Source organism: Magnolia sinica, chromosome 11, assembly GCF_029962835.1.
Source record: "Magnolia sinica isolate HGM2019 chromosome 11, MsV1, whole genome shotgun sequence".
Taxonomy (NCBI): Eukaryota; Viridiplantae; Streptophyta; class Magnoliopsida; order Magnoliales; family Magnoliaceae; genus Magnolia; species Magnolia sinica.
The window spans coordinates 36,091,685-36,380,042 of record NC_080583.1 but is presented as its reverse complement, the minus strand read 5'-3'; the positions used below and the strand labels follow the sequence as shown (position 1 = coordinate 36,380,042).

The 288,358-nt window shown below is 39.6% G+C and overlaps 3 protein-coding genes across 10 annotated transcripts; all 3 read left to right on the top strand.

The window, feature by feature from the left end:
• The first annotated feature begins 41,559 nt into the window (after positions 1-41,559).
• LOC131219035 (kinesin-like protein KIN-12D) lies at positions 41,560-46,258 on the top strand. Of its 5 annotated transcripts, XR_009157973.1 has the most exons (10): positions 41,560-42,404; positions 42,546-42,687; positions 43,311-43,360; positions 43,869-43,982; positions 44,198-44,320; positions 44,482-44,604; positions 44,689-44,787; positions 45,388-45,793; positions 45,889-45,993; positions 46,099-46,258. XR_009157973.1 is itself a non-coding variant. In XM_058214001.1 (7 exons), the coding sequence occupies exons 5-7, from the start codon at positions 45,617-45,619 to the stop codon at positions 46,207-46,209; spliced, it is 393 nt and encodes a 130-aa protein (XP_058069984.1). In that variant the 5' UTR covers positions 41,560-42,404; positions 42,546-42,687; positions 43,311-43,360; positions 43,869-43,982; positions 45,388-45,616; the 3' UTR covers positions 46,210-46,258. The 5 variants fall into 5 exon arrangements, 1 of the variants encoding a protein (XP_058069984.1); XR_009157974.1 differs by lacking the exon at positions 43,869-43,982 and having other exon boundaries at positions 42,614-42,687; XR_009157972.1 differs by lacking the exon at positions 43,869-43,982 and having other exon boundaries at positions 42,551-42,687.
• Positions 46,259-282,954: 236,696 nt separating this feature from the next.
• On the top strand, positions 282,955-286,979 carry LOC131219033 (uncharacterized). 4 transcript variants are annotated; one of them, XM_058213996.1, is made up of 5 exons: positions 282,960-283,733; positions 285,051-285,114; positions 285,607-285,648; positions 285,737-286,209; positions 286,377-286,979. In XM_058213996.1, exons 2-4 carry the CDS (start codon positions 285,095-285,097, stop codon positions 286,152-286,154), a joined length of 480 nt encoding a protein of 159 aa, XP_058069979.1. In that variant the 5' UTR covers positions 282,960-283,733; positions 285,051-285,094; the 3' UTR covers positions 286,155-286,209; positions 286,377-286,979. The 4 variants fall into 4 exon arrangements, with proteins under 4 accessions (XP_058069981.1, XP_058069979.1, XP_058069980.1 ...); XM_058213997.1 differs by having other exon boundaries at positions 285,042-285,114; XM_058213995.1 differs by having other exon boundaries at positions 282,960-285,114.
• LOC131219034 (uncharacterized) lies at positions 286,976-288,331 on the top strand. The gene is made up of 3 exons (XM_058214000.1): positions 286,976-287,458; positions 287,654-287,821; positions 288,248-288,331. Exons 1-3 carry the CDS (start codon positions 287,304-287,306, stop codon positions 288,294-288,296), a joined length of 372 nt encoding a protein of 123 aa, XP_058069983.1. The 5' UTR covers positions 286,976-287,303; the 3' UTR covers positions 288,297-288,331.
• The last annotated feature ends 27 nt before the right edge of the window (positions 288,332-288,358 follow it).

The following is a 288,358-nucleotide window of genomic DNA, read 5'->3' as shown; positions in this document are numbered from 1 at the left end:
ATATATGACAATAATTATTATAAAATAATAAAAATAGAAACAAAAAGAAAAAATAAATATTGTTTATTTGATCGTAATTTTTTTTCAGTTGATCACGAATTTGTACTATTCGTGATCGTAAATTTGTACTATGCTCGACCTAATTTTTTATATTTTAATAATGAATTAGTAATGTCCACAATATATTTTTCAGGTTTGTGATCATGCATTTGTATTTTCTTTAATCTATTTTTTAGTATTCCGAACATAAATTTGTATTGTCCGTAATATAATGTTTTAGGTTTGTGATCACGAATTTATATTATTTGCAATCATGAATTTGCATTATCTGCGATCATGAATTTGTACTATTTGCAATTGTGAATTTGCATTGTCTACGATCGCGAATTTGTATTGTTTGTAATTGTGAATTTGTACTGTGCTTGATCTATTATTTAGTATTTTAATCATGAATTGGTATTGTCCTCAATCTATTTTTCAAGTTTGCGATTGTAAATTTATAATTCATATTATTATTTCAAGTTATGATTACAAATTTGTATTGTCCGTAATATATTTGTCAGGTTGGTGATCATGAATTTGTATTGTCCTTAATCTATTTTTCAAGTTGGTGATCAGGAATTTGTACTGCCCTCATGTTTTTTTTTTGACAACAAATTTTTACGGTCCTCAATCTATTTTTTAAGATTGGCAATCATGAATTTGTATCGTCCTTAATTTAAATTCAGGTTTATGATCGCATATTTGTATTGTACTCAATCGCAAAAAATTCATGATCATAAACCCTAATAACCTAACCTTAAATTCTCAACCCTCAATACCACGAAAATCACGGGTGATAACGAAATGTTCTTAAACGATAATGAATCGCTCTATTAGGGTTTATTGTCATTTCATGTTTGAGGGTTTAGATTTTTTTCCATTTTTGAAAGGATGAGCTATAAATGTCCTAGAGGGGTGGTGAATAGGATAATACCAAATTTCAAGTAAAATGCGTAAATAAATATCTCAATCCCATAATGTATTGAAACCTTGATTCCAATTAATTCGTAGGATAACATTCACCTATTAATTTAGGCAGGACAACCTTATTTCATGATGTCCTTGGAATCAATCTTTCAAAAATGAAAAAGGAGATAAAGAACCAAATAATACAATTACCACAAATGGAAAAGCAATTATAGTGGTTTGGTGTTTAAATCACACCTACTCCACTCCTAAAATTACTACCCTCATAATTTTGGCTTACACTATATCAAAGTTTTCACAAGTTCACCTTAATAACCTCTTACATTTCCTATGATTTTCACGGACTATCACAATAAAAACCCTATTATAATTTTCATGGGCTCACCATCATAAAAACTCATAGAGATTTCCAAGCTATCTCAAAAAACTCAAAGAATAAAACATTACTTATCTTCAGTATGGCGAATTGAAGTTGAGGCTTCTTGCAACAATATTCTTTCTTGAGTGTCGATGTAGCGGTATATTGCACAACTAGAAAGAATATAGGATTCTAAAGTATTTTACAGAATGAAAACCCTAACAGTTGCGGATTTTATTCTCTATTTCGCAACCAGAGGACAGATTACTTTCTTAATCACGTTTAAAAAAATCTTAAGAAAAAAATAGAATAAGCTAAACAAGAAGTAGAATTATCGCACTAATAACTTTAGGAGGGCATGAGTTTCTCTCTAACTTTGAGGAGGATTATCTCTGAATTTCATTATTAAAATGAATGAGAGAAGGCCTATATTTAGAGACAAAGGATTTGGAAATTCTATCAACCTAAGAATAGGTTCAGCTGCCAGATTCCAATGATTTTGTTCCAACGGTTATTGGATTGCGCATGATAAGATAAATAAAAAATTCAGCTGGCCCAATCCAAAATTCGGCTGGCCAAATCCCATTAATTTTGAAGAATTCCATTGTTGGAAACTTGACCGAAAATGCTTCGGGCTAGTTGAACTTCATGTTCAGCTAGCCAAACCCAAGGTTAGGTAGTCAAACTTGCAACAGAGTTCCATTAAGCAGTTGTATTTTTGACCGAATATTGTAAGGTTGGCCGAATGAAGTTGGGCTGGATGAACCTAAGGTTAGGCTAGCCGAACTTTAGTGAATTGACACTTTACACAAGCCATTTAAAGTCATATTAGAAATACACCAAACCTAGGGTCTTTCTAAGGTCATACAACTTGGTGGTTGGCATATACTTGGTCTTTATCTTAAAACCTTGCCAAGTCTTCTTATCTTGTGATGTTGAGTCGATCTTCATGAGGTGCTGAGTTTACTTAATCTTTTGTCTCAAAATTTGACAACTCTAAGTGTTCTTTAAATACAAGCACTCACAATTTTTTTCAACATTCCTCCATTGAAACATCTTTAAACCTATAACATGGAAAAAAATTTATCCATGTTCTTACTTGATTATGCCAACTTTCCTCCATTGAATGAACTTTATTCAAAAGAAGCTCATTCATAGGTAAAAGCAAAAAACTTGTCAAAGAGAGTAGTTGAAAAGAATTAAAGATTACCAAATAATAGTAAGAAAGTATGGAAGATAAGCTGAAGAGAGTAGTTGGAAAGTATAGACACCCCGCCCAGGTTGACAAGCTAATTAGAGCAACCCAGTCAAGCCCAATTAGCCCAGTCGACCCAATCCACTCAGTTAAATCTAACAAACCCAGTCAACCCCAGCCAACCTAGTCAATCTAATCAACCTAATCAATCTAAAACCGGACTTATTTGAAGCCCAAAATTAAGCTCAGTCCAGGCCTAATTCTAGCCAAAACCTATGCCCATTAGCATTTACAACCATAATAAAGCAAATCCAAGTGAACCAGAGGCAAATCAGTACCCCAGGAGCACCCCTACAAAATTTGGGCCCGATCCATGCTCTAGGTGGCACTTAATGTGCTGCCTGCCATGTGGAATCCCTTTAAATTTTGCAAGGAGGTTGGGTGGGGTGATGACATCACCCATGCAAATTTGACAGGAAAGGGTGCACAGTAGGTGGGTTACTTTGGTTCACCCACAAACTTGTGGCATAGGGAAAAGACTACACGACCCTCCCCTTTCTGCCCAAATTACAACCCATGCCATTGATCCACCCACTCACATTCTTTCGTGTCAATCCTAAATTCCAGCCATTGAACCGTTGTCTATCCCTGAGCTTCCTCAAAATTACCAAAAACCCAACCCAAACACTATAAATAGCCCTCCTCCTTTCCCATTTAAATCCATCCCTCACATCCCATCTCCTTTGGTGGTCATCCACATACCACCCTCCACATCTCCCCTTCTATCCCTCCACCAAGAAGAAGAAGAGTATAAGGAAAGGAGTCTAACCCAGGTCAACCTAGCCAAGCCTAACCTTAGCTACATGAGCCACCAAAACCCCAATCCATCTACTCAAGTCTATCCTTACGACAAACCCGTCCACCCCATCGCCTAATCCTGATCAGCTTCATTCAAATATATATTAGCATTGTGTAACATCTACTCCCTTCTTAATCCCCTAATTATCTTATAAATCTACCTTTTATTACATAACATTATTCACCTAATTGACTATGAGCGTATGGTCTGATGCTTGCCCATATAATCGGATCCTGGCCACTAAAAACTTTGGTCGATTAGTTTACGCTTTGGCAAGTGGGAGAGTCAAGGCACATTTATCCAATCGAGGTTACAACTTGTCATAAGCGTTGCATTCGAACACTGTATCACACACACAATATTACATACATGACTTCATTACATTGCACACATAGCATTGTGCACCTAATCTGCTCAAATGTATGCTATGCAGCTTGCCTACATAATCAAATCTTGCCCATTAGAAATTTAGGTTGATTGGTTAATTGCTTCGGCAAGTAGGAGAGTCAAGGTGGATTAATGCAGCCCAAGCTACAGTTTGTCATAGGTGTTGCATCTAGCACATCATTGCAGACACCCTTGCATCATCCAGAATACAAGAATTGATCTCAATCCCCAGTTCTTCATTCAGTCTAGTGAAGTAGACACTGCACAATCATATGCATAGAGTAAGTACCTAACACCTTCCTCCTCTTAACCATGGTCCCTTACTTAGAATCTTCAGCTGCAGATGAAGCAGTCATTTTAGGAATTTGTATATTCTCTATCCTAACGTTTTTGTAAGGTATAACCGATTATGAAATCAAATTAATTGGCTAGTGGTGACTCCAGTAAAATATAACCCCCTCTCTCTTTCACACTTAAGCATCAATTCACTTATGTGAGCATGATCGATCTGCCCTAGGATCCAGCGTCTACAGAAAGTAAGAAAAGGCCGTTGGAGAGAGTAGTTGAAAAGCATAAAAGATAGCTAAAGAGAATGCTTGAAAGGCATGAAATATCAATTTTCTTCCCAAAATTTTTAAGCCTCAATGGTAGGGCATTTTCGTTTCAAAAAATAATCCCCCAAATACTACATGTGGAGGGAAAAAATAAGTTTTAAAAAAGGTGTACTTTATGCGACCCATGATACTGATGCAAATAGGCCTAACCTTGCAAGTGTTGTACACCCGATCCAATTCATACAAGTTCAAGCTCAAACCCAAAGACCAACCCACTCTAACCTATGCTCTCTTTAACAAGTCAAAAATTTGTAGAAGTATGTTCACTAATTAAAAACTTGGAAAGACTCAGGTGTAATAAATGCCCATGCACTTTGGAATTTCTCACACACCTTTGAATTCTTACGCACTTTGGAAAGCGGCACATGCAGCTTAAAACCCTCATTATGCACATGAAAACTATAAGAAGCCATAAAAAAACTTGGAGATAGTTATGTCTTGCTTCGGAAGCAACTTTTCCTTTACTCCCATTATAGTCTCTATCCTCTTCTCTCATTTTCTTATTTAATCATTATTATTTTTTCTTTCTCTGGAGTACTTGTATACTCTATAAATATGGCCCTTGGACGTGAATGAAAAATTAAGTTTGAATATTGGAATTAAATTCAAAATCCTTTACTTTATAAACCTTTTGTGAGTTGAGGCTTATAGACCTTCATTGGTTGAATTTGTAAACTCTCATAAAGATGAGTTTTGTAAGCCTTTTGTTTAAGAAGAATATTTAGCTTAAGCTACCATTTCAAATAAGAGTGCAACTATCTTATTCTTCACATCTCTACAAAATCTTGTACCCTCTTTCAAGTTCTTTTTTTTTTTTTTTTTAGTTTACCTCAGATACCCTCATATATACAGGGAAAAAAGTTCTTTGGGAAACTCATCCCGTGAACATCTTATTTTTTACCCGCCCAAGATCGCTTGTCTTTTAAAGCATGTTCGATCTTATAGCTATCCTAAAACATTTTCATTTTGGTTTGAGTGTTCCATGAAGATTACATAAAACTTTAGAGGAAAATCTTTTTTCTTCCACCCAGCTTGAGAAGACGAATTGAAGGCCAAAAGCATCCAGGGATATCTCCATTCCATACATGTTGTAAAGATGAGGAGAGACTAGGAAAGCCCCATGAAAAATTAGCCTGAATTGAACAAATTAGCCCACTAACTGACCAACCATGTTTGTTAACCATGTATGATCATGACTGTTTAAACTTGAGACACCTTACGCCGATGTAGCGCTCACTGGTAACAACTATGATGCAAGTCTTAGGAGCTGAGGATGGCGGAATGGGATACTATACTCAAGTTGTCGGCCTACTTTGGGGTGAAGAGCCTCCCCGTAATGACTATGAGCAATCTAAGGTATAAACCCGCCTCGTGAACTAGGCATGGTGGAATGAGACACTATGCTCGAGTTGTCAGCTTATGCTGGGGTGATGAGCCTCCCCGTAGTGACTGCGAGTGATTCAGCTTACAATGCGCCTTCATATGTGTTATCTAGGAGTGACGAACCCAAAAGGATCAAGGATCGATGGCACAAGGCCGCTGCGACCACCTAGGCCCCGCGATCGGGATAGGGCATTGGCTTTATTAGGGTTTCCTAGTTTACCCAAACTGTTGGATGAATGAACGTAACTAAATACTTGGCTAACATATTTACATTGCATCGCATTAGTTAGGTTGGTGACTCAACAGTCGAGGTCGCATTGAGGGAGTGTTAGGCATTGCGAACATAAGATGGTGTCACTCGAGAGAGTGTTGGATGGAGAGAGCATGCATCATATCATAATAACATGCATATGCATTAAAAAGAGTAGCTAGGAACTTCTGTCTATATGCTTTTCATTACTTGCTCCTATGGAATTGATAACTTGCGTGACTTATTGCTAATGGAACCCGTTGAGTTGATCACTCACTCCCACTCTGGGATGATGTTTTAAAACACCAACCAGACCCTATCTTAGATGCAGCTGTCATGAAGCTCGACGTGCTGGATGGGGAGAGTATAAACGAGGAGGAACAGCTCTTTTGGGTAGATCACCACAGGTCGTCCTAGGACCAGTGATGGGGCATTAGGGCAAAGGGACATTTGCACATTCTTTGGACCATATATTTTGTTGGGACGTTGTTCCGTATATCACGTAACTATTTCATTATGCTAATCATACATTTTATTAGTCACACTTTAATTCAGTAATTTAGTTGTGGTCTATGTCGCATGATCCATTTAATTTCTCAATTGCTCATGTATCAATTATATTGTACTCGCATTTTTTCAATCCGTAAGACATAAGTTGCACCCGGGATGTCAGGAGTCAAGTATCTTCTCAGTCCCCAAAATTCAGGGCATTACAAATGGTATAAGAGTATGGTTTAGAATTAAACTGTGTCATGGGTTGTGGACTCACCATAATGCATTCGCTGATGTAGGAGGGAACACTGGAACTTACAACATTGATCCCTAGGACTAAACCCTTACTCATCTTGAGTATTCGGGTCTTAGTTTAGAAATTTGAACTTAGAAGGGATTTAAATGAAGAGAGAGTAGCTATGATGATAGTAGAGGCTGGGTCTTGGAGCACTCAAATGTGTTTCGGCCGCAATTAGGTCAAATCTCACAAATTCGGTTTGTACAACCCAGCATAGTAGGGTTGGGTAACTAAAGTAGCTCGCCGTACCCCAAAATCATTTATGCTATGCTCGATGATTCATTTCAGTTTATGAGATTCGTTAATTTTAAGTTTTAGTGGTCCAGATCATCTTTGCTTCCGATCGGGCCTTTTTTCTAGCCCACCTTGATCATGGAACGGGCAAAACGGAGTCGGAATGGGAAAGAAGGGGGAGTATGGAGTGAGAAAAACTTAGGTTCACCGCAAACCGGTACCCCTAAGCCCAAATCGGCCACCATCGACTCCGATCAACTAATTCTAATCGATCCTAGACGTGGGATGATCAAAATCCCTTATTCCCTAAACCCATTTTCCTCAAGGCCACCAACTTGTCACATTTCACCACATTATTCTTCTAATTTTTCTAAGTACTTTTCATATTAGACACAACTCCTAAAGTTCAAAGGATAAAGAGCTATAATTAAACTAAAACTTAGTATAAATACTAAAAATGTAAATAAAATGGATTTTAAACCATTAACCTGATGGAATATCACAAAATCATGTATGGCACGTCGAATAACTCATTCTAGTTTGTGAGATATTCCATTTTCCAACAAAGAGTGGCGGATCCACTGCTAAAATGGTGCGCCACCGCCGGACACTGCAGAGGGTGGTGGGGCCACCACCAACCACCACAGGGGGTGGTAGGGCCACCGCCAGATTTTTTCAGAAAAATCCAGATTTTCGATGAAATTCAAAAATTCATATATCCTTCAATATAACTCCAATTTAGGTGATTCAAAAGCTAAATTGAAGCTTGATTTGATATAATATAGTTAAATTTAGGATGATTTAATAATTGTCCAAAAATCATTTATTTCAGATAGTTGTTACTTCTAGAATTTTAATAATTTATCTACAACTCCAAATGAGATAAAATATTGTAGGATAGATGTAAACTTAATTATAAAACATCATAAAAATTTTAAAAATAATTTAGTTACTTAAAGTATAATAAATGTTTCAAGAAATAGAGACATTTTACAATTATACAAAAATTGTTAGTTTTAGAGGTATTCTAGAATTTTAATAAATTTTATACAATTCAAAATGAGATAAAATTTTGTAATATGAGAGTAAAATTACTGATAACTTACTAAAAATTTATAAAATAATTTAGTTACTTTAAATATAAAAAACGTTACATGTAGTAGAGGTATTTTAGAAATAAACAGAAAATCGTTGGTTTTGGACAACTAGTACTTCCTGATTTTTTTTATAATTTTTATGGAACTTTAAATGAAACAAAATTTTATGAAATAAAATTAAGCTTAATAATAGATTACTAGAAAATTTATAAAAATAATTTAGTAACTAAAAGTGATAAATATGTTAAAAATAATAGAAGGGTTGAAACTGAAAACTTCTGCAACTTCGTGTTGCCAATAGACTAGTCATATATTTTCATATTAAAGTTTAGTATTTGGTGTTTATTTAGGAATTATTTATAATCATACTAGGAATCATCTCATGATTAAATTTGATTATATATATATATTTTTTAGTTTAAGTTGTTTTAGGTGCAATTAAATTACGACCCTTGAGTAGGATTGAGTTTCATAGTTTAATACTCTATAAGCTCACATTAGAGGCGAACTACAGTAAAATATTTTGAGTTTTCTTATTCTCTTGTGGACTCAAGGTTCAAATAACATTGAGAAGACAATATTCTTCATCTTTCCTTTTCTGCTTCCTTATTAGCATTATTAGCACTCCAAACCTCTAAAATACTTTAGAACTTTCGATTATTCCCTCCCTCTTGAAATTAATGATACCGAAGTGTAGTTTGCTCATAACCCACTAACCATAAGATCAAAATGGCAATATACATATAAAATTTTATGTCATTAGAAGCATTTTTAGGATAATCTTTGACCATAGGCATATTGAGAGATTTATTAATTCGTAATTTAAACATAAATTAAAACGAGAACTCTCTTTAACCAAGACCTAAAGGACAACCTTATAAATATGAGATTTTAACTTTTCAATGATAAGTGATATTTCTTAAATATTTAGGTTGATCGAACTACGGAATTACGGGACCATACACTTGTGAAGTATTCACAGCTTGACCCAATTATCAATCCTGTGTGACTACCAACAGACTCATTGCTTTGACCGAGCAGAAGACTAGGATTCACAAGACAAGGAATGGATACAACGAGCCTTCTACCCTGGTCAGGTAGATGATCGACGTATCAGTTCCAAGCCCACTACAACCGTCTCTTCGTGTTGCCCGAACATTGAAAACATATATTTTTTACTTTAGATAGAGGGGAATCGTCATCATGAATCCAAATCTTTTAAAAAATTGTAGTAAGCCGTCAGGGTGAAAAAGTTTTAAGGGGGGTAGACTACAATAAGACATACTAACATATTTAGTTGTAGCTTACATGCATACAAACGTGAAATCAACAAAACTTAGGCGTACGAAATTAAAATATCTTTACCTATTTACATTAGGCAATTTCGGGGACGAAATTATTTTTAAGGGGGGTAGATTGTAACATCCTAATTTTTTTCTATTTTAGATTGCCAAAAATCCTTAATTTTTTTTTAATAACTAGCCCACGTCATCACTTACTAACACTTAATGCTTGAAGTGAGCCTATACATGGGTGGTACCGATAAAGAACCACGTAATTCAATTAACCAACCGTATGAAGCCAACAAATCTACCTGATCACTTAAACCTCAAGTCTAGCCTCATGAATTGTTCATCTAGGGCCCAAATCTAAGCGACCTATCACTGACTAATCAAGACAACTATAGCCAAATTAAAGAACTACCCAAAGCTGAGCTAGTTATAGGCCGGATCTTAATTAGAGAACTAGGTCAACCTAATTATTCACTTAGCCTAAGAACCGATGGTTTAAAGTGATTATGACTGAATCACTATTTTTGTTAATTATGAATAGGCCACTTTATGGACTTAGCTAATCCAGACCCTAACCATTGCACACAAAAAATCTCTTTATCCAATTCATTCCAGAAATGCCTTGATTACCCAAACAAGCTCTAGACCGCTCGTTAGTGGGTCACTAGTTTTGAAATTATAGAATAATGTCCATCTCACTAGGCTTGACGTCCATCCCGGTCGGTGGGCTAAACAATACCCATAACCTCACAACTTGGACTGTAAACATAGAGCTTGAAAGGTGTGACTCTCCGGGACTTGAAACTTGAAACTTAAGTGAGTTGGCCCAGCCACTAAAATGGCAAAGTTGCAACTTTCCAACTGTTGAATTGCAATCAAACTCGGGCCATGAGTCAGGGATATTTCTCTACTCATATTTGTATAACTGGGGCCCTGATCGATCATCAATGACCGTTGATCACAAATCAGGCCCCCATGGCCAATCGGGTCATCTGTTTGCCGTCAAATTTGAACCAATCACTTATCCGACAATGGGGTACCTGCCCCATGACACAGATGGGCTAGGGGGCTACTAGAATGGCCCTAGGGACCTAAAATTAACCCACTAGGGGTATGCATGTTGGAATAAGAACTCTTAGGGCCATTTAGATTAAAATTTTAGACAATACAAAGTCTAAAATCCCACTCCCTCACTCCCATACAAATATACGGGGCTCTAACACACCAACTCTCGAGACCAACACCTTGGGAGTGACTCCGCAAGCCGTCAAACCATTCTTAGGTGTGGACCATTATCCTTAGGTGGCTAATTATCGAACCTAAGATGAAATTAATGATTGTGTGTGTGAAATTTTCTTTCCATGTTGATTTCTAAAAAATCCTTTGGTGGTTACTTCTCTATAAATCTGCCAAGTATGTTTAGAATAATTAATACTTAATTTTATGTTAGATTCAACTAAGTCATTAAAATGCTGCCATTTCCGTTATTTTTCCTTCCTATTATTTGATATTGAATTTGATTCATTCCCAAATCTGTGACAATTTGGGGGAAATGTGCCACATGTCTTCTATACGTTTAGATTGGGTCAAATATTTACAGTTATCTACATGCATGCCTGAATTTTCTGCAGCTAGGAGTAGTTTATAATCCTTTTTATGATGCCTAAGTAATTTAAATCTTATTTATATATATGCCTGAATTTTCAGCAACTAGGAGTAATTCATGATTTCCTTTATAATGTTAAGTTATTTAAACCCTTTTCTGGGTTGGCCAGTGAAACTACAAGGCTTGTGTGGGTAGCCCCACCGGTTGGGTTGCCCAACAACCAATTTACACAATTTAGTTCAAACATGGATAGCCGGTAGTAGATGGATTACGTGGGATGCTTGCACCCAATGCCGAGTGTTCCGCAGTTCACCTGAATTGAACAAATTGGCCCACTAAATAACCAACCATGTTTGTTAACCATGTATGATCATGCCTGTTTAAACCTAGGACACTATGCTCGAGTTGTCGGCCTACGCTAGGGTGACGACCACCCTGTAGTGACCGCGAGCAATATAAGGTACAAACCTACCTCGTTAGTTAGGCATGGTAGAATGAGACACTATACTCGAGCTGTCAGCCTATGCTAGGGTGACGAGCCTCCTCATAGTAACCACACATGATTCAGCTTACAATACGCCTTTGTATGTGTTATCTGGGAGTGACGAACCCAAAAGGATCAAGGATAACGGGTGCAAGGCTGCTACAACCACCTAGCCCCTGCGATCAGGATAAAGCATTGGCTTTGTTAAGATATCTCGGTTTTTCCAAACTGCTGAATGAATGAACATAACTAAATACTTAGCTAACATATTTACATCACATCACATTAGTTAGGTTGATGACTTATTAATCGAGGTCGCATTAAGGGAGTGTTGGGCATTACGAACGTAAGATGGTGTCGCTCAAGGGAGTGTTGGATGGGAAGGGCACGTATCATATCATAATAACATGCATATGTATTAAAAAGAGTAGCTAGGAACATTATGTCTATATGTTTTTCATTAATTGCTCCTATAGAATTGATAACTTGCATGACTTATTACTAATGGAACTGTGAACGCTGGGAAATTGGTTCCCACACTGGTTTGGTATTTATGGCTGGTGATTGGGCTGATTTGGATTGTTGATGTGGTAGTCTTGGAATCACCACTAGCCACTTAATTCAAAATCCCATAGTAGGCTAGAACCTGCAAATATGTAAAGCCAGAGAATCCGAGGACTCTCTTGCTTTAAGTTGACTCTTGATCTACGATTCGGGATTCTGAGTAAGGGACCTCGGTTACTGTAACACCCTGTACTTTAAATACTCAAGTGTTACCATTAAACCGTAGGAAGTATTTAGGCATGTGGGAATACAAGATATCATCATCAGATGATTCACAAGGAGACCACCTTTGTGAACCACGAACAACTCTAGAAAATTTCATTAGTTATAACTCTCATCAAGTCGGGTCTAAGATCACTCTAAGAGCCCATTGAAACTTAAGACAAATCCTACTCACCAACCACTTTATAAAATAAGAAAAATATAAAAAAAATCAGTAATTTGATATCTACACCATAGTGAGCACATCTACCTAGCAAGGTCACAATCCAACCATTTAACTTAACCAATGCATTTCACATTTGTATCGGAACATGTCAAGAAGTCATGTAGACAATCAAGTCATATTAAAAAAATAATAATCTGAAATTGTAACAACCCATACCCTAATCCTAACTTAAAACCTAATAACTAATCTCTTTAAACATTAAACAATTAGATCAACCCACCTAAACACATAAATCCACCATCAAAAGTGTTTAACCAGACCCTTTAAGAGAATCAATGGTTCAGATTTCTTGAAGGATCGTGTGGGTCCCATTTTTGAACCACCGCATGTGCACAGACCCATGTACACACAATGTACATGGAACCAAATTCTGGGTCAAAGGTAGTCTGACCCAATACACCACTAGAAAAGTGGAATTTCCTCCACGATTCCCACTACTCTCAGATTCAAACGAACGCACCGTTCGTCATCACAATGACCCACCATCAGGAATTGTTGGAGCTCATCTTGCCAGATCTGAACCATCCATCATACTCAACGGGGATCAACGACCATAGCCCCGTTAGTTTTACATGAGGTGGTACATGTGGACTTACATGATCGCCCACTCCAGACAGCGTGGCACTAAGAAGTTTCTCTGGATGCAAAGATCCACGTCACCGGCGCCCGCTGGCAAATTCGTTCACCCAGAATGGTAGAGGCCTTAACCACGCAGCATGTCAGCGTGCTTGTCAGCCCTACTATTTCTAAAAATAACCACCTATCTGGCGAAAGGCGGAAGGAATCTCGCCATTTTGAGAAACGAACCATCCCAGCTGTTTCCCATCTTCTAGAAACTTCCCACCAAAGATCTAAGATGTAGATTATTAGGGCTCTTCGAGAATATCGTAGTTAACCAAGAAATCCATGAGAAGTTGACGAGAAGGCAAGTCGGCGCAAACTGCCTCCATGCAGCTAATCGTGTTTAATCTTTGGCCTTTTACCCACCATTAGATGGACCCCACATACTCTCTAGTGGAGATCAGAACCAATCAGATGACCCTGATCGATGGATTAACCGATCAGTTATAAAACGCCATGATCGTTAGATCATCTTCTCCAAAACGACCGAAAGACCCAAAGTACTTAAGACACGTCTGTTGGTGAATCTGAGCCATCCAAAGCGTGTCCCACCTCGTCAAAATCTTATCAAAAACAACTTCCTAGCCCATACATTCTCGATTTTTCTCCCACTAATAATCCAACTAATCCAGCGTTTAGTGCGGAAGCTGCTAGAAATGGAATCAAAGGTTACAAATAGCCACGGGTTAGGGCGAATCCCAAGGTAAGATAGAGAAAAGGAAAATGCTAAGTGTAAGAGAGAGATAAATTGTCATTGGTGCGAGTTGTAAGCTCGGTAGGAACTCGACTCTGCCCGAGTCGTTCAGACATTGAGAGAGGATAGAGAGAGAGAGAGAGAAGATAGAGAGAGTGAAGGAAGTAGGGAGAGAATGAGAGATAGGGAATGATAGCCGCTGGAACGAGTTTCCAGCCGGCTGTCTGAATCTTCTTAGTTCCACTGCAGGCCCTATTTCATCCAGCTTCAATCCCCAGCCCCAGTTCAGGTAACAAAACCAAACTGGAATCCCCTGTCTAAGTCCTACATCAGACTCGCTAATGACCTTTCCCAATGCCCTGTGAAACCAGGACCGATTTACCCCAAGGCAGCGTTTGGGCCGTGACAGGAAACGTAATTTGGAGTTCCGACGAACCCATAGCTGTGCGCACCACATTTAGACTCTTCCAGCAATCGAAAACCATCCTTGGTCAGGTACCCTCACCCATTTTCCCTTTGTTATGTAACGCCCTGAAATTCGGGGGTCGAGCATAACTCAGCTCCCGAGTTCCAAAACATCACTTATGCAACATATTTAATGATGGATGTATGTTGTCTTTATTAGTGCATAAAACATGGAATAGATTAAGCCAAAACACAGATATAATTCAGGGATAAGTGAATAAAGCAAGCGGAAGACTTATAGAAATATATGTGTACAAGTGTGAATCCCTGAAGTACATATACAAACCAGGTCGTAATGTAAGTGTGGCTATCAAAATTACAAGTATCAAGTTACATCACTTAATTTCCCAAAAAGAAATCCCAGCATCCCGCGCATCAGAACAAGGCTCGCTAGAATCCGTCTGAAAACTGCATATAAGAGAAAGCAGCCTCATTATCATCCATCTCCTACTCTGCCTCAGAAGTCGCATCAACATCTGCAACATCAGAACCTAAGACAGAGTCTGGTGGGTGTTTAACACCGCCCCAGAACGTGGGAGTGAGTGATCAACTCAGTGGAACAATAAGGCACTGGTTAACATGTTATCAGTTCAATCAAGCAGTAATGATAAAGCAGAACAATTAAATAAGTCCGAAGTACTCTTGTTAATGCAAGGATGTATGCAAAATGATGCGTGCCCTCACGTGTACACCCTCAGCGTCTTCATCTTACGTTACGCATGACACCACCTCAAAGTGCGCCACATCTACAAAGCACATGTAAATGCAGTGCATGGATATGATTACCAAGTTATTATTCATCCTTTTCATACAGCAGGATTGGGAAGCTAAGATACCTTCCTCATGTCACCATCCAAACAGTGATCCATTCTAGGGTCGTCAGTCCTAGACATCTCATACGGTCATATGGTTTCAGGTTGTTGCAAAGGGCTCGTCACCAATCAATGCACGCCTTTCATACCTTCATTACTACACCAAGGCTCGTCACCTTAATGCGGTATCCAGGTATGCTCGAGGTCACTACAAAGGGCTCGTCACCAATCAATGTAGGCCGACAGCACGAATATAGTGTCCCATACCACCATAATCGGCTCACGAGTTTAGTTGCTCACTGGTCACTACAGGGAGGCTCGTCACCCCAGCGTAGGCCCCGACAGCTCGACCACGGTGTCCCATACTACCATGTCCGGCTCATGAGTCTTAGCGGATCGAGGTACCATGGTTAAAAGGATTTCACTGGTAAGTTCGGTACCCTAGATTCAAGCAGTAGCGTCCATACATGGTGAACATACATCAGACAATCGGGTTACTTGACGAACTCGACTAGCATGAGCGCACGTTGAGTTGAGTAACATAGAATGCGCAAACACTCCGCGTGGCCAAACCACTGCCGACAACTCTAATACGGCTCGAGTTCGTCTAATACGTCTTACGTGGCGAAAGCAACCTCAACCACGAACTTAAGGCCGATTACCAATTTCCTGGACTAATGCATAGTCCCACACACATTACACTACAACAGATATTCATATTGAATGTAGAACAGTAATGGAACAACAACTTAAATCAAGTGGTACTCAAACATCTGAAGAATGTCAACTTAACATAAATGAAAGCATAAGTAATGCTTGAAATTAAATAACAAGGAATGTAACTTGCAAAAAGGAAATCATACACACTAGTGGGAGAGTTGAGAATCGCTTCCCAACGCCTAAACTAGGTTGAAATATCACACTTTAGATCATTCAGACATTTCTACAAACACTTCGAATACATGATACAACATACATGATGTATGTTGAAAAACAAGCATTTGGACAATTCCTTTTACCAAGGAGTTGTCATACACACATCTAGCATGCATACATGACAAATAATCATGGCAAACACAAGTGCATAATTTACACGTATACGGTACTTTATACATACACATAAAATACACAAATCTCAATATAATACATGCATATCAGGAATGCAACATAAACACAACATTTGGCATGTGAAATCTCATCCATAACAAGAATAAATCATTCACTGGCATTGAAAGCCTTGAAAACCATAACCTATACAGTTAAAGTCCGCACCTTAAGCCAGAAAAAAATACCGAATTGATTTCAGACGAGTTGTCTTCGTCAACGGCGATAGAATACCCTAAAGCAAGGATAGAAATGAGATACAACAACACCAAGACTAATCTAAGCTCTAACACAGAGTAGGGTTAGGTTAACTTACCTTAAGATGAACTCAGAATCGTCAGAATAACGATTCAAAGTGAAGGTTCAAAGATGTAGAAGAACAGGAAAGAATCCAAGATGATTCACCAACTTCTCTCTCACTTTCTCTTTCTTTTCCACTCTCTTTCCAAGTTAGGGTTAGAGAAAATTCGTATGGAAAAGAGAGCTAGGGTTTAAGGATTATAAATAGGCCTATTATTGATGAAAATAACCCCAGGGCCAAGGTATACTTAGGGTATAACCAAAACCTGACTCTCGCGATCCAACGAAACACTTCTGGTGGGCCAAATACTACGAAAGGTCGGACTTAAGCTCACTGACCATGGATCTAGGTCAAGCTGAGTTTTCGTATTGACCGGCTCTTCAGATCAGCTGTGGCAGACCACACTCAATTCAACGGTCACAGAATCTCGATCAGGTCCACAAGCACAAGGTCATGCCTGAGCCACCTTCCCTGATTAGAGGGTGAAATTGGGTCAAAATCCAACGGTCAGATAGCTTAAAATTATCGCGCAAGCGACACGACTCAGATTTCATAAAAGCTTATTAAATTTCCAACCGTTCTCACACTCTTCACTCCGAACTCAATCAAATCGACCCAGAACATCACATGGACTTGATTTTTGAGGTGATGGTCAAGCCCAACATGGTGACCGTAACAGCCTAAGATCATAGCTATCGGACTTTTGACGCGTGGTCTAGGTCCGATCCATAACTTCTAAAAATTCTCCAGAATAACTAGATTTAGCGATGGATCCCAGATTTCAGAGTAACATAGCGCTAACTAATCTACAAGTTTTGAGTCATGCAGATCGAATTTAAAGTGATTGATGCAGATTTCACAAGCAATCGAGTATAGCGCTAATTACCCCAAAAACAACTACTTAGGGAAAGATAAGCACAAAATTTCCAAGGTCATTACATGTTATTATCGGATTCTACCCACTCGTTTGACTATGTTCACAGTCACCTCAACTCGGTCATGAATTAAGTGACTCAGCTACACATTTCAGGGTGAAAACCTTGATCTAGATTCATGGCTGAGATCGTTTCGCCTTAAGCTATGATCAGCACTACGAATCGGTCTCAGACCTATTCACAATGTGGCACTGCTAGTTGAAAGGTCTCGACTGAGTCGGGTCACCATTGAGTCAGTGACTCAGGACCGTTTCAGACTTAAAGGACCTGACTCAGTTAGGCCTGGGAAGTAACTCACCCCAGTCAGCTAGTAACCCAACCATGGACGTCCCAGATTTGCCCATTTAGGGGCTGACTCGACCGGTTTTCCAATTGTGTCGACTCACTCGATCTCTTAATGAGTTGAATCTAATCTAGTTCCAACTAGACGTTTACTAGGGATCTGAAATATCACCATTGATCGGGAAACCAGTAGTCTATGGCAAATGTTTTCCTAGATTGGAGACTCAACTAGTTGTAGGTTGAGGTGTCCAACCGAGTCAACTCAGTCACGATTCACCATTATCTTGTAAACATCTATTCAGGAACTAACTGAAATCATCTATGTGGAAAGACATTCCTCCCTTCAACAAGTCTCAACAGGATCCTTGCATTCAACCATAAAAACATTTAAGCAAGAAGAATACTCATTTAAGGTGAGGAATATCCCACATTACTTCTTTCATGTCATTGAATTCCAAATTAGTTTTGAGCCTAAAGAATAGAAAAATCTAGAATAGTGCAATTTTTGATTTCACTCCTTTTAACCTCTAATTGATATTGATAATCATGAATGAATGATTAAGTCCTATTACTCTAATTCATTTATAGAGCTTTGTATTATACTCCTTATGCCCCATTTGAAATTGCTTGATCATATGCACACTCCTACTAGTTATAATATGAGTTAAGAAATCTTGTTTCCACCTATCCTATAAATAGTACAATTGCTCCATTACTTCTTATATATGTTAGACCCATTTTAGTTTGAATGTAATGGGCATGAAATCTTAGGATAATGGGAATAATAATCTATTTCTTTTATTCCTATTTTTATAGTGATGGACATGAGGTAAAACTTCATTTTCTATTACTCAAGTCCTATATTTATGTGATTAGGATTTAGCCTTGCATTCTTTATTTTATTTTAGTAATTGTTTGATGTTGGGCATAGCCCTACTAGTGATGACAAGAATTTTGATATTTCATCTCATTCTAGGTTACAAATCAAGATTATGTGTGGGATGCTATCTTTCATGATGAATGTACAATGAACTCATTTACAATTTAATCACTTCTAATATGTCATATTTGTGGGCCTTCATTTGGACCTACAGAAAGTAAGTGTATATATGTTGTGTTCATACTTGAATGTTTGACATCCTATTAAAAGACTATGAGCTTTGAACACGTTTATGAAAGCATTCTTGTTAATCCTAAGGAATGTGCATGAGAATCATGGTACATGACATTCATGCCTGACCTATGAGCTTTTTCGAGTGCTCAATGTAAGCCACACTCTATTCGATTTACTAAAAGTTCTAACACTTTAGTTTAACTCACAGAACCTATGCATTTGAGTCACTTTGGGCCCTTTTCTTTACATGAGGATTTTTTAGAATTTTAAAATCTCCTTAGGCGTACCTCGTGTATTTTTCCAGGAGGTTAGATATCCTTGGGTGTGCTCACTTACATGACTTTTTCTAGGTAGATAATCTACCATGGGCGGTCTGCATGGTCCTTTCCAGGTGACTAGTTCTCCTTGGGCATACCTTTGAGTATTTTTTCAGGTGACTAGTTCTCCTTGGGTGAACTTTTATTTTGATAGTTGGATGTACATCTCCAGATCTGTGGCTTGAACATACATTCATACACTCATACATTCTTTTATAATTCATGATTAGTCTCATTGTAATTTGAATATATTGATTTAAATTGTTTTGGAATGACATGGTATACATGAATCCTTGTGGGAAATTCTCACTGAGTTTTCACTCACCCAATCATGTGGTTGCACCAAATAAATGCAGGTTTGATGATAGGTGAAGACTCCTATGACGGGATCCTAGGGGCGGATGAGTAGGAGATTGGCGATGAGGACCTTTATGCTGATGTGAATGAGCCATTGGAGCTCAATTAATATCTTAAAAATTCCATATTTTGTATTTTAGACTTTATGTCTTGTTTGAATTGTAATAATATTTCCCCCATTGTGGGATTTCATTTTGGCTTCCATTTATATGTATTAAACTTCCTTTTTGTTACTCTTGATATTCTTGGCTTATGTAGTGATTGCTTTGCTTTATACTATGAAATTTACTATTAATTAGATGTATGATGGTCCATTTTATAACGTAATACTTGGGTTCTCAATGAGGAGAGACCATTTTCGGGTTTTGAGAACCAGGTTGTTACAGTTACAAAGAGGGAAGGTGTTAAGCACACTTTCTGCCTACACAAATGTACGGTCTTTACTTCATGTAGTAAAATAGTCTTAAGGGATAAATTGATAAGATTGAAATGGGACTAGACAAACTCGGATTTCTGATGTGGCAAGGTCTGGAATCTTGGAAAGCCGTAAAGCATACGTCTAGAGGAGTTTTTGAACAGATGTTATGATGTTAAACTATCATTAAGAAGACTATGCTACCATGAGTTTCTGATGTGACAGGATTTGGTTTTCCGGTAGGTCACAAAGCATACATTCAATAGTAACTTAGGGAAGCAGGGGGGTTAAGAAGGGAAGTAATGTTGCGATAAATGCTAATGATGATAGTGTGATCTCTAGCTTACACTTGAAGTAACTTGGATGTTTGGATGCACTACGGTTGGAAATGATTGACCCAAGTAGGAGTATAAAAGCTGAAGATGACTGGAGGAGGCTAGAGGGGGGCTGAAAATATGGAAGCTTGAGAACTCAAGAATTCCCTCTCACTCTCACTCACTCACTCTTACTCCCACTCTTCTCTTTATAGTTGAATGATTTTTCTTGATCTTAGTATGTGAAATGAAGAGAAGGGAAGTCTATTTATAGCCTTTTGGGATGGCATTTTAGTAATTTTAGGGTTTGTAGAGGGTAAATGTTGATGTGATGACTTGTAATTGGTTGAGGGAAGGGTAATGCCACATGACACTTTCTTATTGGTCTTTGGGCTTTGGTAGGATGGTAAATATGGTGAATTCTAGGGGTAATTCTATGGGAGATTTGACTTTTTGAGGGGGAATAGTTGTGTGCTTAGAGGGTACATTTCTTGAGAGAGGGCGATAATCAGATTACCGCCGGCGGTAGTCCGACTACTGCCAGGCTCCCATTGACATTGAAACTCTAGTTTGTGGGCTTCTAGGCTTTTGGACTTTTTGAGCATTTTTAGTTTTGGACTTTTGGGCTTAGGTTTGGGTTTTTTTGGACTTTTGGGTTGAGCTTTTGGGCTTTCTGGGCTTTTGGTTTGAGGTTTGGGCTTTCTGGACTTTTGGGCTAAGGTTCAGGCTTTCTGGGCTTTTGTGTTAGGCCCATGTCCTAGTGTCCGTTCCATTCCGTAGGATTTTGCAGTCATCTCGATTGAATTCCACCTACTCGCGACCTTTTGATTACATTTGCGCGCGGCCCTGAGTCCCATCCTATAAACCCGAGCCGATTCAGCCCGAGACTTGCGTTATTGCGACTGCGCCATTGCCGTAGTTCCGACACCACATCTCATGCACTAATTCGATGTCTAGATCATGATATGTGGGCCGCGCATGATCATGGTTGTGGACCGTATGTTGTGGGACCCACCTATCCTGATTTGCACACTTCTCTAGGTCATCATGAGGATGAATCACCCCTACCTACCCTAGCCACCCTAAATACCCTAGCTATCCTAGCCAGCCTACCCCCTAGCCCATTATTATTTTTCTTCCCCATGTCTTACACCATCATCATTGCTTAGCTAAAAGAGTTAGGCAATCATTTCTCTCTCTCTCTCTCTCTTTCTCTCTCTCTCTCTCTCTCTCTTATCTCTCTTCCCCTCCTTTCCTTCTCAATTCTCCATTGCTAGCAACCTTCAACCCTCCACGAGAGCTCCAAAAATCCAGTCACATCCGAAGTTCATTTCCTCCAATCTAACCCTCAAAAACCCCATCTCAACCCTTAATCCTCTTCCCTTGGAGCATTGGAAGCCATTGGTGGTGGTAGAAGTCCAAGATTTGAAGGTGGGTGCTCCCTAAAGCTAGATTTCACTCCCTACCTTTGATTTCTTTCTTTTATTTGCATGGGAACTTGAAGAACCCACCAATCCATGGTGGAGATCCTCCATGAACCCCTTGATGTGGCCTTTGGCCCATCTTCTTGCATGCATGAGTCATGGAGGGTCCATTCTCCATGGACCCTACCATGATAGGTTTTTCTCTAATCCATGCCTTCTAGGGTCATCTAGACCCCTTAATTGCATGGTGGGGATGGTATTCCCACCTCAGATTTTTATATGTTATGATGAGCACATGTATGTGGTGTATGATGATCATGATCTATGGTTTGGAGCTTTTGAGGAGCACATAGTGGCGGGGTCCCCTCTCTTTGGCTGGTCTTCCTCCTTCTCTCTTTCTTATTTCCTTTGTTGGTGAGAATGTGTGTGGTCCACCTAATGTTGCTTGAATGGGACATCCACACTGTCCAGATTTTTTTGGACATTCAGATTTTCTGGGCTATCTTATTATCCACTGCTGGACAGGTCTAGATGAAGGTGACCATAAATATCAGCTTTGTTCAAACTTGCTGGTGGGTCCCACATGTGTGGACCCACCTCATGCATATGTCGTAATTTGGATCGTCCATTAGCTGGATGGCCAACAGCTGAATGCTACCATTGTCGTCAGCAAGTTCTGTGGGCCCATCACGAGGTATGTTTTATTCCTATACCGTCCAGCCATTTAGCACGTGCAAACCTGCTGGTGGGTCCCACATGTGTGGACCCACATCATGCATATGTTGTAATCTAGATCATCCATCAGCTGGACGGCCAGCAGCTGAATGCTGCCATTGTCGTCAGCAAGTTCTGTGGGCCCATCACGAGGTATGTTTTATACCTATACCGTCCAACCATTTAGCACATGTGGGGCCCACCCTACATGTGCTGCATGTGTGGGATGGGACCCACCTTGATGCGTGTATTCTGTATCCACGTTGTCCCTCTGATTGGTGTGGGGTGCACTTGATGTATGTGTTTATACACACCATCCAATCGTTTGGGCATGGGGCCCACCCCACAGTGTGGTATGTGTTGGATGGGACCCACCTTGGTGTATTTATTCTATATCCACTCTATCCATCTGTCCTAGATGATGGACCCCATTACGATGTATGTGCCTCTCCACACCGTCCGTTTGGGCGTGTGGGGCACCCCATGTTTTTTGCGTTTCACCTAGTCATTCGTCCATTTGTATTGGATGTGGGAGCCACCCACACGTGTGACACATGTGGGTAGGTGGGACCCACCTTAATGTATGTATTTTATCTATGCATTGTCCATCTGGACGGTGCATGTGGGGCCCACCTTGATGTATGTTTATATATTCAGCCGTCTGTCCAGTTGGGCTGGACGTCTATATGTATTTCATCCTGACTATGCAGCTCAGCTTGACATTGACCCCACCGTGATGTACATCTGCACCGTCCATGGGACGTAGTGCCACCACGATCCATGTGCTAGACATTCGCACCGTCCAGGACAGTGGTCCACCCGGATGAATTCGCTGTATATCCAGGTTGCCCATCTATTTTTCCTAGATTATAGGCTGCCCATTGGGCCCATTTTGGTGGTGCAACAAGCCCACCTTGAGGTATGCATTATAGGCGATCTGTCCACCTAATTTCCTAGGTTATGGGCTGCCCCATTAGGCCCACCTTGTGATGCAATAGGCCCATCTTGATGTATGTATTGCAAGCTCTCTATTCATCCCTTGTGCCTAGCCCATGAGCCCTTGTGTGAGGCCCAAAATGATGCATTTGTGGCACTTATGTGAGGCCTAATGTGATGTACTCATGGCCCATTGATGAGGCCCAATGTGATGTATATGTAGCCCATGTGTGAGGCTCGAAGTGATGTATATGGGGCCCATGAGTGAAGCCCAATGTGATGCATATTGGAACCTTGAGGGAGGCCCGTGTGATGCATATTAGACCCTTGAGGGAGGTCCATTGTTGTGTATGAGGCCCTTGTGTGAGGCCATGGGCCCACTATACGTTTGGCTCTATATGGACCATTCTTAGGGAGCAATGTTGGTTAAATGTCCACATTGATGGGCAATGATAGTTAAATGTCCACATTGTGACCTTCCCTTAGGCCTTGTTAGGCCCATTCTCATTATTCTCTTAGTGAGTTAACCCAAATCATTGGGCCCCATCGATGTTGCATAGTCCATCATCACCGTAGATAGATAGATCTGTGCTATCAGATTTAGTATATTTATGGCCAAGGGCTGATCTTTATATTATGGTTTAGGTCGGCCGTTCATTTATGGATCTCGCCTTGCATTTAGGCTGATTATCGAGGCCGATTATCGATGCCGATTATGAGTATATATAACACAACATCATGATACATGTCCATACGCATCATTTGCATGCTTGATATGAGATGTGGTTGATCATTGCATATGACATTGGAGAGGTTGTTCATGAGACTCCCTGATAGGCAGAGTTGTCCCACATGAGCGCACAGCATACGCATGATTGATGCATGACTGGACTGTGTGACTCATGCACCCTTGTGTGATTATGATTACTATACGCCCTAACAGCATCAGGGTTGTAGCCTCCGCAGATATAGCGTGGATGACAGGATACCAAAAATACTATTTAAGTACAGGGGTGCGTAGGATGTCCCATGGTGAAAGTCCCCAAACCCTTATGGTACCATGGAGGATGCTCCAATGCCTAGATTGAGTGGATGTACGAGCACATGAGGGCTGAATACCAGGAGGTTGTGTCTCCCACTGTGTCATGGTCGGTTGGAAGGGGGTGTGGCCTTACTCGCCTGAGGGTAGGGGGCAATGCTAGGCTGAGACTGACCAGCTCATAAATGGATCTGTTACCAACGTGCCTGGTAGATATTGGCTGACTATTAGTCATGCGGGTAGTGAGGTCTCTTCCCCTTGCACGGTTGCGCATCCAGTGTAGGGCGACAATGTGGTGTAAGTGTATTAGACTACAGTGAACTCCCAGAGATGAGTTGTATGATTATGTGGATTTCAATGAGGATTAATATGCTTGAATTACATCTCACATCGCATAGCCTTGGTATGGCCGATAGCATTCATGCCTTGCATTGCATCATAGCCTTGGTATGGCTGATAACATTCATGCCTTGCATCGCTGTAACGACCTTGGAATTTTCTATGCTAATCTTTCCTTAAGTAGTTGTTTTGGGGTAATTAGCGCTTTACTCGATTGCTTGTGATATCCGCATCAATCACTTTAAATTGTATCTGCATGGCTCTAAACGTGTAGATTAGTGAGCGCTACGTTACTCTGAAATCTAGGATCCATCGCTAAATCCAGTTGTTCTGGAGAATTTTTGGAAGATCTGGATCGGACCTGGACCGTGCGTTAAAAGTCCGATGGCGATGATCTTAGGCTGTTGCGGTCACCGAGTTGGGCTTGGTCATCTCCTCGAAAATCAAGTCCATGTGATGTTCTGGGTCGATTTGCTTGAGCTTAGAGTGAAGAGTGTGTGAACGGTTGGAATTTATTAAGCTTTTTATGAAATCTGAGTCGTGTCGCTTGCGCGACGATTTTAAGCTATCTGACCGTTGGATTCTGACCCAATTTCACCCTCTGATCAGGATAGTTGGCCCAGGCATATCCTAGTGCTTGTGGACCTGATCGAGTTTCCGTGACCGTTGAATTGAGTGTGGTCCGCCATGACTGATCTGAAGAGCCGGTCGGTACGAAAACTCAGCTTGACCTAGATCCATGGTCAAGGAGCTTAAGTCCGACCTTTCGTGGTTATAGGCCCACCAGAAGTGCTTCGTTGGATCGAGAAAGGCTTACTTTGATTATAACCTAAGTATACCTTGACCCTGGGGTTATTTTCATCAAGTAAAGGCCTATTTATAGTCCTTAAACCCTAGCTCTCTTTTCCATACGATTTTCTCTAACCCTAGCTTAGAAAGAGAGTGGAAAAGAGAGAGAAAGTGAGAGAGATAAGTTGGTGAATCATCTTGGATTCTTCCTTGTTCTTCTTCATCTTTGAATCTTCACTTTGAATCGTTCTTCTGACGGTTCTGAGTTTCTTTGGGGTAAGTTAACCTAATCCTAACCTGTGCTAGAGCTTAGATTAGTTTTGGAGTTGTTGTACCTCATTTCTATCCTTGTTTTAGGGTATTCTAGCACCGTTGACGAAGACAACTCGTCTAAATCAGTTCGGTGTTTCTTTCCTTGCTTAAGGTGCGGACTTTAAGTATATAGGTTATGGTTTTCAAGGCTTTCAATCCCAGTTAGTGATTTATTCTTGTTATGGATGAGATTTCACATGCTAAATGTTACGTTTACATTGCTTTCCTGATATGCATGTGCTATATTGAGATTTGTGTATTCTATGTGTATTTATAAAGTACCGTATACGTATAAAATATGCACTTATGTTTGCCATGATTATTAGTCATGGATGTATGCTAGATGCATGTATGACGACTCCTTGGTAAAAGGAATTGTCTAAGTGCCTGTATTTCAACATACGTCATGTACGTTGTTCCATGTATGCTAAGTGTTTGTAGAAATGCATGAATGATCTAAAGTGTAATTGATTACACTAATTGTGGGCATTGAGAGGTGATTCTCAATACTCCTATTGATGTGCATGATTTCCTTTATGCAGTTACATTCTAAGTCATTTAAATTCAAGCATCTTCTATGCTTACATTTATGTTAAGTTGATATTCTTCAGATGCGTATGTACTATGATTTGAGTTGCTGTTCCATTACTGTTTTACATTCCATATGAATATTTGTAGTAGTGTAAGATGTTTGGGACTATGTCTTAGTCCAGGAGATCGGTAATTGACCCTATATTCGTGGTTGAGATTGCTTTCGCCACGTAGGACGTATTAGACGAACTCGAGCCGTATTAGAGTTGGCGGCAGTGGTTTGGCTACGCGGAGTGTTTGCGCATTCTATGTCGTTCAATTCAACGTGCGCTCATGCTAGTCTAGTTTGTCAAGTAACCCGATTGTCCGATATATGTTCACCATGTATGGACGCTACTGCTTGAATCTAGGGTACCGAACTTACCAGTGAAATCCTATTAACTATGGTACTTGATCCGCTAAGACTCATGAGCCGGACATGGTGGTATGGGACACCGTGGTCGAGCTGTCGGCCTACGCTGGGGTGACGAGCCTCCCCGTAGTAACCAATGAGCAACTAAACTCGTGAGCCGATTATGGTGGTATGGAACACTATATTTGTGTTGTCGGCCTACATTGATCGGTGACGACCCCTCTGTAGTGACCTCGAGCATACCTGGATACCGCAAGGAGGTGACGAGCCAAATTGTGGTACTAAAGGCATGAAAGGCGTGCATTGATTGGTGACGAGCCCTTTGCTACGACCTTAAACATATGATCGTATGAGATGTCTAGGATTGATGACCCTAGCATGGATCACCATTTGGATGGTGACATAAGGAAGGTATCTTAGCTTCCCAATCCTGCTGTGTGAAATGGACTAATAACAACTTGGTAATCATATCCATGCACCGCATTTGCATGTGCTTTGTAGATGTGGCGCACTTTGAGGCGATGTCATGCGTAACGTAAGATGAAGACGCTGAGGGTGTACGCGTGAGGGCACGCATCATATTGCATTTATCCTTGCATTAACAAGAGTACTTAGGATTTATTTAATTGTCCTGCTTTATCATTACTGTTTGATTGAACTGATAACATGTTAACCAGTGCCTTATTGTTCCACTGAGTTGATCACTCACTCCCACGTTTCTGGGGTGGTGTTAAACACCCACCAGACTCTGTCTTAAGTTCTGATGTTGCAGATGTGGATGCGACGTCTGAGGCAGAGCGGGAGCTGGATGTCGACGAGGTTGCGTTCTCCTATATGCAGTTTTCAGACGGGTTCTAGCGAGCCTTGGTTTGATGTGCGGGATCTCTGGGATTTATTTTGGGAACTTAAATGATGTAATTTGATACTTATAATTTTGTTAAATAACACTTTCATACGATCTAGCTTGTATATGTACTTCAGGGATTTACACTTGTACACATTTTACTATAAGTCTTCCGCTTGCTTTATTCACTTATCCCTGAATCATATCTGCGTTTTGGCTTAATCTATTCCATGTTTTGTGCACTAATATAGTCAACATACATCCTTCATTAAATATGTTGCATAAGTGATGTTTTGGAACTCGGGAGCTGAGTTATGCTCGACCCCCGAATTTCAGGGCGTTACAATCGCATAACCTTGGTACTGCTGTTAGCATTCATGGATTCACTAGCATATTCTGCATTACTTTGATATTACATTCTGAGTACGCTTATATTGCGCACACACCTTTACCACCCTCTAAGCTTTCTATAAGCTTATGCACGATAGATACATGCAGGTAATGCAAGGATGTAGTCATAGCTGAGCAAGAGCAGGAGCATGCTGTAGAGCTTCAGGAGTTTTTGGTTATTATCACCCCTGTATTTCCCTTTATGCGCCTTGTATTCAAAAGTTTTTTTTATCATAGTGGATTTTGTGAGGGTGTCCTTATGGTCATTATTCATGGGTTATACTATGGGTATGCTTATTGTGAAACAATCTTATGCTGAAAATCCTCCTTGTAGGATCTCATGATTGGAACCTAGCATATGGATGTCGAGAGGAATGGGGTATTACGGAGGCTGTCTGTGCCAGATTCGGTGATCGGAAATTTTGTGAGCCCGATTTTTGAGTTTGGGGTGTGACATTTTGGGCTGAGCTTTTTGGCTTTCTATGCTTTTGGGCTAAGGTTTGGGCTTTTTGGGCTTTTGGGATGTGGTTTGGGGTAGGATGCGGGTTTTAAGTTTAGTTCCTAAGGATTATTAATGCCTTATCAAGGTGCTAGCCTGGGTGGGGTGTCTACAGATGCCCCTCTTTGGTAGAGGTTGGATGCAACTGGATGCCAAAGCGAGTGGACACCCCACCCTTCTGGTCAGAAAAGATTGTGGTTTAGATCCATTGCCTGCCATAGTATCATAGTCAGCTTACTGTTTGGAAAAGAGATGACTCGCACATATCATGAGGGTTTGAGGAAAATGTTGTGATTATCCCTGTACTTTCTGTCGCTTTATGAGGATTTTCGTAATGTTTGGATCTTGTTGTTCTTTTGCTACATAATCATCCTAGGAGTACTCGTCCCGTTTGATTGTCAAAATGGTTAGCTGCCCTGCGCGTTCTGCGGCCTTATGGTGAACTCACTACCCCGACTTGGACTCGATCAGACTTCCGAGTTTCCCGGACTAGGTATGTTCGAGTGACCTTTTTCCATGCAGTCTTTTGACTTTGACATTTTGGTTACAATGGATTTTCTCCACCTTGAATTGGTTACTTTTGACCAGAGATGGATCGGATCATCATTTGCTTTCTATTTCATATACGACTGTCCTGATATTGAAAATTAGGCCAATCGTATTTCTATCGTATACGGATTTGATTATTTTCTTAGGAAATCGAAAGAGTTCGAATCTTATTTTATTATTTGCACTGGACATTATTAGGAAATATAGGAGATTTCTCAGTACATTATGTGCAAAATGCTTTTTTTTTTTTTTTTTACAAATTTTATTTATTAAAAACTATCCCTTGCGGAGCTATACTCCTTGGGGATTTTATTGCAAATGTTTTTGGAGGGTTTATTTTTATTTTTATTTTTAAAGATCCGTTCGATCTCGCTGGAGGGCATCGTCGTTCGGTTTTTATTGCATTTTTTAAAATAAGTCCAGGTAGTCATGTTGCCTTCACTAGTGAATTAATGGGGCTGATTAAATATCCTGGCTTTTATTTTGTCTTTTTTGTATATATATATATATTGTGTATTTTTTCGTATTTTTTCTAAAATTTTCTCCATTTTCTTAGCTTAAGATTCCCAATTTCCCGTAAGATTTTGTAATTTGTCGTGAGATATTCATTTTCCCTTTCATCTCATGAGAATCTCTCTCTTCTCCTTTATTCCGTCTCTTTGTCCATCGGACCAAGTCATTTCTAAGGTTCTCACATCCCATCATCAGGGGACAGTGCACAGAGCAGTGCATTTGGGCAGTGGGCAGTAGTCGGATTACCACCCAGCACTTGTTTGCCCATTGGGTCGAAGTGGGGTGCTAGTTAAGGACTCGCTCTTGCCTCCCCTATTTCTTCCTCCCGTTTTGCTTCCAGATACACCATTGTTGTCCCTTGCAAGTTCTTTCTTTCTTTTAGTGCTGTTCTTTGCCATCTTCTTGTTTCTTTTGTGCTTCTTTTCCTTGTTCCTAAACTTTCTTCTCAGGTGGTTACTTCTCCCTTGTGTAATGATTTTTCTATTTTGATGGATTTCAACATTCATGCCCATGGAACTTTGAGGTTCACCTTATCTATGACTATGGACCCTCTTTTGGACAGGAGAGACCAAAAATCTGGAATTTTTGAATGTTTGCTTGGAATCTGAGCACTTTGATCTTGCTAGAAAATCTTCTTTTTTCCATGAAATGATGATTTTTTTTTAGTGGGATGTGATAAGAAAAGTGCCCCACTCTTATTTTGTGCATGGATATTTCCTTTTGTATTTTTCATATATTTCTTCTTTTTTATTTTTTGGAAGAAGGTTTAAACCTTACACATCATGAAATGGTGGCCACTAGAATGTGATATTTTAATGGGCCGGATTGATGATTCCTGGCCCACTTGGATTTTCCAACGTTGCGGATTTTGATTGTGAGCCACCATTTTAGAGTTAGGCCCACCTTTTGACATGATTTTGGTTCCAGGTGTGGATTTTGATTTGAAGGACTTTCTAGATGGGCCTTGGAGTGACTTTGATGATCTTTGATCATGGGCCTTGAAATGGGTTGGAATGGGCCTTAAAATGTGGGCCTTGGACAATGGGCCATGGAGTGGACCTTGAAATGGGCCTTGAGATGGGCTTTGGAATGGGCCTTGAAATGTGGGCTTTGAGGTGGACCTTGAAATGTGGGCCTTGGACAATAGGCCTTGGTTAATGGGCCTTGAAAGGGGTTGGAATGGGCCTTGAAATGTGGGCCTTAGAGTGGACCTCGGAACATGCTTTGAGACAATGAGCCTTGGAGTAGACCTTGGAATGAGCCTTGAGATGGGCCTTGGAATGTGGGTTTTAAGATGGGCCTTGAGCTGGGTTTTGAAATGTGGGCCTTGAGATGGGCTTCGGTTCATAGGCCTTTAGGAGCCCATTCATGATGTGTATTCCTCTTTTGAAACGTTTGAGCTATTTATGAAGGTGAGGGTGGATACTTACTTGTGAACGTTTAACCATGCAGCATGCCTCATCGTGGTATGAGTGAGGTTGGACCTTATCACTAGCAAGTCGATCCTTGTTATGTTCCTTGGGAGGGTCGACACCTTTCAAATGTGCTCGGGAAGGAGGGGCTCCTACTGTCTTGAGGGGTCGTGGGGTTCGCACCCATTGGCCGGTTGGTTCAAGGATCCTTAGCCACTATTTTTTCAGGTGTTGGAGCATACTCCACTCTTCGGCTTGTTCAGAGTTCATCTGAGCAAGACGAATATGGTGCTTTTATCTATGTTGACCTAGAGGTGGCATGCCGAGACCCACACATTTCATCTCCCTTTGGGAGAATGGGGGATCACCTCCTATGACATTTTCATTCAGCTCGGTCTTCAATAGGAGGGGGATCCCTTCCCTTCGAGGAGGACATCCCTGTTCCCACTGAGGACGACTGGATGAGTCTTTTAGGGATGAATCCTCATTCTTCGGACTTCTCAAGGCCTCAATTTAAACTTCTTTGGCTATCGGTAAATTTTTCTCGGCGCATTTCGCAGACTGAGGCCGAAGCTATTGTGAAAGCTCGTGCCTTGATTTTATACACTTTGGGAGCCATGATCTTCTGACATGAAAATGAATTAGTGAGCTCCCGTCTACTGATGCTTGTGGCAGATATCACTTTTCTTACGCCATATAACTGGAACGCGGTGCTCCTAGCCCACTTGTACAAAGGGCTGGACAAGGCCAGTTGTTGCAGCAACAGATTGATGATTGGCTTTTATCCAGTTATCAAGGTGTGTATTGAACCCTTTTGTCTTGCATTCTTTCTCATGAATGTGCCTTGTGATGATCGATTTCTACACAGGTCTACTTTTTTTGACAACTTTCCACATCTGGGGCCCACTTTTATAAACCACATCCCTCATTTCCCTCGCATGATGCTGTGGTACAAGGATAATCGCAGCCATACCCACCAGTTTTTTGATCTCGCCTGGAGATCTAATGTTGATGCCCTAATTCCTGATGATGTAAGAAATCATCTTTTCCTGCCCTTTTCTCTTTATTTGTACCTTTATTCTGACCGTGTTTTATTTTGAACAGTTTCGCACCAGGCCTTACTTTCGATCATCCACAGCTCTCACTCCTGAGGCCCAGGAAGCTTTCTAGGCCTCTCGTCATCGTCGCATTCTTGAGGATCCTCGAGTGACAAAATGGTTCTTGGGAGAGAGACTCTTTTGGCAGTTGACTGGTAGTCCCTTTGTATTGTTGAGTCCTCCTTCTAAATCGGTGAACTGGAGGACAGTCCCCGAGTGTGAGTTGGCAGCTGCTCTGGAGGGTTATAACTCCTGGTGTGAGCAGTACAACATAAGTCCTATTCTGAGTAATGCCTATGCTCTTGGTGTCGGTGCACACTTTGCTGGAGGGGGCCTTTTAGGACCCGAAGTCCCTTGGAAGGATACAGATGATTATGTACCTGATGAGTAGTGTTTATTTCCCTTTTCTGCCCATGTATCTTTTGTGTATATTCTTCATATACATCAGAGTTTGCTCATCCAGTGTTGCCTTTCACATTGCTTTTTGAACACTTCTGTTGATATGATTACACAGAATGTTGAGTTTTTGGCTTCCCCTAACTTCCTTGGTGGACCCCACGCATGACCGGTGCAAAATCCATGTTTAGGCGATAGTTGGACCACCGTGGGCAGTAGTTGGACTACTTCTGCCTATTGACTTCTGCTTGTTTCTCTGGAACTGGTAGGCTGTTGCAGTAGAGGGCACATTTTTCGATTGCAAGCGGTGATCAAATTACCGTGGGCGGTAATCCGATTATCACCCTTGTTCTTCTTTTCTTTCAGCAAAGGTCGGTCCTTCTCTATTCACCCGAAGTCACTGTCCTGTTATTCTCTCCCTGTTCTGATACACGCATCTTCCCTTTTGTCTCCCTTTCTTCCTTTTTGCCTCCTCTTTTGTCCTTTTCTCTCTCTTGTCTTCTTCTTGGTGTCCTTTCTCAATGGCTGGAAATGGGGGAAACCTTGGTGAGTCCAACAATGGTGGGAGTATGGGTCAACTCATTGATGTAAATGATGCACCTCTTTCCACTTTGTATAATGAGATGGTGGGTGGGAGCTCATTTATGGATGGATTTGATGATGGGTTGGTGGATGTTAATGGTGGTATGGTAGGGCCACTTAAAGAGGTTCATTCCAGTTATGGTGTGGCTGCAACCACAATTAATGGTGGGATGGGTTTTGGTGATGTGGTAGGAGGAAGTTTGGGAGATGGATGGTTGCTTGATGGTTTGGATGGGCCTACATTTGGTGGGCCATTGGGTAGTAGGATGGGGGATTTAGTGGATTGGTTTTTGGGGGTTTGGGTGGGACATGCAATTAGATGGTGTGGATAGGACCATGATGATGGTGGATGGTCTGGTTTTGATGGTGGGGATGATGGCTTAATTGTGATGGATGGGATGGATCATTATATTTTATTAATTTTACGGTTCGTGGAGGGTAAATGCTGATGTGGCGGCTTGTAATTGGTTGAGGGAAGGGTAATGCCACATGATACCTTCTTATTGATCTTTAGGCTTTGGTAGGATGGTAAATAGGGTGAATTATAAAGGTAATTTTATGGGAGAGTTGACTTTTGGAGGGGGAACAACTGTGTGCTTAGAGGGCACATTTCTTGAGAGAGGGCGGTAATCTGATTACCGCCGGCGGTAGTGCAACTACCGCCCAACTCCCGTTGATGTTGAAACTCCAATTTGTGGGCTTATGGGCTTTTTGGGTTTTGGACTTTTGGGCTGAGGTTTGGGCTTTCTGGGCTTTTGGGCTGAGCTTTGGCCTTTCTGGACTTTTGGGCTGAGGTTTGGGCCTTCTGGACTTTTGGGCTAAGGTTTGGGCTTTTTGGGCTTTTGGGCTGAGGTTTGGGGTAGGATGCGAGTTTGAGGTTTGGTTCCTAAGGATCATTCATGCCTTATCAAGTTGCTAGCTTGGGTGGGGTGTCTACGACAACCCACTGAGTTGATCACTCACTCCTACTCTGGGACAGTGTTTTAAAACACCAACTAGAACCTATCTTAGATGCAGGTGTCACAAAGCTTGACACACTTGATGGGGTGAGTATAGATGAGGAGGAGGAGCTCTCCTACTTTTGGCTTTTGGGCGGATCACCATAGGTCGTCATGTGACTAGTGATGGGGCCTTGGGTAAGGGGACATTTGCACATTCTTTAGACCATATATTTTGTTGGGACGTTGTTCCATATATCATGCATACTATTTCATTTTTCTAATCATACATTTTGTTAGTCGCACTTTAATTCAGTAATTTAGTCATGGTTTAGGTCACATGATCTGTTTAATTTCTCAATTGTTCATGTAACAATTAGATTAAACTCGCATTTTGTCAATCTGCAAGACATAAGTGGTACTGGGGATGTCGGGAGTCGAGTATCTACTCGGCCCTCGAAATCTGGGGCGTTACAATTGTGGAATTGATTAATCGTCTATGCATCAATCATAGAGATTCAACACAATAATCTTAAGACATACCTGATTGGGAAGACATCCCAATGCCTCGATGTTGTCCACAGAAATCTTGATCTTTTGCACCTCACATCCTCAAGAGAACCTCTCAATGGGATTGGTTTTCTCTCTTATGTTGGTGAGGGAGCCAAGACATCTATTTATAAGAAATAAGGCTAGAGAAGCTTACCTATCACACTTCTCTCCTCTAGGGTCTCCACATTTGGTTTTCATATGTGGCTTAATAACCATATATAGGGACCACAGTTCAAGCGTCCCACCCCAAACTTATTTATAATGACCACAATTGGGTGGGGCCCACTGAAATACTCAATCTAAATAATCAAATGGTCAAATCTAAACCGATGATCATGTGTGGCATACCTAATAAGAGTCTTACATTCTCCAACTTGGACTACACTGATCTCCAAAAGAAAACAAAATATTTTATTTTAATTGTGAAAATAATTTTGTAAAATACATTTTCTTTTAAAAGTTCCAAATGGGCGCCCTCCTGAATTTCAAAATAATATCGTTAGATAATTATAAGCAACACTTGTTATATCTGGTTCATCAAGACTATTGATACTAGATCATGGTAGTCAACACAACATTTATACTTTTTCGAAATGCGATGGATCACGGTCACGAATACTTATAGCCTTAACGACATGGATCAAGGATATGGGGTGTGGTATGCAGATTTCATGTCTAATGTGATCACACATGCCTTTCTTCAAATAATCTATCTGAACGTGTCACTAAGACACAAACCAAAGTCTTGCTTACTAAAAACTGAGAGTGTACACTGAAGGAAAAGCAAGATATAAACTAAATAACAGAATCATCAATGCATATAAAAGAGATATTTGAAATGTCTGTATATAATCGAATTAAAGCTAAAAACTCCCACTACTCAAGTACATCCTTGGGATCTAAAACTCCCATAGACATCACATGTTCCTTAAAGAGTATAATAAGAAGGCCTATAGTGAGAGGATCCATTATCATCTACCTTATGCCGATGAGTTATGCAGTCATTTGATGATTTTAAAATCTCTCATTCACAACAAGCTACTTAATATCAATATGCTTTGACCTTGATGAATGCTTGTTGTTATTAGAGAAGTTAATTGCAGTTAAACTATTATAATAGATTTTTAATGGTTTCGGGATCATTTGCATAACCCATAAACCAAAGAAAAAACTTTGAAGCCAGATCGCCTGACTCATGGGTTCATGACAAGCTACATACTCTGCTTCTATGGTAGAAGACACTGTAATCGATTGTTTCACGCTCTTTCATGTTACGGCTCCACCACCCATCATGAATACATAGCTTGAGGTGGACTTCTTGTTATTGAGACAGCCTGTAAAATCTACATCTATATATCCAACAAGCTCCAAGTGATTGGATCTCATGTACATGAGTGTGAAGTCATTTGTCCTTCGCAGGTAGCGCAATACTTTCTTAACAGTTATCTAATGGTCCGTCCTTGGATTGCTAAGGTACCTGTCCAACATTCCAACCACAAAAGAAATATCTAGGCAAGTATAGACCTGAGCATACATGATGCTCCTTACTGCTAACACATATGGAATATCTTTCATCTTGTCATTTTCTAAGTCATTCTTAGGACACTGAAATTGGCAAAACCTATCACCTTTTAGAATAGGTGCTTGGCCAAGTGCACAACCTTGCATGTTAAACCTTTAGAGAACCCTATCAATATATGCCCTGTGTGACAGGCCAAGCAGTCCACATGATTGGTTCCAACTAATCTGAATACTGATGACAAATGATGTATCACCAAGATCTTTCATTTCAAGGTTTTGAGATAGAAATTTCTTAGTCTCACACAACAATTTAATATCACTACTAGCCAACAAAATATACTCAACATATAAGACTAAAATAACAAACTTACTCTGACTGAGTATCACATATGTACACTCATCTATAGTATTTTCAATAAAACCATATGAGGAAACGATTTTATGAAACTTTAGGTATCACTATCGTTATGCCTATTTCGACCCATAAATGGGCTTCTTGAGCTTGTATACTAGATGTTCCGAGCCTTTGGCTTTGAAATATTCTAATTACAACATATATACATTCTCACCTAGGTCTCCATTGAGAAACATAATTTTTACATCCATTTGATATAACTCTAAATTCATATGAGCTACAAGAGCCATAATAATCTTAAAGGAGTCTTTCTTGGACACAAGTGAGAAAGTCTCCTCAAAGTCAATGCTTTCACACTAATTGAAACCCTTTGCAACTAGTCTAGATTTATATCTTTTGATATTGCCCTTAGAGTCTCGTTCAGTTTTGAACCCCCACTTACAACCAATTGGCTTAATCCCTTCAAGCAATTCAATAAAGTCCCAAACTTTGTTATCCCTCATGAATTTTAATTCATCCTTTATGGCATCGAACCAATGAGAAGAATCCATACTTTGTTTGGCTTGTGAAAATGATACATGATCCTTTTCAACCCTAATATCGAATTCATGCTCTTGTAGATAGACGATATAATCGTCTGAAATCACAATCTTCTCTCTCTATGTGATTGTCTTGAAGACTCATTATTTTAAATTGAGTTTTCTATTTCCTCATCAGTGGGTTGTATTTGAGGCTCTACATGATCATCCATAGGGATCACATGATCCACTGTTGGATGGACAACCACGCTACTCTGAATGAATGCGGCGGGAATCATAATCCGCTCTTCCTCAAACGCAATGTTTCTTAAATTTGTGCTCCCACTATCTTCATTATTATCAATAAACCTAGCATTCGCGGTCTCAATGACTCTCATGGATTAGGATGGACAATAGAATCTGAATCCTTTGGATCTTTCTGGGTATCCAATAAAGAATTGACTAACCATTATAGGGTCTAGATTTCTTTTATGTAGGTTATATGGTTTGACTTCTGCAGGACAACCTCATACATGAAAGTATCATAAAATAGGCTATCGCCCTTTCCACAATTCATATGGAATTTTCATTATAGCCTTACTTGGTACTCTATTTAGGATATGACAGGTGTTTTCAATGCATCACCCCACAAAGTTCTGGCAAAGTTGAATTACTAATCATAAACCGCACCATGTCCTTTAGGGTATGATTACACATTTCCGCTACACCATTTTGCTATGGGGTACTAGGCATGGTATACTGGGCGACGATGCCACAATCTTATAGATATCTAGCAAATAGCCCTAGATTACGCCCAAATTTGTCATACCTTCCGTAATACTCACTAACATGGTCAAATCTGATGACTTTGATCTTTCTATCGAGGTGATTCTTGACTTCAACCTTATAGATATTATATGTATCCAGGGCATTTGATTTCTCATTAATAAGGTGTAAGTACCTATAACGAGAGTAGTCATCTATGAAAGTATTAAAATACTTCTGCCCATTCCAAGATGTTGTAGGGAATGATCTGCAGATGTTTATATGAATCACCCATTCCATTATGCATGTATTAACATTTGCTTAATTTGAGCCTTTAATCAAATGACCCAGAATGATGATGGGCCAAAATCATCAAATTCTGTCAAGAACCTGGGGTATCATCGTGATTCTTCCTTTGGGCGAAATTACGACATACATAAGGCTCTATTGAACATGAAGTTGACCAATGCTAGTGAAATAAATTTAAGACATTCATCACCTTTGGGCAAAATGAATCTTTCAAATTTATATCACCATCATTAATCACTTCTCCCCGCTCATATCCTGCAAAGCGATGATACTTCTTTATTCTAACCACCACCCGCTATGGATACAAATGCAACTAAATGCAATCCTATAATGGAAGTTCATTGAATTCCACATATTGAAGTATGAAAGAAGAGATTTTCACTAATTGATGTCACTTTGGTGCATAAAACAACCAGCTCCAATCCCCACTCCCATATTCAAGAATTCCTACATGATCCTGCTCACAACATACCATTATGTAAAAGTTCCAATTTGGCTCAAAATACGGTTGATGTTGACCGCCCATAGGCTCAAAAGATTCTAAAGTGATGGTTGGAGTAAATTCTTAATGGTCAAATACTTAATATCAGCCTCAAACACATGGGTAAAGGGCCTATTTTAAGTTGATCAAAACTAAATAATGAATAACCATCTTTACTTAATTACATGGGTCATCTATAAAGTATAACACACCAACCATCAATTTATTCTATATAGGTTTTATTTGTACTAAAAATGGCCCAAGTATATCTTATTTAAATGGTTAATATCAACATCCATGGGCTTCGAGCCTAAAAATTCGAAATATGCCCTCAAAGATCCAAAGAAAGAGAGCCCTTTGACATTAAGTACTTTGTTGGGGCTCGGGATCTGCATGAAATGGGCCTAAAGCCTGGCCATCTGATTGCAAAATAGGCCCAACATTGGGCCTGGATCAGCCTTAGAAGGGCTCACACTCCTAACCAAAATAGGCCCAAGGATTGGACCTATTGGATAGGCCCGACGGCCCAATAGACAGGTCCAACCCTGCTCCCCAACTTCCAAAACAAGAAACGGTATCCAAAAAAAACCTTCATACAACCTGCATGACAGGCTGAAACCATAGTCGCACCCTTCCTCGTCCGTGCGTTAACACCCATTTCTCCCACCATCCACCGACCAAACGCCAAAATCGATGCCTTCACCATGCACCAGCCTCGACCGAGCTCTCCATTGCCAATTTTGAAACTTTATATGACTGCAATGGGGTCGTCATTGCCGACATCGACAATCATCGATTGGGAGATGGATTTCTGCCATTAATGGTAGTTGTCGAACTTGGCGTTGGAGGTGGAGAGGGAGAATGGGATGAGGGTGGGTGGTTGTCCCTTTTGTTGACGTCGGAATCCATAGTGGTAGAAGGGGTTTTCCCTAAAGGTGATGGCTACCGTTGGAAAGCGGGTGACACAGTGGTGGCTGTCATGGTGAAAACGAGTTTCTCCGCTATCGCTGTCAGCCATGGCTGTCAGCAGCAATAAACAGGGCCACCACTAGAGCTTTGTATCTGATGAGCAGAGGTGGGTAAATCTTGACTGCCGACACTGGCAAACAAATCTAAATGGGTTGAGGTCTGCTGCAATCTCTAATTGTAGTCAGCAATGGCTGGCCGATAGGAAAACGGATTGGCTACTCCGCTAGCCAATGGCTAGTGGTCTGTGCTCTGTGGACCCAAACACGATGTATGTGTCTCATCCATGCAGTCCGTCCATTTTTTCGGATAATTTTATGGTATTAACCCAAAATTGAGGTAGATCAAAATCTCAAATGGGCAACACAGTGTGTTGATTGAACTCTCACCATTAAAAACTTCTCAAGGCTACAAAATTTGTGGATAAAGCTGATATTTGTTTTTTGCCTTCATCATATCCTCGTGACTTAATCTACATGTTAGATGTCAAATAAACATTACAGTGGGCCCAGGAGGTTTTTAATGGTAGACCACCGACTTAATCTACATGTTAGATGTCAAATAAACATTACAGTGGGCCCAGGAGGTTTTTAATGGTAGACCACCAATCAATGATTTTGATATGCCTCATTTATAGAATAAATTATTAAAATGATGTGGATGAATGGTGTGGATAAAACACACAGATCATGGTCGGGCCCACATAGCACTGACCACTAGCCACCTGGATAATGGCAACGTCACTAGCCAAATCGCATCCGGCTGGCTGAGGGTGCAGACACTACAAGAAAGTAGGCCTTTAGCCTCAATTTTTTAGCCTCGGTTCAAAAAAAGGAGGCTAAATGCGGTTTTTAGCCTCGGTTGTAAAGGAACTGAGGTTAAAAATTCATTTTTTGCCTCGGTTGGTGAGAAACTGAGTCCAAAAGTATCCCCTTTTGCCTCGGTTGGTGAGTAACTGAGGCTAAAAGTTTGCCCTTTTGCCTCGGTTGTTGAGAACTGAGGCCAAAAGTCTGCACTTTTACCTCGGTTAGTGAGAAACTGAGGCCAAAAGTATGCCCTTTTGCCTCGGTTGTTGAGAACTGAGGCCAAAAGTCTGCCCTTTTGCCTCAGTTATTGAGAACTGAGACCAAAAGTCTACCTTTTTACCTTGGTTATTGAGAACTGAGGCCAAAAGTCTGCCCTTTTGCCTCAGTTGGTGAGAATCTAAGGCCAAAAGTCTGCCCTTTTGCCTCGATTGGTGAGAAACTGAGGCCAAAAGTCTGCCCTTTTGCCTCGGTTGGTAAACAACTGAGCCTAAAAGTTTGCCCTTTTTGCCTCGGTTGGTAAGAAACTGAGGCCAAAAGTCTGCCCTTTTGCCTCGGTTGTTGAAAACTGAGGCCAAAAGTCTGCCCTTTTGCCTCGGTTGGTGAGCAATTGAGGCCAAAAGTCTGCCCTTTTGCCTCAGTTGTTGAAAACTGGGGCCAAAAGTCTGCCCTTTTGCCTTGGTTGCTGAGCAATTGAGGTCAGAAGTCTGCCCTTTTGCCTTAGTTGTTGAGAACTAAGTCCAAAAGTCTGCCCTTTTACCTCGGTTGTTGAGAATTGAGGCCAAAAGTCTGCCCTTTTGCCTTGGTTAGTGAGCAACTGAGGTTAAAAGTCTATCATTTTGCCTCGGTTGTTGAAAATTGAGGCTAAAAGTATGCCCTTTTGCCTCGGTTGGTGAGCAACTGAGGCTAAAAGTTTGCCCTTTTGCCTCAGTTGGTGAGCAACTGAGGCCAAAAGTCTGCCATTTTGCCTCGGTTAGTGAGCAATTGAGGCCAAAAGTCTGCCTTTTTGCCTCGATTGGTGAGTAACTGAGGCCAAAAGTCTGCCCTTTTGCTTCTGTTGGTGAGCAACCGAGGCTAAAAGTCTACCATCTAAACCACAGTTATCAATCACAACATCTTAGATATTTTTAGGAAGTAGTCAATCCACCGTAGCATGCACTGGATCAACATTTAGATTTTATTCAAGTGGGCCCCACTTGTCAGATATGGAAACGCGAGTATAATCTATAGATCGATGATCGGATAGTGTTTTCAACCCCCATCTAACGGCAACTATAAAACCGATTCCTCCACGAAGCCCACCCCATTCCCATTAGCTTCTGTGAATTCACTTTCCTTTCTCGGAAGAGAGAGAAAAAATGGGGGAAAATCCACGCTAGGGATACCCTCCAGAAACCCTAACCCTAGCTCTCCATCTAGGGCTTGAAATCTTTATTAGCGGTGCTGAAATCTCTCCTTCAAGAGGATTTTCGTATTCGATTGGGTGCCTGGATTTACGAGAAATCCTTCCTCATCCCAGATCGTTTCAAAGCTCTCTGATCGTTCGATACATCGGATTTCGTCCCGGAGAAATTCGATCTGCAAGCTCGGTCGTATCGGTTCGCTAAGCAATCTGCCGATGCTCGACGTCATATAGGATTTGATTTCTCATCTAGTGGCCTTGTCGTCATCGAGTTATGGTATTCGGATCCTAAAAGGCTGTGATTTTCTCATTGGAGGCTTCATCTTCGTCAGATCGTGGCAGATTCCTCCTTTTTGAAGGTTTTTGATTGAATCAGTTTGAGAAGCAGACATTCAAAGCACTAATCTTGTTTGATCTCTTATCAATTTGGAGCGATTGTGTACTGGATGTTCGACGAAATGGGATTTGAGGCTTTTGAATTGTGATGCGTACCAGATGTTCAATGAAATGCCAAAGGGAGACATGCATGGGATGTGTACTGGATGTTCAACGAAATGGGACTTGAGGCTTTTGAATTGTGATGCGTACTAGATGCTCAATGAAATGCCAAAGGGAGACATGCATGGGATGTGTACTGGATGTTCAACGAAATGGGATTTGAGGCTTTTGAATTGTGCTGCGTACCCGATGTTCAATGAAATGCCAAAGGGAGACATTCATGCCAAATGTTTGATATGATAACTCATAGAAACTTTGTATTTTCTTGTTGTTTGTACTCCATGTGATTCTAACTCCATACCAAGGAAAGAACAATTAGCATGTTATTTTTTAGTGGTATTAGACATTTTAATTGTGACCTTGCTTTGCATCATCTAATGCTTTTATTTACTGTTTAGTGCAGTGATATGTGTGCTCAACATGGCAAAGTAGGCATTTTCAATAACGATGGGAAAAACTGATGCAGGCTAATGCAGGGGGTTCTGGCATAGTTGATGTAAGCTGAAGCAGGGGGTTCTAGCATAGGATGAAAATTGGATGGTAGGTAATTCGCTTCTATTTGTTTTCTTAAAAATCTGTGTGAATTTTCTACTCATGAGATTTTTTCTACCTGAAAGAAAGGGAGTTTGTAATGCAGGGACAAGTGGTTAATTGTCCTGCATCAGTTTGGAATTTAGTTCTGTCAATCAGTTTGTTGTTTTCTGGTCAGATAGGTGATGGATTTTAATTGAGCAGAAGATAGAGTTCTAGATGAAGGTCTTAAGTCGAACCAGAAGATGGAGTGAAATAAAATTATATGATAAACACTTTAGATGAAGCAGAGCAGCTTGCTGAACGTTCAATCTGGAAAGAATTGGTCCGAACTATTAAGTTGTCAAAATTCAAAATTGGCTAAAACTTAATTTGTAGTCTAACATCGATGTTCTGAACACATCTTAATGGTTCAGATTGTGATTTTGATCAAAGGATCATAAAGATTTGATCACCCCTCCCCCTCCAAACAGAAAGACGAGGACAAAAAAATCATCAGCCCAGTAGCTGTATCTGTTTGTGTCAGTTGTGGCTCACAATAAAACCCTTATTTAGAAGCTTACTGGTTTTGCATTGATTGCTTGCCAAAATGTATAAGCTAAAAAAAAAAGTTCTCAAATATTCTTTTGCAGGGAAGGCATTGTCATGGAGAGCTGGAGAATCTACACCAGGCTATGTCATGGTAATTAAAAGCATACATATTCTTCCCATGTTTATCTTAGGTTGACATTAATTACTTTGCTATTAACACACATGTAGATTGGAGTAATACCTTGGTTAGTATTGACGGCATGAGTGAGCAAGTTCCTTTAACCAGCCTGGAGTTGAATAAGGCTCCTTTAACCTCCTTGAAGAGATTTTGTTTATTTCTTCATTTTGGTGGGTATGGTGGCTTTATTATTATTATTTATTAAATCAACTTGGTGAACTTTCACCAATTCAACAGTAGCCTTGATAATTTCATACGGCTTCTAGAATTTTTATATTTGTAACATCAACAAAAAAAAAAATTCCCCTACTAGAAAGTATTTAATTCAAGCATATTGTAGGAATCTTGCCATTGCAAACATATTGGTTGGATCTTCTTGTAATGTTCCAAAATTTATTCCTTTGATGAATAAGAACATGCATTAGCGGAACTCATCATCTATTTTTCTGTCCATTGGTTTTTTCTATCTCATGATAAGCAGGTCTTAAATATGCTTTGCTGCTGGGTCGAAGATCCAAATTCTGAGGCATGCAAGTTGCACCTGCCAAGGATTTTTGACTATTTGTGGCTTGCAGAAGATGACATGAAAATGCAGGTCAGGAAATAAAATAAACCACCTTTACTTTTATGTAGTGGCATTTTGTCTTTGCTTTTATCCAGTGTCAATTGAATCTGGGTTTCTCACAGGTGTTCAAAATCTAAAACCATTTATAGTTCAGTGCATAAGTGGTCATCGGCATAATTTATTTATTTATTTTTTCTGGAGGACATTTGATTCAAAACTCACTTATTGATTGTGGTTAACTGCAGGGTTATAATGGCAGTCAATTATGGGACACTGCTTTCACTGTTCAGGCAATAATCTCAACTAGCTTTCTTGAGGAATTTGGTCCAACTCTTAAGAAAGTGCATGAGTACATAAAGAATTCGCAGGTTTCATTATATTACCTTGGGAGTAGTAGTTTTCTACACTCTCTCTCTCTCTCTCTCTCTCTCTCTCTTAGTAAATTTTTTAAAATCAAGTTGTTTTCGGATATCTTGACCGTGGTCCCCCCCCACTTTTTCCTATGACCTGTTCCACTTTGTTTTTGAAGGTTTTGGAAGACTGCACTGGTGATCTTAGTTTCTGGTATTGTCACGTTTCTAAAGGTGCATGGCCTTTCTCAACTAGAGATCATGGATGGTCCATATCAGATTGCACTGCAGAAGGTTTAAAGGTAATTATACACACTCTTGGGTATCTGATTGATTAAGTGCAGGCTTCACATTTCTAAAGGTGCATGGCCTTTCTGCTTGTGCAGGCTTCACTCTTGTTGTCGCAGATTCCATCAAAAACTGTTGGTGAACCAATCGATGCAAACAGATTGTACGACGCGGTGAATGTCATTCTTTGACTACATGTCTCTCTCTCTCTCTCTCTCACACACACACACACAAACACACACACAAACACACACACACACACACACACACACACACACACACACACACACACCCACCCACCCACAGAAGCAAACTAATCCGTTAGGATTGTCCCATTGGGGTGATTTTTGGGTGTGGCCCATCCAGCATTGGAATCATCAGATCAACCGTGTGGATCACCAAATGTCAGGGCCATCCTCAGGTCGTGTATCATGTAGTTCCTTGCCAAGATGTTTTACTGATGAAAGCTAGTTAATACCATGGATTGTTTAAATATTTTAAGTTTTTCAATTATCTCCTTACTTTCAAAGCTATTTTAATTCTACACAGGTTTAAATGTTTAATTCCATGCATTGCTTAAATGTTTTAAGTTTATTTCATTGTCGCCTTACTTTCAAAGCTATTTTAATTCGACACAGGTTTAAATGTTTTAAGTTTTAGTTTCAGCATGGAGATCTATATAGGAAGAAATGAGAGTGATTTTCAGTTGTTTGATGAGTACGAATCAATTTTTCAATTGCTGAGAGCTCAATTCTTCTGTATTTGTTTTTAAAATGTGGGTTCTAAATGGGTTGTAGGAATTCGGATGCCAAGAAGACATGATGTTCTGTGGTGTGTTTGATGGCCATGGCCCTTGGGGACACTATGTAGCAAAAAGGGTCAGAGAATCACTGCCATCATCTCTGCTTTGCAATTGGCAGGAGACTCTTGCTATGAGCTCAATTACATCAGAATTCCTTTTGGAATCTAATAAAATGCTTAATTGATTTGACATTTGGAAGGAATCCTATTTGAGAACTTATTGAAATGAGTGATTCACTTGGGCAAATGAATCATAACCTTGAAGGTTTGAAGAGTGATCTGAATGAAGTTACTAAGGGTAGGGATTGCCTTGATTCTGAGGTACTTGTCTTGAAAGAGCAGCTAGAAATAACACAAGCTGTTGCTGAAGAAAATGAAGCAATTGCTACAGAAGCTCGACAGGTGTTTGCTGATTCTTTTTATCATTACCTTATTTTTGATTTTTTTCCCCTACTTGTGTCATGTTTGATTCTCAATGTTTTCCCTTTCGATCTCAGATGGCTGAGGCAAGGAAGAACTATGCCGAAGAGGAGGAGGAGGTGAAGCTGTTAGAGAAGTCTGTGGAAGAGCTAGAATATACCGTAAATGTATTGGAAAACAGGGTCAGCTCATCAATGGTTACTAGGATATATTCGGAACGTTTCCTGCATTAGCTTTAATTCACTTAATAGTTTTCTTAAGTAGCTTTTACTTTCCATTTCTTTTAGGGGGAGCTTGTCAAAGGGGAGGCTGAAAGGCAACGGTTGCAGAGAGAGGAGCTAAAAGGGGACCCTACTGAAACAGTTCATGTGGAAGGCTATGTGGTAGTTCATGTGTAATTGTATTTTGTTTTGAAAACTTTAAATAGACCATTAATTGTTTTGTTGATATTGTGCTGATTGTTGTCTTGATGAATGTTAAATGGATGAAATTGCATAGGTTCAATCATTTATTGATTATGATATTTTTTGCTTTGGATGATAGAGAAATGAGGTCAAAAACCGAATTTAGCCTCGGTTGATGCCAAAAGAGGTTAAATCCATCTTTAGTCTCGGTTTTGCCTCGGTTACATAAACTGAGACTACAACTCCCGTGGCTAAAGGCTTTAGCCTCGGTTATTGAGAACTGAGGTTAAAAATAGTTTTAGCTTCGGTTGGAGGCAACTAAGGCTAAATTTGGATTTAGTCTCAGTTGGAAACAATGGAGGCTAAATTTTGATTTAGCCACATTTCGAGAAAACTGAAGCTAAAAAGATTCTTTTAGCCTCACTTGAAGAACCGAGGCTATAAAAGTCATTTTAGCCTCGGTTGCTAAAACTGAGGCTAAAGCCTTTAGCCACGGGGGTTTCAACCTCGGTTTGAATAAATGAGGCAAAATTGAGGCTAAAGGTTTTAGCCTCAGTTTTTAACCTTTTTAGCCACGGTTTTGAACCGAGGCTAAAGCTCCCTTTTCTTGTAGTGAGAAGCAGATTGGTCGGTGTGCCATGTACCAACGATCTAGCTGGTGTGTTGATGTCAGCAAATATTGTAGGTCCTGTCATAAAGTAAGTGTTATATCCGAACTGTCCATCCACATGGTGAGCTCCTCGTGAGGCTTGAACCAAAAAATAAGCCAGATGTAAAGATCAAGTGAACCATACTTAAAAAAACAGTGTGGGATTGAACGACTACCATTGAAACCCTTTTGGAGTTAGAGAAGTTTTGGATCAATATAATATTTGTTCTTCCTCTTCATCTAAGTCTTTTTGACTTTATGAACAGATTGGATGGAAAATAAATGTTATGGTGGGCCCCGCAAATGTTTTAACGGTAAAAATCATCAACTCTCTCCTATTTGTGGTGTGGTCTAGTTGAGCTTTGGACTGTTAAGAAAAACTGTGTTGGATATACTGAAAACTAAGAATAAAAATAAAAATAAATCTCAATAGTTTCGTTTCACTAGGCTGAATCACGTAGAATGATAAACTGTCCTTGAAGCGTGATTCGCTTCCTTATCAATTGTTGATGGGTTGCAGGCGAATTGCTTCCAGGAAAAGACAAGCCTGTCTAGATCTGGCATGCAGTAATCATGTGGGTCCACTTAGGAACGATTCAACATAGCAGATCTGTTATGATAGAATCAAACAGTGGATATGATCACATTAATCTATGAAAGAGATCTGGAGAATTATGGCCCGTCCGTTTCCAGACCATAATTGCTTGTAAAGTGTGCCAACTAGCACCACTACAACCACACTGACCACTACCTCTCCCTCGCCCTCACCCATGCCAGTGCCTGTGCCCGTGCACGAGCGCCCGTGCACATGCGTACGTGAGTGTGTTCCAGTGCTACAACCCGGGCATCTCAATCTCCAAAGCATCTAAGTAAGAATACTACACACACATCCACATATAAACCCAAAATCCTTTCTATCATTTCCGATGTGGGACTAGAAGCACACATCACACTTTTTTATTTGAAATTCCTGAAAATCATTTTGGCAGCAAATTCCTGAAATTTTGAAATTTTGAATTATTTTTTCAAAAAGCCACAAATTTCAACAATCCTCCACTGGTTTTTAAAATAATAGAAAATTATCTGCCAGAGATAGAAGAATAGTTATTATGTGTAAAGATAGATATCTTGCAATTTGAATCTTTCCTTAGTGTAAGAAGTTAAAAGTTATTTCAAAATTTCTGGTTGTCACATCATTGAACTAGTTATTCCTTAATGACATAACCGAAAATACTCCACACATAATAGCTTCTGCGTTTTGTGTTCCTCCACATTACTCACTTAGCACTTTTAATGGCCATGTGCTTATTGTGTTTCATGAACAATCTCGAGATAACTCTAACTCTCATGAGAAGCAGCACCACTTCTAGTTCACATAGGTGAAATACTTCCAATGTTTCTGTTACTTAAACGCTTGTCTTATTTGATTGGATTTCATTAAGAGTTCTAAGACTCAACCCTCTTTTTATAATGGCAAGCACTTTCATCATGAATGAGGTTATTTAGATTTAGTGTAGAAACTTTTCACTTATCAGTGATTCATTGTTACCCATTGAACCCAATCTTTAGAGATTTTTTAAGTTTAAGTTGGGTTTCTATCACTGGTGGAGCTTTGATTAAAGAGTTTTAACCTCATCTCTCTAGATGTTGTCCTCACTACCTCTCTCGTCAGAGGTTTAGTAAAGGGATTAGCCAAGTTATTACTTGACTTCACAAATGAGATCTCAATGATTCCATACTGAATTAATTATCTTATATAATCATGTCTCAAACTTATGTGCCTGAACTTCCTATTATATGTACTATTGTATGCTCTCACTAGAGTGACTTCACTATCGCAATGAAAGGAAACAGCCGGTATAAGCTTCGTATAGAATGAGATTTCTAATAGAAGATCCCTTAACCACTCAGTCTCTTTTCCTGTTGCAGCCAAAGCTATGAACTCAGATTCCATTGTTAAGCGCGTTATGCAAGTTTATTTCTTAGATCCCCAAGATACAATTGCACCTCCTGAGGTGAATATCCACCCTGTAGTGGACTTGTTGTCCCCTACACTTGATATTCAACTTGCACCTTCCAACACTGCTGGAAATTCTAAGTAAAATAGCCCTATTTTTTTTTCTTTTAGATAACTTAGAACTCTACTTGTAACTTTCCAGTGTTCAACACTTGGATTACTAGTAAACTTACTTAGTTTACGCACAATATATGTTATATCCGGTCTTATGCATTGCATCGCATACATAAGACTGCTTATAAATACTCTAGTTGTGCAACCACTTTTCCACTGTTTTCTTTCAACTTGATACTTGGATCAAATGGGGTTTTTGCCTCTTTGATTTTCAGGTGGTTAAACATGTTTAGTATTTTCTCAATATAATGAGACTGGCACAATGCATAAACCCTACTTTGTTTTTTAACTTTGATACCCAATATAGTATCTACTTGTCCAAGATCCTTCAATTTGAAAACTGAAGAAGGAAACTTCTTTGTTATTGTTATACATTCCATTTTGTTACTGATAATTAACATATCATCTACATACAAGCATATTATTATAATATAATCATTACACACTTTTGAGTATATGCATTTATCAACAATGTTATGTGCAAAACCATAAGATAGAACTTTAGAATCAAATTTATTATGCCACTATTTTGGTACTTATTTTAATCCATACAAAGACTTAATAAGTTTACACACTTTCTTTTCATTGTCTAGTAGAACAAACCCTTCCAGTTGCTCCATGTATACCTCCTTATCAAGGTCACCATTCAAGAATGTTGTCTTCACATCCATTTGATGGATATGAAGATGATATATGGATGATATAGTGAATAAAATCATAATCACTGCTATTCTAGCCATTGGTGAATATCTGTCAAAATAATCGATTCATTCTTTCTATCAGAAACCCTTAGCAACTAATCTTGCTTTAAAGGTTTGAATTATACCATTAGTGTGATATTTTTTCTTAAATACCCACTTACATCTTATTGGTTTAGAACTTAGAGGTAGATCCACCAGTTCCCATTTTTAGTTAATTATAATTGAATTCATTTCATCATTAATGGCCTCTTTCTAAAAAGTGGAGTCTTGTTGAGTGTCAAATATTACATATTTTCCCCCGTTTATATCCTGGTTTTATACACATGATACTGCTTAATGGTATATTTTATACATGTTTGTATTGCAAGGTGAATATAAGAGCTTGGCTTGAAAAGAATGTTAAAAGCATGGATTTGATGCTCAAGAATCATCAAAGAAAAGTATGGATCTTAAGAGACCAATATTGAAGAATTCACATGCCGAAGATCCAAAGAAACTAAGTGATTCTCGACTAGCCTAAGCCCTGCTTCGACTAGCTTAAGCTCTACATTGACTAGTCGAAGAAACTTCGACTCGAACTCCAGCAACATTATCTTTTCAATTCGTGCAATCCTTGACTCATCAAAGATTACCTTCAAATCATCTAAGGTTACACAAATTTTGTGCGGACCACGTAAATTTGATGCAGTTTTTGGATTTTTCCAAGTCGGTTTGCAAGGAAGCGTTTCACAACTATAAATAGGAGTTCCTAGGATGTTCTTAGGCATCTTCTAAGGTTTAAGGAACAAAAGCGTGGAGAGCCATCGCCAAGAGTCTTTCTTCTTCTTCTTTAATTATTTTTATGCTTTTCTTCAGAGATTTTAGTTCAATCATGTCTATGGTTGGCTAAACCTCTTAGCTAGGGCTAAGAGGTGAAGCTTGTAGCGTGATTGGGATGTTTACTCTGCTTTAATTCATGTTTTTATTAAACCTTATGGATTCTAGTTCTTTATTAAGGAATTTTTTAGTTTTTAATGGTTTGTTGTGACAAATTACAATAGATATGCAATTGCTTTGAATATCTTCTTTTCCTGATTTGAGATTGTGAAATTAGTAAGTCTTGTTGTTTACCATTGTCCCTTGGGCATGGTTGGGTGATGGAATCCTTCCCAATATTCACAATTTTCCTATGATTGGTTATGGGATTGGTATATCTTATTGTTTGCCATTGTCTCCTAGGCATGGTTGGGTGATGGAATCCCTTCCAATCCTCACAACTCTCATCTGTTAAGACTAGGTTCATGAGAAGTTCAGAGATCTGACCGTCTCTTCTTTCTCTAACTCGATAAGATAGGACTCCGATTCCAGTTAGATCTCTTGAATCATGTAAGGTGGCCTCCCAATAGCTACAAGTGGATCCTTGGCACCCTAGTTCCCACCTTCAAATCCACAAGTCTCAATTACATTATTCACGATTACTCTTTCCAATTATTCAGATTTAGATTTACATCTTCTTCTAGTTCTGGTTCTAGTTACTTTCAGAAACGTACAAGATTAGTCTCTGTAGATTCGACCTCGGTTTCACCGAGATTATTACTACATCGCGACCCTACACTTAGGGTTGTGAACAATTTTTGACGCCGTTGCCCGGGACTATGACTAATTTTTTTGAAATTAATTAGTATTAGAATTAGGTTAAGATTAGGGTTGAAAAAATGAGCTTAAGAAGTCCTAAAAGGGGGGGACTATGCCAAATAAAAATTAAAATGCTAAAATAATAAATAAATTAGAAATCTCAATCACACTAATATTGAATAATTGATTCAAACTAGTTCGTTGGACAACCTACACCCAAAATAAAGTTTAGGTAGGACAACCTTATGTCACGAACGTTTTTAAGAATCAAGATCTCAAACTAAGCTAGAGAAAATAAATCTATCTATTACAAACGTTCACCACTTTTACATAAATGAAATTACAAACATTCTCCATAAATGAAAAAAGTAAACATTCACCACAGCACCAAGAATTATAGTGATTCGGTGTGTATAACAACTGTTCTCAAACAACCACACCTACTCCACTCCTAATAATCACTATCCATGTGATATTGACTTTCACTATAAACAAGGTTTCCTAGGGTCACCTTAAAACTTGATACAATTGTAATTTTAAAGGACTATCACAAACAAAAAAAATCCCCTCTTTGAGAATTTTTTGGCTACTTAGACAAACCAACAAATGAGATTTTCTGAATTTCTCAATAAAACCAAAATACAAAAGACAGAATATACTTATCTTCACCTTTGAAGATTTATCAGTTGATGTATCCGTAGAACCGCTTTTCTTGTCGTAGATTGTTCAATGTTCAGTCACATAGACAAGGGTTCAAGGTTTTAGAAAAATTTTAAATAGATTCAAATCAAAGGCTACTTGTTTGAATTCCTTGAGATCTTAAAGAAGAGTATTTACTCTCTTTATAAAATGAAATTCAAAGAATAAGAGATCTAGGAATTAAAATAAGTTATTTAAAAATTTATAAATACAGTGCATTAGCTTGAGTATAATAGGGGCTTTTATCTCTCTTAATAATGGATTTGATGTACTTGAATTGTATTTTCAAATTGAGAGAAGGCCTTATAGGCAGAAAATTTGTTGCTTCGACTTGTCTAATAACCGGATTTCATTTCAACAAATTTTCAAATTTGAGCACGATCGAATAAACAGAACTTCAACTGGTTGAAGGGGCTAAAAATCTGAACTGATTTAGTCACTGGACTTTGAGTCGAGCAACCCTCGACTGGTCGAAGGCCCCTCTTCGACTGGTCGAGCAGTCTGCTCGACTGGTCAAAGAAGTAATGGAAAAATCTACTTTTTTTTTATAATTTAAACTCAGATTGGTGAAAGATACCTTAGACTGGTTGAGCCAACAACTTAGACTAGTCGAACCATAGTTTAGACTGGTCAAAATTTAGCCTAACATAAGTATAGAAACTCATTCAAGTTTATGTTTTGAAAGAACCTAAGCCTAAGGTCTTTCTAGGTTTTGTTATACCTGAAAAGATTGAACTTTGAAGTAGATGGGATGCGTGAACTTCATGGAACTTGTTCTTTTACTTGATTCTTCAATAGAGCATGTAGTTGAAGATGGAGCTTGATCCTCTACTAGATCTTTATTAGAACTTGAGCTCAATCATCTTGAACTTATTGAACTTTCCATCTTAATCCACTACTTGTTTCTTCAAAATTGCTTATAAAGTGGTCCGTCTAATGTGGATCAGGAAGGAAAGTTCAAGTCAAGTAGTGGATCAAGATGAAAAGTTTAATAAGTTCAAGATGATTGAGTTCAAGTTCTACTAATGATCTAGTAAAAGATCAAACTCCATCTTCAACTACAAGCTCTATTGAAGAATCAAGTAGAAGAACAAGTTCTATAAAGTTCAAGTATCCCATCTACTTCAAAGTTAAGTTTTTTCAGGTATAACAGACCCTAGAAAGACCTTAGGCTTAGGTTCTTTCAAAACATAAACTTGAATGGGTTTCTATACTTATGTTAAGCGAAATTTTGACTACTTTACGATAAGGTTCGACTAGTTTAAGCTATGGCTCGACCAGTTTAAGGTATCTTCGACCAGTCCAAGTTTAAATTATAGAAAAATAGATTTTCCCATTACTTCTTCGACCAGTCGAGCAGACTTCTTGACCAGTCGAAGTGGGGCCTTCGACTAGTCGAGGGTTGCTCGACTTGAAGTCTAGCGACTAAATTAGTTTAGATTTTTGGCACCCTTGACTAGTTAAAGACCATGCTTGACTAGTCGAGCAGGGCCTTCGACCAGTTGAAGTTCTGTTTTATCCAATCATGCTCAAATTTGAAAATTTGTTGGAATGGAATCCGAATCTTAGACGAGTCCAAGAATGTCTTAGATGAGTCGAAGAAACAACTTTTATGCCTATAAATAAAGGCCTTGTCTCAATCTGAAAATACAATTCAAGTACATCAAATCCATCATCGAGAGATATAGAAGCCCCTATTATACTCAAGCCATTGCACAATATTTATAAATTTTTAAATGACTTATTTATTTTAATCCTAGATCTCTTATTCTTTGAATTTCATTTTATAAAGAGGCTAGATACTCTTCTTTGAGATCTTGAGGAATTTAAACAAGTAGCCTTTAATTTGAATCTATTTAAAATCATTCTAGAACCTTGAACCCTTGTCTATGTGATTGAACATTGAACAATCTATGACAAGAGAAGTGGTTCTATGAATACATTGACTGATACATCTTCAAAGGTGAGGATAAGTATATTTTGTCTTTTGTATTTTGGTTTTATTGAGATTGAAAAAAAATCTCATTTGTTGGTTTGTCTGAGATAGCCAAAAAATTCTCAGCGAGGGTTTTTTTTTTTGGTGATAGACTTTTAAAATCATAATTGTATCAGGTTTTAAGGTGACCCTGGGAAAACCTTGTTTATAGTGAAAGCCAATATCACGTGAATAGTGATTATTGGGAGTGGAGTAGGTGTGGCTATTTGAAAACAACTGTTGTATACACCAAACCACTATAATTCTTGATGTTGTAGTGAATGTTTAACCTTTGCATTTGTGGAGAATGTTTATAATTTTATTTATGCAAAAGTGATGAATGTTTGTAATAGATAGCTTTATTTTCTCTTGCTTGGTTTGAGATCTTGATTCTTACAAACGTTCTTGAAATAAAGTTGTTCTACCTAAACTTTGTTTTGGGTGTAGGTTGTCCTACAAACTAGTTTGAATCAATTTTTTAATACTAGTGCGATTGAGATTTCTGATTTATTTATTATTTCAGCACTTTAATTTTTACCTGGCATAGTCCTATTCACCCCCCCCCCCCCCCCAGGACTTCTTAAGCTCGCCTTTTCAAGGGTTGATTTAGGTTAGCATTCTTCTTATTTTCTGAACTTTTCTAATCTAGGGTTTTCAAGAATTTTCAATTTTTAGATTTTATTGTTTTAAGATTCATCTTATTCTTCTTTCTTCCACTAACATTGCTAACATAGTTTGATTGTTTTGATTTTGTAGGATTTTCATGTCTAGTTCTTCTCTTCTGGTAACTTCTTCCCCCTACTTACCTTCCATATTGCTGTAGGATTTTTATTTTTTTAAGGAATAGATTCAGAATTAAGGTTTCATCATGTACACACGAGAATGGGCACGTAAGTATGCTAATCTACTTTTAGAAGATGAGAGATATCGGGAATAGCTATTAGACGATTATATTAGGAAACAAATTTTGTCTCAAAATTGTGCTGAAACATTTATCGAGAACTAGCCAGAATATAATGTTCCACCGATTAAGAAGTCCCTAGGTAATTATAGGTGAGAAAATAATTACACTCCACCGATTAAGAAAACATTACGTGATTATTGGTGTGAGAACGATTATCACCCATCAAACGGGAAGAAAACAATGCATGATTATATTATGGGTGATATTGCGTACCAATAACCATCCAACTTTCCCACCTATGACCCATATGACTATGATCAGTGGAACCATCAACATTGCGGAGATGATCTGACAATTGATTATAGTGACTATTCTCTTGGATCCCTTACCTTTGAAATCCAAGCAGAAACGATCCAAGAGACTTTTGCACTTCACGGACTATCACCCACAATTCAATCAAATCACTGTAGACATCAGAAAATCATTAGAAGCGATTGAATCACACCTCAATAAGGTGGAAGAGGGTAGGTAGAAGTGATTGAATCACCCACAATTCTGTTATTGAGAATATGGTTCAATTTTCCAAAGAGTCGATCTCGATGATTGTCCAAAGGAATGATCAAGAGACATGGGTATCTTTCAACTATAATGATGCTGACACACTCCAATCACATGATACATTTGATCTCCATGAGGAGAAAGAGACTAATTTATTCGAGCTTCAACCAACATAGAAACACAGTGTGGGGAAAGTGATCCTAACTCACTTGTGAACTGTACTGAATTAGACAATGATGAGGAGTGGGATGACAACCATGGGTTTACAACCTAAATTTCCCAGGAATCAATCTCAATTGTGGTCCAGGTAAATGATCACGAGGTACAGGACGTTCTTGACCATAATGATCTACTCCACCCTTCTGACATGTTTGATTTAAATATGGAGGATGAGCCTCTTTTAACCGACCCTTCCAACTCTTTTGAGGCTTGCTTAGACCACTCCCCTGATTTAGATCATGATATGATTAGGGAGATGGATGACTTACTTGATATGACCCTGGAATTTGAAACCACCCAATTAAGGCCACCATCTAAGCAGTTAACCCTTGACGATACAAAGCCTCTACTGATTAGTATTAACGAACAGAGTCTTCACAACAAATCTTCACCTATTGATCTTTAATCTTTCTATGCAGGGTAAGGCAAGATATATCCGGTGATGATTTACTCTCATCGAAATGAAGAGCAAGAGAGTATGACTCCCTTCACTTTTAAAGATGATGAAGGAATCCTTGGGCATATCATCACAAACCTCAATATAGAAAATAGGCCATTCTCAACTAAATCTCTCAAATCTCTGAATGAATGCTGAGCATAGTTTGCAGATCGTAATGATAATATAATGGACACCTCGCACGACAATACCTTTGTTATTGATATTGACCAAGGGAATCAATTTTTTGAAGAGCTTCCTTCCATAAATCCTGAATGTTTACCATTAGAAGTGGAGGAGCTAGAAATTGAACCGAAGTCTAAAACTTCAGAATGTGTTGAGACTACACCACCTATTGAGATTTTTTCTGAATTTCATCAACTTACAGTCTCTGATTCACCATGTTATGCTAACATTGAAACTTTTTCTATCACAGGTGAATCATATATACTTTGGACACCATAGGAGATTAAAAGGAAAATTTATATTGAGGTCCATAAATTTCTTTAGACATTCATGCTACAGGGCATCCAAGCCTATTGCAAAAGGGCCTTTTGGATGATCTTGTTGAGAAACCTACTGAGAAATTTACCAAGATATTGGCCGGAGGAGGAACCTTGCTGTATGATTGAGTAGATTTCCCTTGCTTTCCTTATTTAAGATTAGAATTTATTGCTTTCATAGGATTATGGTATTTTTCTTCGGTTTGTCTAGTCTTTGTGCTAACCCATCTTCACACTGTGATCCTTAGAATGACGTATATTCTACTTCTTCAGGTATTACCTTTCCATCACTTCTCCTTTCTTTTCGTTGTCTTATATGCATTGCATGGTTATATCTTTTACATTGAGGACAATGTAGATTTTAGTTTGGGGGTGTGGATTAGGTAAACTAATTAGTATTTTCTTAGTTTTGAGCAAATAACTGTGGAAAATTTTCAATTTTTGAAGATAAAACCTGTTTGGAAATTGATAATTTATGGATTAAGAATGCCTTGAGTATGATGATAAGATAGAAATCGAATCTTGAATTGTTGGGATCAACTAAGTAACTTATCACTTACGGTTCTTGCACTAAATTGATTAAGAAGAAGTTTGAATATCATGTTAATCTAAATCACAAGACACATCCAATTTGTCTTCTGTGATTATGCTAGAATTTCTAATGGTTAGTATGTAAATCATTGATAGATGTTGAGAATTCAGTCTAGAGAATTTTATCCACCTTAAAAGATGAAAAGAATCAGTAATTAAAAAAATAGTGAGATTGACAAAAAGTTCATGAATGATGAAAAACTAGAAAAAAATTTTAAAAAGATTGAAAAAGTTTTGAAAAGGATCTGAAAAGAATGAATAAGAAAAATGACCATTGATATAAAATAAAAAAACTGGAAAAAGAAGCAGCAGGGGATAAGTTTGGAATCAATACTTGAATTTTTTAACTACTCTTAATATGATGAACATGGCTAACGTTATGAAATGATAGTATTCTCATGAGAAGTAATTTGATTTTCACTAAGCACATTAAAAAACATGATATAAGAACTTATGCTATGATTTAATCGATAAAAAACCTTTTGATGGATTGCTTATATGATTCAGCTTTAAGTTTTCAAAATCTCACTTTCTCATCTTAATTTTACTCATCCATACTTAATTGCACAAGAGATTGATTTTTGAAAAAGGGTTTGAACGTTGAGAATTGAAGATTACTCCATGCATGTTTTGCTCGGGACTAGCAAAATGCTGGTTGGAGAGTGTGTTGAGTGTCAAATATTGCATATTTTCCCTTGCTTATATCTTGGTTTTATTTGCATGATACTACTTGCTAAAAGCATGGATTTGATGCTCAAGAATCACCAAAGCAAAGGATGGATCTTATGAGACTAAGATTGAAGAATTCACATGCTAACAATCCAAGGAAACCAAGTGATTCTCGACTAGCCTAAGCCCTGCTTCGACCAGCCTAAGCTTTCCCTCGACTAGTCGAAGAAACTTTGGCTCGAACTCCAGTAATATTATTTTTTAAATTCAAGTGATCCTTTACTCGTTGAGGATTGCCTTCGACTCGTTTAAGGTATGCAGATTTTGCACGGACTGCGTAAATTTGAGGCGGTTTCTAAATTTTTCCAATTCGGTTCGCAAGAAGGCGTTTCAAAATCTAGGGTTTAAGGAGTGGAACAAAAGCATGGAGAGTCACCGCCAAAAGCCTTTCTTCTTCTTCTTCTTTAGTTGATTTTATGCTTTTCTTAAGAGATTTTAGTTTAATCATATTTATGATTGGCTAAATGTTGAGGGTCAAATATTGCAAATTATCCCCTATTTATATCATGGTTTTATGAACATGATAATGCTTAATGTTTTATTTTACTCATGTTTATATTGCAAGGTGAATTTAAGAGCTTAGATTGAAAATGGTACTAAAAGCATAGATTTGATGCTCAAGAATCACCATGGCAAAGGATGGATCTTAGGAGACCAACTTTGAAGAATTCACATGCCAAAGATCTAAGAAAACCAAGTGAGGAATGAAGAGAATCAAAGATTTGAAGTGAAGAAAAGGAATCCTAAAATCATCTTGAAAAAGCATATTCTGAAACTCTGGGTCATTCTGTGAAATTGTGCAGAGTGAAGTCTATTCTGTGAAACTAAGTAGAGTGAAGTCTATTTTAGTAAACTGTGTAAATTTGAGGCGGTTTCTAAAGTTTTCCAACTAGGTGCGATAGTTGGAGTTCCACAACTATAAATAGGACTCCCTAGGATGTTCGTAGGCATCTTCTAAGGTTTAAGGAGTGGAGAAGTCGTCCTCATGAGTTTTTCTTCTTCATCCTTAGTTGTTTTCGTATTTTTCTTAAGAGACTTTGGTCCAATCATGTCTATGGTTGGCTAAACCTCTTAGCTAGGGCTAAGAGGTGAAGCTTGTAGTGTGATGGGATGTTTTTCTTACTTTAATTCATGTTTATGTTGAACCTTTTGTGATTTTATTTGATATTTAAGGAATACTTTCAGTTTTTAATGATTTATTGTGACTCAAATTACACTAGATTTGTAATAGCTTTGAGTATCTTCTTTTTCTAATTTTAAGATTGTGGGATTGGTAAATTCTGTTGTTGGCCATCGTCCTATGGGCATGGTGGAATCCCTTCCAATTATCATAATTCTTCGCTAATAAGAAGTAGGTAAAGGAAAGTTCAGATTTGATCTTAATTGTTATATCTTCCAATTGGATAGGATAGGACTTTACAGGTGTGGTACTTGAATCAAGTAGGAGGCCTCCTTGATCACTGCAAGTGGATCCGTGGCGCTCTTGTTTACTTTTGATATTTGATAAATCCTTCACAATTACTCTCTTTTATTCCATATATAGATTTTGATCTTTTTCTAGTTCTAGTTCTAGTTCTTTTTAGAATATGTACAATTTTCGTCCCTATGGATTCGACCTCGTTCTCCCGAGTTATTATTACATCACGACCCTACACTTGAGGTTGTGAACAAGTTTTTGGTGCCACTGCCGGGGACTAACGGTTGCGTTTTTTTTTAGATTAACTAGTTTTGGAATTAGTTTAAGATTAGGGTTTTTCTACTTTCTATTTTAGGTTAGGGTTTTTTCTTAATTATTTTAAAAATTAACTTAGCTTTCTATTTCTACGTTTAGAAGCCTTCCTTTCCTATTTTTAGAAACTAATTTACTTTCTAATTCTAGGATAAAAACTTTCCTAATTTGTTTTTAGAAATTAATTTCCTTTCCTTTTTCTTTTTTAGAAAGTAGTTTACTTTCCTTTTTCTTTTTTTAGAAACTAACTTACTTTCTATTTTTAGAAACTTTCCTTTTTCATTTTTTAAAAACTAGGTTACTTTCTTAGTTCTTTTTTTTAGAAACTAACTCACTTTCCTTTTTCTAGGTTTAGAAACTTTCCTAATTTGTTTTTAGAAACTTTCCTTTTTCGTTTTTCGAAACTAGGTTGTTTTTAGAAAATTTTCTAATTTGTTTTTAGAAACTAACTCATCTTTTTATTTTTAGAAACTTTCTATTTCTCTTTTTAGAAACTAATTCACTTTCCTTTTTCTTTGGTAAGATCCTAACATAGAAACTTTTAATTTGGTAACTTCTTTCTAATTTTCTTTCTTTGTATTTCTAGATTTCTATTTCCCCTTTTCTTTTTAGGTTTAGGTTTAGGTTTAGGTTAGGGCTGAGAGTGTTTCATGCCCAAGTGGGTACGTGACAATACTCGACATCTCTTGAGTGAAGGAGGATTAGTTGAGGAGTTATCTATCCATCACAGGATTAGACACCACTAGAGATCCACAGAGTTAACCGAAGTTATGGCTGCAAAATAACTGGCCAATCAACCTCCAAATCCACCCAACCTAGGGTGAAGGAAATCCAGGATGAGAACGAGGTGCATCCAGCACCCCCGCCTCATACTTTACGAGACTACTTACAATCGGCAGGGGTGAGAACCCCTTTCTGTTTGGTTTTCCAGAAAATACAGGAAACATAGACATAGAGACAGGAGTGATCTAACTCTATCCAAAGTTCCTTGGGCTTGAATATGAAAATTCATATTTACACTTGAAAGAGTTTGATGAGATCATAGCCACTTTAGACTTTCCTAATGTGTCTGAGGACACAATCCGGTTGAAACTCTTTCCTTCCTCCCTTTAAAAAAAAGGCTAGGACATGGTTACATTCACTACGTCCATGATCTATTGGCAGATGGAATGACATGACATGACAAGGGAGTTCATAAAGAAATTCTTCCCATATCAGAAAACAAACACCATCAAAAAGTTGATCATGAACTTCACCCAAAGGGAAGATGAAACATTCTTCCAATGTTAGAAGCAGTTCAAGGATCTTGTCAGTTCATGCCCACAACATAGTTTTGAAATGTGGCGCATAACAAATTTCTTTCATGAAGGACTGGCATCTATCATGTGCTAATTTGTTGAGACAATGTGCAATGGGGAATTCTTGAACAAAGATGTTGATGAAGTGTGGGATTACTTTGATAAACTTGCTGAAACCGCACAATCAAGGGACATCTCCCCAGGAAGGAGCATCACGTCTAAGCCTGCTCAATCAAAGGAGAGAGGTGGAATATATCTGTTTCGACTAGAAATGAAATGCATTTGATTTGGGGGAATTTCTTATTTAACATCGATAAAGATGGAACAAAGAGAGTATTCATCCATTTTATTTGTGTGCTGAGTTCATTAACATCCTCTTGATCATTTGATTCCAAGATAAAATCTCTTAATAAAGAGAAAAATACATAAGTTAAATATAATCAAAATGTAAATTTTGGCAGCATTCCAGCGTATTTTTGTCAAATCTCCAGGGGAGATGAGATGTGCGGGTTTCCCATGCCAGGATCCCTTAGAAATATCCAACATATCCTGATCGTTTGTCAGAAATTTCAGCATAATGACTGACCTCAAAGATAACTCGCGTAACTCACGACCGATGAGTTGCGCAGTCCCATGCAATTTACTAGCGCAACCCTCCTTCCTTCCTTCTCTCTGCCCTTAATACTTTTCAAAGGGATAGACCTCTTGAACATATAATCCCATAAATGAGGGGGTAAGGGGGTATTTATAGGCATTCGCACGTGTGAGCCCTCGACTCCTGTGCCATGGGCCCCACTTTACATCACCAGATCCTCCTTTGATGAAACTTGCGCGCCTCAGCGCAACTCGGGTGAGTTGTGTGGATCCGCACAACTCAGGTCTCACACAACTTAGGTCTCGCGTAACTCGGGTCCTGTGCAACTCGGGTCCTGCGCAACTTGTACTAATATCCTTCTCTTTTTCATGCCTTTCTCTAACTCTCTCTTCTTTATCATTTTTGGTACCCTAACAGATGCTCCCTTAATCCAAAATTTTATTTTTGCTGAATCAATTTGAAGGATCAAACTTGCCATGTAGAAACTGAGTTGTGCGGCTTCGCGCAACTCTCTTGCCCGCGCAGCTCTCTTGCCCGTGCAACTCTCTGACGATGCCTTGAGCCTATAAATACTGGTCCATTCAATTGTTCCTCACTTCAAAATTCAATCCTCCAACCAAACCCACCTTGCGCGCAGGCTATCCACGCTACTTGTGTGCACAACTCAGCCGTGCAACTCATTCGCCCTCGGTGCGATAAATTTCTGTCCCGAAACTCTACTGAAATTTCTTTAACTTTTCTCTTCCTTATCACCATGAATCCTTAAAAGGTTTCATCCTTGAGAGAAAGGAATTCTTCGCTTTCTTCCGCATGTGAAAAATTCCCTCGTTATATTTGGACTTGTCTGGAAATTAATGAAAAACTACCAAAATTCCACCACCTTTACTCAGATAAAATTATCTCTTATCCCAGGAATCTTCAACGACATTGGTCAATCTCTCGTAGCGAACCTTCCACCTACTAAAGTCGCCTTGTCTTTATAGATAATTAGATCATGAGAGAACCCCGAATCCTGGAAGACCGTATAGAAGGAAAGGATTTGCTCCAAAAAGCTGGTATGATATATAAAATGCGATTTCTATGCACTTGCCATGATCCTCATTGACCCTTTCCAACTCATTTCTCTGAGACTGCTCATCAACATTTCTTTGTCAATCGTGTCCCCTAGAGGACAAATGACTTCATAGTCGAGGGTCTCCTATCTCCTCGAGATTTCTACAGTACCTGGGCCCGCGCTGTTGCTTGAAAACATATGGTCATTTTGGAATAAATTAATCTTTTCGATGCCATCGTGGCTACATTAGAACATTTTTATGAAAACACAGCTATCTTCAGAGGCTTTCTAAACTTTTGGTCCCCCATAACCAACTCATTCTTTCTTCCTCTGGGTGAGATGAGTATTACCTTATGGGACCTTTATTGTATAGCAGGTCTTCCCATCATGGGTGACATCCTTGATATTTATATTCCTGCGAATGAAGAATTATCTCCTACTTCTGCAGAAAGCAGTAAGTTCAGGATTTCGAAGACTACTCTGCAACTTTTCAATGAGTTAGTTAACTTTCCCTATCCCGAACACATCACTCCTCTTGAATGATTGGCTCATTTCTCTCGCAAACTACGTTACATGTCTCTTCTCTTATTCTTTTCTCTTCAAATCTTCATCTTTCTTCTGAAATAACCTTGTTATTTTACCTTAATAGATTTGTAGGCTAGAATCATAAGAATCTTAAAACCATCTGTCAGAATATTACAAGCACTACCGAATACAGTCACTCTTGTGAATTAGCTGCCTTCCTAGCTTATTAGTTAAGCTTGGTAATATTCCCTGGTTTAGAGAAAGTCATCAGACCATCCCTTTTTGTAGCTGTTGGCACTATGGCTGTGGGTTAAAAGCATTCATTAGCTCCTTCAGTTCTATGTTCCTTATATCGTTCTTTTGGTGATATAATTTCTGGGCCCATAGATTCTTCACTCCAACCTTTCTCGATCTACGCTCCTTAGCATTTCTTTGTAGGTTGGTTAGGAATATATTTCCCTTGGACTTTTGATGACCCACCGAAAGCATATTCAGATCCTCATTGGCTCCCTCTCTAACACTACCAACTGAGGAAGATGGTTAAAAGATCAAATGGTTGGGTTACTCGTAAAATAGAAGACGGTGATCCGGTTGACTTTCATCATTTTCCTTTCACTATTCATCTGAAAGGTATAGAAGCTGTTGATAATGACTCTATTTCTCATGGTGTGCAAACATTCCTTGTTTCCATCAGATCCATTACTCTTCCCTTCAGAGAAGGAAGCATGTTTTGGTGTGAACCCTGTTATCCAAACAGATTTGCCTATCAGTTTGGGTTTTGACCAAACTGTGCCGGCGACTTGTGATATCGTTACTAGATCTATGTGGAATTGTGGCATCGGGCCGTATAACTGAGCTTTGATGTGGAGGCAACTCTTAAGTGTTAACACTGGATCTCATTTTGTACTCCCGGGCCAAGGATACCCAGTCCACTCTTCTTATCCCTGGATGCGCTGGTGGGCCCACCAATTATATTTGGTGCACAGATATCATTCGGTTGACCATGCCATATTTATTCCTCAACCTCGACTAAGGAGTTATCAAGAAGACCAAGGCATATGTTATTCCAGGGAGACTAACCATTCCCCCTATTCTGGCCAATTCTGTGCAATAATCTCCTTGGAACACATTTCCTATGAAGCATAATTGGCCGATACTCTTGAAGGTTGGATAACTTTTGGAGTATCTCCGTAAAGTACACATGAATTTCTAAATTTTTCAGAAGGAGATGATAATTCTATACAATTTCACCCTCCTCTTCCTTTGCAAATTGTGAAAGAAATTATTCCTGAGGCGTCAAGAAGACAAAAGACAGACAGGCACCGTCATTCTCTTTGAAAGAACAAGTATATGATCATCAAAAACTTGCCTTCTTCGGAATAGGACAAAGTAAATATATATCGGTTAAGCTTAACAGGAGTACCTTTCAAGCAGAAAATACATTTTGAATAGGAAATATAACTTCCTCCCCTTTTTATACTTCATATGAAACTTATATATATCCTAATGTCATATCTTCATGTGGCATGCATTTATCTTATCATTGCATCATATCTTCATGTGGCATGCATTTATCTTATCATTGCATCATTTTTGAACTTGTACAATTCTCACAAGTATGTTTAATAGACATGTGAAACTTGAGTAATGAGTTATAATAATGGTTAGAATAACGTTGCCTAAATGATATTTAGAATGGGCGGGACTAAGTTTCAATTCTAATTAGTCATACACATAATTTAGGCTCATAAGTAGTTGGAGCAACCACAGTTTAAACTCATAAGTAGTTGGAGTTGGTCTTATGCGAATGGCCACTGTAACTCTCTAGAGTTCACGGGGCTTATTGCATCCAGGAAGTTCACAAACCGCGGTCCCTTAGAGGGGCCTGGTGAAGCTACCAGGGTTATGGACTTGATAGGATTTACGCATAGGGTTGGCTACAATAACTCTCTAGAGTCCACGGGATGCATAAGGCTACCGTCATGGTACCAAATCCAAGGCTACCAGTCCATCAATAGAGGGTCTCTTGCTTCAGAGACTTTCCCCCCATGTGTTATTACTGAAATCAAACCAAGGATCTAGGGAGTCATCCTACTTCAGAAACTCATTTTTCCTTCACCTGCAAGGTCAGACCCATTCACAGGGGCGCTCTTTGGCCATCCTCATGACGCTACCTGAAACTATACAGATGACATGGGTCTTACATGACTGCTTCATCTATTGCCCGCATGGGTGCATATGAAGCTCTCTATGGGCTTTTTAGGGCCATAGACTCCACTTTTGCCCGAGTGATATCTATATGTTACCGATGATGATAGGTCTTATGTGTAGTTGGTTGTATGAGGCTTGGCTGCATTTCCTTAAATGATAAACTGTCGTTGCTATCATCGAATTTATATGCAGTTGGCCATATAGTCTTATTCCACTATAAAAAAATGGTTAATCAGTATTTGATATTTCATCATCGCTGATAATGTTCCGCCAATATTTATATTATATTTAAGATAATATCAGCTTGGTGACGATAGCAATTTTGGCAATTATGGGGATATCCATCGACTTTTGGCACTTATCCTCGATGCTTGGTCTTGACTCAATCGCATAATAGTAATAGTTCAATTTTATAGCAATGCTTTCTTGCTATCATACATGATAAATCATCATTGCTATTATAGTCCATCGTGATCTTTACATTTACCTTTTTCATCCAACGACCCATTCTTGTGATAATCATTGGCGCTAACCATTTGGTGATAATCATCAGCATTGTCATTGCATTTTGGCGGTTGGCAACATATATATATTTGGCACTTTTCACTTTATGGTATGGCTGATGCTTTTGATACACCTCGAAAGTCTGCATTTCATTAGTACTCAAAGAAAGAGAATACAATGCTAAAAAGGAATATAGAGATCGATTTTTATTACACTCTTGCCTACCCCCTTTTGATTGAGAAGAACTACTAAGTTACGCTGCAAGTCTTCTGAATCAAAACTACATGCATACTCATGGACGGTATATTTTTAAGAAACGGACGTTCACCGGTTTACTTATACCTTGTCCGTCGTAATCTACTACTCAATATGCCCCATTGGAATACACTTCAGATATTATATATGGGCCATCCCATTTAGGGTCAAATTTGCCCCCTGTCTTGTGAGTGACCACTATCGGTCTTTTCAGCATTAATACCTTATCACCCTTTTTGAAGGAACAATGCCTAACCCTTTTATCAAAAGCAAGGGAGATTCTTGCTTGATACAACTGTAACCGCTACTGAGCTGCTAACCTCTTTTCATCCAACAGATCTAATTTAGCCAACCTGATCTTAGCGTTCTCATCATCAGTCATCGACTGATGTACTGCCACTCTGAGCGAGGCAACTTGTATTTGTATAGGGATAACAACTTCAACCCCGTAGACTAGAGATTATGGTGTGGCTTTCATGGCAGTATGGTGAGTAGTTCGATAAGCCCATAAAGCATCTTGCAGCTTCTTGTCCTAATCATGTTTATTCCCCGTAACAGTTTTCTTTAATATTTTCATAATTGTCTTATTAAAAGCTTCGGCTAACCTATTAGCTGGTGGATAGTAAGGTGTCAAAAACGAATGCTGAATATCATATTTCTAGCACAATTTCTCCATTCCCCTATTCTTAAACGGTGTCCCAATATCAGTGATAATATTTTTCAGAACACCGTAATGGTATATTATTGCATGTCGTAGGTAATTCACGATGTCTCTCTCTTTGATGCTTCTCAAAGCAATAGCTTCAGTCCATTTGGAAAAGTAATCCATGGTTGCCAAGATGTACTGTTTCCCTCTAGATGATGATGGGTTTATGGGACCAATAACATTAAGTCCCCAGGCTCCGAAGGGCCAAAAAGCTACTGATTGATGCAAATCTTTAGGGGGTACATGTATTATATCACCATGTATTTTACATTTATGACATCGTCATGCATAATCAATTGCATCTTTGAACATCGTAGGCCAGTAATACCCCATTCGACGTATTTTGTAAGACCTGTATCTTAGCCTCTACTGTTCCGTTGACTCTCACGATCCTTCCTGTCGAATTCTGACAACCTGCGACCTATGATCGACGTTTGTGCACGACCCTAAGTTATATTCGGTAGATTTGAGTTAGCTTAATCTGAGATGTGTACCATTGCGACCACACCATCGCCGCCATTCCAACGCTGCGACTCGCGTACCGACCAAATACCCAGGTCAAAAGATGTGGGCCCGCGTTTATTTCAAGAAAACACCACGCCTTTACAATCCCAAGAGAATCTCTACAACATGTCAAATCAATCCAATCAATCACTTCACATGTCAAGTACATGTCCCTTCCCCAAAAGTAACCCTAAAGTCAACTCTCTCTCACCCTCTCTCTTACACACCCATACATGTCAAGTACACATCACTCACCTATCATCCATCACTCACTCATCCATCACTCTGTCTCCTTACAACCCTCTCTCTCTCTCTCTCATTTCTCATCACATTTTCTCAAGTAAGAGAAGAGGCTCACGTCTAAGCTCTTCCATGAGAGAAAAGTGCATGTGTGGGGCCCACTTTCCCATCCCAAACCCTTCATCCTAGCCATTTAAACCTCATCACCCTCCATTAAAATGAGACACAAGGAGATCAACTTTCCAACGGACCAAGAAGATCGAACGGTGGGTGCTTCTATAAGCTAGTTTTCATATTTTTATGATGGGCCAAGTGAGGCCTACCAATCGATGGTATGGATCTCACTTTGGACCCTAAGATGTGGCCGATGGCTCACCTTGATTATCAATATCATTCCATGATGGGGCCATTCTCTGTGGACCCCATCATGATGTTTACTTTCTAGTTTGAAAAGGGGTCATCTAGACCCTCTATTTCGGTGGAGAAAGGATCTCCACCGTTGATTTTGATCGGCGAGCCCATATGAAATAGGACCCACTTGATGTACATTTTAAATCATGCAAGGGAGGGCCCATAGTGCCGGGGTCCCTCCATCGCTCGATCTCTTTCTTTCTTTCTTTCTCTCTCTCTTTTTCCCTTTTCTTTGTGATGATGTAGTTGTATGGCCCACTTAGATGGACCCCACTTTGATGTATGTATTACCCACGCCATCAAACCCTTTTTTTATGGCCAACGTCCATGGGTGGGGCCCACCTTAAATGTATGTGTTGAGCCTAGATCATCCAGCGTCTGAAATGGAAAATACAAATATTAGCTTGGTTCCACAGGCTATTTAGGTGGGTCGCTTGTGTAGGCCCCACCTTGAGGCATAAATTCAATCCATGCCATCCATCCTTTTCCCCATACCATTTTAGGCGTTGAGCCTAAAAATGGGGCCAATCCGACTTTCTGGCGGGCCATAGCAAAGCAGACAGTGGCTTTATCGTTGAAATTCACCCTAACATTTCTGTACTCTAAAATATATTGAATATTGGGCTCGTTTGGCTTGTCTTGAGCTATGGGGACCATTGGTGGGGTCGGATTTCCTTGATGCGGGCCCCACCTGTGAAAAACCTCAGGAAACTAAAAAATATATAAAAAAATAACATGCAGCAGCTGACGTTGTTGCTGTCAGAGGTGCATGTAGTGCCTGCTGCGCTGGCGGGTGAACGAGCAGGGATCAATGGTCCCAGCCGTGGGCCCCACTGTGGTTTGTGCCGTGCATCAACACCGTCCATTTTGTGGGCCCCTTAGGGCTGTGGGCCATCCCCAAAAATCAGCCCTATTTGGAACTCAGGTGGCTCACACGGTAGGAAACAGTGGGGTTGAACCATCTGCCATTGAAACCCATTTTCAGGTTCACTGAAGTTTTAAATCAATTTGAAATTTGTTTTTTCCTATTCATCCAGGTCCGTGCGACCTTATCAACGGTTGGATGTCAAATAAACATTGTGGTGGCCCCACGTGGGACCCCAAGATGTATGTGTTCTATCCACACCGTCCACAACAGTGGACAGTGATACCATTATGATGTATGTGGTGTAGTCACACCTTCCACAATAGTGGTGTTTTATCCACACCATCCACGCCTGGACGGTGGGACCCACCATGATGCATGTGTTGCATCCAAACCATCCAACCATTTGGCCAGCTTGTCTTACAAGCTTGAGACTAAAAAGAAGACAGTTCTAGGGTCAGGTGGGCCACATTATAGAAAACATGGGTTTGAACGTCCACCATTAAACCCTTGGGCTACCAAAATTGGGACAATATGATATTTAATTTTCCTCTTAATCCAGGTCTTTAAGACCTTATGATCAGATTGGATGGGGCATAAACGATACGGTGGGCCTTGAGAATTTTAATGGTGGAAATCATTATCACCACTTTTATTTGGTTGTGACCCATTTGATGTAATATGAGGCCCAATTGGTGTGGCCCATCTGATATACAAAAGGCCCATGTGATTAGGCCCATCTTGATGTATTTGTGGCCTGTTGTTGAGGCCCACTTTGATATATATATATATATATATATATATATATATATATATATATATATATATATATATATATATATATATGGCCCATGTGATTAGGCCCATTTTGATGTATTCTAAGGCCCATGGGTTATGGCCCATTGTAATGTACATAGGGCCCATTGGTGCAGCCCATTGATGTAGCCCACTTGATGGATATAAAGCCCATGTGATATGGCCCACCTTGATGTATTTATGGCCTGTTGTTGAGGCCCACCTTGGTATTTATAAGGCCCATTTGAGGAGACACACCTTGATGTATTTGTGGCCCGATATTGAGGCCCATCTTGGTATATATATAAGGCCCATTTGAGGAGTCCCACCTTGATGTATTGGTGGCCTGTTGTTGAGGCCCACCTTAATATTTATGAGGCCCATTTGATGTATTGGAGGCCCATGGGTCGAGGCCCAATGGGATGTACATGAAGCCCATTGAATGTGATTCCACCATGGTTTGTGTAATGATATTTATGGCGGTCCATGCCTTGGGAGCAATGTTGGTTTGACGTCCACATTGTAAGAATAATATTAGTTAAATGTCCACATTATAACTCTCCCTAGGGCCCATTGATAGGTCTATACTTGTGTGTAGGCCATCAAGGCCCATCTTCGTTGTGAGGATAGTTCATCACCATATAAAATGCTTAGTATAACTCCATGATTCATGCCCATATGCATCATATGTATGCCTGATATGAGGAATGTTTGATCATAGTATATGCCATTGTTACTTTAATGTTTATTTATCACCCAAAACTGAGTGGGCCCACCATGTGGGACCCACTATAAAGTTTATTTGCCATCGAAGTTTGTTGGGGGCTGTTGTGTACCCCAATATTATGTTTATATGCCATCCAAACCATACAAAAGTTATCCACCATTAAGATTAACTGAAAACACAAAGATATCATTTGAGATGAAATTCCCTGGCACGCTTAAACCAATGAACTGGTGATTTGTGCGGCCCACTTATCTGTGCAAACTTGTGATCTTGTATGACCTAGTCGCTTATACAAAAATGGTGATTTTTGGCTTTTAATCTTATGTTTGTAAGATGTGTGAATGACCACTTAATCTAGTGTAGGGGTGTAATATATGTATTTGACCCCTTAATCATGTGGGTATGTGATGTATATATGGCCACCTAATCAAATGCAATTGTGGAGTATATGTGGTCATCTAACCGTATGATTGCGAAATCCACACAAGGCCAACCAACTACATGAAATCAGGTGGCATTGGTGACCACCCAATGATATGACCACATGCTTATGGGTATAGCCATGGTCACCTAAACCATGAACAATCGGGTTGTACGTGCATATTTTCTTAGTCATGAGAATTATGATATAGGTTGGATTATACAACTTGATAATGGAGTGGCCCTCAATTCGGTGTCATGCGACATAAATACAACACTTACATTATGCTCATAGGTTAGGCACATGTGGGGACCACTAAACTATATCTGATGTGATGGAAGCTAGTTCTTGGCCTCTTGATCATGTGACACCGAATATGAGTCATTCTCCGTATGAAGTATTGGGCGGTCATAGTTTAAGAGTTAGTGTAACGTAGTATAACTGGGTATGATGGGTATGCTTGTGATTGTGTCTTGGATGCTTTGAGATGCGGTCACTAGACCATGTTACTAATTAAATGTCCACTCAACCAAGTGAAATTATGGCATCGATAACCTGACCATGTGGGAGCTTAATAAAGTGGTTGCCGATAGATGTATGAGTTATGGTGTAGTAAAAAAAAGTAACCATGTGACCTTAAATCCTTTATTATGGCAAGTAGAGTGACATTTGTGAGGCCACTCAACCATATGGGCTTCTAATAATGGAGTGGCCATAATGACAGTGCCCTAGCTTGTCAATTAGCATGAGTGTTGAGTTAGCAAGACAAGTGAGCCCCATAGGAAGATCATTCAAGCGTCTGCCTTAACGGGATGTGTGCCTGATCTCGTCAAAGGTAAACTTAGCCTCACATCCTATGACCAAAAACCCCATGTAATAAAACCCTTAAAAATGGATAGAACAACTTAAGGTTTAAGGTATGAAAACTGTTTTGCAAAATCAGGAAAATCTCTAAGTTTTCAGCCTTTGTCAATTTATCGATAAGTTCTTCCATGAAATTGGACTCTGTTATCGATGTCCTCGAAACTCACTTGATGATATCGAATGAGGACTTCAGATGTACAACAGCTAAAATGCATCTTGGGTTCAATTCTCGATGAATCGATGACAGGATCGATATCATCGACTTTCGAATCTCAAGTCCATCGAGAAGGCTCGATAAAATCGACATCTAGTCAATTTGTGTCTAGAAAGTAGTTAAGGAAAATCATGTGATTATCGATGTCTTGAAGGGAGTCTCGATATCTTAGAAATTCAAATCTTGATGATATCGATGGACCTTCGATGATATTGGATTGGGACACAAATCTGACTAGCAAGCTTTTAGGTAAATTCTTTTTAAGTATCGAAGATCACTCGATGATATCGATATTCAAATATCGATCATATCGAGACCAGGTCGATGTCATCAAAATAGGACACAAATTGTCCAGCAAGTTTATAGGAAAATTCCTTGAAAATATCGATAAATTAAAAATCGTATCGATATCATCGACATTCAAAATCAGATGATATCAAGAGATGCTCGATCATATCAATACCTATTAAGTTTCAAAGCCAAGTCTACTTTCATGCTTTCAAATGTCGAGGAATCAAACCATGCGTCGATGAAATTGGAGTTCGAAATCTGAAGAAATCGAAGCATGTTCGATATACTCGACTAGTTGACAAAAAGGTTCAAAAGCATTTAACAAATTGAGTTCGTGTCATCGAGCGGCCATTTGACGTTATCGAGAGTATACGCTCGATGATATCGAACTCTGTCAAAAATATGACTGTTTTATTTTTGTTGGAACTTTTTACCTATTTAATGAGAGCTTGCCTAAGGTTGTTTGTAGAAAAAATAGATAGAGCTTTTGAGTGTTTAATCCAAATCACCTACCCTAAGCTTTTTTCTCTCATAGGAGTTCATTCCACAATCCACCCTCATCATTGATATTCAATAGAGTGGATTGGTGAATGAACTTCCGTATTTAAGGATCCTCCAGCTACCACCTTAATGGCAAATTGTTGAGTTGGGATACCTTGAATGCATAAATGCTTGGAATCACTCTGTTTCTAATATAGGAAAATATTTAATAGAGTAGGATTCCAACATAACCTTGACCCAACCTGTTGCCTTACATTGGAGCATCATAAGTGTTGCGGATCAAGGGAGCTGAAGATTCTTCATCATCGAAGGAGGAGATCTTCATCAACGTGCTTAATGGGGCTCATGTACTTATTTGTAAGTCATTAGAGTCTAGAGACCCTGTTGATCATTCCTTTGTGTAGGATTGGGTCATAGGTGATTCTCACCCCTTTCAAGTCCTCACAGGAGGCATCCGACGGGAGAGTACGTGTGGGTGTTGTATGTTGACCCTTGGTCATGGGAGCATAAACTCTAGGTTCCTTGTGTAGATCCTTAGCCTATGTGGCCTAAAACCTAGGTGCTATGTGTTGACTTTTGCTCTTGTGTAGGGCACAAACTCTAGGTTCCTTGTGTGGATTCTTGGCTTGTGTGGCCTAAAATTTGGGTTCTGTGTGTTGACCCTTGCTCCTGTGTGGGACATAAACTTATATCTCGTGGAGAGATGTTAGGTATCTTATGTAAGTCCTAGAGTTATCCTTGTGTTAGTTGTACTGGTTTGAGGTGAACCTAATTTGAAACCTCTATTAGTGAGATCTGGTACACTCAAGGGTTAAGTGCGTCCACTGGAAGTGGAGTAGAGACGTAGTCGAACCATTATAAAAATGACTGTGTCTTGGGATTCCTATTTACATTTATTGCTTGTGTGATTTCTCTAAATGTTCTCATAATGCATGTTTCCATGATTACCTGGAAATAATTAGAATCAAATCTCACACACTGTCACATCCATCATGAACTAAGTTCTACATCTCGTTTGTGTTTTGAATAGTCTTCTGACTGGATCCTCTATTTGGCTTGGAAGCCATTAGAGTTGCATAAAAGAAATCATGCTATTTGCCTATTAGTTCACGATAGGGTTGATAGGTTTTAAATCATCATAAAATTGAAAAAAATCGTATTCACCCCCCTCTAAGACATCTTGACATATTCTAACTTCAAGTAAAGCGGTCATTACCGCAATTTCAATTAGTATCAAAGCAGGTCTCTCTTAAGGGCTTCACTGCCTAGAGAGTGATCTTGGTTGAAGTTGGAATCATGGCCAATAGTGTACAATTAGAGGGTGCGAAAGATTGGAACAATTGCTTAGTAATCCACACTACTTTGAAAGTCGGTAATAGTTCAAAATGGTATCTTGATAGTGGGTGCTCCAGACACATGACCAGTGACCAAACTCTTTTTTGTGAGTATTCAGACTTTGATGGTGGGTCATTCACGTTTGGAGATGGGAGCTCCACCAGAATAATTGGCAAGGAACGATAGTTGGACCAGGACTCCCCAAGATTAAAATTGTTCTTTATGTATAAGGCCTAAAACATAATCTCCTTAGTATCTCTCAAATCTGCGTCAAAGAACATTTGGTCACCTTCTCAAAAGATGTGTGTAAAATCTTTGATCATACAAGAAAATCTATCATGAAAGGTTTATGCACAAGTAACAACTGATATGTTATTGAAAGTAGCAATGAGAATGTACTGTCTACAAAATGTAATATGGCTGTGAAGAATGAGTCCAAATTATGACACCAAAGGCTAGGACATGTTCACTATCGAAACTTAGCCAAGTTAAGTTCAAGGAATTTGGTTAGAGGACTTCCTAAGATTAAAAAAGAAGAAAAAGTTATATGTGGTGATTGTCTAAAGGGTAAACAGATAAAAGTCGGTCACAAAAAGACAACCACCATAGCAACAACAAAGCCATTAGATTTACTACATATGGACCTATTTGGTCCCACCAAAGTTGAAAGTGATAGTAGAAAAAGATACTTCTTGGTGGTAGTAGATGATTACACCAGATTTACTTGGGTCGCATTTCTTCGAGAAAAATCTCATGCTTTCGATGAATTTGTAATTTTCGCAAAGCAACTTCAAAATGAGAAAGGGTATTACATAAATCGTATTAGGAGTGATCATGGTGGTGAATTTGAAAATGAGCGATTTGAAAGGTATTATGATGAGAAAGGAATCCGCCATGAATTCTCAACCCCAAAAACTCCACAGCAAAATGGAGTTGTTGAAAGGAAAAATCGAGTACTGCAGGAAATGGGGTCAGTTATGTTAAATGGAAAGGATATGGTGAAAGCTTCTGGGCTGAAGCAGTTAATACCGCCTACTACATAATAAATAGAGTATATCTTAAAGCAGGTTTGAACAAAACACTATACGAACTATGGTATGAAAAATAACCTAGTGTGAAATACTTTCGTGTCTTTAGCAGTAAATGTTATATCCTTAAAGACAGAGATCACCTAGGAAATTTTAAGTCTAAAAGTGAGGAAGGTATCTTTCTAGGGTATGCCTTGAATAGTCATGCTTATAGGGTATACAATCTAAGGACTCTCACCATTCAAGAATCAGTCAATGTGGTGGTCGATGACCAGCCCCATGAAGAAGACAGCCCCTTGAATGAATTAGAAGATGATGTGGATTCATGCATTATATGTAAATCAGATAACAAAACTCCCTCATCTAATGAACCTCAACAATCATCCAACAGACCCATCATTAAGGATCACCCTCGGGAACAAATCATTGAAGATCCTAATGATGGTGTAAGAACTCGACGACAGATAGAAAACATCTATAGTCATTTTTACTTTACCTTAAAGATTGAGCCCAAGAATATTGTGAAAGCCCTTCAAGATGAACATTGGATAAATGCTATGCAATAAGAACTTCAACAATTTCAGAGAAATGAGGTATGACAATTGGTTCCCAGACCACTCGATACAAATATCATTGGAACTAAATGGGTCTTCAAGAACAAATCCGATGAATCTAGCAATGTGATTTGGAATAAAGCAAGGTTGGTAGCTCAAGGATATTCATAAATAGAAGGCATTGATTTTGATGAAACATTTGCCCCTGTAGCTCGTCTTGAGTCTATCAGGATTCTTATGTCTATTACATATGCGTTAAAGTTTAAACTATTTCAGATGGATGTGAAAAGTGTATTTCTTAATGGGGACTTAATGAAGAAGTTTATGTGGAACAACTTAAGGGGTTTTCAGATCCTAAGTATCCTCATCAAGTCTATCGTTTGAGCAAAGTACTTTATGGACTCAAACAAGCATCACATGCTTGATATGAATGTTTGATGAAATTTCTTTTGGACCATAAATTCTGTAGGGGGAGTGTAGATAAAACACTGTTCACTCAAAAGAAAAAGGATTCATTACTCATTGCTCAAATCTATATGGATGATATAACCTTCAGTTCTACATGTGAAGATACTGCTTATAACTTTGCCGATCTCATGAAGTTTGAATTTGAAATGAGTGTGGTCAGTGAATTGAATTTCTTCTTAGGCTTACAAGTGAAGTAATTAAATGATGGAATCTTTATATGTTAGACCAAGTATGCAAAAGACTTAGTGAAAAGATTTGGACTTGAGTCTGGTCGTACCTATCATACTCCCATGAGCACCACACTCTAACTCTCTAAAGACACTAATGGTAAAAGTGTGGATCAACACCTCTATCGGAGTATGACAGGAAGTCTGTTGTATCTCATAGCCAATTGTCCAGATATATCTTTTAGTGTGGGAGTGTGTGCTCGATATCAGGAAGATCCTAAGGAATCCCACCTAACAGTTATTAAGAGAATCATCAAATATATAGCTGAAACAACCTCTTTCGGCCTATGGTATCTATTTGAAATATCCACCATCATTGCCGGATATTCTGACGCCAATTGGGCTGGAAATTTGGATGATCACAAATCAACAAGTGGAGGATGTTTTTATATCAAAAATTGTTTGGTATCTTGTCAGAGTAAGAAGCAAAATTCAATATCTTTGTCCACTGCCTAGGCCGAATATATCGTTGCAGGTAGTTGCTGTGCACAACTCCTCATGCTATTGAATTATGGGATTGAGCAATCTATAATGATCCTCTTCTGTGACAACACGAGTGCTATCAATATCTGAAAAAATCTTGTCCAACATTCTCGAACCAAGCATATTGACATCCGTCATCATTTTATCCGAGAACTTGTTGAAGAAAAGATTATTGTGTTGGATTATGTGTCTAAAAAAAACAACTTATCAATATCCTAACTACGCCTCTTGATCCAAATAGGTTTAGTGATCTCTAGAAATCAATTGGAATATGTGCAAATTGATGAAAAGCTTAGACAAAATGATCTACATAGGCAAATCTTCAAACTGAGACTCTCATGATTATTATATGGTTAATTATTCATAAACAAAATAGGTAAATCTTCATAATTAACCATGTTACTTATGTCAACAGAAGTGTTGAATCTTGACATACTCGAAGATATCAAGTCATTTTTGATATCATCGAGATTCAAAATTTGATGATATCGAAAGTCACAACCGATGTAATCGATGGCTCTCCGAAAGATAAGCAAGTGTCTATTGGACTTCCCCAACGACCATTATATTTGTTGGACTTTTCCAACAATCACTAACATGGTCTTCAATAACTTTATGAGCATGAGTTCGATGCCATTGAAACCACTTCGATGACATCGACAAATCTTCTATAAAAGCAGAATGGAAGCGTGAAAAGTTCACACATTTGCTTTCATCTTCTCTGGTTCCTTACATTCCCTTGCTGCCTTCTAAACATTCAAGAGGAGAAAGAAAATGGTTAAGGGCAAAGGTAAGGATCTTCCTCAAAATCTTCAAAAATCAAGAAGGGCAAAAATGTGAACATTACAAGAAATAGATCACCTCGAAACCAATTGAATTAGGAACAAGTCACAATCGTGGATCATATTGTTCTTAACAGTGCTGTTGAGCCTTATGGGGTGGATCTTTTGTTATAAACAATTGGATGGCAGAATATACTCAATCTGGGTGGTCCCAACCAATATGAAATGATTCAGCAATTTTTTAATTGTTGCCACATTGTTCGGGATTATCCGTCATGTATTCGTCTGGAATTTGCACAATGGACTAAGCTCATTACTCCAGTCATTCTTGGACGTCTTCTAGACATAAGTGTGACTCGAATCCTAGTCACTAAGCAAAGTCTGAATGAATTAGGAATGTGGGAAGAAATCATGCGTGCACTATGCCAAGGTGCTACAATCCCTAGGAATGATGAAAACGTACTTCATGTTCAATATGTAGGAACTTTGTTCAAAATCCTCCACCGTATCTTCAATACGAATGTGTATACATGTGACACCAAAGAAACTGGACTCAACTCCTTTGTGCTAAATGTCCTGTATGATGTATATCAAGAGGTTCCTGTGTGCTTACCAACTCTTATCATAGAGCAACTGATCAGGATAGTCAAAGGGGATCATCTTGATACACTTCCATTTCCATCCCTCATACTTGAACGCCATCTGCTAAATGGACTAGCCGAGATTGACGAGCGGCTCCACAACTACAAACGATGATTGACTAGGATTGAGGATAGGATAGACGCTCTCCGGCACACTATGTAACAAATTCTTGAATTGTTGACGGTTGGAGGACCTCGAACACTCTAGTTGGTGAAGGAGTAGGTGTATGGATGTGTCCATACATGGACACTGTGATTACTTTTTGCAAAGACAACATACCTTTTTGTCTGACCTTGCATATTTTGGGTTATTCGCTATCGTTTTATTTTGATGTGGCAATGGTTGGGCTAGAATTTTGGTTTGACTGTTTTTTCGGGATGGATGTTGAAATACTGCCAAGCTTGGAGAATTTTTATTTTAGATATTTTGATGGGTGATTGATACTCTATATGTATATTTGCTGCCATGTCTCTCCGCTCTCATTTCTGCATTAATTTTTGTGAAATGCTAGTATAAATTATGATTGTCTTCTCCTACATATTCCTTAACAATTGAGAATTGGTTTGTGATTTATGTCATTTAAAGTTATACTGCTATTTTCTATCAAAATTACAGCTCTCCTTTGCCCTGGAATGCATAAATGGTTTCCATACAAATAGAGATGTTGTTATCTGTTATACATCTCTCTTACTGATTATGCATTTTCGAGATGAATCTGGTATGCATGGTAATATCTGGATCTCTATTGGTTCTCCCATATCTTTATGTTACAACTTCAGTCAACTACTATTGAGATATTGCCCTTTGCCAAGGACTAACAAAAAGGGGGAGAACAAATCCACCATGGAGGAAAATTGTGTGTATCTATATATGAATGGTGGTACAGGTGTTAGGGCGAGCAGCTGCATGAAGACAGGGGGTGCAGCTACATATTTGTGTATTTCAACTTGTAGTAGCATTGTAAAATTGTGTAAAGAGTTATGTACATAAAATTTAGGGTGTTGGTCTAGATGTTGTTTTAGGGTTTTAGGTGTTTTGTCACGTAATTGACAAAGGGGGAGATCGAAAGTGCCCTGGTTTGTCAATTAGCATGAGTGTTGAGTCAGCAAGACAAGTAAGCCCCATAGGAAGATCATTCAAGCATCTACCTCAACAGGATGTATGCTCAATCTCATCAAAGGTAAACTTAACCTCACATCCCATGACCCAAAACTCTAGGTAATAAAACCCTTAAAAATGGATAGAACAACTTAGGATTTAAGGTGTGAAAACTGTTTTGTAAAATAAGGAAAATCTCTAAGTTTTTAGCCTTTGTCGATTTATCGATAAGTTCTTTAATGAAATCGGACTCTATTATCAATGTCCTTGATACTCACTCGATGATATCGAATGAGGACTTCAGATGTCTATCAGCAAAAATGCATCTTAGGCTGAATTCTCGATAAATCGATGATAGGATCGATATCATCGACTTTTGAATCTCGAGTCCATAAAGAAGGGTCGATAAAATCGACATCTAGTCAGTTTATGTCCAGAAAGTAGTTAAGGAAAATCATGTGATTATCGATGTCTTGAAGGGAGTCTCGATATCTTCGAAATTCAAATCTCGATGATATCGGATTGGGACACAAATCTGACCAGTAAGCTTTCAGGTAAATTCTTTTACGTATCAAGGATCATTCGATGATATCAATATTTAAATATCGATCATATTGAGACCAGGTTAATGTCATCAAAATAGGACACATATTGTCCAGTAAGTTTATAGGAAAATTCCTTGCAAATATCGATGAATCGAAAATGGTATGATATCATCGACTTTCAAAATCAGATGATAACGAGGGATGCTCGATCATATCAATACCTATTAAGTTTAAAAGGTAAGTCTTCTCTCGTGTTTTCAAATGTCGGATAATTGAACCATGCATCGATGAAATCGGAGTTCGAAATCCAATGACATCGAAGCATGTTCGATATCCTCGACCAGTTGGTAAAAAGGTTCAAAAGTGTTTGACAGATTGAGTTCGTGTCATCGAGCGGCCATTCGACGTTATTGAGAGTATATGCTCGATGATATCGAAGCCTGTTCGATGATATCGAAATCTGTCAAAAATGTGACTATTTTATTTCCATTGGAACTTTTTACCTATTTAATGAGAGCTTGCCTGAGGTTGTTTGTAGAGAAAATAGATAAAGCTTTTGAGTTCATTCCTCAATTCACCCTCATCATTAATATTTAATAGAGTAGATTGGTAAATGAACTTTCACATTAAAGGATCCTCCAGCTACCACCTTAATGGCAAATCATTGAGCTGGGATACCTTAAATGCATAAATACTTGGAATCAGTCTGTTTTTAATATAGGAAAATATTTAATAGAGTAGGATTTTAACATAACCTTGACCCAACTCGTCGCCTTACATTGGAGCATCATAAGTGTTGTGGATCAAGGGAGTTGAAGATTCTTCAGCATCAAAGGAGGAGATCTTCATCAATGTGCTTAATGGGGCTCATCTACTTATCTATAAGTCATTAGAGTCCAGAGACCTTGCTGATCATTCCTTTATGTAGGATTGGGTCACAGTTGGTTCTCACCCCTTTCAAGTCCTCATAGTAGGCCTCCAACGGGAGAGTATGTGTGGGTAATGTATGTTGACCCTTGCTCATCAGAGCATAAAGTCTAGGTTCCTTGTGTAGATCCTTGGCCTGTGTGGCCTAAAACTTAGGTGTTGTGTGTTGACCTTTGCTCTTGTGCAGGGCATAAACTCTAGGTTCCTTGTGTGGATCCTTAGCCTGTGTGGCATAAAATCTGAGTGTTGTGTGTTGACCCTTCCTCCTGTGTGGGGCATAAACTTGTGTCTCTGTAACGACCATGGAATTTTTTGTGCTAATCTTTCCTTAAGTAGTTGTTTTTGGGGTAATTAGTGCTTTACTCGATTGCTTGTGAAATTCGCATCAATCACTTTAAATTGTATCTGCATGGCTCTAAACATGTAGATTAGTGAGCGCTACGTTACTCTGAAATCTGGGATCCATCGTTAAATCCAGTTGTTCTGGGGAATTTTTGGAAGATCTGGATCGGATCTGGACCGCGCGTCGAAAGTCCGATAGCGATGATCTTAGGCTGTTGCGGTCACCGAGTTGGGCTTGATCTTCACCTCGAAAATCAAGTCGATCTGATGTTCTGGGTCGATTTGATTGAGCTCGGAGTGAAGAGTGTGAGAACGGTTGGAATTTATTAAGCTTTTATTGAAACCTGAGTCGTGTCGCTTGCGCGACGATTTTAAGCATTCTGACCGTTGGATTCTGACCCAATTTCACCCTCTGATCAGGATAGTTGGCCCAGGCATATCCTAGTGCTTGTGGACCTGATCGAGTTTCCGTGACCGTTGAATTGAGTGTGGTCCGCCACGGCTGATCTGAAGAGCCGGTCGGTACGAAAACTCAGCCTGACCTAGATCCATGGTCAATGAGCTTAAGTCCGACCTTTCGTGGTTATAGGCCCACCAGAAGTGCTTCGTTGGATCGAGAAAGGCGTGCTTTGGTTATAACCTAAGTATACCTTGACCTTGGGGTTATTCCCATCATTTTAAGGCCTATATATAGTCCTTAAACCCTAGCTCTCATTTCCATACGAATTTTCTCTAACCCTAGCTTGGAAGGAGAGTGGAAAAGAGAGAGTTAGTGAGAGAGATTTGTTGGTGATTCATCTTGATTCTTCCTTGTTCTTATTCACCTTTGAACCTTCACTTTGAATCGTTCTTCTGACGATTCTGAGTTCCTTTGGGGTAAGTTAACCTAACCCTAACCTATGTTAGAGCTTAGACTAGACTTGGTGTTGTTGTATCTCATTTCTATCCTTATTTTAGGGTATTCTAGCGCCGTTGACGAAGACAACTTGTTTAAATCAGCTCGGCGGTTCTTTTTTCGCTTAAGGTGCGGACTTTAAGTGTATAGGTTATGGTTTTCAAGGCTTTCAATCCCAGTTAGTGATTTATTCTTGTTATGGATGACATTTCACATGCCAAATGTTGTGTTTACATTGCTTTCCTGATATGCATGTGCTATATTGAGATTTGTGTATTCTAGGTGTATTTATAAAGTACCGTATACGTATGTATTATGCACTTATGTTTGCCATGATTATTTGTTATGTATGTATGTGTCACGCCCCGAAATCCGGCACCTGGGTATATTCGACCCCGATTCCGTACCCGTAGGCATGACTTATGTTTTGTATGTTTACACTTCATAATCCACACGTATATTGACAAAATGATCTCACTCATAAAATATAACAATCCAAAATTTTTATAATCGAACATTTATTTAAAGAAGAATAACATGTCCATGTTCTGACTATTCAAGATTACCATCAAACACATGTCATCAAAATGTTGTCTTACTAAATGTTCATTACACTAATTTAGAAAATGGTAAAAAAATAAAAATAAATAAAAGAAAATCTCTTTAAGCTCCTCCATGTGATCCCGATCCTGAAATTTTAAAATCCCAACAGGGTAAGCTGTGAAGCCTAGTAAGTAATCTCAACACAGGTTTCAAAATAACCTCATATAACATGAATAAAAGTATTAAAAGATACAATACCTATTTAGGTAAAACAACAAATGGGAAGATTTAATAAACACAAAATTTCAATGTAAATTCAAAGAAATATGAATGCATGAAATCAACATATGCTATACTCCATGATAAAATGTATGGTTTATTCTTTTTAACACCAGGGCCAATTTACACCGGTTGGCCAACACCCACGCCAATACAACACCTAGCCTGGCAATGGGAACCTCTTGCATGATATGCTCACCCATCCAAAGGGCACTTAGTGAGGGACCCATTTGTACGTTAGTTGGTCAGACTACTACCCTACCGAACCTGGCAGTGGGAACCTTTTGCAATCCTAACATGCTCACCCACTCAAAGGGTACGGTAGAGGTTCCAAAAGGTACCAATTGGGTTTCTGGGACTTTCAACCCAAGGGTCTTGATCGCCCCACCTATTTACGCTTTAGGGATTTTCAACCCAGAGGACTTAATCGCCCCACCTATTTTCTGGTGTTTCATAACTATTTTAATGATGCATGATTTTAATATTGCATTAATCAGGTATTTCAAAAATCTTCAATGGTTGCTATTCTTCGATCAATCCATAATACTTTGTGTATATAATTTATCAAACTAAAAATACAATTTTCAATCAATGTAAATTGTCCTTACATGATTAAAGTTCTACAAAAAAAATAAACATGTAATGTAATATATTAGATCTTGATTAAAGCTCTACGTAAAGAAAAGAAATAATAATAATAAACATGCAACATGCTTTATTACATCTAAGAATTTAGAAATTTATATATAAACTCAAGATTTTTGCAATAATTCTAACAACAAAGTTAAAATGTAAAAATAAAATTTTAATGTAAGATTAACAATAAGACAATATAAAACTCAAATTAAGGCATATTAAAATAATGACAACCGATGTAATAAAAAAGTTAAAAATTAAAGATCATTTTTAGGAAGCATGGTAAGTAGTTACATTAAAAAAAAAACTAAGATGGCAAAGATTAATTATAAGTACAAAAGAACAAACAAATATATGTATATATATAATATATATAAGTTTTTCTTTTATATATAATTATCAAGTGAGAGATACTCACTTTTTTATAAAAAGAAAAAGTGTATATATATATATATTTCCTTTTTCTCTTTCCTCCTTTTCTTTCTTCATTTTTCTCTTTCCTCTCTCTCTCTCTCTCTCCTGTTTGGTAGTGAGATGTCACTTACGTCTCCCCTCTTTCTCTTTTATATTATAAGGTGGGTCCCACTTTATGTTAATGCATGGGAGGTTTCAAATGTGATTTTTCATCTTCACGTGTTTTTTTTTCTCTTTGCTGGACGAAACGCAAGTGAGTTATGGATTTCATATATATTGAAAATTATCCAAAGTTTGGTATGAACCGCATATTTGATATGAAATACGACCCCTCACGCTAAAACTAAACTGGTAAGGTTTTATGATTTTCGAAGTTGTATAATGTGTACCGTTGGTTCGATGATCGATTGAATAGATAAGACGATCTATGATAATAACAAAAATGAATGATGAGCGGTTGGATGATTTTGTAAATGAGAAGTGTATGGTCCACTAGGTTCCTTGACAGGAGACAAAGTTTGTGTACAGATGGTTTCATGGATGGTTTAAAGTATAAGAGTTTGTTGTGTGATGTACAGGGTGAAATAATATATATAAGTGTACACAGATTCTTTTAAAATATAAAATCGGAACTAACTTTCTAAGCCTAGATCACTATTGATTTGTGGGTCTAATTGTCTCGTAAGAGATATTTTCTCAAAATCGACCGATAAGAGCGTTGGGCATAACAAGATCTTCATGATGAACCATTAATGTTAGTTTTTTAGATGGACCGCTTGAGAGTTATGATCCATATTTGCAATGGATGGTGACATAATGGATCTAAGTGTAGAAATTAAGGGATTTTGGTTTAAATTAGGTGAATAGGTCTTGGTATAAGTTCGGATATAAATGGGCATGTGCAAATATGGTTTTAAGAATAGTCTATGTGCATGGGCATCTACACTCTTAGATGTTTTGGATCGATAATGGACCTCGCATTTTGAAGATTTAACTTAAATGAACAAATTCCCAGTTAAGGGTTTTTAAGCGCTACGTAATGATGAATTCAATTTTGTAATTGGGTCACTGAACATGGGTGATCTCTACCGTCAGATTTTGATAAGTACCCACTGGATGGACATTTTTAGAAAATAAAATAGATGATTGGAATTCTCATATAGCCATTTACAAAATGTCCAGATGGTTAGTTTTTGAGAAAGGTCTGTACATGTGGGTATTTATCCTGGGATTACTTGGCGCCCAAATTGATCAAGTTGTAGTTGTTAGAATCTTAATTCATTGGTATGGTTTCTATAGAAAAATATAAGAATCATAATAGTCATGTCGAACTATTTGTTTGGGTCCCAAAAATGGGTGGATCTGATCATATGACATTTTGTTTGGTATGATAGAGATGTCCAAAAATCCTATAGATGGAATGTAATATATATCTAGTGATTTCAAGGTAAATGTACGGAGGGTTTTACGATCGGACAAAATATTTAAAAGATATATGTCGTTTTTAATATATACCATTTGAATTATAATTATGGTATTGGTCATGTGATATGTATGATCACGTTTAATGAAATCTAACCTGATAAGAATCTTAGTTATGAAAATTATATCATAATCTGAAATTTAGGAATTTGGTTAAGTGGACTTATGCAATTGTGGCCCTTGATTTATATAAAAAATATTTAGAATTTAAGATTGAAAAAAATAAACAGGTGGTTAGGTTCCTTAAAATATGAATAAGTAAGTGTACGGATAGTTTATCAATTGAATGAGTGGTTAAAAAGTTATAAGGGATATATGACAATGTGATGTAGGGTTCACCCAAGGAAAGTGTTATCCTATCATAGTTACTAGTATCAAGTTTTAATATTTATAGGAGAATTCTTTTAAAAAATGAACAACCCAATAAATAAATAAATAAATTATACCACCAAAATTTACTTGGGATATTACAGTATGCTAGATGCATGTATGACGACTCCTTGGTAAAAAGAATTGTCTAAGTGCATGTATTCCAACATACGCTATGTATGTTGTTCCATGTATGTTAAGTGTTGGTAGAAATGCATGAATGATCTAAGTGTAACTGATTACACTTATTGTGGGCGTTGAGAAGTGATTCTCAATACTCCTATTAATGCGCATGATTTTCTTTATGCAGTTACATTCCAAGTTATTTAAATTCAAGCATCTCCTATGCTTACATTTATGTTAAGTTGATATTCTTCAGATGCGTTTGTGCCATGATTTGAGTTATTGTTCCATTACTGTTTTACATTCCATATGAATATCTGTAGTAGTGTAGGATGTTTGGGACTATGCCTTAGTCCAGGAGATCGGTAATTGACCTTATATTCGTGGTTGAGATTGCTTTCGCCACGTAAGACGTATTAGACGAACCCGAGCCGTATTAGAGTTGGCAGCAGTGGTTTGGCCACGCGGAGTGTTTGCGCACTCTATGTCGTTCAATTCAACGTGCGCTTGTGCTAGTCGAGTTCGTCAAATAACCCGATTGTCCGATGTATGTTAACCATGTATGGACGCTACTGTTTGAATCTAGGGTACCGAACTTACCAGTGAAATCCTAATAACCATGGTACCTGATCCGCTAAGACTCATGAGCCGGACATGGTGGTATGGGACACCGTGGTCGAGCTGTCGGCCTACGCTGGGGTGACAAGCCTCCCCGTAGTGACCAGTGAGCAACTTAACTCGTGAGCCGATTATGGTGGTATGGGACACTATATTCGTGCTGTCGGCCTACATTGATTGGTGACGAGCCCTTTGTAGTGACCTCGAGCATACCTGGATACCGCAAGGAGGTGACGAGCCGATCTGTGGTAGTAAGGGCATGAAAGACGTGCATTGATTGGTGACGAGCCCTTTGCTACGACCCCAACTATATGATCGTATGAGATATCTAGGATTGACGACCCTAGTAGGGATCACTGTTTGGATGGTGATATGAGGAAGGTATCTTAGCTTCCCAATCCTGCTGTACGAATTGGACTAATAACAATTTGGTAATCATATCCATGCACCGCATTTGCATGTGCTTTGTAGATGTGGCGCACTTTGAGGCGATGTCATGCGTAACGTAAGATGAAGACGCTGAGGGTGTACGCGTGAGGGCATGCATCATATTGCATTCATCCTTGCATTAACAAGAGTACTTAGGATTTATTTAATTGTTTTGCTTTATCATTACTGTTTGATTGAACTGATAACATGTTAACCAGTGCCTTATTGTTTCACTGAGTTGATCACTCACTCCCACGTTTCTGGGGCGTTGTTAAACACCCACCAGACTCTGTCTTAGGCCCTGATGTTGCAGATGTGGATGCGACGTCTGAGGCAGAGCGGGAGCTGGATGACGACGAGGCTGCCTTCTCCTATATGTAGTTTTCAGACGGGTTCTAGCGAGCCTCGGTCTGATGCGCTGGATTTCTGGGATATTTTTGGGGACTGAAATGATGTAATTCGATACTTATAATTTTGTTAAATAACACTTTTACACGATCTGGTTGTATATGTAATTCAGGGATTTACACTTGTACACTTTTTACTATAAGTCTTCCGCTTGCTTTATTCACTTGTCTCTGAATCATATCTGTGTTTTGGCTTAATCTATTCCATGTTTTATGCACTAATACAGTCAACATACATTCATCATTAAATATGTTGCATAAGTGATGTTTTGGAACTCGGGAGTTGGGTTATGCTCGACCCCCGAATTTCAGGGCGTTACAAGTTGGTATCAGAGCATGATCTGGATTAAACCAGACCTGGGTTATGGTCACACACCGCACGTTGTCGCCACTTTAGTGTATTTGGGTGCGGGTCTATCATCGCTTTGTGTTTGTGCTCCGTAGCTTCTATCGGCAAAAGTTTCTTGAAAACCTTTGCCGAGATCGAGTCTATACTCCTACCTGATCACACACAGCGACCCAAAACCTTTCCTAGACCCTCTATTAATGAGTGTAGACGGTTTATCTTCCCTTTTTCATCTTTAAACCTTCCAGAAATCGTAGTTTGAACCAGATTTCTGTAAGAATGGCCCGATAGGCCTCAAACTACGCAAGAGGCCATTTGGGGCATTTCCAGTGGGGCACAGGGGGGGAACCACACTTTTTGGACCAAGGGGGACCAGGAGGGCCTCGCCAAATTGGCGAGGCATCGCCGATATGTCCAGAGATCGGCGATGCCATCGCCGGTTCGGCGAGGCATCGCCGGTCGCCGGGCCGAAGCGGGCCGATCGTTCATGGGGCTTGTGTGGCCCACCCCTCCACGGTTTTCATTTTAAAACCCTTCCTTTTACCTATTTCCTTCACAAAACCCACCCCCAAGCTTTCCTTTTCTTTCAAAACCTCTCCAAACTCTCTCAAATCTCTCCCAAATCTTCATCTTCCTCCCATTTTTGTGCAAACCCATCACCCCATTCTCAAATCTTCCATTCCATTGCTGATTTCCTCTTTTTCCCTTCTCATTTGAGCCCTTTCATTCCCTATTTGGCTAATAGTTGTGTCGAAGCTTCACCATCTTCCTACTTCTCTCTTTCTCTCATTTCTCATGGCCCTCTTTGAGATTGTGACGGCCATCTTTTTCATTTCTTTCCTTCTTTCCTTGATGGGGAAGAAGAGAGCGCCCGTGGATGAAGCCGGGCCGAGCCGCCCAACCCGTGCACGGAGGCCGAGAGGTGCCGCCGCTAGCACGTCCGCCACGCACGAGTTCCAGACGAAGCGGGACCTCGATCCTCGAGCTCCTGTCAGTAGGACCTTGTTGGCGGAATTGTCGCATGGAGTCTATGAGGGGCGTAGAGTCCTTTTTGAGGCTCATGTTGATCCGCGGCTCTTTGGTGAGTTCTTCTTGTTGGAGCGCCTAGAAGGGGCTGGTTGGGATCCCTTGTTCGAAGGCGAGTATCGCGCGAATGCTAGCACTGTTCAGGCCTTCTATGCCAACATTCTGGAGCCTTCGCTGGATCCTCTGCAGTTCAAGATTCCCTGTGGTAGCGGTCGAGTTGGAATTGTCAATGTTGCTTTAATATCTCGACTCTTGAAGGTGCCACTTGGGGAAGTGCATGCCAGCGAGAAGAATGTGGACAGTGTGCGCGAGAAGGATCGTCGCACCCGATTCTTGTGTGGTCGTCTGGTTGAATGGCAGCCGAATAGGAGTCTTCTGGCTTCTTTCATGATGGACGACTTCCGTTTGCTTCACCACATCTTTACGTTCAATGTATATCCAAGGTGGAGCAACCGCAGCGAGTGTACGCGCCTGATGGTAGATTTTCTATATCAGGTGGGGTAGGATGCGAAGTTGTGTGTGCCGATGTACGTCTTGGGTCAGATTATTCTCATCGCTCGTTCGAGTAGACGGACCGAGTCTCTTCCCTTTGGCCGCCTTATTTGTAAGATCGCACATGAGTTCGGCTATAGGCTTGGAGCTGAGAAGCCATTCCCTCTTCGCCATATCAACTTGAGGACCCTTAAGCTGATGGAGGTTGGTTCTGGTCGGCTTGCCTCAGAGGGTGAGGCTGGGTCTGAGAGTGGTGATGATGAGAGTTATGCTGAAGGCGGTGTGGAGTCTGGGGAAGAAGCAGAGCAAGACGAGGAAGAGATTGAGGCACAGGATTCGAGTGATAGCTCTCCTCCTGTAGTGCCAGAGCAGGGCGCAGAGCAGATTGCCAGAGATGCCCGTCTTACACGGCTTGAAGAAGGGCAAGCTGCTTTACGCCAGGAGATGGTTGATCTTCGAGGCTTTGTTAAGCATAAGCTTAAGAAGATGTCTCGGACTTTGAAATCTATCCTGTGTTGCTTGCAGGATAAGGGTGCTCCGCCTCCATCTCCTGATTCCGACGAGTAGCATCGTCGTGGTCGTCTTTGCTTTGTTGTGTTTTTCTTTCTGTGTGTAGTCGTTGTTGGCTTGTAGTTGGAGTTGTTGTAGTTGTTGTAGCTGTAGTGGTTGTAGTTGTTGTGGTTGTTTGAAGTGTTAGATGTTGTTGTTTTCATGCTTTCCTAGTCGTGATTCATGTATTGCTGCACTACTTGTATTGCGACGATTTTGGTTAATGGAATGCATGTTGTTTGTTTTTGGAGTTGTGCTGTGTTGTTGTTGTGTGGATGGATTATGTGACTTAGAATCTGACAGGTTGCATCCTTCGATTGAATGTAGGGATGCCTCCTAAGGGTTCGAAGACCTCGGCCCGTCTCTCTCTGATTGAGTCGCTTGTTGGGGTTCCTCCCTTGAGCGATAGCCGCACGAACCCCAGCGGTCCATCTCGTGTTGGTGTTGGGTCGACACCTATGGCTCCTCCATCACACCCTCGGTTCTGAGCCGAGCCATGCACCTTCTTCCGCTCCACTGTTGATAGGTTTGAGCAAATGATGTTGTTGATGCGCAGCAGCAGTTTCAGCATCAGCAGCGGCAGCAGCAGGAGTTCCTCTCCTCCATGGTTGGCATCTTTGCTCAGTCGGTAGGGGCGACTCCACTGTTTCACCTATGCCTCCATCTGGGAGTGCCAGTGTCAGTGCCAGCGGCACATTCGAGCGATTCCAGCGCTTGTAACCTCCTACTTTTGCGGGTTCTCATAGACCCGAGAAGGCCGAGTATTGGATTGACCGCATCTCTAAGATGCTGAGACTGTTGCACTGCTCTGAGGTCGAGCAGGTTGAGCTTGTCACCTTCATGTTTGAGAAGGAGGCCAGTTTGTGGTGGGACAGTGTGCTTCGCACTGTCGAGGAGGACTTCGTGTGGTTGTGGCAGGCGTTTGAGGCGCGCTTCCACGAGAAGTATTTCCCGGTGACGTACCGACACGAGAAGGAGAGTGAGTTCCTTCGCCTCCGCCAGGGAGGGATGTCAGTTACGGAGTATGAGAACCGGTTTACTGAGTTGGGGCGGTATGTTCCTTTGATCCTGGGTGATCAGCCAATGAGGATGCGGCATTTTTCTGAGGGGCTGCGACCTGAGATCTGATCGAAGATTTGCTGTGCCAACATTTCTTCATATGCGGAGCTAGTGAGCATGTCCTTGCGAGCAGAACAGGATGGAGATAGAGCGTCCCGCATGCGAGCACCGATGTCTCCTAGGCCGGGACCGGATTTCCAGGGTGCACCTTTCCTCGGCAAGAGGCCGCGTGTTGATTCTCCTCCTAGGCATTCAGCGCCGCCCGCTCAGCAGATGAGAGCTGATCTGAGATGTTCTTATTGTGGGAAGGTGGGGCACTTGGACCGTTTCTGCTTTTCCCGTATGCGAGCAGGTGGTTTTACTCCACCGCAGAGGGTTAGCCGTCCGATGCCTCAGGTGATTTCTCCTCCTCCTCTTCGATCGGCGCCAGCTCATCCATCCTTCGGACCTGCAGTTCTGGTTTCAGGCCACCTCGGCGGCCCATGGTTCCTCCGCCGAATCGTCGGCAGCAGCTCGTGTTCATGCGCTTTCAGCAGAGGCCTATGTCTGACTTAGTGCCGAGGTCCTTTGAGGTGACAACGCATATTGAAGGTATTCCCGTTTCTGTGTTAGTGGATACAGGGTCCACTACTTCTCTTATTTCTTATGCGGCAGTTAGGCGTTTGGGTTTGAGATCTGTTCCTATGCCTGGAGTGACGCTTACTACCGCTACGGGGATGTCCTCTGCCTTGGGCAAGCGTTGTATGGATTGTTTGGTCGATCTGGGAAGTGGATCGATCCGTGTTGATTTGCTAGTCGCACCGCTTTATCACTACGATGTTATTATGGGCATGGATTAGCTCACGAGGATGCGAGCTGAGATTGATTGTGAAGCGAGATCAGTGACGATCCATGGACCTGAGGGCGAGATTGTTACTTTCCCAGTTCAGGTCAGTTACCCTATTCGTATTGATTTTTATTCTTCTCTGTTGGAGAGTTCGGCCGAATCGGCGTTGGTTAGTACGCCGGTAGTTCAGGAGTTTGAAGATGTGTTTGAGTCGATTCCTGGATTACCTCCTCAGCGTGAGATTGATTTTGTTATCGATCTTATGCCTGGTGCGGCGCCCATTTCTTTACCCACCTATCGGATGCCTCCGAGTGAAATGGAGGAGTTGAGGAAGCAGATAGATGGTTTCTTTGGAATTGGGTTTTATTCGGCCCAGTGTGTCTTCTTGGGGAGCACACAGTCTTTGTGAAGAAGAAGGATGGTTCCTTGCGATTGTGTATTGATTATCGCAGTTGAACTTCTGGTAATCGTGAAGAAAAAGTACCCCTTGCCCAGGAGTGATGATCTGTTTGATCAGTTGAAGGGGGCACGGTAATTCACGAAGGTAGATCTGCAGTCAGGGTATCATCAGTTGCGCGTCAAGGATGGGGATGTGCAGAAGACAGATATTAGGACCAGCTCCGGTCATTATGAGTTCCTTGTGATGTCGTTCGACGAACGCACCGGCCGTGTTCATGGATCCGATGAACAGGGTGTTTGGCCATTTCTGTTTCGATTCGTCATTGTCTTTATTGATGACATTTTGATTTATTCAACTCAGGCAGAGCACGAGGAGCACTTAAGAGCGGTTTTGGATACTCTTAGGAAGCATCAGCTCTTCGCACAGTTCAAGAAGTGTGATTTCTGGAAAGAGGAAGTCAAATTCCTTGGACATGTGGTGTCCAAGGATGGGATAGCCGTCGACCTTGCCAAGGTAGCTGCAGTGCAGGACTGGAAGCAGCCTGGTTCAGTTACTGAGGTGAGGAGTTTTCTTGGCCTTGTAGGCTACTATCGACGCTTTATTCAGGACTTCTCGAAGATTGCCGGACCGTTGTCGCGGTGACACGGAAGGATTTGAAGTTTGCTTGGAGTGAGCGGCGGAGTTAGCTTTTCAGAGCTCTGAAGGGCAAGTTGACGTCCGCCCTGTGCTAGTATTGCGAGCAAGGGGTTAAGTATATTATATATACGGACGCCTCTCGCGTTGGTCTGGGTTGTGTCCTTATGCAGAAGGACAGGGTGATTGCTTATGCTTCGCGTCAGTTAAGGAAACACGAAGAGAATTACCCTACGCACGACCTGGAATTGGCAGCTGTCATCTTCGCATTAAAGCTTTGGAGACATTACCTCTATGGTGAGGAGTTCGAGCTCTTTTGCGACCATAAGAGCCTTAAGTATATTTTCACGCAGCGTGATTTGAATATGAGGCAGCGCAGATGGATGGAAACATTGAAGGACTTCAAGTTCGATGTTTCTTACCATCCTGGTAAGGCGAACCTTGTGGCAGATGCGTTGAGTCGCAAGAAGGCTTTGGAGTTTGCGGCTCCGCTGATGATAGCATAGTGGGATATGTTGGAGTTCATGCGCGATTTTGAGCAGAAGCTTATGGTGGTTGAGCCGTATGAGGTTATCGCACACATTCGTGTACAACCCGTTATCGACGAGAGGATCGTTGCAGCTCAGGCAGATGATGAGCTTTTGGTGAAGATGAGGCAGCGGGTTGGTACAGATGAGAGCTCCGACTGGAGTGTTAGTTCTGATGGGGGCCTACGTTTTCGTGGCCGGTTATGTGTTCCTGACATCCCTGACTTGAGACGTGAGGTTCTCGAGTTAGCCCATAGTTCTAAACTTGCGATGCATCCAGTAGCACGAAGATGTATCAGATATGAAGAGGTCTTATTGGTGGGACAATATGAAGGTCCGGATGGTGAATTTGTTTCTCGTTGTCTCACGTGCCGGCAGGCAAGGCAGAGCATCGCCGACCTCCTGGGTTGTTGCAGCCCATGCCCATAGCTGAATGGAAGTGGGATTTCATCTCTATGAATTTTATTTCTGGGTTGCCGAGGACGAGAAAGGGATTTGACTCTATTTGGGTGATCGTCGATCGATTAACGAAGTCGGCGCATTTCTTACCGATCCGAGTCACTTACTTTGCAGACGAGTTGGCTAGGTTGTATATCAAGGAGATAGTGCGTCTGCATGGAGTTCCCCTGGAGATTGTGTCTGATAGAGACACGCGTTTTACATCTATCTTCTGGACTCGTATCCAGGAAGCAATGGGTGTGAAACTGAAGTTCAGCACCGCGTTTCATCCGCAAACAGATGGGCAGACGGAGCGCGTGAATCAAGTCCTGGAAGATATGTTGCGAGCTTGTGTTTTGGATTTCAAAGACAGTTGGGATGATTGTCTTCAGTATGCAGAGTTCGCGTATAATAATAGTTTCCAGGCGAGTATCGGTATGGCTCCCTACGAGGCATTGTATGGTCGCCCGTGCAGAGCACCACATTGTTGGGCAGAAATTGGTGAGCGTAGTTTGCTTGGCCCAGAGTTGGTGCAGGTGACTTCAGAGAAGGTTGACATCATTCGACGTCGACTTTTGACAGCGCAGAGCAGGCAGAAGAGTTATGCGGATACGAGGCGTCGACCGCTTGAGTTTGTAGTGGGAGACCATGTTTTTCTGAAGGTCTCTCCTATGAAAGGAGTTTTGTGGTTCGGTAAGAAGGGGAAGCTGACGCCGAGATTTATTGGTCCATTTCAAGTTCTGGATCGAGTGGGAGCGGTAGCTTACCGCCTTGCTTTGCCCACACCTCTTGCGGGCGTGCATAACGTATTTCATGTTTCTATGCTGAAGAAGTACGTTCCTGATCCTTCGCATATTATCAGTTGGGAGCAAGTGCAGTTAAGTGAGGATGCCACTTATGTACTGCGACCGACGCGTATTCTGGATAGAAAGGAGCAGGTACTGCGTAGCAAGGTTATCCCTCTCGTGAAGGTGCTATGGACGCATCATGGCGTAGAAGAGGCTACTTGGGAATCTGAAGCTGAGGTCAGGAAGACCTACCCTCTGATCCTCGAGGATTATATGAAGGTATGAATTTCGAGGACGAAATTTTCTTTAAGGGGGGTAGATTGTAACGACCTTGGAATTTTTTGTGCTAATCTTTCCTTAAGTAGTTGTTTTTGGGGTAATTAGTGCTTTACTCGATTGCTTGTGAAATTCGCATCAATCACTTTAAATTGTATCTGCATGGCTCTAAACGTGTAGATTAGTGAGCGCTACGTTACTCTAAAATCTGGGATCCATCGCTAAATCCAGTTGTTCTGGGGAATTTTTGGAAGATCTGGATCGGATCTGGACCGCGCGTCGAAAGTCCGATAGCGATAATCTTAGGCTGTTGCGGTCACCGAGTTGGGCTTGATCTTCACCTCGAAAATCAAGTCGATCTGATGTTCTGGATCAATTTGATTGAGCTCGGAGTGAAGAGTGTGAGAACGGTTGGAATTTATTAAGCTTTTATTGAAATCTGAGTCGTGTCGCTTGCGCGACGATTTTAAGCATTCTGACCGTTGGATTCTAACCCAATTTCACCCTCTGATCAGGATAGTTGGCCCAGGCATATCCTAGTGCTTGTGGACCTGATCGAGTTTTCGTGACCGTTGAATTGAGTGTGGTCCGCCACGGCTGATCTGAAGAGCCGGTCGGTACGAAAACTCAGCCTGACCTAGATCCATGGTCAATGAGCTTAAGTCCGACCTTTCGTGGTTATAGGCCCACCAGAAGTGCTTCGTTGGATCGAGAAAGGCGTGCTTTGGTTATAACCTAAGTATACCTTGACCCTGGGGTTATTCCTATCATTTTAAGGCCTATATATAGTCCTTAAACCCTAGCTCTCATTTCCATACGAATTTTCTCTAACCCTAGCTTGGAAAGAGAGTGGAAAAGAGAGAGTTAGTGAGAGAGATTTGTTGGTGATTCATCTTGATTCTTCCTTGTTCTTCTTCACCTTTGAACCTTCACTTTGAATTGTTCTTCTGACGATTCTGAGTTCCTTTGGGGTAAGTTAACCTAACCCTAACCTATGTTAGAGCTTAGACTAGACTTGGTGTTGTTGTATCTCATTTCTATCCTTATTTTAGGGTATTCTAGCGCCGTTGACGAAGACAACTCGTCTAAATCAGCTCGGCGGTTCTTTCTTCGCTTAAGGTGCGGACTTTAAGTGTATAGGTTATGGTTTTCAAGGCTTTCAATCCCAGTTAGTGATTTATTCTTGTTATGGATGACATTTCACATGCCAAATGTTGTGTTTACATTGCTTTCCTGATATGCATGTGCTATATTGAGATTTGTGTATTCTAGGTGTATTTATAAAGTACCGTATACGTATGTATTATGCACTTATGTTTGCCATGATTATTTGTCATGTATGTATGCTAGATGCATGTATGACGACTCCTTAGTAAAAGGAATTGTCTAAGTGCATGTATTCCAACATACGCCATGTATGTTGTTCCATGTATGTTAAGTGTTGGTAGAAATGCAAGAATGATCTAAGTGTAACTGATTACACTTATTGTGGGCGTTGAGAAGTGATTCTCAATACTCCTATTGATGCGCATGATTTTCTTTATGCAGTTACATTCCAAGTTATTTAAATTCAAGCATCTCGTATGTTATTGTTCCATTACTGTTTTACATTCCATATGAATATCTGTAGTAGTGTAGGATGTTTGGGACTATGCCTTAGTCCAGGAGATCGGTAATTGACCCTATATTCGTGGTTGAGATTGCTTTCGCCACGTAGGACGTATTAGACGAACCCGAGCCGTATTAGAGTTGGCGGCAGTGGTTTGGCCACGCGGAGTGTTTGCGCACTCTATGTCGTTCAATTCAACGTGCGCTCGTGCTAGTCGAGTTCGTCAAATAACCCGATTGTCCGATGTATGTTAACCATGTATGGACGCTACTGTTTGAATCTAGGGTACCGAACTTACCAGTGAAATCCTAATAACCATGGTACCTGATCCGCTAAGACTCATGAGCCGGACATGGTGGTATGGGACACCGTGGTCGAGCTGTCGGCCTACGCTGGGGTGACGAGCCTCCCCGTAGTGACCAATGAGCACATCAGACTCGTGAGCCGATTATGGTGGTATGGGACACTATATTCGTGCTGTGTCGGCCTACATTGATTGGTGACGAGCCCTTTGTAGTGACCTCGAGCATACCTGGATACCGCAAGGAGGTGACGAGCCGATCTGTGGTAGTAAGGGCATGAAAGACGTGCATTGATTGGTGACGAGCCCTTTGCTACGACCCCAACTATATGATCGTATGAGATATCTAGGATTGACGACCCTAGTATGGATCACTGTTTGGATGGTGATATGAGGAAGGTATCTTAGCTTCCCAATCCTGCTGTACGAATTGGACTAATAACAACTTGGTAATCATATCCATGCACCGCATTTGCATGTGCTTTGTAGATGTGGCGCACTTTGAGGCGATGTCATGCGTAACGTAAGATGAAGACGCTGAGGGTGTACGCGTGAGGGCACGCATCATATTGCATTCATCCTTGCATTAACAAGAGTACTTAGGATTTATTTAATTGTTCTGCTTTATCATTACTGTTTGATTGAACTGATAACATGTTAACCAGTGCCTTATTGTTTCACTGAGTTGATCACTCACTCCCACGTTTCTGGGGCGGTGTTAAACACCCACCAGACTCTGTCTTAGGCCCTGATGTTGCAGATGTGGATGCGACGTCTGAGGCAGAGCGGGAGCTGGATGACGACGAGGCTGCCTTCTCCTATATGCAGTTTTCAGACGGGTTCTACGAGCCTCGGTCTGATGCGCGGGATTTCTGGGATATTTTTGGGGACTGAAATGATGTAATTCGATACTTATAATTTTGTTAAATAACACTTTTACACGATCTGGTTGTATATGTAATTCAGGGATTTACACTTGTACACTTTTTACTATAAGTCTTCCGCTTGCTTTATTCACTTGTCTCTGAATCATATTTGTGTTTTGGCTTAATCTATTCCATGTTTTATGCACTAATACAGTCAACATACATTCATCATTAAATATGTTGCATAAGTGATGTTTTGGAACTCGGGAGCTGGGTTATGCTCGACCCTCGAATTTCAGGGCGTTACAGTCTCGTGGAGACATATTAGGTACCTTGTGTACGTTCTAGAGTCAGCCTTGTGTAGGTTGTACTGGTTTGAGGTGAACCTGATTTGAAACCTCCGTTAGTGAGATCCAGCACACTCAAGGGTTGAGTGCATCTACCGGAAGTGGAGTAGACACGTAGTCGAACCATTATAAAAATGACTGTATCTTGGGATTGCTATTTACATTTCCTGCTTATGTGATTTCTCTGAATGTTCTCATAATGCATGTTTACATGATTACCAAGAACTAATTAGAATCAAATCTCACACACAGTCACATCCATCATGAACTAAGTTCTAATTCCTGTTTATGTTTTGAATAGTCTTATGATTGGATCCTCTATTTGGCTTTGAAGCCATTACAGTTACATAGAAGAAATCCTGCTATTTGCATATTAGTTTAGGATAGGGTTGATAGTTTTTAAATCATCATAAAATTATAAAAAGTCCTATTCACCCCCCTCTAGGACATCTAGGCATATTCCCACTTCAACTAAAGTGGTCATTACCGCAATTTCATATAAGACCATGTAGGCGTATTAGAAGTGTGTGATTACTCAGACTCATGGACTATGCTATGGTGTAACCTTTTGCATATGTGAACTGAGGACGCGTGTCAGATTGATTATGGACCCTACCTTGATCTAAGCATTGCATATTTCACCATTTATCCATTAGGGTAGCTAATTCTAGAATATGATTCCAAAATGACATGGATCCAATTCCTAAATAACTCGATGATATGAAATAGTGTTAATTGAATGTATAACTTTCAAACACTTGTGAACCCACTCAATGTACGTATTTTATCTGCATTGTTAAATTGTCTTACTAACCAAATAGTTTGATCATGAAGCCCGCTGACATGTGCCTTTTACATCTGAACTGTTCTTCCTTGTACTACCTTAATGTTGAAATTACGGTAATGACCGCTTTAGTCGAAGTGCGAATATGCCAAGATGTCTTAGAGGGGGGTGAATAGGACTTTTTAAAATTTTATGATGGTTTAAAACCTATCAACCCTATCCTAAACTAATATGCAGATAGCGGGATTCCTTTAATCTAACTCTAATGGCTTCCAAGCCAAATAGAGGATACAATCATAAGACTATTCGAAACATAAACAAGATGTATAACATATTTCATGATGGATGTGATTGTGTGTGAGATATGATTCTAATTAGTTCTAGGTAATCATGTAATCATGCATTATGAGAACATTCAGAGAAATCACACAAGCAGTAAAGTAAAGAGTAATCCCAAACACAGTCGTTTTTATAGTGGGTCGACTACGTGTCTACTCCACTTTCGATGGACGCTCTCAACCCTTGAGTGTACTGGATCTCACTAACGGAGGTTTCAAATCAAGTTGACCTCAAACCAGTACAACCTATACAAGGCTTACTCTAGGACCTACACAAGGTACCTAACATGTCTCCACGAGACATAAGTTTATGCCCCAGACAGGAGCAAGGGTCAACACACAACACCCAAATTTTAGGCCACACAGGCCAAGGATCCACACAAGGAACCTAACAGTTTATGCCCTATACAAGAGCAAAGGTTAACACACAACACTTAGGTTTTAAACGACACAGGTCAAGGACCTACACAAAGGACCTAAGTTTATGCTCACTACAGAGCAAGGGTCAACACACAGCACCCCAACGTACTCTCCCGTCGGAAGCCTCCCATGAGGACTTGAAAGGGGTGAGAATCACCTGTGACCCCTACACAAAGGAATGATCCGTAAGGTCTCTGGACTCTAATGACTTACAGATAAGTAGATGAGCTTCATTTAGCATGTTGATGAAGATTTCCTCGTTTGATGATTAAGAATCTTCAGCTCCCTTAAACCGCAACATTAATGATGCTCCAATGTATAGTGATGGGTTGGGTCAAGGTTATGTTAGAATTCTACTCTATTAAATGTTTTCATATTTTGAAAATAGAGTGATTTCAATCATCTATGCATTCAAGGTATCCCAGCTTAATGATTTACCTTTAAGGTGGTAGCTGAAGGATCCTTGAATGCGGAAGTTCATTCCCCAATCCACTCTATTGAATATCAATGATGAGGGTGGATTGGAGGATGAACTCCCATGAGAGAAAAAGTCTTAGGGAATATGCTCTAGATTAAACACTCAAAAGCTCTATCTATTTTCTCTACCAACAACCAAAGGCAAGCTCTCTTTAAATAGGCAAAAAGTTCCAACAAAAATAAAACAGTCATATTTTTTTTTACAGAGTTCGATATCATCAAGCAGGCTTCGATATCATCAAGTGTACACTCTCGTTGCGATCGAATGGCCACTCAATGACACAAACTCAATCTGCCAAATGCTTTTGAACCTTTTTGCCAACTAGTTGAGGATATTGAACAACCTTTGATGTCATCAGATTTTGAACTCCGATTTCATCGATGCGAGGTTCGATTCCCCGACATTTGAAAACATGAGAGAAGACTTGCTGTTGAAACTTAACAGGTATTTGATATGATCGAGCATCCCTCGATATCATCTGAATCTGAATGTCGATGATATTAATACCGGTTTCGATTCATCGATATTTTCAAGAAATTTTCCTATAACCTTGTTGGATAGCTTGTGTCGTATTTCGATGACATCAACATGGTCTTGATATGATCGATATTTGAATATCGATATTCTTAAGAGCTCCTCAATACTTAAGTGAACTTACCCGAAAGCTTGCTAGTCAGATTTGTGTCCTAATCCGATATCATCGAAGGTTAGTCGATATCATCGAGGTTTGAATTTCGATGATATCGTGGCTCTCTTCGAGATATTAAAAATCACATGATTTTCCTTAACTGCTTTCTGGATACAAATGACCAAATGTCGATTTTATCGAGCTGTATTAATGAATTCGAGATTCAAAATTCGATGATATCGAACATGCCATCGATTCATCGATAATTCAGTCCAGGATTCATTATAGTTGTTGGACATATGAAGTCCTCATTTCAATAATATCAAGTGAGTTTCGAGGACATCGATAACAGAGTTCAATTTCGTCGAACCACTTATCGATAAATCGACAAAGGTAGAAAACTTAGAGATTTTCCTGATTTTGCAAAATAGTTTTCTCACCTTAAACCCTAAGTTGTTCTTTCCATTTTTAAGGGTTTTATATACTTGGTGTTTTGCGACATCGGATGTGAGGCTATGTTTACCTTTTACGAGTTTGGGCACTCATCCTGTTGAGGCAGACGCTTGAATGATCTTTCTATGGAGTTCACTTATCTTGCTGACTCAACACTCACGCTAATTGACAAACAAGGGCACTTTCAAATGTATGTAGGTTACCTATACTATCTACTTGTTGGGACCCACCATAATGTTTGTACATGTACCCATCTACTTACAGTGCCACTTGGAAGTAGGACCCACTACGTTGTATGAGAAAAATCTACGCCATCCAACCATGAATAACTCTTATGTGTATATTATATACCCAAGTCGTTCAACTTAGGGCTCACTGTATCTTATGAGGTTTACCTGTGCCTTCCAGACCATTGTAGAACTACTATGATAATTATTTGCAAATCCAACCTACTAACAACCCACTTGAAGATGAAGCCCATTGCATTATGTGAGTTTCACCAGTACCATCCATCCTGTGGCTCATTTACTATGTGTTATATTTATGCCTTTCATCTCATAGCCACTTGATGCATGTACTTTACATCATCACCACTCATTAACCATAAGGCCCAGTTAGGGTATAACCATGTGGTCCCAATAAAAAGGAATCATGTCGGGCCAAAGCTGCTAATGGAATATCTATCTTGCGAAGGATAATATGTAATTCTGAATATAATTAATGCTCATGATTATGATAGGTATGGATGATATTAGTGATTATAGTTAATAGAAGTATGTGATTTAATATCTTGATTAATGTTGTTCAACTTCCTAGCATACTAAATTCATCTACTTAATCATATTAATATTCGTCATACTCATGCACCATGGAATGATGGTATGTGCAGGTGTACTTCGATACATTTGTTCATGTGTAAGATATGTCCTCTTCAGATTAGTCACATGACCATGGATTGATATAGCTGATAGTGGCACATAATGATTATATGTCATTTTTGGCTTAAAGGTTAAGCAGACCCTAAACTCATGGCATTATATGCATACCACATGCCCTTGAATGTATGCCTTATCATAATTTCTTGAATTTATGCATAATTATAACATACATGATGATCGAAATACCATAGTCGTGTCGTATAAGATAATTTGGATCTTGATGACGAAATGTACATCTATGATGATGACTTAGGTTATCCCTGAAAATGAACGAGACACCGGAAGTGTGGAAATAGTAGGGGATGATGTGCCCCTTGGGTTGAAAGTCCCTAAACCCCAATGTTAGCTAGAGATACCTCATCGTCAGGCCGAGTGGATACATGGGTCATGGATTTGACTCCCATTGACGAGGTCGGGTTGAGAAGAGGTAGGTCCAACCTGCTTAAGGGCTGAGGTGCAGACAGGGACTGGTCTGACCCACCGGCAAGGAGAACTACAAACGTGGTCTGCTACTAGTATACAAAATGGAGGTTGTAACCCCATTGGTGGGTTGTGAGGTCGATTGCTGGTGTCTAGTGCATGGGTGCCGACCACGGTGTTTTTTCAAGTTAGACATTTATGATATGGCATGACAATATGATGATGATAATGTGATTACGGATGCGCATATTACGGTTATGGCTGTGTTATAAGATAAATGAAAATATGACTTGGTGATGCTGGTAGCATTGACTCGGAGTATTACTATGATGCATATACATTGCATTGACATTGACATCATACCTTACGTACTACACGGCTTTTACCATACATGATTTCTTTGTGGCATATTTATCTTTCTTGCACGTAGGATATATTGCACACACATGTGTACTAACTAGGCTTTTTGCTAAGCTTCCTATTTTCCTTTTTTTTCAGGGTAGGAGTAGCTTGAAAGACTTAAATTTCTCGATGCATTGTATCTATTTTTCGATTTTACAACGTTGACGTTGTGTACCTTTTAGAAAGCATTGTACTTGTAGTCATCAAGATTTATAATGGAGAGTGTTGCTTGGTATTTTGATCATGGATCTTCATGCGGAGGTATTATATATATATATATATATATATATATATATATATATAATTCAGTAAAAAATCTTCCGTTTGCTGCGCCGAACTCGGGACTTGGTGTATGGAAGTCGAGTGTCGGATTCGAGGCATCACGGAAGTTGTCTGTCCCCGGATTTGGGGCATGATAGTTCCATACATGGACTGTGGCACCTGTATCATACCACCAACCATGAATTTTTTCTTGAACTAAGTTCACTTTGTGACCATTGCTACGATATCATCGTCTACTGCATTCACCTCTTTCTTAGGATTTTTACGGTCCCTATAGACTCGAGCAAAATGTCCTGTCTTGCCGCAGACATAGTAAGATCTCTTGGGTTTGTCGTTTTTCTTCTTTTGAGTTTTCTTGAATTTCCCTTGATCTTTGGTAAGTTTAAGGGAATCATTTTTCTCATAGTTATTGTTCTGAGATGGTCTTTCATTTGCATTCACCTTGGATGAGGATTCACCATTAGTGTCATCCTTCTTATCTCAGTTACGAGATTCATATTCAATACGAAGATGCTTTTGGATTTGTCCAAGGTGAATTCTTCGGATTTATGCAGTAGCTTCTTCCTGTAGTCTTTCCAGCGTAGAGGCAATTTTGCGATAATTACTCTGACTTGAAAGGATTCAGGTAGGTCTATTTTTAAAGCCTTTATCTTGTTTACAATTAATTGTAATTCATAGATTTGGGCTAGTAGCGGCTTACTGTCTATCATCGTGAAGTCTAAATACCTAGCAATTAGGAATTTTTGTGTACTTTCCTCTTCAACATTGTACTTGTATTCCAGCGTGCTCTAGATTTCTCTACGTGATGCGGTCCCCATGTACAGATCGTACAACCGATCAAAGAGAGCGTTGAGAATATGGCCACGACACAGCAGTTCATCTTCTTATCGCTTGATTCTTGCAGCGACCTGTTCTAGAGTGTCAGTGTCCTTCACTTCAGGCAGAGGCTGGAGAGTTGAGTCTAGGATGTAGAATATCTTTAGTGCAGTCAGCAGAAATTTTAGTTTGTCCCGCCACCTAATGAAATTTGAACCATCGAATCGGTCCAATCTGATCAGATCTTAGTTCATTAGTTTGACTGATGCAACACTTTCAATATCCATAATCATGCTTTAAGATTGTTAGGAAAAAATGTGTTGGATATATCGAAAATTAAAAATGAAATAAAATAATCTCAATAGTTTCATTTCACTAGGCCGAATCACGTAAAATGATATGTTGTCCTTAAAGCGTGATTCGCCCGCTTATCAATTACTGATGGGTTACAGGTAAATTGCTAAGCCTGTCTGGATCTGGCGTGTAACAATCACAATGAGTCCACTTAGGAGTGTAAAGTGCGCCAACTAGCACCACTATAGCCATACTGTCCACACTCGTTCCTGTGCCAAAGCTCGAGCGCACACGTGTGTGTGTTCCAGTGCGTAACTTGAGCATCTCAATCTCCAAAGCATCTAAGTAAGAATATTACACACACATCCACATATAAACCCCAAAATTTTGAAAATTTGAATTATTTTTTCAAAAAACTGCAAATTTCAATATGGACATGATTCATTTTTTTGGCTCATGCTCTAAAATAATCTCGACAAATGGATGAAAGGTGTGGATATAATAAATACATCATTTTGGGGGCAATAACTTTGATATACTTTAAACACAACTCGGAGCTCGAGAGTGTTTGTGCTTGTCTTCGCATATGACACGTATCCGTGCTAGGTATATCACTGGTGTTGGTACACCAGCCAATCCGCTTCGGCAATGGACAGATGAGCCTCTGCTCAATCTTCATCTAATGTTAGGTACTGCAATTTCTGCAATTTCGACTACCCCAATTGTCACACCCCAAACTTGAAAAACGAACTCACAAAATTCTCAATCATTGAATCTGGCGCCGACAGCCTCTGTAGTGCCCCATTCTTAGCTCTCGGCACCCATATACCAGATTCTGATCTTGGGATCCTACAAGGAGGATTTTCAATATGATTTTTTTTATACAAGTTTAAGCATAACCCACAAACAATAACATCACCACCACATATCCACTATAAACAAAGTGTTTGAGTACAATGCGAAAGAGAAATACAAGAACGATGACAAGTCTCCAGAAATATTGTCACACGCTCTGGCTCTGTTCAGCTACGTCCTAGCATCACCTACACGCACAGGTCATGCATAAGCTTATAGAAAGCTTGGAGGGTGGTGTAAGTGTGTGCGCAGTACATGTGCCATGTATGCAATATCAAAATAATGCAGAAAATGCTGGCAAGTCCATGAATGTTATCAGCCATAATGAGGCTATACGATGTAAGGCATGATGCTCTCGGCCATACCAAGGCTATGCGATGCAAGGCATGAATGTTGTCTGCCATACCAAGGCTATGCGATGCAAGGCCTATGTAGCCAAATATCATATGCAAGATGCAGCGCATGCACACCAGTCCTCAGTTGGATTCACATATCAGTACAGTTTCTTTCTGGACAATCATCGAGGTCTAGTGCACTACACATTAACTACCCTTCCCCTAGGCGCGCAGTCCAATGTGAGTGTAATAGACCTCACTATCCGCCTAACCAATAGTCTACCAATACCTATCCGACACGTCGATAGCAGACCCATTCCTCGAGCTAGTCAAACTCAAGCTAGATATACCCCCTTCTCTTCAGGCTGGTAAGGTCACACCCCCTTCTAACCAACCATGACACAGTGGGAGACGTGGCCTCCTGGTATTCAGCACATGGGCGCTCATGTATCCACTCGGTCTTGATGTTGGAGCAACCTCCTGGTACCATAAGGGTTTATGGACTTTCACCCAGGGACATCTATAACACCTCATTTCTAGAACCAAAATATTTTTGGTGTCCCATTTTTCCATCCACGATATGCATGTGGAGGCTACAGCCCTGATGTCACTAGGCTGAATAGTAATCATATCACACAAATGCAAGATGCATGAGTCATACTATCTAGTCATGCATCAGTCCTGCACGTACCGCGCACTCATGTGGGGCAACTCCGTCTCACTGGGAGTCCCAAAAACAACTAGCTCAATAGCATATGTTATGATCAATCACTCATCATAATAAGCATGCAAATGATGTGCACAGGCATGGATCATGATGTATGCTAGTATATCTAACGATGATGATGTACTCTCTTACAATCAATAGATGGTCTAGATGGCATACTCATATCAAGAATGGGCCTCATGGGTAAGTCTAATGTATATTAGAAGGGGAAAGGCATAAGTACAAAGAGTGGGCTTCCTCACCCTCTTCATCATGTAGTAAACTGGTTTCCTATGGGGCCTAATAAGCACAAGATGAGCTTTATGTCTTGGACAAATCTACAAGACATGATGAAAGAACACACTACACCAAAACAGTGAAAAAAGGACGGTCCAAAACCATCTCAAATGACCAAAAAGGACGGTCATGGACCGTCGCATGGGCTATCAAACTTTGACGTGTCATATTACTTAAAAGACAGTTGACAACCGTCATTCTTATTGACAAATCTGACCGTCTCTTATGAGCCTTCAAACGATGGCCATGGACCATCCTTTAAAAGGACGGTCATGGACTGTCCTTAAAAAGGACTACTATGAACCATCTCTCATGAGCCTTCAAAGGACCATCCTTTAAAGGGACGTCATGGACCGTCCTTAAAAAGGACTGCTATGAACCATCTCTTATGAGCCTTCAAAGGACGGTCATGGACCGTCCTTTAAAAGGACGGCCATAGACCGTCTCTTATGAGCCTTCAAAGGATGGTCATGGACCGTCCTTTAAAGGGACGGCCATGGACCGTCTCTTCTGAGCCTTCAAAGGACATTTTCAAATTTGAGACGGTCAATCTACACCTGTTACAATATATTTCATCATATTCTTCCTGATATATACCTGTTATATAATATATTTCATCATATTCACATTCATATCCATCTAAAACCCAAACTACATAAATCCATCCAAACATAAACTACATTCATCCAAACATAAAACTACATTCATCCAAAGATAAACTACATCCATCCAAACACAAACAATCTTATCCACATTACATTCATCCACATATAAATACATATAAATTTAACATCATAAATAGAAAAAGGAAAAAAATCAGCAATAATTTTCTTCTTGTGTCTTTCATCTAATAAAAAATATTCAACCAACAAAACATTATAATTTAGAATCATGAAGAATTGCAGAAACTTCTTCCAAAAAACTGGGCGCTTTTTTAAAATAAAATTAATGCAAGCAAATAATGTAAAAAAGTGTTTCAATTCAAGTTAATAGAAATAACAATAAAAATTAAAGCTTTGTAAAAAGGGGCATGTGTTAAAAGGGATACATTCTTGTTTGTTGCCATGTGATTGGGCTACAATTCAAGTTAATAGAAACAAAAACAAAAATTAAAGCTTTGTAAAAAGGGGCATGTGTTAAAAGGGATACATTCTTGTTCGTTGACATGTGAATGGGCTACATTATTACAACAATTGGATTCGGGTTGGGGATCGGGTTTAGGTTTGGGTTTTCAAGTTTAGGTTTAGGTTTAGGTTAGGGAGTTGAGATTAGGATTAGGTGTAGGTCTAGTTTTAGGGATTTGAGAATACATTTAGGTTATAGGTTTAGGTTTAGGTTTTAGGTTATAGGTTTAGGTTTAGGTTTAGGTTATAGGTTATAGGTTTAGGTGAAGGTTTAGGTTTAGGTTTAGGTTATAAGCTATAGGTTTAGGAAATTGAGAATAGGTTAAGGTTTAGGTTTAAGAAATCGGGTTCGGGTTTGGCATCAGGTTTAGGTTTCAGTTTTCAAGTTTAAGCTTAGGTTTAGGTTAGGGAGTTGAGATTAGGATTAGGTGTAGGTTTAGGTCTAGGGATTTGAGAATACATTTAGGTTTTAGGTTTAGGTTTCGGTTATAGGTTATAGGTTTAGGATTAGGTTTAGGTATAGGTTTAGGTTAAGGTTAAGGTTTAGGTTTAGGTTTAGGTTATAAGCTATAGGTTTAGGGAATTGAAATTAGGTTAACGTTTATGTTTAGGAAGTCGGGTTCAGGTTGGGGATTGGGTGTAGCTTCGGGTTTTCAAGTTTAGGTTCAGGTTTAGGTTAGGGAGTTGAGATTAAGATTAGGTGTAGGTTTAGGTTTAGGGATTTGAGAATACATTTAGGTTTTAAGTTTAGGTTTAGGTTAGAGGTTATAGGTTTAGGTTTAGGTTTAGGTTTAGGTTAAGGTTTAGGTTTAGGTTTAGGTTTAGGTTTAGGATATCGGGTTCAGGTTCGGGATCGGGTTTAGGTTTTGGTTTTCAAGTTTAGCTTTAGGTTTAGGTTTAGGAGTTGAGATTAGGATTAGGCGTAGGTTTAGGTTTAGGGATTTCAGAATACATTTAGGTTTTAGGTTTACGTTTAGGTTATCGGTTTTAGTTTTTGGTTAAGGTTTAGGTTTAGGTTATAAGCTATAGGTTTAGGGAATTGGGAATAGGTTAAGGTTTAGGTTTAGGAAATCTGCTTTGGGTACGAGATCGGGTTTAAGTTTGGGTTTTCAAGTATAGGTTTAGGTTTAGGTTAGGGAGTTGAGATAGGATTAAGTGTAGGTTTAGGTTTAGGGATTTGAGAATACATTTAGGTTTTAGGTTTATGTTTAGGTTATAGGTTATAGGTTTAGGTTTAGGTTAAGGTTAAGGTTTAGGTTTAGGTTTAGGTTTAGGTTTAGGTTATATGCTATAGGTTTAGGGAATTGGGATTAGGTTAACGTTTGGGTTTAGGAAATCGGGTTCAGGTTGGGGATTGGGTTTTCAAGTTTAGGTTTAGGTTTAGGTTAGGGAGTTGAGATTAAGATTAGGTGTAGGTTTAGGTTTAGGTTTAGGTTATATGTTTAGGTTAAGGTTTCGGTTAAGGTGTAGGTTTAGGTTTAGATTTAGGTTATAAGCTATAGGTTTAGGGAATTGAGAATAGGTTAAGGTTTAGGTTTAGGATATCGGGTTCGGGTTCGGGATTGGGTTTAGGTTTGGGTTTTCAAGTTTAGCTTTAGGTTTAGGTCTGGGAGTTGAGATTAGTATTAGGTGTAGGTTTAGGTTTAGGAAATTGGGAATACATTTAGGTTTTAGGTTTAGGTTTTAAGTTATAGGTTAAGGTTTAGGTTTAAGTTATGATTTAGGTTTAGGTATAGGTTATAAGATATAGGTTTAGGGAATTGAGAATAGGTTAAGGTTTAGGTTTAGGAAATCGGGCTCGGGTTCGGGTTCGGGTTTAGGTTTGGATTTTCAAGTTTAGTTAAAGTTTAGGTTAGGGAGTTGAGAGTAGAATTAGGTGTAGGTTTAGGTTTAGGGATTTGAGAATACCTTTAGGTTTTAGGTTTAGGTTTAGGTTATAGGTTATAGGTTTAGGTTTAGGTTTAGTTTAGGTTATAGGTTATAGGTTTAGATTTAGGTTTAGTTTAGGTTAAGGTTTAGGTTTAAGTTATAAGCTATAGGTTTAGGGAATCGAGAATCGGTTAAGGTTTTGGTTTAGGAAATCGGATTCGGGTTCGGGATTGAGTTTAGGTTTGGGTTTTGAAGTTTAGGTTTAGGTTTAGGTTTTGGTTAGGGAGTTGAGATTAGGATTAGGTGTAGGTTTAGGTTACGGGATTTGAGAAGACATTCAGGTTTTAGGTTTAGGTTTAGATTATAGGTTTTAGGTTTAGGTTTAGGTTTAGGTTAAGCTTTGGGTTTAGGTTTAGGTGTAGGTTAAGGTTAGGCTATAGGTTATAAGTTTAGCTTATAGGCTATATGTTAAGGTTTTAGGTCATAGGTTTTGGTTTATGTTAAGTTTATAGGTTTAGGTTTAGGTTTAGGTTTAGGTTAAGGTTTAGGTTGTAAGGTATAGGTTTAGGGAATTGAGAATGGGTTAAGGTTTAGGTTTAGGAAATCAGGTTTGGGTTCAGGATCGGGTTTTGGTTTGGGTTTTCTAGTTGAGGTTTAGGTTTTGGTTAGGGAGTTGAGATTAGTATTAGGTGTAGGTTTAGGTTTTGGGATTTGAGAATACATTTAGGTTTTACGTTTAGGTTTACGTTATAGGGTATAGGTTTAGGTTTAGGTTATAAGCTATAGGTTTAGGGAATTGTGAATAGGTTAACGTTTAGGTTTAGGAAATCGGGTTCGGGTTCGGGAACGAGTTTAGGTTTGGGTTTTCATGTTTAGGTTTAGGATTAGGTTAGGTAGTTAAGATTAGGATTAGGTGTAGGTTTAGGTTTAGGGATTTCAGAATACATTTAGGTTTTAGGTTTAGGTTTAGGTTATTGGTTATAGGTTTAGGTTAAGGTTTAAGTTTAGGTTTAGGTTTAGGTTATAAGTTGTAGGTTTAGGGAATTAAGAATAGGTTAAGGTTTTGGTTTAGGAAATCCGGTTCGGGTTTCGGTTTGGTTTTTCAAGTTTAGGTTTAGGTTTAGGTTAGGGAGTTGAGATTAGGATTTGGTGTAGGTTTAGGTGTCACGCCCTGAACTCGGAAACCGGGCTCACAAAATTTCCGATCGCTGAATCCGGCGCCGACAGCCTCCGTAGAACCCCATTCTCGGATCCCGGCACCCATTCACCAGGTTCCGATCCTGGGATACTACAAGGAGGGTTTCAAATCATTAGTCTGATTCATAATGAGCATAACAAAAGCATAACCCACAAATAATAAGCACAAGAACACCACCACAAAATCCACTATGATCAAAAACTTTTGAGTACAATGCGATAGAAAGGGAAAATACAATGTAACAAAAGAAACAAAACTCCAGAAGCTCAGCTGCACGCTCCAACTACAACGAGACTATGGCTGCGACTGCGTCCTGGCGTCACCTGCACGCATCAATCGTGCATAAGCTTATAGAAAGCTTAGAGGGTGGTGTGAGTATGTGCGCAATATAAGCGTGCTCAAAATGGAAGGTCAGAGTGATGCGGAATCATGGCAATGAGCACATGAATGCAATCAGCCGTACCAAGGCTATGTGGTGTAAGATATGAATGCTATCGGCCATAACAGGGCCATGCGATGCGAGATGCAACTCAAGCATGCCAAACCTCATCATGGATCAGTACAGTTCTCATTCAGGATAATCACCGGGGTGCAATACACTCCATATGGCACTGTCGCTCTCCTAGCCGCACAGTCCAAGTGAGCGTAAGAAACCTCACTATCCGCCTGATCAATAGTTTGCCAATACCTATCCGGCACGTCGATAGCGGACCCATTCGCGAGCTGGTCAAACTCAGCCTAGTATTGCCCCCTACCCTCGGGCGAGTAAGGCCACACCCCTTTCCAACTGACCACGACACAGTGGGAGACGCGGCCTCCTGGTATTCGGCCCTCGTGCGCTCATATATCCACTTGATCTCGACATTGGAGTCATCCTCTGGTACCATCGGGTTTAGGGATTTTCACCCAGGGACGTCTATGGCACCCGTATACTAGAACCAAATATTTCCGGTATCCAACTCAGCCATCCACGATGTGTCTATGGAGGCTATGGCCCTGATGTCGCTAGGGCATACAGTAATTACAATCACACAAATGCAAGTGCATGAGTCACACTATCAGTCATGCAACAGTCCTGTATATACCATGCGCTTATATGAGGCAACTCCACCTATCAGGGAGCCCATAAACGGTCTATCCAAAGGTATATGCTATGATCGGTCACTCCTCACATCAGGCATACATATGGTGCGAATGATCATGAATCATGCATCTATACTAAACATGTAATAAGAGATGGGTTCTAGGTATAATGGAGATGGGCCTAGACGGCCTACTTACCACAAGTTTGGGCCTATCAGTGGGCCTTAGGGAGAACTATAATGCGGACATTTAACCAACATTATCAATGTGGACGTCAAACCAGCATTACTCCCAAGGCGTGGCCCATTACAAAATCAACACATATACCATGGCGGAATTACACTGCAAGCATGGGCCTATCAGTGGGCCTTATGTATGTCCTATTGGGCCTTGACCTATGGGCCTCCAGCACATCAAATGGGCCCCATACATAGGTCTCATATATACATATCAAGGTGGGCCTCAATGACGGGTTACACATGCATCAACATGGGCCTAGTCACATGGGCCTTGCGTACATTACAATGGGCCTCATAATATGGGCCTTATACAAATCAAGGTGGGCCTCAACAAGGATCACCAATACATGAAGATGGGCCTCCACAATGGGCCTTAAAATATCTCCAAAATGGTTGGATAGTCGAATGAAACACATGCATCCTGATGGAGCCCACACCAATGGAGGGTGTGGTTTACAATACTTACATAAGTGGGGCCCACCATAATGCTTATTTTTCACCCAGCCTAAGGCCCAATATAATGTTTATTTTTCACCCAACTTAAGGCCCAACATAATGTTTATTTTCCACCCAATTGTTCATAAAGCTACTTGAACCAAGGTAGGGCCCACTGGACTGGGCCCACTGGAATGTTTATTTTCCACCCAAACTATTCATAAGGTCACACGGACCGTGGGTGGGGCCCACCGTTATTTTTTTATGCATCCCCAGTACACGGTCAGGGAGCCCACCGTTATTTATTTTATTTTTATTTTATTTTATTTTGTTTTACACATGAATAGGGAGCCCACCGTGATGTGGTCCACAATCCAGCCCACTCATTATGTGTGTCCCACTTGGCTGAGGGTACAGACCAAGTTTCAGTCGCATCCAAATTTCAGGTAGGCCCCACCAACGATTTTATATATTTTAAGCATGACTTCACATGATTTTAAATGATGTGGCCCACCAGAGTTCCATATACAGCTGACTTTTGGCGTGGACGGATGAACTGTGGGGACCCATTAAATGCTCGGTGTTGATGATCGACATTCATCACCGTGGGGGCCCACAGCTGGAGCCGTGAGGCCCCAGCGTCCGTCCGCTCGTCACTGCAGCAGCAGCAGCGCTGCTGCTTTAAAATTTTTTTATTATTATATATATTTTTTTGTTTTGGGGCCCACCGAGATGTGATTCACAATCCAGCCCACCCATTATGTGTATCCCACTGTTCTACCCGTCCAGAACTAGTTTCACCTGCATCCAAACTTCAGGTGAGTCCCACCGAGTACTTTTTTACGATCTGGCATGTCTTCACATAGTTTTAGATGGTATGGCCCACCTGATGATCCGATCGCCTTAAAATTTTGGCTCAACGCCTAAAGAAGACTGGAGAATAGATTGGACGGTGTGGATCACATACATACATCAAGGTGGGGCCTGCATGGGCAGTCCACTAAAAAGTAACTTTTTCTTCCCTTTTTTTTTTTAGCCATGCCTTACGCCTACGTCCAGCGTCTCTGGACGCTGGACGGTTGGATAAACACTGCCTCATGGTGGGTCCCACGCGTGAGTGGCCTATGTTCATCAAGGTAGGTCCCACAAGATCATGGCCTACCATATATATAAATATTAATAAAATATTATAATATATCATTTACTCTAAATAGGGGGGGAAATCTTTCCTAAAATGAGGTGGGCCACCCTATTTGATGGATGGAGTAGATTTAATATATTGGTGGGGCCCACTTCATTCTGAGGAAGAGAGAAAGAGAGGGAAAGAGAGAGAAATAGAGAGAGATACACGGTGAGATAGAGGAGGGACCCCGCCACTATGGGCCCTCCATTTCATACATGCATACATCAAACGGGTCCCACCACATGTGGCCCAAAAAAAATAGGAGAAATGACGGTGGATCACCCACCTTATCTTCCTTCTCCTTGCTCCCTTGGCTTCAAATGCACCTTGCCTATGCCTTGGATGGTGGATGATGGGGGATTAATGGTGTGGATGAGAGATGGGAGGGTGTAGATGGATAATGGAAGGTGGACCACACTTGAGAGGGAGATGGGAGCTTGGACGTATGAGGCTTGGGGTTGAGTTGCTTGGGAGAGATATGAGAAATGAGAGAGAGAAAGAAGATATGGATGGGTGAGGTGAGGTGATGGAGTGATGGGTTGGGTTTAAAAAAATTGTAAAGGTGTATGGTTGTTGTTGAAATTTGGAAAAGAGGAGTGGTGAGGTGGAAAGAATGGTGGACTTTTGGAAAAAGAGGGAATGGGTATAGTACTTGATGTATGGGATGCATTAAATGTTGATTGATGGGACTTATTGTGTAGAGATTCCCTCGAAATCCGCAACGCGCGGTGTTTCTTCGAAATAAACGCTGATCGGCATCTTCTTACCTGGGTATCGGTTCGGTGCGCAAGTCATGGCGTTGGAACCGCGGCGACGACGCGGTCGCTATGATACAACTTTCGGATTAAGCCGACGTCGGTGCGCGGGACCTGGCTTAGGATCATGCGCAAACACCGAATACTGTGCGAAGGTTGCCGAAATTTGACCGGAAGGACCGCGGAAGCTAACGGAATGGTACGGATTAGGACACGGGTCTTACATTAGGTTTAGGGATTTGACAATACATTTAGGTTTTAGGTTTAGGTTTAGGTTATAGGTTTAGGTTTAGGTTTAGTTTTAGGTTTAGGTTTAGGTTATAAGTTATAGGTTTAGGGAATTGAGAATAGGTTAAGGTTTTGGTTTAGTAAATCGGGTTCCGGTTCGGGATTGGGTTTAGGTTTGTGTTTTCAAGTTTAGGTTTAGGTTTAGGTTTGGGAGTTGAGATTAGGATTAGGTGTAGGTTTATGTATAGGGATTTGAGAATACATTTAGGTTTTAGGTTTAGGTTATAGGTTATAGGTTATATGTTTAGGTTTAGGTTTAGGTTATAAGCTATAGGTTTAGGGTATTGAGAATAGGTTAAGGTTTACGTTTAGGAAATCAGGTTCAGGTTCGGGATCGCGTTTAGGTTTGGGTTTTCAAGTTAAGGTTTAGGTTTAGTTTAGGGAGTTGAGATTCGGATTAGGTGTAGGTTTAGGTTTAGGGATTTGAGAATACATTTAGGTTTTAGGTTTAGGTTTAGTTTATAGGTTATAGGTTTAGGTTTAGATTTAGGTTTAGGTTCAGGCTTAGGTTTAGGTTTAGGTTTAGGTTATAAGCTATAGGTTTAGGGAATTGAGAATAGGTAAAGGTTTAGGTTTCGGAAATCGGGTTTGGGTTCGGGATCGGGTTTACTTTTTGGTTTTCAAGTTTAGGTTTAAGTTTAGGTTTGGGAGTTTAGATTAGGATTTGGTGTAGGATTAGGTTTAGAGATTTAAGAATATATTTAGGTTTTAGGTTTAGGTTTAGGTTTAGGTTTTTGGTTATAGGTTAAGTTTTAGGTTTTAGGTTTAGGTTATGGTTAGGATATAGGTTATAAGTTTAGGTTATAGGTTATAGGTTAAGGTTTTAGGTCATAGGTTTTGATTTAGGTTAAGGTTATAGGTTTAGGTTTAGGTTAAGGTTTATGTTATAAGCTATAGGTTTAGGGAATAGAGAATAGGATAAGGTTTAGGTTTAGGAAATCGGGTTTGGGTTCGGGATCGGGTTTAGGTTTGGGTTTTCAACTTTAGGTTTATGTTTAGGTTTAGGTTAGGGAGTTGAGATTAGGATTAGGTGTAGGTTTAGGTTTAGGGATTTGAGAATATATTTAGGTTTTAGGTTTACGTTTAGGTTATAGGTTATAGGTTTTGGTTAAGGTTTAGGTTTAGGTTATAAGCTATAGGTTTAGGGAATTGAGAATAGGTTAAGGTTTAGGTTTAAGAAATCTGCTTCGGGTATGAGTTCGAGTTTAGGCTTGGGTTTTCAAGTTTAGGTTTAGGTTTAGGTTAGGGAGTTGTGTTTAGGATTAAGTTTAGGTTTAGGTTTAGGGATTTGAGAATACATTTAGGTTTTTGGTATATGTTTAGGTTATAGGTTTAGGTTTAGGTTTAGGTTAAGGTTAAGGTTTTAGTTTTGGTTTAGGTTTAGGTTTAGGTTATAAGCTATAGATTTAGGGAATTGAGATTAGGTTAACGTTTAGGTTTAGGAAATCGGGTTCAGGTTGGGGATTAGGTTTAGGTTTGGGTTTTCATGTTTAGGTTTAGGTTTAGGTTAGGGAGTTGAGATTAAGATTAGGTGTTGGTTTAGGTTTAGGTTTAGGTTATAGGTTTAGGTTTAGGTTTAGGTTAAGGTTTAGGTTTAGGTTTAGGTTTTGGTTATATGCTATAGGTTTAGGGAAATGAGAATAGGTTAAGGCTTAGGTTTAGGATATCGGGTTCGGGTTCGGGATTGGGTTTTGGTTTGGGTTTTCAAGTTTAGCTTTAGGTTTAGGTTTGGGAGTTGAGATTAGGATTAGGTGTAGGTTTAGATTTAGGGATTTGAGAATACGTTTAGGTTTTAGGTTTTAGGTTTATGTTTTGGTTTATGTTATGGTTTAGGTTTAGGTTTAGGTTATAAGCTTTAGGTTTAGGGAATTTAGAATAGGTTAAGGTTTAGGTTAAGGAAATCGGGTTCGTGTTCGGGTTCGGGTTTAGGTTTGGGTTTCCAAGTTTAGGTTTAGGTTTAGGTTAGCGAGTTGAGATTTGGATTAAGTATAGGTTTAGGTTTAGGGATTTGAGAATACATTTAGGTTTTAGGTTTATGTTTAGGTTGTAGGTTATAGGTTTAGGTTTAGGTTTAGGTTTAGGTTTAGGTTAAGGTTTAGGTTTAGGTTTAGGTTATAAGCTATAGATTTAGGGAATTGAGATTAGGTTAATGTTTAGGTTTAGGAAATCGGGTTCAGGTTGGGGATTGGGTTTAGGTTTGGGTTTTCAAGTTTAGGTTTAGGTTTAGGTTAGGGAGTTGAGATTAAGATTCGGTGTTGGTTTAGGTTTAGGATTAAGTTTAGGTTTAGGTTATAAGCTATAGGTTTAGGGAAGAATAGGTTGAGGTTTAGGTTTAGGATATCGGGTTCGGGTTCAGGATCGGGTTTTGGTTTGGGTTTTCAAGTTTAGCTTTAGGTTTAGGTTTGGGAGTTAAGATTAGGATTAGGTGTAGGTTTTGATTTAGGGATTTGAGAATACATTTAGGTTTTAGGTTTAAGTTATAGGTTATAGGTTTTGGTTTGGTTTAGGTTATGGTTTAGGTTTAGGTTTAGGTTATAAGCTACAGGTTTAGGGAATTTATTATAGGTTAAGGTTTAGGTTTAGGAAATCAGGTTCGGGTTTGGGTTTGTGTTTAGGTTTGGGTTTTGAAGTTTAGTTTAGGTTTTGGTTAGGGAGTTGAAAGTAGGAGTAGGTGTAGGTTTATGTTTAGGGTTTTGAGAATACCTTTAGGTTTTAGGTTTAGGTTTAGGTTATAGGTTATAGGTTTACGTTTAGGTTTAGGTATAGGTTAAGGTTTAGGTTTAGGTTTAGGTTTAGGTTACCAGCTATTGGTTTTAGGAATTGAAAATCGGTTAGGGTTTTGGTTTAGGAAATCGGATTCGGGTTCGGGATCGGGTTTAGGTTTGGGTTTTGAATTTTTCGTTTAGGTTTAGGTTTTGGTTAGGGAGTTGAGATTAGGATTAGGTGTAGGTCTAGGTTTCGGGATTCGAGAAGACATTTAGGTTTAAGGTTTAGGTTTAGATTATAGGTTTTAGGTTTTGGTTTAGGTTTAGGTTAAGCTTTAGGTTTAGGTTTAGGTTTTGGTTAAGGTTAGGCCATAGGTTATAAGTTTAGGTTATAGGTTATAGGTTAAGGTTTTAGGTCATAGTTTTTGGTTTATGTTAAGGTTATAGGTTTAGGTTTAGGTGTAGGTTTAGGTTGTAAGGTATAGGTTTAGGGAATTGAGAATAGGTTAAGGTTTAGGTTTAGGAAATCGGGTTCGGGTTCGGGTTCGGTTTTAGGTTTGGGTTTTCAAGTTTAGGTTTAGGTTTTGGTTAGGGAGTTGAGATTAAGATTGGGTGTAGGTTTAGGTTTAGGGATTTGAGAATACATTTAGGTTTTAGGTTTAGGTTTAGGTTATAGGGTATAGGTTTAGGTTAAGGTATAGGTTTAGGTTTAGGTTATAAGCTATAAGTTTCGAAAATTGAGAATAGGTTAAGGTTTAGGTTTAGGAAATCGGGTTCGGGTTCGGGAACGAGTTTAGGTTTGGGTTTTCGAGTTTAGGTTTAGGTTTAGGTTTAGGTTAGGGAGTTGAGATTAGGATTAGGTGTAGGTTTAGGTTTAGGGATTTGAGAATACATTTAGGTTCTATGTTTTGGTTATAGGTTATAAGTTTTAGGTTTAGGTTAAGGTTTAGGTTTAGGTTTAGGTTATAAGCTATAGGTTTAGGGTATTGAGAATAGGTTAAGGTTTAGGTTTAGGAAATCGGGTTCGGGTTCGGGATCGCGTTTAGGTTTGAGTTTTCAAGTTAAGGTTTATGTTTCGTTTAGGGAGTTGAGATTAGGATTAGGTGTAGGTTTAGGTTTAGGGATTTGAGAATTCATTTATGTTTTAGGTTTAGGTTTAGCTTATATGTTATAAGTTTAGGATTAGGTGTAGGTTTAGGTTAAGGTTATTGTTCAGGTTTAGGTTTAGGTTTCGGTTTAGGTTATAAGCTATATGTTTAGGGAATTGTGAATAGGTTAAAGTTTAGGTTTTGGAAATCGGGTTCGGGTTTACTTTTGGGTTATCAAGTTTATGTTTAGGTTTAGGTTAGGGAGTTAACATTTGGATTAGGTGTAGGATTAGGTTTAGGGATTTGAGAATATATTTAGGTTTTAGGTTTAGGTTTAGGTTTAGGTTTTTGGTTATAGGGTATGTTTTAGGCTTTAGGTTTAGGTTAAGGTTAGGTTATAGGTTATAAGTTTAGGTTAGAGGTCATAGGTTCAGATTTTAGGTCCTAGGTTTTGGTTTAGGCTAAGGTTATAGGTTTAGGTTTAGGTTATAACCTATAGGTTTAGGGAATTGAGAATAGGTTAAGGTTTAGGTTTAGGAAATCGGGTTCGGGTTCGGGATAGGGTTTAGGTTTGGGTTTTCAAGTTTAGGTTTAGGTTTAGGTTAGGGAGTTGAGATTAGGATTACGTATAGGTTTAGGTTTAGGGATTTGAGAATACATTTAAGTTTTAGGTTTAGGTTTAGGTTATAGGTTATAGGTTTAGGATTGGGTTTAGGTTTTCGTTAAGGTTAAGGTTTAGGTTTAGGTTTAGGTTTAGGTTATAAGCTATAGGTTTAGGGAATTGAGATTAGGTTAACGTTTAGGTTTAGGAACTCAGGTTCACGTTGGGGATTGGGTTTTCAAGTTTAGGTTTAGGTTTAGGTTAGTGAGTTGAGATTAAGATTAGGTATAGGTTAAGGTTTGGGGATTTGAGAAAACATTTAGGTTTTAGGTTTAGGTTTAGGTTTAGGTTTAGGTTAAGGTTTAGGTTTAGGTTTAGGTTTATGTTATAATCTATAGGTTTGGGGAATTGAGAATAGGTTAAGCTTTAGGTTTTCGATATCGGGGTCGGGTTCGTGATCGGGTTTAGGTTTCGGTTTTCAAGTTTAGCTTTAGGTTTAGGTTTGGGAGTTGAGATTAGAATTAGGTGTAGGTTTAGGTTTAGGTATTTGGGAATATATTTAGGTTTTAAGTTTATGCTTAGGTTATAAGTTATAGGTTTTGGTTAAGGTTTAGGTTTAGGTTATAAGCTATAGGTTTAGGGAATTGAGAATAGGTTAAGGTTTAGGTTTAGGAAATCTGCTTCGGGTACAAGATCGGGTTTAGGTTTGGGTTATCAAGTTTAGGTTTAGGTTTAGATTAGGGAGTTGAAATTAGGATTAAGTGTAGGTTTAGGTTTAGGGATTTGAGAATATATTTACGTTTTTGGTTTATGTTTAGGTTATAGGTCATAGGTTTATGTTTAGGTTTAGGTTTAGGTGATGGTTAAGGTTTAGGTTATAAGCTATAGGTTTAGGGAATTGACAATAGGTTAACGTTTAGGTTTAGGAAATCGGGTTCGGGTTCGAGAACGAGTTTTAGTTTGGGTTTTCAAGTTTAGGTTTAGGATTAGGTTAGATAGTTAAGATTAGGATTAGGTGTAGGTTTAGGTTTAGGGATTTCATAATACATTTGGGTTTTTGGTTTAGGTTTAGGTTATAGTTTATAGGTTTAGGTTTAGGTTATAAGTTGTAGGTTTAGGGAATTAAGAATAGGTTAAGGTTTAGGTTTAGGAAATCGGGTTTGGGTTTTGTTTTGGGTTTTCACGTTTAGGTTTAGGTTTAGGTTAGGGAGTTGAGATTAGGATTAGGTGTAGGTTTAAGTTTAGGGATTTAACAATACATTTAGGTTATAGGTTTAGGTTTAGGTTATAGGTTATAGGTTTAGGTTAAGGTTTAGTTTTAGGTTAAGGTTTAGGTTATAAGTTATAGGTTTAGGGAATTGAGAATAGGTTAGGGTTTCGGTTTAGGAAATCACGTTCCGGTTCGGGATTGGGTTTAGGTTTGTGTTATCAAGTTTAGGTTTAGTTTTAGGTTAGGGAGTTGAGATTAGGATTAAGTGTAGGTTTAGGTTTTGGAATTTGAGCATACATTTAAGATCTAGGTTTTGGTTATAGGTTATAGGTTTAGGTTAAGGTTTTGGTTTAGGTTTAGGTTATAAGCTATAGGTTTAGGGTATTGAGAATAGGTTAAGGTTTAGGTTTAGGAAATCGGGTTCGGCTTCGGGATCGCGTTTACGTTTGAGTTTTCAAGTTAAGGTTTAGGTTTAGTTTAGGGAGTTGAGATTAGGATTAGGTGTAGGTTTAGGTTTAGGGATTTAAGAATACGTTTAGGTTTTGGGTTTAGGTTTTAGGTTATAGGTTTAGGTTTTGGTTTATGTTATGGTTTAGGTTTAGGTTTAGGTTATAAGCTTTAGGTTTTGGGAATTTAGAATAGGTTAAGGTTTAGGTTAAGGAAATTGGGTTCGGGTTCGGGTTCAGGTTTAGGTTTGGGTTTCCAAGTTTAGGTTTAGGTTTAGGTTAGCGAGTTGAGATTTGGATTAAGTGTAGGTTTAGGTTTAGGGATTTGAGAATACATTTAGGTTTTAGGTTTATGTTTAGGTTATAGGTTATAGGTTTAGGTTTAGGTTTAAGTTTAGGTTAAGGTTAAGGTTTAGGTTTAGGTTTAGGTTTAGGTTATAAGCTATAGGTTTAGGGAATTAAGATTAGGTTAACGTTTAGGTTTAGGAAATCGGGTTCAGGTTGGGGATTGGGTTTAGGTTTGGGTTTTCAAGTTTAGGTTTAGGTTTAGGTTAGGGAGTTGAGATTAAGATTAGGTGTTGGTTTAGGTTTAGGTTTAGGTTTAGGTTTAGGTTATAAGCTATAGGTTTAGGGAATTGAGAATAGGTTAAGGTTTAGGTTTAGGATATCAGGTTCGGGTTCGGGATCGGGTTTAGGTTTGGGTTTTCAAGTTTAGCTTTAGGTTTAGGTTTGGGAGCTGAGATTAGGATTAGGTGTAGGTTTTGGTTTAGGAATTTGAGAATAGATTTAGGTTTTAGGTTTAGGTTATAAGTTATAGATTTTGCTTTTGGTTTAGGTTATGGTTTAGGTTTAGGGTTAGGTTATAAGCTATAGGTTTAGGGAATTTATAATAGGTTAAGGTTTAGGTTTAGGAAATCAGGTTCGGGTTCGGGTTCCTGTTTAGGTTTGGATTTTCAAGTTTAGTTTAGGTTTTGGTTAGGGAGTTGAGATAGGAGTAGGTGTAGGTTTAGGTTTGGTGTTTTGAGAATACCTTTAGGTTTTAGGTTTAGGTTTAGGTTATAAGTTATAAGTTTACGTTTAGGTTTAGGTATAGGTTAAGGTTAGGTTTAGGTTTAGGTTATAAGCTATAGGTTTAGGGAATTGAAAATCGGATAAGGTTTTGGTTTAGGAAATTGGATTCGGGTTTGGGATCGGGTTTAAGTTTGGGTTTTGAATTTTTCATTTAGGATTAAGTTTTGGTTAGGGAGTTTAGATTAGGAGTAGGTGTAGGTTTAGGTTTCGGGATTTGAGAAGACATTTAGGTTTTAGGTTTAGGTGTTGATTATAGGTTTTAGGTTTTGGTTTAGGTTTAGGTTAAGCTTTAGGTTTAGGTTTAGGTTTAGGTTAAGGTTAGGCCATAAGTTATAAGTTTAGGTTATAGGTTATAGGTTAAGGTTTTAGGTCATATGTTTTGGTTTATGTTAAGATTATTGGTTTAGGTTAGATGTAGGTTTAGGTTGTAAGGTATAGGTTTAAGGAATTGAGAATAGGTTAAAGTTTAGGTTTTGGTTAGGGAGTTGAGATTAAGATTGGGTGTAGGTTTAGGTTTACGGATTTGAGAATACATTTGGGTTTTAGGTTTAGGTTTAGGTTTAGGTTATAGGGTATAGGTTTAGGTTAAGGTATAGGTTTAGGTTTAGGTTATAAGCTATAGGTTTAGGGAATTGAGAATAGGTTAAGGTTTAGGTTTAGGAAATCGGGTTCGGGTTCGAGAACGAGTTTAGGTTTGGATTTTCGAGTTTAGGTTTAGGTTTAGGATAGGGAGTTGAGATGAGGATTAGGTGTAGGTTTAGGTTTATTGATTTGAGAATACATTTAGGTTCTAGGTTTTGGTTATAAGTTATAAGTTATAGGTTTAGGTTAAGGTTTAGGTTTAGGTTTAGGTTATAAGCTATAGGTTTAGGGTATTGAGAATAGGTTAATGTTTAGGTTTAGGAAATTGGGTTCGGGTTCGGGATCGCGTTTAGGTTTGAGTTTTCAAGTTAAGGTTTAGGTTTAGTTTAGGGAGTTGAGATTAGGATTAGGTGTAGGTTTAGGTTTAGGGATTTAAGAATACATTTAGGTTATAGGTTTAGGTTTAGTTTATAGGGTATAGGTTTAGGTTTAGGTTTAGGTTTAGGTTAAGGTTAATGTTCAGGTTTAGGTTTAGGTTTAGGCTTAGGTTATAAGCTATAGGTTTAGGGAATTGCGAATAGGTTAAAGTTTAGGTTTCGAAAATCGGGTTCAGGTTCGGGATCGGGTTTACTTTTGGGTTATCAAGTTTAGGTTTAGGTTTAGGTTAGGGAGTTAACATTTGGATTAGGTGTAGGATTAGGTATAGGGATTTGAGAATATATTTAAGTTTTAGGTTTAGGTTTAGGTTTAGGTTTTTGGTTATAGGTTAAGTTTTAGCTTTTAGGTTTAGGTTAAGGTTAGGTTATAGGTTATAAGTTTAGGTTATAGGTTACAGGTTAAGGTTTTAGGTCATAGGTTTTGTTTTAGGTTAAGGTTATAGGTTTAGGTTTAGGTTAAGGTTTAGGTTATAAGCTATAGGTTTAGGGAATTGAGAATAGGTTAAGGTTTAGGTTTAGGAAATCAGGTTCGGGTTCAGGATCGTGTTTAGGTTTGGGTTTTCAAGTTTAGGTTCTGGTTTAGGTTAGGGAGTTGAGATTAGTATTAGGTGCAAGTTTAGGTTTAGGGATTTGAGAATACATTTAAGTTTTAGGTTTAGGTTTAGGTTATAGGTTATAGGTTTAGGTTAAGGTTTAAGTTTAGGTTATAAGCTATAGGTTTAGGGAATTGAGAATAGGTTAAGGTTTAGGTTTAGGAAATCTGCTCTGGGTTCGAGATCGAGTTTAGGTTTGGGTTTTCAAGTTTAGGTTTAGGTTTAGGTTAGGGAGTTGAGATTAGGATTAAGTGTAGGTTTAGGTTTAGGGATTTGAGAATACATTTCGGTTTTTGGTTTATGTTTAGGTTATAGGTTATAGGTTATAGGTTTAGGTTTAGGTTTAGGTGAAGGTTAAGGTTAAGGTTTTGGTTTTGGTTTAGGTTTAGGTTTAGGTTATAAGCTATAGGTTTAGGGAATTTAGATTAGGTTAACGTTTTGGTTTAGGAAATCAGGTTCAGGTTGGTGATTGGGTTTAGGTTTGGGTTTTCATGTTTAGGTTTAGGTTTAGGTTAGGGAGTTGAGATTCTGATTAGGTGTTGGTTTAGGTTTAGGTTTAGGTTATGGGTTTAGGTTTAGGTTTAGGTTAAGGTTTAGGTTTAGGTTATAAACTATAGGTTTAGGGAAATGAGAATAGGTTAAGGTTTAGGTTTAGGATATCGGGGTCGGGTTCGGGATCGGGTTTAGGTTTGGGTTTTCAAGTTTAGCTTTAGGTTTAGGTTTGGGAGTTGAGATTAGGATTAGGTGTAAGTTTAGGTTTAGAGATTTGAGAATACGTTTATGTTTTAGGTCTAGGTTATTGGTTATAGGTTTAGCTTTTGGTTTATGTTATGGTTTAGGTTTAGGTTTAGGTTATAAGCTTTAGGTTTAGGGAATTTAGAATAGGTTAAGGTTTAGGTTAAGGAAATCGGGTTCGGGTTCGGGTTTAGGTTTGGGTTTTCAAGTTTAGGTTTAGGTTTAGGTTAGGGAGTTGAGATTAGGATTAAGTGTCGGTTTAGGTTTAGGGATTTGAGAATACTTTTAGGTTTTAGGTTTATATTTAGGTTATAGGTTATAGGTTGTAGGTTTAGGTTTAGGTTTAGGTTAAGGTTTAGGTTTAGATTTATGTTTAGGTTTAGGTTATAAGCTATAGGTTTAGGGAATTGAGATTAGGTTAACGTTTAGGTTTAGGAAATCGGGTTCAGGTTGGGGATTGGGTTTAGGTTTGGGTTTTTAGGTTTAGGTTTAGGTTTAGGTTAGGGAGTTGAGATTAAGATTAGGTGTTGGTTTAGGTATAGGTTTAGGTTATAGGTTTAGGTTTTGGTTTAGGTTTAGGTTAAGGTTTAGGTTTATGTTTAGGTTATAAGCTATAGGTTTAGGGAATTGAGAATAGGTTAAGGTTTAGATTTAGGATTTCGGGTTCGGGTTCGGGATCGGGTTTAGGTTTGGGTTTTTAAGTTTAGCTTTAGGTTTAGGTTTGGGAGTTGAGATTAGGAATAGGTGTAGGTTTTGGTTTAGGGATTTCAGAATACATTTAGGTTTTAGGTTTAGGTTATAGGTTATAGGTTTTGGTTTTGGTTTAGGTTATGGTTAGGTTTAGGGAATTTAGAATAGGTTACGGTTTTGGTTTAGGAAATCAGGTTCGGGTTCGGGTTCGTGTTTAGGTTTGGGTTTTCATGTTTTGTTTAGGTTTTGGTTAGGGAGTTGAGAGTAGGATTAGGTGTAGGTTTTGGTTTAGGGTTTTGAGAATACCTTTTGGTATTAGGTTTAGGTTTAGGTTATAGGTTATAGGTCTACGTCTAGATTTAGGTTTAGGTTAAGGTTTAGGTTTAGGTTATAAGCTATAGGTTTAGGGAATTGAGAATCGGTTAAGGTTTTCACTACCAAAAAAAGGGGCAAAGGCTACGGATTAAATCCGTAGCCAAAGACCTATGGCTACGGATTCAGTCCGTAGCTAGTCCGTAATACGACCGTCGTCGTAGGTGCCATAACGATAGGTCTGGAACCTATTGCTACGGATTTAATCCGTAGCAATTATATTTGTAGCAAAAAACTTAAACAGCTATGGATATTATTTGTAGCTGAAAGTCCGTAGCAATAGGCCAAAATTTAAAAGGCTACACTTGTCTGATTATTGGCTACGGATTTAATCCGTAGCTATATGTTAAATAGCTACAGATATAATCCATAACAATTATATCTGTAGCAAAAACTTCAAACAGCTACGGATATTATTTGTAGCTGAAAGTCCGTAGCAATATGCCAAAATTAAAAAGGCTACACCTGTCTGACTAGTGACTATCCGTAGCTATTTTGTACATTGAAAAATTAAATCACCTGTTCATTCAATTACCACCTGTACAATCATTCATTCATTCAATTACAATCATTCATTCATTCAATTACAATTACAATTATAATCCTTCATTCAATTAATTACAATTACAATCAATTACAGTTACAATTACAATAATGCTGAAAATACAAATCTTTGGCTTCATTAGAGAAATGTGCTCGACTTCACCCTGAAATTTCAGCAGCTTCGTATATTCCATCATCCTACAAACAGTTATGCTATTCATAAATTTGAATGCCCATTGGAGAAAAGAAAGATAGTGAAAGAAGTGCATCACCTATAACCACTTTTTTTTCTTAATGAATTAAAAAAAAAAAAAAAACTCAAAGAGGAATGAAATTGACACAAAAGAAATGGTCTCACCATATGATTATAGGTTTAGGTTTGGTTTAGGTTTAGGTTATAGGTTTAGGTTAAGGTTAGGCTATAGGTTATAATTAAGTTTAGGTTATAGGTTAAGGTTTAGGTTATAGGTTTTGGTTTAGGTTTAGGTTAAGGTTTAGGTTATAAGTTATAGCTTTTGGGAACTTGATTACAGGTTAAGGTTTAGGTTTAGGAAATCGGGTTCGGGTTCGGGATCGGGTTTAGGTTTGGGTTTTCAAGTTTAGGTTTAGGTTAGGGAGTTGAGATTAGGATTAGGTGTAGGTTTGGGTTTAAGGATTTGAGAATACATTTAGGTTTTAAGTTTAAGTTTAAGTTAAAGGTTTTATGAAAGGTTATAAGTTTAAGTTAGGTTTATGTTTAGGTTTAGGTTTAGGTTATAGGTTATAGCTTTAGGGAATTGAGAATGGGTTATGGTTTAGGGAAAGGTTGGGTTTAGGTAATAGGTTTTGAGATTTGGGAATAGTTTTAGGTTATAAGTATAGGTTTAGGTTAGGTTTTATGAAAGGTTAAGGTTTAGTTAGGATTTGATGTTTAGGCTATAGGTTTAGGTTATAGGTCTAGGTTGAGGTTTAGGGAATTGAGAATGGGTTATGGTTTATGGAAAGGTTGGTTTAGGTAATAGGTTTTGGGATTTGGGAATAGTTTTAGGTTATAAGTATAGGTTTAGGTTAGGTTATAGGTTAAGGTTTAGGGATTTGAGTTTAGGTTAAGGTTTAGGATTAGGTTTAGGTTTAGGTTTATGGAATTTATTTTAGGATATAAGTTTAAGTTAATGTTTAGGGTTTAGGAATAGGTTTTAGGTTATAATGTTTGGGTTTAGGTTAGGTTATGAGGTTAATGGGTTCGGGATTTAGAGTTATAGGTTATAGGATTAGGTTTAGGTTATAGCTTTAGGGAATTGAGAATGGGTTCAGGTTTAGGTTATAAGTTTTGGTTTATGGTTTAGGTTTAGGTTTATAGGTTTTGGGATTTGAGAATGGGTTATGGTTTAGGTTATAGGAAATCGGGTTCGGGTTAGGTTTGGGTTATAAGTTTTGGGATTTGAAGATTGGGTTTAGGTTTAGGTTAGGAGTTTTGAGTTTTGGTTTAGGTTTAGGTTATAGGTTTATGGGAATTTGAGAATGGGTTATGGTTATAGGTTTAGGGAATTCGGTTTAGGTTTAGGTAATTGGGTTTGGGTTCAAGTTTAGTGTTTAGGTTATAAGGTATAGGTTTTGGAGGATTAGGATTAGGTTAGGTTAAGGTTTAGGGAATTTGAGTTTAGGTTATAGGTTTAGGGAGATGTTAGGTTTAGGTTATAGGTTTTGGGAATAGTTTTAGGATCAAGTTTAGGTTTAGAGGTTTAGGTTATAGGTTAAGGTTTTGGGATTTGAGTTTTGGTTATAGATGTTATTAGGTTTTGGTTTAGGTTATAGGTTTTTGAATTTCAGAATGGGTTCGAGTTTAGGTTATAGGTTATGGTTTTGGTTTAGGTTATAGGTTTTGATTTAGGTTATAGGTTATAGGTTTATGTTAAGGTTTAGGTTTAGGTTAAAGGTTTTGGGATTTGAGAATGAGTTCACATCTAGGTTATAGGTTTTGGTTTTGGTTTTGGTTTAGGTTATAGGTTTTGGTTTAGGTTATAGGTTTTGGGATTTAAGAATGGGTTCGGGCTTATAGGTTTTGGTTTAGGTTATATGTTTATGTTTAGGTTGTAGGTTTTCATTTTGGTTTAGGTTTAGGTTATAGGTTTTGGTTTAGGTTATAGGTTATATGTTTTGATTTAGGTTATAGGTTATAGGTTTAGGTTTTATGTTTTGGTTGTGGTTTTGATTTAGGTTATAGGTTATAGGTTTAGGTTAAGGTTTTAGGGAAAGGTAATAGGTTTTGACTTAGATTATAGGTTATAGGTTTAGGTTTTAGGTTTAGGTTTAGGTTTTGATTTATATTATAGGTTATAGGTTTAGGTTTAGGTTATAAGTTTTGGGATTTGAGAATGGGTTCGGGCCTAGGTTATAGGTTTTGGTTTTGGTTTAGGTTATAGGTTTTGGGATTTAAGAATGGGTTCGGGTTTAGGTTATAAGTTTTGGTTTTGGTTTAGGTTTACGTTATATGTTTTTGGATTTGAGGATGGGTTATGGTTTCGGTTTAGGAAATCGGGTTCAAGTTTGGGATTGGGTTTAAGTTTGGGTTTTCAAGTTTAGGTTTAGGTTTAGGTTAGGGAGTTGAGATTAGGATTAGGTGTAGGTTTTGCTTTAGGGAATTGAGTTTAGGTTATAGGTTTAGGGAGAGGTTAGGTTTAAGTAATAGGTTTTGGGATTTGGGAATAGTTTTAGGTTATAAGTATAGGTTTAAGTTAGGTTATAGGTTAAGGTTTAGGGATTTGAGTTTAGGCTATAGGTTTAGGATTAGGTCTAGGTTTAGGTTTAGGGAATTGAGTTTAGGTTATAGGTTTAGGGAAAGGTTAGGTTTAGGTTATAGGTTTTGGGATTTGAGAATAGTTTTAGGTTTGGGTTTTATGTTTAGGTTTAGGATTAGGTTTGGGTTTTGGAATTTGAGATTGGGTTCGGGTTTAGGTTATAGGTTTTGGTTTAGGTTATATGTTTAGGTTTAGGTTATAGGTTTTGGGATTTTAGAATGGATTCGGACTTAGGTTATAGGTTTTGGTTTTGGTTTAGGTAATAGGTTTTGGAATTTAAGAATGGGTTCGGGTTTAGATTATAGGTTTTGCTTATAGGTTAAGGTTTAGGTTTAGGTTATAGGTTTAGGGATTTGAGAATGGGTTCGGGTTTAGGTTATATGTTTTGGTTATAGGTTATAGGTTTATGTTAAGGTTTAGGTTATAGGTTATAGGTTTAGGTTATAGGTTTTTGGATTTGAAAATGGGTTATGGTTTAGGTTTAGGAAATTGGGTTCAGGTTCGGGATTGGGTTTAGGTTTAGGTTTTCAAGTTTAGGTTTAGGTTTAGGTTAAGGAGTTGAGATTAGGATTAGGTGTAGGTTTAGGTTTAGGGAATTGAGTTTATGTAATAGGTTTAGGGAGATATTAGGTTTAGGTAATAGGTTTTAGGATTTGGGAATAGTTTTAGGTTATAAGTATAGGTTTAGGTTAGGTTATAGGTTAAGGTTTAGGGATTTGAGTTTAGGTTATAGGATTAGGTTACGGTTTAGGTTTAGGTTATAGGTTTTGGTTTTGGTTTTGGTTTTGGTTATAGGTTTTGGTTTAGGTTATAGGTTTTTGAATTTGAGAATGGGTTCGAGTTTAGGTTATAGGTTATGGTTTTGGTTTAGGTTATAGGTTTTGATTTAGGTTATAGGTTATAGGTTTATGTTAAGGTTTAGGTTTAGGTTAAAGGTTTTGGAATTTGAGAATGAGTTCACGTCGAGGTTATAGGTTTTGGTTTTGGTTTTGGTTTAGGTTATAGGTTTTGGTTTAGGTTATAGGTTTTGGGATTTGAGAATGGGTTCGGGCTTGGGTTATAGGTTTTGGTTTTGGTTTAGGTTATAGGTTTTGATTTAGGTTATAGGTTATAGGTTTAGGTTAAGGTTTAGGTTTAGGTTATAGGTTTAGGGATTTGAGAATGGGTTCGGGTTTAGGTTATATGTTTTGGTTATAGGTTTAGGTCATAGGTTTTTGGATTTGAGAATGGGTTATGGTTTAGGTTTAGGAAATTGGGTTCAAGTTCGGGATTGGGTTTGGGTTTAGGTTTTCAAGTTTAGGTTTAGGTTTAGGTTAGGGAGTTGAGATTAGGATTAGGTGTAGGTTTAGGTTTAGGGAATTGAGTTTAGGTTATAGGTTTAGGGAGATGTTAGGTTTAGGTAATAGGTTTTGGGATTTGGGAATAGTTTTAGGTTATAAGTACAGGTTTAGGTTAGGTTATAGGTTAAGGTTTAGGGATTTGAGTTTAGGTTATAGGATTAGGTTACGGTTTAGGTTTAGGTTATAGGTTTTAGGATTTGAGAATGGGTTCGGGTTTAGGTTATAGGTTTTAGTTTTGGTTTTGGTTTTGGTTATAGGTTTTGGTTTAGGTTATAGGTTTTTGAATTTGAAAATGGGTTCAAGTTTAGGTTATAGGTTATGGTTTTGGTTTAGGTTATAGGTTTTGATTTAGGTTATAGGTTATAGGTTTATGTTAAGGTTTAGGTTTAGGTTAAAGGTTTTGGGATTTGAGAATCAGTTCACGTTTAGGTTATAGGTTTTGGTTTTGGTTTAGGTTATAGGTTTTAGTTTTGGTTATAGGTTTTGGGATTTGAGAATGGGTTCGGGCTTAGGTTATAGGTTTTGGTTTTGGTTTAGGTTATAGGTTTTGATTTAGGTTATAGGTTATAGGTTTAGGTTAAGGTTATAGGTTTTGGGATTTGAGAATGGGTTCGGGTTTAGGTTTTAGGTTTTGGTTTTGGTTTAGGTTATAGGTTTTGAGATTTGAGAATGGGTTCGGGTTTAGGTTATAAGTTTTGGTTTTGGTTTAGGTTTAGGTTATATGTTTTTGGATTTGAGGATGGGTTATGGTTTAGGTTTAGGAATTCGGGTTCAGGTTTGGGATTGGGTTTAAGTTTGGGTTTTCAAGTTTAGGTTTAGGTTTAGGTTAGGAAGTCGAGATTAGGATTAGGTGTAGGTTTTACTTTAGGGAATTGAGTTTAGGTTATAGGTTTAGGGAAAGGTTAGGTTTAGGTTATAGGTTTTGGGATTTGGGAATTGTTTTAGGTAATAAGTATTGGTTTAGGTTAAGTTATAGGTTAGGGTTTAGGGATTTGAGTTTAGGCTATAGGTTTAAGTTTAGGTCTAGGTTGAGGTTTAGGGAATTGAGTTTAGGTTATAAGTTTAGGTTTAGGTTTAGGTTTAGGTGTCGGTTTGGGTTTTGGGGATTTGAGAATGGGTTCGGGTTTAGGTTATAGGTTTTAGTTTTGGTTTAGGTTATAAGTTTTGGGATTTGATAATGGGTTCAGGTTTAGGTTATCGGTTTTGGATTTGAGAATGGGTTTAGGTAATAGGTTTTGGGATTTGGGAATAGTTTTAGGTTATAAGTATTGGTTTAGGTTAGGTTATAGGTTAAGGTTTAGGGAATTGAGTTTGGGTTATAGGTTTAGGTTTAGGTTTATGTTTAGGTAATAGGTTTTGGGATTTGGGAATAGTTTTAGGTTATAAGTATAGGTTTAGGTTAGGTTATAGGTTAAGGTTTAGGGATTTGAGTTTAGGCTATAGGTTTAGGATTAGGTCTAGGTTTAGGTTTAGGGAATTGAGTTTAGGTTATAGGTTTAGGGAGAGGTTAGGTTTAGGTAATAGGTTTTGGGATTTGAGAATAATTTTAGGTTATAAGTATAGGTTTAGGTTAGGTTATAGGTTAAGGTTTAGGGATTTGAGTTTAGGCTATAGGTTTAGGTTTAGGTCTAGGTTGAGGTTTAGGGAATTGAGTTTAGGTTATAGGTTTAGGTTTAGGTTTAGGTTTAGGTTTCGGTTTGGGTTTTGGGATTTGAGAATGGGTTCGGGTTTAGGTTATAGGTTATGGTTTTGGTTTAGGTTATAGGTTTTGGGATTTGATAATGGGTTCAGGTTTAGGTTATAGGTTTTGAATTTGAGAATGAGTTTAGGTAATAGGTTTTGGGATTTGGGAATAGTTTTAGGTTATAAGTATAGGTTTAGGTTAGGTTATAGGTTAAGGTTTTGGGATTTGATTTTAGGCTATAGGTTTAGGTTTAAGTCTAGGTTGAGGTTTAGGGAATTGAGTTTAGGTTATAGGTTTAGGTTTAGGTTTAGGTTTAGGTGTTGGTTTGGGTTTTGGGGATTTGAGAATGGGTTCGGGTTTAGGTTATAGGTTTTGGTTTTGGTTTAGGTTATAGGTTTTGGATTTGAGAATGGGTTTAGGTAATAGGTTTTGGGATTTGGGAATAGTTTTAGGTTACAGGTTTACGTTTAGGTTATAGGATTTGAGAATGGGTTCGGGTTTAGGATATAGGTTTTGGTTTTGGTCTAGGTTGAGGTTTAGGGAATTGAGTTTAGGTTATAGGTTTAGGTTTAGGTTTAGGTGTCGGTTTGGGTTTTGGGGATTTGAGAATGAGTTCGGGTTTAGGTTATAGGTTTTGGTTTTGGTTTAGGTTATAGGTTTTGGGATTTGATAATGGGTTCAGGTTTAGGTTATAGGTTTTGAATTTGAGAATGAGTTTAGGTAATAGGTTTTGGGATTTGGGAATAGTTTTAGGTTATAAGTATAGGTTTAGGTTAGGTTATATGTTAAGGTTTTGGGATTTGAGTTTAGGCTATAGGTTTAGGTTTAGGTCTAGGTTGAGGTTTTTGGTCATGGGTTTAGGATATCGAGTTTGGTTTCGGGATCAGGTTTATGTTTGGTTTTTCGGGTTTAGGTATAGGTTTAGGTTAGGGAGTTAAGATTAGGATTAGGTGTAGGTTTAATTTTAGGGAATTGAGAATACATTTAGGTTATAGGTTTAGGTTTAGGTTTAGGTTTTAGGTTTTAGGTTTTAGGTTAAGGTTATATGTTTAGGTTAAGGTTTAAGTTTAAGTTAAGCTTGAGGTTTAGGTTATAGGTTAAGCTTTTAGGTCATGGGTTTTGGTTTAGGTTATACGTTATAGGTATAAGTTAAGGTTTAGGTTTTGGGATTTGATTAAGTTTAGGTTATAAGATATAGGTTTAGGGAATTGAGAATAGGTTAAGGTTTAGGTTTAGGATATCGGGTTTGGGTTCGGGATCGGGTTTATGTTTGGGTTTTCAAGTTTAGGTATAGGTTTAGGTTAGGAAGTTAAGATTAGGATTAGGTGTAGGTCTAAGTTTACAGATTTGAGAATACATTTAGGTTATAGGTTTAGGTTTAGGTTTTAGGTTTTAGGTTAAGGTTATATGTTTAGGTTAAGGTTTAGGTTTAAGTTAAGGTTGAGGTTTAGGTTATAAGTTAAGGTTTTAGGTCATGGGTTTTGGTTTAGGTTATAGGTTATAGGTATGAGTTAAGGTTTAGGTTTTGGGATTTGATTAAGTTTAGGTTATAAGATATAGGTTTAGAGAATTGAGAATAGGTTAAGGTTTAGGTTTAGGATATCCGTTTTGGGTTCGTGATCGGGTTTATGTTTGGGTTTTCAAGTTTAGGTATAGGTTTAGGTTAGGGAGTTAAGATTAGGATTAGGTTTAGGTTTAAGTTTAGGGATTTGAGAATACATTTAGGTTATAGGTTTAGGTTTAGGTTTTAGGTTTTAGGTTTTAGGTTTTAGGTTAAGGTTATATGTTTAGGTTGAGGTTTAGGTTTAAGTTAATGTTGAGGTTTAGGTTATAGGTTAAGGTTTTAGGTCATAGGTTTTGGTTTAGGTTAAGGTTATAGGTATAGGTTAAGGTTTAGGTTTAGGTTTACGTTTAGGTTATAAGATATAGGTTTAGGGAATTGAGAATAGGTTAAGGTTTAGGTTTAGGTTTTGGGTTTAGGTTTAGGTTTTAGTTTTTAAATTAAGGTTTAGGTTTAGGTTAAGGTTGAGGTTTAGGTTATAGGTTAAGGTTTTAGGTCATGGGTTTTGGTTTAGGTTATAGGTTATAGGTATAAGTTAAGGTTTAGGTTTTGGGATTTGATTAAGTTTAGGTTATAAGATATAGGTTCAGGGAATTGAGAATAGGTTAAGGTTTAGGTTTAGGATATCGGGTTTGGGTTCGGGATCGGGTTTATGTTTGGTTTTTCGGGTTTAGGTATAGGTTTAGGCTAGGGAGTTAAGATTAGGATTCGGTGTAGGTTTAAGTTTAGGGAATTGAGAATACATTTAGGTTATATGTTTAGGTTTAGGTTTAGGTTTTAGGTTTTAGGTTAAGGTTATATGTTTAGGTTGAGGTTTAGGTTTAAGTTAAGGTTGAGGTTTAGGTTATAGGTTAAGGTTTTAGGTCATGGGTTTTGGTTTAGGTTATAGGTTATAGGTATAAGTTAAGGTTTAGGTTTTGGGATTTGATTAAGTTACAACAATGATAACCACATAATGAATAACTGTAACCATAATGATAACTATTGTGAATGCACTATAATGAAAAAATTATTATTATTATAGATAATTGTAATTACAACATAGATATCATGAACACGATATCACATAATGTATTGTTTGATGAACTACACATGTGCATTCTTGACAAGAGACGTACCAAATGCTTGAATCTGAAATATGCAACTCCAATCATCCCACATGCAACATCCACCTGAAAGGAATAGAACCTTTAAATGTATACTGATTTTAAAAAAGGAGTAGAACCTTTAAATGTGCTGGATTAGAAGAGGAGTCTTGATAAATTTTAAACTCCTCCATCCTACAACTACTTGGAACTGGGTCTTCTATAGATGCCCACTTCTTCTAAAACCATGTTCATGATTCTCACCTGCAAATCCTTGTGCAATCTAACTAGCAATTCTGGAATGCTGCATTCAGCAAAAAAATAAAAGCTTCACAAAGCTATAATGGAATCCCCAATTGGCCAAGTGGGTCAACAAATCTTAAAGAAGCATGCACCACAAACTGTAATCACACTGCAAAAATCAAATTTCAGAAGTAACCTTTGCATGTGCCTTGTAGCCAACTAGTGATTTGGTGACCTTTCATGGTACAAGTGGCCAACCAGTAATAGGAACTGTTGATCCGGTGGAGTCAAGCTAAAGGTCAAGATCATGTTAGAAAATTCTGACCATCCAGTTTGAGTATCACCAGGGGAATGTAGTTGTTGGGCCAGGGCATGTGTGGCCCAACTAATGAGTTGACTGGCCTGATTTTTGGGCCAGGGCATGTTGTGATGGGACCCACCTGATGGAAGTGCAGATAACATCCGATGTTAGCATTCGTCCTTGAATTATAATGTTTTGATCCTTTTTTTTTTTCTCTGACAAATAGCTGCTATTGTTGATGACTGTTGGAATTCTTATTCCAGTTTATATAATGGCAAGAGCACTGACTATAATTCAACGCAGGCTCCAACAACAGGTAGCTCCCCTTTTCCAAACCTATAAGCGGGATCCAGGCTGTTCACCAGGTAGATCCCAACAAATTAACCACAAACCAAAAATCAGGTCAGGCCTAGCACCAGGTATGCCACATTATATATGGAAAAAATGATGATATTTGAAACTCATCAATGGCTACACGTGGACCATCTGATGATCATGCTGCAGCACATAACACTGATGGGCCCCACTAATGAATAGCTTAGAGCTTGCATGGGGCAAGAGCACAACTTAAATTTGGGTTATGGTCATCCCTTTACTGCACATATATGGGTTATGGTCATGTGTCAATTGAGACCGTCCATCCAGTAAGACCCATCTTAAATCATGTTCACTCTAATTTTTTTATTTTGCTAGGTAATCCTAGCCCAAATTTATTCTCCTCTAACCAAATGGGGGCCATTGACCTTTTTTTTTTTTTAGGGGGGTGGAACCAGTATAGGATTACAGAGACCTTTCCATAGTACACATGACAGGGGTGACATGCCAATTCAGTATTTTCATTTAATTGCCCTTGTTGATGATGAAATAGGATTAAAAATATAAATCATCTAATTTCTACAGTTAATATATTGGAAATGAATATCCTACAATCATATCCCATATAAAAAATAATAATAATAAAGAATAGATTTTTATAGATAATCAATGCATAAAAAGCTAGAAACAGTAGTTGATTTCTAATTTCTAGAGAAGTTTGCAACAAAAGATGAATTCAGGCGGGAATTTCACGGGATCAGAAATAACACTTTATTTGGATAATAAGTGACATGGAATATACACCAAGTGTTCTAGATTAGTCGTGTTTTTTATTAGGACTGTCATTCCATACAAGTTGCCCTAAAATTTAGCAGAAGTGCACCCATGAAACTCAGCCCACGACAAAGATTTATTGAGATAACAAAGCAAGCAAAAATGGAGTCCATTTAGCAGTCCCCAAATTCAGGTTTCAGCTGTTATGATGCATATAAATGTCTCACTATCACATGCTCAGAATTTTTATTAATAAATAGGAGAAGTGTCCTTTTACATTTACATGCATACACAAGTAATGGAGATTAAATCTAGGAGCTTGATCCAGAATCAATATTCAGTCCAAAGCATTGCAGTATCTTAATAGATTTTTCCAACCTTTAGAATGGGTAGATTATATTCTTTTTTTAAGCTTAAAATCTGATCAGTCCACATATAGATTTCCAACTAAAAATAAACAAACAACTAAAATATAATTTTCTCAAGATTTACTAATTTAACTTCACTTGCAGCAAACTTTAATAAAAGGGAAATCATGAAGTGGTGCCCTAGAGCCACTGATGATATACAACCTTTTCACGATGTTAACAAACATCCTACTGGAATGGAGAGTTAGAATTTCAATCATTTGATGATCATCCTAACTCACACTGTCACACATGTATGAATGAGTTGCATTTTTATTTTAAATATGATCGAGATGCAGCGGAAAACACACGGCGTCATAACAGAAATGCAAAATCAAATGTAATAGACATACTCCCATGGCATATTGCCGACAAGCATTCGATCTCCTTCATTGTCTTCATAAATAAGAACATAGTTGGGAGTTACTACCTTGCCTTCTTCATAAATAAGAACAAAGAATTTCAGAATTAAACCATCAGATCTGATGAAATCAACATCAAATCGAATTAAAAAAGGAAAAAAAATCCTCAACCATAAAAATGCTATAAAAAACCATAAATCAACAGATTTCTAGTAGAAAAGGGGGATTGGGTCATTTTGAGGTGAGATCAAAGCTACAGATATATCCAAATTGCATTTGAATTCTTGTAACTAAAATTAAACTATAGCAAATCTGAGCTTCTTATGACAAAATCAACTAACTAAACCAACCACTATCGTAAAAATCCATCTATCAGCCATCATATAGTGCTATCAACAATTTCTGCTTAGGCAACTATCTTCAAGGAATGAATCTGGACTGTCCATAGTTACAAACTTACAACCTATGGGACACCATGAAAGAATCACACCAGTCAGATGATCCTATCCACCTGAAAGCTAGCCATCTTCTATCTAAGTTGTAAGCCATATATGGAGGGTTAGGATCATCTGTTGAAAGTGATTCGTTAGAATCATAAGCAATCCATTATCCATGATGAGAAAAAAAAAAAAACCTAATTAGGGATTTTCAATTTCGAGTTCCTCACCTCCAGACACGGTAAATGATGATCAACCATACAAAATCTCAATCCGGGATAGAGCTCCTTCAGAAATAAGGAATTACAAAATCAGAAATACCAATTACGGATTGAAAGTTCAAAAAGCCCCAATTAGGGATTTGGAATTTCAAAAATCCCCAATTAGAGATTTTTAATTTCGAAGCCCTATTAGAAAAAGAAAAAGAAGACAGAGAAGAGGAAGAGGAGAATACCACTGCCGCTGCCGAGAGAGAGAGCTACTGGTCGTGAGGTCGTGAGCGAGAAGGAGATGGCGAGAGCGAGAAAGGACGAGGATTGCGTGATGACCCTGCCACCACTGACTGGATGTGGATTGCGTGGTAGGGTGGAGAGATCAGAGAGAGGAAGAGAGAGAGACAGAGGGAGAGGAGGGAGAGGGTGCGAGAGAGAGAGAGAGAGAGAGAGAGAGAGAGAGAGAGGCAGAGACAGAGAGCCTTCTTCTTCTCCTTCTTGCGGTGAAAGGGAGTTTTGACAACAGAGATAGGGGAATGCGGCCAATAGACAAGGAGAGAGGGTAAGGGAGAGCGGGAGATCGAGAGAGGGCAAGGGAAAGAGAGAGAGAGAGAGAGAGAGAGAGAGAGAGAGAGAGAGAGTGATGGAGAGCGTCTCTGCGTGCCGAAGAAAATGGCGGACGGGGATGGGTTTTTTATTTTGGGAGGGGGTTTGGATTATGGAGGGGGTAGGTGACGGACGACTCCTTGGGGACGTTGTGTTTTAGGACTGTGGGGCCCACTGTGATGTATTTCATATATCCACTCCATCAATTAATTTTAAATTATTATTTTAAGTGCTTATACAAAAAATGAGTTAGATCGAATATGTAAGGAGACCACACAACATATTAACAGTAGAAATTTAATTTTAATTATTTCTTATAGTGTGGTCCACCTAGACATTTAATCTAAATAAATTTTGGGCTCATGCACTAAAATTATATATCAGAATTGTTGGATGGCTTAGATCCAACACATATATTTCAATGGATCCCATGGATCCCCTTAAGCACCATCTATGTTTAATATGGTTTAGGTGAGGAGGTATGCTTTAGCTACAGATCACTTAGGCTTTAGCTACGGATTAAATCCGTAGCTATATTACTACGGATTTAATCCGTAGCTAAAAGCTGTCAATGTCCATAGCCTTTGCTTGATTTTTTGGTAGTGTTTGGTTTAGGAAATCGGATTCGGGTTCAGGGTCGGGTTTAGGTTTGGGTTTTGAAGTTTTGGTTTAGGTTTAGGTTTTGGTTAGGGAGTTGAGATTAGGATTTGGTGTTGGTTTAGGTTTCGGGATTTGAAAAAACATTTAGGTTTTAGGTTGAGGTTTAGATTATGGGTTTTAGGTTTTGGTTTAGGTTTAGGTTAAGCTTTAGGTTTAGGTTTAGGTTTAGGTTTAGGTTAGGCCATAGGTTATAAGTTTAGGTTATAGGTTATAGGTTAAGGTTTTACGTCATAGGTTTTGGTTTATGTTAAGGTTTTAGGTTTAGGTTTAGGTGTAGGTTTAGGTTAAGGTTTAGGTTGTAAGGTATAGGTTTAGGGAATTGAGAATAGGTTAAGGTTTAGGTTTAGGAAATCGGGTTCGGGTTCGGGTTCGGTTTTAGGTTTGGGTTTCCAAGTTTAGGTTTAGGTTTTGGTTAGGGAGTTGAGATTAAGATTAGGTGTAGGTTTAGGTTTAGGGATTTGAGAATACATTTAGGTTTTAGGTTTAGGTTTAGGTTATAGGGTATAGGTTTAGGTTAAGGTATAGGTTTAGGTTTAGGTTATAAGCTATAGGTTTAGGGAATTGAGAATAGGTTAAGGTTTAGGTTTAGGAAATCGGGTTCGGGTTCGGGAACGAGTTTAGGTTTGGGTTTTCGAGTTTAGGTTTAGGATTAGGTGTAGGTTTAGGTTTAAGGATTTCACAATACAATTAGGTTTTAGGTTTAGGTTTAGGTTATAGGTTAAAGGTGTAGGTTATAAGCTATAGGTTTAGGGAATTAAGAATAGGTTAAGGTTTAGGTTTAGGAAATTGGGTTCGGGTTTAGGTTTAGGTTTTCAAGTTTTGGTTTAGGTTTAGGTTAGGGAGTTGAGATTAGGATTAAGTGTAGGTTTAGGTTTAGGGATTTGAGAATACATTTAGATTTTAGGTTTAGGTTTACGTTATAGGTTATAGGTTTAGGTTTAGGTTTAGGTTATAAGTTATAGGTTTAGGAATAGGAAATCGGGTTCGGGTTTAGGTTTGGTTTTCAAGTTTAGGTTTAGGTTTAGGTTAGGGAGTTGAGATTAGGATTAGGTGTAGGTTTAGGTTTATGGATTTGTGAATACATTTAGGTTTTAGGTTTAGGTTTACGTTGTAGGTTATAGGTTTAGGTTAAGGTTTAGGTTTAGGTTTAGGTGTAGCTTATAAGTTATAGGTTTAGGGAATTGTGAATAGGTTAAGGTTTTGGTTTAGGATATCGTGTTCTGGTTCGGGATCGGGTTTCGGTTTGTGTTTTCAAGTTTAGGTTTAGGTTTAGGTTAGGGAGTTGAGATTAGGATTAGGTGTAGGTTTAGGTTTAGGGATTTGGGAATACATTTATATTTTAGGTTTAGGCTTTAGGTTATATGTTATAGGTTTAGGTTTAGGTTTACGTTATAAGCTATAGGTTTAGGGAATTGAGAATAGGTTAAGGTTTAGGTTTTGGAAATCGGGTTCGGGTTCGAGATCGGGTTTAGGTTTGGTTTTTCAAGTTAAGGTTTAGGTTTAGGTTAGGGAGTTGAGATTAGGATTAGATGTAGGTTTTGGTTTAGGGATTTGAGAATACGTTTAGGTTATAGGTTTAGGTTTAGGTTTAGGTTATAGGTTATAGGTTTAGGTTTAGGTTTAGGTTAATGTTCAGGCTTAAGTTTAAGTTTAGGTCTAGGTTATAAGCTATAGGTTTAGGGAATTGACAATGGGATAAGGTTTAGGTTTCGGAAATACGGTTCGGGTTCGGGATCGGGTTTACTTTCGGGTTTTCAGGTTTAGGTTTAGGTTAGGGAGTTGAGATTAGGATTAGGTGTAGGTTTAGGTTTAGGGATTTGGGAATATATTTAGGTTTTATGTTTAGGTTTAGGTTTAGGTTTTCGGTTATAGGTTATGTTTTAGGTTTTAGGTTTAGGTTAAGGTTAGCTTATAGGTTATAAGTTTAGGTTATATGTTATAGGTTAAGGTTTTAGGTCATAGGTTTTGCTTTAGGTTAAGGTTATAGTTTAGGTTTAGGTTAAGGTTTAGGTTATAAGCTATAGGTTTAGAGAATTGAGAATAGGTTAAGGTTTAGGTTTAGGAAATCGGGTTCGGGATCGGGTTTAGGTTTGGGTTTTCAAGTTTAAGTTTAGGTTTAGGTTTTGGTTAGGGAGTTAAGATTAGGATTAGGTGTAGGTTTAGGTTTAGGGATTTGAGAATACATTTAGGTTTGAGGTTTAGGTTTAGGTTATAGGTTATAGGTTTTGGTGAAGGTTTCGTTTTAGATTTAGGTTATAAGCTATAGGTTTAGGGAATTGAGAATAGGTTAAGGTTTAGGTTTAGGAAATCGGGTTCGGGTTTGGCATCAGGTTTAGGTTTCAGTTTTCAAGTTTAGGCTTAGGTTTAGGCTAGGGAGTTGAGATTAGGATTAGGTGTAGGTTTAGATTTAGGGATTTGAGAATACATTTAGGTTTTAGGTTTATGTTTAGGTTTTGGGTTATAGGTTTAGGTTTAGGTTTAGGTTTAGGTTAAGGTTAAGGTTTAGGTTTAGGTTTAGGTTATAAGCTATTGGTTCAGGGAATTGAGATTAGGTTAATGTTTAGGTTTAGGAAATCGGGTTCAGGTTGGGAATTGGGTTTAGGTTTCGGTTTTCAAGTTTAGGTTTAGGTTTAGGTTAGGAAGTTAAGATTAAGATTAGGTGTAGGTTTAGGTTTAGGGAGTTGAGAATACATTTAGGTTTTAAGTTTAGGTTTAGGTTATAGGTTATATGTTTAGTTTTCGGTTTAGGTTATGGTTTAGGTTTAGGTTATCCGCTATAGGTTTAGGGAATTGAGAATAGGTTAATCTTTAGGTTTAGGATATCGGGTTCGGGTTCGGGATCGGGTTCAATTTTGGGTTTTCAAGTTTAGCTTTAGGTTTAGGTTTGGGTGTTGAGATTAGGATTTGGTGTAGGTTTTGGTTTAGGGATTTGAGAATACATTTAGGTTTTAGGTTTACGTTTAGGTTATAGGTTATATGTTTTGGTTAAGGTTTAGGTTTAGGTTATATGCTATAGGTTTAGGGAATTGAGAATAGGTTTATGTTTAGGTTTAGGAAATTTGCTTCGGGTACGAGATCAGGTTTAGGGTTTGGTTTTCAAGTTTAAGTTTAGGTTTAGGTTAGGGAGTTGAGATTAGGATTAGGTGTAGGTTTAGGTTTAGGGATTTGAGAATACATTTAGCTTTTAGGTTTAGGTTTAATTTATAGGTTATAGGTTTAGGTTTAGATTAAGGTTAAGGTTTAGGTTTAGGTTATAAGCTATAGGTTTAGGGAATTGTGATTAGGTTAATGTTTAGGTTTAGGAAATTGGGTTCAGGTTAGGGATTCTGTTTAGGTTTGGGTTTTCAAGTTTAGGTTTAGGTTTAGCTTAAGGAGTTGAGATTTAGATTAGGTGCAGATTTAGGTTATAGGTTATAGGTTTAGGTTTAGGTTTAGGTTAAGGTTTAGGTTTAGGTTTAGGTTATAAGCTATAGGTTTGGGAATTGAGAATAGGTTAAGGTTTAGGTTTAGGATATCGGGTTCGGGTTCGGGATCGGGTTTAGGTTTGGGTTTTCAAGTTTAGCTTTAGGTTTTGGTTTGGGAGTTGAGATTAGGATTAGGTGCTGGTTTAGGTTTAGTGATTTGAGAATACCTTTAGGTTTTAGGTCTAGGTTTAGGTTATAGGTTTTAGGTTTAGGTTATAAGCTATAGGTTTAGGGAATTGGGAATAGGTTAAGGTTTAGGTTTAGGAAATCGGGTTCAGGGTCGGGATCGGGTTTAGGTTTAGGTTTTCAAGTTTAGGATTAGGTATATGCTAGGGAGTTGAGATTAGGATTAGGTGTTGGATTAGGTTTAGGGATTGGAAAATACATTTAGGTTTTATGTTTAGGATTAGGTTATAGGTTATAGGTTTAGGTTTAAGTTTAGGTTAAGGTTTAGGTTTAGGTTTAGGTTAGGTTATAAGCTATAGGTTTAAGGAATTGAGAATAGGTTAAGGTTTAGGTTTAGGAAATCGGGTTCGTGTTCGGGATTGTGTTTAGGTTTGGGTTTTCAAGTTTAGGTTTAGGTTTAGGTTAGGGATTTGAGATTAGGATTAGGTGTAGGTTTAGGTTTACGGATTTGAGAATACATTTAGGTTTTAAGTTTAGTTTTAGGTTATAGGTTTAGGTTAAGGTTTAGGTTAAGGTTTAGGTTTAGGTTAAGGTTAGGTTATAGGTTATAAGTTTAGGTTATAGGTTATAGGTAAAGGTTTAAGGTCATAGGTTTTGGTTTATGTTAAGATTATAAGTTTAGCTTTAGGTTTGGGTTTAGGTTTCAGTTTAGGTAAAGGTCTGGGTTATAAGCTATAGGTTTAGGGAACTGAGAATAGGTTAAGGTTTAGGTTTAGGTAAACGGGTTCGGGCTTGGGATTGGGTTTAGGTTTGAGTTTTCAAGTTTAGGCTTAGGTTTCGGTTAGGGAGTTGAGATTAGGATTTGGTGTAGGATTAGGTTTAGGGATTTGATAATATCTTTAGGTTTTCTATTTAGGTTTAGGTTATAGGTTATAGGTTTAGGTTAAGGTTTAAGTTTAGGTTTAGGTTATAAGCTATAGGTTTTGGGAATTAAGAATAGGTTAAGGTTTAGGTTTAGGAAATCGGGTTCGGCTTCGAGATCAGGTTTAGGTTTCGGTTTTCAAGTTTAGGTTTCGGTTTATGTTCGGTAGTTGAGATTAGGATTACGTGTAGGTTTAAGTTTTAAGATTTGAGAATACATTTAGGTTTTAGATTTAGGTTTAGCTTATAGGTTATAGGTTTAGGTTAAGGTTAAGGTTTAGGTTTAGGTTTAGGTTAAAAGCTTTATGTTTAGGGAATTGAGAATATGTTAAGGTTTGTGTTTAGGGAATCGGGTTCGGGTTTGGGATCCAGTTTAGGTTTCGGTTTTCAAGTTTAGGTTTAGGTTTAGGTTAGGGAGTTGAGAATAGGATTAGGTGTAGGTTTAGGTTTAAGGATTTGAGAATACATTTAGGTTTTGGGTTTAGGTTTAGGTTATAGGTTATAGGTTTAGGTTTATGTTTAGGGTTAGGTTAAGGTTTAGGTTTAGGTTTAGGTTTAGGTTATAAGCTATAGGTTTAGGGAATTGAGATTTGGTTAGGTTTTAGGGTTAGGAAATCGGTTTCGGGTTCGGGATCGGGTTTAGGTTTGGGTTTTCAAGTTTAGGTTAAGGTTTAGGTTAGGGAGTTGAGATTAGGATTACGTTTAGGTTTAGGTTTAGGGATTTGAAATACATTTAGGTTTTAAGTTTAGGTTTAGGTTATAGGTTATAAGTTTAGGTTAAGGTTTAGGTTTAGGTTTAGGTTTAGGTTATAAGCTTTAGGTTTCGGCAATTGAGAATAGGTTAAGGTTTAGGTTTAGGAAATCGGGTTTGGGTTCAGGATCCGGTTTCAGTTTGGGTTTTCAAGTTTAGGTTTAGGTTTAGGTTAGGGAGTTGAGATTAGGATTAGGTGTAGGTTTAGGTTTAGGGATTTGAGAATGCATTTAGGTTTTAGGTTTAGGTTATGGTTATAGGTTATAGGTTTAGGTTAAGGTTAAGGTTTGGGCTTATGTTTCGGTTTAGGTTATTAGCTCTAGGTTTAGGGAATTGAGATTAGGTTAAGGTTTTTGTTTAGGAAATAGGTTTCGGGTTCGGGATCCGGTTTAGGTTTGGGTTTTCAAGTTTAGGTTTAGGTTTAGGTTTGGGAGTTGAGATTAGGATTAGGTGTAGGTTTAGGTTAAAGGATTTGAGAATACATTTAGGTTTTAGGTTTAGGTTTAGGTTATAGGTTATAGATTTAGGTTTATGTTTAGGTTAAGGTTAAGGTTTAGGTTTAGGTTATAAGCTATAGGTTTAGGGAATTGAGATTAGGTTATGGTTTAGGTTTAGGAAATCGGGTTCGGCTTCGGGATCAGGTTTAGGTTTGGGTTTTCAAGTTTAGGTTTAGGCTTAGGTTAGGGAGTTAAGATTAGGATTAGGTTTAGGTTTAGGTTTAGGGATTTAAGAATACATTTGGGTTTTAGGTTTATGTTTAGGTTATAGGTTATAAGTTTTGGTTAAGGTTTAGGTTTAGGTTATAAGCTTTAGGTTTCGGCAATTGAGAATAGGTTAAGGTTTAGGTTTAGGAAATCGGGTTCGGGTTCGGGATCCGGTTTTGGTTTTGGTTTTCAAGTTTAGGTTTAGGTTTAGGTTAGGGTGTTGAGATTAGTATTAGGTGTAGGTTTAGGTTTAGGGATTTGAGAATACATGTAGGTTTTAGGTTTAAGTGATGGTTATTGGTTATAGGTTTAGGTTTAGGTTTAGGTTTAGGTTAAGGTTAAGGTTTAGGCTTATGTTTTGGTTAAGGTTATGAGTTATAGGTTTAGGCCATTGGGTTTAGGTTTAGGTTTTGGTTTAGGAAATCGGTTTCGGGTTCGGGAACGGGTTTAGGTCTGGGTTTTCAAGTTTAGGTTAGGGGGTTGAGATTAGGATTAGGTGTAGGTTTAGGTTTAGGGGTTTAAGAATACATTTAGGTTTTAGGTTTGGGTTTAGGTTATAGGTTATAGGTTTAGGTTAATGTTTAGGTTATAAGCTATAGGTTTCGGGAATTGAGAATAGGTTAATGTTTAAGTTTAGGAAATCGAGTTCGGGTTCAGGATAGGGTTTAGGTTTGGGTTTTCAAGTTTAGGTTTAGGTTTAGGTTAGGGAATTGAGATTAGGATTAGGGGTAGGTTTAGGTTTAGGGATTTGAGAATACATATAGGTTTTAGGTTTAGGTTACAGGTTATAGGTTTAGGTTATAAGCTATAGGTTTAGGGAATTAAGAATAGGTTAAGTTTTAGGTTTAGGAAATCAGGTTCAGGTTCGGGATCGTGTTTAGGATTAGGTTTTCAAGTTTAGGTTTTGGTTTAGGTTAGGGAGTTGAGATTAGTATTAGGTGTAGGTTTAGGTCTAGGGATTTGAGAATACATTTAGGTTATAGGTTTAGGTTTAGGTTATAGGTTATAGGTTTGGGTTTAGTTTTAGGTTTAGGTTATAAGCTATAGTTTTAGGGAATTGAGAATAGGTTACGGTTTAGGTTTAGAAAATCGGGTTCAGGGTCGGGATCGGGTTTAGGTTTGGCTTTTCAAGTTTAGGATTAGGTATAGGTTAGGGAGTTGAGATTAGGATTTGGTGTTGGTTTAGGTTTTGGGATTTGAGAATATATTTAGGTTTTATGTTTAGGATTATGTTATAGGTTATAGGTTTTGGTTTAAGTTTAGGTTAAGGTTTAGGTTTAGGTTTAGTTTAGGTTATAAGCTATAGGTTTAAGGAATTGAGAATAGGTTATGGTTTAGGTTTAGGAAATCGGGTTTGTGTTCGGGATTGTGTTTAGGCTTGGGTTTTCAAGTTTAGGTTTAGGTTTAGGTTTAGGTTAGGAAGTTGAGATTAGGATTAGGTGTAGGTTTAGGTTTATGGATTTGAGAATACATTTAGGTTTTAGGTTATAGGTTTAGGTTAAGGTTTAGGTTAAGGTTTAGGTTTAGGTTAGGTTATAGGTTATAAGTTTAGGTTATAGGTTATAGGTAAAGGTTTAAGGTCATAGTTTTTGTTTTATGTTCAGGTTATAGGTTTAGCTTTAGGTTTGTGTTTAGGTTTTGGTTTAGGTAAAAGTTTAAGTTATAAGCTTTAGGTTTAGGGAATTGAGAATAGGTTAAGGTTAAGGTTTAGGTAATCGGGCTCGGGCTCGGGATCAGGTTTAGGTTTGAGTTTTCAAGTTTAGGTTTAGGTTTCGGTTTGGGAGTTGAGATTAGGATTTGGGGTAGTTTTAGGTTTAGGGATTTGATAATATCTTTAGGTTTTCGGTTTAGGTTTAGGTTATAGGTTATAGGTTTAGGTTAAGGTTTAAGTTTAGGTTTAGGTTATAAGCTATAGGTTTTGGGAATTGAGAATAGGTTAAGGTTTAGGTTTAGAAAATCGTGTTCGGGTTCGAGATCAAGTTTAGGTTTCGGTTTTCAAGTTTAGGTTTAGGTTTAGGTTAGGTAGTTGAGATTAGGATTGCGTGTAGGTTTAGGTTTTAGGTTATAGGTTATAGGTTTAAGTTTAGGTTAAGGTTTAGGTTTAGGTTATAAGCTATATGTTTGGGGAATTGAGAATAGTTAAGGTTTAGGTTTAGGAAATCGGGTTCGGGTTCGGGATCCGGTTTGGGTTTGGGTTTTCAAGTTTAGGTTTAGGTTTAGGTTAGGGAGTTGAGATTAGGATTAGGTGTAGGTTTAGGTTTAAGGATTTGAGAATACATTCAGGTTTTAGGTTTAGGTTTAGGTTATAGGTTATAGGTTTAGGTTTATGTTTAGGTTTAGGTTAAGGTTTAGGTTTAGGTTTAGGTTTATGTTATAAGCTATAGGTTTAGGGAATTGAGATTAGTTGAAGGTTTAGGTTTAGGAAATCGGGTTCGGGTTTAGGTTTGGGTTTTCAAGTTTAGGTTTAGGTTTAGGTTAGGGAGTTGAGATTTGGATTAGGTTTAGGTTTAGCTTTTGGGATTTGAGAATACTTTTAGGTTTTAGGTTTAGGTTTAGCTTTTGGGATTTGAGAATACTTTTAGGTTTTAGGTTTAGGTTTAGGTTATAGGTTATAAGTTTAAGTTAAGGTTTATGTTTAGGTTTAGATTTTGGTTATAAGCTTTAGGTTTAGGCAATTGGGAATAGGTTAAGGTTTAGGTTTAGGAAATCGGGTTCGGGTTCGGGATCCGTTTCAGGTTTGGGTTAGGGTGTTGAGATTAGGATTAGGTGTAGGTTTAGGTTTAGGGATTTGAGAAAACATTTAGGTTTTAGGTTTAGGTTATGGTTATAAGTTATAGGTTTTGGTTTATGTTTAGGTTAAGGTTAAGGTTTAGGCTTAGGTTTCGGTTTAGGTTATAAGCTCTAGGTTTAAGGAATTGAGATTTAGTTAAGGTTTAGGTTTTGGAAATCGGTTTGGGGTTCGGGATCCGGTTTAGGTTTGGGTTTTCAAGTTTAGGTTTAGGTTTAGGTTAGGGAGTTGAGATTAGGATTAGGTGTAGGTTTAGGTTTATGGATTTGAGAATATATTTAGGTTTTAGGTTTAGGTTTAGGTTATAGGTTATAGGTTTAGGTTTATGTTTAGGTTTAGGTTAAGGTTGAAGTTTAGGTTTAGGTTTAGGTTATAAGCTATAGGTTTAGGGAATTGAGATTAGGTTAAGGTTTAGGTTTAGGAAATCGGGTTCGGGTTCGGGATCGGGTTTAGGTTTGGGTTTTCAAGTTTAGGTTTAAGTTTAGGTTAGGGAGTTGAGATTAGGATTAGGTTTAGGTTTAGGTTTAGAAATTTAAGAATACATTTAGGTTTTAGGTTTTGGTTATAGGTTTAGATTAAGGTTTAGGTTTAGGTTTAGGTTTAGGTTATAAGCTTTAGGTTTCGACAATTGAGAATAGGTTAAGGTTTTGGTTTAGGAAATCGGGTTCGGGTTCGTGATCTGGTTTAGGTTTTGGTTTTCAAGTTTAGGTTTAGGTTTAGGTTAGGGTGTTGAGATTAGGATTAGGTGTAGGTTTAGGTTTAGGGATTTGAGAATACATTTAGGTTTTAGGTTTAGGTTATGGTTATAGGTTATAGGTTTAGGTTTAGGTTTAGTTAAGGTTAAGGTTTAGGCTTAGGTTTCGGATAAGGTTATAAGCTATAGGTTTAGGCAATTGAGATTAGGTTAAGGTTTAGGTTTAGGAAATCGGTTTCAGGTTTGGGATCGGGTCTAGGCATGGGTTTTCAAGTTTTGGCTTGGGGGTTGAGATTAGGATTTAGTGTAGGTTTAGGTTTAGGGGTTTAAGAATACATTTAGGTTTTAGGTTTAGGTTTAGGCTATAGGTTATAGGTTTAGGTTAAGGTTTAGGTTTAGGTTTAGGTTTAGGTTATAAGCTATAGGTTTCGGGAATTCAGAATAGGTTAAGGTTTAGGTTTAGGAAATTGGGTTCGGGTTCGGGATCGGGGTTAGGTTTGGGTTTTCAAGTTTAGGTTTAGGTATAGGTTATTGAGTTGAGATTAGGATTAGGGGTAGGTTTAGGTTTAGGGATTTGAGAATACATTTAGGTTTTAGGTTTAGGTTATAGGTTATAGGTTTAGGTTTAGGTTTAGGTTATAAGCTATAGGTTTAGGGAATTAAGAATAGGTTAAGTTTTAGCTTTAGGAAATCGGGTTCTGGTTCGGGATCGGGTTTAGGGTTGGCTTTTCAATTTTAGGTTTTGGTTTAGGTTAGGGAGTTGAGATTAGTATTAGGTGTAGGTTTAGGTTTAGGGATTTGAGAATACATTTAGGTTATAGGTTTAGGCTTAGGTTTAGGTTTAGGTTATAAGCTATAGTTTTAGGAAATTGAGAATATATTATGGTTTAGGTTATGGAATTCGGGTTCGAGTTCAGGATCGGCATTAGGTTTAGGTTTTCAAGTTTAGGTTTAGGTTTAGGTTAGGGAGTTGAGATTTGGATTAGGTATAAGTTTAGGTGTAGGGATTTGAGAATACATTTAGGTTTTAGGTTTAGGTTTAGGTTATAGGTTATATGTTTAGGTTTAGGTTTAGGTTAAGGTTTAGGCTTAGGTTTAGATTTAGGTTTAGGTTATAAGCTATAGGTTTAGGGTATTGAGAATAGGTTAAGGTTTAGGTTTAGGAAATCGAGTTCATGTTCGGGATCGGGTTTAGGTTTGGGTTTTCATGTTTAGGTTTAGGTTTAGGTTAGGGAGTTGAGATTGGGATTAGGTGTAGGTTTAGGTTTAGGGATTTGAGAATACATTTAGGTTTTAGGTTTAGGTTTAGGTTTTATGTTATAGGTTAAGGTTTGGGTTTTAGGTTATGGTTAGGTTATAGGTTATAAGTTTAGGTTTATAGGTTATAGGTTAAGGTTTTTGGTCATAGGTTTTGGTTTAGGTTACGGTTATAGGTTTAATTTTTGGTTTAGGTTAAGCTTTCAATTTAGTTTATAAGCTATAGGTTTAGGGAATTGAGAATAGGTTAAGATTTAGGTTTAGGAAATCGGGTTCGGGGTCAGGTTTAGGTTTGGGTTTTCAAGTTTAGGTTTATGTTTAGGTTAGGGAGTTAAGATTAGGATTAGGTGTAGGCTTAGGTTTAGGGATTTGAGAATACATTTTGGTTTTAGGTTTAGGTTTAGGTTATTGGTTTAGGTTATAGGTTTAGGTTTAGGTTATAGGTTATAGATTTAGGGAATTGAGAATATGTTAAGGTTTTGGTTTAGGAAATTGAGATCGGGTTTAGGTTTGGGTTTTCAAGTTTATGTCTAGGTTAAGGAGTTGAGATTAAGATAAGGTGTAGATTTAGGTTTCAGGATTTGAGAAATATTTAGGTTTTAGGTTATAAGTTTAGGTTTAGATTATAAGTGTTGGCTATAGGTTTAGGTTTAGGTTAAGGTTAGGTTATAGGTTAAGATTTAGGGCATTGAGTTTAGGTTATAGGTTTAGGTTATAGGTTAAGGATATAGGTTTAGGTTTAGGTTTAGGTTTAGGTTTAGGTTAAGGTTTAGGTTTAGGTTTAGGTTATAGGTTTTGGGTTTTGAGAATAGGTTTTAGGTTAAGGTTACAAGTTTAGGTTTAGGAAATCAAGTTCTGGTTCGGGTTCTAGTTTAGGTTTTGGTTTTCAAGTTTAGGTTTAGGTTTCGGTTTGGGAGTTGAGATTAGGATTAGGTGTAGGTTTAGGTGTAGGGATTTGAGAATACGTTAAGGTTTAGGTTTAGGAAATCAGGTTCGGGTTTGAGATTGGGTTTATGTATGGGTTTTAGGTTTTAGGTTTAGGTTTAGGTTATGGTTTAGGTTTTGGTTATAGGTTTTGGGATTTGAGAATAGGTTTAGGTTAAGGTTAGAAGTTTAGGTTATGGTTATAAGTATAGGTTTAGGTTATAGGTTATAGGTTAAGGTTATAAGTTTAGGTTAAGATTATAAGTTAAGGTTATAAGTATAGGTTTCGGGATTTGAGAATAGGTTTAGGTTAAGGTTAGAAGTTTAGGTTAAGGTTATAAGTATAAGTTTAGGTTATAGGTTAAGGTTATAAGTTTAAGTTTAGGTTAATGTTGTAGGTTATAGGTTTAGGTTACAAGTTTATGTTAATGTTGTAGGTTATAGGTTTAGGTTTAGGTTTAAGTTTAGGTTTAGGGATTTGAAAGTACATTTAGGTTTTAGGTTTATGGTAAGATTATAGGTTTAGGTTTAAGTTATTGGTTATAGCTTTAGGGAATTGAGAACAGTTTAAGGTTCAGGTTTAGGAAATCGGGTTCGAGATCGGGTTTAGGTTTGGGTTTAGGTTTTAGGTTTGGGTTATAGTTTAAGGTTAAGGTTTAGGTTATAGGTTATAGGTTTAGGTTTAGGTTTAGGTTTAGGTTTGGGTTTAGGTTATAGGTTATAGGTTTAGGTTAGAGGTTAAAGGTTTAGATTTTGGTTATAAGTTTAGGGATTTGGGAATAGGTTTAGGTTATAGGTTTAGGTTTAGGTTTAGGTTTAGGTTTAGGGATTTGAGAATAGGTTTAGGTTATAGGTTTAGGTTTAGGTTATAGGTTTAGGTTATATGTTAAGGTTAAGGTTATAGGTTTAGGTTTAGGTTAAGGTTATAGGTTTTTGGTTAAGGTTTAGGTTATAGTTATAGGTTTTGGGATTTGAGAATAGGTTTAGGTTATAAGTATAGGTTTAGGTTAGGTTATAGGTTAAGGTTTAGGGAATTGAGTTTAGGTTATAGGTTCAGGCTATAGGTTATAGGTTTAGGTTATAGGTTTTGGGATTTGAGAATAGGTTTAGGTTATAAGTATAGGTTTAGGTTAGGTTGTAGGTTAAAGTTTAGGGAATTGAGTTTATGTTATAGGTTTAGGTTATAGGTTCATGTTGTAGTTATAGGTTTTGGGATTTCATAATAGGTTTAGGTTTAGGTTAAGGGTGTGGTCCCTATAAATACAAATATAAACACGGCCTGCTCCAATTGGCCAGGCCCTTCCAATGTTGTCCATAGGAAATGGACAGCTTCATCATGGTCATAATAGCGGTTCCCACCTTTTAGGGACCCCCGCTCAACATCCGGATAGCTTCGACGCACATCCGGGTCTGCTCCATCAATTTCAAGCAAATACAACTATAAACACACCCTATCCAAATGGTCAGCCCCCTCCAATGATGTCCATAGAAAATGGACAGTTTCATTATGGTCTTAACAGTGGTTCCCACCTTCTAAGGACCCCCGCTCAACATTCGGATAGCTCTGACGCACCTCCGGGTCTGCTCCATCAATTTCGAGTAAATACATAAACACGACCTGTCCAAATGGTCAGGCTACTCCAATGCTGTCCATAGGAAATTGACAGCTTCATCATGGTCATAACAGTGGTTCTCACCTTCTAGGTACCCCCGCTCAACATCCGGATAGCTCCAACGCACATCCGGGTCTGCTCATTTAAATAAAATGGATTATCAAGATCATTTAAATAAAATCAGGTCCAATTAACAATCTGACCTGGAGGATTCTTTTAGTATTGTTGATGGCACCTCGAACCTTATTTAAATCCAGGTTACAATCTGTGGCCACTGATGCTATTTGTCTTTCTGTGAATTTGTCATCCACTAGTTTCTGTAAATGAAAATAAGAGGATTGATCTTAACAGTATGGTCATCATGTACATAGACAGAAAATGCTTGCAATGAATGTTTATGAGTATTAGGTGGCCTATTAATGAAAACAATGTCTATGTCCATAATACGTCTGTTTATGAGTACTAGGTGGCCTATTAATAAAAGAGCATTGCCTTTGGAATTCACGACTAACTTTGAACTGCCACCTGGAAACATCAATCCTATTCATCCCAAACATCTCTTTTCAGCATGCCTTTGGTATTTTTGAAGAAGAATACCTTAATAAATTTTTAAAAAATAAAAATAAATAGAACTTACAGTTGTTGCAGATGACAAATTCTCCAACTATGGTGGGAGCCAATTAACAAAGTTATTGTGGCTTATATCCTTGAAAATAAATAAATAATTATATTTTGCTATTTATTAATGAATAAACATTGTTGCTAGTCTGACCCACCTAATGAGTAGATGGGACTGATTTTTATGCAAGACTATCCTTATGGTGGACCCAACCTATTGGAAGGTTGGATGTCGCACAAACATGCTCAGTTGGAAGTAACTCACTAGGTGAAAATGACTAATGGTTCAACTAGTTGGACTAGAAACATTATTGAAAATAATAATTTTTTAAAAAAATACCACATATTAATCACTGCAAATATGGTGGCAAATTCGAAATTCCAAATACATCACAATTGGGTCAGCTATTTGAACGGGTTGGATTGTCATAAAACTATGACATGTGTACAGTGGAAGAGTCAAGCAGAACTTAAGATTCTATCACTATTTTTCCTACATAAATATATATTAAAGAAAAAACCAGATAAAAAATCTTATAATAAAAAACCAAAATTAGAATAAAAATCCAAATAAAAAATATTCAGAAAAGAAAATATCAAATAAAAAAGACAAAAAAAAGGTTAAAAGAGAAAATTAAAGAGAACCCATTTCAAATAAGGAAATAAATGAAAAATCTCAGCAATAACAGTAACAGTAGCAGTAACAACTCCATTAGAGATTTCTGAGTAATGCTCTTCTCTACATGTGCTATTCCATAGGAATATAAATGAAAGGAATATAAATCTCAGGTGGACCATACCATAGAAAAACAATAGTGATTCGATATCCACCAGGCCGGGTGTATAAAATTCCCAATTTCAAAACTCCCAAATTCAAAATGTGATTAGGGTACTATAATCCCCAAATTCAAAGTGGGATTTGGGTACCCAAATCCTCAATTTCAAAACCACCAAATTCGATTTAGGATTAGGGTACCAAAATTCCTAAATTCAAAATGGGATTAGGGACCACCTTCAAAATGGGCTAGGGTCTTTACCTTTCAAGCTTTGAGGAAGAGAACGAGTTCCTGTTTGAGTTGGAGCCCCGATCACGAGTCCACGCCGAAAATAGGTTCCCGAGCTCTGAGGAGAGAGAGAGAGAGAGAGAGAGAGAGAGAGAGAGACAGAGAGGCTGAGCACGTGAAGGAGATCGAGAGAGGGTGAGGGAGATGGAGAGGCTGAGTGCGAGAGAGAAATGGAGAGAGAGATTGAGAGATGGGTTTTCACGGGGAGGTTTGCTGCGAGCAGGAGAAAAGGGCGCGCAAGTTTCTGATGGAAGGGTGGCCCATTGAATGAGTGTCGAAATTCCAACCGATTTGCAGAAAAATCCAATTTGTGTCAGCTGTAGGGCCCCTGGTCAATGCTGGCTTGGAAATCCAGTCCGTCCATTGAATGCGGGTCAAAATTTCAACCGAATATGGATGGTTTTGGTTTTGTGTGGACACGATCCATTGAGTTTTTTAGACTGCCGTCCGAATTGCGTTTGAAGGGCTGAAAACTAATCTTCGCGATCTTGTGCAATTTTGCCACCTAGGCATGGGTTGTTGCTGCCCCATGGGAACATTAGACGGTCCAGATCATGAAAAGTGATGATGGGTGGGGCCCACTGTCAAAACCTAGTAGTAAGCACGTCCGTCACTGGACGTTTTTCACCAGAAAGGAACTGTTTGGATGCTTTCTTCAAAAAATAAGTGGGGCCCACTTCTAATGATATTCTTGGGGATCTACTCCATTCATCATTTTCTCAGTATCATGTAAGCTCATGGATCAAAGTATGAAGTAGATCTGAACTCTATGTGGGCCACACTATCCACCTGTGATGAGGTACTACCCACCGTTGAAGCAACCCTCTGTTATCCTTTATGTCCATGCATATGGAATTTTACTTATTTACAAATTTACCACTTTCCCTTTTAGAATAGTCTGTCGTTCGTTCCTCCCTACTGCACCGTCCAAAAGAAGTGAAATTGGCGAATATCCACCGTTTTTCGTGCTCTTTCCATCAGTTCAGTTTGGGTCTCGATCGTCCAAGGATGGTTAAGATGTTTCTTAATGGTTATTGTCTGATCTTACCCATCGGGTCACCTATACACTGATCCAAGGGATGAATTTTTACGTGTACAGTTAATTTATGGTCCTCAGGGCATATATATAGTTTCAAGCCAAACGGATGGTGGGAACCTTATGATCTTATGTATTGGATGACTTTCAGGCCTCTTTAACGTGAACGACTTGATTTCCTAGGATATCTGACGTGTAAATCCTTCGATCTTGGTCCCCTGGGGTCTGTCCCTTGCCTTTGGTGTCATCAGAGTGTTAAATCCATGTTTTAAGCATCCTTTTCAGTCCTACGCTTGTGAATACACCTTGCATCACAAACACGATTAAATAGGGCATTAAACAGTATCATGTTCATAAAAACAAGTAATAACTGGGGTCTAATATGCAATATTCGACCCTCAATAGGGGGCCATATAAAGTTTTAGATCAATCTGATATTTTTTTCCCTTCATCTAGGCCTATATGACCTAATCAACAGATTGGATGTCAAATAAAAAGTATAGTGGACCTTAGGAGGGTTTTAATGGTGAATATCCAATCACTATTGGTTTCATGTGGTGTGGTCCACATGAGATTTATGTCCCTCTCATTTTCGGCATTAAGCCCTAATATGATTTGTAAAAATGGATGGACGGCATGGATAAACACATACATCATGGTGGGACCCATAAAGCACTGACTAACATCCACCAAGTTTTGTGGGCCCCACTATGATGAATTTGTTATATCCACACCGTCCATCCATTTTGAGATATCATTTTACGTCACGAGCCAAAGAATGAGGCAGATAAAAATCTGTAGTGGACCCCACCACAGAAATCTTAGGTGCACCACACCACGTGAAATCAATAGTAATTGGATATCCATCATTAAAATCCTCCTAAGGCTTACTGTACTATTTATTTGACATCCAATATATTGATTAGGTCATACAGGGTTAGATGAAGGGAAAAAACAAAAATCAGCTTGATCCAAAACTTTTATGACCCGAAAATGGTATGATATCCAATATTGTATGGTTTATATTTTTTTAGATGTCTTCACATAGTTTTAGATGGTAATCAACACCTGAGTTTCGTATACAGATGATTTTTTGAGATATCTCATAAGCTAAAGGGGAGACATCAAATGCATGGTGTTGATGTTTGACACACATCATGATGGGCCCATTTTACATGTCTGGTTCATTCACTCTATTTTATTGCATCATTACCCTTAATTTGACTAGTTACTCGCCTCAATCATACTTCATATGAGAAAGATATTGGGCAAACAAGATTGATCAACAATTTGAGTGAATTTTGATTTAAACATCTGAAGTTATTTACTCTTCATGTCCAGTCTGATCAGATTGTCCAAAAACAGTTATAGGTTGTTCATAATATCAAAAATATATAAATGAATAGAAAACAAAAACATCAGCTTGATCCAAAACTTCTATGGCCTCCAAGAAATTTTAAATGGTAGAGGTTCAATCACATTATTTCCTTGGTGTGGTCCACTTGAGCTTTGGATATGCTTCCTTTTTGTTCTTTATACCTTAAATTATCTATTAACATGGATGAATGGAGTGGATAAAATAAATAAATAACGGTGAACCCTACAGAGTTTACTCTCGTAAAGGTAGCGAGTAACTCACTTAAATGTAGTGGAGAAAGGTTTCCTTAAAACATTCATAATCATATATTGGGCCTGCCTAAATGTGATTCGCATATCCAACCCACTCATTATGTGTGTCCCACTTAGATGAGGGGTCAGACCAAGTTTCAACCGCATCCAAAACTCATGTGGGCCCCACCAAGTGCTTTTATATTTTTTAGGATGTTTTCACATAGTTTTAAATGGTATGGCCCACTTGAGTTTTGTTTACTAATGATTTTTGAGATATCTCATAAACTAAAGGGGACACATCAAATCCACGGTGTTGATGTTCGATACACATCATGATGGGGCCCACAAAACTTGCTAACATCAATTCCTAGGTTCTCATGAGGTCATTAAGTTGGGTCACAATTTTAACCAGAATATTTGGCCCATTTTACATGTCTGGTCCATTCACTCTATTTTATTGATCAATACTCTCAATTTGACTACTTACTCACCTCAATCAGGCTACATATGAGAAAGATATTGGGCATACAAGATTGATCAACAATTTCAGTGAAATTTGATTTAAACATCTGAAGTTATTTACTCTTCAATTTGAACTGATTAGATTGTCTGAAAATGATTAAAGGTTCAATTAGTGAAGGTGCCTAATAATTTAGTAATTTTATTTTTCACAAATAAATTTAACAATTTTTTTTTTTTCAAAATGTATATATTTTTTTTCTCTTTTAACTAAATACCATTTTTATTATAAATAAATTTAACATTTTTTTACAAAATCTAGTTTTCTGTTTTAAAATATATAATCTTTTTTTACAATTTGTCATTTTTTTCACAATTTTGTTTAATTTCATAAATTTTCTTTTTCAAAATATCATTTTTTTAATCTCACTTTTATTATATAACTTTTCAATTTTTCTTGTCAAAATATAAAATCTAGTTTTCTTTTTTAAAAAATATTTTTTTTTTTTCAATTTGTCAAATTTTTCACAATTTTGTTTAATTTTTTAAATTTTCTTTTTCAAAATATCATTTTTTTTATCGATTTTTTTTTTCAAAATTTAAATTTTTCTTAAACATTGTTAATTATTTTTCTAAGCTTCTCAATTATTTTTTTTGTTTTTTTCAAAATTCATAATTTTTTTAAGCTTCTTAATTTTTGACAATGTTTAAGAAAAATGATATTTTGAAAAAGAAAATTTAAAGAGATGGTTTATGACCGTCTCTAATAGAGACGGTCTTTGACAATCTCTAATAAAGACAGTCTTTGACAGGGCTAAATGACGGCTAAGGACTGTCTCTAATAGAGACGGTCCTTGACAGTCTCTAATGAAGACGGTCTTTGACAGGGCTATAAGACGGCTATGGACCGTCTCTAATAGAGACAGTCTTTAACAGTCTCATATTACAAGTAAAAGATGGCCAATGACCATCTCTAATGCAGACTGCCAATAACCGTCTCAGATGACGGCATATAAGACGGTCAAGGACCGTCTCTAATGCGGACGGTCTTTGACCATCTCAGATGACCGCATACAAGATGGTCTTCGACCATCTTAAATGATTTGTGGACGTTCAACCTTTTAAGACAATATTAGGGATGGTCTAGAGCCGTCTAAAATTTTAGAGACGGCTTACGCCCATTTCTAAATGGTCTTTAAACCAAGGAATTTTAGAGACGGTCCTAGACCGTCTCAAAATCCATCATTTTTTTCCATTTTTCACGTAGTGACATTAATAACGGGGGCCCAACCGTTTGGGTTAACTCACTAAGAGAAGATGAGAATGGGCCTAACAATAGGCCCTAAGGAGGTTTACAACGTAGACATTTAACCACCATTGCCTCCTAGAATGCGGCTCGCTATACAAACTATCTCACAATGGGACCATGGACCTTATAATAGCTAGAAAATAAATGGACAGCTTACATATTATCTCATACATCATGGTGGGCTCACACATCACAATTGGGCCTCACATATACAATGGGCCTCACAGAATGACCTCACACATATACCGGGCCTTACACTTCACAATGAGCCTCACACAAGGGCCTCATTCATCACAATGGGTCTCATCACATGGGCCTCGTATACATAGAACATGCCTCATGAAACATCCCATGGCCTAGGAACAATGGGTGGATAGTGTGTGTGTGTGTGTGTGTGTGTGTGTGTGTGTGTGTGTAACACATACATCATAGTGGGCCTTACAAGTCAGCCCATAATCCAGCAAAACGGATGGGCAGCGTGTATATACCACAATGTGGGCTTAATGGCTAGATGTCCAACCCACCAGGGCCTGCTAGACGTCCAGAAATCTGGATGGCTTGGTTCTCATTCAACAGTTGGAAGGTGGGCCTTAGAAGGTTCTAATGGGGCCCATGGCTCTAAAAATGGCCTGACATTGTGTATGGAACATATACCTTAAGGTGGACCTCTGCACAACGTAAATGGGCAGTATGGATATAAAATGTCCAGCAGGTGGGGTCCTGCACACACAGTAGGTGGGCCCTGCACATACACAGTAGGTGGGCCTTGCTTGACGGCCTGGATAACATACACATCACAGTTGGCCTGCTGATGGACGGAATAGATACAATGCATACATCACTGGGGGGGTCCCACTTTCCATCTGATGGTTGGTGCAGATATAGCACATACGTCATGGTAGGCCCCACCATCCCAGTTAGATAGTGATAGACACCACACGTGCAGCACGTGCAGGGTAGGTCCCACCATCCTAGCAGGATAGTGGATAGGATACATGCATTAGTGGGTCCCACCATCATCAGCTGGACGGTGTGGATAAAACACTTACATCAGGTGGGGTCCACATCCAGGTACTGGACAACGTGGATAAAACACTTGCATCAGGTGGGTTCCCACTGTCCCTTGCTAGATGATGTAGATACAACACATATCATCAAGGTGGATCCCACCGTCCATGCTGGATGGTGGGGATAAAACACGTACATCAAGGTGCGTCTAACATCGTCCCATGCTGGATGGTGTATGCACATCAGGTGGACCCCACAGTCCTTAGCTGGACGGTGTGGTTAAAACTGATACATCAGGTGGGTCCACACGTGTGGCCCACCAGCTTTGGATACAAGCTAATATTTATATTTTCCTTGCGTTCTGGCCTGTCCAAACGGATAGGCAGCAGGGCCTGCCTGCTAGACAGACAGCATGGATAAAATGCAACGTAGTGGGCCTGCTAGCCCCGGACGGTCTGGATACAATGCATCATGGTGGTGTCCATGTGGTGGGCCACACGGCCCCACACCGAGTGATATTTGTGTTGTCCCTCTGTCCAGGCCGGCCTGAAAATGGGTAGCAAGGGCTGTTGGACGGTGGACGGTAAGGTGGGCCGATCCTACTATTTAGACAGCCATGTAGTCCATAATTTGGACAGCGTGGATAACACTCATTCATCATCAGGTAGGCCATCATACAAGGGAAAAGGGAGAGGGAGAGGGGGAGAGAGAGAGAGAGAGAGAGAGAGAGAGAGAGAGAGAGAGAGATGGCTAGTGGAGGGGCTCCACCACTATAAGCCCCTTAAGATGATCAAAACATACATCAAGATGGGTCTCATCCATGTGTGGGCCCTCAATCATAAAAATCAAGGGTGGAGATTTCATTTCCACCATAAATCAGGGCTTGGTTGGCCTTCATGCAATAGGCAATTAAACAAACATCATGGTGGGGTCCATGGAGAATGGCCCCACCACGGATCATGCATGCAAGCTTGATGGGCCATTGGCCACACCTAGGGAACAAGATGGGATCCCTACCATTGATTGGTGGGTCCCACTTGCCCCATACAAGAAAATGAAAAGATCTACCTAAGGAGCACCCACCTTTCCTTCTTCTTCTTCCCTTGCACTCTCAATCCTAGGGTGCCTTTTTAATGGAGGAGATGGTGTTTCAATGGTTGGATTGGGTGGGATTAAGGGTGGAAATGGGTTGGAAATGTTGGGTTTCTCACCTTGCTTGGATGTCCATGGCTTCTCTTGCTAGGAAAATAAGGAAGATGAGAGGGAGAGAGAGGGATGTATATGAGAGAAATGATGATTATGTAAGATGATGATTGTATGTGTAAGAAGCATGGCATGCCTAACAATTATTGCTAGTAAGCATGGGATGGGTGTAACACCCCGTACCTCTGGTACATGGGTATTACCTCCCAAACATACAACAATGAAGGTCATGGTTAATTAACTAAATACCTTGAACCAATTTGTGTAGGATGGGGCTCCCAGTTGTCGTTGAAGCCTTCCATCCGAGGCCCTAGGAGCTAAGATGAACTCTGTGCCAGTCAAGAAGGTAAGATCAACTAAAGACCCCAACTTATAATAACTTATATGTCACAAATCAAGTCATAAAAGGGCAACGTACCCACCAGCAACTCTTGAAGATAAATTAATGATCAACCAGGCACTCGAAGCCTCTCAAATCCTTGTTTAGCTGTCAAAACGAAATCTCAGGCCAATCTGACCTTTAGATCAAGATTTAGGGGCCAAATGAGCCCTGGAAAGTGTGATATGGCCCACCTGGGCCTCAGCCCCGCTCCAAATTGGGTCGGGGCCCATACACAGGGCCCCCAAGACGGTTGAATGGTGTAGATTGATCGCAAGCATCATAGTAGACCCCAACTGGAGTGCACGTGCACCCTAGTTCTAGTGCACGAAGTGCGCTGGACGCACCAAATTGGTCAAACGACCTTTGACCGAGCCCAAACACAAAAAAATCTGGAACTCTCCCGCCAACAGTAATTTTGAATCTGACGGCCTTTAAACTCCAAAGTGGCCCACCCTGGGCACTTTCTGTATGATCCAAACTGTTTATTTGGATCGTGGGACCCGTCTAATCATAACTGCATAAGCTTTTAAGCCCACACAAAGGGATGGAGATTTTGGGGTAGGACTGTCCAAAGGCTTACACGTGGCTGGGATCTGAGATGTGGGACTGATCTGTAGCTGCATGGGTGGTCCACGATCAGCCTGATCATGCCATCCCAGCCATCCAATGTCTAGGCAGACGATCTCCCATTTCCAGAGACGGCCAAGCAAGGGCCTGCATAATTAAAGTAAAAGGAGTTTCCTTTCTAGGAAACAGATTGCTAGCGCATCCCTGGTCGTCCCTTGGGCCACGTGGAGCTATCCCAGCCCCTCATTTTAGGGTGATATGAGATGGAGATGAGAAACATCTCATCTCTCGAGAAATTAGTGAAAAATGAAAATTCTCGCAAGATATTCCAAAACTAATGTTTGGGGTCCAAGAAGTGGGCCCCACGTTGATAAAGGTCCCATCTGGTCCACTCAAATGGATCAGATCATGTTGAAATATGTGGTGTGGTGATCTATCATTAAGGGGTAGATCATCTTCCCCGATAAACCACCAAAATTTTGATCACGAGATGGGCCCCACAAGGCTTAAAAGTTGCTTTTCTGATAGATCAAAATGTTAGCAACACATCCCTAGGATCGGATTGACCCCATGAATGGCGACCCTTCAAGCATAACCGTTGCAAGGGGAGTTATTTTCCAACCGTCGGGACTCTCTCTCCCACTGCTATAAAAAGATCCCTATAGCCCTCGAGATTCGCACTAAGGAGAGAAAGGGGAAGAGAGAGAGAGAGAGGAGAAAGGGAAAGCCCATCTATAACTCGACTCAGTCGAGTAGAGTCACTGTCTCACCGAGTTTCGAGATCAAAAACCCAGCAAGCACCCATTGCTATAACTATGGGTGTTTCGAGTCTACCCAACCAACCAGGTAACTGCCTTCACTTCATTTTTCCTTCCAACAACATCTAGCTGTTGGAGTTACAATCATAACAAATCAAGGCCCAGTTCCAGCCTTCACCATGGTTGTCTTGGGCCGAAGCTAGCCTTCATCCTAGCTGAGTTATGGACCAAAACCGGCCTTCACCATGGCTGTGTTTTGGGCTGAGCCTCTGCCATAGTCCATGGAGGAAAAGTAGCCTTTGATCGGGCCATGCTAGGAGCTGAAAATAGATCTCAAACAAGGCTTAGTTATGGCCTGAATCCAGGCCAACAATGAGTGTATTTTGGTTCGAAACCATGCCAAACGATGGCTAGATTTCGAGCTAGAAGCAGGCCAAACGGTGATAGTAGTTTGAGTTGAAACAAAGCCAATCAATGGCTGCATTTTGAACCAAAGTGTAAGGTCTTCACACCGTGTGAAGGTGAGCTCTCAGCTAGACTGAAACTAAGCAAAAATCAGTCCTCCAACAAGCTGTAATCTGGGTTGAGAATGACCCTCAGATGGGTTTGAGTCGGGCTCTCATCTGAGCCTCAAACCTAGCTAAGATCAAGCCTAAAGTTGTGGTGAAAACCAGCCCCTAACTGGACCATGTTGGGTGCTGAAATCGTTGATCAGTTGGGCCGTTAGTGGGGCGACAACTGGTCCCTAAATGGTCCTTCAATCCAAGCTGAGACTGGCCCTGTTTCAGGCTAAGAACGGACCTCCATCAGGGGCCGTGAAATGCATGATAGCAGCCTCCAGTAGGCCCATGAAGGAAGCTAGGAATGCCCTTCATTTTGCCTTCAGTTGGGCCCAGTAGCAGGGGTGAGAAACGCCCTCCAAAGGGCTCCCAGTCAGGCTAAAAATGGCCTCAACCCGACAGTGAAACTAGGACTGAAACTAGTCCTCCTGACTAGGCCATTGCCTAGGCTAAAAGAGGGCTTAAAAGTGGGTTGAAATCAGCCTAGGATTGGGCCTATAATCAAGCAGCAGGCCTACAGAAACCCAAGCCCTGCTCGTTGTTGGTGGGCCACGCACCATACATTTAGGTGGGCTGCACCTTATATTTAGGTGGGCTGCAACATATATTTAGGTGGGCTGCACCATACAGTTAGGTGGACCACACCTTACATCCTGGTGGGCCGCACCCTGCTACCTGGTAGGCCACCCTTGGGGCCATCAAGATGGGCTAGATCGGGCCTAGATTAGCCCAGTCATGCCACTTGTTGGGCCAAATGTTGGGTGGGCCCGATTCCCTTGATGAAAGCCCAAAAAACCTTAATTATGGGCCTTTTAAACCTCCCACCGATATTTATGCTTAAAACTTTGGAACTTATTGTCTAGTGCAAGCAAATTCCTCTAGGGGACTATTTGAGTGACGTGGAGCCACTAACTTCTCGAGGGATTTAGTATTAGGGGATGCATTACAACTTTTCCAGTAATGATTTTCTTCCCCATGGGCTTTCCATCCCTAAACTGGGCCAAGAGTAGTTTTTATGTTAATCTCGAATGATAATCCATAAATGGTAAATCATTCGGTTGTTGCTTAGGAATTATGATTTATAAGTGATTGACTCTTGATTAGTTTATCCAATCTTTGTTTCAAAAGTGATTAGAGTGCCTGGATAGCTTAGAATGGATTGGAATTGTTTAACATATTTTCTTAGTTAATGACCACATGTCTTAGAAATAACTAAACTATCTGATAAGTTTATCTAGATACTCAGTTAGTTGATTTGAAAACATGCCCTGGGTTCATATTTATACTTGATTAGTTCATTTGGAACATGTGCGCTAAACTCATCCAAGTTATTTAACTAGTTACTCATCATATGAATTACGTGTTTAATTTCATTGAGTACATGCCTTAGAATTGTAAAATTTTGATTATGCAACTCGGGCACTATATGAATACATGTATGCTATTTGGTTATTCATTCATGCTTAGTTTCCATGCTATTGTCCATAAAACAGATATTATTGAAATCTCTCCATGGGAATCTCTGTCTAAGGAGAGTCCGTGCTTAGGGTGTAACTAGACTGGTTGTGATATAAGTAGATCCCTAACGTGGAGGTTATGGTTGGTGGCATTTAATTTTGGGGCTTACCATCCATGAAGTGGTTTCACCTACTTGACTATGGAATGAACCTTGCAACATTTACAACTATCGTTGTTTACTCATTTTTGAATCATACATATCTTCATAATTTAATCGTCGCATTCAACAATTTTAAATGCTTCATTCCGAGTCAGCCTACAGTGGTAGCCCCCTTTACATTGAGAATTGATTGGCCATGTGTCGGTGGGCTCTATACACACCCTAAGATGGAAGCCTCATGCCCGAGCCGTCAGCCTATGCTGGGCGATGAGCTCCCCGTAATGACCTTGAGTTTCCTAAACCTGCTGATTGTAAGTGGATTAATAATGGTCTAGCTAATCATGCATTCATAGCATTCGAGCGATAACGGATGGTTAATTTTGGATGCTATAGTACGTGCCTAATAGGATTTAATTGGGGTATCATTTTGCTAACTCCCAGACCATCGACTATCAACCCACCTTTGGTGAGTTTGGCACTACGCACGTACTATGTACTTTTGTTGCATGGGTTTTACCCAAAAGTTAACTGGATAAGCATCCCCAGTTGATGTGCACTTATTCATCCATGCATTAATTAAGATTTGCACCTTGCCCTGTTTTGTATGCCATGTTGTTTTTATGCTACATCTTGTCTAGGGCGGCGGTGTGTAATCTTAAGGGGGAATCACACTAAGCTGGTCACTCATTCATCAATGTTCAACTGTACAGAGGATGCAGGTACAGGAGCTGATGGATACACAGCGGACCTGGAGGCGATTGTGGTTGAGGAAGAGCTCTATGATGAGGAGCAGCAACAGGAGGCGGCCGTGTACTTTGGGCTAAACCAGTAGATTAGCCATTTATGTGTATTTCAGTTTACCTTGGAACTTGAATTTTGTATTTGGCCCCTATCTAAGTGGGCTAGGATATTATCCTCAGTTTGGTCATATTTATGCTATGTTTGGTTTTCGCTATTTGCACTTTAATTTTCATTGATTATGATTATTATTGTGTTAATTACTGGGTTTTTAGGATACAAGTCGTATACTCGATTCTTGAAAATCGCGGTGTTACAATGGGGTAGGGTGATGTCACCCTAGGCTAGGTAGCCTAGGATGACATCATCCTTATGATGACTTTCTAGGGAATGCACTTTATCAGCAAATCTATGGTCCTACAATGCGCAGTCCATTGTCAGGATAATGCGCAAGCCATATCTCCTAATCTAGGCGTTGCATTGGCGCACGAGATGTGGTGTTGGAACTGCATCGATGATGCAATCGCAATGACATAGGTATTGGGTCGAGTCAACTCCGGTCTACAGGATGCGACTTAAGGTCACTCGCAAATGCTATCTACAGGTCGCGGGTCGCCAGAATTCAACAGGGAGGATTGCAAGATCCTAAGGAACGATGAGATACTAGGACACGGGCCTTACACCAATAATCTGAAATATGGTTTGAAGAAGCCACATTGGAGAGATAAGAATTTCTAGAAGGCACGAACAGTGATGGCCATGCCATGTCATGTTGATGGGGCTCCAATTCAATTCTAAAGAATTTTAGGGGGTGTTTAGCGCATGGAATTAAATAATATTAAGTGGGATGGAACTTTAAATCTCTTAGTTTGAAAAATCAACGGATGGCCATGCCATGCCATAGAGCTCAAAGTAGATTATCAGACCCACTAATGATATCAAAAAATAATTAGATTATAAATTGCATCACTATTAATTACTTTAATATGATGATCACCACCGTCCAAACTTTGTCCATGTAAATCAACAGTTAAAACTTGTTGGTTAGTCACTCAAACATGATCTTGTGCTTGTGGCCCATCCGAGGCTTGGAATTTCATCATTTTCGGGCAAAGCGTATATTTCAACGGGCTTATTGCAACCATTGTGTCAAAATTACATGTGTAACTAATTAGAGATATTAAAGTTGATTTAGTAATAAAATTCAAACCCTCGTGAATATACCATGCATAACTACTTTTAGGTTAAAGTTAATTCCCAATCCGAGGTGCCAAACACAATAAGAGGATTTCAAATCTAGGGGGTTCCAAATCCACACTCCCAAATAGGCCCTTAATACGTATCTGATTAGGAAGACATTCTCGATGCCTCACACCCTTAAGGCGAGAATCTCGATCTTCTGCACCTCACACCCTTATGAGAACCTCTCAATGGAACTAGGATTTTCTTTTATGTTGGTGAGGGGATCGAGACATCTATTGATAGGAAAGAGGGCTTCAGAAGCTTACCCATCACACTTCTCTACTCTAAGGTCTTCACATCGTAAGTTTTCAAATCTAGTTTAATAACCGTGTATAAGACCATAGTTCAAGTGTCCCACCCCAAACCTATTTACAATTATTATAATTGCAATGGGGCCCACTTAAATGCTTAATTTGAATAATCTAATGGTCAGATCTAAATCGATGATCATGTATGGCACACCTAATAAGAGTCTTATACCTAAGACCAAAATGAGGTAGGTCCAAAACTCAAGGGGGCCTAGGATTGAACGCCCCACCGTTAAAACATTTATGGGGATACAAAGCTATATTTTTGTATTTTTAGTTTTTCCTAACACGAATGACTTGATGAACTATTTGGATGGCACATAAACTTGAAGGTGGACCTAGGAAAGTTTCAACCGTGGGCATTTCCTACACTACATATCATGCGGCCCCTTGAGTTTTTGATCCACCTCAATTTTAGACTCATATCCTTACATGAGCTAGAAAAATAGATGGACATGGTAGATTTCTCATAAATCTCATGGTGGGCCCTTTTGGATCACATACTCCTGTGCTTGGATGTGCAATACATGTGGAGAGACTAGAGACTCGAGGTTAGAATATGTGGCTATGTGTATGTACTGTGACACGGATTACATAGTGAGTGTTCTATGAGCCTTGTCGCGATGTATGTGTTTTACCTACACTGTCCCTACATTTTCTGCTCATTTCAAGGCTTGAGCAAAAAATAAAAATAAAAAATAGGGTGATCCAAATCTCATAGGAGCCACAACATACAAACACAACTAAAAACTTATTGGGGAACATAAAACTTTTAGATTAACCTGATATTTGTGTTTTCACTCCATCTAGGTTAGGTAGACCTACTCAACAAGTTTGATGGAAAATAAACATTACAGCGCACCTTAGGAAGTTTCTAATGGTGGGTAGTCAATCACCACTGTTATCCTGTGGTGTGATTCACTTGAGATTTGAATCTGCCTAATATTTGGGCTTATGCCTGAAATGATGATCCAAAATGGATGGATGGAGTAGATAAATCACTACGTCGTGGTGAGGCCCATAGAATACGGTCGTTGTTGTCATTATTCAATCCCCGTTCCATATCCTTAGGTGGAAAATATACGAAATCTCTCTCAAGCTTGTAGGCTTGTGCAGGTGGAGATATCAGTCTTTAATCTCAGTTTGGAGGCTCGCATAAGCAAGTGAACTGGTAACCCACACCGATTGTCCAGTGAACCATTTCCGCATATTGTTCATCCCATGGTCGCCATTCCTCTTTAGAAGATTAGGTTAGGTGTGATCTATGCAAATCCACACAGTGTTTTTAAGATCTGTGGAAATATATGGAGAAGATTTCTTGATAATATAGGTGGACTGCATCGAGTAATGCCACGTCGTTGTGAAGACTGTTGATCATGAAGGAGCGATTACAGGATAGATGGCAGGAGCATAAGGTCATAGTGTTAAATGGTTATAGCAATTGTCAGGACATGGGAAGAATCTAGATGGCCAGATTAATTTATAAATAGCAAAGGAATTCAGTAAGAAGAGCCATCTCATACCAACTAAATCAAACCAAATATTATCTTTCAATTATCCTTTTAGTTACTAGTCATTTACATTCTAGTGTAATCATTTACTTTTCGTACCAAGTAAATTACATTTCTTAGTGTAATCCTTTACTTTTCACCTGGTGTTTACATTCTACGATGTTAACTAAGTAGCTGATAATTTTAGTTGTAATTTGAGTCTACACTCGCATTCCGGATTCAATTATGCATCAGAAGATGTGTTTTTGCAGTTGTTATTCAGGACTAGCTATAAGAGTCACTTCCTCATTTCACTTTACCTATACTGAAAAGTCCTTTTGTGTGGAAGGCAAAGGTGTGACCCAACATCAGAGGACAAACCCTATCCCCTGAATATGGCTTGATTCTGTTTGCATATTGAGCGAATGACTGAATAGGCGACCGGTCTCATCAGATCTCAGCTGTACATTTCGTGTCTACCTATTGGGCGCTTGGGGTCATAATTGTTCAGTTTAAATTAAGCCTGAAATCCAATTTTGGCACACCTGCATACCTACAGCAAGAAACAGAGCAGTAATAGTTTTTGACACGCTCAGTGGGGCCCTGTCTCCAATTTATCGGCGTAATATTACCAATTATGAATAGAAGAAGTATTGGAATCATTGGGGTTGATCCCTCCACACCAACCGCACCACCTCCAATTGAGGACGTGCCGATTCAAGTGGTCCTTGAAGCGTTGAATCCGAACAATAGTCCAACACCTCGGTACTGATGAGTGGGAATGAGCATCGACCTCTAGGATGACCTCCCTAGACGAGATAACGATCGTGCTTTCAGATATACAAATGAGTATTCAGCATGTATAAGAATATGGAAGAGCCCAAGTTGAGTAATTTTGTATTCAAACTGAGAATACTAATAGATACATGGCCAACCAGACTGAGACTATGCATCGATTAATGGCTATGATGGCCAAATGAATGTCATCAGTGATGCAATATAATGCCAATGGAAGTTTTATCAGCAATGTAGTTCAGTTGCCGCCTCCACAAAGGAATCTAACACTAGTCCCACTTCAGGAGATATGAAATACTCCGCCTTTCATTGAACTTAAACGACCAGAATGAGAGGCTAGAAATTTTGTACCTAAAAATTGGAATCAAGGATTACCAGGAAGATATGATGACCCTCATCAATTCCCCAAGAATCATTTATTTCAAGAGGGACCGAACCAATTTGATCCAAAATCACCACCGATCCTTGAACCTCAACGAGTGGATCATGACCAAATTGTACAAATTGTCTAGGAAATTGCAGGCCAGGTACTCGATCGTAATACTATCCCGGTATATCACAAACCATATCCTGAATGGATAAATCAGCAACATCCATTGTCGAGAAACTATTAACCAAACTTTGACTTATTTTCAAGTGATCATGGTCAGTTGACTATCGAACACATCAGCCAATTCACTATGCGTTGAGGAGAGTTAGCAAATGATGACTATCATAAGTTACAATTTTTCAGTCATTTATTGACAACGACAACCTTTATGTGGTGTTCAAACCTATTGCTAGATTCAGTGCACACTTGGCAAGAAATGTAAGAGAAATTACATGCTCATTTTTTCTCTATGAATAAAGAAATAACTATGGCCGATCTTGCCTGTTTTCAACAATTACCGGGAGATATTTGTGAGAGTTATATCACTCGGTTTAAGAGGACAAGGAGTCAATGTAAGATTGTCATGGCCAAAGTCGAATTTGTGCAACTAGTTCAAGATGGGCTCAAATATAAAGAAGTTCATTGGCACAGAGTTCACAGACTTGTATGATTTGACTAGGAAGGTCTCTAAGTATGAGGAACTATTGTAAGAAGGTGCCCGAAAGAAAAACTCATCAATAGGAATTTATTATCATAACCCAAATTATGAGATCGCAATTATCGAAATGGTAACTAAGAAACCACTCGTATGTTTAGCATTGGTCAAAGAAAAATCAATTGCATCTACTGCACAAAAAACTTAAAAGGTGGTTTATACTTTTGACATCACAAGAGCCGATGAAATATTTGAAATTTTGTTGGCTTGAAAATTTATTAAGGTTCCCATGAATCATAAGGTACCTTCAGCTGACGAACTACAAAAGATAGAATATTGCAAGTGGCATGGAACTCAGTCCCATTTGACTAATAAATGTATTGTATTCAAGAACATTGTCTTAGATCTGAAATTTTAGGAAAAAGATGAGAAAGTTATGTTGATTAAAATGGATCCATTCCCGCCTAATCTTGAGGTCAATATGGTCACAACGAATTTAAGAAAGCCTAGTCGGCCATGGTCGAAGGTTGATCTTGGTCCAACTAACCAAGAAGACATGCCACAATGGCCAGTGTAAAGGCAACGTTGGTCTCCTCAGTTGAGCACTATTTGGCTGAACACCATTTGATAAGACAAGCGGGGTTCATAATTATGTGACCAATGTGCTAGAAGGACTATTCTCGGATGGATAGATACTCTCAAATCAAGGTTGCATGAAAGTTTTGTGACTCCTAGGCAAGTTGGGAGGAGCAGTCAGTATCGACCATAACGAATGATCCTTAATTGCTACTAATAAGTGGGGGTACCTAGCCAGAGGATGGTCAAACCCCCAACAACTCAAGAAATAGTATGAAAGCAGGTTATGCATTTAAAAATTTTAGCAACACCAGAGGCATTGACTCAAACTCAGAAACACCAATGGTAGAGGCATCGAGCAGCTATGAGAAGAGAATTAGAATAAGTCGTGGACTTGCCTCGACCAGATGTGGTCCAACCGTGACCATTCTGGATAATTCTTGTATCTAAAGAACCAGTGGCTGTAAACATAGTAGGGGCAGTTTTGTCTCATGTGTTACATGACCAGGATTCCAATGTTTTTAGCCGATCTGATCGGTCGACTAGTCCAAAGGAGGAAGATATTTGCGGTAACTTATCTGACTATCTTAATGACGAATGCTTCCCATGGGATGAATGATTAGTAAATGAATTAGTAACCACTATTAAAGCATTGCAAGTCATCTTACCAGCAAGCATGTCGATTGACCTTGCGGCCGATGAAAGCATTAAGCATGTCGAAGACCCTGATATGGGAATGGAGGTAGAAACATTAAGGGGACAATGTCCAAACGAAGGAATTGTGTTCAGGACATTGCCACCGGTCGTGTTCCATTGCAATATGGTATTCACACTGTCTTCCAAGCTATACAAACCCAACCAAGTAGAATGGCAGGTGATGTGGAAGAATTCAGTCCCTTAGTGGTGATACAATCCGTCTCCTTTCCATTTGAGGAGACAACCAGAAATAAGCCTGAGATGCATGAAACCTCACATGTAAATATAGTCATAGTGGAGTATGGACTATGTCTGAAAGAGTGGTCATAGAAAAACCCACTCATGGCATGATGTAACACCTCAAGCTGTTGTAAATATCTACTCATCTCGAAGGGTGCCCAGTCACCAGAATCCTAGTCAATAATAGGGCCATCGCCAACTTGTTACCACTAAGAATGATGTCAAAACTATGAAAGACAGTGGCCTATTTGATCCCTTTGGCGGTTACCATTAGTAATTTTACTGGTCACGTTACAAACATTCATGGGGTCCTACCAGTCAACTTAACTATTGGGACCAAAACGATATTGGCTTTATTTTTTGTGGTTGATACTTCATCTAGTTACGATGCCCTGTTGTGTAGAGACTGGATTCATTCATTTGGTGAATCCCGTTGTCCCTATATCAGTTCATAATCTTCTGGAATTGGGATAAATTTGAACTAGTCCTGACCGATAATAAAACCTTCTTGGCCACTTCCACTTCAAATGTGAATGAAGCCTATTATTATGGGGAAGAAGTAGGACCAATTCAGTTGACTGGAAAGAACAAGTTCACCTGAGCAACTGAAATATCTGTAAAATAGAATTAGATAGTGTTGTGCAAGCCATTACAGAAGTAATTCGACCAAGAGATATCCTGTTGAGGGACATTGTTCCTTATTAGTCGGTTCCACATTGTACCATCGAATAAATCCCATGATCAGTACATCAAGAGAAAAGCAATATCAAGTCAATTTCATGGCGATAATAAGAAGGCTTGAAGAAAGCATGAGAGATGTAGACGATGATTGTCTTGTGAACCTGGCCAATATGGATGTCTCAACTGAAGAACAAGACATGAAGCTTAAGGAATCCCCTGATATGTTAGAAGATTCTCAGCCACAAGTTCACGATCCTTTGGTAGAGGTTAATTTAAGGACCGCATAAGACCCGAAGTCCACGTTTATCATTGATATGCTTAGACCTCAAGAGAAAGCACAGTTGATTAATTTACCTAAAGAATTCGTCGATTGCTTCGCATGGGATTACCATGAGATATCAGGACTTGATCAAGGCTTAGTCGAGCACATGTTATCTATAAAATAAGGGTATCGGCTGTAAGACCCGTATCCTATGCCGTACCGTTCCGTAGGCTTCCGCGATTCTCCAGATCGAATTCCGGCGACCTGCGTTCTGTTATCGAGGTTTGCGCACAACCCTAAGTCATGTCCCGTATTTCAGAGTCTGCTTGACCCGAGACTTATACCCGTGCGACCGCGCCGTCGCCGCGGTTTCAATGCCGTGTCTCGCGCACCAAGGCGATACCCTGACCAGGAGATGTGGGTCTGCATTCAGTTCGAGAGAAAACACCGCGCATTTGCAAAACCCAAGAGAACATCCCATCAATCCCATCACTCAAGTACACATCACCTCACATGTCAAAGTACAACCCCATCCCCAAGCAACCCCCAAAGTCAAACTCTCTCTTACATAAAGTACACCCATCACTCACTTCACCCATCACCCCATCACTCACCTATTCATCTCTCTCTTATTCTCTCTCATTCTCCAAGCAACTCCAACGTTTCAACCCCTCCATGAGAGAAAGCTTGGTGTGGCCCACCTCCTAGCTCCCATCTCCACCACCTAAAGATCATCTCAACCGTTAAAAATGCATCCTTGGAGCTTTAGATCACATCGGTGGAAGGAAGAGTCCAAGATCTAACGGTGGGTGATTTTATGGTTTTCCACTGTTGATTTCGTGATTTGAGGGCCCACATGTGGTGGGACCCATCTTGATATGTGTATTGTATCAAGGAGGGGCCCATAGTGGCAGGGTCCCTCCATCACCATCCAGTCCCTCTCTCTTTTCTCTAACTCTCTCTCTCCTTCTCTTTTGCTGTTGGAATGTGGCCCACCTTGCTGCTAAATCTTTGGCAGGCCCGGGATTTAAGGGAATCACTAGTATCAGTTTGACCCAGTGGTGGGCCACGTCGATGTGGGTCCACCCTGATGTATTTATTATACTTACACCGTCTAGCAGCTCTGTACGGTGGAGATCCACCCACGCCATGATGTATTGGCTTCATCCAGACCGTCCAGTTAGTGGACGTCCAGGTGCTGCTGGACTGTGCAGGGTAAACACAGGTAGCAGCTTAACGCTGCATATGGTGGACCACTCGCGTGGGCCCCACCTTGCTGCACGTGTATACCCCCCCCCCTCACCGTCCATCTACTCTGGCAGCATGTGGACGGTGGTGTGGGACCCACCTGGATAGATATTTTATCTAAACCGTCCGTCCATTTGGAGGTTCCATCCATGCCGTGCATTTATTTTGGCAGCAGCAGCAGCAGCTGACGTCTGCAGTTGGTGGGGACCACAACATACCATGGGTTTCATGGTCAGGCCGTCCATGCCTGGACAGTTCTGGGCCCTAACATGAGGTATGTTTTATATCCACGCAATCCTGACCGTCCACGTGGAATACCTCACGTCCAGTTCCTGGACATGGGACACCACCAGGATGTACGCATTTCATTCACCCGGTCCGCACGTGTGGGGCCACATGCTGTGTGTTTTGATCCAGCCCATCCACCTGTCACACGTGTGGACATATTGATGTATGTGCTCTATCTGCACCGTCCAGTGCAAAGGCCTGGACGGTGAGATCCACCTTGATGCGTGCCTTCCACACACTGTCCATCCGCTTGAATCGTAGTGTGACACGTGTGGTAAGTGGGACCCACGTTGATGTATTTGTTGTATATCTGCACCGTTCACATGGACGGTGCTTGTGAACCCATTTGACGAGGACGGTTTAGCTGGTGCGTTTCACACCAGTTTATAGTTGTATTGCAGCAGCGAGTCCCAAGGACCCCACACACGAGAAATGTGATTCGTCCATGCTGCGTTTCAACACGTGGGACCACCGTGACGCATGTGTTTAATCCACACCGTTCATAGACGGTGGGACCCACCCCTGATATGTTTTACCTGACCGTCCATCAGAGGACGTGTTGGACAGATGTCCAGCATTTGTGGGGACCACCCAGATGTGTTATATCCCATCGTCCATTGGACGGTGGGGATTATCCGGCTATGCAGCTGCTGTGTCTGGACATCAGTGAGTTCTATGGGTCTAACATGGGTTGGTAATATCTAGACCGTCCATCTGGACGGTGGGACAGCTGGCCTCACAGCAACAAGTTCCGTGGGCCACACCAATGTATGTATTTCATTCAACGGTCCATCTATCTGGACGCTGTTGGGACTTGTTTTAAAATGATAATAATAATAAATATATAAAATATTATATATTTATATATGTTGAGGTGGTTGTCTGTATGTGTGGGCCCCATGTGGGACCCACCTTTTTGGAGGATTTGGATGGCTGGCATGCGTTGATCAGCAGCCAACCATGCGACTGTTGTATTTGCGGTGGGGCATCACCTGGCGCCCACCTTGATGGTGTGTTGTATCCACCGTCTAGCTCATGGATGGTGGATCTTCATCTTAATGCACGTGTATTATCTATGCCATCCAACTGTTTTGTTGGGGGACCCACCCGCTGTTGATGTCAACACATTCCATGGGTCCCATGTGATGTATATGTGTATCCCAACCATCCTGATAGTGGGACCCGCTGCTGGACAAAGTTTGGAAGGTGCTGATTTATATGGACAATGTTTGAGTAGTGCTGGTCCTCATTGATGGGCCACGAGCCTCATAGATTGATAGTGATCCGTGATACACATGTTACACCTACAAGTATTAGAATGATTTTGATATGGTCCAAACCACTTTAGGGCCATTGGTATGGCCCAACCATGAGGCCCATCAGGATGTATTTCGGCCCATGGACGAGGCCCAATAAGATGTATTCAAGGCCTTGGGCGAGGCCTAATGAGATGTATGTGTGGCCGTTACGTTGTGTATAAATCCGTGATGTGGGCCACTGCTTGGGAACAATGTTGGTTAAATGACCACATTGACGGACAATGATGGTTAGATGTCCTCATTGTGACCTTCCCTTAGGCCTTGTTAGGCCCATTCTCATCATTCCCTTAGTGGGTTAACCCAAATAAGTAGGCCCCATTCGCCATAGACCGATGGTTTTGTGCTATCGAATTTGATATAGCCGCGGCCGAGGGCCGATCTTTATATATTAGGGTTGATCGGCTGTTCATCTATGGATCCCGCCTTATTTATATGCCGTTTATCTTAACCAATTGCTGATTAGCGATCGAGGCTGTTTATCTTGACCGATTGCCGATTAGCGATCGAGGCTGTTATCTTGACCGATTGCCGATTTGAGATCGAGGCCGTTTATCTTGACCGATTGCCGATTAGCGATCGAGGCCGTTTATCTTGACCGATTGCCGATTAGCGATCGAGGCCGTTTATCTTGACCGATTGCCGATTAGCGATCGAGGCCGTTTATCTTGACCGATTGCCGATTAGCGATCGAGGCTGTTATCTTGACCGATTGCCGATTTGAGATCGAGGCCGTTTATCTTGACCGATTGCCGATTAGCGATCGAGGCCGTTTATCTTGACCGATTGCCGATTAGCGATCGAGGCCGTTTATCTTGACCGATTGCCGATTAGCGATCGAGGCCGTTTATCTTGACCGATTGCTGATTAGCCATCGAGGCTGTTTATCTTGACCGATTGCTGATTAGCGGTCGAGGCCGTTTATCTTTACCGATTGCCGATTTGCGATCGAGGCCGTTTATCTTGACCGATTGCTGAATAGAGATCGAGGCCGTTTATCTTGACCGATTGCTGATTAGCGATCGAGGCCGTTTATCTTGACCGATTGCCGATTAGCGATCGAGGTCGTTTATCATGACCATTTGTCGATTTCGATTGACTTGACCGATTGCCGATTAGCAATCGAGGCCGTTTATCATGACTGATCGCCGATTCCGATTGACGTAATTGATTTGCTGATTCCGATTATTGACCGATTTCAATTGTCGAGGCCGATTATCGAGGCCGTTTATCTTGACCGATTGCTGATTAGCGATCGAGGCTGTTTATCTTAACCGATTGCCGATTAGCGATCGAGGCTGTTTATCTTGACCGATTGCTGATTAGCCATCGAGGCCGTTTATCTTGACCGATTGCCGATTAGCCATCGAGGCCGTTTATCTTGACCGATTGCCGATTAGTGATCGAGGCCGTTTATCTTGACCGATTGCCGATTAGCGATCGAGGCTGTTATCTTGACCGATTGCCGATTTGAGGTCGAGGCCGTTTATCTTGACCGATTGCCGATTAGCGATCGAGGCCGTTTATCTTGACCGATTGCCGATTAGCGATCGAGGCCGTTTATCTTGACCGATTGCTGATTAGCCATCGAGGCTGTTTATCTTGACCGATTGCTGATTAGCGGTCGAGGCCGTTTATCTTGACCGATTGCCGATTTGCGATCGAGGCCGTTTATCTTGACCGATTGCTGAATAGAGATCGAGGCCGTTTATCTTGACCGATTGCTGATTAGCGATCGAGGCTGTTTATCTTGACCGATTGCCGATTAGCGATCGAGGCTGTTTATCTTGACCGATTGCTGATTAGCCATCGAGGCCGTTTATCTTGACCGATTGCTGATTAGCGATCGAGGCCGTTTATCTTGACCGATTGCTGATTAGCGATCGAGGCCGTTTATCTGGACCGATTGCCGATTAGCGATCGAGGCCGTTTATCATGACCGATTGTTCATTCCGATTGACTCGACCGATTTACTGATTCCGATTATTGACCGGTTTCAATTGTCAAGGCGGATTATCGAGACCTATAAGGTGTATATGCGACTCGTAGTTGAGGCCCTTTGTGATGTATGTTAGGCCCATGTGAAAGGCCCATCGTGATGTGTATTAAGCTATTAAGTGAGGCCCATGGTGTTGTATATTTGGCCCTTGTGTGAGGTCATGGATCCATTATATGTTAGGATCTATAAGGGTCATTCCTCGGGGGCAATGTTGGTTAAATGTCCACATTGTCGAGGTCAATTGTCGATGCCGGTCATTGATACCGATTATGAGTATGTGACTGCATAGCATCATGATACATGCCCATACGCATCATCTGCATGTTTGTTATGAGATGTGGTTGACCATTGCATATTTCATTAGGCAGATTGTTATGACTCCCTGATAGGTGAAGGTTATCTCACAGGAGCACATGGTATGTGTAGGGTTGATGCATGTCTGGATTGTATGACTCATGCATCTTGCATTGTGTGCCCTAGCACATCAGGGTTGTAGCCTCCACAGGCATATTGTGGATGGCAAGACGGGACACTGAAAATCTGTTCTACATGGGGTGCTATAGATATTCCTGGGTGAAAGTCCCTAAACCCTCTTGGTTCCAGAGGTTGCTCCAACGTCTAGACCGAGTGGATACATGAGCGCATGAGGGCCGTATACCGTTAGGCCGCGTCTCCCACTGTGTCGTGGTCGGTTGGAAGGGGGTACGGCCTTACCTGCCCGAGAGGAGGGGGCAATGCTAGGCTGAGTCTGACCAGCTCAAGGAATGGGTCCGCTGTCGACGAGCCGGGCCCAATATTGGCAGGCGGATAGTGAGGTCTCTTCCACTCACCTTATTGCGCGCGATGGGGCGGCAATCTGGTTTGGAGTGTAATAGACCCCGGTGATTTCCCAGAGAGGAACCGTACTGATGTGTGGACTTATTGAGCAGGCGTTGCATAATCATTCATTCATTCATTCACTATCCACTCGGGCTGGTGGTGCGCAACTATTTGTTACGTGTTCATTTGCATGATTAGGATTTCGGTTGGGCGCGCAACTAACCTGAGATCAGGAGTTTACCACATTGAGTCTGACTATCCAAATTTAGGTATGGGACTGGTTTGGATAGAAGTCCCTTGTGATGGACCCCGTGACCTGCGATACTACGTACTACCATCCCGACTTCACACTCCAGCATGGTCATTCCATTCGCACCACATATCGCATTGCATCCGCCGCGTATGACGTTTCAGGTTACTATGTTTATGCATTTATATGACCTAGGTACAACTAACAGTATTCGTGGACTCATCAGGATTTGTATATTGCATTGCATCAGCGGCATCTGATATTTGACTTGTTGCCTCCGCATTGCATAGTTGATCTACATTACTTCATCAGTTTATGATATTGTTTTTATTATATTTCTGCGTCGCATAGCCTGGATAAGACTCATGGTATTTTTGGGCCTATCAGTATGTTTTCGTATTACTCTGATTTCGCATGATTTATGATCTTGCTAGTGTTTCTGATATTGTATGATTATGGGTTCATCATTATTTTCGCTTACTCTGATTACTCTGATATTGCTTACTTGGCACTTATCTTATGCACACACTTACACCACCCTCTAAGCTTTCTATAAGCTTATGCATGATAGATGCGTGCAGGTGATGTTAGGTTGCAGCAGTGTTGAGCTTGGAGCGTGCAGCGACCTTCTGGAGTTTGATTTTCGATTTGTCTATTTCCTTTTGCCATTGTACTCAAATGATTATATTAGTGGATATGTGATGATGATGTTGCCTTTGTGAATTGAGTAATCTTGTGGTTATGCTTATTATGAGTTAAATGTATGTTAAAAAAAAAAAAATCCTCCTTGTAGGATCCCAGGATCGGAATCTAGCGTCTGCACACTAGGAGCCGAGAATGGGGTACTACGGAGGCTGTCGACACCGGATTTGGCGATCGGGATTCCTGTGAATCTGATTTCCGAGTTTGGGGCGTGACATCGGCCGCATAAGCAACCGCCTAAGCAAATGACAATGAAAGTAACCAACAAAATAAAAGAAGAAATCAAACAACTTCTGAAGTATGGTTTCATTAGGGCTATCAAATACGCCGAGTGGATTTCAAATGTTTTCCCAGTTATAAAAAAGAATGGTAAATAACGAATTTTGTGGGATCCCGGTCTTTTGCAACATCGCTCGTGTGCACACGTGTCCCAACTCACACCATTGATAAGTCGTACACTGCACCCTAGTGCACCTAGAAAACTCACCTAAGTGATTTATTTCAGATGGTCTTGAGACCTCTATCATGTGGAACGCGTCGTTGTTGCGATCGCAATAGTGAAAACCACGCATCAATCTAATGCTCCGTTAGTGAGATATGACCTATCAAATGTAAGGCCCAAATTATGTATCTAGTAACACAGGCAACCTTTATTTTGCTAGGCCCATTGGACTTGAGCCCATGTGGGCCTAAAGCCTACTTTTAGAACATAGAAATTACCAACAAATAGGACAATTTCTACATGACAAAATAAGAAGCTAGCACATATATGACAAGCACTATAAGACAAAATTGGATTCTATCCCAAAACTCATCATTAGATCTCTCCCCATGCCTTAGAAACTAATCATGGCTCATGTCCACCTCATCCTACACATGCATCCAATGTATATCTTGATTTGTGCCACATCACTCCAAACAACTAATTGCAACACTCCACTTCATCATCCACCATGCATCACCTACAACCCATAACTCTTATCCATCAATTAGCCAATGCATGTCTAGATTTCTTCCACCCTAGCCAATGCATGCTTAGCACCATCCACCTCATTCATCCACTACCCATACCATACATCACCTTCCACCTCACTTTTAGCACCAATAAGATCCCATAAACTTGTCAGATCATCTTGCCACGTCAACCCTCAATTCCATATATAAGAGTAAGAGCTCTCTTGCACTTATTTTTTTCCTATACTTAGAAAAATTCTAAAATTTTAAGAGAGAGTAAGAGAGAGTGGGGCCAAGGTGTGGCCCATCATCAAACCAAGAGGGAGTGGATCGCACATCATCATCCAAGTATCCATCCATTGAGGTGAGTCGACACCCCTCCTCCCATCCTCCTCATCCTCATATTTCTTACTCCTTTTATTTTCTTGATATGTGTGAGCCCCACTGGTGTGGAGTTCTTGTGTGCATATATTTATAGTTATGGTGGTCAACAAAGTGACCCATGTCAGTATGGTCCACCATGATGAACATCATATACACACCCTTCTCATGAAATCCTATTTTTGTATCTGAACAGCAAGCTTTAAAAATCATATAAAATTAATCATGATAAGATCGGAGTTGAAACTTAGGAATAATATGAACCACAATATGAACTAACTATGGACCAAATTTAGTAGCCATCCAACGGTCCAATCATCTGTAACATCAAGTTTACTTGGCTGCTGTCCAGCAGCACATGCAAGATTCCAATTTGCCTAAAACAGACCCATTTTTAACTCTTTTAATGAATGTATTAAAAATATACATTCCATTGATTCATATAAAATTGAACCAGCTTTCCAACAGTATATAATATGCCTTAATCGGAGTTCGGATGACTGAGATCTTGGCCTTGTACGAAAGATGTATTTGGGGGCTTGTTATGACCATTCTTGTGCGGTTGATATCCGTGATTCCAACATTCAAATGTATCTGAGATTTTTTCTTAACTTACTTGAGATAGTAAATAATCATATGTATGGTCCCTATGTTAAATTCTTTCATGATAAAATTTTAAAAATTCTGAACTGACAGATACTTCCATAAGGATAAATCTTAAATTGCTTTGTATGGTCCAGATGGATCCAAGGCTCTTTATGGTTGAAAACCTATATACAGCCTAAATGATATATTACTAAACCATCCATTTGATCAAATTTTTCAACAGAAAATCTGATCATAGAGATTTGATCAATATATTTCATGTGCTACTAGATGTGTATGTTGGATATATGTTGTACATAACACTCATCCTCTTATTGACCCACTTGGGTGTGGGATCACTTGTGAGTTATGCATTTTATTAGTTCATTTAATCTGGAAACCCATGTATATTTTTGTGTGTCTCTTATCTATGGTTGCTAGCATGTGGGCCCCACTTGCCATTGGATCTATTTCATTTCCTTTGCACTTTCTGTTTGCTGAAATTTTCCAAGTACTTGACTGTATTGCATGTAGGCCTCTTTGACACCTTGTAGTGGGGGTCCCACTTTAAGGGATGTTTTCTCCTTATATAAGTGAGCTGGGATGTCCCACTTTTTTTCAGGAATGATCCCTAAGTGTTTGGAAATTGGGCCCTAAGTTGTGATAGACCCCATTTCTGAAAATTGTCTGATTATTTGTGTTATGTACCAACTTTGGGCCTCTGTAGTGGACCACGCGCTGGAGATATGAGTAGGCCACCACTTGGAACCTTTAACCTATACCAATGAATAGATAAATAATATTTTATTTGGGCTAAATCAGACCCCACATGATCAGGGAGTGGATCTCAAAATGTGGTCAGGCATGGTTGTGTAGAAAATTATGTGCAGAAAATTGAAGTACCTATGTTTGGCCCTATACCAAATATTACGTATACACAACCAGTTGGTCCCAACTAATAGTTTTTGAAGTACATATATAGTACAACCAAGGGCACCTGATGGGACACTGAAAGGTGGTCCGCTGTGATCATGGGACGTATTCAAGATTGGGCCAAAACTAATTTTGCACTATATTTCCTGTACAGTTTCTCCAAGTACCCATGTTTAGGCCATCACCGTAAATTGTACTCACCCAACCAATGAGGCTTGCCTTATAATTTGTAAAGCCCAGACATAGAGCTACTAGATGGATCCCTCCTTTCAGCATATGTGGGTCCCACATGATCATAAACCTGAATTGAAGATGGCCAGAAACCAACATTGCGCAAAAATTTATTTGATGTAAAATTTATGTGGGGGCACGTTAACGGGGTCCACCACCTTCCCAAAGCATTTAATGCAACATCTAAACTTTGAAAAATAACTCTCAGATATTGTTGGCCTTAAAAACCTTAAGTGGGTCATCTGGTATAAGCTATCTTGGATGGGCCTTACCTTTCATGTAATGAGGTCTCCACTAGGCATGTTTTGTAAATGGGTATTATATTACTTGTAAAATATTTAGTGGACAGATCTTGCTATCCAAATGTTCTCTTAAGACATAGGTGGCCTTGGGCCCATCTAAATAATGCAACCCTAAGGCCCAAGCGGGCCCAACACTAAGAGAAATCATTGGGGAATGAGAAATCCACAATTGTAACCTTCCTTAAGCCTATTGGGTAGGCCCATTGCCTACTGGGGCAGCATGCATTTCATACTACCTCTAGTCAAGTGGACCACGATTAGAGAGACCCATTTTACAATGCATAAACTGGATAATTGGGCTTTTCTTAGTTTGTTGTATATGTGGCTAGTAGACCCAATATGATATATGACATGAAAAATGTTAGCATGTTATCCTTTATGTTTGAGATTGTGCATTGTTTCTAGTTGGTGGAATGTATGGGGCCCACTTAGTTGTGTAACTAGATCGGCACCATTGAAAGCGTTATGGTTGGACATTTATGCCCTTGGGTTGGCCTATTGGTTCACCAAGTGGGACTCACACTTGACCTATACGACCCCATGCCTTGCATATAGTTCAAGTCTAGTGTGAAAGTCACACTAGGTAGGACGCACCTAGTGATGGGTGAGATGATGATACATGTATGGTAACATGATAATGATGATTGTGAGTTATTGGTTGAAATGATAAATATGATTTAATGGATTGTGAATTGTAACATATACATTGATGATGGATGAGTAATTATTTATAGTACTTGTGACATTGTTTATGTTATCATGAAGTAAAAATGATCCTCATGGTAATGATGATGATATTATATATATATATATATATATATATATATATATATATATATATAATACACATATTGATTGTCGTGATGATAATGTGGATAAGAAAACCATATTTTACATAATGCGTGGATAATGATAAATAAATGATGTTGGTGGACATAAGGATAACCTTATGCATGATAGACAATTAATGCCTAAGGCATGTATAATGACAATATTAGACAATGGCCATGATATTGATGATGCATGTGAATCCTTATTTGCTATGTAATATATGCACATGATTGCATGATACATGTTATAAGGATAAATTTAATGTTGAATGATGTCTATGATAATGATAATACATGTTAGAACTTGTGTACCACCATAACCTATGCACCTTATGTATGCACGTATTATAGGAGCCCTGGTGGCCATTTCTTACGTACTCACAAGAGGTATAGGGCCTCAGTGTGCTATTGAAGACACTTAAATATATGGACACTCACATCACATTGGCTATTCTTGTGTTTATGTCGATCATTATTTATATCTGATAGTCATGCTAGTGTACCTAGTCTAGTAGGACACAATGAGAATATGCTTAGTATAGCATCATAATACATGCTCATACGTATCATTTACATGCCTATTATGAGGAGTGATTGATCATCACATGTACCATTGGGCTGGTTGTTTATCGGACTCCCTGAGAAACGGAGTTTGCCCCACATGAGCGCGCACTATCCATGACTGGATAGTATGATTCATGCAACTCGTATTTTGCAAGACATGATCACTGTACGCCCTAGCAACATCAGGGCTGTAACCTCCACAGGCATATCTTGGATGGCAGGATTGGACACCGAAAATGTTTTGGTTCGAGACATGGGCGCCATAGATGTCCCTGGGTGAAAGTCCCTAAACCCTTATAGTACCAAGAGGATGCTCTAATGTCGAGACCGAGTGGATGCATGAGCGCATGAGGGTTGTATACTAGTAGGCCGCATCTCTCACTGTGTCACGGTTGATTGGAAGGGGGTGTGGTCTTATCCACCTGAGTGAGGGGGTTTTAAGTTAAGTTGATTTTGACTATCTCGTAAATGGGTCCGCTACCAACGTGCTGGGTAGATATTGGCAGACTACTAGCTAGGCGGGTAGTGAGGTCTCTTCCACTTGCATGGTTGTACGTCCAGATGGGGTGGCGATCTAGTGTATAGTGTATTAGACCCCGGTGATATTTCAGAGATGAACTGTACTGATATGTGGATCTTGATGAAGATTGGTATGCTTGCATTACATCTTGCATATGACATTGGCCACGAAGGCCTTGCGCTACATAGCCTTAGTATGGCTGACAGCATTATACTAAACCCTGGTGATATCCCTGAGATGTACGGTATTGATATTGTGAAGCCCCGTTACTATTGCACACGTGGGCGGACGCTGATGTGGGCGGGGCCTAAGGGCCTGGGCGAGCTACCAGTGGTTGGCAAGCTACTATGCTGGCAGGCTACTGTACATACAGTGGGGGGAACCTTATCCCACATCAGAAGCATTGTGGTGGTTATATATGGACTTACTGAGTAGGAGTTACGTATTCAACATTTGACTCATTCATTTATTCATCCATTATCCACTCGGGCTGGTGGTGAGTAACTAAATCATTATGTGAAACTTCACTATGGCCGTGATTTCGGTTGGGTACACAACCAACCCAAGATCAGGAGTTTACCACATTAAGTCTAGCTATCCAAATTTATGTATGGGCCTAGTTTGTATAGAAGTCCCTTGTGATGGACACCATAGCTTGCGATGCCACATACTATCATCTCGACTCAACACGCCAGCTTTGTCATTGCCCTTCCATCGTATGTCATATAGTAAAAAATGAAATTTGATTACCTTGTTCATGATGATTGGCTATTTTAATGATTCATGGTTGCTTGTTGAATGACATGCCTATTATTGATGTCATGTTCATGATAACCTGTATAGTTATACGACATGCTTGATTGATAACCTACTCACCTATGATAACATGATTGGTTGAAACATGCCTATGGTTGTTTTAGATGTCTTTACGGGAGCGTCCTGATAAGACGTGTTTTACTCCTGGCACGCAGTAGACTCACGAGTTGTGGTTTGCTCATACGTATAACTTACTCTTTTTTATGATGCATACAAGAGCTGTTGAGTTTGCTATTGTTTCCTTCATTACTGTTGAACTGGTGCACCATATTATGTGTGACATGTTGAACAGGTTCGTCTCTTCGATATGCGTTGATACCATGTACAAAATATGTAACTGTCGTGTAACTGCCCAAATATATTAACCATTCAAAAAAATCACACTGAAAATCTTCCTTGTAGGACCCTAAGATCAGAATCTGGTATATGGGTGTTGGGAGCCAAGAATGGGATACTACGGAGGCTGTCAGTGCCGGATTTGACGATTGAAAATTTGTGAGCCCGATTTCCGAGTTTGGGGCGTGACAAATTTGCATTTATTTCTAGAATTTGAATCTGACCACATAAAAAGATGAATACATCATGCCTATGACTGATTAGTTGATTGATGGGGTTGCCACACATAGGATCGTATCATTCATATATGGTCATTCTAGGTATAAACAGATTTATATCACGACGGAGAATGTGTTAAAGATGACATTTAGATGTCCAGGTCCATTAAGAACTCACCGTTGGGTGGTGATGCCTTTCGGACTTAAAAACATGGGAGCCTCATATCAGAGAGCAATGAACATCATATTTCATGATATAATCAGCCAGTTTATGGAAGCCTATGTGGACGATGTAGTGATCAAGTCAGCCAATATAGAAGACCATGCTATTCAATTGCGTAAATCGTTTGAATGAATGAGGCACCATACGCTAAAAATGAAGAGGTTTCCACTTTGAGTTTCCAAATATCACATCATCCTTTTGTCGAAGCGATGTTGCGACTCCAATGTAATCGGTCTATCCATACTGCATCATATCGGATTGAGAGAGTCTCAGACTCAACATGGATAACTAAGTTGTTCTCCTGGAGAATAACACATTGGTGAAGTTTTAGATCAGCTTGGAATGGATATCTCAAAGGCGTTGTAACTCAAAAAGAGTTTTCAAAATTTATCATAGAGACTTGTTAGTTTTTGCCTCCTCAGTAGCATATGAGAGGAAGGGATAAAGGTCATGGAGGAAAGAAGCGTGTGAGAAATTATAAGACCCATATCCTAGTCCGTTCCATTCCATAGGCTTCCGCAGTCCTCCCCGTCAAATTTCGGCAACCCACGACCTATAATCGGCATTTGCGCATGATCCTAAGTTGCATCCTGTAGATCTGAGTCGACTCAACCCAAGACTTATACCTTAGCAATCGCGCCGTCACCGCGGTTCCAATGTCATGTCTTGTGCACCGATGCGTTAACCAGGCCAGGAGTTGTAAGCCCGTGTATATCTCAAGGAAATGCCGTGCGTTGCAAATTTCGAGAGAATCTCTACCCAAACATCACATCAATCAATTAAGTACAAGCAAGTACACAACCCATCACTCTATCCCATCCCTAAATACACAACCCATCCCCAAAGTCAACTCTCTCTCTCTCTCCACCCATCACCCATCACTCCACCCATCACCCATCACCTCTCTCTTACAACACCCTCTCTCTCTCTCATTCTCTAACCATTTTTCCCAAGCAACCAAAGGAGATGACCATCTAAGCTCCAAGAGAACCTAGGAGTGGCCTACTTCCTACCCCCCAATCTCATCATCCAACCCTACAAAATCAATCCCAATCATTGAATCTCATCCCTTGGAGCTCTAGAACACATTGGTGAAAGAAAAAGTCCAAGATCCAAGGTGGGTGTTCATTGCATTAGATCTTAATTTTGATTTAGGGCCCACATGATTTGGGACCTATCTTGATGTGTACATTGTATGATAGAGAGGAGCTAATAGTGGCGGAGCTCCTCTCCACCACACCGTCTCTCTCTCTCTCTCCCTATTTGATGGCCCACCTTAACATGCGTATCATGTCCATGCAGTCCACTTGTGGGGCGCACCTTGCTGCTTGTCCAGTGGGTAGGCTTGGATAAAGGAAAAACACAAATATTAGATGATCCAAAGCTTTGGTGGACCACCACGTGGACCCACCTTTGATGTATGTGGTATACCTACACCGTCCAGCAAGGGATGGTGGGTCCCACGCAGCTCATAGCTGCTGTATTAACATTAGCAAGTATGTGGGCCTAACCTTGAGTTATGGGTTATATCCTAATTGTCCGTGGATCATGGACAGTGGGACCTGCTGCATGCGTGGTAGTCCACACCGTCTAGTCTCCCCCCCCCTGGTCATAGATATGTTTTATCTGTGTCGTCCATCAGTGGGGACCATAGTGATAAATGTGTTTTATCTACACCGTCCATATGATGGTGTGACCCACATTGATAGTGTGTGTGAGATCCACACTGTCCAGATCAGAGGATCCCATTTGATGTAAGTGTTTTATCCACGCCATCCAGCATCTGGACAGCGAGGATCTCACCTGACATATGTGTTTTATCCTCGACGTCCATTCGTTTTGCCAGATCATGGGCCCACCCTGATGTTGGGTCATCTAGACTGTCCAAGAGCACGCGCTGCTGGAGGGCAAGACACAAATATCAACTTATCCAGAACTTTGGTGGGCCACACCACGTGGCACCACCCTGATGTATATTTTTTATCTACACCGTCCATGGTGTATGGGTTTTATCCTGACCGTCCATCTATATGGACCCCACACGATGTGTGTGAAATATCCATACCGTCCGTCCATTTTCTCATGGTCGTGGACCCACCCCACACATGCTGCACATGTGGGGGTGGGGTCCACGTTGATTTATGTATTCTATAGCCACTGTCCATCTACAAAGGACAATGGGCCCCTGATGCATTGGTTCTATATCCAGCCGTCCATTTGTTTTGACGTGGGCTCACCCCACACATGCTGCACATGTGGGGGTGGGGCCCACCTTGATGTATATATTCTGCATCCCCACCGTACATCTAGATGTCCGTCCACACTTGGATGATGGACGCTAGTGTATTTCAAAAAATATATATAAATAATAATAATTAAATAAATAATAATAATATATTTGGGGTGGGCCACACGTGGGACCCACCTCATATGGAAGGGGATTGGCTGGTGTATGCTTACACCGGCTATATGAATATTTTATTGATGTCACAAGTTCTGTGGATCCAATCATGATGTGTCTTATCCACACCATCCATATGGTTGGACGGTGGGACCCACCGTTGATGTATATGTTTTATATCCACACCGTCTATCAGGTGGGCCACACTGCAAAAATCAGTGGAGGATGATCGTCTACCATTGAAACTCATTTGTGATCATAGAAGTTCTAGATCAATATGAAATTTGTTTTCCTCTTCATTCAGGTCTTTGTGACCTTATGAACAAAATAGATGGAAATAAACGTTATGGTGGGCGCTATGAACTGTTTAAACGGTGGAAATCATTATCTTCGCTGCTATTTGTGGTATTGTCTAGATGATCTTTCGATCACCATCTCCACTGTTATTTTTTGTATGGTCTAGATGATCTTGCGATATGATTTATTTTTTTGGGTAATGGTCTATAATGGTCCCTAAAATTAGATAAATGGTGTAGTTAGTCTAGCTAGGACGGTGGGCCCACTTGATGTATACGAGGCGCACGTGATATAACCCATTTTGATGTATATGAGGCCCATTATAATGAGCGTGTGGTCCATCTTTAAGGCCCATTGTGATGTACATGAGGCCCATGTTTGAGGCCCAATGTGATGTATACCTAGCACATGTGTTGGGGCCCATTGTATGTACATGAGGCCCATGGGATGTGGCCCATTATGATGTATATGTGGTCCATGAGTGGAGCCCATGTGATGTGGCCTATTATGATGTGTATTAGGCCCATGTGATGCGGCCCATTGTGATGAGTGAGGCTTATGTGATACGTCCCATTATGATGTATATTAGGCTCATGTGATGTGGCCCATTGTGATGTATATTAGGCACATGTGATGTAGCCCATTGTAATGTATATTAAGGCCTAAGTATGAGGCCCAATGTGATCTATATGAGGCCCATGAGTGAGACCCATTGCGATGTATATGAAGCCCTTGTGTGAGGCCCAAGGTGATGTGTGATTCCACCAGTATGTATGTAATGATGTTCACGATGCCCATCTATGTTCTTAATTGATATTAAATGAGCCCTGCCTTGGGAGCAATGATGGTTTAATATCCATTTTGGAAGAGCAATGATGGTTAAATGTCCACATTGTAACTCTCCCTAGAGCCCGTTGTTAGGATATGAAGCACTTATGTGAGGCCCAAGGTAATGTACAGGAGGCCCATTGTGATGTGTGATTCCACCGGGATGTATGTAATGATGTTGATGATGCCCATCCATGTTCCTAGTTGATATTAAATGGGCAATGCCTTGGTAGCAATGATGGTTTAATGTCCATATTGGAAGAGCAGTGATGGTTAAATGTCCACATTGTAACTCTCCCTAAGGCTCGTTGTTAGGCCCATTCTCATCTCCCCTTAATGGGCTAACCCAAACCATTGGGCCCCCATTGATGATTATATTACCCATCTTTCCCTTGATTAGGCTATCCCAATCTATTGGGCCCCCATTTGATAATGATGCTTTCCACCATACCTTGTAGGACCATCCAAGCTTTGGAGCCCATCTTGTGTTCGTACCGAGCCTTCCATAAGGAATGTGGCCCACCTAGATGCATGTGTTGTCCAAGCTTAGTAACCCAAGCACGAGGCCCACTTAGATGATGAGCAAGATCGTTTGTAGGGTTACGTAGTTCTGAATGTGCGGATCCTACCAAGGGCCGCCTTGTATTCATATTAGGTCCAGATAGGAAAGACCAGTTATCATGATAAAGGGCGTGAGGAAGCCGACTTGTTGTATACCCACTTAACTCACCTCCTGAGACATCTTATCCTTGTGTCCTACTCATCCACACCATCCATTTACTTCTTTAGGAGAAGTGTGAGGCCTATCCTTGATGTCAATACACCATCACCTCTTGTCGTGGATAGAATAATATGTGGTACCAGATTTAGTATATCCACCGTGTAGAGCCTATCTCGATGTCTGGGTTGGACTCGCCGTCCTTCCAGTGGACCTCATCTTGGGATATATCATATATTAGTGCTTTGGGAGGCTAATGTTAGTATAACATAGGATATACCACATGGACTCCTATAGTTGTAGAAGGGGCATGTCGTTTAGCTCCTACTCTTTGTATGTGGTATGTCGGTGATGATTGATTATGAATTATTATTATCTGCCCTAATAGAGAATCATGCCTATGTACTTTATTACATCATGATACATGCTCATACACATCATATGTATGCTTGTTATGAGGAGTGATTGATCATAACATATGTCATTGGGTTGGTTTACTATGGGACTCCTTGTAAAACGGAGTTGCCCCACATGAGCACGCAGTACACGTAGGTTTAATGCATGTGTGGATGGTATGACTCATGCATCTTGCATTTTTTATTATGACTACCATATGCCCTAGCGACATCAAGGTCGTAGCATCCATAGGCATACCGTGGATGACCAGATGGGACACTGAAAATCTTTTTTTACATGGGGTGTTATAGATGTCCCTAGGTGAAAGTTCCTAAACCCTCTTAGTACAGAGGATGCCCCAAGGTCTAGACTGAGTGGATATATATGAGTGCATGAGGGTCGTATACCAGTAGGCCGCGTCTCCCACTGTGTCGTGGTTGGTGGGGAGGTGGTGTGGCCTTCCCCTCCTGAAGGAGTAGGCAATGTTAGGCTGACTCTGACCAGCTCATAAATGGGTCTGCTATTGACGAGCTGGGCTGATATTGGTAGACAGATAGTGAGGTCTCTTCCACTTACCTAGTTGTGTGCTTAATGGGGCAGCAGGTGGCGTATAGTGTACTATACCCTGGTGATGATCCCAGAGATGTATGGTACTAATATGTGGACTTACTGAGTAAGAGTTGCATACTCATTCATTCATTCATTCACTATTCACTCGTGCTGGTGGTGCACAACTAATTTTCTATGTGTACCTTCGTGATGGTCAGGATTTCAGTTGGGGTGCGTGACCAACCTGAGATCAGGGGTTTACCACATTGAGTCTGGCTATCCAAATTTAGGTATGGGACTAGTTTAGATAGAAGTCCCTTATGATGGACCCTATAGCCTGTGATACTGCGTACTATCATCCCGACTTCACACTCCAACTTGGTTATTTCATTCGCACCGCATATTGCATTGTATCCTCAACACATAGTATTTGGTTTATTATGCTTCTGTATTGCATAACCTGAATAAAGTTGATGGTATCATGGACTTGTCAGGATTTGCCTATTGCATTACATCCATGGCATATGGCATTTTACATTGCTATGTTTCTGCATTTATATGGCTTATATGAGGTTAACGATATTTGTGGACTCGTCAGGATTTGCATATTGCATTGCATCCTTGACATCTAATATTTGGCTTACTATGTTTCTGCATTGCTCTAATATTGCATACTTGACACTTACCTTGCTATACACTTACACCACCCTATAAGCTTTCTATAAGCTTATGCACGATAGATGTGTGCAGGTGGCGTTAGGTTGCAACAGTGTTGAGCTTGAAGCGTGCAATTGTTTTCTGGAGCTTCGATTTTTGATATATGTATTTCCCTTTCAGCACTATATTCAATTGTTTATATTACTAGATATGTGATGATGATGTTGCCTTTGTGATTTAAGTAAGCTTGTGGTTATGCTTCTTACGAGATAAATGTACATTAGAAAATCCGCCTAGTCAGATCCCAGGATTGAAATCTAGTGTATGGCCGCTGGAAGATGAGAATGGGATACTACAGAGGCTGTCGACACCAGATTCGGCGATCGAGAATTCTGTGAGCCTGGTTTTCAAGTTTGGGGCATGACAGAAGTTGGTATCAAAGCATAACTTGGGAATACCTGAGGACAACAACACATATCTGTTGATAACTACCCTTCACTGTATGAATGTTGAGAACTTAGAATGATTAGATTCTCGAGTTCGAATAACTTAGAGATTTTCTTATATAGCTCCCTATCATGTGTATATTCGAAAGTGTTCAAGGATAATAGGCTCTTGTTCCATACTGTAGGACATGACGCTCGAGAGAGCAAGCCAAGCGGCTCCCCCATCTGAATCTAGCGCAGCACCGACCGTGTCACAATATGTTCTATATCCACACTGTCTATCAGGTGGGCCACACTACAAAAATTAGTGGAGGATGCTCGTCTACCATTGAAACTCATTTGGGATAACAAAAGTTCTTGATCAATATGAAATTTGTTTTGCTCTTAATTCAGGTCTTTGACACCTTACGAATAGATTGGATGGAAATAAACATTATGGTGGGCCCTGTGAACTGTTTAAACAATGAAAATCATTATCTCCATTGCTATTTGTGTTATGGTCCAGATGATCTGTTGATCACCATCTCCACTGCTATTTGTGGTATGGTCCAGATGATCTTGCGATATGATTCATTTTTTTGGGTAATGCTCTATAATGATCACTAAAAATAGATGAATGGTGTAGATAGTTCAGCTAGGACGGTGGGCCCACTTAATGTATATGAGGCCCACGTGATATAACCCATTTTGATGTATATGAGGCCCATTATAATAAGCATGCGGCCCGTCTTTAAGGCCCATTGTGATGTACATGAGGCCTATGTTTGAGGCCCAACGTGATGTATACCCAGCCCATGTGTTGGGGCCCATCGTGATGTACATGAGGCCCATGGGATGTGGCCCATTATGATGTATATGTGGTCCATGAGTGAGGCCCATGTGATGCAACTCATGTGATGCGGCCCATGGTGATGTGTATTAGGCCCATGTGATGCAGCCCATTGTGATAAGTGGGGCTTATGTGATACGGCCCATTATGATGTATGTTAGGCCCATGTGATGCGGCCCATTGTGATGTGCATTAGGCACATGTGATGCGACCCATTGTAATGTATATTGATGCCCAAGTAGGAGGCGCAATGTGATCTATATGAGGCCCATGAGTGAGACCCATTGCGATGTATATGAAGCCCTTGCGTGAGGCCCAAGGTGGTGTATATGAGGCCCATTGTGATGTGTGATTCCACCAGGATGTATGTAATGATGTTGACGATGCCCATCCATGTTCCTAATTGATATTAATTGGGTCATGCCTTGAGAGCAATGTGCTCACTCCCCAAGTATAGGGTTGTGATGTAGTAATAAACTCGGTGTGACCGAGGTCGAACCCCAAGGGACTGATACCTGTACGTTATCTAAAACTAAGTAGAACTAGAACTAGACTAAGAAGAAATCTAAATCAAATAAATTTAAGGAGTAATGGTGAAATATTTATCTAAAATATAGAGAGATCAGAGGTAGGAAACTAGGGATTCAGAGGATACATGTAGAGATCATGGGGATCTTATGCCTGCTTCAAGAACTCAATTGGACTTAAGAGTCCCATCTTCATCCAGTTGAAGAGTGTAACCATGGAAATCAAGACTAAACTTCCTTTGATATAGTTTTCAAGAGATGAAAGGTATATGAATTAGAATGGATTCCATCATCAAACCATGCCCAGGTGACAAAGTAAACAACAAAATTAAACTAATTACCAACCAATCAACAATGTATGAAGGTTAGGAAGGGTACCGTCATCCGACCATGCCCAGGAGACAATGGTGAACAACAGGGCTTGCTGACGTCATAAACATAAAAAGGAAAGGAATATGCTCAAAGCTATCGCAGACCCATTGTAATTTTAGTCACGATAGACCATAAATAAAAAATTAAAAAAAAAACTAAAAGCATTCTCTTAATTAAATTAAAATTAACATTAGTTTTGTCTAAACAAAAGGCACAAGCAAATAGTTCTCCCAACACGCTATAAGCTTCACCTCTTGGCCCTAGCTAAGAGGATTAGCTCAACATGATGGAGCTAGATCTCTCAAAAATAAAAATAAAAAATAAAAAAAAATACTTCTCTATTTCTTTTCCTCTCTCACTGACGTTCATCCCTAAGCCGAGATGATCCCCCCGAAGCTCTCTCTTTTCTTTCCTTTTGTAGCTTGCTAGGGGCGGTGGAGAGGCTGGAGTAGGCGTGCGTGAAAAGCCTTCACAGCAACAACCGCGTGCGCAAGAAAACCGCAAGAAGTCTTGCATTAGACCCACATTTTGGAGTTGTTTACCATCTATCGATGCGGTCCAACTTCTTGGGTGTGGTCTAGACCTCCTTCTCCATCATGTGAATGGTTTGGATCATGAATTTGACCGTGATTATGATCACGGAATGGCCCATAGTGGACGCCAGCATTCGGGCTCTGCTCGGACATTCGGCCTGCGCAAGACCTGCGTTGGGATGATGGTGGGGCCCATGATCAATGTCGGATGACAAATCCACACCGTCCATTAGATTCAGTTCTAAAAACTAGTTGGAATTGACTAGTTTTTAGTTAGATTTGGTGTGGCCCATGTGGTTTTCTGCTCTGTCATCCGTCTTGCATTGGGAGGGTCTAAATCCGATACATGCCGCTTCTTAGAAAATTTCCACCTAGGTCATTGTTAGTGGACCTGTATAACTTTGATGGATGGTCCGGATCGGACCTTTGAATTGTGATGGTGGCCCACAAGAATGGACAATAGGTCCCTGTTTCAAACAGAGAACGACACTGTTGTTTTTGAATTGTAGTCGATCAACACTATGTTGACCAACTTCACTTTCTTAGTGCACAGCGAGTCTTCGTGTACATGGTGTACATGCACTGCAACATAGGGTCCACTTTGATGTTTTCGTGAAATCTTCTCTGTCCATCCATTCTGTCATATCATTTAAACCATCAAGACCAATTTTGAATCATATCCAGATAACATGTGGGCCCAAAATCAATGGTTTATGGGCTGATCTGTCCGTTGGGCCACTTTCACAAAGATCCAACAGTTGAAATTCAACATGTATGGTTAATTTATGATCTTCAGGCCCTGTATGAAGTTTTGAGCCGAACAGATGGTGGGAACCTTATGATCTTGCATTCTGGCTGACTTTCAGGCCACTTAAGTTTCATTTTCTCGATTTTCTTGGATCTTTGGCATGTAAATTCGTCGATCTTGGTCCCCTGGGGTCCGTCCCTTCCTTTGGTAAATTCTTAACATTAAATCCATGCTTTTAGCATCTTGTTTCGGTCCCAGCTCATAAGTACACCTTGCATCACAAACACGATTAATTGGACCGTTAAAAAGTATCATGTTCATAAAATTAGGTAATAATTGGGGTCTAATATGCAATATTTGACCCTCAACACAACCCCCAACTAGCATTTTGCTAGTCTTGAGGAAAGTATGTGAAAAATAAATTGAGAGTTACAGGACAATTTCTAAAAACTCGAGTGATTTTATTTATTAATTATTATTATTATTATTATTATTATTATTATTATCATTTAAACAATCCAGATGTTAAAAATATAAGATTCATGAATATTGGGCATTGCATTCTCTTATACTCAAGCTCACGGTAGACTTCATAATCAAGATCAAAGTATTAATCCACCAATTAGAAAATTTCTAAACAATAAGATCCATGAGTGTATAGTGTAATCTGGGCTTAGCAACTTTAAGATTTACTTCTCTATTTCTTGATATCATTGGTAACCAATAAGAGGATTCATGACAACCAAAAGTTGAACTAAAACCTGCCTCATAAATTCCAACTTAAAAAAAAAAATTCTATGAAAAGTAATGCCAAGTAGGGGAATTAAATCCTCACTTATAGGGAGCAAACCTATGGTAAAGACCATTCGCCTAGCCCTTTCTGACTGTCATTCTTGAGGAATCAACCTTCACCTATAGGGAGCAAACCTATGGTGAAGACCATTCGCCCAACCCTTTCAATTCTTCTTTATAAACATGATGGTAGAACTTCGCAGGTTGGTTCCTTTTGTGCTTAGTGATTACCAAGTTAATCCTTTAATATCAAACTGAAACCTTCATATGTAAGCGAGATGTGGCATGCGAAATCATGATTCAATCAATGTTTACAACTTTTAATCATGGATTAATAACTCGAACTTAACTGTGAAATCTATCAAACTACTAAATCTAAGAGACGTAAATCCAACATTATGTATCTTGTAATTCTAAATCAAAGATGGCCGTTAAAATCACGTCGAATTTACAAGAAATTTCAGAATTTTTTTTTAAAAATTTCACAATTCTTTTGCTCAAGACCAAGAAAACACTGATTAGGTTATCCAATCTCTCACCCCTAACTTAAAATCTATATTATCCTCAATGTAAAAGATATGAGCATGCAATGGACATGGGACATCGAAAGTAAATGAGAAGTGATGGGAAGATAGTACCTGGATAATAAATTGAAAGAGGATTTTCCATAAAGATCTCAGCATGAGAGTGGGTTAGCACGAGAGTGAAAAGAACTAAATCAAACTATACTAAAACAATGTAGGAAGCAAACTAACTTAATGGCATAAAACTGTCTAACCCAGAACAACATAAAGCAAACTACCCTAGTCCTATGAAAGTAGGGAAAAACTACTCAATCATGTCACAAGGTTCCTCTTCCGGCCAATATCTAGATAAATTTCTCAATAGGTTTCTCAACAGAATCATCTAAAAGCCCTTTTTGCAATAGGCTTGGATGCCCTGAAGCATGAAATTTCAAAGAAATTTATGTACCTCATCAAAAAAATTTCGTTGAATCACTTGAGGTATCCAAAGGATATATGTTTTACTTGTGATAGAAGAAGGTTCAACGTTAGTATCCCATGGTGAATCAGAGATTACAAGTAAATAAAATTCAAAAAACTTTGCAAGAAGTGATGTAATCTCAACACATTCCGAAATATTAGACTTCAATTCCATTGTCAACTCCTCCTCCTTTAATGGTAGACATTTAGGATCAAGGGAAGAAGGGGCTTCAGAATAAGGTTTCTCTCGGTCAGTGACGACTACCGAGATGTTGTCTTAGAAGGCATCCACTTTATCTTTTGACATGAGATCATTTGAATCTGTAAAGTGTGCCAAACAATTATCCAAAGAGTTGGGAAGTTCAACTGAGCGTGACTTATGTTCCACATTAGAGCTCGTGATGATTTGCCCAAGGAATCCATCGTCCATGAAAGTAGATGGAGGTACGCTCTCTTATTTCAGTCCTGCACAGACAGATTGAAGATCAATATGGGAAGCATCGATATGATCACTCTGTTCATTGAAACTACTCAATCGAGGCGTTGAATTGTCAAACATGTACAACTCAGATGATAGCCTCAACTGGGTGGTTTTAAATTCCAGAGTTGTATCGAGCAACTCATCCTTCTCCCGAATCATATCATCATTCAATTCAGGGGAGTGGTCTAAACATGTCTCGCAAGAGTTAGAAGAGTCGATTGTAAGGGGTTCATCCTTCATATTTAAATCAAGCATGTTAGATGAGTGGAGTGGATCCTTCTGACTGATCACTTCGTGTACTTCTTGATCACTGACTTAGATCATACTTGAGATTAATTCCATGGGAATTTGGGCTGAACATTCATGATTGTCATCCCAATACGCATCATCATCTAATTCTGTGTAGTGCACACTTGGGATGGGATCGCTTTCCTCACATTCTATTCTTAAATTCGGTTGAGGTTCGAATAAACTTACCTCTACCTCATCATTGAAACCCTGTGTGTCATGTAAGGAAGGTGTGTCATCATCACCGTATTTGAAAGATACCCACATCTCTTGACCATTCCTTTGAACCGTCATCGAGATCAAATCATCGGAAAATTAAACTATATGCTCATTAATAGACTCGAACTCGTTCGTAATTCCAGAGTTCTTCAAAAGCGAGTTAGGATCACTTTTCTTGCATTGTATTTCTGGAATGAATTGTGGTTGGGATGAACGAGCCTCCTCTTCCTTGTTAAGGCGCGAATTAAGCGCTTCGAATGATTTGTTAATTTTCGCAAGACATGTCATATTACATTGAAATGAATCCTCTTGGATCGTTTCTAGTTAGATCTCAAAGGTAGGGGATCCAAGAGAATAATCATTATAACATGTTTTTAGTTTATTTTTCCAATTTTGATGTTTCCACTGTTTATAGTCATACTGATCATACATGGGAGAATATGATGGTTGGTAATACATATTATCACTCATAATATAATCACCCATTATTTTCTTTTTATCAGATGGGTGATAATAATTCTCACTCCCATAGTTATGATAACCCCAACACTCTCGTATTGTTTTGTTAATCCATGGGCATAATTGTTCTCCTGCATATGATCACATAAGGACTTCTTAGCTGGTGGATCTTTATATTCCGATCGGTTCTCAATGATAGTTTCAGAAAAGTTTTGATACATAGGTTGATTTCTATCATCATCATCCCAATATATGTTATTCTTCTCAGCATACTAACGTTCCCACTCGTGCATATACATGGTGCAACACTAACTCTGAATCTAATTCTAAAGGAAAAATCCTATAGTAATATAGAAAGTAAGTAGAGGAGAAGTTAGAAAGAAGTTACCAGGTTAGAGATTCCTAAATTAAAACCTGCAAAATAGAAAAACCAAGTTAGTATCTAGAAGATAAGACCTAATCTAAAAAATAGAGATAGTAAAGAGATTAGGACGAAGTTACCAATTTAGACGATCTATCAACGACCCTACAAAACAGGAAAGTTAGTTCTAAAAATCAAATAGAAAGAAAAATCTAAAACTAAAGTTAGTACAATCTTAATCTTAATCTAATTCTAAAACCAATTAATTCCAAAAATACTTAGTTGTCAGTCCCCGGCAACGGCGCCAAAAACTTGTTCACTCGTCAAGTATAGGGTTGTGATGTGGTAATAAACTTGGTGAGACCAAGGTCGAATCTCAAGGGACTGATACCTGTACGTTATCTGAAACTAAGTAGAACTAGAACTAGACTAAGACAAAATCTAAATCAAATAAATTTAAGGAGTAATGGTGAAATATTTATCTAAAATTTAGAGAGATCAGAGGTAGGAAACTAGGGATTCAGAGGATCCACTTGTAGAGATCAGGGGGATCTTATGCCTGCTTCAAGAACTCAACTAGACTTAAGAGTCCCACTTCATCCAGTTGAAGAGTGTAACCATGAAAATCAAGACTGAACTTCCTTTGATATAGTTTTCAAGAGATGAAAGGTATATGAATTAGAATGGATTCCATCACCAAACCATGCCCAGGAGACAAAGTAAACAACATAATTAAACTAATTACCAACCAATCAACAATGTATGAAGGTTAGGAAGGGTACCGTCATCCGACCATGCCCAGGAGACAATGGTGAACAACAGGGCTTCTTGACGTCATAAACATAAAAAAGGAAAGGAATATGCTCAAAGTTATTGCAGACCCATTATAATTTTAGTCACAACAGACCATTAAAAAAAAACTAAAAACATTCCCTTAATTAAACTAAAATCAACATTAGTTCAGTCCAAACAAAAGTCACAAGTAAATAGTCCTCCCAACACGCTACAAGCTTCACCTTTTGGCCCTAGCTAAGAGGTTTAGCTCAACATGATGGAGCTGTATCTCTCAAAAATAAAAAAACATAATAAAATATACTTCTCTGTTTCTTTTCCTCTCTCACTGACGTCTAGCCCTAAGCCGAGATGATCCCCCCTAAGCTCTCTCTTTTCTTTCCTTTTGTAGCTTACTAGGGGCGGTGGAGAGGTTGGAGTCGGCGTGCGTGAAAAGCTTTCACAGCAACAGCCCGTGCGCAAGAAAACCGTAAGAAGTCTTGCGTTGGACCCACGTTTTGGAGTTGTTGACAGTCCATCGATGCGGTCCGACTTCTTAGGTGTGGTCTAGACCCCATTCTCCATCATGTGAATGGTTTGGATCATGAATTCGACCGTGATTATGATCAAGGAATGGCCTACAGTGGACGGCAGCGTCCAGGCTCTACTTGGACCCTCGGCTTGCGCAAGACCTACACTGGGATGATGGTGGGGCCCATGATCAGTGTCTGATGACAAATCCACACCGTCCATTAGATTCAGATAAAAAAACTAGTTGGAATTGACTGGTTTTGGGTTAGATTTGGTGTGGCCCACGTGGTTTTCTGGTCTGTCGTCCGTCTAGCTTTTGGACGGTCGAAATCCGATACATGCTGCTTCTTAGAAAATTTCCACCTAGTTCAGGGTTAGTGGACCTGTATAACTCTGATGGACGGTCTGGATCGGACCTTTGAATTACGATGGTGGCCCACAAGAATGGACCGCAGGTCCCTGTTTCAAACAGAGAATGGCACTAATGTTTTTGAATTGTAGTCGGTCAACAATATGTTGACCGACTTCACTTTCTTGGTGAACGGCGAGTCCACGTGTACATAGTGTACACACACTGCAGCATAGGGTCCACTTTGATGTTTTTGTGAAATCCTCTCCGTCCATCCATTCTGTCATATCATTTAAACCATTAAGACCAATTTTGAAGCATATCCAGATAACATGTTTATGGGCTGATCTGTCAGTTGGGCCACTTTCACAGAGATCCAATAGTTAAAATTCGACATGTATGGTTAATTTATGATCTTCAGGCCCTGTATGAAGTTTCGAGCCAAACGGATGGTGGGAACCTTATGATCTTGCATTCTGGCTGACTTTCAGGCCACTTGAGTTTCAGTTTCTCGATTTTCTCGGATCTCTGGTATGTAAATATGTCAATCTTGGTCCCCTGGGGTCCGTCCCTTGCTTTGGTAAATTCTGAACATTAAATTCATGCTTTTAGCATCCTGTTTCAGTCCCAGCTCATAAGTACACCTTGCATCACAAACACGATTAAATCGGGTTAAATAGTATCATGTTCATAAAATTAGGTAATAATTAGGGTCTAATATGCAATATTTGACCTTTAACACAATGATGGTTTAATGTCCATATTGGAAGAGCAATGATGGTTAAATGTCCACATTGTAACTCTCCATAGGGCCCGTTGTTAGGCCCATTCTCATCTCCCCTTAATGGGCTAACCCAAACCGTTGGGGCTCCATTGATGATTATATTACCCATCTTTCCCTTGATTGGACTATCCCAATCCATTAGGCCCCCATTTGATAATGATGCTTTCCACCATACCCTATAGGACCACCCAAGCTTTAGAGCCCATCATGTGTTCGTACTAAGCCTTCCATAAGGAATGTGACCCAGCTAGATGCATGTGTTTGTGCAAGCTTAGTAACCCAAGCCCAAGGCCCACTTAGATGATGAGCAAGTGAAATGGCCAAGCTATATGTCCTAGAGGGGGGTGAATAGGACTATGCCAAATTAAATTTAAATACAGCGGAATATGAAGCAAAGAATAGATAGCACTATACACCAATCACAGTAAAGGAATGAAAGGTAACCTAAAATAGAGAAATAGAAACAAAAATTTTTCTAAGGACAACCTTACACCAAAAACCAAAGTTTATGGTAAGACAACCTTATTTCTAGAACAAATAGAGAAACTGAAGCTCAACGTAATAAAGAGATAGCAAAAATATAATGTTGAAATGTAAATCTAAATTATTACAACATTCCCCACTGAGCTTGAAATGTAAAATTTACAACATTCTCATCCACACATACATTCCACAATTCTGAATGATAAAAGATAGGAAATATAAATCACACATCCACAACACAAAGAATTATAGTGGTTCGCCTGTGTGTTCACCAACTGTTAAACAACAGCCACACAGAATGCTACTCCACTCCTAATATCCTCACACAGGGGATATTAGTGTTCACTATCAAATAGGTTTTCATAGGTTCACCCAAAACCTTTACAATTGTGTCTTTTTCAAAGGGCTTACACAATTCAAAAACCCTCACTTCTGAGTTTCTAGCTCTCCTCAAATAACCAATAACTTTGAGATTTTTCTGGCTTAACCTCAAATAAAACCAAACAATGTAAATTACAGAAATTGTAAAATACTTAATTTTCTCCTTTGTTGTAGCAGCCCAGAAGAACCAAGTCGGAGTAGAGATTTGAATGTCAAAGTTCAATATCCAATACTCACTTTATAATGGTTCTAGGTTCTAATAGATTTTAAATTAAAACAAAAGGTCTAGCTCTAATTGATTTTGATTCCAGAAAAAGGAAAACAACAATTCCCCTTTTCAGATTAGATTGGAATGCAAGAAATAAAATCAATTAACAAAGCTAAAGAAAGAGAATATTAAATATGCACACTTAGCTTAAATGGAGCACCGACTTATCTCTCCGAAGACTGAATTAAATTAACTTGAATTGCTTATTTTATTCTGAGATTCATACTCTATTTATAAGTGAGCAAATCATGTCTTCGACTAGTCTAAGGACCTCTACGACTGGTCATAAAACCAACAGATATTTGAAAATTCGGGCATGATAAGATTTGCCAGTTTCATGACTGGTCGTAGGTTTCCTTCGATTGGTCGTAGGTCTCCTTCGACTGGTCGTAGGTGGCTAAATTTCAACGCTATTCTTTGAGTCGTAGGTCTACGACTGGTCGAAGATGTAGTCGACACTGTTCTTATGACTGGTCGAACAGTCCCTAAGACTAGTCGAAGCCTAACAGAAAATTTTTGATGTTTGTAACAAACTTACGACTGATCCAAGAAATGTTTAGACAAGTCGAAGCAGTGCTAGGACTAGTCGAACAAAGTCCAGGACTAGTCTTAAAACAGACCAAACTCACATATATAAAATATATGAATTATGTATCCAAAATGGCCTACTCTAAAGGTCAACCTAAGGTCAGTCATACCTCAATGGTGAAGTAAGGACATTGAAACTTTAGAGACGAGTGACCTTTGAAAGTAATGGAGCTTGAAGTCTTGCTGTCGTTTAAACTTGATAGCTTTTTGAGATCTTGAGATTGAACTTGAAAGCTTCTTGAGATCTTGAGTAGAGCATTGTTCTTCACAGATGCAAGCTTTATTACAGTGTCTTTGGCACCACAAATTTGACAACACAAAGGGCTATAAAGTATGGCAGTTACAGCAAGACCGTTTGTAGGGTTACGTAGTCCTGAATGTGTGGATCCTACCAAGGGCCACCTTGTATTCGTATCAGGTCCTCATAGGAAAGCCCAGTTGTCATAATAAAGGGAGTGAGGAAGCCCACTTGTTGTATACTCACTTAAATCACCCCATGAGACATCTTATCTTTGTATCTTGTTGTTAGGACCTTAGTGTCACGTATACTTCTTTGGGACAAGTGTGAGGCCTATCCTTGACGCCAGTACACCATCACATCTTTCCTTAGATAGGAGACTATGTGGTACCAAATTTAGTATATCCACCGTGTAGAGCCTATCTCGATGTATGGGTTAGACCCGCCATCCTTCAGTGGACCTCGTCTTGGGATATATCATATATTAGTGCTTTGGGAGCCTAATGTTAGTTTAACATAGAACATACCACATGGACTCCTATAGTTGTAGAAGGGGTATGTCGTTTAGCTCCTATTCTTTGTATGTGGTATACTAGTGATGGTCGATTATGGATTATTATTATCTACCCTATCAGATAATGTCACACCCTAAACTCGAAAACCAGGCTCACAAAACTCCCGATTGTCGAATCTGGTGCCGACAGCCTCTGCCGTACCCCATTCTCGGCTCCTAATGTCCATACGCCAGATTCCGATCCTGGGATCCTACAAGGAGGATTTTTTTATATATATTTAACTAGTAATAAGCATAACCACAAGCATACCTAAATCACAAAGGCAACATCATCATCACATATCCACTAATATAAACATTTGAATACAATGCTGAAAGGGAAATACATAAATCGAAAATCAAGCTCCAGAAGACCGCTGCATGCTCCAAGCTCAATACTACTGCAACTTAACATCACTTGTATGTATCTATCGTGCATAAGCTTATAGAAAGCTTAGAGGGTGGTGTAAGTGTGTGCACAAGGTAAGTGCCAAGTATTTAACGCAATGTCATAATCATATAATGTCAAAATAGGCGAAAGGTCCTGAATCATATGTTATCAAAGTAAGCAAAAATACTGACAAGTCCATGAATAAAGCAATACCAGAATACGCAATACAAATCAAATATACAAATGAGGAACAATATCAGAATACGCGATACAGATCAACTATACAAATGAGGAACAATATCAGAATACGCGATATAGATCAACTATACAAATGAGGAGTTATAAAGAGTCAAATATCAGATGCTGTATCTAAACCATATAAATGCAGAAACACCGGTAACCCAAAATGCCATGTGTCATGAATGCAATGCAATATGCGGTGTGAATGGAATGACCATGCTGGAGTATGAAGTCGGGATGATAGTACGTAATATCGCAGGATATGGGGTCCATCACAAGGGACTTCTATCCAAACCAGTCTCATACCTAAATTTGGATAGTCAAACTCAATGTGGTAAACTCCTGATCTCAGGTTAGTCGCGCACCCCAACCGAAATCCTGGCCATTGTGAAGGTACACGTAACAAATAGTTACGCACCACCAGCCCGAGTGGATAGTGAACGAATGAATGAATGAGTATGCAACTCCTGCTCAATAAGTCCACATATCAGTATTGTTCATCTCTGGGATCATCACCAGGGTCTATTAAACTCTACGCTAGCTTGCCGCCCCTATCCAAGCGCACAACTGGGTAAGTGGAAGAGACCTCACTATCCACCTACCAATATCGGGCCCGGCTCGTCGATAGCAGACCCATTCCTCAAGCTGGTCAAACTCAACCTAGATATTGCCCCCTCACTCAGGCGAGTAAGGTCATACCCCCTCCCAACCGACCACGATACAGTGGGAGACGCGTCCTACTGGTATACGGTCCTCTTACGCTCATATACATCCACTCGGTCTCGACGTTGTGGCATCTCCTGGCCACAGAGGTTTAGGAATTTTCACCCAGGGACATCTATGACACCCGTATGCTAGAACCAAACATTTTCAGTGTCCCATCCGGCCATCCACGATATGCTTATGGAGGCTACGACCCTGATATCGCTAGGGCATACAGTAATCATAATGCAAGATGCATGAGTCATACAATCCAGTCATGCATCAATCCTGCGCATACCATGCACTCATGTGAGATAACCTCCGCCTATCAGGGAGTCTCATAACCAACATGCAGATGATGCATATGGGCATGTATCATGATGTTATGCTGTCACATACTCATAATCGGTATCAATAACTGGCATCGACCATTAACCTCTACAATGTGGACATTTGACCAACATTGCCTCCACAGAAGGGCCCATATAGAGCCTAACATATAGTGGACCCATGACCTCACACATGGACCTAATATACAACACAATGGGCCTTGCTCAAGGCCACTTTACACAGCAGGTGGGCCCTGCTCATGGCAAATACATCAAATAGGCCATCCCTCATGGGCCTATTACATATCATAATGGACCTCGCCCATAGGCCACAAATACATCACAATGGGCCTTGCCCGTGGACCTCAAGTACATCACAATGGGCCCCATCACATAGACCTCCTACTCATCACATTAGGTCTTAAACACGGGCTGTATATACATTATACAGGCCGAATACACATCTCAATGGGCCTCAACTACAGGTCGCATATACATCATATAGGTCTCAACAATAGGCCTTGGCAACCAAAATTGGCCTTAACAATCGGATTCAACACTTGAAATCGGCCTCGATACTCGGCCTCGGCAATTAGAATCGGCCTCGACAAATCAACCTATACAATCGGTATCAATGAGAATGGGTCTAACTAGGCCTAAGGGAAGGTCACCATGCGGGTGTTTAACCATCATTACCCAAAATGTGGACATTCAACCAACACTACTCCCAAGCAGTGGTTCACATAGAGTCAAACATAAGGTGGGCCCAAATATCCAGCAAGTGGCCTCAAATAGTCATCACAAGTTGGCCTTCACTACCAAAAAAATGACCAAAGGCTACGGACTATTATAGTTTTTAGCCACGGATATAGACCATAGCTATATTGCTATGGCTTAAATCTGTAGCTAAAAATAATCAAACCGTAGCTAAAAGCTATCACCACCACTCATACCTACCACCTGAGATGGCCCCATAAGGGACTTTACGATACACATTAAAATATGTGTACTGCATCTAATACGTCTATTCATTTTAAAAGAGCATTTTTGGGCAAGAGCCTAAAAAAGGAAGTAGTTCAAAGGCTCAAGTGGACCACACTATAGGAAATAGTGGAGATTAAATACTTACCATTGATCAATGGTGTGGTTTAAGTTGACCTTCGAATTTCCTATATTTTAGGGTCAATCCCTATAAAAAAATTTAAAAATTAATGGACGGAGTGGATATATGAAATGTATCATGATGGATCTTACAAAGCCGCCCTTGAGAGGGTCGTTTGTCCATGACCGTCAAAATTGTATGCAATAGTCGACTACAGTCAATGGCTTTTAGCTACGGATTAAAACCGTAGCCAAGCCGTAGCAGGTAAAAATGCGAAAACTCTTACTGCGCTGCCCTTTTTCTTTTCCTCCCTTACACGAAATCTTTCATCTCCCTCCACTCCAAACCCATTCCGTGTTCATCTCACGAAACCTTCCATTATCCTCCACTCCAAACCCATTTCGTGTCTCTCTCTCTCTCTCTCTCAACCTTTCATTTCCCTCCACTCCAAACCCATTCGGCGTCTCTCTCTCTCTCTCTCTCTCTCTCTCTCTCTCTCTCGATCTCCCCTCTCACAAACCCCTCTTCTCTCCTTAACCATCTCCTCTCTCTTGATCTCACGAAGACTTCCCTCTCGGACGCCATAATCCACGTCCATTTTAGGTATGCAAGAATGATTTTCTTCTTCTTCTTCTTTTTTCCTCTTTTGAATATTCATATTGCTGTCTTTTTTTCTTCTTCTTCTTCTTCTTTTTTTTTGAAATTGGATTGGGTTTTTATATATATTTTATTTTTATTTTATTTTAGGATTTTTTTTCTCTTATGAATGATATAGATGTTTTAATATGCCAAAATAACAATCTACTCAAGGATTTGAATGACATGGATGTTGATGAGGTAGAGTAATGATCCTCATGTGTATAAGGAACCCGATTATAGGTAATATTGAGAAGAGCATTTTTCTTAACTCAGTAGTAATTCTCCATAAAATGATTTTGATTAGTTATCTTCCATGGACTTGTGTACAATACCTGAAGCAGGAATGTAAAGTTAAGGGTAATGCCTACTGAGGTGTTTCCTTGCTGATTTCTATTTGCAATCACATACTCATTTTCCCCATTATGTTCATGTTATATCTACAATATGCATCCATTTTTTTGAAATTTTTATTTTATTTTTTATATGCATATGGGGTATGAACCAAAAATGGAAATCTGATCCAAATCATGTGTGGACCACACGACAGGAAAGATTGGTAACTGAATGCCCACCATTAAAAAGTAATATCCTCTTCAGGGCTAGGAAAAGAGGTGTGGCTTCCCTGGATCCCCTGACTGATGTAGCTTACATTAATGTCATCCATCCAACTATAGTGTTTGGTTTTAAGATGGTTGGGCTTTTGTGGTAATGTTCTCCCTTTTGGCACTTCTTCAATAAAAGTGCATTTACCTTTAAAAAAATCTATGATCTTTTGGTGGGTTGTTCAAAAGATGGAGTTAAGGGGGTTACCCATGGTGTTGGTATTCAGTGCTTGGGATTCAATTGCATATGGAGAATTAGTGCAATAAGCTTCTTCTTTTTATCTTAAAGGAAAATTTTTGGCTTTGAATCCATGGATTTGTGGAGTTGGGAATTTGCCAAATCCATGGAGAGATTCTTAAATGGGGTTGAGGTTGTCCATGTAAAGGGTCTGTGGATCTTAAATTGGTTCTTTTTCCATGTCATTTTGTTGTATGGACACGCAATCCTTTCCAATCCGAAGTCTCAATTATTTGGCAAATTCTTCCTTATGGTATAATGTGGGGGCTATGGAGAGAAATTCTAGAATCCTTGAGGGAAAGAATTTATAGATTGGCTCTGTAATTCAATTGATTTCCTCAATGATCAAAAGTTAGAGTTTAGAAGGGGTTTAGTTGATTTGCCAAATAATACCTTCTTTGGAGAAACAAACTCTATAGTTTGTGGTGGGGAATTTTTTGCCAAATCCAAATCCATGGGGAGTGTCTTAAATGGGGTTGGGGCTGCCTTCATGGGTTGTAAGCTATTTTAGGGTCTTAAATGTGTCCATTTTCCATGTCATTGCTAGATGGACATGGCATCCTTTCCAATCCCAAGACTCAATTATTTAGCCATGGTAGAATGTGAGGGTTTTTTTAGAGGAATTCTAGAATTGTTGGGGAAAGGCTTTATAGGGTGGCTTTGTAATTTAATTAATTTCCTCTATGTTCTTTGGATGGATTGTTCAATAGATAGAGTCTAGGGGGTGTTATCCATGGCAACGCCATTCATTGATGGGGATTCAATTGTATTTGGAGATTTAGGGTAATGAGTTATTTTTCGTAGCCCTATGGGAGTTGTTTACACATTTATGAATAAAAATAAAAAGAAAAAGAAAAAGTATTGGTAATGATACAGACTAGTAGTGCCCCGATCATTATCCTACCTTAATGCCTTTTTACTTAAGAATATATGTAGTGAATCTAGAGGAGAGTGGATGTGTAAGAAATGGCAGAATTTTTGGAGTAAATATTGTTGGCCTTATTTTGTTGGCCCTGAATTGGTTTTGTTTGCTAAATATTTCAATTGACTTAATAAGGTGGTTATATCCTACAAATTATTTCATGTTTTGAATGTATGGTGATGAGATGCAAGCTTGCCAAAGTACTAGCAGATGAAAAACCTCATAGGTCAAATCATTCGACTTCTTAATGCAACTCATGTGTCTGGAGAAATTGGTTTTTCTATTGATAAATACATGTATGTGGTTCACGAATATGGAGGAGAGTATAGTTAGAAGAATCTGGCTTCTTAATGCAGTCACACCAAAGATTTTCTCCAAGGCTAATTGTACTTTACATTAAGAAGCAATTTGATAATTCTAATGGAAACCAAAATCACTGGGTTGCCACATCTTTGAGAGCTCAATGACCTAAAGGTTTTATTGTAGCCATTGAGTTGGCCTTTTTACTAGTTAATGTTATTTTTCGCGTAAATGTTCATTGGATAACATTTGTTGATTTACTTTTTACTTTCATTAAAGTAATTGAGTTTTTTTTCCCTTTTTTTTTCTTTTTCTTTCTTTCTTACTTTTTAAGTGTAAATACTTTTTGATCCTTTAGTGTGGTAATATAGAATTTTTTAAAGGATTTAATGCATCTTTGTTTTCTTTATACTCCATTTGGCTGATTAATTTGAGTTTCTGTAAAACGTAAAAAGAAAGAGCATTAGTCATACAAATTCTTTAGTCTTGCAGAACTGATTAGGAGTCGAGCTTTGTAAAACATGATGTTAGTTATCATACCAAGATGCCTGTTTCGAGAGTTGACAGTGAGCAGCTTGAGTGTTCTTAGCAGCCATTACTTGACAACAACTTCAGAACTGTTTTCTCAGCTTTGCCTCCTAGCTTCATTGAACTATTGACTGGCCGTTTGACTGAACATGAGAACAATAGTAAGATATGAAAACTATATTTACTAGTTTCTTTAGTATGACATTCTCTCTATTTGTGTAGTTTTAAAATTTTGAACTTTTTTGGTTGTAGAGATGCATATCGGATTCTTCTTTTCATGGTATGTGAATTTCTTCCATTACTAGTTCTCTGCTTCTAATTTGAAGGTTGTGCCTAGATCGACTTGATTCTTTATATAGGGCATCAAGATGGTGGGATCCTTCTGTTGGATGGATTGGATCATTCATATGTGCCATGCTGTCACATGTTTTGGTGTGAACATGAGCTAACTGTGCTCGTCTGTGGGCTTAGTAAAACTCTTCCTCACTATTTGCTTCGAAAAAGGAAAAAAGAAAAAGCAAAAAAAAAAAAAGAACAAAAAAATGACCTCTTCCCCATAATATATATGGGCTTCATTAATCAACACCCAGTAAGTAGTATGGAAGTCACTGTCCTCCCATATTGTAATTAGTCTTCAGTGAGATCTAGACTCTTCATTCAGTTGGTCCAATTGCTATGGATCAGGAGTTAAACATGGATTAGACAAACGACCCAATATTCATATTGGTCAGAATTCTGTTCTTACTCCTTTTTATGATGCTGCTTCTGTTCAAGTCTTACCAGATTTTATGACTAGAGTAGATATGGTCATTGATGAACTAGGAGGTGATATCACAATCTAATCGTCTCCAAATCACACACAGGTTAGCATGATGGACTGTGTTAAGTTGTACAATGGAGAATATACAACCATTTTAGACTGCCGAAATTTTAATGTCCATAACTTCTTGGAAAACTACTGTTTTGTACTAATGATTTCCTTTCAAGTTGATGTTATGCATTGTGAAACTAATTATATTAATGTAGCTTATACCCATTATATCTCATGGTTACAACAAAGTGGGTTGCTTAAAGGGGATGATCTCACAGATTGCTTTTTCTAAATACTCATGGTAAGCTTTTTCCGTGGTTTTTATTATGTTTCCATGAGAATCCTCTAGATCCTCACAGTTGTATTAAGGTGTTGACCTTGTTAGCATGTGAGTCATGTTAGTAATCATGTATAGTGGGTTCCTTTTCTATTTTATGCAGCCAACTACTTTACCTTTCATGTTTGTGGGTGTATTGTGCATAGTTGTTTGCCTAGAAACTGCCCCTCCATGGTCCTACTTTTTCTTGCTTGTTCTTTGGACTGCGCATGTTTTTGTTGGGTTAGAGGTAAAGGAGACTGTCTTGGCATTGTGTGCTATCAATGGAAGTGGACTAAATAAGAAAAAGATGATCATTCTCTCTGTAAAACCTAAAGATGTAAAGGAGGTGGTTTTGGAGTTAAAGCCACTACTTTCAAGGAAGAAACTTCTTGTGTCCATTGCTGCAAGAACAAAATTAAAAGATTTGAAGGAATGGGCTAGCCATGGTTGAATAATCAGGGTAATGCCAAATACTCTAACTATTGGTAAGGTAGCAACCGTTATGAGCTCGGGAGAAATGGCAACAAAAGAAGTTCAAAAACTTGTAGAGTGTATTTTTGGAGCAATTGGCAAGATATGGAGAGCAGACGAAAAATTCTTTGACGTAGTCACAGGCTTGACTGGCAGTGGACCAGCATACATATTTCTATAGCAATGGAGGCTATGGCTGATGGAGGAGTTGCTGCTGGTCTTCCACGAGATCTTGCATTGAAGCTAGCTTCCCAAACAGTTCTGAGAGCAGCTGCTATGGCTATCAATTTAGGAAAGCACCTAGGACAACTCAAAGATGATGTTGCATCACCTGCAGGAACTACCATTACTGGTGTTCGTGAGTTGGATCTCATCAACAAAGTCAAAGGATACTGATCCATCAGTTTTAATTAATGGCCATTTTGACAGTCCACTTAGTTCTCCTAGTGCTAGGGATTTTGCTTCATGTGTTGGTGGGTTTAATGATATTAATTACTAGCTTGTTCCATTTTCTATGTGCTTTTTTCTTTTTCTTTGAGTCTGATCTTGATTGTTATTGTAGCATCAATGCTTGAAATAACACTAACTTCACTTTTTGGTATTTCTATTTCTTTCAAGAAGTTTGGTGTATGGTACATTCGTCATATGGCCTGCAACTGCACAGCAGTGTTGAAGCTTTGTTTGAAGAGTCATTAGTGAATAAGGCTTTGAAGCCCATTCATCAAAAAGGTATGAATTTGTGTTGGCACAAGTTGTGAATCTGAAGTGATGATGAGATTTCTTATAATGTAATGTAGGTTACCATCCTATCCATTTAATTTAAGATGATTTAGATGTCACAGGTATAAGGTGATTGAGGAAGTTGGGGATGGTACCTTGGAACTGTATGGCAAGCTGTATACAAGCTAACTGGTGAGGTGGTAAGTGCCTTCAAACTTCTCAAATGCAATGCAGTGTCCCTACTCATAGTAAAGAATTCTTTTAGTTGCTTACTTGATTGCTAGTTTAACTGGTTGTGGTTTTTTCTTGGCAGGTTGTGGGTTTGTTGTATATGAAGTTTGATCAATAATGGTAACTCCCTCTCCTTTTTGTTGCATTGTAAAAAGAAATACATTTGCTTGGTTTGCTGGTTGCAGGTGGTTTAGCTGAAAATCATATCTACTTTGCAAACCATGTCAAGATTTCTAGATGTTGTTATATTAAACATAAGGCGTGTTTAGATGCAAGGCATGCTTAGTTGAATTGAACTAAAGGAAACAAAGAAAAATGGAAAAAAAATAAAAATAAAAAAATCTTGAATCAGGTATCATTATTCTAATTTAAATGAGGTTGGCATTGCATATCATGTATTTTAATTCAGACTCAAAATCATCTGAATTTGCAGTTTCGGTCTTTTTTTTTTTTTTCAATTCCTCTCTGTTAAGCTTTAATTCCTATGATTCAAATTCAATTATCATTCTACATCAATCAGAGCAAACTTGGATACTATTCAATATGTTCTTATTTATGAAATATCTGGCTGTTTCATCATCCTATTGACTCTGTTCTATGTTAAACTTCAATCTTATCAATGTCATAGGTTCTTGAGTTTGAATGCAAAGCAATCATTGGTTAACAATTACTAATTATTATTTTTATATGTAAAATGTTTCGAGTTCCTTCAGTTGTTGATGCACATTCCATGAATGACTAATGCAGGCCCATGATGGGAATGGACCTACATTTCTCGGATCATCATGCTAATATGTCAGGTAGCACAGCTTGAAAACTTATTTTAAATGATAATACTTCCCAAAGAACTCATAGAAGGGTTAAGATGTTTGAACTTTGTGGATCTATACTTTCAAGCCATATTGAATGAGAATGGTAATTACCTATCTGCACTGAAAATTAATTTTCCATTAGTGATTGTTCTTAATTGTTACAAGCTCTTGTTCTATCAGGGCCCAATCAGATCCAAGTAAAAGTTCCTAACCATATAATCTTTGTCCTTTTTCCTAGGCTTGTTACTGTATTTTTTTCCTTAACTGTTTACTCGTAGGCCATTGATCGAAGGATTAGGAACTTCCAATCATTCTTTGTCCAGATTGAGAATGATTAGAGCTATAGTCTAAAATATCACCAGCCGGGCCAGATTGTAACAGGCTCATGACTTGTTTTAGTATAAATAGTAGAACATTGTTTTTAAGTTTTAACTAGAGATCTGATTTGCGGTCTTTCTTTGTAGTAGAAGTTACTTGGCATGTGTGAGGCAAATGGATGTGACATAGTGAGTGGTCACTAATGCAAGTTCATTTATGAATGGTATGAGATGTTTGGATGATATTTTCAAATTATAGCATGACGATGTCTACATCTTTTCCTACCAATCTTCTATACTTCAATATGACTTCTGTAATGTTTGATCATAATATTTCATGAAACTTGGATCAATTCACATTCAATGAATTGCAATTCATTTGGATTGAGCATCCAAAAGCACTCAAGTTTTGTTATTCCACTTAGGATTGGGAAATCCACTACAGTGAAACACCAAAATGGACCAAAAATTCTGCTTTTTAAAAAAAAAAAAATTTAATTGGAAAAGGAGATTTCGTTAAGGAAAAAAGAACGCTAATGTTTTGTACTTCATAATTTCATACATGTATATGCATGTATGAATTCACAGTGGACAGAAATTTGTTTTTTTTTTTCTCCTGACATTGCTTGTGTGTTCGACAACCATTGAGCATGATGAGATGTATGTTTAGCCGTTCCTGAACTGCATCTCTTTAGATTTGCTTGTGGGCACCCCATTTTTGATGGTGTAACAGAGTGTAATAAATGATATGCAGGCACTTACAAATTACATAAATTGCATGCAAGCCATACAAGTCAAATTTAACTGTTCAAATAATGGTTCTCAATTTAGATATATCATGAACCAAAATTTACACTATCTGATTGTGTGACTATCAAAATAGTGAACATTTATTGGATGATTAAAACTATTTTCATGCCCAACGGTCCTATTACCATAAACAAGTGTCCATGGATTAGAAGCTAGGATTGTTTTATTAAGATTTACTGCCTATTTCATGGCCTTCGTGTATGTTTGCATTTATTTCAAGTTGTCCATGGTTTATTGGCGAATGTTGCCATCTGATCATCCTGCTCTATGTCAGAATGTGACCGTTTAGATGATTTGGTTTCTGAATTTTCTTTTATCAGTGGCACTTTTTGAACCTTTCTTTGATATCTTATTTGAACTTCAAACTTATAGTCTAATTACATGCTTTGGAGTAGGTTATTGACTATTTTAACAAGGCACTGGAGGGCTCAAGTATAGATCTGTCATTAGCCAATATCTATGTGTAGATTGATCTTGGGAAACAAACAATTACATGACTGCCACTGCTAAGGTAATTTTTCTTATTCCCTAGTTTTAAGCTATTTTTAGCTTTTACACTGCAATACCAACATTTCATGGATTCTTTCACGTCTGTTCGGGTGGGATATGAGCTTTTTTATAAAAGTTGTCCATGCCAGTTTTTGAGAATTAGGTGCAGCAAGTGGGTCCCATTAATCTTAAAATTAGTGAAGATCTCAAAGTTATCAATCTATACTCTTGGGAATTGAGCAGTAGGTGGGCTCATCAATCTTAACATTGCTTAATTCCAAGACCCAAATCTGCTAATCTCAGCTTTTTGGAATAGGGGGCAGAAGGTGGGCCCATCAATGTTGGAATTGGTCACTACTTGAAGGCTCCAAAGTTGCCCAAGTCAGTTCATATTCCTAGATTGGCTAAACAATGAAATAATCCAAATGCATGTAATCATACAGCAAGGTGATGCATTCAGGTTCATTCATTGCAGGGAAGATGATTCATGTGTTTAGCCTAAGTAGGAAGAGGCCAACTAATTGGGTATTTTCTACTAGCAATAGAAAATAGTACAAAGTACAAACAATGTTAATGTTGGTGAGGAGGCATTTTGGAGAATAAGATTGCATAAATACTGAAATAGGTAAAATATAATAAAATTTCATGATATGTGCTGCAACCAAACATTACCATAAACAAATAGGCATTTTATGGGATGCTTTACAAGTGCTTGCACCACTCCCATGAATCTAGCTATCGGACTATGGTATCCACTTGAAAATAGAGCAATGGTCCAAATTCCACGGTGAAGCTCATAATAGCTAGATGGTTAGGGTTATCCCATCACTGTGGGGTTTTCCCAACAGTCCATCAATGCAGTGGCCCACAAGATCTACATCCCCAGTCACCATACATGCATAGAACTAATATGTCAAGCCATTGCAAGGCTCGTGTTAGCTTCCCTTGCATCACACAAACATGGAGTTGAGTTGCCATTAATGTTTTTCTCCCATTACAAGCATTGATTATAGAGTTGTAAGATATTTATTCAGAAAAGGACAGAACTTTGCTGTATTAAGCAAGTAACTGATTGCATTTTCAAGACTGTCCTTTTCATCTCTATGGGCCATTTTGAGAAATTTCATTTTCATTATTGGACAGCGAAAATTTCCTTGCTCATGTATCTGGAAAATATGATTGCTTCTTAGTCTATTGCTTCTTAGCTAAATTGCAAATCCAAAGCTCAAGTGAATTATGTGGATCAAAGGAAACTTGTGCAATGATCAGAACGAGTGAAGTCTATGGATTTGCATCCAGTAGAACCATGGTAATTTTAATTATATTAAAAAAGATATCTCTGACCATTTGGGCATAAGATTTTTACACACCTCACTACCTCTTGAGTGGGGATGGAGATAAACGTGCACCGACTTGGTGCATGCACTGTGAATTGAAGTCAGTGCTCAGTTTGTATCAGGGAATGATTAAGTGATTTTCATTTAAATTTTTTTTGGATTGACAGCTCGCTCTCTATATTTGCACTGTATCCATTATATTTGAGAGTACCAGAATTTTCAGAAAATATGCCAGAGGATATTAAGGTGCGCTTCTTTAAGATTTTTCTTTATCATGTTAGCGTTTGCAAAACATGCTTGGTTGTTCATCAATCTATGTTAGTTATTTCAGTTTCAATGCAGTAGAAAATGTATGTTATGTTGATACTGAATTTTTATATCCTCTCTACTGGCAACAAGAAATCTTGAAGGAAAAAAGAACGGCTAGATGGAAAGGTATTGCCTCCTGCAAAATAGAGAGAAATATAAAGGAGACCGGTACAAAGGGAAGAGGATCTTTGTAGCACGTGTCAGATTTGGGATATTGATCAGTTGGGGACCAGACTCACCAAGAAAAGGATGATGACCTTTTCTTTGTATTCTCAGCATTATTGTAATTGTAATTATAATTAATTGAATGAAGGATTGTAATTGATGCATTATTGAATGAATGAATGAATGATTGTGGAGGTGGTAATTGAATGAATGATTGTAATTGAACGAATGGATGATTGTGTAGGTGGTAATTGAATGAATTATTGTAATTGAATGAATGAATGATAATATTTTTTTTTCAAATGTAGACAATAGCTACGGATATTGACCGTAGCTGGTAATCTGACACCCGTAGCTGTTATTAAATTCGGCATATTGCTACGGATCCAACACTACTTTTAGCTACAAATATTATCCGTAGCTATATGTACTTTTCGCTACAGAAATGATTGCTACGGATTATATCTGTAGTTATTGTGAGCTATAGCTACAGATTAAATTCATAGCTATAGGTTTTAGACCTATGGCTATGGTCATGCTACGGACTAAAACCGTAGCCATAGGCCTTTGCTCAGTTTTTTGGTAGTGCTTACACATGCAGCACGTGAGCCTACACATTACGGTGGGTTGATACATTGGTCCGCACCATTGGCCTAATATACACATCACGGTGGGTAGCATCATTAGGTCGCACCAATGGGCCTCATATCCAACAAGTGGGCCGTATCAATGAGCCGCACTAATGGGTCTTATACACATCAAGTTGGGCCTCGATAACTAGGCTGAAAACATATCACAATGGGCCTCGACATACAGGCTGGGAATACGTCACAATGGGCCTCGACATATGGGCTAGGAATACGTCACAATGGCCTCGACCCATGGGCCGAAAATACATCTCAGTGGGCCTTACCAAATAGGCCATAAACACATCCTAATGGGCCTCAACCATGGGCCTCTAACATATCATAACGGGCCTTGCATCAATGGGCCACACTAATGGGGCTCATACATATCAAGTGGGTTGCATCAATGGGCTGCACAAATGCACAATAGGTAGGCCCTACACATGCAGCAGATGGGCCCCACCAGATGGTTAGTGTGGATATAGAATGCATACAACTAGTGGGTCACACATCCCACAGACGGTGTGGATAAAACATACATCGAGGCTGGCCCTACATAACCTGGACGGTTAGGGTGGAACATATGAGGTGGGCTCTGCTCACGGGTTTCAAATACATTACAATGGGCCTTACCAAATGGGCTTTGAATACATCTCAATGGGCCTCAACCCATGGGCCCTGATATATATCATAATGGGGTGCCTGCCCTGGATGGTAGGGATAAAAATACATCATAGTGCATCCCATCCAAATAATTGGACAGTATGGATATAAAAACATATATATAATGTGGGATCCATGTGTACAATGGATGCATCAAGGTGGGCCTCACACAGATGGACTACATGGAATGAAATACATATGTCACACGGGTTCCGCATCCCATGACTAGAGATTAGGTGGTGTGGATAAATAAATATATCATGCTGGCCCACACTGCATATGGACGGTATGCTTATTCAACACATACAGTAACATATAATAAGGAGGGCCCCGCCGCCTAGTAGCTTGTAACGCCCTGAAATTCGAGGGTCGAGCATAACTTAGCTCCTGAGTTCCAAAACATCACTTATGCAACATATTTAATGATGGATGTATGTTGACTGTATTAGTGCATAAAACATGGAATAGATTAAGCCAAAGCACGGATATAATTCAGGGATAAGTGAAGAAAGCAAGCGGAAGACTTATAGAAATCTGTGTACAAGTGCAAATCCCTGAAGTACATATACAAACCAGGTCGTAATGAAAGTGTTACTTATCAAAATTACAAGCATCAAGTTACATCATTTAATTCCCAAAAATAATCCCAGCATCCCAGGCATCAGAACAAGGCTCACTAGAACCCGTCTGAAAACTACATATAAGAGAAAGCAGCCTCATCATCATCCATCTCCCGCTCTGCCTCAAAAGTCACATCAACATCTGCAACATCAGAACCTAAGATAGAGTCTGGTGGGTGTTTAACACCGCCCCAGAACGTGGGAGTGAGTGATCAACTCAGTGGAACAATAAGGCATTGGTTAACATGTTATCAGTTCAATCAAGCAGTAATGATAAAGCAGAACAATTAAATAAGTCCTAAGTACTCTTGTTAATGCAAGGATGTATGCAAAATGATGCGTGCCCTCACGCATACACCCTCAGCGTCTTCATCTTACGTTACGCATGACACCACCTCAAAGTACGCTATATCTACAAAGCACATGCAAATACGGTGCATGGATATGATTACCAAGTTGTTATTAGTCCTTTTCATATAGCAGGATTGGGAATCTAAGATACCTTCCTCATATCACCATCCAAACAGTGATCCATTCTAGGGTCGTTAGTCCTAGACTTCTCATACGATCATATGGTTTGAGGTCATAGCAAAGGGCTCGTCACCAATCAATGCACGCCTATCACACCTCTATTACCACAGTTCGGCTCGTCACCTCAATGCGGTATCCAGGTATGCTCGAGGTCACTACAAAGGGCTCGTCACCAATCAATGTAGGCCGACAGCACGAATATAGTGTCCCATACCACCATAATCAGCTCACGAGTTTAGTTGCTCACTGGTCACTACGGGGAGGCTCGTCACCCCAGCGTAGGCCGACAGCTCGACCACGGTGTCCCATACCACCATGTCCGGCTCATGAGTCTTAGCGGATCAAGGTGCCATGGTTAATAGGATTTCATTGGTAAGTTCGGTACCCTAGATTCAAGCAGTAGCGTCCATACATGGTGAACATACATCGGACAATCGGGTTACTTGATGAACTCGACTAGCACGAGCGCACGTTGAGTAGAACGATATAGAGTGCGCAAACACTCCGCATGGCCAAACCACTGCCACCAACTCTAATACGAGTCGGGTTCGTCTAATACGTCCTACGTGTCGAAAGCAACCTCAACCACGATCTTAAGGTCGATTACCAATTTCCTGGACTAATGCATAGTCCCACACACATTACACTACAACAGATAATGGTATTGAATGTAAAATAGCAAAGGAACAACAACTCCAATCATGGTACTTAAGCATTTGAAGAATATCAACTTAACATAAATGTAAGCATAAGTAATGCTTGAATTTAAACAACAAGGAATGTAACTTGCAAGAAAGAAATCATACACACTAGTGGGAGAGTTGAGAATCGCTTCTCAACGCCCATACTAGGTTGAAACATCACACTTTAAATCATTCAGACATTTCTACAAACACTTAGAATACATAATACAACATATATGATGTATGCTGAAAAACACACATTTGGACAATTCCTTTTACCAAGGAGTTGTCATACATACATCTAGCATACATACATGACAAATAATCATGGCAAACATAAGTGCATATTTTATATGTATACGGTACTTTATACATACACATAGAATACACAAATCTCAATATAACACATGCATATCAGGAACGCAACATAAACATCACATTTGGCATGTGAAATCTCATCCATAACAAGAATAAATCATTAACTGGCATTGAAAGCCTTGAAAACCATAACCTATACACTTAAAGTCCACACCTTAAGCCAGAAAAGAACACCGAACTGATTTCAGACGATATGTCTTCGTCAACGGCGATATAATACCCTAAAACAAGGATAGAAATGAGATACAACAACACCAAGACTAATCTAAGCTCTAACAAGATTAGGGTTAGGTTAACTTACCCAAAGATGAACTCAGAATCGTCAGAATAATGATTCAAAGTGAAGGTTCAAGGATGTAGAAGAACAGGAAAGAATCCAAGATGATTCACCAACTTCTCTCTCACTTTCTCTCTCTTTTCCTCTCTCTTTCTTAGGTAGGGTTAGAGAAAATTCGTATGAAAAAGAGAGCTAGGGTTTCAAGGACTATAAATAGGCCTATTATTGATGAAAATAACCCTAGGGCTAAGTTATACTTAGGGTATAACCAAAACCTGCCTCTTACGATCCAACGAAGCACTTCTGGTGGGCCTATAACCACGAAAGGTCAGACTTAAGCTCACTGACCATGGATCTAGGTCAAGCTGAGTTTTCATACCAACCGGCTCTTCAGATCAGTTGTGGCAGACCACACTCAATTCAACGGTCACTGAATCTCGATCAGGTCCACAAGCATAAGGATATGCCTGGGCCACCTTCCCTGATCAGAGGGTGAAATTGGGTCAGAATCCAACGGTCAGATAGCTTAAAATCGTCGCGCAAGTGACACGACTCAGATTTCATAAAAGCTTAATAAATTTCCAACCGTTCTCACACTCTTCACTCCAGACTCAATCAAATCGACCCAGAACATCATCTGGACTTGATTTTCGAGGTGATGGTCAAGCCCAACATGGTGACCGCAACAGCCTATGATCATCGCTATCGAACTTTCGACGCGCGGTCCAGGTCTGATCCAAATCTTTCAAAAATTTCCCAGAACAACTGGATTTAGCGATGGATCCCAGATTTCAGAGTAACATAGCGCTAACTAATCTATAGGTTTTGAGTCATGCTGATACAATTTAAAGTGATTGATGCAGATTTCACAAGCAATCAAGTATAGCGCTAATTACCCCAAAAAACAACTACTAAGGAAAGATTAGCACAAAATTTTCCGGGGTTATTACATAGCTACTGGACAATGTGAATATAGAGTGCATGCATCAAGGTGGGCACCTCGAATGGACCACAAAATACATCAAAGTGGGCCCGATAAATGGGCCACAAAATACATCAAAGTGGGCCCGACAAATGGGCCACAAAATACATCAAGATGGGCCTCACATATGGCCACAAAACACATCAAGTGGGCCTCATAACATGGGCCTCCTATATATTAAGGTGGGCCCCACTGGATAAGCCACAATACATCAAGATGGGCCTCCTCACACAGGTCATACGTACATCAAATAGGCCACACCAATGGGCCCCATGTATATCAAATGGGCCACACCCAAATAAAAGTGGGGATAATGATTTCCACCATTTAAGTTCCTAAGGCCCACCATAACATATGTTTCCCATCCAACATGTTCATAAATTAACATAATGATAGATGAAGTGGAACAAATATCAGCTTAATAGGAAACTCTCATGGCCCTTAGAAATTTTAAACGGTGGACATCATTGTCCACTACCTTAAATGGTGGGGTCCACTTGAACTTTAGATCTGACTTATTTTTAGTCTCAAGCCTGTTAAAACAAGCTTGCCAAATGGTTGGACGGTTTGGATGCAACACACGCATCAAGGGCGGGGTCCACATGAGCTATGGATCTGACTCATTCTTTAGCTCACGCCATGAAATGAGCTTTCAAAATGGATGGATCTGACTTATTCTTTAGCTCACTCCATGAAATGAGCTTTCAAAATGGATGGACAGCTTGGATGCAACACATGCATTGTGGTGGGTCCCATGAAGGCCCACCATCATGTACATATTATATAATATAATATAAAATCTATATATAATATAATATATATATACACACACACACACACACACACATCAGCCCCACACGTGGGGTGGTCCCACCGTCCAGGTGTGGACGATGGTGTGAATAAACACATACGTCATTGGTGGGGTCCAGTAGTCGTCCAGTAGCAGCTAGATGACATTAATAAAACACATACATCTATGTGGGCTACACCGTCCACATGGACGGTATGAATAAAACATGTACATCACTGTGGGTACCACGTGAGGCCCATCATAATGTTTATACACCAACCAACCCGTTGATAAGGTCACGTAGACCCAGAGGAAGAGGGAAAACAAATTTCATGTTGATCTAAAGCTTCTGGACGCTCGAAGAGTCTCAATGGTAGACATTTAATTCGACACTGTTTCCTATGATGTGGGCCACCTGGGTCCTAGATCAAGCTGATTTTTGGTGGGAGCCCACTTCAAGAAGGGACCCACTAACTGAATGACATGGATGAAAAATACACATCATGGTGGGGCCCATAGTGGGGACTGTGGGTCCCTGGTCATCCACCCACAGCGCAGGACGCCTGTGCGTTCTCTCTCTCTGCCAGCAGCAGCAGCAATGCTGTTGTTGTTGTTTTTATTTTTTATTTTTGAAAAAAATTGAGATTTGAGGTGTTTCATACGTGGGGCCCGCACCAACTGAATCCAGCCCATCCATTACACTCCACGGCTCAAGACCAACCAAATGAGCTCAATATGCAGCATGTTTCGGTGTACCGAAACATCAGGGTGAGTTTTAACGATGAAAGTCACCATTTGCTATGTTATGGCCTGCTAGAACCTCAAATTGGCTCCGTTTTTCAGTTCAATGCCTAAAATGAGGTAGGAAAGAGGATGAATGGCTTGAATTAAAAACATACATCAAGTTAGGGCTACATGAGGGGCCCACCCAAAAACCTTAAATAAATAATTTATTATCATTATTATCCTTTTTTCTTTTTCTTGTTCTCTGTTGCTATTAGTACACCCACGGTCGGTTCACATTTCACTGGAGCACGTCCAGCATCTAGAGACACTGGACGAGCGACGTGAATATACATTCCATCAAGGTTGGTCCCACATGGACGTGGCCCACTTGGTTGGATCAACCTGATTTGTGTGTTTTTCCTTCCATCCAGGCCTGCTAATGGGCTGGACAGTTTAGGTCCAACACATGCATAAGGTTGGTCCCATGAAGATAGATGGTGTGGATAGGTTACATTCATCATGGTGGAGGTCTATCAGAGTGGGCCACATGACACATCATCACAAAGAAATAAGGAAAGAGAGAGAGGGAGAAAGAAGCACCCACTTTTGATCTTGAACTCCTCCTTCCTCTAATAGGTCTTAGAGCTCCAAGGAAAGAATTCCAACGGTTGAGATTGGTTTCGGAGGGTGGAGATGAGAGATAGAAAGGTGGGCCATACTAGCTCCTCTCCTGGAGCCATGGACGTGGGATGCTTTCTTGGAGAATGAGAGAGATGAGAGAGAGAGGTGTAAGAGAGAGAAATGGGTGTGATGGGTGTGATGTGTACTTGTGTAAGAGAGAGTTGACTTTAGGGGAGGGGTGGTTGTACTTGGGGATGGGTGAGTGATGGAGTGTGATGTGTACTTTGATTGATGGGATTAATGTGATGGATTCTCGAGATTACAATGCGCGGCGTTTACCTCGAACTGAATGCGGGCCCACATATCCTTGCATGGGTATCGCCTCGGTGAGCGAGATGCGGCTTCAGAACCGTGGCGACGGTGCAGTCGCAAGGATATAGGTCTTGCGTCGAGTCGACTTTCGAAAATGGGATACGACTCAGGGTCGTGCGCAACTGACAATTACAGATCGCGAGTCATCGGAATTCGACCGAGAGGACCGCAAAAGCCAATGGAACAGTACGGGCTAGGATACGGGCCTTACAGATAATCATCCCTATGTACTTTATTACATCATGATACATGCCCATACACATCATATGTATGCTTATTATGAGGAGTGATTGATCATAGAATATGTCATTGGGTTGGTTTACTATGAGACTCCTTGTAAAATGGAGTTGTCCCACATGAACATGTGGTACGCGCATGTTTGATGCATGACTGGATGGTATGACTTATGCATCTTACATTTTGTAATATGACCACCGTATGCCCTAGCGACATCAGGGCCCTAGTCTCCACAGGCATACCGTGGATGGTCAGATGGGACACTGGAAATCTTTTTCTACATGAGGTGTCATAGATGTCCCTGGGTGAAACTCCCTAAACTCTATTTGTACCAGAGGAGGCCTCAACATGTAGACCGAGTGGATATATATGAGCACATGAAGGCCATATACCAGTAGGTCGCTCTCCCACTGTGTTGTGGTCAGTTAGGAGGGGATGTGGCCTTACCCGCCTAAGGGAGAAGGCAATATTAGGCTGAGTCTGACCAGCTCATAAATGGGTCCGCTATTGACGAGCCGGGCCGATATTGATAAGTGGATAGTGAGGTCTCTTCCAATTACCCAGTTGTGTGCTTGATGGGGCAGTAGGTGGTGTACAGTTTACTAGACCCTGGTGATGATCCTAGAGATGTACGGTACTGATATGTGGACTTACTAAGTAGGAGTTGCATACTCATTCATTCATTCATTCACTATTCACTTGGGCTGGTGGTGCGCAACTAATTTGTTATGTGTACCTTCGCGATGGCCAGGATTTCAGTTGGAGTGCACGACCAACCTGAGATCAGGGGTTTACCACATTAAGTTTGGCTATCAAATTTAGGTATGAGACTAGTTTAAATAGAAGTCCCTTGTGATGGATCCCATAGCCTGCAATACTATGTACTATCATCCCGACTTCACACTCCAGGTTGGTCATTTCATTCATACCGTATATTGCATTGCATCCTTAACACATAGTATTTGGTTTACTATGCTTCTGTATTGCATAACCTGAATAAGGTTAATGGTATTATAGACATGCATTGAATCCTTAACACATATTGCATTGCATCCTTGACATCTGATATTTGGCTTACTGTGTTTCCACATTGCTTTAATATTACATACTTGGCACTTACCTTGCACACACACTTGTACCACCCTCTAAGCTTTTTATAAGCTTATGCATGATAGATGTGTGCAGGTGGCATTAAGTTGCAACAGCGTTGAGCTTAAAGCGTGCAGCTGTCTTGTGGAGCTTCAATTTTCGATATATGTATTTCCCTTTCAGCACTGTATTCAAATATTTATATTAGTGGATATGTGATGATGATGTTACCTTTGTGATATGGGTAAACTTGTGGATATGTTTCTTATGAGATAAATGTACGTTGGGAAATTCTCCTTGTAGGATCCTAGGATCGGAATCTGGCGTATGGGCACTGGAAGATGAGAATGGGATACTACGAAGGTTGTCGGCACTGAATTCGGTGATCGAGAATTCTGTGTGCCCAGTTTCTGAGTTTAGGGCGTGACAGAAATAGTCAATACCCTCTTCAAAGATGTCATTCAAAATCGTCAAGGATTGTGAAAAGAAAAGGGAGGAAGTCATAAATGTAAGGCTCGCTTTCGAAGTCTGGGTTGCGATGTGTGTTAAATCTAAACAAGGGATGCTTTTATAAGCATCATAGGAGGTGATAAATGCATGCATCGGATAAAGGTTGACGGTTGGTATACACGTGGTAGGTGGCTAAGCTGACACTTTGATTCCTATAAGGTTGGAATACATAACGAAATAAATGAAACTCCTCGAGAACTTGTGTACATTTATTATTGCTTAGTTAGCACGAGACTATGTATACAAAACAAAGAAAAAATTGGCTAAATGTTAAGCGGCTGTGTTATTGTAGCTTAATTTGGCCAAGGATGACCATTTGTTAAGTCTGAAGTCATATTGGTAAACGGATCAGGATGGTCGGTCGTCCCAAATATCTTGGGCGATGGTCAATTGCAGAGAAAGGATCTGAGATCTTAGAAGAAAATATAATATCTTGATATACTATGAAAATTAACCTTGATGCATTCAGAAATTTGATAAAGAGCATTTAATTCAAAGACGTTGCCAATCATCGACTGCGTTATAAAAGCAAAAAAGAAAGAAACAAAGTGGTCGAAAAACTCAAGCCATTTTAGTCTTCATCTCTTTGATTTCATCGAGAAGAGCCCGCTTCTCAGCTTCATTTTGTTTCTGTTTAGGCTTCCAATCAGCTCCATTCTCAATGATGATCGGAAGGAGATGAAGAAGTTGGTCGACACGGATATCGTTAGAGGAAACTCTATTCTCAGCTTCTCTATTCCTGCTGAGACTTTTCTTTGATCACATCTGGTAAATAGCAATCTGCTCGTCCATGAAGGAGAGGTCTTTAGGAATGGGTAGATCATTAGCAAAGAAAGGACATTCTCGTTCCTTGAGTTCTTCCAGGAGTTCGATACAATATGCTTATCATGTACAGAGCATGGTTCAATTGAACTAATGAGTCTGGGCCCATTGTGGTCACTCGTTCCAGCTAGTTCTTGAGCTTCACTCACCTCAAAAGAATCTTCCTTGGTTGAAGCTTGTTAATAAAAATATTCAGTGAGGCCATATCCTAAACCGTACCATTCCTTAGGCTTCTGTGGTCGTCCCAGTCAAATTTCGGTGATCCACGACACGTGAATAGCATTTACGTGCATCCTGAGTCGTACCCTGTCAATATGAGTCGACTCAACCCAAGACTTGCACCCTTGTGACCACGTTGTTGATGCGGTTCTGACACCGCGTCTCGCACACTGATGGATGCCCTGGGCAGGAGATGTGGGCCTGCGTTCAGTTCGAGAAAAATGCCACACATTTTCAAATCCCAAGAGAATATCCCATCAATCAATCACCTCACATGTCAAGTACAAACAACCATAAAGTCAACTCTCTCTCTCTCTCTCCACCCATCCCTTTTCAAGTACACCCATCACTCACTCAACCATCACTCACCCATCCCTCTCTCTCTTACCTCTCTTTCTCTCTCATCTCTCTCTCATTTCTCTCAAGCAACCATGAGAGACCGTCCAAGCTCTATGACAGAGCCTAGTGTGGCCCACTTCCTACCCAAGATCCACCATCCAACTATCCAATCTCCATCATCCTCCATCAAACCTGTAGCTTTGGAGCTTGGGAATCCAAGGAGCTAAAGAAGAGGAGCAATAGGTGGGTGATTTTATTATTTTTCAACTGTTAATTATTATGTATTTGAGGACCCACATACAGTGGGACCCATCTTGATATATGTATTGTATAGGGGGGCCCATAGTGGCGGGGTCCCTCCCCTTCTCACGTCTCTCTCTCTCTCTCTCTCTCTCTCTCTCTCTCTCTCTCTCTCTCTCTCTCCTTTTTTTGACTGTTTGATGGCCCACCTGATGCGTGCATCCATGCCATCCATCACGGTGGAGCCCACCTTAGTGTATGTGGGAAATCCACACCTTCGAGCAAACCTAGATGGTGAGACCCACCTGATGAATGTGTTTCATCCAGTCATCCATCTAGGACGGTGGAGCTCACCTGATGTATGTATTTTATCCAGTCGTCCAGCTGGGACGGTGGATCCCACTATGATGTATGCCTTCCATCTACACCATCCACAGAATTTGGACGGTGCTAGACACCATTCTGGATAGTGTTGTGGCCCCCACTGTGATGTATGTGCAGCATCCACACCATCCAGATAGTTGGATGGTGGGCCACACCAAGATGTATATGTTTTATATCTAAATCGTTCGTTCATTTTTCAGATGAGGTGGGGTCCACCTTGATTTATTTATTTTATATCCACACCATCCAGACCATCTGGACAGTGCTGGACTAGCTTGAACGGTGTCAGGCACACTGTGACTATGTGTTTCATGCAGGTCGTTCATCTATAGGCCCACCTATAGCGTGCAGGGTCTACCTTGATTTATGTATCTGATTTGCACCGTCTAGATGTGTTGGACAGTGGCAGCCACCTTAATTTGTGTATTATATCACACTGTCCATCTGGTGGAACCCACCTTTATGTAAGTGTCTTATATCCACACCGTCCAATGTGTGGGACGATGTGACCCACTTGTCTATGGACCCCCACATGACGTGTGTTATGTCTAGCATGTGCACGTGGACCCCACTAGAAGTATGTCTTGTATCTGCACATTGTCCATCCACGATGGGGCCAACCCTGATGATATGTTGTATATCCACACTGTCCAGACCTTGGACGGTGGGGATTGGATTGACTGGTGTACCTCACTCCAGCTATGTAGCTGTTGTACCACATAAGCAAGTTCTGAGGGCCATCGTGATGTAATTGTTTCATGGTCTATTGGTGCAGTCCATTGATACGGCTCACTTGATGTATATGAGGCCTATTGGTGCGGCTCATTGATGCGGCCCACTAGATGTATACGAGGCCCACGTGATATATTTGTGGCCCACCTATTTTGTATTTGAGGCCCATGTACGGGGCCCACCTATTGTGTATTTGAAGCCCATGTGATGAGGCCCATCATGATGTATTTGAGGCCCATGGGTTGTGGCCTATTGTGATGTATTGAGGCCCTTGGGTTATGGCCCATTGTGACACATTCGAGGCCCAGGTGGTGCGGCCCATTGTGATGTATTCGAGGCCCATGGGACATGGCCCATTGTGATATATTTCCGACCCATATGATGAGGCGTGACTTGATGTATATTAGGCCCATGTGAGCAGCCCATTGCGATGTATATTAGACCCGTGAGATGCAACCCACTTGATGTATATGTGGCCGATGTGATGTAGCCCATTGTGATGTGTATTTGACCCATGTGATGAGGCCCATTGTGAGGTACATGTAGCCCTTGTATGAGGCCCAAGTGATGTATATTAGGCCCTTATGTGAGGCCATGGGCCCACTATATGTTAGGCTCTATGTAGGCCACTCGTTGGGAGCAATGTTGGTTAAATGTCCACATTAATGGACAATGATGGTTAAATATCCACATTGAGACCTTCCCTTAAGCCCTTTGTTAGGCTGATTATCGATACCGATTATGAGTATGTGACAGGATAGCATCATGATACATACCCATACGCATCATCTGTGTGTTTTTTATGAGATATGATTGACTATTGCATATGTCATAGGGTAGGTTGTTTATGAGAATCCCTGAAAGATTGCCCACATGATCGTACGGTATGTGTAGGATTGATGTATGATTGGATCATCTCGTATTTTGTGATATGACTACCATATGCCCTAGTGACACCAGGGTCATGGCCTCCACAGGCATGTCGTGGATGGCCAGATGAGACACTGAAAATATTTAGTTATAGCATACGAACGCCATAGATGTCCTTGGGTGAAAATCTCTAAACCGGGTGAAAATCTCTAAACCTCCTGGCCAAGAGACGCCCCAACTTATAGACCGAGTGGATACATGAGTGCCCAAGTGCCAAATACTAGTAGGTCGCGTCTCCCACCATGTCGTGGTTAGTTGGGAAGGGGTAGTGGCCTGAAGGTAATGGCCATAGCTAGGTTGGGTTTGACCAGCTTGTAATTAGGTCTACTATCGATGTGCCGAGTAGAAATTGGCTGACTACTGGTCAGGCAGATAGTGAGGTCTCTTCTACTTACATGGTCTCGCGTCCAGTGGGCGACGATTACATGTAGAGTGTACTAAACTCCGGTGATGATCCTAAAGATGTACGGTACTAATATGTGGACTTATTGAGTAGGAGTTGCATACTCACTCATTCATTCATTCACTATCCATTCGGACTGGTGGTGCGCAACTATTTGTTACGTGTACCTTCACAATGGCCAGGATTTCGATTGAGGCATGCAACTAACCTGAGATCATGAGTTTACCACATTGAGTCTAACTATCCAAATTTAGGTATGTGACTGTTTTGGATAGAAGTCCCTTATGGTGGACCCCGTAGCCTGCGATACTACGTACTAGCATTTGGTTTACTGTGCTTCTCTATTGCATTACCTGATTAAGGTTGACGGTATTTGTGGACTTGGTATCTGATATTTGGCTTACAATGTCTCCGCATTGCATAGCTGATCTACATTACTTCCTTAACATATGATATTGGCCTATTATGTTTTTACATAGCATAGCCTGGATAAGGCTAATGATATTTATGGACTTACCAGCATGTTTCCTCATTACTTTGATATTGTATGATTTATGGATTGTCAGTAATTCCACTTACTCTGATATATATATGCTTGGCACGTGCATCGCACACACTTACACCACCCTATAAGCTTTCTATAAGCTTATGCATGATGGATGCATGTAGGTGGCGTTAGGTCACAGCAACGTTGAGCTTGGAGCGTGCAGCTGTCTAGTGGAGCTTTAGTTTTCAATATATGTATTTCCCTTTCAGCATTGTATTCAAATGTTTATATTAGTAGATATGTGATGATGATGTTCCCTTTGTAATTTTGGTAAACTTGTGATTATGCTTCTTATGAGATAAATGTACGTTGGAAAAAAATCCTCCTTATAGGATCCTAGGATTGGAATCTGGCATATGGGCGCTGGGAGCCGAGAATGGGGTACTATAGAGGCTGTCGGCACCGGATTCGACGATCAGAAATTTTGTGAGCCCGGTTTCCGAGTTTAAGGCGTGACATGCCCGATGAAGTATAGACGCTTCAGCTTTTGAAGAAGGTCTTCCACTATGACCTCTGATTTGGTCACTGTCGAAGCCTCCTTGTCAAAATAATCTACATCAAAGAGCAGCAAAGATTGACAAAAGTCTGTCAAACCCCAGTCAAAGATCTCTTGTAAGTATCTCTTGACACCAATGAGGAATGAAGAAGAGTTGGAAGCCATAAAAATAAGGAGTTATATAGTTTTAAGATAAGCTAATCGAAATCCAAATGGAATTCAAAATAGTTTAAATGGACGATTCAGGTACCGATGATGGTAGTGATCATAACAGGAAAGATGCTTCATGTTTGAAAATTTAGGGAGATGTAGCTGTTAAGGCTTTTAATTCGGAAAGTAACTCACGATGTCTCAAATTTTGGGGACCAAGTCAACAGTTACTTGCAAAATAAAGAAGAAAGACAAGTTAAGGAATTAGGTAGAGAAAAGATGGCTCAATGGCTGATTGCATTGATAAATGATTTCTGATACAAAATTACAATTCAACAGAAAAAAAGTTTTGCATCAATGTAGTTATTATCTCTAATCGGCCATTTGCTGCACGTAAAGTAGCCTCCTATTTGACAATAGCCCGACGAAGTTGACCAATGGTAGCTACTAAGCCTTAACAGACATCATCAGATTCTCAATCGTTTCCTTTTGACGACTGTGCTTAGCATGTTTCTCTGCATAACTCATTTTCAAAGTTATCGGTTATACTTCTAGAGCTATGATTCTAACTTTCATTTCGTCCAACTTAGCTCCAAATGTCTTCAACTCAATGGGCTCGGTTGATAGATGTTTAGTGATATCTTTGGTAGAAGCCAATTTGTAAGTGTTATGGTTTCTAGCTCCTATAATTGTCAAATTTTGTAGTGCCAAAACATCTTGGAATCTGTGTCTTGTATAGCGCTTCGATATATTCAAGACAGTGCAAGGACAATGGTCTTTACTTCAAGAACTTCAAATGTAAGACTACATATTCATGTTCGAGTACAGCATCAAGTGTGAATTCAATGTTTCAAGATTCTTAGTTCAAGCTTCAAGTCAAGACAAAGTTCATATACTTTAAACCTCAAGCTCAAGTTTCAATGTTAGTCAAATTCAAGCTTTAAAAGGTCTTAAGTTCAAGCTTCTATATATGTCAAGATCTCAAGCTTCGTGAACTTCAGAGATCATCTATCAATTGAAGGAAAAGAAGTTTCAATGTTCATACATTATATATAAGGTATGAATGACCCTAGATTGACCATAGGGTAGGTCATTTTGAATACATAATTTAAATTGGATCATTTTATAAGTGCATAGACTGTTTCTAGACTAGTCTTGGACTATGTTTGACTAGTCCTAGCACTGTCGCGACCAGTCCAAGAATTCCTCAACCAGTCCTAAGTTTGTTACTGATTTTCAGGAATTTTTGTTAAAGCCTCGACCAGTCCTGGAGACTACACGACCGGTCGTGTGAACAGTGCTTGACCTATGCTCGACCAGTCCTGCAGGCTCGACTCAAAGTCCAGCAACTAAATTGGGTTCCACACGACCAGTCATAGATAGGACTCGACTGGTCGTGGAGGCCACTCGACCGGTCGAGCAGACCCTACGACCAGTCATGGAATGGCTTGATCTTATCGCGCCCAAATTTTAAAAGTTTGTTGGTCCTACGACCAGTCATGCAGACCTCAAGACTAGTCGAGATTGTAATTTCTCCAGCTATAAATAGAGCACGATTTTTAGAGTTTGATATTCAATTCAAGTAAAATCAATACGCCACTTTGAGAGATAAGTTAGTGATATTCTTAAGCTATTTAGTGCTCATTATATATTATCTTTAATTAGCTTTCTTTGTATTTGATTTTGTATTCTACATTCTAATTTTATTTGAAAGAGGAATTAAGGTATTCCCATTTCTTGGAATCAAAATCAAATCAAGCTAGCCCAAGGTGATTTAATTTAAAATTAATGTAGAACCTGGAACCATTTCATAAGTGAGTGTGGACATTGAACTTCTACGTTGAATCTCCACTCCGATTTAGTTCTTCTAGGCTGCATCAAAAGGAGAATATCCAGGTATTTTACAACTTTGTAAATTCCTTATTTTAGTTTCATAGAGATTGTGCCAGAAAAATTTCTTTGTTTTAGTTTGTTTAAGGAGATTCAGAAAACTCAGAGTGTGGGGTGTTTTGAATTGTGTAAGCCCACTTGAAAGACACAATTGTGAGGGTTTTTGTCACGCCCCGAAATCCGGCACCTGGGTATATTCGACCCCGATTCCGTACCCGCAGGCATGACTTATGTTTTGTATGTTTACACTTCATAATCCACACGTATATTGACAAAATGATCTCACTCATAAAATATAACAATCCAAAATTTTTATAATCGAACATTTATTTAAAGAAGAATAACATGTCCATGTTCTGACTATTCAAGATTACCATCAAACACATGTCATCATAATGTTGTCTTACTAAATGTTCATTACACTAATTTAGAAAATGGTAAAAAAACAAAAATAAATAAAAGAAAATCTCTTTAAGCTCCTCCATGTGATCCCGATCCTGAAATTTTAAAATCCCAACAGGGTAAGCTGTGAAGCCTAGTAAGTAATCTCAACACAGGTTTCAAAATAACCTCATATAACATGAATAAAAGTATTAAAAGATACAATACCTATTTAGGTAAAACAACAAATGGGAAGATTTAATAAACACAAAATTTCAATGTAAATTCAAAGAAATATGAATGCATGAAATCAACATATGCTATACTCCATGATAAAATGTATGGTTTATTCTTTTTAACACCAGGGCCAGTTTACACCGGTTGGCCAACACCCACGCCAATACAACACCTAGCCTGACAATGGGAACCTCTTGCATGATATGCTCACCCATCCAAAGGGCACTTAGTGAGGGACCCATTTGTACGTTAGCTGGTCAGACTACTACCCTAATGAACCTGGCAGTGGGAACCTTTTGCAATCCTAACATGCTCACCCACTCAAAGGGTACGGTAGAGGTTCCAAAAGGTACCAATTGAGTTTCTGGGACTTTCAACCCAAGGGTCTTGATCGCCCCACCTATTTACGCTTTAGGGATTTTCAACCCAGAGGACTTAATCGCCCCACCTATTTTCTGGTGTTTCATAACTATTTTAATGATGCATGATTTTAATATTGCATTAATCAAGTATTTCAAAAATCTTCAATGGTTGCTATTCTTCGATCAATCCAAAATACTTTGTGTATATAATTTATCAAACTAAAAATACAATTTTCAATCAATGTAAATTGTCCTTACATGATTAAAGTTCTACAAAAAAAAATAAACATGTAATGTAATATATTAGATCTTGATTAAAGTTATACGTAAAGAAAAGAAATAATAATAATAAACATGCAACATGCTTTATTACATCTAAGAATTTAGAAATTTATATATTAACTCAAGATTTTTGCAATAATTCTAACAACAAAGTTAAAATGTAAAAATAAAATTTTAATGTAAGATTAACAATAAGACAATATAAAACTCGAATTAAGGCATATTAAAATAATGACAACCGATGTAATAAAAAAGTTAAAAATTAAAGATCATTTTTAGGAAGCATGGTAAGTAGTTACATTAAAAAAAAAACTAAGATGGCAAAGATTAATTATAAGTACAAAAGAACAAACAAATATATGTATATATATAATATATATAAGTTTTTCTTTTATATATAATTATCAAGTGAGAGATACTCACTTTTTTATAAAAAGAAAAAGTGTATATATATATATATATTTCCTTTTTCTCTTTCCTCCTTTTCTTTCTTCATTTTTCTCTTTCCCCCCTCTCTCTCTCTCCTGCTTGGTAGTGAGATGTCACTTACGTCTCCCCTCTTTCTCTTTTATATTATAAGGTGGGTCCCACTTTATGTTAATGCATGGGAGGTTTCAAATGTGATTTTTCATCTTCACGTGTTTTTTTTTCTCTTTGCTGGACGAAACGCAAGTGAGTTATGGATTTCATATATATTGAAAATTATCCAAAGTTTGGTATGAACCGCATATTTGATATGAAATACGACCCCTCACGCTAAAACTAAACTGGTAAGGTTTTATGATTTTCGAAGTTGTATAATGTGTACCGTTGGTTCGATGATCGATTGAATAGATAAGACGATCTATGATAATAACAAAAATGAATGATGAGCGGTTGGATGATTTTGTAAATGAGAAGTGTATGGTCCACTAGGTTCCTTGACAGGAGACAAAGTTTGTGTACAGATGGTTTCATGGATGGTTTAAAGTATAAGAGTTTGTTGTGTGATGTACAGGGTGAAATAATATATATAAGTGTACACAGATTCTTTTAAAATATAAAATCGGAACTAACTTTCTAAGCCTAGATCACCATTGATTTGTGGGTCTAATTGTCTCGTAAGAGATATTTTCTCAAAATCGACCGATAAGAGCGTTGGGCATAACAAGATCTTCATGATGAACCATTAATGTTAGTTTTTTAGATGGACCGCTTGAGAGTTATGATCCATATTTGCAATGGATGGTGACATAATGGATCTAAGTGTAGAAATTAAGGGATTTTGGTTTAAATTAGGTGAATAGGTCTTGGTATAAGTTCGGATATAAATGGGCATGTGCAAATATGGTTTTAAGAATAGTCTATGTGGATGGGCATCTACACTCTTAGATGTTTTGGATCGATGATGGACCTCGCATTTTGAAGATTTAACTTAAATGAACAAATTCCCATTTAAGTGTTTTTAAGCGCTACGTAATGATGAATTCAATTTTGTAATTGGGTCACTGAACATGGGTGATCTCTACCGTCAGATTTTGATAAGTACCCACTGGATGGACATTTTTAGAAAATAAAATAGATGATTGGAATTCTCATATAGCCATTTACAAAATGTCCAGATGGTTAGTTTTTGAGAAAGGTCTGTACATGTGGGTATTTATCCTGGGATTACTTGGCGCCCAAATTGATCGAGTTGTAGTTATTAGAATCTTAATTCATTGGTATGGTTTCTATAGAAAAATATAAGAATCATAATAGTCATGTCGAACTATTTGTTCAAGTCCCAAAAATGGGTGGATCTGATCATATGACATTTTGTTTGGTATGATAGAGATGTCTAAAAATCCTATAGATGGAATGTAATATATATCTAGTGATTTCAAGGTAAATGTACGGAGGGTTTTACGATCGGACAAAATATTTAAAAGATATATGTCGTTTTTAATATATACCATTTGTATTATAATTATGGTATTGGTCCTGTGATATGTATGATCACGTTTAATGAAATCTAACCTGATAAGAATCTTAGTTATGAAAATTATATCATAATCTGAAATTTAGGAATTTGGTTAAGTGGACTTATGCAATTGTGGCCCTTGATTTATATAAAAAATATTTAGAATTTAAGATTGAAAAAAATAAACAGGTGGTTAGGTTCCTTAAAATATGAATAAGTAAGTGTACGGATAGTTTATCAATTGAATGAGTGGTTAAAAAGTTATAAGGGATATATGACAATGTGATGTAGGGTTCACCCAAGGAAAGTGTTATCCTATCATAGTTACTAGTATCAAGTTTTAATATTTATAGGAGAATTCTTTTAAAAAATGAACAACCCAATAAATAAATAAATAAATTATACCACCAAAATTTACTTGGGATATTACAGTTTTAGGTGAACCTTGAAAAACCTATTTTTTTTATAGTGAACGCTAATATCCACTGTGTGAGGATATTAGGAGTGGAGTAGTTGTGTGGCTATTGTTTAACAATTGGTGTACACACAAGCGAACCACTATAATTCTTTGTGTTTGGTGGATATGTAGTTTATTTTCTTTATCTTTTGTGATTTAAGATTGTGGGATGTATTTGTGGATGTGAATGTTGTAATCTTTATATTTCAGCATTGTGTGGTGAATGTTGTAATTGATTAGTTTCTATTTCTTTCATATCATCTTTAGTTTGAGTTTTTGAGACTCACCCACAATTTAGTAAGGTTATCCTGCCATAAACCATTGGTTTTTGGTGTCAGGTTGTCCTTAGAACCAAGTTTGTACCAACCTCTCAATACTAGATTTTTGAGGTTATGTTACATTTCTACATTGTGGATTGTTTATTACTATCTTTATTTAATTGTTTAAATTTCGTTGTTAATTTTTTAAATTTGGCATAGTCCTATTCACCCCCCCACCCCCCCCCCCCCCCTCTCTCTAGGGCTTAATAGCTCGGCCTTTTCACATTTGAGATTCTGCTATTAAATGCTCTATCTTAATTCGGTCGATAATAACAAATATATGGTGTTGTTCTTTGGTGAATCCTAAGAATTCCTGGAGAATCGATAACTTGTCTACAAGTTTGGGATCCAACTAAGAGAAAACACGATATGATTTAATCAATCATCCGAGATTATCAACCATCTCGGCCGGCAAAGTTCCAGATGATCCCATTTGTATGAAGATATGGAGTTCTCCCTTGAGGTTTTGCAGACTGCTCGAGAGAGGAGGTGACTTGCCCACAGTAATGTCTTTAGCAAGGGCCTATTCGAAGGAGGAAATAATGTCGTCGACTGGAAGCACACCGTCAATAGAAGTAGGGAGAATGAAAGCTTCGCCTATGAGTATTGGCACATGAGTGGGTAATAGGCATGTATTAGGCTTAAGAGCATCGATCACTGGAGCCTCTTCTGTCATTGGCTTAGGTATAATTACCTCATGAATTGAAGACTCCTCGACTATTAGAGGAAACTCTTCGGCCGATGAAGAGATCGGTTAAGGAGATGATCTTTTGCTAGAACTCTGAGGGGTAGCACTCAATGGCTATTCTTTTTCCTCTTATTCTTGGTCGATAGTAATGTAAGTGCTTAAATGATTAAAACACTCTTTAGTTGTCAAATTTCGTATGATCAAAACAACTTGTCAAGAAATCTTTAAGACCGGTCCAAGATCAAGAAAATATCAAGCTCAAGATCAAGCTTAAGTGTCTGGTACATTCTCAAGAGAAGATCAAGCTAAAGATCAATTGATATTCAAGTACAAGAGCAAGCTCAAAAGTCAAGACAAAGTCAGTGATCAAGTTCAAGACAAAGAAGTTTAGATATTTCACATATCTCAGGTAGTATAAAACCCTAGAAAGACCTTAGGTTTAGGTGCTTTCAAAAAATAATTAAATTGGGTTTTTACACTTGTAATTGTTTGGAATTCGACCAACCTAAGGTTTTGTTCAACTAGTCTGAATTTTCTCGGCCAGTCCAAGCTCAAGTCAAAGCAAAACTGTTTTATGGTTGCAAATTCGACCAGTCGAATTTTTAGTTCAACTAGTGGAAGATTGATTTTCGACCAGCCCAAGAAAAATTGGCTCAAAGTCCAGCAACTAAATTGGTTCGGATTTTATGATCTTCGACGAGTCGAAGACCAAATTCGACTACTTAAACAGAGCGCTTTGACTAGTCGAACTAGTCCTTATACTAGTCAAAGATTGGATAAATCTTATCACGCACAACTCTAAAATCCGTTGAACAGAATCCATTGCTCGGGCTAGTCGAAGACTGCCTTGGGCCAGTTGAAGATTCATCTTCTTTGCCTATAAATTGAGGTTCTATTTCAATCTGAAATATCAATTATTGTCATCAAAATTCTTCTGCAAGAAAGAGAAAAGCTCTAGTTATTAGAAAGCTATTGAACGGTATTTATAAATTATTTTTATAGCTTTTGTTTAATTCCCTTAATCTCAGATTCTTTCATTCTGATTTTAAAGAGAGTGAATACTACTATTCTTTTGAGATTTAAGAGAATTAACTTAAGTAGTCATTGGTTTGAACTTAATTAAAATTAATAGAATCCAGGACCTTTTTTATCTGACTGAAGATTGAACAATCGGCATTCGAGAAAAACGATTCTTCGTCTACAGCTTCTAAAACGTCTTCTACGGTGAAGATAAATATACTTTCAATTCTTATTTTGGTTTTTCTAAGATAGTCAGAAAATCTCAGTGTAGGTTTTGTCTGAAATATCCTGAAAATCTCAGTGAGGGGTTTGATTGTGATAATCTGATAAAATCACAAGTGTATCAGGTTTTAAGGTGATCCTGAGAAAAATTTTTCCGTAGTGAAAGCCAAGATTACGTCGAGAGTAATTTTAGGAGTGGAGTAGGTGTGGCTGTTTCAGAACAGTTGTTGACACACCAAACCACTATAATTCTTTATGTTATGTGGTGAATGTTTTTATCTTTTATATGGTGAATGGTTGTATTTATATTTCAGTTGAAGTGGTGAATGATTGTAATATTTATTTTTATTTACTCTTACAAAGTTTGAGATTTTGATTTTAAAAGTATTCATGAAATAAAGTTGTACTGCTTAAACTTTTAAGTGAAGGTTGTTCTATGAATCATTTGAAATCAACGTTTCAATAATTAGGCAATTGAGATATTTGATTTACTTATTATTTAACAATTTATTCAATTATTTGGCACAGTTCTATTCACGCCCCCCCTCTAGGACTTCTTAAGCTCTCATTTTCAAGTAACAAGTGGTGTTTGGAGAAGATCGACCATGTATTTTGACTTGGTGGTGTAGACATCCCACCCAGGAGGGCACCATCCCATTAGTTCACCCACTACCATAACAAATCTCAATCATAACAAAATAACAATCTTTATTGATCAAAGTGTCCAATATAACTATACTAATATTACAATCGGAGAATAGCCCATCCATGTCCATCTCCCACCTCTTGAACGGTTTGAATCGTGCAAACTGTAGAAAATACACCGAGGCCATAGGCTCATCCCACTAATTCATGTGGTTCTGCGATGCACCGATCGTTCGCCCCATCTTTAAAATGATTTTGAGACACCTTTTCCTTCAAAATGTTAAAACCTTTTTATCATAATATCTCTTTTAGCTACTGCTCTGCGTTTTCAAGGGCGAGCCTGCACATTAACTCATCGGCTCTCCGCCTCGCTCCTACTAACATGCGCACGGGGAGTGTCACACCCCAAACTCGGAAAATGAGCTCATAAAATTCCTGATCACCGAATCTGACACCAACAACCTCCATAGTGCCCCTTTCTCGAATCCTGGTACTCACGTGCCCGATTCCGATCCTAAGATCCTACAAGGAGGATTTTTAGTATGATTTTTTTTTTATAATGGAGCATAACCACAAGTATACCCAAATCATAAAGGCAACATCATCATCACATATCCACTAATATAATCATTTGAGTACAATGCTGAAAGGGAAATACATATATCGAAATCAAAGCTCCAGAGGATAGTTGCACGCTCCAAGTTCAACGCTGCTGCAATCTAATGCCACCTGCATGCATCTATCGTGCATAAGCTTACAAAAGCTTAGAGGGTGGTGAAAGTGTGTGCACAAGATAAGTGTTAAGTATACCATAAAGCCTATAAATCATACATCATCGGAATAAGTAGAAATATTGACAATATCATGAATCATACGATATCAGAGTAAGCGGAAATATACGGGTAAGTCCATAATGTTATCAGTTGTACCAAGGCTATGCCATGCAAAACATAATAATACAATAACAGATGCTAAGGATGCAATGCAATATGCAAATCCTGACGAGCCATGAATACCATCAACCTCATCTAGGCCATATAAGTGTAAAAATATAATAACCCAAAATGCTAAGTACTGCAGATGCAATGTAATATGCAGTGTGAATGAAATGACCATGTTGAAATGTGAAGTCGGGATGATAGTACGTAGTATCGTAGGTTACGGGGTCCACTATAAAGGGCCTTCTATCCAAACTAGTCCCACTCAATGTGGTAAACTCCTAATCTCAGGTTAGTCCCGCGCCCAAATGAAATCCTGGCCATGCAAAGGTACACGTAACAAATAGTTACTCACCACCAGCCCAAGTAGATAGTGAATGAATGAATGAATGGATATGCAATTCCTGCTCAATAAGTCCATATATCAGTACGGTTGCTCTCTGAGGAAATCACCGGGGCCTATTACACTCCACACCGACTGCCTCCTTCCTAGCTGCATAACCCAACAAGTGGAAGAGACCTCACTATTCACCTAGCCAGCAGTCTACCAATACCTACTCGACTCATCGATAGCAGACCCATTTACAAGCTGGTCATACTCAGCCTAACTTATAGCCCCCTCACTCGGGCGGATAAGGCCACACCCCCTCCCAACCGACCACGACACAGTGGGAGACTCGGCCTACTGGTATTCGGCACTCGGGTGCTCATGTTCCACTCGGTCTAGATGTTGGGGCACCTCCTGGCCTCGGAGATTCTGGAATTTTCACTCAAGGACATCCTAAGTGCCCACAGTGCTAGAACCAAGTATTTTCGGTGTCCCATTTAGCCATCACGATGTGCCTGGGAGGCCACGGCCCTGATGTCGCTAGGGCGTACAATGATCAAGTCACATATATGCGAGATGCATGAGTCACACTATCCAGTCATGCAGCAATCCTGCGTGTATGGCATGATAATGTGGGCACTCCATCTCATAAGGAGTCCCGTAAATAGTTTGCCCAATGGCATATGCTATGATCAAACATTCCTCATAGTAGGCATACATATGATGCGTATGGGCATGAATCATAGAGTTATACTAAGCATTTCATACGGTGATGAACTACTCTCACAATGAAGATGGGCCTTGATGGCCTACACATAACAAGTATGGGCCTATCAATGGGCCCTAGGGAGAGTTATAATGCGGACATTTAACCAATATTATTCTTACAATATGTATGTCAAACCAACATTGCTCCCAAGGCATGACCCGCCATAAATGTCATTACTTAACCCATGGTGGAATCATACAATGCAATAGACCTTGTGTACATCCCATTGGGCCTCGACCTATGGGCCTCAAATACATTAAATGGGCCTCAACCCACGGGCCCTAATATATCACAATGGGCCTTAACCCATGGGCTCCAAATACAGCACAATGGGCCTTAACCCACGGGCCCTTATACATCATAATGAGCCTCAACCCATGGGCCCTAATACATCAAAATGGGCCTTAACCCATGGGCTCCATCGTTGAAGGCTAACAAGGATGAAATACATACATCATACGGGCCTTATGGCCTGGTGTAGATATACAACACATATCTCAAGATGGACCTCAAATGCACCATCCACATGGATGGTGCATAGAATACATACATTAAAGGGGACCCACATCACAAGATGAAACACATACATCTGAAGTGGGTCCCACCATCCATAAATATATATATATATATCAGGGTGGGATTCCCACCATCCAAATGATGGACAACGTGGATGCAATACATACATTAAGGTGGGTCCTACTGTCCCTAGACGGTGGAGATACCACCCATATCTCAAATGGTGGGGTCCACCTGCATGGCCCACCCGCTGGATGGCATCGTCCACATGGACAGATTGGATATAACACATGCCCCATGTTCAGACGAACGTGCTGGCATTAACACAGCAGCCATATAGCTGCTATACGGTACCCATCCCACATTATAAGAAAAATGAATGAACGGTATGTATACAATACATACATCATGGTGGCCCCACAACCCTTGCTGCGTCAGGTCAGCAGCTGCATAAGTGGGTTCCACTGTCCTCAAATGGATGGTGGATGAGATACATATCAGGGTGGGCCCCTCCAGCCAAATGGATGAACGTTTGAATATAACACATACCTCAAATGAGGCCCACTGACTGACGTCAGTACAGCAGCTACGCTGCTGGGACCCAGCGTCCCTCCACAGATACAGAACACATACATTAATGTGGGTTCCACCGTACACTGCCGTGGATGGTGTGAATAAAACATATACATCAGTGGGGCCCACCTTACGTTTATTTACCGTCCAATCTACTGATAAGGTCACACGGACCTGGATGAAAAGGAAAACAAATTTCATATTAATCCAAAACGTTTGTGACACCCAAAAGGGTTTCAATGTCAGCCGTTCAATCACTCTATTCCTTGTGATGTGGGCCACCTAAGAGCCGTATATGGCTGATTTTGAGGTGAGGCCCACTGCCCTAAGGGGCCATCCAATGCATGGTGTTGATTTTCAACACACATCACGTGGGGCCCATGGCTGGGACCCATAGGTCCCTTCCTGTCCGTCCGTCAAAACGCAACAGGACGCTGCGCAGCATCCTCTGGACGTTGCAGCCGCACCTGCTACTTAGTTTTTTATTTTTTATTTTTTAAAACTGTTTTCTCGTGGTTTTTCATATGTGGGGCCTACATCGGTAAAATCCAATCCAACCATTAGTGTCTATGGCCCGAGACAGACCTATCAAGCCCAATATTCGATATATTTTAGGGTACAGAAACATCAGGGTAGATTTCAATGGTAGAAAACACTGTTTGCTATGCTATGGCCCACTACAAATTCAAATCAGCTTAATTTTTTGGCTCAACGCCTAAAATGATCTAAGGAATGGAATGGACAGCTTGGATCAAAAACATACATCAAGGTGGGGCCTGTATGAGTGGCCCGCCCAAAAGCTTGTGAATCAAGCTAATATTTGTATTTTAAATTGACGTCCAACATCCCTGGACGCTGGATGGTTTGTGTAAACTAGTACACAAGGTGGGCCCTGCTCAGGTGGGCCACCAAATGGTGGATGGTTTGGATACAATACATATATAAAGTGGGGTCCATCCAAGTGGGCCACACGGTCACATCATCACACAAAAAATATGCAAAAGAGAGGGGAAGAGAGAGAGAAAGAGAGAGGGATACGCGTGATGGAGGGACCCCGGCACTATGGGCCCTCCCTTGCATGATTTACAACATACATCAAGTGGGTCCCATTTCATATGGGTCCACCGATCAAAATCAACGATGGAAATCCTTTCTCCACCGAAATAGAAGGTCTAGATGACCCTATCCATGCAAGGAAAATAAACATCATGATGGGGTCCATGGAGGATGGCCCCATCATGGAATGATCATGAGGATCAAGGTAGGCCATTGGCCACATCTTAGGGTCCAAAGTGAGATCCATACCATCGATCGGTAGGCCTCACTTGGCCCATCATCAAAACATGAAAATCTAGCATATAAAGCACCCACCGTTTGATCTTCTTGGTCCATTGGAAAGCCGATCTCCTTGTGTCTTACTTTGATGGTGGAAGATAAGAAATGAATGGCTAGGATGAAAGTTCTTGGGGTGGAAAGTGGGCCACACAAAACCACTTTCTCTTCTTAGAATGCATGGACGTCCACCCTCTCCTCTTGCTTAGAATATGTGAATGAGAGAGAGAGAGGTGGTTGTAAGGGAGAGGTGATGGATGTGAGGTGAGTGATGGGTGAGGTGAGAGACTTGTTGACTTTTGCGGTTTGCTTGACTTATGGAGAAAGAAAGCATGAGTGTGTGTACTTAACATGAGGTGATTGATTAATTGATTGATTGATTATGGGACATGTTGTAGAGATTCTCTTGGGATTGCAATTGTGTGGCATTTTTTTCGAAATAAACACCAGCCCACATCTCCCTGCCAGGGTATCGGAACGGTATGTAAGATACGGCGCCGGAACCACGACGACGGTGCGGTCGCAATGGTACAAGTCTCGGATTAAACCAACTCAAATCTACAGGATACGACTTAGGGTCACGCGCAAACATTGATTATAGGTCGCAGGTTGCCAGAATTACTCGGGAAGGATCACGGGAGTTGATGGAACAGTACTGACTAGGATACGGGTCTTACAGGGAGGTTGTCATGCGCATCATCCAAGCCGACCACCACGGGTGCCACGCGGCATCACTTAGCCACGACGCATCTCTTTTGAAATGCAAGAGCTAGTCGGTGTCCTGAGATTCCTCAAACTCAAGCCTTTAAATAGATTTGGGCTTACATAAAAGAGCACAATCTCCAGGTACGATATTGCCTACGATTTTTATTATATTTACGAAACTGGCTCCCCTTCATTGTCGCTGTTTTCCATGGGTGGAGTTATTTGATACTCTGGCTGCGTATGACGCTTGATAATCAGGCACAAAGTAATGGCATAAGTAGAGCTGGGCATCAGTCCGAATTGGATCAGATTGTATCCAACTTTACCCGATCTGAATTCTCAATGGCCTTACCCAAACTCGATCCGATCCGGGACCTAGTCTGGGTCACCTGACTCGGACTGATCCGATGCATGGTCGACCTGACCTGAACCGAGTCCGACTCGGTCGGATCAGGTTCGGTAGGATTCGGATCGTATAAATTTAATATAATTATTTCATGTGGTGTAAGGGTTGTACATCGAGCCGAGTTGAGTCGAGGTGGGCCAAGCTTGGCTTGACTCATCCATGTTATAATCGAGTTCGAGCTCGAGCTCACCCTCGAGCTCAACATTGAAGCTTGGCTTGTTTGCCAAGGCTTTCGAGTCAAGTTCGAGTCGAGCTAGTGGTTTGAGTCGAGTCGAGTTTACCTCGGTAGGGTAAGGGAAAGAAAAAGAGGGAATGGGGATGGGTAGGGTCAGGTAGAGTTTTTTAGTAAAAACTTTTAAGTTTAACTTCTTTTTAAAAAATTAAATGTATATATATTATATATATTTAATATTAATATTAATATAATATATATAATATATATTATTAAAATATATTACTCGAGTCGAGCTCGAGCTCGAGCTTCGAATCAAGTCGAGTTCGAGTTGAAATACACCATAGTCGAACTTGTCTTGAACTCATCTCGAGCTTTAGTAAACAAGCTCGACTCGCCTTGAGTCGGCCTTTCAAGCTGAGTCAATCCGAGCTCAGTCGAGCCAAATTGAGCGAGCTTTTCAAGATAGCTTGACTCGTGTACAGCCCTAATGTGGTGTGGTCAACTTCAATCTTTAATATACCGTCTTTTTGTGTTCAAGGCCTAAAATGATATTTCAAAATGGATGAACGGCTTAGATAAAACATATACATCAAGGTGGGCCCCACATGGCTCTGAAAGAACTCTCCCTACCATATTTACACTTTTATAGGAACGTGTTGATGGCGTGCACTGCACGAAAGGCGGTAGTGAGTGCTTTTCATGCAAGGACCTGCTGTAACGACGTTATCAAGATATGTGTGTCTGATCATGGGGTATGTGTTATATCCAAACCGTCCATCTATTTGACGAGCTCGTAATAAGGCTTGTGACAAAAAATAAGACATATCTAACTATCAAGTGGACCACATGAAATGTTTAACTGTGAAAATCATTCTCTGCTGCTATTTGTGGTGTGGTCCAGATGATCTTTGGATATTATTCATTTTTTGAATAATGCTCTATAGTGATCTCTAAAAATATATGAACGGTGTAGATATAATAAATACATCACTATGGGCCCATATAACTTGATCTCCTTTGAACCGTTCGTACAAGTCGGAGCTCGAGGAGTGTCTGCTTCAGTCTCGTCTTCATACGCCATAGCCAGCTGGCCTATGGCACAGTTGGTGCTTGGTACTGGGATGCGAACTGTGGACTGGGTAACTCAACACACAAAGCAAGCATACTGAGTAAACTCTGTGGGTCCACCATGATTTACTTATTTTATCCACTCCATCCATCCATTTTAAAAGATAATTTGAGGGCCCTAGACCAAAAACAAAGTATATTCAAATGTCAAGTGGGCCTCACCACTGGAAACAAAGTTAATTGAAATTATACCGTTGAAAATTTCTTAAGGGCCACAGAAGTTTTGGGTCAATCTGTTATTTTTATTATCCTTTCATCCATGCCTTTGTGATCTTATGAATAGGTTGGATGACAAATAAACATCACTGTGGGGCCTACCAAGGTTTCAATGGTGGAAGTCATTATTCCCACTGTTTCCTGTGGTGTGGTCCACTTGAGCTTTGTGCATTCTTCAATTTTCGGCTCAACCACTAAAATTAGCTAGAAAAATGGATGTACGACATGGATAACCCACACACATTCATGGTAGGTGAAAAGGCCAAGCTATATATCCTACAGGGGGGGGGGGGTGAATAGGACTATGGCAAATTAAATTTTTAACAGCGAAAACTAAAGAATAAGATAGCCAACAAAAGCAATGAAAAAATCACAATACAGGAATGTAAAGCAACCTCAAATTCAAGTCTTGAGAGGTTGATATAAATGTTGTTCTAAGGACAACCTTGCACTATAAAAACCAAGAGTTTATGGCAGGACAACCTTACCAGAACGATAAGTATTATTATCCCAAACTAAAGAGGAATAATAAAGGGAAATAACAGAAAGTAAAGTCTAAACTATTACAACATTCCCACAATGCTTGAAATGTAAATATTACAACATTCACATCCACACATACATCCCACAATTCTGAATGATAAAAGATAGGAAATATTAAACGAACATTCAAACCACAAGACACAAAGAATTATAGTGGTTCGCCTGTGTGTACACCAACTGTTAAACAATAGCCACACAGCTACTCCACTCCTAATATCCTCACACAGGGGATATCAGCGTTCACTATCAAAATAGGTTTCATAGGTTCACCTAAAACCTTCACAATTGTGTCTTTTATATGGGCTTACACAATTCAAAAACCCCACTTTCTGAGTTTTTTGGTTCTCCTCAGATAACCAACACAATGAGATTTTTCTAGCTTAACCTCAAACGAAACCAAAATAATTGAATTTACAATAAATGTAAAATACCTGGATTTCTCCTTTTGTTGTAGCCCGGAAGAACCAATCGAAGTAGAAGTTCGAATGTGAAGTTCAATGTCTAATACTCGCTTTGATATGGTTCTAAGTTCTAATTGATTTTAAATTAAACCAGTTGGGCTAGCTATATTTGATTTTGATTCCAAGAAGAAGGAATACAACAATTCCTCTTTTCAATTTAGATTGGAATATAGAAGCAAAATCAAATTAAATAAGCTAACAAAAGAGAATATTAAATAAGCACAATGTAGCTTAAAAATAAACACAAACTTATCTCAGAGTGATGCCTTGATTTTACATGAATTAAGTTATCAATCTCTGAAATTCGTCGTCTATTTATAGATGTAAAAATCACACCTACGACTGATCCTGAGTACTCCACGACTGGTCGTAGATGAAACAGATTTTTGAACTTTCAAGCGGGATTAAAATAGACGGTTACACGACCGGTCGTAGTGTGTTTATGACTAGTCGTAGGACCTCTATGACTGGTCGTAGAAAACCCATGACTGGTCGTAGGACTCAAAGATTCGTTGCTATAGTTTGAGTCAAAGAACTAGGACTGGTCGAACCAGTGCTAGGACTGGTCGATCAAGGTCCAGGACCAGTCTTAGAATAGACCAAATACTTATAACGTGATTCAATATGAATTATGTAATTACAATGACCTACCCTAAGGTCAATCTAAGGTCTATCATACCTGAGACATGAAGTATGAACATTGAAACTTCATTCAATCAGATGAAGGTTGACCTTTGAACCTTATGAAGCTTGAGATCTCTACTTGATGTAGCTTTATCTTGAGATCTTCTACAACTTGGATTTATCTTCTTAGAATGTACTTCATTTTTTAACATCATCTTTAGACTTAAACAAGCGCTCTTCTGATTGACGTAGTTCTGAACATTGGAGCTTACATAGAGGATCAAGTACATGACCTTGCATTTCTTGAAGTAGATCACCGTACTTAACTTGAAGCATTGATGTAGTGTCTTGAACATCCATACAACAACAAACTACACAAGACACATATAGAGGTTTTGACACCACAAAATTTGACAACCAAAGGAGCATGAGACCATAACACTTACAATCTTCCCCTTTGTCAAAATTGTGACAAAACACACTCCAAAGAAGAGAAGCACAACTCATATATAAAAGAACCAGTTACAGCCTGATTAAAGAATCATGCACCGGTTGTTAACTTAACGAATCATGCATCAGTTGTTAACAAGCACACCCATTGTTAACAAGCATAAATATTATAACCTGGTTAACGAATCATGCACTAGTTGTTAACAAGAACACCCGTTGTTAATAAGCATAAATATTATAGCTTGGTTAATGAATCATGCATCAATTGTTAACAAGCACAAATATTATACCCTGGTTAACGAATCATACACCAGTTTTTAACAAGCACAAATATTACTCCCCCTGAGTAGCACATATAAATCCAAAAGAAATGCTTATGCCTTATGCTACTACATCCACAAATATCAATCTATATACCCAATAAATTCTCCCCCTTTTTGTCACAATATGACAAAGGAAGAAATAAAAGGATAATTAGTAGGAGAGTAAGTAATGGATGAACTAGTCAAGATATAAGCAAGTTAAAAAGTCCACACACCATAAGCTAGTTCAAGAAAAAAAATAGTTACTTAAGGTTCATACACCACCAAAAGTAAAAAGTAATAAAGTTAATACAGACCAATATAATCACTTAATTAGATCATGAAGAAGGAGCAATAATAGAAGGATCAAGTTGATGAAGGCCCTTGTTTATATGCCTGAGATACATGCGCATATATTTAAAGCTTAAATCGTGGGCAACATTCATATTTTCTATCTTCTCTTCCAAAGCACATAAACGCGCAACAAACTTAGATGGCTCATAATTAGGATCATTTCCAGAGTCAGATTATATCTCATCAAAAATGTCATCCATGTTAATATCATCAGGAGGAAGATCACTAGCATCTTCTTCATTCCCAGCTTCAACTCCACTTCCACTAACATCCACTTGGCCAGGAGCCAATCCCAATTTCATCTTATTTATATTAGAATTGTTGAAAATGAGATGATGGATAGGAGCCTCTCCAACAGGCATAGCGACTAGCATATGATTAGCTAAACAGTCATAAGATATGAAAACGGAATATCACTATGACCTGGATGGAGATGAAATTGAATAATTGAATGACATATCAAGGAAGGCAGACAAACTTTAGTACCAGAAATGATAGAATGCAAGACCCGAACCATAAAAGAAGTTAGTTCAGTTTTGTTACCTTAACGAGGATACCGATTTGAAATAAAAATTCTATGGAGCACCCTATATCTGGGTAACAAATACTTTGCGGGTAGTGCATTCCCTTTATGCGTCCATTGCACATTCATATTGTATAGATCTCTAGTTAGCATATGTTTCTCTGATTCAGAGAGTTTTTTAGTTAAAGTATGAATAAGAATACCCTCATCATTAACAGGAATATCCATAAGGTAAGATATCAAATGACAATCTACATCAAATGGCCCTTCTCTAACATCAATCTTAAATGATAAATTTTCAGTAGAAAAGTCAGAAAGACATAGAAACATGGCCTATGCAATAGATTGGAATGTTGGTCCACCCTAATGTAAGATTTTATCCCATCCTACAACTTAGAATAGTGGTAGGATACCAAACTGAGCAATATGATTAAGATCAACCGGACGTTCGACAATGACATTGCACATACGCAAATCCCGCACATATGAGGGATCATCTTCGGGAGACTGAAGATGTCGCCGAGTTAAATTTGACCTAGAAGAGGAAGCACCACGTGTTGTTTTCTTTTTTCCTCTGGAGTCCGTTTGCAATAAGAAACTCAAGGAAGCAAGAAGATACAAAGGATGTAGAGTGGGGTTTTGCAAGATCAGATTTTTTAAAATAAAACCCCAAAATTGCAATGAAAGATCAAATATATTACTCTGAGAGTGACAATGAAGTAATATAGACTAGAATCTACAAGAAAAATGCAAATAACGCACTAACCTTGAAGATCTAGGTTGGTGGTTTCGACTAGTTGGGCGTCGGCTCGTTGAAGAGGGAATAGGAGATGAGGAAGATGAGATTTTTCCCCAAATTATAAAAGACCCAACATACTCCACGACCGGTCTTGAGCTGTCCTCGACCGTTCATACCATGATCGGTCGAGTACAACCACGACTGATCGTGTACAGGAAAAAATATGTATTTTTTCATAAAAAATTGTAATTTAACCATATAAAGTATCATACACACACACACACACACACACACACACACACACAATGATACATACATGTATGAATAATCAATTTTGAATGCACGTACTAAGATCAAATTTTAATTTATTAAACCTGTTTTTGTCAAACGGTTTAGTGAAAATGTCAGCAAGTTGAGTCTCAGTCGGAATGTATTCTAAAGATATTATTTTTTCTTCCACTAATTCACAAATATAATGATACCTAATGTCAATGTGCTTGGTATGTGAATGTTGGACTAGATTTTTTGAAATATTTATCGCACTAGAACTATCACAATATAATATCATTGATTCTTGTGCAATTCCATAATCGCTTAACATACGTTTCATCCAAACAAGCTGAGTACATGCATTTCCTGCTGCGATGTATTCAGCCTTAGCAGTTGAGAGCGATATAGAACTTTGTTTCTTGCTGAATCAAGAAACTAAACAATTTCCAATATAAAAACAACCACCACTGGTTGATTTCCTATCATCGATATTACCAGCCCAATCAGCATCAGAGTACCCAGCCAATTGAACACTAGTATCATATGAATACCAGAGACCCAATTTAGTAGTACTTGCAACATATCTCATAATCTGCTTGACCGTAGTTAGATGTGACTCTTTAGGGTTAGACTGATATCTAGCGAAATACCAACACTTAAAGCAATATCAGGTCTACTAGCAGTTAAATAAAGTAAACAACCAATCATACTTCTATACAGTCTAGGATCCACATCTTCACCTATAGAGTCCTTTGAGAGTCTTAAAGTTGTACTCATAGGGGTATCAAAGTTCTTACCATTCTCAAATCCGAACCTTTTAATCAAGTTCAAGGCATACTTGGTTTGAGAAATAAAAATACCATCAGGTTGTTGTTTTACTTGCAACCCTAGGAAATAGTTTAATTCCCCAACCATGCTCATTTTAAACTTAGATTTCATTAAATCTGTAAACTCAACAGTCATGTTAGTACATGTTGATATATAAATAATATCATTAACATAGATTTGAACCATTAAGATATCATCATTATGTTTCTTAACAAAGAGCGTCTTATCGACACTACCCATTTTAAATTTATGACTTAGTAAAAACTTAGTCAATTTTTTGTACCATGCCCTGGGAGCTTGTTTTAAACCGTAGAGAACCTTTTTAAGGTAATACACATGATTAGTGTTCTTAGGGTCTTCAAAATCCATTGGTTGTTCCACATACACTTCTTCATGTTGATCGCCATTTAATAAGGCACTCTTTACATCCATTTGATAAACTTTAAACTTCCTAAAGCATGCAATAGATATAAAAAGTCTAATTGACTCAAGACGAGCTACTGGGCAAAGTTTTCATCATAATCAATACCTTCTATTTGAGTGTACCCTTGTACAACTAGTCTATCCTTGTTTCGAATAATATTACCAAGTTCATCAGACTTATTTTTAAAAATTCACTTAGTTCAATGTGTTCATCTTTAGGTTTAGGAACTAGATACCAAACATCATTTCTCATAAATTGTTTAAGCTCTTCTTGCATCGCAACTATCCAGTTTTCGTCAGAAAGAGCTTCTTTTATGTTAGCCGGTTCTGTCTAGAATGTGAAGCACACGTAATTACATATATCTTCTTGTTGTCTACGAGTGCACACACCAGTGAGAGGGTTTCCAAGAATCTAAGTAGTTGGATGATCTTTAACAGACCTCTGTTTAGTATTGTTTGATTTGATGAAGTATCTGGTTTGTCAACTAAAAGAACTTCAACATTATCTGAACTTGGGGCAGGTATATTCAAATGATCGTCTATGACCACATTTATAGATTCTTGAATCACACCAGTCCTTTTGTTAAGTACGCGATATGCATGACTGTTTAAAGAATATCCTAAAAAGATTCCTTCATCACTTTTTGTGTCAAATTTTCCCAGATTTTCACGGTCACGCAAAATATAGCACTTACTGCCAAAAACTCGAAAGTATTTGACAGTAGGCTTCTTATCAAACTAAAGTTCATAAGCAGTTTTATTATTAAATTTACATGTATAAACTCAGATAATAATATAGCACGCGGTATTTACGGCTTCTGCCCAAAGATTTCTAGGGAGCTTCATACTATTCAACATTACATTTTCCATTTCTTGAAGCACTCTATTTTTCCTTTCTACAATTTCATTTTGTTGTGGTGTTTTGGGAGTAGAGAATTCATGCGATATTCCCTAATCACTACAGAATTTCTCAAAACTGCTATTCTCAAATTCAGATCCATGATCACTATGGATTTTACTAACTTGAGAACCTTTTTCAGTTTGAATCCGCTTGAGCACTCTTTTTACTTCATCAAGGGTTTCTGATTTATCTCTTTTCTTAAGTTAGTTTTAATCATTTTTTAATAGAGTAATTCATACTTTACTTGATAAATAGAGAATCGAATTTGCAGCATTAGGGTATTGTTCATGTCATTGAAAATATATTAGATCCTGTAACGACCTTGGAAATTTTGTGCTAATCTTTCCTTAAGTAGTTGTTTTTGGGGTAATTAACGCTATACTCGATTGCTTGTGAAATTCGCATCAATCACTTTAAATTGTATCTGCATGGTTCTAAACTTGTAGATTAATTAGCGCTACGTTACTCTGAAACCTGGGATCCATCGCTAAATCCAGTTGTTCTGGAGAATTTTTGGAAGATCTGGATCGGACCTAGACCGCGCGTCGAAAGTTCGATGGCGATGATCTTAGGCTGTTACGGTCATCGAGTTGGGCTTGACCATCACCTCAAAAATCAAGTCCATGTGATGTTCTGGGTCGATTTGATTGAGCTCGGAGTGAAGAGTGTGAGAACGGTTAGAATTTAATAAGTTTTTATGAAATCTGAGTCGTGTCGCTTGCACGATGATTTTAAGCTATCTGACCGTTGGATTCTGACCCAATTTCACCCTCTGATCAGGGAAGGTGGCCCAGGCATATCCTTGTGCTTGTGGACCTGATCGAGATTCCGTGATCGTTGATTTGAGTGTGGTCCGCCACGGCTGATCTGAAGAGCCGGTCGGTATGAAAACTCAGCCTGACCTAGATCCATGGTCAATAAGCTTAAGTCCGACCTTTCGTGGTTATAGGCCTACCAGAAGTGCTTCGTTGGATCGCGAGAGTCGGGTTTTGGTTATACTTTAAGTGTACCTTGACCCTGGGGTTATTTTCATCAATTTGAGGCCTATTTATAGTCCTTAAACCCTAGCTCTCTTTTCCATACGAATTTTCTCTAATCCTAGCTTGGAAAGAGAGTGGAAAAGAGAGAGATAGTGAGAGAGATAAGTTGGTGAATCATCTTGGATCCTTCGTTGTTCTTCTTCATCTTTGAACCTTCACTTTGAATTGTTATTCTGACAGTTCTGAGTTCATTTTGGGGTAAGTTAGTCTAACCCTAACCTGTGTTAGAGCTTAGATTAGTCTTGGTGTTGTTGTATCTCATTTCTATCCTTGTTTTAGGGTATTCTATCGCCGTTGACGAAGACAACTCGTCTAAATCAGTTCGGTGTTTCTTTCCTTGCTTAAGGTGTGGACTTTAAGTGTATAGGTTATGGTTTTCAAGGCTTTCAATCCCAGTTAATGATTTATTCTTGTTATGGATGAGATTTCACATGCCAAATGTTGTGTTTACGTTGCTTTCCTGTTATGCATGTGTTATATTGAGATTTGTGTATTCTATGTGTATTTATAAAGTACCGTATACGTATAAAATATGCACTTGTGTTTGCCATGACTATTTGTCATGTATGTATGCTAGATGTATGTATGACAACTCCTTGGTTAAAGGAATTGTCTAAATGCATGTATTTCAACAAATGTCATGTATGTTGTTCTATGTATGCTAAGTGTTTGTAGAAATGCATGAATGATCTAAAGTGTAACTTATTACACTAATTGCGGGCGTTGAGAAGTGATTCTCAACACTCCTATTGATGTGCATGATTTCCTTTATGCAAGTTACATTCCATGTTATTTAAATTCAAGCATTTCATATGCTTACATTTATGTTAAGTTGATATTCTTCAGATGCGTATGTACCATGATTTAAGTTGTTGTTCCATTACTGTTTTACATTCCATATGAATATTTGTTGTAGTGTAAGGTGTTTGGGACTATGCATTAGTCTAGGAAAATCGGTAATCTGCTTTAAGATCGTGGTTGAGGTTGCTTTCGCCACGCAGAACGTATTAGACGAACCCGAGCCATATTAGAGTTGTCGGCAGTGGTTTGGCCACGCGGAGTGTTCGCGCACTCTATATCGCTCAATTCAACGTGCGCTCGTGCTAGTCGAGTTCGTCAAGTAACCCGATTGTCCGATCTATGTTCACCATGTATGGATGCTACTGCTTGAATCCAGGGTACCAAACTTACCACTGAAATCCTAATAACCATGGTACCTTGATCCGCTAAGACTCATGAGCCGGACATGGTGGTATGGGACACCGTGGTCGAGCTGTCGGCCTACGCTGGGGTGACGAGCCTCCCCGTAGTGACCAGTGAGCAACTAAACTCGTGAGCCGATTATGGTGGTATGGGACACTATATTCGTGCTGTCGGCCTGCATTGATTGGTGACGAGCCCTTTGTAGTGACCACGAGCATACCTGGATACCGCAAGGAGGTGACGAGCCGAACTGTGGTAGTAAAAGTATGAAAGGCGTGCATTGATTGGTGACGAGCCCTTTGCTACGACCTCAAACATATGATCGTATGAGATGTCTGGGATTGACGACCCTAGTATGGATCACTGTTTAGATGGTGATATGAGGAAGGTATCATAGCTTCTCAATCCTGCTATATGAAATGGACTAATAACAACTTGGTAATCATATCCATGCACCACATTTGCATGTGCTTTGTAGATGTGGCGCACTTTGAGGCGATGTCATGCGTAATGTAAGATGAAGACGCTGAGGGTGTACATGTGAGGGCACGCATCATATTGCATACATCCTTGCATTAACAAGAGTACTTAGGATTTATTTAATTGTTCTACTTTATCATTACTATTTGATTGAACTGATAATATGTTAACCAGTACCTTATTATTCCACTGAGTTGATCACTCACTCCCATGTTCTAGGGCGGTGTTAAACACCCACCAGACTCTGTCTTAGGTTCTGATGTTGCAGATGTTGATGCGACTTCTAAGGCAGAGCGGGAGAAGGATGATGATGAGGCTGCCTTCTCTTATATGCAGTTTTCAGATGAGTTCTAGCGAGCCTTGGTCTGATGCGCGGGATTATAGGATTATTTTGGGAACTTAAATGATGTAACTTGATACTTATAATTTTGTTAAATAACACTTTCATGCGACCTGGTTTGTATATGTACTTTAGGGATTTACACTTGTACACATATTTTTCTATAAGTCTTCCGCTTGCTTTATTCACTTATCCCTGAATCATATCTGTGTTTTGGCTTAATCTATTCCATGTTTTATGCACTAATACAGTCAACATACATCCATCATTAAATATGTTGCATAAGTGATGTTTTGGAACTCGGGAGCTGAGTTATGCTCGACCCCCGAATTTCAGGGCGTTACAAGTTCGAGTGGGCTTGATGTGGCATTGGAATTCACTTTCTTGTGAGGGCTCCTTATTTCTTTACCAATCTGGCATTCGCCACATATTTTGTCTACTTTTTATATGTTAGGTAGACCTCTTATTAGTTCTCTTTTACTCAATCTATATAAATTACGGTAGTGTACATGTCCAAGGCATTTATGCCATAATTCCGTTTCATCAGTATGGACCATGTAACACAATTGATTAAATGAGCTACTATTGCATACAATATAGCAGTTTTCAGAAGTCTTGCGACCAGTTAATATTACAGAACCCTTTTTGTTTAAGATTTTACAACCTTGATTTGAAAATTTCACAATATGATTGTTATCACATATTTGAGATATGCTTAACAGGTTGTGTTTTAGTCCCTCAACATATAAAACATTCTTAAATAAGGGAAGATTATAGAGTTGAACCGTACCTTGGCCAATAATCTTGCAGTTGCTACCATCACCAAATATGACCGACCCATCAGTCGTATCTTTAAGATCGGTATATAAAGCCTTGTCGCCTGTCATATGCCTGGAGCATCCACTATCTAGGTACCACTTTGAATGACTTGTAGCTTTGAAAGCAGTGTGGGCAACCAAGCAAGTAACCTTAGGAACCCATTTCATAACAGTTTTGGGTTTAGGAGAATAGTTGGTCTTCTTCTGTCTGTTGTTGTAAGAATGACCTACTGAGTTAGATTTTAAAAGCTCCTTAAGCAAATCAACTATTTTTTCAGCTAAAGGGTTTCAATTCTGATTTTTATAGCTAACAAAGTTGCTTTTAGGTTTTTGAAAAGTTTTAGCATTTTTAGAAAAACCTTGAATAGTACTTTTCCCTTTTGAGTTAGAGGTTTCTCCTTTCACAAACTTAGGAGGAGTATTCATTTGTTTAGAAGGTATATTCTTATCGTAGCCCAACCCGGATCTGTCGCCACATTTTCTAGATCTAGATAAGGGTTTTTCAAACTTTGAATCTCCTTGGGCATACCTTCATATATCCTTTAAAGTCAAAAGTGAAGAGTTTTCAAGTTTAAGTTTGTCATTTTCAAATTTAAGATTTTCAATTAGGGAGGTTTTGAATTCTAAATCGCATTTAGTCTTTTCAAAACAATCTGAAATATGAGATTTTTCTAAAATAAGAGACTTATAATTTTCTTTAAGCTTTGAAAATTTTTCTTTTTGAAGTTTAAGTTTGACAGCAATTTTACAACTTTCCATGTATAGGGCATTGTAAGCATCTTGAAGATCATCTTCATTTTCACAATCACTATTCAGATTTTCTTCAATTGTTAAATCATCATTATCTGAAAATGTGAATTTGGCTAGAGTCATAAGAGCTTTAACTTCACTGCCGGACTCGATTTCAGAATCTTCTGATTCAGAAGAGGCTTCAAAATCAGAGGATTCATCCCAAGTAGCCAACATACCCTTCTTTTTGGGTTTGTCCTTTTTAGGACACTTGTTTGCCAAATGCCCATATTCTTGGCAGTTGTAACACTGACTATTTTTTAATGATTTTCAAGATTTAGATTTAGGTTTAGATCTTTTCTTATCATTTGCTTTATGAAAATCAACCTTCTTTTTTACTTTTGAAAATTTTGTAAAACTTTTTCGCCAAAAGGACCATATCATCTTCAGAGTTTTCTAAATCAGAATTTTCTTGAAAACTATTTTTAGAAGACTTAAGAGCAATAGATTTTCCTTTTGGAGCTTTAAAAGTTAACTCATAAGTCTATAAAGAACCAACTAATTCCTCTACCCTCATATTATCTGTATCACGAAGTTCCTGAATCGCGGTTACCTTAGAATTGAACTGTTCAGGAAGTGAGCACAGTATCTTTGCACACACTTTACTTTATAGGATTTTATCACCAGGACCCCACATAGAGTTCACAATGTCATTTAATCTAGTATAGAAGTCTATAAATATTTCATTTTCCTTCATATGAATTTCTTCAAATTTGGTTGTGAGGATTTGGACTTTAGATTTCTTGACGATTAACGTACCCTTGTGTGTCATTTCTAATATATCCCAGGCTTGCTTTGCAGAATCACAGGATATAATTCTTTTGAACTCATCCGGTAATAGTGCACAAGCGATTGCATTTAGTGCTTTTGCATTTGCACTACTCTCACTTTTCTGAAGTGTGGTCCAAGAAAAATAAGCTGTTATTCTTATTGTTTTTGAACCATCGATACCAGTCACATCAGCGGTAGGAGGGGTCCATTCATTCACTGTGGCTAGCCACACACTTTCATCCATGAATTTAAGGAAAATCCTCATCATAGCTTTCCAATAGGCATAATTGGTGCCATCAAATGGTGGAGGCCTAGTGACTGAAAGGCTATCAAAATTTGACATTTTATATATAGCTTAGATCGTTAGCTCAGGAAATGAATCCAAGAATGAAGAATTAAAAACGAGCTATTAGGCTTTGATACCACTTGAAAAGGCCAAGCTATATGTCCTAGAGGGGGGAGGGGTGAATTGGACTATGCCAAATTAAACTTTTAACAGCGGAATTTAAATGAATAAAGGAAAGATAACACTTTAAACAAATTACAATACGGAAATGTATGCAACATATATTAATGATGGATGTACGTTTTCTGTATTAGTGCATAAAACATGGAATAGATTAAGCCAAATAGTAAATATAATTCAGGGATAAGTGAAGAAAGCAAGCGGAAGACTTATAGAAATATATGTGTATATGTGCAAATTCCTAAAGAACATATACATACCAGGTCGTAATGTAAGTGTTGCTATCAAAATTACAAGTATCAAATTACATCATTTAATTCCCAAAAGAAATCCCAGCATCCGGCGCATCAGAACAAGGCTCACTAGAACCCGTCTGAAAACTGCATAAAAGAGAAAGCAGCCTCATCATCATCAATCTCCTGCTCTGCCTCAGAAGTCGCATCAACATCTGCAACATCAGCAGCTAAGACAGAGTCTAGTGGGTGTTTAACACCACCCCAGAACGTGGGAGTGAGTGATCAACTCAGTGGAACAATAAAGCAAAGGTTAACATGTTATCAGTTCAATCAAGCAGTAATGATAAAGCAGAACAATTAAACATGTCCTAAGTACTCTTGTTAATGCAAGGATGTATGCAGAATGATGCGTGCCCTCACCCGTACACCCTCAGTGTCTTCATCTTACGTTACGCATGACATCGCCTCAAAGTGCGCCACGTCTACAAAGCACATGCAAATGCGGTGCATGAATATAATTACCAAGTTGTTATTAGTCCTTTTCATACAGCAGAATTGGAAAGCTGAGATACCTTCCTCATATCACCATCCAAACAATGATCCATTCTAGGGTCGTCAGTCCTAGACATCTCATACGATCATATAGTTTGAGGTCGTTGCAAAGGGCTCGTCACCAATCAATGCACACCTATCATACCTTCGTTATTACACTAAGGCTCGTCACCTCGATGCGGTATCCAAGTATGCTCGAGGTCACTACAAAGGGCTCGTCACCAATCAATGTAGGCTGACAGCGCGAATATAGTGTCCCATACCACCATAATCGGCTCACGAGTTTGGTTGCTCACTGGTCACTACGGGGAGGCTCGTCACCCCAACGTAGGCCAACAGATCGAACACAGTGTCCCATACCACCATGTCCGGCTCATGAGTCTTAGCGGATTAAGGTACCATAGTTAATAGGATTTCATCGGTAAGTTGGGTACCCTAGATTCAAACAGTAGTGTCCATACATGGTGAACATACATCGGACAATCGGGTTACTTGACGAACTCGACTAGCACGAGCGCACGTTGGGTTGAACGACATAGAGTGCGCAAACACTCCGCGTGGCCAAACCACTGCCGACAACTCTAATACGACTCGGGTTCGTCTAATCACGTCCTACGTGGCAAAAGCAACCTCAGCCACGAACTTAAGGCCGATTACCGATTTCCTGGACTATTCATAGTCCCAAACATATTTCACTATAACAGATATTGATATTAACAATTTAGAATAGTAATCGAACAACAACTCAAATCATATGGTACATGAGCATTTAAAGAATATCAACTTAACATGGAATTTCACATAAGCAATACTTGAAATTAAACAACAAGAAATGTAACTTGCAAGAAAGAAATCATACACACTAGTGGGAGAGTTGAGAATCGCTTCTCAGCGTCCATACTAGGTTGATATATCACACTTTAGATCATTTAGACATTTCTACAAACACTTAGAATACATAATACAACATACATGACGTATGTTGAAATACACGCATTTGGACAATTCCTTTTGCCAAGGAGTTGTCACACATACAATTAACATACATGCATGACAAATAATCATGGCAAACATAGGTTCATATTTGTAACGACCTTGGAATTTTTGTGCTAATCTTTCCTTAAGTAGTTGTTTTTGGGGTAATTAGCGCTCTACTTGATTACTTGTGAAATTCGCATCAATCACTTTAAATTGTATCTGCATGGCTCTAAACGTGTAGATTAGTGAGCGCTACGTTACTCTGAAACCTGGGATCCATCGCTAAATCCAGTTGTTCTGGGGAATTTTTGGAAGATCTGGATCGGACCTAGACCGCGCGTCGAAAGTCCGATGGCGATGATCTTAGGCTGTTGCGGTCACTGAGTTGGGCTTGGTCTTCACCTCGAAAATCAAGTCGATCTGATGTTCTGGGTCGATTTGGTTGAGCTCGGAGTGAAGAGTGTGAGAACGGTTGGAATTTAATAAGCTTTTTATGAAATCTGAGTCGTGTCGCTTGCGCGACGATTTTAAGCATTCTGACCGTTGGATTCTGACCCAATTTCACCCTCTGATCAGGATGGTTGGCCCAGGCATATCCTAGTGCTTGTGGACCTGATCGAGATTCCGTGACCGTTGAATTGAGTGTGGTCCGCCACGGCGATCGAAGAGCCGGTCGTACGAAAACTCAGGCTGACCTAGATCCATGGTCGGTGAGCTTAAGTCCGACCTTTCGTGGTTATAGGCCCACCAGAAGTGCTTCGTTGGATCGAGAAAGGCGTACTTTGGTTATAACCTAAGTATACCTTGACCCTGGGGTTATTTCCATCATTTTAAGGCCTATATATAGTCCTTAAACCCTAGCTCTCATTTCCATACGAATTTTCTCTAACCCTAGCTTGGAAAGAGAGTGGAAAAGAGAGAGGAAGTGAGAGAGATTGGTTGGTGAATCACCTTGATTCTTCCTTGTTCTTCTTCACCTTTGAATCTTCACTTTGAATCGTTCCTCTGACGATTCTGAGTTCTTTTGGGGTAAGTTAACCTAACCCTAACCTGTGTTAGAGCTTAGATTAGACTTGGTGTTGTTGTATCTCATTTCTATCCTTATTTTAGGGTATTCTTGCGCCGTTGACGAAGACAACTCGTCTAAATCAGTTCGGCGGTTCTTTCTTTGCTTAAGGTGCGGACTTTAAGTGTATAGGTTATGGTTTTCAAGGCTTTCAATCCCAGTTAGTGATTTATTCTTGTTATGGATGAGATTGTCAAATGTTATGTTTACATTGCTTTCCTGATATGCATGTGCTATATTGAGATTTGTGTATTCTAAGTGTATTTATAAAGTACCGTATACGTATAAAATACGCACTTATGTTTGCCATGATTTTTGGTCATGTATGTATGCTAGATGCATGTATGACAACTCCTTGATAAAAGGAATTGTCTAAGTGCATGTATTTCAACATGCGTCATGTATGTTGTTCCATGAATGCTAAGTGTTTGTAGAAATGCATGAATGATCTACGTGTAACTGATTACACAAAATGCAGGCGTTGAGAAGTGATTCTCAATACTTCTATGGATGCGCATGATTTCCTTTATGCATTTACATTCCAAGTTATTTAAATTCAAGCATTCCTATGCTTACATTTATGTTAAGTTGATATTCTTCAGATGTGTATGCACCATGATTTGAGTGGTTGTTCCATTACTGTTTTACATTCCATATGAATATCTGTCGTAGTGTAGGATGTTTGGGACTATGGCTTAGTCCAGGAAATCGGTAATTGACCCTATATTCGTGGTTGAGATTGCTTTCGCCACGTAGGACGTATTAGACGAACCCGAGCCGTATTAGAGTTGGCGACAGTGGTTTGGGCACGCGGAGTGTTTGCGCACTCTATGTCGTTCAATTCAACGTGCGCTCGTGCTAGTCGAGTTCGTCAACTAACCCGATTGTCCGATGTATGTTAACCATGTATGGACGCTACTGCTTGAATCTAGGGTACCGAACTTACCAGTGAAATCCTAATAACCATGGTACCTGATCCGCTAAGACTCATGAGCCGGACATGGTGGTATGGGACACCGTGGTCGAGCTGTCGGCCTACGCTGGGGTGACGAGCCTCCCCGTAGTGACCAGTGAGCAACTAAACTCGTGAGCCGATTATGGTGGTATGGGACACCATATTCGTGCTGTCGGCCTATATTGATTGGTGACGAGCCCTTTGTAGTGACCTCGAGCATACCCGGAGCCCGCAAGGAGGTGACGAGCCGATCTGTGGTAGTAAGGGCATGAAAGGCGTGCATTGATTGGTGACGAGCCCTTTGCTACGACCTCAACTATATGATCGTATGCAATGTCTAGGATTGACGACCCTAGTATGGATCACTGTTTGGATGGTGATATGAGGAAGGTATCTTAGCTTCCCAATCCTGTTGTGTGAAACGGACTAATAACAACTTGGTAATCATATCCATGCACCGCATTTGCATGTGCTTTGTAGATGTGGCGCACTTTGAGGCGATGTCATGCATAACGTAAGATGAAGACGCGAGGGTGTACGCGTGAGGGCACGCATCATATTGCATTCATACCTGCATTAACAAGAGTACTTAGGATTTATTTAATTGTCTGCTTTATCATTACTTATTTGATTGAACTGATAACATGTTAACCGGTGCCTTATTGTTCCAGAGTTGATCACTCACTCCCACGTTTAGGCGGTGTTACACACCCACCGGACTCTGTCTTAGGCCCCGATGTTGCAAGATGTGGATGCGACGTCGAGGCAGCGCGAGCTGGATGACGACGAGGCCGCCTTCTCCTATATGCGGTTTTGAGACGGGTTCTAGCGAGCCTCGATCGTTGCGTGGGATCTATGGGATTACTATTTTGGGAACGAAATGATGTAACTTGTACTTATAATTTTGATAAATAACACTATTACCCGCTCGGGTTGTATATGGAATTCAGGGACCTACACTCGTACACATATTTTACTCTAAGTCTTCCGCTTGCTTTATTCACTTATCCCTGAATCATATCTGCGTTTTGGCTTAATCTATCCCATGTTTATGTGCTAATACAGTCAACATACATCATTCATTAAATATGTTGCATAAGTGATGTTTTGGAACTCGGGAGCTGAGTTATGCTCGACCCCCGAATTTCAGGGCGTTACAAGTTGGTATCAGAGCATGATCTGGATTAAACCGGACCTGGGTTATGGTCACACACCACACGTTGTCGCCACTATAGTGTAATTGGGTGCGGGTCTATCATCGCTTTGTGTTTGTGCTCCGTAGTTTCTATCGGCGAAAGTTTCCTGAAAACCTTTGCCGAGATCGAGTCTGTACCCTTACCTGATCACACCCAGCGACCCGAAACCTGTTCTAGACCCTCTATTAATGAGTGTAGATGGTCTACCTTCCCATTATTCATTTTTAAACCTTCCAAAAATCGCTGTTTGTATCAGATTTCTGTCAGAATGACCCGATAAGCTTCAAATTACACAAGGGGCCAATTGGGGCATTTTCTGTGGGACCCAGGGGGGGGACCACATCATTTGGACCAGGGGGACCAGGAGGACCTCGCAAAATCGGTGAGGCATCGCCGATATGTCCAGAGACCGCGATGCCATCGCCGGTTCGGCGAGGGATAGCCGGTCAGCGGGCTTGGCCGACGCGGGCCGATCGTCCCTAGACTCAATGTGGCCCACCCCTCCACGGTTTTCACTTTAAAACCACTCCTTTTACCTATTTCCTTTACAAAACCCTCTTCCAAGCTCTCCTTTTCTTCAACAACCTCTCCAAACTCTCTCAAATCTCTCCCAAATCTTCATCTTCCTTCCATTTTCGTGCAAACCCATCACCCCATTCTCAAATCTTCCATTCCATCGCTGATTTCTCCATCTTTCCCTCTCATTTGAGCCATTTCATTCCCTTTTTGGCTCATAGTTGTGTGGAAGCTTCACCATATTCCTACTTCTCTCTTTCTCTCATTTCTCATGGCCCTCTTTGAGATTGTGACGGCCATCTTTTCCATTTCTTCCCTTCTTTCCTTGATGGGGAAGAAGAGAGCGCCCGTGGATGAAGCCGGGCCGAGCCGCCCAACCCGTGCACGGAGGCGGAGAGTGCCGGCGCTAGCACGTCCGCCACGCGCGAGTTCCAGACGAGCGGGACCTCGATCCTCGAGCTCTGTCAGTAGGACCTTGTTGGCGGAATTGTCGCATGGAGTCTATGAGGCGTAGAGTCCTTTTGAGGCTCATGTTGATCCGCGGCTCTTTGGTGAGTTCTTTTTGTTGGAGCGCCTAGAAGGGGCTGGTTGGGGTCCCTTGTTCGAAGGCGAGTATCGCGCGAATGCTAGCACTGTTCGGGCCTTCTATGCCAACATTCTGGAGCCTTCGCCTCTGCAGTTCAAGATTTCCTGTGGTAGCGGTCGAGTTGGAATTGTCAATGTTGCTTTGATATCCCGACTCTTGAAGGTGCCACTTGGGGAAGTGCATGCCAGGCGAGAAGAATGTGGACAGTGTGCGCGAGAGGGATCGTCGCACCCGATCCTTGTGTGGTCGTCTGGTCGAATGGCAGCCGAATAGGAGTCTTCTGGCTTCTTTCATGACGGACGACTTCCGTTTGCTTCACCACATCTTTACGTTCAATGTGTATCCCAGGTGGAGCAACCGCAGTGAGTGTACGCGCCTGATGGTAGATTTTCTATATCGGGTGGGGCAGGATGCGAAGTTGTGTGTGCCGACGTACGTCCTGCGTCAGATTATTCTCATCGCTCGTTCGAGTAGACGGACCGAGTCTCTTCCCTTTGGCCGCCTCATTTGCAAGATCGCACATGAGTTTGGCTATAGGCTTGGAGCTGAGAAGCCGGTCCTGTTCGCTATATCAACTTGAGGACCCTTAAGGCGATGGAGGTTGGTTACAGTCGGCTTGCCTCGAGGGTGAGGCCGGTCCGAGAGTGGTGACGATGAGAGTTATGTCTGAAGGTGGTGCGGAGTCCGAGGAAGAAGCAGAGCAAGACGAGGAAGAGATTGAGGCACGAGATTCGAGTGATCGCTCTCCTCTTGTGGTGCCAGAGCAGAGCCAGGTTGCCAGAGATGCCCGTCTTACACGGCTTGAAGAAGGGCAAGCTACTTTACGCCAGGAGATGGTGGATCTTCGAGGCTTGGTTAAGCACAAGTTCAAGAAGATGTCCCGGACTTTGAAGTCTATCCTGTGTTGCTTGCAGGATAGGGGTGCTCCGCCTCCGTCTCCTGACTCCAACGAGTAGCATCGTCGTGGCCGTCTTTGCTTTGTTTGGTGTTTCTTTCTGTGTGTAGCCGTTGTTGGCTTGTAGTTGGAGTTGTTGTAGTGTGGTAGCTGTTAGTGGTTGTAGTAGTTGTGGTTGTTTGTAGTGTTAGATGTTGTTGTTTTCATGCTTTCCTAGTCGTGATTCATGTATTGCTGCACTACTTGTATTGCGACGAGTTTGGTTAATGGAATGCATGTGGTTTGTTTTTGGTGTTGTGCTGTGTTGTTGTTGTGTGGATGGATTATGTGACTTAGAATCTGACAGGTTGCATCCTTTGATTTAATGTAGGGATGCCTCCTAAGGGTTCGAAGACTTCGGCCCGTCTTTCTCTGATTGAGTCGCTTGCTGGGGTTCCTCCCTTGAGCGATAGCCAGTCAGATCCACAGGCGAGTCCATCTCGTGCTGGTGTTGGGTCGACACCTATGGCTCCTCCAGTCACACCCTCGGTTCCTGAGCTGAGCCATGCACCTTCTTCTGCTTCACCTGTTGATAGGAGCAGATGATGTTGTTGATGCGGCAGCTGCAGATTCAGCAGCAGCAGCAACAGCCGCAGGAGTTCCTCTCCTCCATGGTGGCATCTTTGCTCAGTCGATAGGAGACTCCAACTGTTTCACCTATGCCTCCATCCGGGAGCGCCAGTGCCAGGTTAGTGCCAGCGGCACATTCGAGCGATTCCAGCGCTTGCGACCTCCTACTTTTGCGGGTTCTCATAGACCCGAGGAGGCCGAGTATTGGATTGACCGCATCTCTAAGATGTTGAGGCCGCTTCACTCTGAGGTCGAGCAGGTTGAGCTTGCCACCTTCATGTTTGAGAAGGAGGCCGGTTTGTGGTGGGACAGTGTGCTTCGCACTGTCGAAGAGGACTTCGTGTGGTCGTGGCGGGCGTTTGAGGCGCGCTTCCACGAGAAGTATTTCCGGTCGTTCCGACATGAGAAGGAGAGTGAGTTCCTTCGCCTCCGCCGGGAGGGTTGTCGGTTACGGAGTATGAGAACCGGTTTCTTGAGTTGGGGCGGTATGTTCCTTTGATCTGGGTGATCGGCCGATGAGGATGCGGCGTTTTTCGAGGCTGCGACACGAGATCCGATCGAAGATTTCTTTGTGCGCATTTCTTCATATGCGGAGCTAGTGAGCATGTCCTTGCGAGCGAGCGGGACGGAGATAGAGCGTCCGCATGCGAGCACCGATGCCTCCTAGGCCGAGACCGGATTTCCCGGGTGCACCTTTCCTTGGCAAGAGGCCGCGTGTTGATTCTCCTCCTAGGCGTTCGGCGCCGCCGCTCAGCAGATGAGAGCTGATCGAGATGTTCTTATTGTGGGAAGGTTGGGCACTTGGACCGTTTCTGCTTTTCGTATGCGAGCCGGTGGTTTTACTCCACCGCAGAGGGTTAGCCGTCCGATGCCTCGGTTATTTCTCCTCCTCCTCTTCGATCGGCGCCAGGCTCATCCATCCTTGAGACTGCAGGTTCTGGTTTCGAGCCACCTCGCGCCCATGGTTCCTCCGCCGAATCGTCGCGCAGGCTCGTGTTCATGCGCTTTCAGTTGAAGCGCTATGTCTGACTTGGTGCCGAGGTCCTTTGAGGTGACAGCGCATATAGAAGGTATTCCGGTTTCTGTGCTAGTGGATACAGGGTCCACTACTTCTTTTATTTCTTATACGGCAGTTAGGCGTTTGGGTTTGAGATCTGTTCCTATGCCTGGGGTGACGCTTACTACAGCTACTGGGATGTCCTCTGCCTAGGGCAAGAGTTGAATCCATTGTTTGGTCGATCAGGTAAGTGGATCGATCCGAGATGATTTGCAAGTCGCACCGCTTTATCACTACGCTGTTATTATGGGTATGGATTGGCTCACGAGGATGCGGGCTGAGATTGATTGTGAAGCTAGATCAGTGACGATCCATGGACCTGAGGGCGAGATTGTTACTTTCCCAGTTCAGGTCAGTTACTCTATTCGTATTGATTTTTATTCTTCTCTGTTGGAGAGTTCGGCCGAGTCGGCGTTGGTTAGTTCGCCGGTAGTTCAGGAGTTTTAAGATGTGTTTGTGTTGATTTCTGTTTTACTTTCTCAGCGTGAGTTTGTTTTTGCTATCGATCTTATGCCTAGTGCGGCGCCCATTTCTTTACCCACCTATCGGATGCCTCCGAGTGAAATGGAGGAGTTGAGGATGCAGATAGATGGTTTGCTAGAATTGGGTTTTATTCGGCCCCGTGTGTCTCCTTGGGGAGCACTGTTTTGTTTGTGAAGAAGAAGGATGGTTCCTTGCGATTGTGTATTGATTATCGCAGTTGAACTAGTAGCTGTGAAGAATAAGTACCCCTTGCCCGGATTGATGATCTGTTTGATCGGTTGAAGGGGCACGGTACTTTTCGAAGGTTGATCTGCGATCGGTATCATCGATTCTTGCGTCGAAGGATGGAGGCGTGCGAAGACCGCTTCGAGGACCGGCCGGTCATTATGAGTTCCTTGTGATGTCGTTCGATCTGAGCGCCGGCCGTGTTCATGGATCGATGAACAGGGTGTTTCGGCCTTCCTGTTTCGATTCGTCATTGTATTTATTGATGACATCTTGATTTATTCGGCGAGCGCAGAGCACGAGGAGCACTTAAGAGCGGTTTTGGGTACTCTTAGGGAGCATCGGCTTTTCGCACAGTTCAAGAAGTGTGATTTCTGGAAAGAGGAAGTCAAGTTCCTGGGACTTGTGGTGTCCAAGGAAGGTATAGCCGTCGTCCTTGCCTAGGTAGCTGCAGTGCAGGACTGGAAGCAGCCTGGTTCAGTTTCTGAGGTGAGGAGTTTTCTTGGCCTTGCAGGATATTATCGACGCTTTATTCAGGACTTCTCGAAGATTGCCGGACCGTTGTCGCGTGACACGGAAAGATTTGAAGTTTGCTTGGAGTGAGCGGGCGGAGTTAGTTTTCAGGAGCGAAGGACAAGTTGACGTCCGCCCTGTGCTAGTATTGCGAGCAAGGGGTTAAGTATATTATATATACGGACGCCTCTCGCGTTGGTCTAGGTTGTGTCCTTATGCAGAAAGGACGGGGTGATTGCTTATGCTTGCGTCAATTAAGGAAACACGAAGAGAATTACCCTACGCACGACTTGGAATTGGCAGGTGTCATCTTCGCATTAAAGCTTTGGAGACATTACCTCTATGGTGAGGAGTTCGAGCTCTTTTGCGACCACAAGAGCCTTAAGTATATTTTCACGCAGCGTGATTTGAATATGAGGCGGCGCAGATGGATGGAAACATTGAAGAACTTCAAGTTCGATGTTTCTTACCATCCTGGTAAGGCGAACCTTGTGGCGGATGCGTTGAGTTGCAAGAAGGCTTTGGAGTTTGCGGCTCAGCTGATGATAGCCGAGTGGGAGATGTTGGAGTTCGTGCGCGATTTTGAGCGAAGCTTACGGTGGTTGAGCCGTATGAGGTTATCGCACACATTCGTGTACGGCCGTTATCGACGAGAAGATCGTTGCGGCTCAGGCCGATGATGAGCTTTTGGTGAAGATGAGGCGGCGGGTTGGTACAGATGAGAACTCAGTGGAGTGTTAGTTCCGATGGGGGCCTACGTTTTCGTGGCGGTTATGTGTTCCTAACTCCCTGACTTGAGGCGTGAGGTTCTCGAGTTAGCCCATAGTTCTAAGCTTGCGATGCATCCAGTAGCACGAAGATGTATCAGGATATGAAGAGGTCTTATTGGTGGGACAATATGAAGGTCCGGATTGCTGAATTTGTTTCTCGTTGTCTCACGTGCCAGCAGGTCAAGGCAGAGCATCGCCGACCTCCGGCTGTTGCAGCCCATGCCCATAGCTGAATGGAAGTGGGATTTCATCTCTATGGATTTTATTTCCGGGTTGCCGAGGACGAGAAAGGGATTTGACTCTATTTGGGTGATCGTCGATCGATTAACGAAGTCGGCGCATTTCTTACCGATCGAGTCACTTACTCTGCAGATGAGTTGGCTAGGTTGTATATCAAGGAGATAGTGCGTGTGCATGGAGTTCCCCTGGAGATTGTGTCTGATAGAGACACGCGTTTTACATCTATCTTCTGGACTCGTATCCAGGAAGCGATGGTTGTGAAACTGAAGTTCAGACCGCGTTTCATCCGCAAACAGATGGGAGACGGAGCTCGTGAATCAAGTCCTGGAGGATATGTTGCGAGCTTGTGTTTTGGATTTCAAAGACGGTTGGGATGATTGTCTTCAGTGTCGAGTTCGCATATAATAATAGTTTCAATGAGAGTATCGGCATGGCTCCCTTCGAGGCGTTATATGGTCGCCCTGTCGAGCACCACATTGTTGGGCGTAAATTGGTGAGCGTAGTTTGCTTGGCCCGAAGTTGTGCAGGTGACTTGAGAGAAGGTTGACATCATTCGACGTCGACTTCTAGCAGCGCAGAGCAAAGAGTTATGCTGATTCGAGGCGTCGACCGCTTGAGTTCGTAGTGGGAGATCATGTTTTTCTGAAGGTCTCTCCTATGAAGAGAGTTTTGCGGTTCGGTAAGAAGGAAAGCTGACGCAGAGATTTATTGGTCCATGTCAAGTTCTGGATCGAGTGGGAGCGGTAGCTTACCGCATTGCTTTGCCCACACCTCTTGCGGGCGTGCATAACGTATTTCACGTTTCTATGCTGAATAAGTACGTTCCTGATCCTTCGCATATTATCGGTTGGGAGCAAGTGCAGTTAAGTGAGGATGCCACTTATGTACTGCAACCGACGCGTATTCTGGATAGAAAGGAGCAGGTACTGCGTAGCAAGGTTATCCCTCTCGTGAAGGTGTCATGGTCGCATCATGGCGTAGAAGAGGCTACTTGGGAATCTGAAGCTGAGGTCAGGAAGACCTACCCTCTGATCCTCGAGGATTATATGAAGGTATGAATTTCGAGGACGAAATTTTCTTTAAGGGGGGTAGATTGTAACGACCTTGGAATTTTTGTGCTAATCTTTCCTTAAGTAGTTGTTTTGGGGTAATTAGCGCTTTACTTGATTGCTTGTGAAATTCGCATCAATCACTTTAAATTGTATCTGCATGGCTCTAAACTTGTAGATTAGTGAGCGCTACGTTACTCTGAAATCTGGGATCCATCCCTAAATCAAGTTGATCTGGGGACTTTTTGGAAGAGCTGGATCGGACCTGGACCGCGCGTCAAAAGTCCGATGGCGATGATCTTAGGCTGTTGCGGTCACCGAGTTGGGCTTGATCTTCACCTCAAAAATCAAGTCGATCTGATGTTCTAGGTCGATTTGGTTGAGCTCGGAGTGAAGAGTGTGAGAACGGTTGGAATTTAATAAGCTTTTTATGAAATCTGAGTCGTGTCGCTTGCGCGACGATTTTAAGCATTCTGACCGTTGGTTTCTGACCCAATTTCACCCTCTGATCAGGATGGTTGGCCCAGGCATATCCTAGTGCTTGTGGACCTGATCGAGATTCCGTGACCGTTGAATTGAGTGTGGTCCGCCACGGCTGATCTGAAGAGCCGGTCGGTACGAAAACTCAGCCTGACCTAGATCCATGGTCAGTGAGCTTAAGTCCGACCTTTCGTGGTTATAGGCCCACCAGAAGTGCTTCGTTGGATCGAGAAAGGCGTACTTTGGTTATAACCTAAGTATACCTTGACCCTGGGGTTATTTCCATCATTTTAAGGCCTATATATAGTCCTTAAACCCTAGCTCTCATTTCCATACGAATTTTCTCTAACCCTAGCTTGGAAAGAGAGTGGAAAAGAGAGAGGAAGTGAGAGAGATTGGTTGGTGAATCACCTTGATTCTTCCTTGTTCTTCTTCACCTTTGAATCTTCACTTTGAATCGTTCCTCTGACGATTCTGAGTTCTTTTGGGGTAAGTTAACCTAACCCTAACCTGTGTTAGAGCTTAGATTAGACTTGGTGTTGTTGTATCTCATTTCTATCCTTATTTTAGGGTATTCTTGCGCCGTTGACGAAGACAACTCGTCTAAATCAGTTCGGCGGTTCTTTCTTTGCTTAAGGTGCGGACTTTAAGTGTATAGGTTATGGTTTTCAAGGCTTTCAATCCCAGTTAGTGATTTATTCTTGTTATGGATGAGATTTCACATGTCAAATGTTATGTTTACATTGCTTTCCTGATATGCATGTGCTATATTGAGATTTGTGTATTCTAAGTGTATTTATAAAGTACCGTATACGTATAAAATACGCACTTATGTTTGCCATGATTTTTGGTCATGTATGTATGCTAGATGCATGTATGACAACTCCTTGATAAAAGGAATTGTCTAAGTGCATGTATTTCAACATGCGTCATGTATGTTGTTCCATGAATGCTAAGTGTTTGTAGAAATGCATGAATGATCTACGTGTAACTGATTACACAAAATGCAGGCGTTGAGAAGTGATTCTCAATACTTCTATGGATGCGCATGATTTCCTTTATGCATTTACATTCTAAGTTATTTAAATTCAAGCATTCCTATGCTTACATTTATGTTAAGTTGATATTCTTCAGATGTGTATGCACCATGATTTGAGTGGTTGTTCCATTACTGTTTTACATTCCATATGAATATCTGTCGTAGTGTAGGATGTTTGGGACTATGGCTTAGTCCAGGAAATCGGTAATTGACCCTATATTCGTGGTTGAGATTGCTTTCGCCACGTAGGACGTATTAGACGAACCCGAGCCGTATTAGAGTTGGCGGCAGTGGTTTGGCCACGCGGAGTGTTTGCGCACTCTATGTCGTTCAATTCAACGTGCGCTCGTGCTAGTCGAGTTCGTCAACTAACCCGATTGTCCGATGTATGTTAACCATGTATGGACGCTACTGCTTGAATCTAGGGTACCGAACTTACCAGTGAAATCCTAATAACCATGGTACCTATCCGCTAAGACTCATGAGCCGGACATGGTGGTATGGGACACCGTGGTCGAGTTGTCGGCCTACGCTGGGGTGACGAGCCTCCCCGTAGTGACCAGTGAGCAACTAAACTCGTGAGCCGATTATGGTGGTATGGGACACCATATTCGTGCTGTCGGCCTACATTGATTGGTGACGAGCCCTTTGTAGTGACCTCGAGCATACCTGGATACCGCAAGGAGGTGACGAGCCGATCTGTGGTAGTAAGGGCATGAAAGGCGTGCATTGATTGGTGACGAGCCCTTTGCTACGACCTCAACTATATGATCGTATGCAATGTCTAGGATTGACGACCCTAGTATGGATCACTGTTTGGATGGTGATATGAGGAAGGTATCTTAGCTTCCCAATCCTGTTGTGTGAAACGGACTAATAACAACTTGGTAATCATATCCATGCACCGCATTTGCATGTGCTTTGTAGATGTGGCGCACTTTGAGGCGATGTCATGCGTAACGTAAGATGAAGACGCTGAGGGTGTACGCGTGAGGGCACGCATCATATTGCATTCATACCTGCATTAACAAGAGTACTTAGGATTTATTTAATTGTCCTGCTTTATCATTACTGTTTGATTGAACTGATAGCATGTTAACCGATGCCTTATTGTTCCACCGAGTTGATCACTCACTCCCACGTTTCGGGACGGTGTTACACACCCACCGGACTGTCTTAGGCCCCGATGTTGCAGATGTGGATGCGACGTCGAGGCAGAGCAGCTGGATGACGACGAGGCCGCCTTCTCCTATATGCGTTTTGAGACGGGTTCTAGCGAGCCTCGTGCATGCGCGGGATCTATGGGATTACTATTTTGGGAACTGAAATGATGTAACTTGTACTTATAATTTTGATAAATAACACTTTTACATGATCTGGTTGTATATGTAATTCAGGGACTTACACTTGTACACATATTTTACTATAAGTCTTCCGCTTGCTTTATTCACTTACCCCTGAATCATATCTGCGTTTTGGCTTAATCTATCCCATGTTTATGTGCTAATACAGTCAACATACATCATTCATTAATTATGTTGCATAAGTGATGTTTTGGAACTCGGGAGCTGAGTTATGCTCGACCTCCGAATTTCAGGGCGTTACAATATTTTATACGCATACGGTACTTTATACATACACATAGAATACACAAATCTCAATATAACACATGCATATCAGGAACGCAATATAAACATAACATTTAGCATGTGAAATCTCATCCATAGCAAGAATAAATCATTAACTAGCATTAAAAGCCTTGAAAACCATAACCTATACACTTAAAGTCCGCACCTTAATCCAGAAAAGAACACCGAACTGATTTCAGACGATATGTTTTCGTCAACGGCGACAAGATAACCTAAGACAAGAATAGAAATGAGATACAACAACACCAAGACTATTCTAAGCTCTAACACAGGTTAGGGTTAGGTTAACTTACCCAAAGATGAACTCAGAATCGCCGGAATAACGATTCAAAGTGAAGGTTTAAGGATGAAGAAGAACAGGAAAGAATCTAAGATGATTCACCAACTTCTCTCTCACTTTCTCTCTCTTTTCCTTTCTCTTTCTAAGCTAGGGTTAGGAAATTCGTATGGAAAAGAGAGCTAAGGTTTTAAGGTCTATAAATAGGCCTAACATTGATGAAAATAACCCCAGGGCCAAGGTATACTTAGGGTATAACCAAAACCGGCCCCTCACGATTCAACGAAGCACTTCTGGTGGGCCTATTACCACGAAAGGTCGGACTTAAGCTCACTGACCATGGATCTAGGTCAAGCTGAGTTTTCGTACCGACCGGATCTTCAGATCAGCCGTGGCGGACCACACTCAATTCAACGGTCACCGAATCTCGATCAGGTCCACAAGCACAAGGACATGCCGGGGCCACCTTCTCTGATCAGAGGGTGAAATTGGGTCAGAATCCAACGTCAGATTGCTTAAAATCGTCGTGCAAGTGACACGACTCAGATTTCATAAAATCTTATTAAATTTCCAACCGTTCTCACACTCTTCACTCCGAACTCAATCAAATCGACCCAGAACATCATCTGGACTTGATTTTCGAGGTGATGGTCAAGCCCAACATGGTGACCGTAACAGCCTAAGATCATCGCTATCGGACTTTCGACGCGCGGTCTAGGTCCGATCCAAAACTTCTAAAAAATCCCAAGAGCAACTGGCTTTAGCGATGAATCCCAGATTTCAGAGTAACATAGTGCTAACTAATCTACAGGTTTTGAGTCATGCAGATACAATTTAAAGTGATTGATACAGATTTCACAAGCAATCGAGTATAGCGCTAATTACCCCAAAAGCTACTAAGGAAAGAATAGCACAAAATTTTCAGGGTCATTACAGGAAACTAAAGAATATGATATCCAACAAAAGAAATGAAACAAATTACAATACAGGAATGTAAAGAAACCTCAAATTCAAGTCTAGAGAGGCTGATACAAATGTTGTTCCAAGGACAACCTTGCACGATAAAAACCAAGGGTTTATGGTAGGACAACCTTACTAGAACGATAAGTATCAATATCCCAAATTGAATAGGAATAATAAAGGGAAATAACAGAAAGTAAAGTCCTTGGATGATATAAGACAGGAAATATTAAATGAACATTCAAACCACAAGACACAAAGAATTATAGTGGTTCGCCTATGTGTACACCAACTGTTAAACAACAGCCACACAGCTACTCCACTCCTAATATCCTCACACAGGGGATATCAGCATTCACTATCAAAATAGGTTTCACGGGTTCACCTAAAACCTTCACAATTGTGTCTTTTATATGGGCTTACACAATTCAAAAACCTCACTTTCTGAGTTTTCTGGCTCTCCTCAGATAACCAACACAATGAGATTTTTCTGGCTTAACTTCAAATAAAACCAAAATAATTGAATTTACAATAAATGTAAAATCCCTGGATTTCTCCTTTTGTTGTAGCCTCGAAGAACCAATCGAAGTAGAAGCTCGAATGTGAAGTTCAATGTCCAATACTCGCTTTGATATGGTTCTAAGTTTTAATTGATTTTAAATTAAACCAGTTGGGCTAGCTATATTTGATTTTGATTCCAAGAAGAAGGAATACAGCAATTCATCTTTTCAATTTAGATTGGAATATAGAAACAAAATCAAATTAAATAAGCTAACAAAAGAGAATATTAAATAAACACAATGTAGATTAAAAATAAACACAAACTTATCTCAGAGTGATGCCTTGATTTTACTTGAATTGAGTTGTCAATCTCTGAAATTCGTCGTCTATTTATAGATGCAAAAAATCATGCCTACGACTGGTCCTGAGTACTCCACGACTGGTCCTAGATGAAACGGATTTTTGAACTTTCAAGCAGGATTGAAACAGACGGTTACACGACCGGTTGTAATGTGTTTACGACTGGTCGTAGGACCTCTATGATTGGTCGTAGGACTCATGGATTCGTTGCTATAGTTTGAGTCGAAGAACTAAGACTGGTCGAATGACTAGTCGACACTGTTCACACGACCGGTCGAATAGAGTCCAGGACTGGTCGTACATGAACAGAAAATTTCGAACAATTGTAACAAACTTAGGACTGGTCCTGGATTTTCTTGGACTGGTCAAACCAGTGCTAGGACTAGTTGAACAAGGTCCAGGACTAGTCTTAGAACAGACCAAATACTTATAAAGTGATTCAATATGAATTATGCATTCAAAATGACCTACCCTAAGGTCAATCTAAGGTCTATCATGCCTGAGACATGAAGTATGAACATTGAAACTTTATTCAATCAGATGAAGGTTGACCTTTGAACCTTATGAAGCTTGAGATCTCTATTTGATGTGGCTTGATCTTGAGATCTTCTACAGCTTCGATTTGTCTTCTTAGAATGTACTTCATTTTTTAACATCATCTTTAGACTTAAACAAGCGCTCTTCTGATTGACATAGTTCTGAACATTGAAGCTTACAGAAGAGGATCAAGTACATGAGCTTGCATTTCTTGAAGTAGATCACCATACTTAACTTGAAGCATTGATGCAGTGTCTTGAACATCCATACAACAACAAACTACACAAGACACATATAGAGGTTTTGGCATCACAAAATTTGACAACCAAAGGAGTATGAGACCATAGAACTTACAGTAGGCCCAACTGGGTTTACTTAGTGCCATAAAAGCTTACTGAGTACGCAATCCGATTTCATGTTACTGACGCTGACGAAAATGGATTGGCTACTCCCTGTGTTCGTGATCTGTGGGCCCCACCATGATGTATGTATTTCATTGATGTCGTTCATCCATTTTTACATATCATTTTAAGGCTTGATAAAAAATATTACAGGGATAAAAATCTCAGGTGGACCACACCACAGGAAAACAATGATGATCGGATATTCTCCATTAAAATCCTCCTCAGGCTCCGGATCGGGTCGAATCTGATCGGATCAAGTTTCGGGTCAGATCAGTCCGGATTGGCCACAATCCGAGCCCGATCTGAAAATCATTCGAATCTGAAATACCTAATGCAATCCACACCTATCTAGGCCATCGGTTCGGTTAGGATCGGGTCGGATCGGGTCGGATCAACCAGATCGGATCAATTTTGCCCCGCTCTAGTCATAAGTGGCATATGTGAACTCGAATTAAACCGACTAAATTGTGGTACCCACTGTGGCTAAGTTATAGTCTAAAAATTAGATGATTGGTTGAACCATCCTAACTTCTGATTTGTGGACACTTGTTGTTTGAAATGAGACCATTAAATATTTTTCATTTTTAATCGCCTAACAAATATCTAGTAATGTAATAGTTACATAACTAATATCAGTAATATTTTGTTCCTCATACATCTAAACTGGTGCCCATAATTTGGATGGTTAGTTTGAATACATTGTATGCCATGTATCTAAGTTCTCGTTACTAAGCAACTGCCTGCGTATCATCGTCACACTGTCAGAGTATCGAAGTACTTTTTGTTTGTTTGTTCATTTTCACTTGTTGATGTATGTATGTATCGTTTTTTAAAAACGTACGTATGTAAAAAAATTCTCTTTTGCTCTTGGAGCACTATAATTATAGTGCTCCTAGTTGCATCAGGACTTTTTAGATAGTTCCATCTATCAATCTGAACCATGCATTTAGTCCAAAATACATTTCATGGGTGACGATTCAAAAATCCCATTATCCAATTGATCTCGATGTGGCCCTTTTTCTTTTTAAAGCCATCCTTTGTTCCAGGTGATGGATGAGATGGCTAGGATCACCCAAGAAAACTGACACTTTAGAAGCATAAGTATTCTATGATGGCTCCTAACAAATTGATAGAATAAATTATTGATTGGACATATTTTTTGGGTAAATGATCTTGATGTTCCATATATATTAAAGGCTACTGAGTATTGATCAGATGTAAAACATTGTCAGGCAGGTGTAATGTTTGCATAGTAGCCCATGAAATGTGCGTTGGACGTAATAAACAGCCTACATCAATGGATTGAACTATCTAAATGTCTCAATGCAAATAAGAGCATAACTTACAGTCCTCTCAGATTACTGGAGCATTTCATATGTATCCATGTAAAAGAAATGATCAAGTGGGATGCCCTGAAAGCACTGTACATATCAGGCCATCCTAACCATTCATCCATGGCTTGAAAAATGCACGGCTATGAAAAAAAGAAAGCCAACTTGTGGATAGATTGAGTCATCTAATCCTCGTATTGTTATTGTTATTGTTATTATTGTTCGGTCTAGCTAATAATTTATGTGCTTGACCTAATGAAAAGTTTGGATCAATCAATTGAGCCGTCCAAATGTGCCAATGTAACTAGGAGCAGTTAACTTAATTATAGTGCTTTGGGTGCATGGGTCATCTTTCGTGTGTGCGCTCAAGCATTTGGGCATGAACTGTGTGCGCTTGTGTGCACGTGCATGTTGTTGAGGAGTTTGTGAAGCCCACTTGCATGCACCGAGCAGCCCATCTACCTACCATGATAGACACCTATGGTCCTATGTGGCACATGAATGAGATATCCAAGCCGTTCCTTTGATGGATGTCCACCCGTATTTTGTCAACCGTTGACAATAATTGTTGATTATTGAATGATATTTGATAATAGAAAGCAAAATGGTGCTCACTTCAAGCGAATTGATCTTCTTGATTCAAGCCAAAGGTGTTTATGGATTCAACTTGAATGGAATTATTTATAGGCGTTAGAAAGACAACAATTGACTTTGCCCTTCAAAAAAAGGAAAAAAGGAAAAAAGAGACGACAATTGACATGATGACGTCAACGGGTGTCAATGGTATATTTGATGGTCATTGTGTGGGAAAATAGAAATGGTAAGGAATTAGAAGAATGTGTTTCCACGAAGCGTACAAACAGCTAACTGAGACTTTTGTTACAATTTTAATTGATTTACTTTTTATTTTTTTATTTTTAGTTGATTTGTAATATTCAATGAAACAACCACCATTTTTTATTCACTGAAACACAGCAGTTTTTTTTTTTTTTTTTTCTATTTTTTAAAATGATAATTCTTTTACAAGAAATGACATTTTATTTCATTACATAAGTCCATCATACATCTTGTGCAAGTAACAACCTTTGATCGGTTACTCGCTTTGTAGCAATCCACCGGTTGTTACCAAATCCTTAAGGGAGGAGGGTTAATGCTATACAAGAAACCAGTTGTGAAACTTTTGCCAAGAAATCGTAAAAGCCTACCCTAACTAGCAGGGAGAAGGCTATGATGATGATGATGAATGACAACGGCTATAGTAATGGGGAAACAATAACCCGTTTGGGGAGGTCCATTATATTATGTTTTGATTTAAAACATCAAATTATTAAAGCAAAAGAACAAGGAGAAGGCCCACAGTGCAAAAGTAAGACAAAAAAGCTGGCTAACTAAGACATCATTGGATAAAAGTTCAAAACAAACAAAGGGCTGCAATTAATCCCTTCCCTAGCTAATTTGCATATGTTTGTTTGACTCTGAATGTGAGAGGAAGTAGCAACAAAAAATGCAGGAATGGTAATGGCAACAACCTTCTTAAGGGCGTTTACCAATCTCCAAAGAAAGATGCTAGAGGCACCCTGCAAGTCGTTCTAGCTGAATCGCCTTCCACAATCATGAGACCAGGCGGGGCGCTTCAGAATAGCCTAAGACCAACTACAAATGCCCTGAATCGCATCCTGATTTTAGTGTATGATAGTGTTGTCAAAATCCTATGATTCACGATTTACGATTTACAATTTGAGTCGAATCTCAAGCAAAACGATTTGAATCCCTTTTTATATGAATCTTACGATTTTATGATTTGAATCCTCCTACAATTTACAATTCAAATCCCGATTTATGATTCAAATTGTACCTGTTTTCTTCTATCTTAAGCTTCACTTAGATTTCATTTTATGTTTTTAAATTGGTGGGGGCTTTAAGAATCATTTAGAAAAGGTAAATTATTTTATTTTGTTCCTTATAACAGATTAAATGATAAGTATTCTCTTCAACATTAAATCATAGATTATATATATATATATATATATATATATATATATATATATATATATATATATATATATAGATTATATATATATATATATATAATGATTTCTTACTTGTTAACTAGTCGAAACACCAAATTGATATATGACTTATCTGGAATGCTTTTATGTATGGTTACAATCTCATTGACTAATATGTATTGTGGAATAATGGGTAGAAATCAAAATATCATTTTTTTTTTTTTGTCGGTCTATAGAATCGAATGCTGCTTTTCCAATATGATTCTATATTCATTTGGCGTCTGATAGAAATGAGCTGCTCTTCTAATTAAGCCCCATGAGTTTGGTCCCATCAGGCAATTTAATGCATCAAAGTCAAAGTAAATGACTTATAATGAAGCTTTAGTAACACTGAGTCCATACAAATCCATAAAGCATGTGGACATGTTTAAATTTGTATAATCGTTCATAAAAACAAAAAGTATAAATTTGTATGTATCGATGTACTCTTGCATGAAATTTCTTGATCAATGCTCTTCACATGTGGGTGAGTTGTAGTGGACAGGCTTGATAGATATACCGGACTTTATGCATTTCTGATTTAAACACCACAGTGTGTATGGTTTATGGCATGTGGGCATATTGTTGTCTAAAATGAAAGATATTATGAATACCCTTGATGCTAGGACGACTCTAGTTGATATGGTGAAATGCAATAGCAAAACGTTTTGTATTTGGTAGGTTGGCCAGAAGAGGTGATGCAAAACCTCATTTTGCCTGCATGTGTATACCCAAGGATGTATATATTTACCCTTGCATGAAATTATATATCGAGTTTGTTATGTGTATGTATGTATGTATGTACGCGTGTGGTGCGATGGTTTTCATAGTCCCAAATGAAATATATTATGGAAACTCTCCTTGCTAGCGGGCCCATGATCAATATGGGTAAGAATGTTATAACAAGTCATTTTGTAATTTAGCAGGTTGGGTGGAAGAGGTGATGCTAACCCTCAGTTTGTATACATTCTGTGTGCGCATGCGCGTGTCGTGTGTGTTTTGCCCAAGGATGTGAATATCGATTATGTAACAGCTGACACTGCCGTTTCGGATTTGTATTGGCTTTTCTCAAGATGACATATGGGATGTATTGGTTTCTTGGGTACAGTCTCTCTTGTATTGGCCTGGACTGGTCCTGATGCAACCCCTATATGCCGTGTCATGGCTGAGATGTGTATGGATCCACCTCTCTATTTTATCACTTCTCCACATTTTCTCCTATTTTCTTCATTTCAAGCATAGAGGAATGCTAGAAACTCATTTTGGACTTGATCTAGCCCAATTTTGGAGAAAAAAAAAACACAAGATTTGAGTGTGATTCATTCAATGAATCGAAGTGGAGTGGACAACTTTTCAGGAAAATAGGAAATTGGGGCAAACCATCACCTTTTTTCATCTCTTCTTCTTTTGTTGTACTAAATATTCAGTGACTCGTTACACCTTGTTCAGTTTGGATGAGTTGCTAAATATTTTAAAACTATAAAATACTAAAAAAAAGTAGAAAAATCATACAAGAATAATAAAAGCTCCTTCCCTTTGATATGAATATCTATATACATTGAAAGCCGAGCATTTTTCTACTATATTCTAGAAGGAAGGTAGCCTTGTGAAGAAGCCTCAAGTCTTGACCACGATTCCTCTCTTAATTAACGGTTAAGAGGTATCTTTCTTAGAATGCTCATTCTGAAGTTGGGGAAAGAATTCTATGATACTTAACTGTTTATCACCATTTTGAAAATGGTACTGATTCATCCTCCTCACGTGTGGCACTTGTCTATAGCTATCCATATCGTCCAAGTTGTTGGGTATGTTGGGGATGGAGCATAATATCTCCGAAATAAGCCTGATAAAGAATCATAACCATCAAATTCATGGCCATCACTACACCAAAATCATTAAACCGGTACGGTTGGGATTTTGGTTTAGAAACGGCTTTAAGCCATTTGTGATTTGAAACGGTAACAAACCATACTGGAATCGCTGCTATTATACGTTGTTATTTCCACTATTTTGTTGGTGTGTCCCATTTGAGCTTTGGATCTTATTATTTATTATTATTGTTTTATTGTTTTATTTTGAAACAGATGGACGGAATGGATTTGATTAGTAACCTCTGTGTGGACCCCACAAGGCCCAAGGGGCACATTGCATCCATCTGCCGCAGACTACCGATTATTTTTAACCTTTTCTGACGCCAAAAGCCCTAAAATCCCTCATTTCGCTTCCATCGCCGCCTCCATCTCCCTATCTCAATCTCCCTCTCCCTCTCCCTCTCCCTCTCTCAATCTCCCTCTCTTTCGATCTCCTGATCATCTTCGAGGACTACGTTACCGGATTTCCAAAGGTAGATGACATGGTCTTAACGTGCGCTACTTCAAAAATCAAAATTTCCGATCTTCTTCCTTTTTTACTTCGATTTTCGTCCCAGTTTCTGCCTGATTTGCTTCTTTAATCGATCCATTTCCGATCCTTTCATCGGGAGAATGAGGAATCATTCGGAACTCGCTGCGTCGGCATCTTTCTCAATGAGGAAGCTTAATCCCGAGGGATCTTCTTCGATGAAGAAGCCGAATTTTGAGATGCGCGGTGTCAGCAGTGAGGGAGATCGGCGGGAAGCTGCTGTGGAGAGGAAGGAGTATCCGATCAGGGCTGATGAATATATGCTGCTGGAGGAGGTGGGCCAGGGCGTCAGTGCGTCTGTTTACCGTGCGCTTTGCATCCCATTTAATGAGGTTGTCGTGATCAAGATCCTCGATTTCGAGCGGAATAACAGCGATCTGGTAAATTCATGGGCCTTCATCTTTCGTTGCCGCCACCAATCTGTTTTGTTTTGATATTTTCAGCTTCCAAGCGGTGGTTTTATATACATTTTATTTAAATTAGGGTTTCTTGAAATTACTTTAATTGGAGGTTTTTTTGTGACCAATTGGAATTTTACTGGATAAAAACGGGTGGTGAAATCTTCAGCTGAAATTGAAAATTGCGGATTTTTTGTTTTTCCAATTTTGCTTGATTGTTTTGGGATAATGTTGGGGTGTCCCTAAGGATATTGATTCAGGCCAGACAACAAAGGTAGAAAAATCGCATCTAGGGGAATGCAGTTCTGGTTCTCTCAGCTACCCAAAAGGTTCAGTTGAATGGATGGCTGCCCATTCTGCTAGAATATTCAGTTTTCCTGAGATTCGGGGCATCCCCAAACTCACCCTCAGGCCCTGTTTTGTTTCCACTAAAAAATGGTTTAGTATCATTTTAGTTAACATTAATTGTGTATTAGAGATCATAGATTATATTAATTATGGTTTATCAATATTATTTTTAATCATTTCCAAGATCTCTAATACATAATCAACGTTTAAAAAAAAAAAAAAAAAAGAGAGAGAGAGAAGAAGAAGAAGAAGAAGAAGAGATGACCTCATTTTAAGTGGGAACCAAACAGCACATAGGCAATTTTTATTATTTTTTTTTTTTTTTAGACATTCCCAGATTGGCATTGAATTTGGTCTCCGTGGTGATTCCAATAGATTTAGATAAACATAAAGCAACAAGCTTGTTTGTGTTGGGGTTTTCTTTAAAGCTCATCTGGTAACGTGCAATTTCTGCCCCTATTTCAACATTCATGTGACTATGGAGTCGGAATGTAGTCCTGCCTCATGGGCTCAGGCATGCCTCAGCCTATCCTGTGCTGCCTCTATTTGCCAAGAAGCTACTAGTCAGTGCTATGTGGGACCCACTATGATGTACGTGTTTGATTCCACACAGTCCATCAATTTTGCCAGCTCATTTTAGGCTACAGGCCCAAAACTGAGGCAGATCTAAATCTCTCAGGTGGACCACACCATAGTAAACAGTGATGATTGAACACCCACAGTTAAAAAACTTCTTGGGAGCCCAAGAAAGATCTAAATCTCAGGTGGACCTTACCATAATATGATGATCATATTGTTTTAATAATAATTTATTCTTTAGTGATTTTCTCAATAACATGATGAAAATACCCTCTTTCATGGTCCTAAGAGGTGGCTATTTGTCATTTGCAATGTCTCCATTCTCTTCCTATTGCAATTCATCAAATCGCCCTGTTGAGTTTGCTACACTGCATGCATGAATGATCTGGTCTTGCGGCGATTGTGGGAGTGCTTGCCTATATCCATGACAAAGATCTCTTTTTTGAGTTCTGCAGGTAAGCTTCTTGGATTTTCAGGCTTTTGTAGTAGTATGGACCTCATGCTGACCTATATGCTTGTTCAATTTTTCAAATTCATTTTAGATATTTTCAGTGATGCATAAATTTGAAATTCATTCTAGATATTGTCAATTATGCAAATTCAAGAGCAGGAGAGCTAGCTTGTATTAGGCCTCATTTCCAATTACTAGATATCTTAGAACACATTTCAAAACAGTGTCCTCTTCATTCCCTAATCTGATTGTGAGCTCAATAAATACAAAAATTAACAAAAGCATGGCTCTGTTTTAATTTTTAACTTAAGAGGCTGCATGCAATTGAATGTTCATCCTCAGGAACTTCAATATATGGCTTGCAAAATTTATTTCAGTTGATAGATGTTTTTATTTATTTTTATTTTTTATTTAAGGTTTCTGGATGCAAGTTTAGTATTCTAATTTCTAAGGTCAGTTTTACCCTGTCGCATAGTCAAGATAGTTTCCATCTTCTTCTTTCTATATTACCACAGATTCCAAGTTTTCGCAAAGAACCATCTAGCATTTCCCTTGGTGTTTCTTTCTCTTGCGAAAGTCTTTGTGCTTTTGTTGAGTCCACCAACAAATGTGTATTTTGAGACACGCAAGCATTTCTCCCTGTGAGCTGAAACTCACTCGTGGACGTTTATTATAATTCAAGATTCAATAATGCATCTGATGAAGGCCTTAGTTATTATTTCACTACGGATTTAAGAAAAAGGTAATGGGAGGATCCAAGAACCTCTAACAAACTTAGTTCCATACCTATAATGGCAAGGAATCTCTAACATTTCTAACGAAGCCTTGATTGTTTTTTTTTTTTTGCACATGCTATACCCATTAGCATTTAGCGCCATTATGCTAATTGTAGTAGATGATTTAGCTGCAAACCACGATGTTATGTAGATAGTAGAGGTACCAATTAAGAAGATTTAACTTTTTAAAACTAGTTTGTTGCAATTATTGTGATCTATCCTAGATGTTTATTTGTGTGCTCTATGGCTGTGGCGCAGAATTATTGAGTTTCTTGGAATTTTGAATTGAGAAGCTTTTTAGGAGTCTGAAACTGAATTGAACTACAATTAGCATGAATTGTGAGCAACTCATCTACTGATTATTTTTGGTTCTTTCGTGGTTTCAAAGCAATATGCCACTGAATCTTTTATGCTTTTAGAGAACTAGGCTGTTATATCCATAACTTTCTTAAATAAATAAATAAATAAATAAATAAAAAGATGAACAAGAGGTGATGGCGAGGGGAACCTTTGCTAATATTCTCATTGTTAACAAGCTCTTGAAGGGAGAAGCCAAAGACAGTTCACATTCTAATAGGCGAGAAGCTCTATGTTTTTTATACGGCGATGGTGAGTTCATTGATATTAAATTATGCTATTCTTTTCACTTAGCTACATTTTTTCTTCATTGCTTCCTTTCACTTTTTACAATGACTGATCCCCTGAAACTGTTGTAGTTTACAAGTATTTTCCCTTGAAAATTGTTTTGAAGGGAAAAAATGGAAATAGATTCTTTAGGCAAGAAAAGTTTGTAGCATACAACCGCCTATAGGTGATTGGTTCTCTTTAAAATTTAGTCCTATTAGGACCTCTATCTGTTACTTATGGTCTATGAATGTAGAGCACGGATTGGTCGGGTCACGGGAAACAAGGATCTGCAGAAACAACTCATTTGTTGGAATTGGCTCATTTGTTGCATGACATCATTGCTTTTCTGAGATTAGCGACAATAGTCTAATACTTTTTTAGACACTTAACCTTTTTGGACTGTATATATGTTTTGATTGTATAGCTTACTTGATTAGTTGTTTCTATAGACTTGACATGATAGATGTAATGCAGGTTTGTGACAAATGTGTTGATGGCTTCGATCATCACTACATGGTAAGGAATTATATCACAGATAAAATACTTTACTGAAAGTAGACTCTACCAGTTTGGCTAACACTGCATTGTTGTTGCCTATTTTCAGGTATCTGTATGGGAGAGATTTGCTTCTTGCATCAGAGTTAAATATCATGAATGATTATATGCTGTCAGGTTTTTTACTGAAATGGTGGGCTCTCTACAAGGCCCAAGAAGTCACAGGGAGAATTCTGGCAGTCCATCTGAGAGGAACAGTGTTCCTGAATTACTGGTTTGAGATGCTGGGAGCTCGGGTCGGATCATTGGTTCTGCTTGACACTGTCGATATTACGGACCCCACTCTGGTTTTGATTGGAAATGGAGCTATAATTACAGAAGGGGCGATGGTTCAAAGCCATGAGGTGAGGGATGGAGTTTTAAGCTTCATGCTGGTAAAGATTGGACAAAATGTTTCGATCGGTCCTTACTCTGTGATTCAGAAAGGAAGTGTTTTGGGAGATGAAGCTGAGGTTCCTCGCTTGTAGAAGACAGAGAGGAAAAACTGTGTTTAGAAACCAAAAGGCTGGTAAAATTCGGAAGGTATGCATCTGAAGAAACATCTTAAAACTTCAAAATTTCATCTTTTTTAGTTACTGCATTTTCTATATCTGTTATAAACATCAAATAAATAGGTCATATTCAATCTTTCAGCTGAATGTGAGCATTAAAATCCTGCCTATGAAATCCATTCTTCCTTCCACTTGCAGGGCGAAATGCACTCAAAGCTCCCGGTTACACTTACTGCCTTTTACCACGTCATGGGCATCTATGCGGTTGGTTTTCTCAGTTCCCTCTCTGCAACTATCCTTTACCTCCTCTACATCCATTTATACAGAGTTTCTTTTACTTCAACATTGATATGGTCGTTTGTCTTTTTAATGCTACTGTATTCATAAATTTGTCACTGTAACTCGAAGATAATGGTGGCTTAATGTTGTTGAGGTGAACTACTATGATCTATTTCTCAGTTGCAAGTATTACTCATTATCAATCTTTTGTGCAGGTTGGAGTGGCTGCCTTTGACCTGAGGTTAGCCTCACTTCATCTTTCAAAGTACATTGAAACAAGCAATTCGTAACAAAATACGAAGACTACTACATTTTTATGATCCCATCGTGATCATTGCCCACCCGAACAATCTCGCATCAGATGGTATGGTTGGAGTTTCAGAGCTGGTTGATAGATGTTATACATCAACCAAGAATGTGCTGATTCTTGATGACATTATGGGTTTTGATAGTCTTCTTTCAAATGTTCACCCTAACACTAAATTGCGCTGGTTATCATGGCTCGTGGGTGCTTTGATGATACTAAGGTTGCAGAAGAAACCTCTTGTTCTTTTGATTTTTTTAAAAAGGATTTTGGATGTCATAATTATGTTTATAAGTAGCTTTTCATCAATGTTTCACATGGAGCTGTTCTAGTTAAAAGTTTGGCTGCCAAGGAACCATCTGCTCTTACCTTGGATACTTATTACAAGCAGTATTATCTCTGATTGGCTGCTGCTGCTACTGCTGCTACTATCAAATGGTAATCCAATTCTGCATGCATATGAGTTCTACCTATTTTTCTATTCATGTTGTAACTTCCACTCAAGGGCGTATCTGATATAGAGTGGATGATCCCAACCAACAATGAATGAGATTAATGCCTCCAAAAGAGGAAGAGTTGATGAGTGTGTGCATGTAGACAATGAGTTGAGAAATGTGTGGAGGGTTAGGCATGCAAGACTCGGTACCGAGTCGGGTCGAGTTCGGGTTAGGTCGATTTCAAAACCGGATCGAGTCAGGTCAGCCCTAACTCGGTCCAACTCGACTCAATGCCCAGTTCTAAATTTAAGTGTTCTAGTTGTAGCACCTACTTTGTTTTCAATCCGTGTGTTCTACATGCCAAATAGGAAATTACTGTGTAATCCACTGCACTTTAGTAGTCAAGATCCCACTAGAATACTCATATACATGAGGTGAGCATTGAATATTTTTAGGGTCCATTTCTCTACGGATGAAATGGTGATGATCACTGATCTGGGAACAATCATCTCATCTGATTACAACCCAAATGGGCTGCATCAACATACCTGCACCTGTCACATTGCTTTTACCTTAACTGCAGAAGTGCTACCCCAGTTTTGTGGGGTTGGATCCAATTCCAGGTGCAACAAAATCTTCCTATGCACTGAAATGATTGGTGTAATTTCCTATGCAATTACCTTAACTGCAGAAGTGCTCGCTAGTTTTTTTTTCATTGAAAAGAGAAAAGCAGGTTGCAGAGTACAACCAGTTATAGGTGATCAGTCCTCTCTTTATGCTGTCACTGGGCCTGTTGGGCTTCTAAGTGGCCCTTGCTACTATGGGTTGATTGAGGTTTCATAACTATCTCCACTAAGGCCTAGCCCATGCCGAGTCCCTGCCCATTTTTGGCTGTTGAGAGCTCTATTCCATGATTTTGGGGTTTGCAGGCCAGGCCTTGGTCTCAATTTCTGGTGACCAAATAAAGAGCCTGGACAGGGGCTGATAACATTTTTACCTGTGCAATTATTTTTAATATAAATATGGTATTTTTGCAGATGGAATACCAGGCCTGAAGAACTGGTGGAAGAGATCGCTCAGGTTGGGGGGGATGGATGAGGAGGATTTGCAGCGGATGTCATATCTAAAGGCAGAGTGATGATTCTAGAAAAGAGCAAGGA

Coding starts and splice junctions, on each gene's coding strand:
- LOC131219035 (XM_058214001.1), top strand. CDS start 45,617: ATGAGTGATTCACTTGGGCAAATGAATCATAACCTTGAAGGTTTGAAG. Junction 45,794..45,888: donor TTGCTACAGAAGCTCGACAG/GTGTTTGCTGAT, acceptor TTTCGATCTCAG/ATGGCTGAGGCAAGGAAGAA. Junction 45,994..46,098: donor TAAATGTATTGGAAAACAGG/GTCAGCTCATCA, acceptor CATTTCTTTTAG/GGGGAGCTTGTCAAAGGGGA.
- LOC131219033 (XM_058213996.1), top strand. CDS start 285,095: ATGTTTTTTATACGGCGATG. Junction 285,115..285,606: donor ATGTTTTTTATACGGCGATG/GTGAGTTCATTG, acceptor GATGTAATGCAG/GTTTGTGACAAATGTGTTGA. Junction 285,649..285,736: donor GCTTCGATCATCACTACATG/GTAAGGAATTAT, acceptor GCCTATTTTCAG/GTATCTGTATGGGAGAGATT.
- LOC131219034 (XM_058214000.1), top strand. CDS start 287,304: ATGAATGAGATTAATGCCTCCAAAAGAGGAAGAGTTGATGAGTGTGTG. Junction 287,459..287,653: donor TCAAAACCGGATCGAGTCAG/GTCAGCCCTAAC, acceptor GAATATTTTTAG/GGTCCATTTCTCTACGGATG. Junction 287,822..288,247: donor GGGGTTGGATCCAATTCCAG/GTGCAACAAAAT, acceptor ATGGAATACCAG/GCCTGAAGAACTGGTGGAAG.